This window comes from Tamandua tetradactyla, chromosome 18 (genome assembly GCF_023851605.1).
Source record: "Tamandua tetradactyla isolate mTamTet1 chromosome 18, mTamTet1.pri, whole genome shotgun sequence".
NCBI lineage: Eukaryota > Metazoa > Chordata > Mammalia > Pilosa > Myrmecophagidae > Tamandua > Tamandua tetradactyla.
Genome location: NC_135344.1, coordinates 54,358,045 through 54,646,402, shown reverse-complemented (window position 1 = coordinate 54,646,402; position 288,358 = coordinate 54,358,045). Strand labels below are relative to the sequence as shown.

General features: G+C 36.6%; 2 long non-coding RNA genes and 1 other non-coding gene across 4 annotated transcripts; 1 reads left to right on the top strand and 2 right to left on the bottom strand.

Annotated features, from left to right (window-relative positions):
* Positions 1-49,847: 49,847 nt before the first annotated feature.
* On the bottom strand, positions 49,848-186,349 carry LOC143662655 (uncharacterized). The gene is made up of 4 exons (XR_013165519.1): positions 186,287-186,349; positions 110,937-111,021; positions 96,338-96,426; positions 49,848-50,241 (listed from the first exon to the last, which is right to left on the bottom strand). It is a non-coding gene; the product is annotated as an uncharacterized LOC143662655 (long non-coding RNA).
* LOC143662656 (uncharacterized) lies at positions 58,135-91,247 on the top strand. 2 transcript variants are annotated; one of them, XR_013165521.1, is made up of 3 exons: positions 58,135-58,268; positions 90,452-90,520; positions 91,072-91,247. It is a non-coding gene; the product is annotated as an uncharacterized LOC143662656 (long non-coding RNA). The 2 variants fall into 2 exon arrangements; XR_013165520.1 differs by lacking the exon at positions 58,135-58,268 and adding an exon at positions 58,556-58,618.
* On the bottom strand, positions 87,318-87,424 carry LOC143662798 (U6 spliceosomal RNA). Its single transcript, XR_013165575.1, has one exon. It is a non-coding gene; the product is annotated as a U6 spliceosomal RNA (small nuclear RNA).
* Positions 186,350-288,358: the final 102,009 nt, after the last annotated feature.

Here is a 288,358-nt window from a genome sequence, read left to right as displayed (position 1 = left end):
CATCACTATGTTCATCCCATGTCCTTCCAGTTGAGAGAGAAACCCTATGCCTCATAGGCGTTCTTGAACCAAGGTATCTTTCCCTGATGCCTTCGATCAGACATTTGTATAGACTTGCCATAATTTGGACATTTCCATGGCCTAAAAACTGTAAACTTGCAACTTATTAAATTCCCCTTTTAAAGCCATTCTGTTCCTGCTATGTTGCATTCCAGCAGCTAGCAAGCTAGAACACTACTCCTGCTTTCTTTTGGTTACAACTTGCGTGGAACACCTTTTTTCTTTCCTTTCACTTTCAATTTTTTGTATCCTTGTGTCTAAGATGAATCTCTTGTAAGAAGCATATATCTGGATTATATTTCTTAATTCATTCTGCCAATCTGTATTTTTTAAGTCATAAGTATAGTTCATTAACATTCAGAGTTATTACTGAAAAGGTGTTTCTTGAATCCACCATCTTACCTTTTGGATTTTATTTGTCAGATCTATATGTCCTTTTCCCTATTTCTCTTTTTCTCTTTCAAGCTACCCTTACTGACACTCTTCAATTCTGTGCCCTTCTCCAGACGTCCCTCTCTGGTCTTTTTTTTTCCCAACTATCAGAACTTGCTTTACTATTTCTTGTAGGGCTGGTTTCTTGTTGACAGAATTTGTTTGTCTGTGAAAATTTTAATCTGTCCCTCAGATTTGAAGGACAATTTGGCTGAATACAGAATTCTTGGCTGGAATTCTTTCTCTTTCAGAATCTTAAATATATCACACTACTACCTACTTGCCTCCATGGTGTCATTTGAGTAGTCTGAGCTCAATCTTATGTGGTTTCCCTTGTATGTTGTAGATTGTTTTACTCTTGCCACTTTCAGGATTTTCTGCTTCGGATTAGACTGATTAGATGGACTGATTAATATGTATCTTAGGGAAGGCCTATTTGCATTTATTCTATTTGGAGTTCATTGAACTTCTTTGACTTCTATATTTATATCTTTTATAAGGGTTGGAAAGTTTTCCCTCATTATATCCTCAACTAATCTGAACCCTTGTGTTAGTTAGATACAGTTGTCAACTTGGCCAGGTGAGCATACCTAGTTTTGTTGCTGCGGACATGAGCCAATGGTACGTGAACCTCATCTGTTGCTAATTACATCTGCAGTCGGCTAGGAGGCGTGTCTGCTGCAGTGAGTGACATTTGACTTAATTGGCTGATGCTTAAATGAGACAGCACAACGTAGCACAGCCTAAGCAGCTCGGCATTCCTCATCTCAGCACTGGCAGCTCAGCCAAGGCCTTTGGAGATGCAGAAAGAAGTCACCTGGGGGAAAGTTGTTGGAACCCAGGGGCCTGGAGAGAAGGCCAGTAGAGACCATCCTGTGCCTTCCATGTAAGAAAGAACCTCAGTGGAAATTTAGTTGCCTTTCCTCTGAAGAACTAACAAAATAAATCCCCTTTTATTAAAAGCCAATCCGTCTCTGGTGTGTTGCATTCTGGCAGCTGGCAAACTAGAACAGCCCTTTTCTCCTCTCCTTCTGGGACACCAGTGATTCTTATATTTGTGCACTTCATTTTGCCCATCATTTCCCTGAGATCCAATTCAAACTTTTCTGTCTTTTTTGTCATTTGCTCTTTTGAGTGTTTGAATTTAGTTGTCCTGCCCTCTAGTTCACATATTCTTTCTTCTGCCTCTGCAAATCTGCTGTCGTGTGGCTCTAGTATGTTTTTTATTTGGTCTACAGCATCTTTAATCTCTGTAATATCTGCTATTTTTGTACTTATTCTTTCAAATTCCTCTTTATACTCTTCTAGTGTCTTCTTGATCACCTTTATGTCATTAGCCATCCTATTTATTTTATTTAGTAGATTAGTTGTCCCAATGTCTGTGTCTCCTCTGGTGTTTTAATTTGGTCATTAAGCTGGGCTATATCTGTCTGCATGATGGAAATATTTGGTGATCTTCTGCTGTCTTTGTAGCATGTAAATGTCTTGATCAGTTTACTTTGGAAGTTTATTTCCTTCAATAGTTTGGAGCCTTGTATTTGTGGGATGGATGTGGAGCAGAATGCAGGTGCAGGGCGGGGCACAACAGTGTGTGATACATTGCAGTGCAGGTACAGGCACAGGGTGAGGATGCTGTGCTGGTGTCTGTGAGCCTGCCCATCCATTTTCTTTTGTTTTTTTGAATGGGCAGACACTGGGAATCGAACCTGAATCTCCACCATGGCAGGTGAGAACTCTCCCTGCTGAGCCACTGTGGCCCGCCCATACCCCTTCATTTTTAAATGTTGCTCTCCTGTTGTCTCCAGAATGTATTTTTTAGCCTAACAATTAAGTCTAAATCTCTAAGTATTTTATATTGATATAGCTTATATTCTTGTCCTCCCTCATTTCAAGCTTTGAGAGAATGAAAATATTTGAATTAAAGCAAATATTATATATATATACACACACACACACAAATATATACAAACAAATATATATAATATGTAAATATATGTATATATATATTTTTTAATGCACAACACGAAAGACCATCAGGAATGAAAGTGTAGTTGAACAAAGCTGGGTTTATCCATGCTTGCAATGAGAGACCAGAAAAGATGGAGGAACCAATAAAAAGGTGTTAGAAGGAACTAAATTAACTCCTTTAAAGTTAGGCTTTGTGTTAGGATTTGGGGGAGGGCCTAGAGAAGCTTTGGATTGGGTGTTCTCAAAAAGCAGGGGAGATTCTATGATTTGGCCTCTTAATAAGTTCTATCTGGGAGATGAGGGGAACAGAATCAGCTAAAACTATGTTTGGTGAATTGGCAGCAGTCACTGACATTAGTTGGGAGAAGGCCATATTTGATGTCTGTGGTATGTTTAATTTGTTTATGTTTTATTTGTGCTCAGACATGATTATGAAGAGGTTTTTGTTTTTGTCTTGTCCCATCACTGTCACAGAGAAGACTTTCCTGATGTTCTATGAAAATGTTTATGTTCTCTCTCTAAATACTTCCATATGTAAATGTAACTATATTTTGTCATTTATTGCATTATTATCATTTGTATTTGAGTTTATGATTATATTGGCACCAAGAAAGACTAACTTAAATGTTGAGGGAAATTAGAAAACCAAAAAGGGCTTCTTTGGGTCTAGAAGAATGGGGTGAGAACTGAGTTTTTAAGGCATATACTAATATATCGACAAGAAAAATTCTAACATTTTACATTTTGAATGGTGATTTATTTCAGTAACACAATATCATTCACTGTAGTACATTGATATTTTTGTTATAAATTTTACTGATTTTTTTTAGATTTCTTTTTACTTAATGTGTAAAGTTTTAATTTTATAATTGGGTAAGGACTATAACAAGTGGTACTTAAGACTTGTTTTATGATGTCCATATATAAATACTTGTAAAATAGTAAGAATTCATAAACCTGTGACTATGGGAATTTTTTCTTCTTAAATACTATTTCTGAATTTAAGTTGGATTATACTACTAGCCTCTTTGCCTTCACCACAGCACAACTGGACTTTCTATTTTATGCATTTTCTCTTTATGTTTTTAATTTTTAACTTCCTCCTGAATGCCTTCCTTTGATCTCTATCTCTTGAAATCTTACACACCCTTCAAAACCCCTCTCAGATGCCACCTATCTTTTCTCATCAACTTACTCAGATTTCATCTCTTCTACACTGTGTTCTTATTATACCACTCCACCTAAATGAAAGTTCCGTCCACATACTTCATTTTGCTCTTTTACGTGGATAACAGTCTGTCAACTTGTACATTCCTTGAAGATAAGGAATTCCATTCTGGTCTTTTTCTTCCTACATAATTTTGGCACATAGGATTCACTAAATAAATATTATTTCACATTAGAATATAATGATTAACTATTTAAAATTTACTTTGGTTTATGAAATATTATGGGCATTAGCATATCATCTTGAAGTAAAAAAGGTCATGTGATTTAATAATCTAAAAGAATAATATGATAATAAAAATGTGCTCTTTGCCGGAATAGTAATAATTGCTATTAGAATAAATATTTATATTGTGAATATGTGTCAGACATTTTTCTAAGAATTTAACATGTAAAAATGAGTTTAATATCTACATCAACTCTATGAGATAGGAAATATTATCTCCATTTCACAGATGAGAAAATTGAGGCACAGTGAGGTTAAGTAATTTCCCAGGTTCGTGTATCAGTAAGTCATAAAGCCAGTTTCCAAATCTAAATTTGACCCAGCAGTCCAGATCCCCAATAATTTGATTAAAGAAATTAAATAAAGCAAAAATTATAAATTATACTTAGATATAAAGTTTACTTTCTAATGTCAAAACTATGAGGTGTTGGAAATTATTTTGAGGGTATATTGTAGATTCTTATTAGGGGATCTGGAAGCAGATGACCAGGAAAGTTCTTTTAGTTCTACATTTTTAAGATAATCCATGTTTTATTGTTTCCTTAAAATGAAGGCTTTTAATGCTTCTACATATTTCCTACTTGACTGTTTTAGAAAAATAATTGTGACATTCAATTAAAACAAATATGCAAAGATGTTCCAGTGAAGAAAAGTTTTCACTCTGCAACACAGTCGGAAGTCATTATTAGTCCCTATCAGCTCAGAAACTCATTCCCTTTGAGGGAATTTTATGACACTGTACTAGTTATATGAAAATCCTATCTAGTCACAGTAAAAACTCTAAAGCTTTGTTATAATAATTGGCAGCAAATATATTGGAGCAGAAATTTTACAGTTTTTTTTTGCCCTCAGATAAAACAGAGATGACTAACATTTAAAAGGCTGGAATTGTATTAGATACTTCAATTACTAAATAAAGACCTTATTCATGTCTGACCTATGCTCCAGTTTTGCTCATTTAAAAAAATAATTTGTTTCCATGCTATATTCAATAAATTGTAGATGACTCTGATTCATGAAAATAAGCTTAATTGGCATGTTATACGGAATCTGGCCAGAGCAGTTTTGAGACGCCCAAATTAAGAACAAATGAAGCTTATGGAATGCCTCTTCTGCATCAAATCATGCATGAATGCAAAAGTTCACTTATGAATGGAAAAACAGAGACACAATTAAATGACATTTGGGCTCCAAGGGACATATCAGTAACTGACTCGTGGACACATGAGGAAAAGATAACTGCAGGAATAACTTAAAGCACTAACACACAAGAGTGATTTCCCCAGAAGTTAGACCAATCCCAATATACACAGTAAATCTATGAGAACCTCATACTCCTAGCTGACATCTAAGTGATATTCAAAGCTGGTGCTCTCAATAAGTGTTAAAGTAGAGTATTAGCCTTCATTTGTTGCAAAAATTAAGGTTTTTCCTTCGTCGTTTATTCTTTCCACCATACTTTTATATCTAAACTGGAATCATCATAAATTTTTAAAAATATACCCCAAATTTTAAATAGTTATCTTTGAATGAATATTTGGGTCATTAGCAGAACTCCAAGATTTGGGGCACAAAACATGAGACCTAGTGAAGTTATATTCCCAATACTCCATGGTTAATTATTTGCAAATATGAACTAAAATGCAAGCCCCTTGTTTTTTTGGATAGTGCTATTGCTACTACATTCTATTCCACTTTATAGAGAAAAGATGAGATATTTAAGTGGTATAATGCTTAAATTGGTTGAGCAGTTTCAATTTAGGTAACAGACTGAGTACTTTTTCATTTTCAATGCATTTTTGGAGCCCATTGAAATAAAATTATAGAAAGAAATGCTAGACGCAATGAAGAGGGTAGTAAGAAGTGCTATCAGGGAATGAGATGTTTTAACATGTTTCTCTAGGTTAGAAATAGAATATCAGAATGTTAATGGAGAAAATAAAGTACCAAAGCCCAGGATAATTTAGAGGGGACTGCAGTAGCAGTGATAACTGATGTGCTATTAGAAATGTGGAAAAGTTTCAGGGAACAACTGTGATTAAAAAAAGAAAAAAATAAGTTGAAAACAAAAGTATCAATTGAAATTCTTTACATAGAAATGTTGATTCCTCTGCCCTCCAGTGATTTACCACCAGCACCCCCACCCCAAACAAGCAAACATACACATGCAAAAAACCAAAACATTTTATCTAAAATTTATTTGTGGTAAGCTAATACCTCTAGAGTCATTATTATGTCCTTAAGTAGAGCCCTCCTCATTCTGGCATTTGAGAGTTGACAATTCCAATAGCATCACACCAGCCACCATCTCCTAACCCTTGTCTACCCTTAACTACTCCTTTTCAATTGTGTGCCAATAATATCATTATGTTTCCATTCTACCACCAGGAGTAGAAGTTAGGTCTAATGGAATAGCCTGACCATACCTTAAACCTAAACCGGGAAACATGCAGTTCCAGCTAGCTTAACAGGGTGAGAACTCTCAGTGGCAAAGACCCCTCTCCCTGGGTTGTATAACTACCCTGCCCTTGGGCAACACAAACTCATCTCTTGTCTCCAGCCCGAAGTGGGGCATGCAGAACTGCCACCCCACCAACACTGAGCTGAGCAGTTGGTGTCCCCAAAAGACCAGCCATGACGGGATCTCTTCCCCCACTCTTTTGGACCCTTTGTTCTATGTAAATAAAAGCAGTCATTTGCTGAAAGTTTCTGTTATGCCTGAGCCTGTGCTCCCTGGATGCATTGTATACCAACTTGCTCCACAGGCAGTCTCCCAACATACCTACCCTAGATTGAAGCCTATCAGGTGAGAGGTCATGAAGCCCTCCCAGATTGTGTCTGGTCAGGAGAACCTACTCTTTTACTTACTAGAAGAGGAAGCTCACACTAACTCCCAATTTAAATTTGTAAATGTTGAGGAGCCAAGAATCACCTGTTGGTTGGCTTTCCCAGGAAGCCAACTCAGATGAAGAGGCATGTTCAGGAACTATTTGAGTCCTGAGTGCATTAGGATCAATGTCTGTAGGGTAAGCAAAGGTAGTAGGAGTGCACAGTGGGCAAAGTGAGGCTCTGGTTCAGTTATAACCAGGACACAGATAACCCTTCAGGGAACTCTGAAGCTGAGATGGCCCTTCAAAACTTGTCAGAGCAATGGCTCTGAGACTTTATATCCCAGCACATCACTGTGCCTCTCAAATCACAGTTGTTTGAAGAAAAAGTCAGTGTGAAAAAGAGAGAAAAATATTGAAAAAATAAAATAAAAATCACCCTGGGCATAGAAAAGGAATAATTCTGGAAATAGCAGGAAATTTTTTAAATGCAAAAAACCTCTAATGAATACTGTGAGAGATGCAATAGATCATTATTTCCATTAAATTAGAATTGTACAGCTGTAAAACTATAATGAGAACAAGAAACAAGTGTTAAACATTAAAAATTGTATAAAAATTTAACAGGTCAATAAACTGCTATGGGACATAAAGTTAAGTGAGCCTCCAAAAATGGAGGGCAAAATGCAAAAGGCCAAAATAGATGAATAGGTAAATGAGTTCCATGGAAGACCAACCTACTCACTAGAATAATCAGCTAGAAGAGGTACAGAAAGAAAGAAAGAACAGAGAAAATGGAGGAAAATATCAGGGAAATAATAGAAGACTATTTCTTTTCCAGGAAAGAAACAACTCTTCACACTGAAGAGGCTTCTGCTACTTAGAACAGTGCTTTGAGAATGGTTCAGGGAGTAGGACACTGGACCCATAGAGGAAAACATAAAACCCTAGAACACTAAAATATTGATAGTTATGAATTATATAAACTGTTGGGTTTCAGATTATACAAACAATTTAGGACTAAGCAAACATGTATTATTCAGGAGTTAGAATAGAAAGTGAATGTTAAAAAACTTGATAGTGCAAAAACGTGATTGAAGGGGAGATGTGTGCCTTTGGTTAGATATGAGCTCAAGTAGAATGGGGGAAAGAGAGGGAGACTAAGTTCATTTTATATCATCCTACATAGCAGCAGGGGTGTAGGATTTGATTTTACCTTACTTACAAGTTAAGCTAACCTGTTGTTGTTTCACAGATGTGGGCAAAAGATCCAAGACTCCTGGGTCAGAGACAAAGGACTTATTCCTCTCAGCACAGCAAGCAGCATGAGCATCATGCTTGGGTCAGTTGCCCTTGCCACCCCACCAACCCGAGGGCCATATGAATCTACGTGAATGTTTCACAGACAATGGGTTTGCACCAGAGGTGAGGAACACTGTGCTCGACAAATCTATGTCTTTCATAACAGGCACTAAGAAAGACTGCTCTTTTGCCCAAAGGGAGACATTACCTCATTTCCCTAGGTCACTCACTGCAAATATAACTTGGTAAAAGGCAGTAAGGGCCTTACATTCTTGCCATTCCCAATAGGCTATATAAAGTGGGAAACCATGGAGGATTGCCTCTTCCAACAGGGAGAGAAGATACTAACTGAAGTTATGGGGACAAAAAAAACAAACACAGAAATATAATCTTATCATTTAAAATTCCAAAAGTAACCAGTAGAAGAGTTAAAAATGATCATGTAACTTGAATGGTGTGAGAAGGAAGTGCTCAAATGTATTAAATTCCAGTCTTTCAGGATGGAGAATTAATAAATATGGTCTAAAGATAACAAATCTGGGCAAAGTGATAAAAGCTTACTATTTAGAAAAACAAAGGTAACCATTAAAAAAAAGTAGAAACATATTTTAAAGAGGTAGACTTTAGAGTAAGACTGAAGATGTGGGAGAAGTGGTGGTTTTCATTCTATTATATTCTATTTAAGTTCTTAATATGTCCATACATTTTTTTCATAGATAGGCTTTCTTTAATCCTATACCTGATATAACCTTTAAGTGATTATAGGAATAAATGCTGGAAACATCATCTTTAATCAGTTACAACAGATGACTTCACTAACCTTGTCAACTGCCAAAGTCAGAACATTCAAGATGAAATTAAGGGAATAAAGTAGTAGTTTATGTGAAAGGTAAGTTTTATAGTCTGGTCAGCTGAGATTGTTTACTTTCATTCAAATTAGAAGACAATTAAAAAAATAATTTAGCGAATGTTTCCTGAGTGTCTGTGTGCCAGACAGTGTTCTTGGGGACAGGAATGCAAGATGAATCTTTCTCTGATAGAATTCCCAGGTTAATAGAGAAGAAAGGCATATAAACTAATAATTGTACTATATCATGTTAATTTCAATACTTAATTTTCAAGCTTGACATTTTTAAATGATTATCCATTTGTATTTTAATTTAAACATCATTTCATAATACAAAGTTAAAAACATGCAACCTCCAATCATCTTTCCTTCTTACCATGTGAAGAACAAAATGTTCTAATGCTCAGTTCAGCTTTATAAAACTTCCAGTTATTAGGAAACTGGCTAGAATATTATTAAGAAGAAAATAAAAAATCTGCTCATTTATATTTTATTTTTCTTAAACTTAATTGTCTCCCTTCACTCTGCATAAATAGAAAGATTAATTCTCAGGCATTCCTAAAGCTCTACTGGGCTCTGAATTAGATCGAGTTGGGAGTTTTCTTCCTTATTACATTTCTTCTTCCCTGCTGGCAGAAAGTCTCTTGTCTATGTCACTTGCCTATAGCATGTGCTGTTTATCTTCCCAATTAAACTGAGAATCCCCATAGCCTGTCATTTAGTAAATTAAGAAAATATCTGGGATTTAAAATGCTCATTTGCATAAAAATTCTATGAATACTATTAAGAAAATATTGCCACATTTAATGAACTTTTTAATAATTGGAAAACAGGAAGCTACATAAAAGCAATGTTTTTAGAACTATTATATTACAATATATTCAGGGTACTATTAAATTACATATTTGAAAGCAGTAAAGGTATTTCTATATATAGCTGTTTAGAGGAGAATCTAGTGAGATGGTTTGGCGGTAAAATGAATTCCCATTGATTAATAATTTAAGTCAATATGAGTATCCCCATAATATGCCATCATCAAACATTTTTATAATCATTATTATGAATGCTCTATGTTACATGAAAAATACTAAGTAAATTTTAATTAGAAAGATGGGATATAAAATTGTATTTACATTATTACTGTGACCATGTAAATAATGTGTATATATATATATATATTAACAAATACTGAGAGTACATAAAAATTAAGAGTTGTATTGACAGCATTAAGAATGGGGACTTTTTCACATTTACCAAACTTTTTTTTTTTCTTTTTGCATGGGCAGGCACTGGGAATAGAACCTGGGTCTCCAACATGGCAGGAGAGAATTCTGCCAATGAGCCACCACTGCGACACCCTTACCAAACTTTTTGTAATGCTAATTATTACCTTTCTAAATAAAATTATTTATTGCAGAACATTAAGTATTGTGTGATTCATTTTTCAGGGAAACTTTTATCTATCTACCTATCTATCTATCTACCTATTCACCTGCTTACCTACCTACCTACTACTGATCTGTGTAGCTAGTCAAAGGATGGGAAAGATATACGTTAAAAGATGTATTCTTTCTAATACATGGGAAAATGTACATGTGATAGGAATTTTTAATCTTTAAGACAATTCTATATTTTAGGGGTTAAGAAATTAAAAATTAAGAAGCACATAAACTGTAAATAATCTGTTTTTGCCCTCCTCTATTATATTGCCCAATGGTCTTCGCTGCTGCTGTTACACCCTTGAGTGTCTGCTCCCACAGTGACTCTGAGATGGACAGAGGGATTAATTGGACATGGAGAATGTGACACTGCGCAACTGCTACGTCCACATCAGAACGAGGCATCGCAGCTTCTGCCTCAGTCTCTGGGATCACACATTCTGGTAGAATCTAGTAATCTGATTGTGAAGACACTCAACTGGCCACATGGAGCAGCCCAGGTAGCTAGGAAGTGAGGCCTCTGACCAACAGCCAGCTTCAACTTGCTGGCGGTGTGAGTGAACCACTTTAGCAGCAAATTCTTTAAGCTTCAGATGACGGCTGCCCCAAGCAACATCTGACAGCAATTTCCTGAGACACCTTGAGCTAGAACCACCCAGGCAGATTCCTGATGCATGGAACCCATGAGGGAGAATAAGTGATTATTATACTTTTGCACCACTAAGTGCTGGGGTAATTTTTTATGCAGCAAAAGGTAATTGAAACATATTCTCTAGTCTTTCTGTTCTGAGATGTGAGGAGCACTGTGCTGCCTTTTAGATCCCTGTGAAATGAGGGACATGAACTCCCAAATATGGGACAAATCATAGCCTTCTGAGATGGGAGGAACATTGTTAAATACAATTTATTTGAGCTTTCCTGGAACGCCCTCTGCGATGATGTTGCTAGCACTGAACTAGCCTGATGCCTTCCCCTTACATATTCTGGAGTTCCAGGGAATCAAAGTCCTAATGTATCAATCTGACAAAATGGTGGTGCACAAAAGGTAGACATTTTATGACTCGCCCTAAAAGTTCCACAATTGAAAAAATCAAATACTTTAGCACAGCCATTGTACTTACTCAAGTCTTTAGATTTTTCTACATTGATTATGAGAAAATGTATCTTCTTTTTATAACTTAGAAGCATAGTGATTCAGAGCTACAGAGAAATATGGAGGTGAACATTCAGTACCATTTAGATGACCCAAAAATAAGATTTCTTTGTTTGTTGGAACAAGAGATTCTTCAGGGAATAAGAAGGATGATTCAACAATGTCAGGTAAACATAATTTTCCAGATCTTGTGTTAAAAATACATAATAAAGACATAATACAAGATTAAAAAGAAACTTGGTAGTTCATAAATTTATGAAATTTTAATACTGTTATGTGGATATAATCTAGCTACTTAAAAAATATATAATTGGGGGACATAAGGTCAAAAGGAAAATTTCAACTTTTGAGATTATTCATATAAGTCAGTGAATCACTGAAATGACAAATTACAAAAAAGGTAATTTAAAAGAAACGTAGTTTTGCCTACACAATCTTAGAAACTAAAAGTGTGAAGACACATTTTTATGTTTACGCCAAACAGAATATAAAAGGAAGCTACCTGAGATTCTTCTGTTGAGGCTGTGCCATGATGTTAATGAAGGACCTGGGAACTTCTTACTCTATATTTAATGCTTGTTTGTCTACTAACTTTCTAGGAGCAAACTGCCATTAGTTGACTCAGAAATACACTTATTTAGTCCTTAGATGCATCCAAATTTATTGTTTTACAACAGGCTTTTAGCTAAGAAATGCTCTGCAACATTTTCAATATCTTTACTATGCCAAAAACCAAAGGAGAAAATCATAGCTAAACAACAAGACACTTTGGCATATGAATATATATTTGAAGACAACACAATTAATCGTTGGCATTTTAGGCAGCATAAATTCCTATTTGAGAGATTCATATTGCTTATCATCCAACTTCATTCTGGTACAGTGGTATTGACTGCAGATAAGTGTCCATTTCCTACAGTGGCCCCATGACTTGCTTCTGACTGGGAAACTAATATTATAATAATATTGGAATTCCTTGATCATAATGAATGTGCCAACTACTTTATTGAAATATAGCATTCAACTAGTATAAACCAACCGGCCTACTTTATGTTACCCCTCAACTCCTTACCAAGGGTTTCCCAAGAAATCCCACTTTCCCTTTTTCTTTTAGATGAAAGGTCTCAAGCAAATTGACTCAAAATTTGTTTGAATTCTGTTTATGTTCAGGTTGAGCACATAACTCCCACAGAATTGAAAAGCAACATCAGATATTAGAAGTTTTTTCCCCCTTCTTCCAGTATATGGTCAGTGGGAGATTATTTCTACAACTTGTTTTTGTGACAATGCCATAAAGGTGAGTTAGAAACAGGACAAATCACATGCAAATTGTCTGTACAAATGCTTGTTAAATAAATAATGATACCTGTTAAATAAGTAATAAAATAAAGGGAAAAAAAGAAACACAAAAGCAGATGCAGCCTGTTCCCTAGGAGATGTGTGGGAAAGGCATGAGAATTATGTTGATAAGCAGCCACTCCCAACACCTTTGTAAAAATGGGAATGATCTAGATTTTTGGACAGAACCATTTTACTAGTCATCTAGTGAAAATGTTTCATACAGTAGATGATGACAATAAGAGTCAGAGAAATTGTTGAAGCCATGAATGAGAATCAAGTTGTTTTCTTCTTCCAGTTAGCAAGCAGTTTATTTTAAATACACACATATTACGTGTTTATACTATGCCTGTCATTTCTACATGTTCTCCATTCACTAATCTTTTTTTTTTTTGGTACAACTAGTCTTAGTATTTAACTCTGTTATTATATGTATAATAGAAAGGTTTATTAATTACTAAAAAGGTTAGGCTGTGTGACATATAGACTCAAACAATATACAATTTTTTGTTTTCTTCACACAGGTGAATGATTTAGAATTGGGCAGTTCAGCTTGACCTGGTTTCTGGAGACCCAGTTTTCTCCCATTCTATTGTCCTTCTATCCCCCAGGGTATTGTCCTCATGTGCATGGTTGAAGCTGGGTCATCCAAGGTTCATAGCATGGTGCTTGGGAAGGAAGGAAGAGAAATGACAGTTAAGCAATTGCTTCTTCCTAATTAATGAGGAAGTTATACACATCATTCATGTTCTCTTTCCATTGGTTAGAACATAGACATGTGGCTACAACTAGCTGCCAGTTCGTTTTCAGCTATAGCTTCAAGATGCACAACCAAAATATATTACTATGGAAGAAAGAGAAATCTGCCTCCAGGGGAGATGAGCAACTCCATAACAACTAGAGGAAAATGGATGCTCTGGCTAAATTTATAAAGAGCTTTGTTATCTATAATCAGTTAGTTGTGAAACAGGCTATAAAATATATACTGCATAGAGTCTCAAAGCTTTTAGAAGACTCTTAAAGTTCTCATTCATATTGAGTGTATAAGAGTTTGAGTGTTGGAAATTAAAGGAGGATTTTTGAGGACTATTTCTTTTAAGACCTCTGAGTTGTAAACCTCTAAGAGGGAGAAAGATGCCTGTTGTTGTGCTAGCTCCTGATGCCCCAAGCCTTATGGAATGCACTTTAAGGAAACTATACAGAGAGTTTCACAAGTCCCCTGTACTGTTTTGGGGAACATAGTGGACTGCTAACCAACTTCCACCTGGAGTATCCAAAGATTAAAGATTTCTCTGTATACTCTGATTTGTCCAGGCAAAAGGTGTTTCTTAAGGTCTGAAGTTGGCCCACCAGTGAAAACATGGATGCTATTTTCTTAGGTCCTGTTCATTAGGGTTACCTGAAAGGACAAATAGACAAGCAGAAAGAAGCTGAAGGCATGCTAGGTTAAAAGGAGTTGAGGAAGAAATTGGAAGCCAATCAGAATACTGTTATCTGGGTCAAGGTGGTGTCAAAGTCTGACCCCCACAACAAAAAAGTTCAAGAAAACCCTGTTGATGAAGCAAAGCTGAGTTTATGAGCTAAGAAGGACACTACCTTGAGAGAGTCTTACGGTCTTCTCAGAAAGGAGAGGTTATGCAAGGTATATGTGGGGTTTAAAGTCTGGGCTGGGTGATTTTGAAGTACAAGCCACCTGAGACCAGGAGTTATAACTGCTTTGGACTGGAGGGCAGAACAAGAGAAGGGTCATGAAGAGAGCCTTGATGAGCAAGCTGTATGTGTATCAGTGAATGTTGGAATAGTCATGATGAGCAAGCTGTTGGCCTCAATAAATAAAATGTTTTAGTCATTGTCCTGGGAGCAAGTATCCCCTGGAGCAAGAAACTAATTATGTTTGCTTTGTTTCACTATTGTTTAATATATGGTCAGATTCTCCATCCCCTCTTATCTCTGTTCTTCCTGAAAGAACAGAAATCATTCTTGAGTTTTCAGGGGAGGATAAGCATCAACCACCAGTTGGAGAAAGACAGAAGAAGCTCATTATTATGTCCTTTTTCACTAGCTGCAGGCTCCCTGATTATCCTAAGCCCACATTAGGGATAAGGCAATTACAACACTAAATTAATTTTTGATAGTTTTGACTATTTATAATTGCTAAATTGAGGCCGTGCTTTGTGAGCTAAGAGTGATGAGAAAAGCCGTGGTGTTGGCCTTGATTTCATCCAGAGGTAGAAGAGGAGTCATTTTGATAGGGTTATTGAGAGACAAAAAGAAAAAAAATTAGTTGCTTTGTGAGTTCACCCAGAATATTTGCTTATTCAATGTATGTAATACCTGTGTACAGTTCTGATTGGCATGAAATTTTGTTTAGCTGAACCTCCTTACTAGACCCTTGAGTTACCATGTCTTACTTATCTGTGTGTGCATTTGTGTGTAGAGAGGAGGAGTGTGAAAAATGAGGAGGAGACACTTGTTATATAGTTGTTGGTATAGGTTCTTTTTCCATTTGCTCCCTGAGATAGTGTACGTGTTATTTAAAGCAACACGGAGCTACCCTAACAAAGAGTTAATTATTTCTGTTGGTTGGTAGTCTCTGAAAGTCAGAGTTCATAATTTACTCTCAATCTAATTTAGGATTTTTTATGATCAAATAAAATCATCTTTTTAATGTACTGTCCTCATTGTTGTCAAATCATAGTCCCAAAATTCCTGTTTTCGAGTGTAAGTAGATGATACGTAGAGAAGTATATAACTTTATATTGACTTAAATATGAGTAAGATATTGTGATTGTTGCAGTTTTTGAAATTTAGCAATCTTTTTCCAAGTTGAATATTTGAGAACACTATTGAAAAACCATTGTACTATATCAGGCCTTATATAGCAATTATCTGTAAATTTAGTGTATTCTGGATTGAAGAGACTTTCCTAACAGAAGAGAGTCTGAGATTCAGAAACACACACACACAAAAATTTTACCCATCAAATAACATAGCTGCATACCTCTGGGAAAATTCCTCATTCTCATAAAGACCATGGCTTATTTTCTGCATTTGTAACAGGTAGAATAATTACTACCTATTAGCAAAAAAAATTGGATCTTGTAGGGAAAATTACCTTATTATCATTGTTTTCTTCCCAGGAGAAAAGTGCTAGGGTTTTGTGTTTTTCCTCATTTTGATAAATTTTCACTGGAGTTGATCTGTTCATTTTGTGATCTCTAACTCCTAAAGTTATGGAAAATAGTGAAGAGAATGAGGTCAGGGAGAACTGGCTAGATAAACTAATCAAATATTTGCCCTTGAGTTGTAATAAATTTTTAATAGCGCTAATGTCCTGCTCTTCTAACCTTCCATGGTTAAATCTTTCAATGAACTGGGAGAAGAGTTTTAACCCTTGGTATTTTTTTTTCTTTGAACATTAAGTATCAAATTGTGCTTCTACTGTGGACTGAATGTGCAATTGTGATTGTAATGCTAAGAAAGGTTGTTAGGAAAGAACAAACAAAAATCCACCCAAGTTACTCAAATTTAAGTTTGCTGCAATGCTTTCTGAGGATGGAGCAGAAAGAGTATAAGCAAAGCCATCAGATGAAACAGTATTTAAGCCACTTACATAGATGTGAATTTAAACTTCAGCTCTCCAATAGTAATTTTGGAATAATAATGCTTACTTTATGGTCTTTTTATGAAAATTAAGACAGAATGGCTATGAAAAAGCATTGTTCACTCCCTGAGCTTATGTGGGATGCACAGTAAATGATCCTTCCCGTTCTCTCCCTTTCTTACCAGAGTAATTGATTTCCCTTTCAGTTGACTAATCGGTCTAATTGAAACAGTTTAATTATGGGATTTATAATATTACATACTCCTGCTTATTTATTTCACCTTTCCCTCCTTGTAATTAGTCTCCCCAAATAGTTTATAATTTCTTGTTAGACTTTTGGAATAATTAAAAAGTATAAACTACTTTAGCTTATGCTTTTGAAAAGTCCATGTGTGTGTATGGTGTGTTTTAAATTAGCTCATATATTCAAGCCAGAGGCAGGTAACCTTGATGCAGAGAAGACAAGATGAAAGACTGCTCAGAGAAAGATTGCTCCCTGTATCCTTTGGATACATGTGTGATTGTTCATCATGGGAACACTATCTTTTAGTCAGCTCCTGTGTTTAATGTGTCTTGTGATACAGCATATGAAAAAGAGTTAAGTGACTAGGGTGGCAAAACAAAGACAACCAAAGACAAAGGTATCATACTACACCCTCATACTTTAAACTTGAGAAATGTAATTATAAGATGCATTTTATTTTTCCCTGCTCCAAAACTTATGCACAGTCCTTACAGGCTAGTTTGAGAAATGGCTGATCATCCTCTTGTAAAGTGAGCAAGTGGGAAGGATTTTGATGGGCAGCAGATGAGAGCACTGCAGCCTGGCCTGACCAGGCCTCTCTCATTTCAAGTGGATCTGGTCCTTTTTGATGCAGAGTTGAGCACGAAAGTCCATAGAATTTTGACTCCTGGATTAAAAGTCCCAGAGACAGTTCTTAATTTTGTGAGGTGGCTAAAATTGCATTTGTTAATAAAATATGTTTTAAAAGACAGGTTTTGAAGTGGTTATATAATGGTTTATATCTACCTATATTCAATTTACTAATATGATTTGTAGTAGATATATTCTTCCCAATTCCTCTTGCTAAGTCCAGCTAAAATGTCTGGACATTATATGTAAAACAACAAGAGAAGATTCTGAAAGGTGATGGGAAGAAAGAAAACAAACTAAGGACCTCTGATCCTAATAAACAACACAATGGTGAGCTCCCTAGGTTTTCATTTTACTTCATATATTCAAGACTCGGAGCTGAAAAAGCAAGAAGCTCTAAAAAGCCAAAACAAAACAAAGTACAACATAAGTACACTCTCTAGCCAAAGGACCAGAGAAGTGGCAGTCTAATAAGACAGAAAACTTTCAGACAAAAAGAACATGCTCTACTTTCTAGCCAAATACCACAGGAAAACCAAAAACAGCTTTGGCCCAGCCCATTTCCCACTAGCAAAGTTTGAGTGGGGAGCCCAGACTTCCATCTTAAAAGGCTGTTATAGAAAAAGAAAAAAAAAAGACCATTACAAGGCTCTTCAAGCCTCCTTCAGGCTGGGCTGGTGACTAAGAAGGCTGAGGGGGAACTTGGACTTTAAGCCGCATTGGTCAGTAATGACCAATTATTGAAAGTGCCCTCCCCACTGCCCCCAGCACTCTCAATGCGGACCATGTGGAAATCAGGACTTCCATTCTTACCCAGAAGTAACAAGGAGTCGTCCCGTTGGAATCAACAAAAACTGAATGGGCGATCTGAACATCTCCCTCCACATAGCAATAACAAAGAAGCACCCTCTACCTTATCCAGTCAGAACTGTGTTGGAAGAACCCAGCTATTACAGAAAGTTTAAATAAGAGTCAATGTCCAGCTCTCAATAAGAAACATCTCATCATGCGAAGAACTGGAAACTTTCAAACCAAATGAAAAAGAATAATTAATAGATGCCAATAATAAGCAGACAGATAATAGTAGTACTCTCTGACAAAGATTTGTAAGCAACCATCCTAAATGCCTCAGTAAGCAATTATGAACATGACTGAATCAAATGAAAAAATAGAAAGTCTAAGCAACTTAATAGAGGATACAAAAGAAGAACCAAGTGGAAATTTTAGAAATGAAAAATATAATAACCAAAATTCCTAAAAGAAGCATTCCTCAATGGATGGACTCAACTGAAGAATGGAGGGGACAAGGAAATAATCAGTGAACTGGAAGAAAGAACAATAGGAACTACCCAATCTTAACAACAGAAAAATTAGATTGGCTGAAAAAAAAAAAAAACAGGAACCTGTAGAATTATAACAAAAGATGCAACGTTAGTTTATTGTGATTCCAAGAAAGAGAGGAGAAAGGGAGTGGAGCTCAAAAAATGTATGCTAAGAATTAGTGGATAAATTTTCCAAGTTTGGCATGATATAAAAACATGATTTAATCAAGAAACAGAATGAATCCCAAATAGGATGAACTAAAAAATATATATACCGTGGTCAAATTGACAGAGCGGAAAGCATAATTAAACCAATCCATAATTATATTTATGACTTCCATATCCTTCTTTCAACAATTTATAGAAAAATAGAAAATCAGCAAGGATATGAAAGAACTCTACAGCACCATCAACCAACAGGATCTAACCAACATTAGGAAACACTGTACCGAACAAAAGCAGGATACATATTATTCTCAGGTGCCCTTGGAACATAAATCAGATAGACCATAACCTGGACCATAAATAATTTTCATCAATTTAAAAGAGTTGAAGTCATACAATGGACTCAAACTAGAAATCAATAACAGAAAAATAAGGGGAATATCTTCAAACATAGAAAATAGACAACACACTTCTAATAGTCCATGGTTGAAAAAGAAAGTCTCAAGGAACAGTAAAGATACATTAAACTGAACTACAATGGAAATACAACATACAAAATTTGTAGGACACTGACAAAGCAGTGCTGCAAAGGAAATTTATAGGACTAAATGTATATATTAGTAAAGATGAAATGTCTCATAGCAATAATCTAAGCTTCCATTTTAAGAACTTAAGGAGAAAAAGTGCAAAATAAACCCAAAGTAATTAGAATTTTTTTTTTTTTTTTTTGCATGGACAAGCATTGGGAATTGAACCCGGGGCTCTGGCATGGCAGGTGAGAACATGCTGAGCCACCATGGCCCGCCCAACCCAAAGTAATTAGAAAGGACTAATGAAGAGCAGAAATCAGTGAAACTTGAAACAGAAACATAAAAAAAAAATCAATTAAACATAGAGCTGGTTCTTTGAAAAGAACAGTAGACAAACCTCTACCAAGAGTGACTTAGAAAAAAGGAGAGAAGATGCAAGTTGACAATATCAGAAATGGATTGGGAACCCTGTTTGGAATCCATTTCTTCCAGCTTTGTTTACTCCTCTCTATAAAATAAAATTCCTCCCCTACTCCCACCCTTGGCCTTGTGGACATCTGCAGATCTTGAGGTCGGTGTTTTCTCCCTATTGTAATATACCCCCTCACCCATCGCAATAGACTTGTCTTCTAAAGCCTCTCCTTACCTGAATTTGGCTTTGTTTTTATTTGACAATGGACAGTAGTAAGGGAATCAACAAGGACTGTTGAAGCACCCAGGGATGATCAACCAGAAAGAGCCATTACCAATGTCAGATCTGAAGGTCCAGGGTTAGCAAATGTACCTACAGCCTGCTTATGAGCTGGGACTCTGGAAAAGGGGCTGCTCTACAGGAATTTTGCTATTAAGAAGCAGTTCTGCCTAAACCACTGTGCAGCAGAAAAGGAGAGGAAGGAACAAATGCCTCATTCTCTCTCTCCTCCTATGTCCTATGTCTTACTGGTGCCTTCCAGCTGAAAATAGGCAAAACCCAGAGGAGTAAGAGTCTGAATGGTACAGTTCTTAGAGGTAAATGCCCCATCCCCACGTCAGGATGCAAAACAGAACATCGAAGGTCAATTGTCAACCTGGGATCAAGCACAGAACACCTGCGCAGTTCTTTTCTTTTAACCCTCTATTATAACAATTTTTTTAAGTAAACTCAAACTTTTATTGTAAGCTCCCCTATTTTGGAAATATATATACAATATACATACGTTGGTCAGTTCAATACAAGAGTAGAATACCAATATATATTTTTCATAAAATTTAGTAGCCATGAATAATTTTAATTGGACAATTTTACATATGAATAACAACTTAATTTGACTCATTGTCTTGCTAATGAATTGTGTTCAAGTTCACCAACTGACTTACCTCAAATGTGGAGTCTCAAGTTCATCAAACGACTTACCTCAAATATGGAATCCCACATTTGAAATTGGTTCTTTGTTGACATTAAAACATAAACGAAAGTTGAAGTTTTTTTGGTTGCTAAATTAGGTTGCAATTATGTAATTTGCAGCCAAACTTGACAGGATTAGGATCAATATAGCTGTCCTTATGAAGGGGTGTTGAAGCATCATTTGCTAACTATGAATACATCAGTATCTTGACTGTACTCAGAAGAAAATTCTCCACATGTCAGAGACTTTCTTAACCATCCCTGAAAACATTTTAAAATTTGATAAATCTTAAAGACAAAAAGGAAGCACTTGAAAGTGATGGATCTCAAAATATGGAACGTATTACTAAATACATTCATTCAGTAAATATTTGCTGAATACCTACAATGTTTTAAGCATTGCTTTGGCTGCTAGATAAACTACAGCATGCTTAGTTAAATTTTAATTTAAATAAACAATGAATAATATTTGGCATAAATATATCCTATGCAAAGTGGGATGAAACACGTCACAATTTTTCTCACTCAGTCACATTAAAAGGGGATGATCATCTAATGACATTATCAACACGGGGACATGAGATATCCCATGGAAAAAAAAACTCCTCAGAGATTCAGTAAATATAAGGGCAAATTCCATTTGCTTAAAACCTGAGAGAATGTAAGAGACTGGAGAAGTCTCCACAAATGCTGAATCAAAGAAGAAATAAATGTTAGGTAGGAAACTTTCGTCCCAGACTGGATAGTCCTTTCCCAACCCCTCACTCAGTATATTGTTTATCAGACTTCCTAGAGAAAATATCATTCTAAGATACCAAAGCTATTCCATTGAGGCCAGACATATAACATGGATGGTATCTATCACTAATAATAAACAACATTATTCTGGGTTTGAAACAATCAGTTTAAATGAGGAAGAAGGACTTAAATGGATTTTGTCCCTGGTAATTGCATACCTAGCAAAATACAATACAATCCAGCCAAAATTATCTAAAATTATTAAAGGACTTAGACAAAAATAATGGATATAACATTGAAATAAAAAATCAAGAATTTTTACTATATTAGCAATATTTAAATATAATAGAAAAGGGAAAGCTGTTTTACCCACAAATCTATAAGATATTTATTAATAAATTTGAAAAGAATGTACAAGATAAATATGAAGAAAAACTATTAAATCCTATTGAAGCACACAAAATAAAATAATCATAGTTAATGTTTACAAAATGCCATGTGCCAGGTTTTATCCTTATTCTCATCTGATCCTCTTAGGCTCCTTGATGGCGGATGGTATTATCCTATTTTAATGAAGAGGAAGCAAAAATTCAGAGAAGCAGGGTAATTTGCTCAGGGTCGCAGTGATTGAAAGGGTGAGAGCCAAGACCTGCCTCCCGGTGGTCTGGTCCAAGACTTTCGCCCTTAACCACTAGCACACTGTGTCTCACCTAATGAGAAAGAATATCATCTCGAATGGGAAGAGGTAACACTATGACAGTATCAATTCTCAAAACTTAGACAAAAATTAATTTAACATATTTTGAAGAAGAAGACTTAATATTATGACAATATGGAGTCTCAAATACGTATAAATATAATATATAGAATCCCATGAGGGCTAGGGATGTTGGATGAAATTATCTTAAACTTCACTTGGAAGAAAAGATACCCAAGCATAGCCAAAAAAGCTTAAAAAAAAAATTAAAAAGGGGAATAGTGTGGAGGCCTGACTTCTGATAGTAAAACTATTTTTTTTTCCCTTTCATCGGTGCTCACACAAAGTTCTTGCTATTTTTTTTTGTTTTTTAACATAGGCAGGCACCAGGAATTGAACCCAGGTCTCCAGCATGGCAGGTGAGAACTCTGCCACTGAGCCACCGTGACCCCCCTCTTGCTAACTTTTTAGAAGAGGCAAAACAATTCACCATTAACTGAGGCAGCATGGACAGAATGGAGTTTTCTATGGTATTACTTAGGTGTTAGGGCTTGCCAGATTGTTATTTCAAATTATATCAAGGACAGAAGTGCCTACTTAATATTTCTAGAAAACTGCATATCTTGAAAAACATATGCCAATGAAAACTTTTTTGAACATCTCAAGCTAATTAACAAAACCTCTCGTTCATGTTTAGATAGAGAAATGTGAAGGCTTATTTTTGCAGTGTAGACTCATGCTTATATCAACCGCTCCTGAAGTGTGAATACCTGATTAGTATATTGTTCTAATTTGCTAGTTGCCAGAATGTAGCCTATCAAAAGTGGAACAGCTTTTAAAAAGGGGAATTTAATAAGTTGCTAGTTTACAGTGCTAAGACTGAAATTGTCCAAATTAAAACAAGTCTATAGAAATGGCCAATCTAAGGCATCCAGGGAAAGATACCCTGTTCAAGAAGGCTAATGCTTTTCAGGGTTTCTCTCTCAGCTGGAGGGGCACACAGTGAACATGGGACGTCTGCAAGCTTTCTCTCTAGGCCTCTTGCTTCATGAAGCTCCCCAGGAGGCGATTTCCTTCTTCATCTCCAAAGGTTGCTGGCCGATGGACTCCGTGGTTCTCACACCAGTCTGTCGTGGTTCTGCAGCTCTCTCCTCATTCCCAAAAAGGGACGCTTTCCAACATGTCTCCTCTTTTATAGGATTCCAATAAACTAATCAGAAATGAGTGGAAATGCATCTCCAATTAATCAAATTTAATATCCACAACTGATTGAGTCACGTCTCCACGGAGACAACCTAATCAAATTTCCAACCTATGGTACTGGGTAAGGATTAGAAGAAACCGTTGCTTCCACAAGACTGATTAGGATTAAAACGTGGCTTTTCTAGGGCATATAAATCCTTTCAAACCAGCACATGTACTTCAAAAGTTAACTAAAATCCATAGTATGTAGGTTAAAATTAATCTTTATTTATATCATGCTGTCCACACTGAGGTATTTTTTTTTTTTATTAATTAAAAAAAGAATTAACAAAACAATTAGAAATCATTCCAATCTACATGTACAATCAGTAATTCTTAATAACATCACATAGTTGCATGTTCATCATTTCTTAGTACATTTGCATTGATTTAGAAAAAGAAATAAAAAGACAACAGAATAAGAATTAAAACAATAATAGAAAGAAAAAAAACAAAAACAAAAAACCTATACCTCACATGCAGCTTCATTCAGTGTTTTAACATAATTGCATTACAATTGGGTAGTATTGTGCTGTCCATTTCTGAGTTTTTATATCCAGTCCCATTGTACAGTCTGTATCCCTTCAGCTCCAATTATCCCTTCTCTTTCTTTTTTTTTTAAATTAATGGAAAAAAAGAAATTAACCCAACATTTAGAGATCATACCATTCTACATATGCAATCATTAATTCTTAACATCATCACATAGATGCATGATCATCATTTCTTAGTACATTTGCATTGGTTTAGAAGAACTAGCAACATAACCGAAAAAGATATAGAATGTTAATATAGAGAAAAAAATAAAAGTAATAATATAAAATCAAAACAAAACAAAACAAAACAAAACAAAAACCTATAGCTCAGATGCAGCTTCATTCAGTGTTTTAACATGATTACTTTACAATTAGGTATTATTGTGCTGTCCATTTTTGAGTTTTTGTATCTAGTCCTGTTACACCATCTGTATCCCTTCAACTCCAATTGGCCATTATCTTACCCTGTTTATACCTCCTGCTGGACTCTGTTATCAAGGACATATTCCAAATTTATTCTCGAATGTCTGTTCACATCAGTGAGACCATACAGTATTTGTCCTTTAGTTTTTGGCTAGACTCGCTCAGCATAATGTTCTCTAGGTCCATCCATGTTATTACATGCTTCATAAGTTTATCCTGTCTTAAAGCTGCATAGTATTCCATCGTGTGTATATACCACAGTTTGTTTAGCCACTCTTCTGTTGATGGAGATTTCGGCTGTTTCCATCTCTTTGCAATTGTAAATAACGCTGCTATAAACATTGGTGTGCAAATGTCCGTTTGTGTCTTTGCCCTTAAGTCCTTTGAGTATATTCCCAGCAATGGTATTGCTGGGTCGTATGGCAATTCTATATTCAGCTTTTTGAGGAACCGCCAAACTGCCTTCCACAGTGGTTGCACCATTTGACATTCCCACCAACAGTGGATAAGTGCGCCTCTTTCTCCGCATCCTCTCCAGCACTTGTCATTTTCTGTTTTGTTGATAATGGCCATTCTGGTGGGTGTGAGATGATATCTCATTGTGGTTTTGATTTGCATTTCTCTAATGGCCAGGGACATTGAGCATCTCTTCATGTGCCTTTTGCCCATTTGTATTTCCTCTTCTGATAGGTGTCTGTTCAAGTCTTTTTCCCATTTTGTAATTGGGTTGGCTGTCTTTTTGTTGTTGAGATGAACAATCTCTTTATAAATTCTGGATACTAGACCTTTATCTGATATATCATTTCCAAATATTGTCTCCCATTGTGTAGGCTGTCTTTCTACTTTCTTGATGAAGTTCTTTGATGCACAAAAGTGTTTAATTTTGAGGAGTTCCCATTTATTTATTTCCTTCTTCAGTGCTCTTGCTTTAGGTTTAAGGTCCATAAAACCGCCTCCAATTGTAAGATCCATAAGATATCTCCCAACATTTTCCTCTAACTGTTTTATGGTCTTAGACCTAATGTTTAGATCTTTGATCCATTTTGAGTTAACTTTTGTATAGGGCGTGAGAGATGGGTCTTATTTCATTCTTTTGCATATGGATATCCAGTTCTCTAGGCACCATTTATTGAAGAGACTGCTCTGTCCCAGGTGAGTTGGCTTGACTGCCTTATCAAAGATCAAATGTCCATAGATGAGAGGGTCTATATCTGAGCACTCTATACGATTCCATTGGTCGATATATCTATCTTTATGCCAATACCATGCTGTTTTGACCACTGTGGCTTCATAATATGCCTTAAAGTCAGGCAGCGCGAGACCTCCAGCTTCGTTTTTTTTCCTCAAGATGTTTTTAGCAATTCGGGGCACCCTGCCCTTCCAGATAAATTTGTTTATTGGTTTTTCTGTTTCTGAAAAATAAGTTGTTGGGATTTTGATTGGTATTGCATTGAATCTGTAAATCAATTTAGGTAGGATTGACATCTTAACTATATTTAGTCTTCCAATCCATGAACACGGTATGCCCTTCCATCTATTTAGGTCTTCTATGATTTCTTTTAGCAGTTTTTTGTAGTTTTCTTTATATAGGTTTTTTGTCTCTTTAGTTAAATTTATTCCTAGGTATTTTATTCTTTTAGTTGCAATTGTAAATGGGATTCGTTTCTTGATTTCCCCCTCAGCTTGTTCATTACTAGTGTATAGAAATGCTACAGATTTTTGAATGTTGATCTTGTAACCTGCTACTTTGCTGTACTCATTTATTAGCTCTAGTAGTTTTGTTGTGGATTTTTCCGGGTTTTCGACGTATAGTATCATATCGTCTGCAAACAGTGATAGTTTTACTTCTTCTTTTCCAATTTTGATGCCTTGTATTTCTTTTTCTTGTCTAATTGCTCTGGCTAGAACCTCCAACACAATGTTGAATAATAGTGTTGATAGTGGATGTCCTTGTCTTGTTCCTGATCTTAGGGGGAAAGTTTTCAATTTTTCCCCATTGAGGATGATATTAGCTGTGGGTTTTTCATATATTCCCTCTATCATTTTAAGGAAGTTCCCTTGTATTCCTATCTTTTGAAGTGTTTTCAACAGGAAAGGATGTTGAATCTTGTCAAATGCCTTCTCTGCATCAATTGAGATGATCATGTGATTTTTCTGCTTTGATTTGTTGATATGGTGTATTACATTAATTGATTTTCTTATGTTGAACCATCCTTGCATACCTGGGATGAATCCTACTTGGTCATGATGTATAATTCTTTTAATGTGTTGTTGGATACGATTTGCTAGAATTTTATTGAGGATTTTTGCATCTGTATTCATTAAAGAGATTGGTCTGTAGTTTTCTTTTTTTGTAATATCTTTGCCTGGTTTTGGTATGAGGGTGATGTTGGCTTCATAGAATGAATTAGGTAGTTTTCCCTCCACTTCGATTTTTTTGAAGAGTTTGAGGAGAATTGGTACTAATTCTTTCTGGAACGTTTGGTAGAATTCACATGTGAAGCCATCTGGTCCTGGACTTTTCTTTTTAGGAAGCTTTTGAATGACTAATTCAATTTCTTTACTTGTGATTGGTTTGTTGAGGTCATCTATGTCTTCTTGAGTCAAAGTTGGTTGTTCATGTCTTTCCAGGAACCCGTTCATTTCCTCTAAATTGTTGTATTTATTAGCGTAAAGTTGTTCATAGTATCCTGTTATTACCTCCTTTATTTCTGTGAGGTGAGTAGTTATGTCTCCTCTCCCATTTCTGATCTTATTTATTTGCATCCTCTCTCTTCTTCTTTTTGTCAATCTTGATAGGGGCCCATCAATCTTATTGATTTTCTCATAGAACCAACTTCTGGTCTTATTGATTTTCTCTACTGTTTTCATATTTTCAATTTCATTTATTTCTGCTCTGATCTTTGTTATTTCTTTCCTTTTGCTTGCTTTGGGATTAGTTTGCTGTTCTTTCTCCAGTTCTTCCAATTGAACAGTTAATTCCTGCATTTTTGCCTTTTCTTCTTTTCTGATATAGGCATTTAGGGCAATAAATTTCCCTCTTAGCACTGCCTTTGCTGCATCCCATAAGTTTTGATATGTTGTGTTTTCATTTTCATTTGCCTCGAGGTATTTACTAATTTCTCTTGCAATTTCTTCTTTGACCCACTCGTTGTTTAAGAGTGTGTTGTTGAGCCTCCAGGTATTTGTGAATTTTCTGGCATTCCGCCTATTATTGATTTCCAACTTCATTCCTTTATGATCCGAGAAAGTGTTGTGTATGATTTCAATCTTTTTAAATTTGTTAAGACTTGCTTTGTGACCCAGCATATGGTCTATCTTTGAGAATGATCCATGAGCACTTGAGAAAAAGGTGTATCCTGCTGTTGTGGGATGTAATGTCCTATAAATGTCTGTTAAGTCTAACTCCTTTATAGTAATATTCAGATTCTCTATTTCTTTATTGATCCCCTGTTTAGATGTTCTGTCCATTGATGAGAGTGGGGAATTGAAGTCTCCAACTATTATGGTATTTGTGTCTATTTCCCTTTTCAGTGTTTGCAGTGTATTCCTCACGTATTTTGGGGCATTCTGGTTCGGTGCATAAATATTTATGATTGTTATGTCTTCTTGTTTAATTGTTCCTTTTATTAGTATATAGTGTCCTTCTTTGTCTCTTTTAACTGTTTTACATTTGAAGTCTAACTTGTTGGATATTAGTATAGCCACTCCTGCTATTTTCTGGTTGTTATTTGCATGAAATATCTTTTCCCAACCTTTCACTTTCAACCTATGTTTATCTTTGGGTCTAAGATGTGTTTCCTGTAGACAGCATATAGAAGGATCCTGTTTTTTAATCCATTCTGCCAATCTATGTCTTTTGATTGGGGAATTCAGTCCATTAACATTTAGTGTTATTACTGTTTGGATAATATTTTCCTCTGCCATTTTGCCTTTTGTATTATATATATCATATCTGACTTTCCTTCTTTCTACACTCTTCTCCATACCTCTCTCTTCTGTCTTTTCGTATCTGACTCTAGTGCTCCCTTTAGTATTTCTTGCAGAGCTGGTCTCTTGGTCACAAATTCTTGCAGTGACTTTTTGTCTGAGAATGTTTTAATTTCTCCCTCATTTTTGAAGGACAATTTTGCTGGATATAGGAGTCTTGGTTGGCAGTTTTTCTCTTTTAATAATTTAAATATATCATCCCACTGTCTTCTAGCCTCCATGGTTTCTGCTGAGAAATCTACACATAGTCTTATTGGGTTTCCCTTGTATGTGATGGATTGTTTTTCTCTTGCTGCTTTCAAGATCCTCTCTTTCTCTTTGACCTCTGACATTCTAACTAGTAAGTGTCTTGGAGAACGCCTATTTGGGTCTAATCTCTTTGGGGTGCGCTGCACTTCTTGGATCTGTAATTTTAGGTCTTTCATAAGAGTTGGGAAATTTTCAGTGAAAATTTCTTCCATTAGTTTTTCTCCTCCTTTTCCCTTCTCTTCTCCTTCTGGGACACCCACAACACGTATATTTGTGCGGTTCATATTGTCCTTGAGTTCCCTGATACCCTGTTCAAATTTTTCCATTCTTTTCCCGATAGTTTCTGTTTGTTTTTGGAATTCAGATGTTCCATCCTCCAAATCACTAATTCTATCTTCTGTCTCTTTGAATCTCTCATTGTAGGTATCCATTGTTTTTTCTATCTTTTCTACTTTGTCCTTCACTTCCATAAGTTCTGTGATTTGTTTTTTCAGTTTTTCTATTTCTTCTTTATGTTCAGCCCATGTCTTCTTCATGTCCTCCCTCAATTTATCGATTTCGTTTTTGAAGAGGTTTTCCATTTCTGTTCGTATATTTAGCATTAGTTGTCTCAGCTCCTGTATCTCATTTGAACTATTGGTTTGTTCCTTTGACTGGGCCATATTTTCAATTATTTGAGCGTGATCCATTATCTTCTGTTAGCGTCTGCGCATTTAGACAGATTTCCCTGGGTATTGGATCCAAAAGTTTGGAAGATTTTTCTGTGAAATCTCTGGGTTCTGTTTTTCTTATCCTGCCCAGTAGGTGGCGCTCGTGGCACACGTTTGTCTGCGGGTCCCACCAGTAAAAGGTGCTGTGGGACCTTAAACTTTGGAAAACTCTCGCTGTCTGGGGGATTCGCTAGCCGAAGCAGCTTGAGCCGGCCCGGGGTCTGAACGCAGGGAGGGTTGCTGGTCGCCAGCCCGGGAAAGAGCCCGTCCGAATTTCCTAGTCGGCCCTGGGCAACAAGCATGGCGGGAGGGCGCCAGCGGCAGTGGCCCGCCCGAGAGAGTGCACGTTCCCCAGGAGTCATGGGTTTGGAAGGGGCCTCCCCCACCCGTCACCCTTCTCCGCGGCCTGGGGGTTTCCGATCCAATTCTCTCAGTTGGTCCGGGGGGCTGTGCGTGGTGTGGGCACCAGCTGCCTTGGTTTCAGGGGACCGCCTCTCCAATTCTCCCATCCGGCCCGGGAAGGGGGAAGGGAGTAACTCCGGCCGCTTGCCACCCCGCCCAGTGAGGCCCGCGCGCCTCGGCGATCTCACCCGAGCTGCTTCTCTCAGCCAGCCAGCCGTTCCAGGATGGGGTATGCTGTCTTTTTTATCTCTGTTGTGGCTTTGGGCGCTTTCTGTATCGTTTCTACTCCCCTAGTATCTGTCCTGGAGAAGAAACTAAGATCCACGCGTCTTACTAAGCCGCCATCTTCCACACTGAGGTATTTTAAAGGAAGTTATAGAGAGTGACACTAGAAGGTCATTTTATGAAATAAGACATAATCAACAAGTTAACCTTGTTTCTGCTTCATAATTACTACTCAATAGGACCAAAAGTAGCATTACTTAGCAAAATACAGGGTGCCTATAACAAATGGCATTAATTAATTAATCATTTTAACATTCAAATATGTGTCTATAAAATTCTAATATCTTTCAGTTCAGCCCTCATGCATGTACAAATTATTCCTGATTGTCTTATTCCCCAAGCTGCCCTGTCACAAGTTGGTTTTTCTGAGATGTAGACTCTGAGACAGAGATTTGTGAGCAGGACTTTTTATTAAGGGGTGGAAAGGAGAAGGAAGTAGAATTTGTCAGAGGGAGAAGCTGAGCTGTGATGCAGTCCTATAAAGGTCTCAGCTCATCTCACAGGGAGCTATGAAGCTAAGATGGCCCAAGAATTGTCTTGAGTTGGTTCTAGAAGCTGATGATGGAATGTGGGCAGCTCTTCAAAGGAGAGGATACTCTTGAGCAGAGCAGTTTTCTTCAGCCAAGGTAGTTCCCCACAAATAGATTGCTTCCTAGCAGCAGTCCCTGCAGCTTTGGGTAAAGGCTCTCATTCTTTAAGAGGATTTGTACTGAATTATTATTAATCTTAGGCTTGTGTACTAATTCTGAACTATTACCAATCTGCTTATAGTTCTTTAAAGTTCAAATGTGAAGGAAGAGAGTCAATATGAAGCTTAATCATAAACTCTATTAGAATTTGTCCATGCAAGGGGAGAGAGCCATAATATTTCTGGTGCCTAGTCCCATCATTTCTGAAATTTTGCCTTAAAATCCTTTCTGAGCTTGCCTAGGAATTCTTTCTTTACAGCAAGCTGAGAAGAGTTCTTTAAAGATAATAATTTTCAGTCTGTGTAGTTTCTGACAGACTCCCTCATTGTACTATTTCACTATCCAGAAACACACTATAATTATTTCCAATATTTTTTCAGAAATAGCATCTACTTTTCCTGCCATTTCGCTGAAATTTTGCTCTTATACAATTTAAACCATACTATATGTAAGCTTGCTTTACAATTGCAAAATTAATATGAGTATGTAATTTTTATTTTTGTTTTAAAATCTTGGCCAGTAAGAATATAAACAATTTGTTTTCTGAAAATTGAAGTTCTTATAAGGCTACTAGTTCGTGAGTCCCCAACTAATCTACTAAATGACCACTTTGCCAAATGATTTCAAGTTTGTTTCACTAGTATCTCAAGACAATCATTTAAGTCACAGTTAATGTGTGTCTGGGACAGAGGTTGAAGGTGAATAGGACTAAAAGGAGCATTACTTAACAAAATACAGGGTTAAATTTGAATTTCAGGTAAAACGCACCTTTTTACAAAATTAAGTAGGTCCCATACAATACTTACTGTTAATGCAAAATTCATTATGAATCTGAAATTCAAAATCTGGCAGCTCTACTCAGGAAACTTTCTTCTCCAAGGTCATTCCATGCACTTGAACCTGGCTCCAGGATCTGATGCCTTGATAATAAATCTAAGATGATGCCCAGGACTTATTTTGATTTGGTCTTAAACAATAAATTCCTTGGAAACTTCTGATATAGTAATAATGAGTTAGACACTGTGACTTGGCTTCTGTTTACATTTCTAGACCATCATTAGCAGTAGCTGTCAGCAGAGAGTGTGGCCCTCCCCTAACTTCCCTCTTCAATTCTTTAATAAAATATGTAAGTATCGAAAAGTTTTGTATAACTGACCTTCTTTGGGAAATGAGTAAAAACACAGAATTCTGTGTTTGAGCTGATACCAGTTAAGACTGCAATCTGTTGTTGCAGATACTGCACCCAAGCACTAGGAAACATGAGGATGTAAATCATCTGAAAGTCTGGAAAATTTGGTGAGGACTTCTTTCTCTAATCCATGGAAATTGGATACTCTGTAAACCAAGGGGTAAGCAGGGTTTCACTGACCCTCTGGTTAAATTTAAGTGCACGACTTAATCTACAAATGAGTGCATACTAATGAGTGAAACCTTGCCTGCTACCCCACCCATTATTATGTCATTCTAATGAGAGAAAGCCATTTCTAAAATTTCATAAGAAAGTCGGCCTGTGTAAGTAAATTGCTGTTTCCAGAAGAAGTTGGGCAATTATGTAAAGTGTTATTTAGTCATCAAAAAACATTTGAAAATTATTTTTTTTACATAGTGAGAAAATTTCTAGACTGTGAAAATATTTCCACACTGCAAAAATTATTTGAAGTGTAAAATAAAAAAAGAAAACTATTTGTAAATATTTTCAAATGAAATACACATTTCCAAATGTTAACATGATGACCCAAAAATCTTAGAATGTTTCATACATATTTTAAAAATCTTTCAATTTCAGAAAAAAAGTCTGAATATTTATCCATTTGTAGATATACAGTCTAATGTTATCTACCTATCTATCTACCTACCATCTATACTCCATTTCTATCTACTTACTCATCTTTGCTAAGAAAAAAAGACTGAGCAGAAATGAGCCAAGAATTGTAACTGAGAAGTTAGAATTTAGGGGATGATTATGATTACACACTATTATATAGACATTCCTTTTTATTCTCTGTTCTATTAGAATAGACAAAAGGGAATACCTGAAATCTCTGAACTGTAATCCAGCTGCCTTTATTTCTGATTATGACTGTATAACTATAGAGTCTTTATCTTGTGATTGTAAAACTTTATGACTTACCCCAGCTTTCACCCCCTTATTGTTTTTTTCAACTTTAGAGTTTTATGATCAGTAAACACAGCCCTAACGTTTATTAATGAAGGACCTTGAGTTAGTCCAGAACTAACTGTCATGGTCAGATTCACGTGTCAACTTGGCCAGTTGGTGGTACCTGTTTGTCTGATTGTGCAAGTGCTGGCCTGTCTTTTGCTATGAGGACATTTCATAGAATTAAATCATGATCACATCAGCTGCATCCACAGCTGGTTCCATTTGTAATTTGACAAGGGGCTTGTCTTCTTTAATGAGTGATGCATAATGTAATCACTGGAAGCCTTTTAAGGAGGATTCAGAAGAGACAGGCTCTCTTCCTGCTTTGGCCCATGAGCCTCTCCTGTGGAGTTCATCCAGACCCTCCATTGGAATCTTCAGCTTCACAGCCTGCCCTACAGATTTTGGACTCTATGTTCCCATGGTTATGTGATACACTTTTGTACATTTTATATTTATGAATATTTTCTGTTGATTCTATTTCAACTTGGTACCAGGAGTGGTTCTTAAGAAACAGCATCTTAAAATGGGTTTTTATGAATGGTTTTCTAAACTGACAGGACTCAAAGGCACTAAGGACTCCAATTCCCATAATCAGAATGATATTGCCAATCCATGGAGTGAGTTGGCAAAAGAGATAGTCAAAATATCACCATTCAATTCTTCTAATACTTTGCTTTTACAACATCAGGTTCTGGGGGACAATATTTTTGACATCTTTATGGATTTTTGTTGAAATAGCAAGTATAAAGATGTTGGCTGGTTATTGTTAGATACACTGTATACATTAATGAGTGAAAGAAATGGACTTAAGGCTTCAAACGAGGTTTAAGTGCCATCTGTGACAGATGTAGATGTTTCTGTGAGTGTCCTGAAGGAAAATCTTATTTTCTGTAGCTGTAGACTTGAGAGATCTGAAAATCAGACTCAGAATCTTATTGTTAGAGTAGCAACTTTACAAGGTAAACTGAAATCTCAATCTTGCATGGTGTCTGTTGTTAAAGTGAGAGCATTGATTGGAAAGGAGTGAGACCTGAAAAACAGAATGGCAACATATGGATCGATAATGATGTCGGTGGAGAGGTTGAAACCCAGGTCAGGCTGAATCTTCTCTAGATAACCATGTAATAGTCTGCTTTGAGGACATAGTTAGCTCTCCTCCAGTTTGCCTTGAGTTGGCCACCCAACCTCCTCCTGAAGGGATTAGCCCTAGAGTGGTTAATCCTGTTTCACCAGATGAAATTGCAAATGAATGTCCTGAAACAAACGGCTTGGAAGATACTTCTAATTCTTTTCATGACCTGCCCCCCCCACCCCTCATTTCTTCCAGATCTATAACTAGACTAAAGTTCCAACAGGCCCCTAAAGATGAGGGGCAAAGTAACATACATGAGGAGGTACATTATACTGCAAAACAACTGCATGAGTTTTCCAATTTATATAGACAGAAATCAGGGGAATATGTGTGGCAATGGATTTTAAGGGTGTGGGATAATGGTGGGAGGAAGATAAGGCTGGATCAGGCAGAATTTATTGATATGGGCCCACTAAGCAGAGATTTTGCATTCAATGTTGTAGCTCAAGGGGTTAGAAAAGGCATAAACAATTTGGATGGTTGGCTGAAACATGGATCAAAATTTGGTGGCCAACATTACCTGAGGCTAAAATGCCAGAATTTCCCTGGTGTAATGTAGATAAGGGGATACAGAGGCTTAGAGAGACTGGAATGTTAGAGTGGATTTATCATGCAAAGCCTTCTCTTACACCCCAGGGGTGTCCAGAGGATGCACCTTTTGCCAGAACAGTGAGAAATAAATTTGAGAGACTAGCACCATCATCCCTGAAGAGCTCTAGTTGCACTTCTCTGAAGGTATTACTCTGGGAACTGCTGTCATTGAGCTGGAATCCTTAAACACAATGGGGATGACTGGATCCCGAGTTGGCAGAAGCCAGGTGACAGCACCTAATCACCAAATACAAGGTGGACACGGCTATTATAATAGATAGCAAACTCAAAACAGGAGTTAAAATAACCTGATTCACAAAGATTTGTGGCATTGGCTAATAAATCATGGGGTAGAAATACAATAGATGGGAAGTCTACTAAATTCTTTTTGAGCTGTATAAACAAAAGAGTTCTAGGTCAAGTGACCAGAAATCTAATTTGGATTACAAAAAGACAGAGTCACAGCCCCTTAATCAATTTCCAGACTTTAGAGAATTTACAGACCCAGAGCCCTTTGAATGAAAGGGAGGCAAGGTCCCTTTGGGGGAGAACCCTACTACACTGTTTCAAGTCTATACTGTTAATCTTCCTCCAAACCTTTCCCAAGGAGACCAACAGCCTTTTGCCAGGGTAACTGTTCACTGGGGGAAAAGGAAATGATCAGATATTTTGGGGACTGTTAGATACTGGTTCAGAAGTGACATTAATTCCAGGGGATCCAAAACGTTACTCTGGTTCACCAGTCAGAGTGGGAGCTTACGGAGGTCAGGTGATCAATGGAGTTTTAGCACAGGTCCATCTCACAGCAGGTCCAGTGGGGCCCCAGACCCATTCTGTAGTTATTTCCCCAGTTCCAGAATGCATAATTGGAATAGACATACTGAGCAACTGGCAGAATCCCCACATTGGCTGTCTAACTCATACAGTGAGGGCTATTTTGTGGGAAAAGCCAAGTGGAAGCCACTAGAACTGCTCCAACATAGCAAAATAGTAAATCAGAAGCAATACTGGATTCCTGGAGGGATTGCAGAGATTACTGCCACTCTTAAGGACTTGAAGGGTGCAGGAGTGGTGATTCCCACCATGTCCCCATTCAACTTTCCTATTTGGCCTGTGCAGAAAACAGATGGGTCCTGGAGGATGACAGTGGATTATCATAAACTCAACAGGGTGGTGACTCCAATTGCAGCTGCTGTTCCAGATGTGGTATCATTGCTTGAGCAAATCAATACATCCCCTGGTACCTGGTATGCAGCTATTGATCTGGCAAATGCTTTTTTCTCAATAGCTGTTAGTAAAGACCAGCAGAAAGAGTTTGCCTTCAACTGGCAAGGTCAGCAATGTACTTTTACTGTCCTACCTCAGGGGTATATCAACTCTCCAGCACTATGTCATAATCTTGTTCGCAGAGAACTTGATCATTTCTGCCTCCCACAAGACATCACACTGGTCCATTATATTGATGATACATGTTGATTGGACCTAGTGAGCAAGAAGTAGCAACTACTCTAGGTTTAGGGGTAAGGCATTTGTATGTCAGAGGATGGGAGATAAATCTAACAAAAATATAGGGGCCTTCTACTTCAGTGAAATTTCTAGGCATCCACTGGTGTGGGGCATGTCAAGATATCCCTTCTAAGGTGAAGGATAAGTTGCTGCATCTGGCCCCTCCTATGACTAAAAAAGAGGCACAAAGTCTAGTCGGTCTCCTTGAATTTTGGGGACACCATATTCTTGATTTGGGTATGCTACTCTGGTCCATTTAACTAAGTGACCAGAAAAGCTGATAATTTTGAGTTGGGACCTGAACAAGAGAAGGCTGTGTGACAGGTACAGGTTTCTGTACAAGCTGCTCTGCCACTTGGACCATATGATCTAGCAGATCCAATGGTGCTGGAACTGTCAGTGACAAATAGAGATGCTCTTTGGAGCCTTTGGCAGGCCCCTATGAGAGAATCACAATGCAGACCCTTAGGATTTTGAAGCAATGCATTACCATCTGCTGCAGATAACTACTCTCCTTTTGAGAAACAGCTTTTTGCCTCCTACTGGGCCTTAGTAGAGACCAAGTGCTTAACCTTGGGCCACCAAGTAACCATGAGACATGAGCTGCCTATCATGAGCTGGGTTTTGTCTGACCCATCAAACCATAAAGTTGAACGTGTGCAGCAGGACTCCATCATAAAATGGAAATGGTATAAATGAAATAGGGCCAGAATAGGTCCTGAAGACCTAAGTAAGTTACATGAGGAAGTGGCCCAAATGCCCATGGTCTCCACTCCTGCCACATTAGCTTCTCTTTCCCAGACCAGAGCTGTGTCCTCTTGGGGAGTTACTTAAAGTGAATTGACTAAGGAAGAGAAAACTCGGGCCTGGTTTACAGGTGGTTCAACACAGTATGCAGGTACTACCTGAAAATGGACAGCTGCAGCACTACAACCCCTTTCTGGGGTGTCCTTGAAGGACAGTGGTGATGGGAAATCTTCCCAGTGAGCAGAACTTTGAACAGTGATCTGGTTGTTAATTTTGCTTGGAAGGAGAACTGGCCAGAGGTGCATTTATATACTGATTCATGGGCTGTTGTTAATGGTTTGGCTGGATGGTCAGGGACTTGGAAAGATCATAATTGGAAAATTGGTGACAAAGAGGTCTGGGGAAGAAGTATGTAGATAGACCTTTCTGAGTGGGCTGAAAACATGAACATATTTGTGTCCCATGTGAATGCGCATCAGAGGGTGACTTCAGCTGAGGAAGTTTTTTTTTTTTTTTACATAGGCAGGTACCGGGAATCGAACCTGGGTGCTCTGGCATGGTAGGCAAGCGTTCTTGCCGCTGAGCCACCGTGGCCTGCCTGGCAGAGGAAGGTTTTAATAATCAAGTGGATAAGACGACCTGTTCTGTGGATACCAGTCATCCTCTTTCCCCAGCAACTCCTGTCATTGCCCAATGGGCTCATGAATAAAGTAGTCCCAATAGTAGGGATGGACGATGTGCATGGGCTCAGCAGTATGGACTTCCACTCACCAAGCTGACCTGGCTACAGCCACTGCTATGTGCCCAATCTGCCAGCAGCAAAGATCCACACTCAGCCCCGATATGGCACCATCCCTTGAGGTTACCAGCCGGCTACATGGTGGCAGGTTGATTACATTGGACCACTCCCTTCATGGAAGGGGCAGTGATTTGTTCTAACTGGAAGAGCAACATACTCTGGATATTGGTTTGCTTTCTCTGCACACAATGCTTCTGCCAAAGCTACCATCCTGGCTTACAGAATGCCTTATCCATTGTCATGGTATTCCACACAGCATTGCTTCTGATCAGGGAACACACTTCACAGCAAATGAAGTGTGGAAACGGGCACATGCTCATGGAAATCTCTGGTCTTGCCATGTTCCCCATCATCCAGAAGCCACTGGATTGATAGAATGGTGGAATGGCCTTTTGAAAACTCAATTACAGTGCCAACTAAGTGACAATATCTTGAAGGGCTGGGGTAATGTTCTTCAGGAAGCTGTGTATGCTCTGAATCAGTGTCTGCTGTATGGTGCTATTTCTCCCATAGCCAGGATCCATGGGTCCAAGAATCAAGGGGTGGAAATGGGAGTGGCATCACTCACTATTACCCCTAGTGATCCACTAGGAAAATTTTTGCTTCCTGTCCCTGCAGCCCTGAACTCTGCTGGTCTATAGGTTTCAGTTCCAAAAGGGGGGATGCTTCCACCAGGAGAAATAACAATGATTCCATTGAACTGGAATCTAAGACTGCCACCTGGGTACTTTGGGCTACTCCTGGATCAACAAGCCAGGAAGGGGATATCATTACTGGCTGGGGTTATTGACCCTCACCATCAGGGGGAAATAGGACTGCAACTACCCAATGGAGGTAAAGAAGAGTTTTCCTGCAATATAGGAGATCCACTAGGGCATCTTTTAGTACTACCATGCCCTGTGATTAAATTCAATGGAAAATTGCAACAACCCAATCCAGGCAGGGCTACCAATGCTCTGAAGCTTCAGGAATGAAGGTTTGGGTCACCTCACCAGGCAAAGAACCATGGCCAGCTGAAGTGCTTGCTGAGGGTAAAGGGAACATGAAATGCATAATGGAAGAAGGTAGTGATAAATATGAACTACAGCCATGTGATCAGTTACAGAAACAAGGACTTTAATGCCGTTTTGTTCATGTTATACTATTTAAGTTGCAAGAGATCAAGTTTAAGAATGAATATTACCCAAGGACTTACACATTATTCTGGAGAGATTTAATGTGTTTCTGGTTATATACAGGACAGTTGAGTATTGTTAGGTGAGGAAAAAATGTGTCTTTTTTTTTCTATTAAGGAATTAGATATGGTTTAAGGTGATGAGTATAGCTGCCAAGTTGACATGGTGTGGACTGTCATGGTCAGGTTCATGTGTCAACTTGGCCAGGTGGTGGTACCTGTTTATCTGGTTGGGCAAGTGCTGGCCTGTCTTTTGCTATGAGGACATTTCATAGAATTAAATCATGATCATATCAGCTACATCCACAGCTGGTTCCATTTGTAATCTGCCAAGGGGAGTGTCTTCTTTAATGAGTGAATCTTAATCTAATCACTGAAAGCCCTATTTTAAGGAAGATTCAGAAGAGACAGGCTCTCTTCCTGCTTCTGTCGGTGAGTCTCTCCTGTGGAGTTCATCCAGACCTTCCCTCGGAATTGTCAGCTTTACAGCCTGCCTACAGATTTTGGACTCTACCTTCCCACAGTTATGTGAGGTATTTTTATAAATTTTATATTTATGAATATTTTCTGTTGTTTATGTTTCTCTAGAGAACCATATCTAATACATAATCCACCTCAATTTCAAGACTATCATGATAAATGGAGCTGGATCTACTGAACAGAGTCCTGCTGCCTAACATGTATAGTATCCTAAACTTCAACCCACAAGTGACCCATACCTCAGTACAATACTAAAAAAAATGCCCATCATCATCTTTTTTTCTTTTTTGTGTGTGGGCCTTCTAACCACTGAACTACCTGTACAACCCTTATCATCATCTTAAGGCTTCCATTTTCTTACATATGTTCTGTGAGTAAGCGTGTAATCAATCTGTGCTTGCTCAATAATTAGATTATCTATAATCACATCATCTCAAGCAATTGTGCTCATTAGCCTAAAACCTGCCCATCCTTTGGAACTATGAAATGATCAGAACTACTGTAATTTGGGGAGACAAATTTTTAGGCCAATAGGCCATCTGATTTTCTGCTTCATACCTAGTAATAAACCCTTCCTCTCTTAGAAACCCTGATGTCTCTTAGAAATTGGTCATTTGAGCACACTGGGCAGAGAACCTACCACTTTGATTGTCATCAGCACCATCCATTTGAAATTATAGAATGTTTATATTTTCTTCTTTATGATTGTGTCTATTTTCTACCTTTTTAAGAATAAGCCAATTTTATTTATTTATTTACTTTAAATAATAATAATAAGTAAATATGCTTATTTACTTTTAGGTAAAGATAATACAAATTTATTTAGTTGGACTAAGACTGAAAAAAAGTGAAAGTGACTCTTAATGGCATTTTATAACATTGTTATGCTGCTGCTCAATGTCACCAAATCAACACTCCTTTCTTCATCCATTCATTCCATCTTCCAATAAACAGTTTTGAATGTCAATTATATCTGAGTCATGCTGCTAGATGAAATTGGCCTCATAAAGGGAGAAGAGACATACAAATTGAGAGTAGTCATACCATGGAGTAAGTGCAAACATTTGGACAGAGAATTGGGTGAGCATAGAAGAAGAATCTACCATATCTACCTGAAAAAATTAGGTATCCAAGAGGAGGAGAGATCCAAGTGATACCTTGAGAATATTCTAGGCCTTGCTTTGGGAGACCAGACATGATAGGAAGAGAGACTTATGTTGTGAAGGCATGAATATTACTTGCTAATTTAATTAATTCTTTATTGGACAATTAAGCAATTTACTATATTTCACTATTATATATGCCTTGATGAATACCCTGGAAATTAAATCTTTCACCCATCTATGACAATTTCTTGAGGGGAAAAGGATTTTTGAAGTGGATCTTTAAAGTTATTGTTTCTGAATGTTTTTAAAGCTTTAGATAAAAATTACCAAATTACAATTTAAAGTGACTAGTGGGTCACACTCCCACCTACAAGGAAAGAAAAAAATAACTAGGCATAGAACTCAAAAAGAGAGAAAAATAACAACAAAAAACCCCACAAAAATTAGTAGGATAAAACTCATAGGATGAAATTAATTTAAAAAGTTTAAAAATCATGAAACAGAAAGTTGAAAAAAACCCAAATAAACATAATATTGACATGGAAAACAACAGTAAAGATACAGCCAACACATCCAGCCAAGAAAATAAAGAAGAAAACCATGTATTCGTTCGTTTCCCTTTAGGTTTTATATGGACTCTGAACCTGTTCACAGGTTCTCTTCTAACACTTAGCTCTAGCACATTGTTCTTTAAGGATTCTTTTTGAGTCTTTGAAATCTCCAGTACCTTAATGTGGGTCATGAATGGTTGGTACTCAATAAATATCTGTTGATCAATTCATATTGACAACAAAATCACAAGTAATTTTACAGTTCTTCATTTTCCACTCAACTTCTTCCCCCACTTGGCTCCCCATGGAGGATCTTCTAATCATCATGTCTTATTCTGAAAAAGAAACCCTCTTGCTTGCTCTAATGTAGTAAGTAGCACAGCAGAATGGGAAGCAGGAGAAGGTAATAGCTATGATGATGAACTTCGATAATAGAGCTGAGTTGAATCCAAGTTATGCCTGTTACAAATTGCGTGGCTTTGGATAATGTGTCTAAAATCTCTGCTGTAAATCCTATACAATCTTTTTACATTTTTTCTCCATCATCTATAATCTCAATACCCACCACACTGATCTGTTATGAGGAATACATTAAATAATGTATGTTAAGCATTTAAAACAGTGCTTCATACATATTACATGTCTAATAAATGCTAACAATTAGTACTGCCCACCAGATATTCCAAGCACATAAAGAATCTGCTTGCATTCACTACCTCCACTTCCTCATTCAGAACATCAGCTCCTTCTAGTACTATAATTAATGCCTTTCCTGAAGGTACAGCTTAGTCTCTGGAGCAGCTCCTCTTCCTCAAGCCTTTAAATTGTACTTACTCAGTGCATTACTTTTCTTCCTTTTTAAGAGAAAAATCAAGTCTCTTGTGTGAATTTTCATATTTATTCTGGTTTTCACCTGGAGACGTGTCAGGAGATGGAACTTAAGAAATGAATGCTGTGTTCAGATATAGTCTACTAGTGCAGAGATTAAAATCTCTTGACATTTTTACAGTTATTTTTAAAATTTTATTTTCTTCCTCCTTTATGTTGTAGTTAATATTTTTATATAAATGCAATAACTGCATTTATTCCTATTGATGTATTTTGAGACTTTGCATTATAACTGTCTACCAAAATTCCTAAATAAAAATGTTTTGAAACCAGTCTCAGTACTCCGTGACCAAATAGGATTTATTCCACGAATGCAAGATTTAAGATGATACTGAAGTATCTTATTATGATAGAAGAAAATCATAGGATAATTTTCATGGAAAATAAGAAGATATTTGACAAAATCTCATATTAATTATTGATTAAAAACACAAATAGTAAACCAGGACTAAAAAGAAATTATTTATCCCCCAAAAGAATATCCACCTCACCACAACCACTAATATTTTCTAAATAGAAAATTTTGCAAGATATTTTTAAAAAAAGATTAGAAATGAGTTGAATGTACCACCTTTTGTCCTTTCTTGAAGTTATAAAAGCTAGATGATTTAGCGTTCTTGATGGATTTTTAAACTAGACACAACGGGATTTTCTGAGGGATTGTGTGTAAAGTATGAGGAATCCGAAGTTTTTGAATACAGCCTCTGGAAAGATGGTTTTGCCAACTATTAAAAAGGGGAGACAGATGGGGGATGAAATTGGGGGGCTTCTCTCAACATCTTGTGACACAATTTTTATAAAGTAAAAACAGCAATACTTCTTGTTCATACCTTGTCAGAAAATCGTACCTAAATGTGAGGAAACATGACTCCTTAAGGTGAATCTTTAGAGTAACTACAAAAGATAAAAAGACACAATGATTTTTACCTGTGGCATAAAATATAGTCAGCCTAGATCCACACTAGAAATAAAAAAAATGTTTCTTATCCTGTAGTGCTTTGAGGGGCAATAAAATACACCACTTCACTCAAAATAGTTCCCCTTCTATTCTGCAATTCCTGGTCTGAAATTCTAGTCATATCAATGAAGTTAGATCACAAGCTAGGGTACATTTTTTCCCGGAGGGCCATCCCAAAAGATAATGACACTGAAAAAGCAGTGTATGCATTAGTTAATTGGGTTTGCTAACTGATCATTTTAGTCATTTATCAAGCCGAGCCCAAGAATAAGAGGGAGGGAGGAGTCTGGAGGTTGTGGGAGTTGGTGATGGGGTGCAACTTTGGGGGGTGCACAGACATGGAAAAGGAGAGGTGGACCAAACTTTCACGACTTCACTCTTTTGCCTGGGATGTGTCTAGAATCTCATAACCATCACCAACCAGCATAACATCAACACTGTCCAGCATACTTAGTATTAAAAAGCTTGTTTGAGTACCTCATCGATTTTGTTCATTTACTCTTTCTTCTTGCAAGATTGCAAACTCCATAAATACAAGAACAGTCTGTGCCTTATTCAGTGTTATAGTTTCACCAGTTATAGAAAAAGCTCGATAAATATTTATGGATAAAAGGAATGCAGATGTGGTGTGAAGTACAATTTTCCCCTCTTTTCTCAGCTCTGATCGTGTTTCCATAATCTCAGTCTGGGACTAACCACAGTCTATTTTCCGCCAGTTGATGTTCATTGTCTCCTTGATGAATGAGGCATGAGGAGTAAATGGGCAGATTTCAAATTTCCAGTCACTCAGGCTACTCTCCTATTGTTCTCTGCGTATCACGCTGGACTCTTGCTACTTTGCTCTCTTTCTCTCTCCCATTCCAGACTCTGGTTAAAAATTCAAATCAGATTATTTTATTCTGTAGATTAAAACAATCAGTTGCTTTCAAGAGTATCCACTCAATGGCCAGGTAACATACAAAGAGATCAACATTTCAAAATTTAGAAATAACAGTTACAACTCTGGAGTAGATTGTAAACACCTAAGGTTTACAAGTAGATTGTACAGGTGAGGATGTTTAGGGGGGTTTACCATATAGGAACTATTACAATAGGCCAACCCATGATGAACTATGCTCTCAAATTCAATTCTCAGAGTTTGCACATTATAGTTAGCCTATATGAATGAAGTGTTATATTTGTTTTTTCACTTCTGGCTTATTTCACTCAACTTACTGTCCTTAAATTTCATTAACCTAGTTGCATGCCTTACGACATCATTCCTTCTTGCAGCCACAAAATAGTCCATTGTATGTATCCACTATAGTTCCCCCTTTTAGTCTTCAGTCAATGCATCCTTAAGTCAACTCCAACCATTGCAATCCTTAGACGCCATCACCATAAACACAGGAATGGGTGAATGTCCATTCCTGTCCCTGCTCTCAGTTCTTCCACTTGAGACACAGAGCTAGAATTCTGTGGCTATGAAGTAATGAAGTCAGCATTACTCCATACAGCGACTGTTAAAAACACTGGAACATTTTTTAGACTTCAATTAGAGATATGAATGAAACGGATCTGGCTAGAAATAAGGTGAATCAGACTAAAGAGTAAAGGATGATATGGACTGTATTTTAAAACTTCAACTTCTGTGCAAGACCAAAGGAAGGGATGTTTATCTGGTGTCAAATTTATATGTTCAGTAGCACACTATCTAATTTAACTTGTATGGTCAGCTTACTCGAACTCCATAATTACATGTAACCATAAACAGGGACTCAGATCATGTTGATTTGTACAGGCTGGTGTGATGCTCTAATATATCATACAATACATCCTAGAGTAAGCTGGGCAGAAGATTAAAAACTACTTGCAAAGTCTCCTTGAGGGAAAAAATATAGAATTATTAAACTTCCTCACCTGGGGAAGAACTGACATTCTTCCTACAAGCATTGGGATCTGTCAATTTGATGGGACAGGCCCTCAATCATGGGGATTGCCCTTAAGAAACTTACTCCTGCAAAGAAGAAGCTAAGTCTACTAATGATTATGCCTAAGAGTCACCCCAGAGGCTTTCATTGGTCAAATATGGCCTTTTTCTCTAAGTTAACGCCACAGGTAAACTCATTGCCCTCTCCTCTATGTGGACATGACTCCCAGGGCTGTAAATCTCTCTGGCAATGTGGGGCCTGACTCCTGGGAGGTAAGTTTGGCCCTGACATTGTGGGAATGAGAAACCTTCTTGACCAAAAAGGGGAAGAGAAATGCAACAAAAAGTTTCAGTGGCTAAGAAATTTCAAATTGATTTGAGAGGTCTTTCTGGAGGTTCTTATCATGCAGTATATAGAAAAACCTTTTCAGTTTTTGGTGTTTTGGAGTAGCTAGAGGGAAATAACTGAAATTGCTGAACTGTAATCCAATAGTCTTGATTCTTGAAGATGAATGAATAACTATAGAGCTTTTAAGGTGTGAATGTGTGAATTTGTGACTGATAATCCCTTTATTCAGTGTATGGATAGATGAGTAAGAAAAAAACTAAGAAACAAAAAATAAATCATAGGGGGGTATTGAGGTTATGGGACGTTTTGGGTCTTCTTTTTAACTTTTATTTCTATTTTTATTGTTTTTGGAATAATGAAAATGTTAAAAATAAACTGTAGTGAGGAGTACACAGCTTTATGATGATACTTTGAACCATTGATTATACACGAGATTATATCTCAATAAAAAATCATTGAAGAAAAGAAATAAAGTGAAATACGATCTTAATGCCTTTCCTTTCATTTCTGATTTTGTTTATTTGCACCCTCTCTCATTTTTTCTTTGTCAGTTGTTAGAGGCCCATCCATTTTATTGATTTTTCTCAAAGAACTGAATTTGATTTTGTTGATTCTTTCTATTGTTCTTTTGTTCTCCCACTCATTTAACTCCACTTTAACCTTTGCTATTTATCTTCTTCTATTTGTTTTGGGGTTAGTTTGCTGTTCTTTCTCAAGTTCCTCCAGGTGAGCATTTAGGTCTTTTTTTTTTTTTCTCTCTTTCTTCTTTTTTTAATATAAGCATTTAGAGCAATACATTTCCCTTTCATAATAGCCTTTGCTGCATCCCATAAATTCTGATATGTTGTATTCTCATTTTCATTCATGTCCAGATAGCTACCAATTTCTCCAGTAGTTTCTTCTTTGGCCCACTGATTAAGAGAGTGTTATTTAATCTCCATATGTTTGTGAAAGTTCTTGTTCTTTGGTGGTTATTGATTGCCAGCTTCATTCCATTGTGCTTTGAATAATTTCAATGTTTTTAAATTTATAAAGACCTGTTTTGTGCCCCAGCATGTGATCTGTCCTGGAGAATGTTCCATGAACAATAGAGAAGAACGTATATCCTTGTGTTTTGGGGTGTAACGTTCTATACATGTCTGAAAGTCTAACTCATCTATCCCATTATTTAAGTTTTCTATTTCTTTGCTGATCATCTGTCTGGTTCTTCTATCTACAGAGGAGAGTGGTGCATTGAAATCTCCTACTATTATTGTTGAGATGTGTAGCAGTCCATTCAGTTTTGCCAATTTTGTCTCATGTACTTTGGAGCTCCTTGATTGGGAGCATAAACATTTATGATTGATATTTCTTCTTGGTGAATTGTCCCTTTTATTAACATATAGTATCCTTCTTTTCATTTATAAAGTCTTTACATTTAGAGCTTATTTTTTCTGATATTAATATAGCTACTTCTGTTTTTTTTTAGTTACAAATTGCATGAAACATCATTTTCAGTCCTTAAGCTTTTGATATATTTGTATCCTTGTGTCTAAAGATGACTCTCTTGTAAGTAGCATATTGCTGGACTATATATTTTTAATCCATTCTCCCAATCTGTATCTTTCATGTGACAAGTTTAATCAATTAACATTCAAAGTTATTATTGTAAAAACATCTTATCCTTTGGATTTTATTTGTCAGATTTATACATTCTTTTCTCTCTTTTTCTTCTTTTTTTGTATGCTCTATGGTGGGGACCACATTTAATTCTTTTTTCATGTGACTATCCTGTTATTACAATACAATTTGTTGAATTTTGGGGGCCAGGAGACAATTTCATGGGCTGGGAATTGAACTCAGGTCTCTTTCATGGCAGGTGAGAATTCTACCACTGAACTACCCTTACACCATGTCCCTCTTTCTCTTTTTATCCTTTAAGTTTCCCTTACTGGCATTCATCAATTCTCTGCCCTTCTCAAGACCTCCCTCACATGTCTTTTTTTTTCAGCCAGCAGAATTCCTTTAGTATTTCTTGTAGGGCTGGCCTCTTGTTGACAAATTCTTTCAGTATTTGTTTGTGAAAATTTTAATCTCTTCCTCAGTTTTGAAGGACAATTTGGCTGGGTACAGAATTCTTGACTGAAAGTCTTTCTCTTTCAGGATATTAAATGTATCATACCACTGCCTTCTCACCTCCATAGTGCTAGTTGAGTAGTCTGAGCTCAGTCTTATGTGGTTTTCCTTTTATGCAGTGGATTGTTTTTCTCTTGCCAGTTTCAGGATTTTCTGCTTCTCTTAACTATATGATAGACTGATTGGTATGTGTCATCAAAAAATTAATAGGAAAAAAGTATCACAGAGCTATTTCAGCAGTTAACAAAATATTATTCTCTTTACTGGAGTTTGTGATATTTGTGGTATCTGTCTACTTTTAGAACATTGTAATTTATTTGTAATTTAGCTTGCCAGTAAATATTTATTTTGCATGTTATTTTGCATTCATAATTTTGCATCTTTTTTCTTAATGGGGCACTTTAAATTGTAAAATATAGATCTGGCTGATATCATGTCTGAAGCATGAAATGCACAAGATAAGCCTGGCACATATTCTTGTGCTAAAAAGCAAATAAGACCTCCAGCACTGACTGGCTTGCATCAAAAGTCCACTGCAGCCTGCTTGAAGGGGCTTCCACTGGCCAGTGGTGGGACCACTTGAGCATCAAAATGACTTCAACTTTCATTTGGTGACCAATGCACCCACCCAAAAAAAACAACTTCAGCTACTAAAACACAATGTATATTAATAAATAATGAAAGGAAAATGAGAGATACACACAAAACAACACTCTCTGGGCATTTTGGAATTTGCACCAACTCATTACTCAGGAAAATTAATAATGAATGGGAAGTAAGTGTTGATCCTGCCTTTTTCCTGTAAGAAATGTATTTCAGGGTGAATGATGGTCTTAGTGGGTGAGGTAAATTCAATGTAGAAAAACCCAACCTAATTATAGCAGAAAGAATGATAGAATGCGAACAATCACCATCTTAACAAAATAATTAGTCGACTCAATGCCTATCCCTTGATAGTACAGAAACTGGGTGAAAGTTGAAGAACTTTTCAAATTAGAGGGGTTGTGGCATTGTGGTGCCAGGATACCTTTTGTTCATCAAGTCACCAATGGGCTGTTTGAATAAATCTCAGACTTTTTGAAATTTACCACCTCTACTATATTTGGAGTAAATTAATAGATTTTTCTCTTAGTTCTCTGAATCTATGAAAGTTTTCCTATTTTCATATTCTTTAGGTCAGTTGGTGGAGGCAAGGACAAGAATAGAAGTTTATGTATAAGTCAAAATGCGATGCATAAGTCAATTTAATCTTTTTTTTCTTTTCCTTTTTAAAACATGCTGATTTATAACTAGAGATAGTCTTAAATACTCTGTCCTTTACTTCTGAATTGCACATGTATCTCTGTAATCTTCATTTTGTCTTTGCTCATATTTTCAAACAGTTCTCTTTGAATCACATTTTGTTATTCATAGCCCATGAAACAAAATAAATAATCTGCATTATGCTAACTATCTTGACCTTGAAATAAAAAAAATAGATAAAATCTGTAAGGATAACGTCCCAATGTTTTTTCTTCAGCATGGCAATATTTTTTAAGATAAAACAAGTCTTAAATGCTGGTTATTTCTCCTATGTGTATAATTAGTTGAGCTGACTTGCTGCAGTTTGTAGAAGTTCACATTAATACCTGACTCAATCTTAAGAAATCTCATAGACAGTCCCTCTGAGCAGACATCTCAAGAGAATTAGGAATGGAAAATCTCCATTTTCACACTGCAATCCTCACTCAGCATAGTCTAGTCGTGGGCTCATATCAATGATATTCTTCTTTCTCCTAAAGGACAATGACTTTGCCAACTTCTGATTTCAGGCTTTTAGAGAGAATTACTGTCTAGAGCAAATAAAAGTCTGTGAGAGTTATTGGGTAATTCTTGACACAATCCGTGGGTCCTTGCTTAGATAATAACCAAACACAAGGCAAAGAAGTTGTAACCATTTAAGGGGAGTGAGTCTCACTTTAACCAACCTAGTAAAGATTAGAGAAGTTGTGGGTTTACAGAATAATTACATACAAAATACAGGATTTCCATATACCAGCCTACCAGCAACAACTTGCAATGGTGTGGAACATTTGTTACAATTGATAATAACACACTTTTATAATTGTACTATTAATTAAAACCCATGGATTAATTTAGGGTTCACTGTTGGTGTGGTGTATAGTTCCATGGATTACTTTTACATTTTTATTCTGTTACCATATATACACTCAAACATTTCCCTTTTTAATCATATTCATATATATATATATATATATATATTTCAGTGCTGTTAACTAAATTCATAATGTTGTGCTGCTGTCACCACCATCCATTATCAAACCATTTTCATCATTCCAAATATGAACCCCGTACAGTTTAAGTCTTAACTTCCCCTTCCTTATGCCCATCCCATCCTGAGGTAATCTATATTCTTGATTCTGACACATTAACTACTTTTTGAAGAAAACCCAAATTTTATTTGTTTAAATAAAAAGGGGAAACCAAACACACACAAAAACTCATACATACTTTAACATGTACCATATTCCCATACAGTGATTTTAATAAATAATTAAATCATGCTGCCCTGGTTAGTGTACACGCAAGCATCAGGTAAACTCAGTTTCAAGACCCAATTCTACCACTAATTTATTTGACTTAATTAGGCAAACAAGGTTTATCCATGCAAGAGCCATATTCCCATTTTTAAGATTTGGTAGGTACTTCTGCCTATGCTACAGTTTTGTTGGGATGTTTCAATGAGATAACACATGCTCTGTGATATATCCAGGAACCGATAAAAGGTAGCAATCCATTATATTATTATTTTCATGGTAAAGCAGCGTTAGCCAACAGCTACTTCCTGCTAGTTAAGGGAAGAACATTTTGGATGGGCTTTAACCATCACAATTTGCTTGATTTTATGACTGTTTGGAATGTGTATTAACTGCACAATTCCCTGGCTACATCCTGGACCTGTTGAATCTAAATAATCAGGGGATTGAGAAGAGCGTCTAGAATATATGTATTTAATAAGCACCTCAGGGGGTTCTTGTGGTCAGAATAGCTTTGGAAGCAGCAGTAATGGGCAGGCACACCTTGGAGGTTTTGAGGTCTTGGTTCCAGACCACTGCAAAAAAGCAAATAGAGCAACACAGTGAGTCACATGAATTTTTTGGTTTTTCACTACATATAAAAGTTATGTTTACCCTCTACTGCAGTCTATCAAATGAGCAATACATCCTTACATCTAAAAAACCAGTGTGACACAGAGACATGAAGTGGCACTGATAGACTTGCTCCCACAAGGTTGCCACAAACTTTCAACTTGTAAAAAACGCAGTATTTATAAATTGCAATAAAGTGAAGCACAATAAAATGAAGTATGCCTGTATATACAACTGGAAATTGATTGGCTGATGATTATTTTCTTCTTTGTGCTTGGTGAGCAAAGAGTTGCATCATTAATAGAAATCACAGACTCCATTTCACTTTGCTACAACATAAAATAAGAACATGACCATGTTCTATGAGAACCAATTTGCTTCTATTCCCACTTCTGGTCACATATTTTCTTCAAAGCTTTATGTGCTGGTTTTGAAAGGATGTATGTACCCTAGAAAAGCCATGTTTTAATCCTAATCCCATTTTCTAAAAGCAGCCATTTCTTCTAATCCCTATTCATTACTGCATGTTTGAAATTGTAATTAGATCATCTCCCTGGAGATGTGATTTAATCAAGGGTTGTTGTTAAACTGGGTTAGGTAGAGGCATGTCTCCACCGATTTCAGTGGGTCTTGATTAGTTTCTGAAGTCCTAAAAAAGAGGAAGCATTTTGGAGCATGAAAGAGATTCAGAGAGAGCAGAGAATGCTGCAGCACCACAAAGCAGAGAGTCCATCAGCCAGTGCTTTAGAGATGAAGAAGGAAAGTGCCTCCTGGGGAGCTTCATGAAACATGAAGCCAGGAGAGAAAGCTAGCAGATGATGCTGTGCTTGCCATGTGCCCTTCCAGCCAAGGGAGAAACCATGTGCCCTTCCACTTGAGAGAGAAACCCTGAACTTCATTGGCCTTCTTGAACCAAAGTATCTTTCCCTGGATGCTTTAGATTGGACATTTCTATAGATTTGTTTTAACTGGGATATTTTCTCAGCCTTAGAACTGTAAACTAACAACTTATTAAATTCCCCTTTTAAAAGCCATTCCATTTCTGGTATATTGTATTCCAGCAGCTAGCAAACTAGAACACTTTACTTCTCAATTTCAGAAAACATGTTGATAGACTATAGAGGATACAGAAAGAAAAGTGAAGAGAAATTAGGAAGCATAGAGAAAGATGCAGAAATTCAGAAAAGTGACTTTTTAATTTATAGTGTATTTATTTTCCTTTCTTCTTTTGCCCATTTCAAATGCCATGACTTCCTTAACAAAGCTAATTCATTTTAGGGTGTTTTGTCTTTATTGTACATGTTCTTGCAAAAAAAATATTGTTTTATATGCAATGTACTTTTAGTTTATGTCGATAGCATTGACATAAACATTTTAGTCTATATCTGAATTTCTTTACTAAATTACATCTTGGCGGCATGCTTGCATCTATTCTTTGCTTCTAATTGCAGAATAACACATTTCACATTTATCCGTCCACCTGAAATGCTGACCATTGAGGTTGTCCTAGATTCCTTGCCAGCACAGATAGTGCTGTACATAACTCTGATGCACTTGGTGTGTAATTTGGGGCTATGTACCTGCCTCATGAATGTGGGGTCCTAGAGTAGGAATATATCTACTTAGATCTTGTAAGCCAATGGGGCTACCCCAGCTCACACTTCCAACAGTGCATGGAGCCTTTAATAACTGCAAATTCCCATTGCACTTGGTATCTTCCATCTTTCTAAGTTTTGTCAGTGGTGTGCCAGTTTGAAAGTGTTATGTACCCCAGAAAAGCCAAGTTTTTATCGTGACTCATTCTTGTGGAGGCAGCCATTTCTTTTAATTCTGATTCAAGAGTGTATCAGAAACTTTTGATTAGACTATCTCCACAGAGATGAGACACACCCAATGGTGGGTGCAATCTTTTGATTAGATGGAAATGTGACTCCATCCATTCCAGATGGGTCTTGATTAGATTACTAGAATCCTTTAAAAGAGGAACACTTTGGAGAGAGTTCAGAGCAGAAAGAGTCTGCAGAAATGACAGAAACCTCAGAGGTGACAGAGAGAGCAGATACAGATGCTTGGAGAATGGTTGCTTCAGAGAACAGAGACAAGGATGTTTAGAGATGCTTGGAGCCCAGCGGACATTGCCACGAGATTTTAAGCAAGCCAGAACCTGGAGACAACCAAGGGAAGCCAAGAGATGAAAGCCCGAAGTAAAGTAAGGAACCCCCACAGGAACAGAGGTTGAAAGCAATAGAGTCCAGGAGCAGAGGACCAGCAGATTCTAAGCATGAGACTAAGCTGATTGAGGTGTTCCAGACCCATTGGCTTTCCTTGAATTAAGTTACCTATCCCTGGATGCCTTAGTTTGGACATTTTCATAAATTTAGTACTGCAATCTTGCAACTGATTGAATTCCCCTTTTTAAAAGCTGTTCCAGTTCTGGGATACTGCATTCTGGCAGCTTTCACACCACACAAGTGATATCTTATTGTTCTCTTAATTTGCATTTTTCTGAGTATTACTGATTTTGAGTCTCTGTTCATGTGATGGGTGTTTTTTTGGGGGGGAGGGGGTTCTTTTCTAAAAGTGCATGTTGATATATGTTTTAGTTTGCTAATGCTGCTGGAAATGCAATATCAGAAATGGGCTGGCTTTATAAAAGGAATTTATGAAATTTACAAGTTTACAGTTCTAAGGTCATAACTAAGGTATCCAGAGAAGGATATCTTTTTTTTTTTTTTTAATTTTTTTAACATGGGCAGGCACCGGGAATTGAACCCGGGTCCTCAGGCATGGCAGACAAGCATTCTTACCTGCTGAGCCACCGTGGCCTGCCCCAGAGAAGGATATCTTGATGCAAGAAATGGCTGATGGCGTTCAGGGTTTTTCTGTCAAACAGGAAGGCACATGGGGACATCTGCTAGCTTTCTTTCCTAACTTCTCATTTCAAAAGGCTTCCCCAGGGGCATTTTCTTTCTGTATCTCTGAATATCTCTTGTCTGTGTCAGCTTTGAAGGTTTTCCAAAATGGTTCCTTCTTAAAGGACTCCGTAAGTGATTAAGACCCACCTTGAATGCATGGAGACACGTCTCCACGGAAACTCCGTATCAAAATATCCCACCCACAACTGGGTGAGCCATATCTCCATGGAAACAACTTAATCTAAAAGATTCCACCCAAAATTAGTGAAACAGGGTTAAAGAACATGGATTATCTAGCGTACGCAACAGTTTGAAACTGGCACAATATCTTTCTGCTGAGTAATTATACTGAAATCTAACACTACCTTCATGCTTGTATATAAACTGCAATGGGCATTTTTAAAGGCTATTTTATCAGGTTGTAGTATCTTTTTTATCGACGCTTACATCTGAGATGTTCTTCTATAACCTAGTTTATAAAAGTTCTTTCTCAGAGAGATACAAAGTTGAAAGAAGAGATTGTATGAGCCCAGAAATTGCTTCAGGCATATCCTCTCCCAGAAAAAAATAATGAAAGAGAATATGTAAGCTAGTGTTCCATTAGAAATGATGAAATCCAGGTGAGAATAAAGTATCTTAACCATGTTGGCCACCTTTAGGATGCCCAGCAGCACAAATAACTGGTGCTATCACAAATAGCCTTGATTAAGTATAAAGCCCAAGAGAAACTGTGTGCCCTTTCCATGGTTACCCCACTCACATGAACTTTTGAAAGTTTTTTTGGAGTCTAATGTTAAGTGAAAAATAACTTTCAAAATGGTTGAAAAGTTCTCCACAATATCCTATGGGGATTATAAACAATTAAAAGTTATCTCATCTTCCTGGATGGAAGCAAAAGTATCTTCCAGGTCAGTTTTGAAGTCCACTGGCCAAGAAAGGACATTCATCCACTATTTTGTCAATTTTTCCCCTACAGTCCATCAGGGATACTATATGACTTTTTTCATTCATGTATTGACAATTTTTATAAGCCTAAATATTTTCAAATTTGACTTCTCTTTTCTATTGGCATCACTACTACACCCGGTTGGGATCTTAACACCTCTTGTCTGGAATACCTCATATTTTAGCCTCCACAACCTGTCTCCAGTCCTGCTTCTTTTCAGCACACATTCTATAATTTTTCTAAAAACATCTCGCTTTTGGATGAGGCACAGGTACCCCCAAAGGACCCAGAAGACCTTCTAACCTTACTTTCCTCTGTAGTGTCCTGGAGACACAGTCTCTGTCCTGTCCTGATCCTTTGTTTCTCTTGCTCCCTCTGCCAGATTGGACCTCCCAGCTCTTCCCCTTTCTTCTCTGGATAAATCCTCCTCAGTCCTTTAGACTCAACTCTGGGTGGACACCTATGGGTGCATCTTTACACTCAGACTGAGCTACGTGAACTTCTACAGTCCCCTCAAAGCACTCCAAAAACTTCAGGTACTGGGCTAATATTATGTTTACACTTTCTCTTTATATCTATATTGTGTGTCCTTCACTAAGGGAAATATGACTTATTTTTCTCTATGTAGGCAGTAAAATCATTATTTTAAGGACTGGGAGTAGAATTCCCCTGGGAAGGAATGGTTTTGGATGAGTAAAGCACCTTGATGGTTAAGGGAATTTTCAGAAAAGGAATATCAAATATTCAATTTTACATCTTATACTGCTCTGTCAAATAATAGAATTACCTTCCTTTGAGTTAGATCTTCATTAAAACTTATTACTCACACCAACTTACATTGATAAACTTTGTGAAATTAATTTCTTATAGAATGTTCACAAGGGCACTATTACATAGAAAAGAGGATGTGCAAAATGTAGAGGAAATATCAAGGATTCACTGGAGGCAGGGATTTTTTACCTTGGGGGAAGATAAACTCTTTTAAGAATTTCCAGAAATATACAGAGAATTGTTAGATTTGCTACTGTAAATGATTTGATGTTTAAATCAATTTTAGTTTGAAAGACAAGGGAAAGGACAGGGACATGGAGAACTTGGGCCCACTATGTTTGATAAAATGGGAAAGTGGCATGTTACATGAAATACTATCAAAACACAATGGAGCATAGGGAGGGCATCCATTTTTGTGGAAAGATAGTTTATATCCATGCAGAAAAAGGAATAGAACAAAATATTAATAGTGGTTGGTTCTGGCTGCTATGCTTTATTTACATTTTTGTAGCTTTACGTGGTTGGCACATTTTCTAAAATGATTACATATTGCTTTTTATCATCAGAAAAGTACATCACTTTTTAAAAAAAAATAAACAATTTAAAAATGATACTCTCACTGGTGGTTTGACATCCAGAACATGAATTATATCAAGAACCATGTGTTGGTGCTGGCCTTCACCAATATGTTTTTCATACTTGTAAAAAAGTCTTGAATAACCTGAAAACTACTGAGCAAAGTTTAGAAAATATATAGTACTCCATTTCTCTCAGTAGTCTCTGATGACCTATGCTGAAATCTGATTTTAGGAAAAGGAGAAGAAGAATATTCTCAGTTCCTTTCTAAGCCCCCCTTCTCCAAATCCCTCTCCTTTTCAAAGCCTCTGCAAATGTTTCGTGTCTCTATTCTGGACGCCCCAATTTCACTCCTCTTATGTCCAGTGGCATATTGTTAGTCTCTATCATAGAATTTTGCTCCTGTGTGCCTCTAATGTTAAATTGTTTTATTCAGTGGTTCATTCCCTCGGTGGTTTACATTCTTTCTTGAGATAAGGTAATTTGAGAAAAACAAACTCTTGATAACCCATTTCTCCTCTTTAAATAATCTTTTAACCACCTACTCTTCTACCTCCATATGTTCAGAAATAGTCCAGAATATTGTTCCAGAATATAGTTAAAAATATTAGCATTTCATTTAAGACATTTATGATTTGACTTTAGAAAATATCCCAACCACATAAAACTACAAAAATGTAAATAAAACATAGCAGCCAGAAGCAACCACTCTGGACCAGTATCAGCTTTTGTCATTCTCTGCCCCTCCCTCTAAACACCAGGTATTTTGTTTTACTAAGCCACAGTACACAATTTCCATATGCTATTCCCCGCCAAACATTACCCCATTACCCATTACTGCATCTACCTGAATATCTCCTATTTATTCTTCAAAATACAGGCCATTTAGCACATCCTATGTGAGTAGTTATCTCATCCATAGTTCTCACTGCCATGCTGGCACAGCACTTTCCCATTATCCATTACAGCACGCAGAGCTGTATCAATATTTTCATTCCTTGAGATCTTTGAGAATCTGTGTCTTGTCATCTTGATAGTTACAAGGCCAATATATAGAAGTTTACAAATAAATGGCTGGGGAATGAGATAATATAATATGAAAATTGAGTTAAGGTGCATGATTGTATAGGATGATCCTTTTCGAAACAACCTAATGTAATCATACCGCTCTATTCCCTAACATTTAGGAATATTGTGGTAGGGAAGATTTTCTGGTACAATAGCTCGCCCATTGGACTGGCTGCCTATTATGGTAATCAATTCCGCTGCTTCCTGTTATACTCAGATGCTGAAGTTTCCCTAAGGATTTGGTACATAAGGTCAGAACAATTTTTCTTTAAAAGACAAATAACAAATATTTTAGGTTTCCATGAAATCTTATCTATTCAACACTGCCACCGAAGCTAGGAAGCAGCCATTGATGATAAGTAAGGAAATGGGCACAATTCCGTTCCAATAAAACTTTATTTTCAAAATAGGTGACAGGCCAGATTTGGCCCACAGACCCTAGTTTGCTGACTTCTGGGCTAGATTATGGTGGGTTTTGGATAATGCATCTGCCGAAGGTTGAACGTAGTGCTGAGCTTTAATATTCCAAGTTTTTTTGTGATGAATAGCACACATAGACAGTGAAATCCATTTTCCTAGTCAGCACCTGTTCACTGACAGAACTCCTTAGGAGGCCTAATTTTCTTTGGTAGATGATAAATTATCTACGTAAAATTCCTATGATGGTCACAAATCAAAGATGGTACCCTTAAAGTTTCTATTCTATATTGCCATCTCTGGGGCTAGTCCTGAAATACCTCATTGTCTCTACCAAGAGAAGCCCTGCTTCTGAGAAACCTTTTGAAATCACTTCACCTGGAGGCCATGGGATTCAGTAGATGCTAGATTCCTCTAACAATCCCTTTTGAATTCTTGCTTGGAGAAGTAGGCATACAGGCAGCAGTGGCAGCAGCTTTGCTTTTGCTTGTCTTTTGAAGCTTTTGTGCCAGCCCTCTCCCTCCACCTCCAGTGATCTCACAGTAAGAACTAGGTTGTTGGATTACAGAAAGTTTGCAGAATTTCTGGAAGAACATGTAAGGAAAGATTTTTAAATACTAAATATTCCTGATACACTAATTACTTCAAGGATATAAAATATTTCTAATTTACATGAGAGGTGAGTTTTTCCAGTGATGTACAGATCATGCCTTTTCTGCCGCTTTGCTTAGAGCCTGCCGTCTGTAGATGTTTGTGAAATGATCCAAGCCACTATTCTGAGAATAATAGTGACTGCACTTAGCAACTGGTAAGAAATGACATATCGTTAATGGAGAGTGTAAGTACCAAGTTTGAGATGCAGAAGTAGCAATATTTTTGGTTTCTGCTTCTTCAAATACAATTCAAGGTCAGACAGGGTGAACAGGAACAGTTTTAGAGTCATTTGCTTTCTTGCATTTGTGTGGAGGTAAATCAGTAGGTGTAAAACCCAACATAGAATTTTGCAAATTTTTATTTCTTTGGACTTACTAACTTTTTAATGCCCCTAGTTATTGGGGTCTGATTTTTACCGTCCTCTCCTAGCTCTGAGAAAATGAAATCATTTAAAAAAGTCCTCTCCTTGTGTCTCACCTCTGCTGTCATCTTGCTTCATGACCCTGCTCCCGCCATGGTGACTGAGCACCTCTGAAGCAGCACCTGCCAGGAAACAACTGTTTTTGGAGATCTCAATGTGACATCCTAGAAAACAGCTGAGCTGAAAAAAGACTGTCTTTCTATCTGGTAGGACAAATTCAAGGTAGGCTATAAGAATTTTGCAAGAAACTTTAAGCAAATATCCTTATAATTCATATATCTATGAATTAGGAGCTCTTCTATTTTGTCAACTATATTTCTTTTAGTGTATTGTCATATTTCACAGTTCTTTCTACATATATGTGTTAAATTTATCCCCAAATCTATAAAACCCCTACACTATTCTTTGCTATTGTGAATAATTTATAAAAAGAAAGTGTTGGAGTTATCATTAAAATGGCAGTTATTTTCCAGTAAATTGTGGTTTCATTAAAGAAATAAAAGGAATTTGAAGAGGGCAAACTCTCAATATTGCAGTATAGACTGGTTGCTTTGCAGTGACTTCCCTAGTAGGTAAGATTAACATTAGTTGCTGTCTACTCTAAGAAAGTATAACGATCATTTTAATTTATTATATTAATGGTGCATTTAAATATTATTATTTGAACATCTGATTTTTCTTTAATTAGAGGCTTGGTGGCCTTAAACAATCAAAATGAATGTTCTTGGATCTTTATGAGTAATTTTGAAGTTTTTAAACTTAAAAACCGGAATGGAGAGATTCGGTCAATAATCTTACATGCTTGATAATGTGTAATCAAGGCATAATTTCTCACTTACATTAAAAATTGATTAATCTTGACAATAGTAGTGTCAATAGAATAAGTTTTGCTTTGTTGGTTCTTTGTAAACATCAGCTGCATTTTAGTTTTTGGGTGGATGTGTCATCACTTGCACAATTATATGAGAAAAATTTATGCATTCCGTTTTCTTAATAAATTTCAATACAATTTCTTAACAAGCATTGAAGATAGAGTTTAATAGAGTATTAGGTCACATTTGCAAATGAGGAAACTGAGGCAAGAAAAATTCAAGTGACTGATCAAAGACCACACGTGCAATCTGTGTCTGTCTTCTGATGGAGAGCTCAATAATAAACTTTCTCTCAGTCAAGAATAACATTTAATTTCAGATACAGTTTGTGAATAATGGCTATATGATTTGCAGTAATGTTCATTTTCATCAACAGAGAAATATGTAGAAAACATTATTTTCTTTCACGGAAATTTAAAACTAACTCTTGTTTCTGTGCTTTCGTTGCTTCTTAGCAGACATATTTACTCTGATAAATGTTGTCTGGAGTGTGTGGAAGTCTCCTGGGGGTTCCATGGAGTCCCTCTTGCTTGATTTGTACCATTTCAAGAATAATAGGCAGGTCATTTTATTGCTCTGAAATCAAAGCCATCTAGAAGATCAGCAATTAAGCAAAATTCTCCTGGGAATAAATGAAGATGACTGACTTCCCAGATTTTTTATTGAAATGATGAAGATATTGGGTTATTATTTCAGTCATAAAATTGCTAAAATACAAGAAGAAAGAGTAAGTGCTGCATGTGTCGATGTTAAAGGTTATGAGGAAAGAAAAAACATATTTGTTATCCAATGCTCTGGAAAAAATGAGTTTTTATTTTTCTTTCTCTAAGGTATTTTGCATCTGTATGATAAAGCCCACAATCAAAATCATGTTAGTAGGAAATAGAAAGAGTTAGAATTTAGATCTAATTATGAGAGAAAACTGAAACGTAGGGAATTCCAGAAACTACTAAGTTATCCAAACAAATCAATAATGAACCTGGGAAAATAATTCAGGATTTCTGACTTCTAATTCACTCTTACCCTGAAGTAAAAATTCAGTTCCTGAAATGTTAAGGAAACCTGTTCACTGAATATAAACCAAGCAAAACAAATAAAAGTCAAACTAATTAATTTGCAGGCAGAAACAGGAAATCAGTTTTGCTTAGACAAATCTTTCAGAGATAAGTCACTCACATCAGGGAAATGGCACTTTGGTTTGAGAGTGTGACAGAAGAAGAGGAAATGGTATTGTATTACGTGGAGGACTAGGAAGGTTTTCTACGAGAATGAAGGAAAATGATGACCATTTGGGTTTGATTTTAAAAGTGCTGTCTGATGAAGACACTGGATCCTGTGATTGATTCTGCTGAAGGAAAACCTAGGTTCCGATAGCCTGGAGCCACTGGATATCTAACACTTCTTCTCAGAACTGCTCAGCTAAGGAGTCACAGTCAACCTGTATGTGTTGTATTTCACTTGGCAACCAAGTGCACAGTCATTCACCTAAGTCATTAAGACACATTCATAATGCAGAGCCAGTTTCCACATCTACTTTTAATATTTCCAATTACCCAGAACACTGTTTACTTACTCTTCTAATGCAGCAAAATGAAAATGCCATTGGAGACAAGAAGAGGTGCTAACAGCTACCACTCAAGTTTGTAATGGACCCCTATGCACGTTCTGGCTACCCGAGGTTTAACTGGTTTTGCTTGAGAACTACTTAGCCAATTTGTCAGCTGCTTCTGCTCTTTGATGGAGGGTGTCAGGTACCCTTTTCTTTCTTTTCATGTGCCAGAGCTTCTCAGAATTGAGGCAAGTCTCTGTTCCAGCCAGTTTGCTGCCAGAGATGCATTTGGACCAGTTCTGAGCTTTCCAGCCCTCTGGGCCTATTACTGAAGAAAATGATGTGTATGTGTGTGTGTTGGTTCAAAGTCTCTCAGATGCCCTGGGATATAATTCAAATAAGCACGAATCAAATCTAAGAAACTTTTGAAGTTTGCTCGTTAGTCCACTCAAAAAGAAAAGAAAAAAGGCAATTTCCATATGAAATTGGGTATCATTTTATAGCCACACAATACTGAAAATCTTGTGTCTAGCAAATTTCAAGCTGTCAATCTTTGTGAGTGACTCCCAAAGAAGAGCTTAGTAGTTATGCCCCAGAAATGGGCGGGGTATATGAACTTCACCCTGTTTAATGAAAGCCCATTGTAGAAGGACCTTTCATAACATAATTTAAAAACCTCTTAAAGCCCAGCACCTCCACCGCTAATTGCTGGGAAGTCATTACCATGGAAGGCCCAGACTGCTCTTTGAAAGGTTTTTAAATGATGGTGTGAGGAAATAAAGCCCTGTCATCTGAAAGCTTTTTCAGATATGCTCTTCTTCCTTATGGTAGAAGCTGCGTCTGGACTTTGCACATAATGAGACTGTGAATGGCTGGTGAATGTCTGATACTGCAGGAAGGAACAATGAAGAAGGGCTAAACTGAATGCTGGCTTTCTAGCATTATGTACAGCTTGCATTAAATTAAAAAGGAGGATTTCTAGTTATAGCACCTAAGGCCAGAAATCTGAGGTCAACTTTCTCCTTATCTCCTTTCTGTCTTACTCCAAGCATTTGGGAGAATGAAGAGAAAACAGACAATGACATGATTTCTTGAGGAAGTCATTGCAAAAAGAAAAAGAAAAAGGAAAAGAAAAAAAGCCCTCAATAATAGGGAGGAAAACTTCTTTTGTCTCTATTTTAGGTTAAAGAATCATTTGGACGATATAATCATGTGAATTTTTATAAATAAGTCTCTTTTCACAGTATAAAATTGTTTATTAATTGCACATTGAAATAAAAGCTAAAAGATTTGATAACTGAATGCATTATTACATTATGTCCTCCAAAATTCAAATATATACATATAGCTCTATTGCTTCCATTATTTTGTGATAACTGTCATTCATGAGGACTAACTCCTCCTTTCCATGCATATTATTTCCCAAGATGTGCAAAGCTTTGCTCTTTGACCTGACACTGGCTATCATCTTGTTTTTGGTTTGAACCACTAAGTATGGAAAAATGGAGTGTGATCCATCACAGGACAAGAAAGTGATAATGTATTGAAAATATAGCTTATTCTAAGGAAGATATAGACACTCTTGGGCATGGCTGTTCCAAAGTGGTGTTAGTTATTTAATCTAGTCTCGTTGAAGGCAGCCCCTGTTTGTTAAAAGCCACTTCCTGCTGCGGCAGGCAGGCTCCTGTTTACTAGGGTCACTCCCTGTTGAAAAATCTCCCAGGCCCCAAGGATGGTAAATAGGCAGGATACGAGAAGTCCCTGTGAAGCCCCCTCTCCCCCAACCACTCATCTGCTTCTGTAAACCCAGCTTTGAGCCCTTCCCAATTTAAACCAGCCATTCATTTACCTTGTCTTTAACATGTCATCTTGTCTACAAAAACTGATGTTAACCTTTTGTTTGAGGCTCAGACTTTCAGAGGCTACTCGGCTGAGCCTTATGGCCGTAGACAATAAAACTTACTTCCTGAAACTTTGGAGCCTCAGCCCCAGTTTGTTCTACTTCCGTGTTACTTTCCAGGAGGCTTGAAGCCTTGTCCCCGTTTTGCACAACACTCTTAATGATTCACTATTTCTTTTAAGGTTTTTATTATATGCAGATTCTTAAATATGTTAATTTTTTTTCCTTTTAGAAATTTTAATGTATTAAGGCATTTTCTTATTTCTTATAATCTCATTGTTCCAAAAATATCTTGGTGGTGACATAATGAAAAACTCAAAAACAATAATATCAACAAAATAAAATTATCCAAATTAGTGAAATATAAATATAATAGGAGATAAATATAATGATTAGACTAATACAGCCTCTTCAGTTAATTTTCTTCTTAGTTCCTTCTTTATTTGGGGGGGGGGGGTGTATGCCCAAAAATTGAACCCGGGTCTCCCACATGGAAGGTGAACATTCTACCACTGAACCACTCATACACCTTCAGTTCTTACTTTTTAAAAAAATAGTTTTATTGTCGATAAAGATTGGGATGGTATAATCTAGGAATGCCTAAAGTGTGCCTTGGTAGTGATTAAATGTACAAATTAAAAAATGTTTTAGCATGAGGAAGAACAAAAGAAAGTCAATATTGCAGGATGTTGAAAATAGACACTCATTCAATATTTTAAAGCTTCAACTTCTGTGTGAGACTAAAGCAAAAAATGTTTATTTGGTACAAAATTTATATTTTGACTAGTGCGTTTCTTAATATAACTTATATGTACAGGTTAATTGAACACTGTAAGTACATGGAACTTTGAATAGGGCATGGGATTTTGTAGGTTTGTCCAGTGTGATGATTTGAACAGCTAATAAAGAAGTATTTGCAAAGTCCCCTTGGGGGAATGGCAAGAAAAGGGGAAAATTCAATGTCCCCACTTGGAGAATTCCTGATATTCTCACAAGTAGTGGGGACAACCAAATCAATAGGCTGAGCCCTCAGTCTTGGGGTTTGTTCATATGAAACTTATCCCCTCAATGGATAGGCTAAACCTATTTAAAATTAGGCCTAGGAGTCATCTCCAGAGAACCTTTTTTGTTGCTCAGATGTGGCTTATCTTTCTCTCAGCCAACACAGCAAGCAAACTTACTGCCCTCCCCCTCTCTACGTGTGATGTGACTCCCATGGGTTTAAACTTCCCTGGCGACATGGGACAGAAGCCCTAGAATGAGCTGGGACTCGGCATCAAGGGATTGAGAAAACCTTCTTGACTGAAAGGGGAAGATGGAAATGAGACAAAGTAAAGTGTCAGTGGCTGAGAGATTTCTAACAGAGTTGAGAGGTTATCCTGGTGGTTATTCTTATGCATTATATAGATATCTTCTTTTTAGTTTAAGGTGTGTTAGAGAGGCTAGAGGGAAGTGCCTGAAACTATAGGGCTGTGTTCCAATAGCCATGTTTCTTGAAGATGAATGGTACAGCTTTCACAATGTGACTGTGTGATTGAGAAAACCTTGTGTCTGATGCTCCTTTTATCTATGGTATAGACATTTGAGTAAAAAATATAGATTAAAATATATAAATAATAAGGGGAAAAAATGTTAAAATAAAAAAAATATTTTTACTGAGGTATCTTCACATACCATACAGTCCAGCCAAAGTATATAATCAATGGCTCACAATATCATCACATAGTTTTGTATTCATTACCTAGATCATTCTTAGAACATTTGCATCAGTCACTACAGATAAAGAAATAAAAAGAAAAAAGAAAAATCCCATGCATCTTATACCCCTTTCCCCTTCCTCTCATTGACCACTGGTATTGCAATCTACCCAAAGTCTTTTTACCTCTTATCCTCCCTATTATTTATTTGCTTACTCATTTGTCCGTACCTTGGGTAAAGGGAGTGTCAACCATAAGGTTTTCACAATCACACTGTAAAAAGTTTATAGTTATATAATTATCTTAAAAAATCAAGGCTTCTGGAATACAGTTCAACAGTCTTAGGTATTTCCCTCTAGATATTCAAATACACTCAAAACTAAAAAGGAATATCTATGTAATGCATAAGGATAACCTCCAGAATAACCTCTCAACTCTATTTGAAATCTCTCAGCCACTGAAACTTTATTTTGTCTCATTTCTCTCTTTCCCCTTTTGGTCAAGAAGGCTTTCTCAATCTTGTGATAAAGGGTCCCAGCTCATCTCTGGGAGTCACGTCCCACATTGCAAGAGAGATTTACACCCTGGGGAGTCGTGTCGTATGTAGGAGGGAGGGCAATGAGTTCACCTGTGGAGTAAGCTTTGAGAGAGAGGCCACATCTGAACAACAAAAGAGGTTCCCTGGGGGTGAGTTTTAGGCATAATTATAAGTAGGCTTAGCTTCTTCATTGCAGGAAAAAGTTTCATAGGGATGAGCCCCAATATTGAGGACTGGGCCTATTATATTGGTTGTCTAAACTGCTTGTAAGAATATTGGGAATTCTCTAGGTGGGGAAGTTGAGTATTTTCTCCTTTCTCCCCAGTTTCTCAAGGGGACTTTGCAAATGCTTTTTCATTCTCTGCCCAAATTACTGTGGGTTATATTGGGCATCACCCTAACCTATATAAACCAACAAGCTCTCACTCCTTACTCATGATTCCATGTAATATGGTGCTCAAATAAACTGACCACACAAGTTAAATTAGATAGTGTGCTACCAAAAATGAAAAATTTGTACCAAATAAACATCCCTTTCTTTGGTCTCATATAGAAGTTGAAATTTTAAAATATAGAACATATAATATCCTTTACTCTTTATTTTGATTTACCTTAGTCCTATCCACATCAGCTTCACTTATATATCTAGTTGAAGTCTGATTACTTTCTCAACTTTTAAAAAGTTGCTGTATGGGTTAATGATTTCATAGCTTCAGAGCTCTAACTTTGAATCTTGAGTGTCACACAAATACCCAAAGTTTCAGGGAATGGCCAGGTTATATATACATAAATAGCTCAATATCTCAGAATTCAGAAATAACAGTTCCAACTCCAGAATAGATGTGACTGTTGTAAGAGCTTACAATCTAGGAAACTTTACAATAGGTCTTCATCCAAATCCAATAACCTATGCTCTTGAGATCAATTCTCAGAGTTTGCATATTATAGTTAGTCCATGTGAGTGAGGCATGATAATATTTGACTCACAATTTCATTTCTTCTTGTAGCCACTCAGTAGTCTGTTGTATGTATACACCACAGTTTCCTTTTCCATTCCTCATTCAAGGTACCCTTAGGCCACCTCCATCCATTGTAAAGCATAACCACTGCCAGTCATAAACATCAGAGTGCAAATGTCCATTCGTGTTCTCACTCTCATTTCTTCCAATATACACCTAGCAATGGGGTTGTAGGATCATACGGCAACCCTACACTGAACCTCCTGTGGGGCTACCACACAGCCCTCCAGAGGGGCTGCACCACTCTGCTTCCCTTCCAACAGTGAATAGGTACATCTTCCTGTCCACATTTTCTCTAGCACTTTTATCTCTCTGTTCATTTTTAAAGAGTTATATTCACACATCATACAATCCACTTAAGTTAAAAATCAATTGTTTCCAGTATAATCACATAGCCATGCCTTCAGCACCACCACAATTTATATAAAGACATTTCCTTTTCTTCTGCAAAGAATCCTGTACCCTTCCACCCATATCCTTGCTTATTGACACTTAGTTTTGGCATATTGCCTTTGTTACATTCAATGAAAGCATATTACAATGCTGCTGTTTACTATAGACCTGAGTTTGCATTGATTGTATTTTTTTCCTGTATACCATCCCATTTTCAATACCTTGCAATGCTGACTTGCATTTGCTCTCCCTCATGCAAAAAATATTCTTGTATTTGTACATTTAATCACTTTCGTTGTCCACTCTGGGCACCGCAAAGTTATACCAACACAGTCTTTATCCTCTATCTTTCCTTCTGGCATTCTATATGACCCCAGCCCTCCTCCTCAACTATACTCACACTCAGCTTAGGTCAGTGCACTTATATTATTGTGTGACCATCAGGTAGTATTGTGCTATCCATTTCTGGATCTGTACAATCAGGCTTGTTGAACAGTCTGTACTCCTTCAGCACCAAATGCCCCATTTCTACCCTCTTTCTATCTTTTGATAACCTGTTCTTAACTTTAGGTCTCAAAGTTCATGCATTAATGTTAGTTTGTATTAGTAAGACCATACAATATTTGTCCTTTAGTTTCTGGTCAAGTGCACTTAGCATTATGTCCTCAACATTTATCCATGTTACTACATGCTTCATGACTTTAGTCAGTTTTAAAGCTGCACAATACACATGTCATGTGTATGTACCACAGCTTGTTTAGCCACTCTTCTGTTGATGGACATTTGAGCTGTTTAAATCTCTTGGTAATCGTGAATAATGCTGCTTATATTAGCTAGGGTTCTCTAAAGAAGCAGAATCAGCAGGAAATATCTGTAGATATAAAATTTATACAAGTGTCTCACATAACCATGGGAATGTACAGCCCAAAATCTGTAGGACAGGCTGTGAAGCTGACGACTCTGATGGAGGGTCTGGATGAACTCCACAGGAGAGGCTTGCTGCCCAAAGTTGAAAGAGAGCCTGTCTCTTCTGAATCCTCTTTGAAAGGCTTCCAGTGATTAGATTATGCATCACTCATTGCAGAAGACACTCCCCTTGGCTGATTACAAATGGAATCAGTTGTGGATGCAGCCGATGTGATCACAATTTAATTCTATGAAATGTCTTCTTAGCAACAAACAGGCCAGCACTTGCCCAACTAGACAAATGGGTACCACCACCTGGCCAAGTTGACACATGAACCCGACCATGACACCACTATAAACATCAGTGTGCAAATGTACATTTGTGTTGTTGCCTTTAGTTCCTCCAAACATATGCCTAGTGGTGGGATTGCTGGATCATATGGCAATTCTATACTTAGATTTCTGAGGAACTGCTAAACTGCCTTCCACAGTGATTGTATTCTTCTACATTCCCACCAACAGTGAATAAGTGTGCTTCTTTCTCCACAACCTCTCCAGCATCTGTCATTTTCTGTTTCTTATTTTTATTTTTTGGATAATGACCATTCTAGTCAGTTTGAGATGATATCTCCTTGTGGTTTTGATTTGCATTTCCTTAACAGCTAGTGGAGTTGAACATCTTTTCAAATGCCTTTTAGCCATTTGTATTTTGTCTTCTGCAAAGTGTCTGTTCATGTCTTTTGCCCATTTATTTAAACTGGATTATTTGTCACTTTTTCCTTTCCTGACAAAGTTCTTTGATGCAAAAAGTGTTTAATTTTGAAAAGATCCCATTTATCTATTTCCTTTTTCATTGCTCGTGCTTTGGGTGTAAGTTCTAGGACACCACCTCCTATCACAAGATTTATATGATATTTCTCTACATTTTCTTTTAAAAGTTTTATGGTTTTAGCTATAAAAAACCATATGTTTTTTATAAGAAATCATGGAAGACCTAAGTAAATGGAAGGGCATACCATGTTCATGGATTGGAATGTTCATAGCTATGTTTATGTCTTGATCCATTTTGAGTTAGTTTTTATATAGAGTGTGAAATATGGGTCCTCTTTCATTCTTTTTCATATGGATATCCACTTGTACAAGCACCATTTATTGAAGAGGCTGCCCTGTCCCAGGTAGGTTGGTTTGATTGCCTTATCAAATACCATTTGTTCATAGATGAAAGGTCTATTTCTGAACGTGTCAATTCAATTCCATTGGTCAGAATCTGTATATTTATTCTAGTTCCATGCTGTTTTGACCATTGTAGCTTGGAATATGCTTTAAAGTCAGGTAGTATGAAACCTCCCATTTCATTTTCCTTTCTTAAGATATTTTTAAGTATTCAGGGCACCCTGCCATTCCAAATAAATTTGGCTACTAATTTTTCTCTTTCTTCAAAGTAAGTTGTTGGGATTTTGATTGATATTGCATTGAATCTATTTAGGTAGAATTGACATCTTAACTATATTTAGTCTTCCAATCCATGAACATGGTATGTCCTTCCATTTACTTAGGTCTTCCATGATTTCTTTGAATAATTTTTTGTAGTTTTTTGTGTCCTTAGATAAATTTATCCCTAAATATTTTATTCTTTTGGTTGTTATTGTAAATGGAAAATTTTTTCTTGATTTCCTCCTCAGATGGTTCATTACTACTGTATAGAAACACTGATGATTTAGGGGTGTTGATCTTGCGCCCTGACACTTTGCTGTACTCAGATATTAGCTCTAGTAGCTTTGTTATAAATTTTTCAATGTTCACAACATGTACTATCATGTCATCTGCAAATGTTGAAAGTTTAACTTCATTTTTTTCCTATTTGGATGCATTTTATTTCTTTTTCTTGTCTACTTGCTCTAGCTAGAACCTCTAGCAAAATGTTGAATAATAGTGGTGACAGTGGGTATCCTTCTCTTGTTTTTGATCTTAAAGGGAAAGATTTCCGTCTTTCCTCAATGGGAATGATGTTAGCTGTGGGTTTTTCATATATTCCCTTTATCATGTTAGAAATTTCCCTTCTCCTCTTATACTTTGAAGTGTTTTCATCAAGAAAGGATGTTGAATTTTGTCAAATGCCTTTTCTGCATCAATTGAGATGATTGTGTGGTTTTTCTGCTTTCACTTATTCATATGGTGTATTAGATTAATTTTTTTCTTGTGTTGAACCAGTTTTGCATATCTGGAATAAATCCCACTTGGTCATAGTGTATAATTCTTTTAATGTGCTGCTGGATTTGACTTGTAAGTATTCTGTTGAGGATTTTTCCATTTATATTCATTAAAGCGATTAGTCTGTAATTTTCTTTTCTTGTCTAGTATCTTTGTCTGGCCTTGGCATTAGGGTGATGTTGGCTTCATGGAATGAGCTAGGTAGCTTTTCCTTCTCTTCAGATTTTTTGAAGAGTTTGGGCAAGTTGGTACTAATTATTTTTTTGAATGCTTGGTGGAATTCACATGTGAAGCATCTGGTCCTGGACCTTACTTTTGGGGGAGTTTCTTGATAAATGATTCTTTCTCTTTAGCTGTAATTGCTTTCCAGAGATCATCTATTTCTTTTCCAGTGAATGTTGGTTGTTCATGCCTTTCTAGGAAGTTGTTCATTTCATCTACATTGTCTAGTTTTTTACTATATAGTTGTTCATAGTATCCTTTCATTATCTCCTTTATTTCTGTTGGGTAAGTAGTTAAGTCTTTTCTCCCATTTCTGATTTTATTTGCATCCTCTCTCTCTCTCTCTTTTTCTCAGGTTAGTCAAGGATCTATCAATTTTATTGCTGTTCTTAAAGAACCAACTTCTGTTTTTGTTGATTTTCTTTATTTTTTCATAGTCTCAATTTCATTTTTTTTCTGCTCCACTCTTTGTTATTTCTTTCTTTCTGTTTGCTTTGGGCTTATCTTGCTGTTCTTGCTCTAATTCTTCCAGCTAAACAGTTAATTCCTTCATTTTTGTTCTTTCTTATTTTTAACGTAGGTCTTTGGGGCAATAAATTTCCTTCTCAGCCATTGCCTTTGCTGCATCCCACACATTTTGATAGGTTGTGCTTTCATTTTCATTTACCTGGAGATGTTCACTGATTTCTTTTGTCATTTCTTCCTTGACTCATTGGTTTAAAAGTGTGTTGTTTAACGTCCAAATATTTTTGAATTCTCTGGTTCTCTGCTTGTATTGATTCCCAAGTTCATTCCATTATGAGCTGAGAAAATGTTTTGTATTATTTCAATTTTTAGAAATTATTGAGACTCGCTTTGTGACCCAAAATATGGCCTATCCTTCAGAATAATCCATGAGCACTTGAGAAAAAATGTGTATTCTGCTGTTGTGGGTTGTAATGTTCTGAAAATATCTGTTACATCTAGTTCATTTATTGTATTATTTAAAATCTCTGTTTCTTTATTGAGAAACATCCATTGATGAGAGCAGTGTATTGAAATTTCCAACTATTATTGTAGAGGTGTTTACTTCTCCCTTTAGTATTGTCAGTGCTGGCCTCATATATTTTGGGGCACTTTGTCTACAATTAAATTTTAAATTTAGCTATGTGATTTTTTACTACTAGAGGCAAAAGGAAAGGAAAAGGTAATATTCTCTTTTAATATTTGATAAAGGAAAACATAAGCATTTTTTCAAGAGCTGTCCCTGGGACTACATAATAATAACAATATGATTGAGGGTTATGTCCTATGACCTTTAATTACATTAGCATTCAGACCTGGATCAGGTATAGAGAGGAAAGGTATGGTTTCCCCTCAGTAAAGGAATTTTAAGGGAAGAAAAAGACTTTGCATCATTCTTTGCCACATCTGACATCTCAAAGGCTCAGTGGAGAGTTGTGTTAAGAATTTTATTCAGGAAATATAGGAGGTTTTTACAGACTGTCTTTAAGAGATTGAAAATGGCAACATTCCTAAACAAAGCAAAGCAAACAATACAAAACAAAACAAGGAAATGTTTACAGTTCTCGTGAATGCTTTGTGCTCTTCAGGAATTGCTGCATATTAAAATTCAGCTTTCTTCTTAGTGAGTTGTGCTTTGTCCTTAAAAAAATTAATTGCGTACTTTAGATACAAGGACACTCAGGCCTTGCTAAGCTCAAGGATAAGATAGAATCTGAAATCCAATAAATTCACTCAGGTAAAGAGAATAACTGAATCTTCCTAGTACAGACCTTCTAGAAGTGCCCAGTATACTCCAGTCATTTGTCTCTGCATAGGTTACACTACTCTAGTCAGTCTAATACCACCTGCTAAAAGGCAAAATACTTTATTCCCTAAGGAAAGGACATGCACCCTACACAGTGAGGCACAGTGGAGGCAAACTGTCCCCATTTGGAGGCACAGTTTGAATAAGATGAATAGTGTGGCTTCAGGTTTTAGTCAAAGTTCTCTAATCTGGAGATCTGATATTACGCTATTGGAAATGAATCAGATTTTTGAAGACAAAATACTTTGCTATGCTTGTCCAGTTGCTAAGCTTGTTTTAAAACTTAAAAGGTAGATCTGTTTCCATTCATGTTAAAATCAGGCTATCCTGCCTTTCCTGGATCACCATTTTCAACGTTCAAAAAGAAGTCAAAGCCTCCCTCTTGCAGCAAGCAGTGGTACAGATTTTAGGATCTTAGTGTAATCAACTTGGTTTAAGCCTTTTGTATTCCCCCTTCTCATTGACTGGGTAAGATACCATCTTCTCGTTAAATGTGCCTGAGTGCATTCTCTAGCCACCACTGGTTGAGTAGAAATTACAACTACATTGTCTTTTGTCTATTAGAGATTCTAAAATAGCTAAAACTGATTTCTCCTATACTTACATATCCCATCAATCTTATTTTATTTTATCAACATAGAATGATGGAGTTAGATTTATATAAGATGTCCTCTGCAGTCACCTCTGTTAACATTGCAAAAAGCTATGCTCAACAAAAATCTTTTTTGCAGAAAAGACAGCAAACACCTCAAAAGACATTTCTGGAAGTGAAACTATTGTGTGAGTGGAATAAAACATCCTTTGTCCAGTCTACACTTCTTCCTCAGCTTTGTTCTTTATATGGCAGAGCAGGTTCTTAGTAATGAGTGGCTTGCTCCAGCTGGCCCCTCGCATCCTTAATGAAGCAGTTCAACAAGTATAGGGTTTAGAATCAGAACAGGTTCATTCTGTCTCTTACCAGCTGTGTGATCACAGGAAATTCACTTGTTCTCCTTCTCAATCTCCACATCTCTAAAGCAGGGATATGGGCTAGATCATGAGGTTTTGCTGTATTAAACAAGATAATGTAGCTGTACTACACCTCTCTGGCTGCTTTCCCTTAGATTTGAATAGAATTATTCAAAATAAATGTAACAATGTAAAAATAAAACTTCTACATATGTAATTCTGCTTTGAAGTCTGGAAGCATAAACAACAAATCGAAACAATGATTTCCTCTAAGAAGTGGCATTGGCAGTGTCTGCTTTGTCTATTGTTCCAGTTTTCTACAATGAAAATGCAGGTATGTATAATTTGCATAGTAAAAGTATCTAATTAAATAAATTTAATCACATAAATATATCATACAAATTTAACTCCCAAAGTAATTGACACATTATACAGGCTTTCCTCTGCTCTACATTTCTATTTAAAGATGAGTCACTGGGAATGCACCAACCGTGATGGTCAGGTTCATGTGTCAACATGGTCAGGTGGTGGTGCCCAGTTGTCTGGCCAGGCAAATGCTGGCCTTCCTGTTGCTGTGAGGACATTTCATGGACTTAAATCATGACCACCTTGGCTGCATCCACAGATGATTGCATTTGCAATCAGCTAAGGGGAGTTTCTTCTTCAATGAGTGATGCTTAAACTAATCACCAGAAGCCTTTTAAGGAGGATTCAGAAGAGACAATTGCTCTTCTGTTTCAGCCATTCAGCCTCTCCTGAGAGTTCATTGAGGACCTTTGTTGGAGCTGTCAGCTCATGACCTGCCCTACAGATCTTGGACTCTTATATTCCCACGGTTGTGTGAGACACTTTTATAAATCTCATATTTACAGATATCTCCTGCTGATTCTGTTTCTCTAGTGAACACTAGCTAATACATCAGCTAAATACATATGTGTTTTTTTGATTACTGGTTTTCCTTGGGTACAGAAGAATTCTTTTCTGCATATTTGTCAATTTTAGATGGTTCCATAATGTACATATAAATACTGTGTGTGTGGTAGTTTGAAAGTGTATGTATCACAGAAGATCACATTCTTAAAATTAATCCATTCCTAAGGTTGTGGACTTATTGTAAGTAGGACCTTTTGATGAGGCTATTTCAGTTAAGTGATGGCCCAGGGTAGGTCTTACTCCTCTCACTGGAGTCCTTTCTAAATAGGATGGAGAGAGAGAGAGAGAGAGAGAGAGAGAGAGAGAGAGAGAGAGAGAGAGAGAGAGAGAGAGAGAGAGAGAGAGAGAGAGAGAAAGCCATGGAAGCAAGACGCTACAAGCAATGAGACTTGCAAGGGAAGGGAAAGACCAGCAGACAATACCATGTTCCTTCCATTTGGCAAAGGATCCAATGATCACCAGCAGCAGGCATTCAGGAAGGAAGCCTTGATGATGCCTTGATTTGGATATTTTCTCAGCCTTAAACTGTAAGCTAGTGATAATAAATCCTCACTGGTTAAGTCAATCCATTTTATGGTATCTGCTTTTAGCAACCTAGGAAACTGAAACTGATTTCTTAAAAATGACAATTGACCAAATTTGGTACAAGTTAAAACAGAAAATCTAAATCTGTTGAAAACTCCAAAATATTGTCTCCAGGGCCAGATTATTCCAGTGATGACTCTATTAAGCATTTAAAGAAAAAAAAATAATGCCAATTTTATCTAAGCCTTTTCATAAATTAAGGAGATGGGGTCACTGTTCAACTCATTTTATGAAGCCAGCATAACCCTTATACCAAAGCTTGGCAAATAAATTGCTGTAAAAGTAAACCAGAGATGAATATACATTAAGAAATCCATGAGAAAATATCAGTAAATTGGATTCAACAATATATAAAAAAGAAAAATGCATACTAACAACGTAAGATTTATCCCAGGAATACAAGAATAGTCTTCACATTCAACAAACTGTTTAATTTAATTTGTCATATTAACAGAAGGGAAAATATATGATCATTTCAATAGATGGAGCAAAGCATTTTTACGAAAATTCAATGTCCATTCATAATGAAAATGCCAGTAAACTAGGAAATAGAAGGCAAACTCCTAAAACTGAAAAAGATATTTACAAAAATCCTATAGTCAACATTATATTTAATGATGGAAGACTGAATTGCTTCCTCCTAAGATTGGAAACAAAGCAACAACTTATTTTACCACCTCTCTTTAATATTGTATTGTACATATTAGCCATATCAATAGAGGGAGCGTGCTGGTTTGAAAGGATGTATGGACCCTATCATTTTTTAATCAAAGTTCCATCTCATAAAAGCAGAATAATCCCTATTCAATACTGTATATTTGGAACTGTAACCAGATCATCTCCCTGGAGAAGTGATTTAATCGAGTGGTTGTTAAACTGGATGGGGTGACGACCTGTCTTCACCCATTTGAGTGGGTCTTGATAAGTTTCTGGAGTCCTATAAAAAATGAAACGTTTTGGAGAATGAAGGAGATTCAGAGAGAGCAGAGAATGCTGCAGCACCATGAAGCAGAGAGTTCACAACCAGAGACATTTGGAGATGAAGAAGGAAAACGCCTCCCGGGGAGCTTCATGAAACAGGAAGCCAGGAGAGAAAGCTAGCAGATGATGCTGTGCTTGCCATGTGTCCTTCCAGCTGAGAGAGAAACTGTGACTGTGTTCACCACATGCCTTCTCACTTGAGAGAGAAACCCTGAACCTTATCAGCCTTCTTGAACCAAGGTATCTTTCCCTGGATACCTATGATTGGACATTTCTATAGACTTGTTTTAATTGGGACATTTTCTCGGCCTTAGAACTGTAAACTAGCAACTCATTAAATTCCCCTTTTTAAAAGCATTCCTTTTCTAGTATTGCATTCTGGCAGCTAGCAAACTAGAACAGGGAGTAACAAAAATCAAAGGCATAATGGTAGGAAAGGAAGATGTAAAGCTGCTCCCATTTACAGATAATATGATTGTTTATGTATAGAATCCCAGGAATCTATATATATTTGCTAGCACTAAAAACACAAGTTACCATTACCATATAAAGTAATATATAAAAATGAATTTAATTCTTATACACTAGCTGCAAAATTTGGGGAATAAAATAAAAGAATTTCATTTACAGTAGTGCTAAAAACCTAAAGTATCTGAGAATAAAGCTAGTTAATGAACTTGCAAAAGCATTCCAAGTATTTTAACCTGAAAACTACATGACTGCTAAGAAAAATAAAAGAGCTAAATAAATGAAGAAATATACAATGTTCATAGATTGGAACTCCAATATTATTAAGATGGCAGTTCTTCCCCAGCGGATTCATAAATGGAAGGAAATTTTCTTTGATAGAAGAAATAACTTTTAGCAGGATATTTTCTTGAATTTGTCAAGGTAATTTAAAAACGTACATGGATGTAAAAACAACTTATAACATTAAAGTAACTTTAAAAAAAGGAGAATAAAATTGGAGGGCTTACTCTACTTGATTTTAAGATAATATAAATCTGTAAAAATCAAAGCAGCTTGCTATTGGCAAAATGATAGATTCTGCCAATGAAACAGAATAAAGAGAGCATAAATAGATCCACATTTGTTAATTGAAGCTGTTAAGTCACTGAGATTTTGAAGTTTTTTGATATTGCAGGATAGCTGGGCTGTGCCTTGACTAATATAATAATGAAGAGAGGCTGAGGGAGGGAATCAGACACATGGCTATGTGTGGTATTTTGAATTCCATGCTTTTTGTTGACCACATGATTATTGAGATCACATCAAAATTCCATACCCAGGTTGTAAGCAAAGTATTAAATGTGCAATGTTATAAGGGGAATAATAGTCAATAGTAGAATGCTGAAGAAAGAGTTGCATACCTGCTTCGAGAACTTTGTAATGATCTTGATGAAATCCAGAATTTCATCAAAATTATATGAACTTATAGAATTACATAAATTTATGTCCTTTAAACCAGGATATAACTGGAGAACAAAATGGGTGTTTAATTTTGTAATCTTCTCATTGAGCCTTGAAAAGTGAAGAAGGGAAAAATCTATTTTTTTTCCACATAACTGAGTAAAATGAAAACTTTATTGGAGATTATTCCTGCAGTTCAGCTTCTGCCCATGTATAAGAAATGGATATAGAATGGATGGGATGTTTGATCAGTGCTGATTGGAAGTAGGGTTTGAATAGGAAAAAAAAGTCTCCTCTCACTCAGATTGTTGCCCCAATTCAATTAGAAATTTTAGTCGTTCCCTGTCCCCTCACTTCCTTGCATCTTCATTTTATTTATTTATTTACTTTTCGACTGGGAAAACAGAGAGCAACTGGAGTTCTTATGAGAGCAAACCAATTTTTATTAGCATGCTTGAAATATTCCCACATGTACACCCAGAAACACATTCCCATTGTAACCTCTAACCTGTGAAGTGACTGAAAGAATGCATTAGATATCCACAATATTTTTCTAAACACAGGGCTTTTGTCATTTCTTTTTCCAATGTTGTTTGCTGTCTGCTTAGGTTCAAATGCATCTTTCAGTGGGAGAATAATATATCCAGCTCAGTGGAAATGATAGGTGTGTTTCTTATAGCTGTGCTTTATGTAATGTCTTTTTCATTAGTTCCTTCAAACTACTTAATCAACAAGTCATGGCTCCAAGTGATAAGTGTGCAAGACAGATGGCCTTCTGTTTACGCAAAGAAATTGCATCCCGTTGTTGGAAAAGAGCATGCCAAAAGGAAGAATCTGAAGGAGAATGCTAGAGATAAAATGTGTCTTTTTTGTTTTTTTTTTTTTTTACTTTTTATTTACAATAACTTTTTTTGAGGGGCAGGGGTGTAGAGAGACTAACAAAAATTAGTTTTATTAGGGCTTTATATTAGTGGATTTCTTTTACGTTTCTGATTTCTTCTTCGTAGGTGCTCCTAGAGGGAAGTGGCCACTCTATCGATGTTCTTACAAGAAATTTTTCCACTTCTATGCCTTGTCTGTTGACTTGGCTGCTTAATACATGACCAGAGTACATGCAAGATCAGAATTTGAATTCTGCCATGTTAGAACCTGAGTTTCAGGGGTCACTCTTAAGAAGACAAGTTGAAGAGGAGCCTACTGAAGTGAAAGCAGTGTAAAAGCCAAAGTGCCATCCTAGGAATAGGGCATAGGCTCTCTCCTTTAATTATGGGGCATTGGTCCTTGCAGTAAGGAAAATAATATTTCCATCAAGAATATTTTGTATTATATTATTATTTTAAAAACAGTTACTCACTTCATAATTTCTCTTAGTAATAGGCTTTGCTTGGCAAAAATATATAATCTGTGAATGTGAAGCTTCATTGTCTCCTAAAGAAAAATGCTACTTTGGAATATTTTCTAATTCAAAAGCTATATTTATAAATTCTTAAAATGACCACATCTTTTAGAAGTACTGCATAGGGTTTTACGTGAAAGCTATGTGCTTTATTTACCATTTTTAATTGAGCAGAATTCGCTCATGTTTCAATGTCATTAAAGGAGTAAGAAAGATTGTGCTGCTTTCTAAATGACCTTCACTCAATAGAGTGCTGAATGACCCTTGCATGGAGATGCTACTTTTGAACAGTTTCCTTATTAAAGGGGAAAGGACATCCGCACTGACTCATTACCTGGAATCTGTTGAATTCAGACAAATTAATTTCCTGCAATTGATTTCAGAGCTGACTCGTTTTATCTGCATGGCTTTACTGCAACATGTGAACATTAGACCTCTCTAAAAAATGATGGAGGATAATAAATGCTTTAGGAATTTGTTTTGCTGAACTGAACTAATGGCAGTGGAACATATGGTGAAATATATTTTTAATTACTTTTCTACAGTGTTAAATGTTTTTTCCTTATTTTCATATTTACTGTTTTTGATCAAGCTTGCTGAAGAGTCTTTTCAGAAAGAACACAGCATTTTGTATAATACACATGACTAATTTTATGAGTAATATACATCAGTATGTAAGCAACATTTTTACCACAGGAGTTTTAGAGCTTTGCTTATGGTTCTGTATGTCTTTAAGTAGAAAATACTTTTCTTCTCCTTCTTCCCTCAACTAAGATTGCCACCATTATTATTATTTTTTTAATCAACAAGAATTTAGAGGTGATTTGTTTGCTTCCAAGGCTAAGTAAAACACTAGGTTATGCCAGTTTGAAACTGTTGTGTACCCCAGAAAAGAAATGTCCTTTAACCTTCATTCAATATTTCTGGGTGGGATCTTTTGATTGTTTCCGTGGCGATGTGACCCACCCAATTGCGGGTGGTAACTTTTGATGAGATGGTTTCCATGGAGATGTGCCTCCACCCTTTCCAGGTGGGGTTGCTTACTGGAGCCCTTTAACAGGGAATCATTTTGGTAAAGCTTCAAAGCCAGTAGAGTCCACACAGCCAGACATCTTTGGAAATGCCCCTGGGGAAGCATTCTGAAATGAGGAGAGAAAGCTAGCAGATGTCGCCATGTGCCTTCCTAGCTGACAGAGATGTCCAGAAACCAAAGTCCCCAGTAGATGCCAGCTGTTTGCGTTCTCAGCTGACAGAGGTTTTCTGGCTGGGACCAGTCTTTCTTGAGTGAAGGTAACTAAACCATTCCATTTCTGGTATATTCTTTCCAGCAGCTTTAACAAAATAAAACAGATTTTGGTTCCAGACATGTGGGGTGCTGTGGTTTGCAAATACCACACATGTTGAAATGGCTTTTTAAATGAATAAAGGGGAAATTCTGGAAGAGTTGTGAGGAGCTTGATAGAGAAGGCCTGGAAGGCTTTGAGGAGACCGTGGGTGCAAATGTGGACTCTAAAGATAATTCTGATAATGGCTTAGAAAGAAATGATGCGTGTGTTATTGCAGATGGAAGGAAGGCAATCCTTGCTTTCAAGTTGCAAAGAATCTAGCAAAAGTGACTACTGGTTTGGGATGAAAGGCATATTTTAAAAGCCATGACCTTGAATATTTAGCAGAAGAGATTTCCAAATTAAATGTGGTAAGTTTGGCCTGGTTTCTCCTTGCAGCTTATATTGTAATGTAACAAGAAAGAGATAAGCTGAGAACTGAGAACTCTTTGGTACAAAGAAACCAGAAATTGGTGGTCAGGAAAATCCTGGGCTTCCAGAAAGGATAAATACCAAAGAAGAGTGCCCCATATGAGGATTTAATGAAACATGGAAGTAGTCAGCCACTACAGGAAAAGCCATGCTTGGAGATAGAGTTATCCAAGCAGGATTTGTGGGAAGCCCTATTGTCTGATGTTATGATCTCTGCCTATTACATAGAAAACCAACAAGAGTGTTGTGGGATCTATATAAATGGAGTAACTGCCAGTCTGGACTAGTAGGGACAGAAAAGGAATGAATTGAAGGAAAAATAGTTTCAGAGGCAAAACCATGAAAGCTAATGTCTGAAACCAACAAACCTCAGGCCAGGAGAGCAGACCCGCCTAAGCATTTGGAGAGGATGAGTTTATTCTGAAGGCAGAGGGTGGGCCTTCCACCTGGATGTGCTGGAAGAGTTATGTCACCACATTCCTTGGGGATTTGGGAGAACCTGGCTGTCACTACATTTTTCCTGAGGAAGTTGAGCATGTGCCCTGGAGATGGCAGAGAGCCCGGGTGCTGCCCAATGCTTGGAGAGGGTGGAGCAGAGAAAAAGGTGATCTCCCCGGTGTCTCCTTAGGTTGCATTTGTAGAATGCCAGGCAGTGCATAAGCCCTTGAAAAGGAGGTGGGGGGAACTGTCGCTTTCTAAAGCCCCAAAGATAAATGACTGTCAAACCTTGAAATTTAATGGAATTTGCCCTGCAGGTTTTCAAACTGTTTGGGTCCAGTGACCCCTGTGTTCCTTCCAATTTTTCCGTATGGAAATGGGAACATTTATCCTATGACTTTCCCTCCTTTGTATGTTGAAAGCAGATAACTGATTCTGAGTTTATAGGTCCACAGCCACAGGAAAATTTGCCTTAGGATACACTATGCCTGCAGCTGACTTTGTTGACATTTCGTATTTTTTTGGGCTTTGTATTGTGTTTTTATTTTTATTGACATGGTTTAAGCCTTTGTGATATTGTGATGGAATTGGTGTATATTGCATTTGGAAATGAAATGTCTTTGGGGGGTCCAAAGGGTGAACTGTGCCATTTTGAAATTGTCGTGTACCCCAGACAAGTTATGTTTTTTAATTCTCACTCAATATTGCTGGGTGGGATCTTTTTTACTGCTTCCATGGAGAAGTAACTCCCCCAAAAGTGGATGATAACTTTTGATTAGATGGTTTCTGTAGAGATGTGTCTCCACCCATTTAAGGTGGGGTTGCTTACTGGAGCACTTGAAGAGGGAACCATTTTGGATAAAGCTTCAGTGCCAGTAGAATCCACACAGCCAGACATCTTTGGAGATACCGAAGGAAAATATCCCTGGGAAAGCCTTAAAAAATGAGGAGAGAAAGCTGGCAGATGTCACCATGTGCCTTCCCAGCTGATAGAGGTCTCCAGAAGCCAGAGACCCCAGCAGATGCCAGCCACGTGACTTCCCAATTGACAGAGGTATTCTGGTTGGTATCAGCCTTTCTTGAGTGAAGGTAACCTCTTATTGGTGCCTTAATTTGGACATTTTCATGGCCTTAGAAATGTTAGCTTGCAACCTAATAAATTCTGTTTTTAAAAGCCGTTTCATTTCTGGTATATTGCATACCAGCAGCTTTGCAAACTAAAGCAAATGTTAAATATTTAAAGCTTCTCACTTCATTATATTTGAGAAACCATGGTGGGTAGAATAGTTGAAGGGCTGAGACACCTGGAACTTTCAATTAATTTCGTTTTTATTAGGAAAGTTGTGGCTTTACAGAACAATCATGCATAAAGTATAGGATTCCCATATACCACCCTATTAATTACCCCTTACAATGTTTGAAACAGCTGTTTCAATTGATAATGGCACATTTTAATAATTATACTACTAGCTATATTACATGGTGTAACTTGGGGTTCACTGTGTGTGGTATAATGCCATGGGTCTTCTTTTTTTAACTTTTATTCTGCAGCTCTTTCAATTTTTTTTCATTCTAAGATTTTTATTTATTTATTTATTTAAAAAAATTTAACAACAAATGAACAAAAACATTCTTAATATATGATCATTCCATCCTACATATATAATCAGTAATTCACAATATCATCACATAGTTGTATAGTCATCATCATGATCATATCTTAGAAAATTTGCATCAATTCAAATAAATAAAATAAAGACATAGAAAGACAGCAGAAAAAGAAATAAAATGAAACAGGAAAAAAAAGAAGATTTTACATACCATACCCCTTACCCCTCCCTTTCATTGATCACTAGCATTTCAAACTAAATTTATTTTAACATTTGTTCCCCCTATTATTTATGTATTTATTTATTTATTATTTTAAAAAATTTATTTATTAATTTAAAAAATAAGAAAAAATAAAACATACATAATCAGTAATTCACAATATCATCACCTAGTTGCATATTCATCATTTCTTAGGACATTTGCATTAATTCAGAAAAAGAAACAAAAAGACAATAGAAAAAAAAATGAAATGAACACAGGAAAGAAAAAAAAAAGATTATACCTATCATACCCCTTACCCCTTGCCTTCATTGATCACTAGCATTTCAAACTAAATTTATTTTAACATTTCTTCCCCCTATTATTTATTTTTATTCCATATGTTCTACTCATCTGTTGACAAGGTAGATAAAAGGAGCATCAGACACAAGGTTTTCACAATCACACAGTCACATTGTGACAGCTGTATCATTATTCAATCATCCTCAAGAAACATGGCTACTGGAACACAGCTCTACATTTTCAGGCAGTTCCCTCCAGCCTCTCCATTACATCTTGAATAACAAGATGATACCTACTTGATGCATAAGAATAACCTCCAGGATAACCTCTCGACTCTGTTTGGAATCTCTCAGCCATTGACACTTTGTCTCATTTCACTCTTTCCTCTTTTGGTCGAGAAGGTTTTCTCAATCCCTTGATGCTAAGTCTCAGCTCATTCTAGGTTTTTTCTCAATCCCTTGATGCTGAGTCTCTGCTCATTCCAAGATCTCTGTCCCACGTTGCCAGGAAGGTCCACACCCCTGGGAGTCATGTCCCACGTAGAGAGGGGTAGGGTGGTGAGACTGCTTGTTGTGTTGGCTGGAGAGAGAGGTCACATCTGAGCAACAAAAGAGGCTCTCTTGGGGGTGACTCTTAGGCCTAATTTTAAATAGGCTTGACCTATCCTTTGTGGGGTTAAATTTCATGTGAACTAAACCCAAGCCTGGGGTCTCAGCCTATAGCTTTGGTTGTCTACACTGTTTGTGAGAATATCAAGAATTCAACTTGGGGAAGTTGAATTTCTCCCCGTTCTCACCACTCCCCAAAGGGGGCTTTGCAGATACTTTTCCACTCACTGATTGAACCACTCTGGGATTCATCGGGGCATCACTCTGGACAAACTCATTGGGGCATCACTCTGGACAAACTCTTTCAATTTTGATGAATTAAAGTGGTAAGAGAAATCTCTGTTTAGATTCTTGTCACAAAATTTCCTGCCATTCTGATCCTTCTTCCACTAATAGCCAGAACTTACGTTAGATTCAATATTGAGGACAAGATAATGGCTAAAATCAACTTTTATCATATACAGTCATATCACATAAAGAATAAGGTCCATGGTTTCCAAACCCAGAGATCACTGCCCAAGCCATCTTTCTAACTCTTGGATACAAGCTAGATTATGCAGTGTTGCTTTAAGCATTTTGCATACTTGCCTTTTCCATCTCCATTATTAAAGGAAAAGGAATAGCACAGCATTGACCAATGACCCTTTATTTTGTCCTTCTGCTTATTGTTGCCTTGTGGAGTCCCTCAGTTTACAGTAATTAAAAAGTGTTCTTTATCAGAAATGATGAAGGAAAAAGATGTCATCTGTAATTGTTAGCTTAGGGTACTAACTGTGTCCTATTAATGAAAAATGTTCGGTGCTACAAAAAAAAAAACAGAGAGAGAGAGACTAAAACAGTACTTTTTTAACAGTTCAAACTCTATGCTAGAAGATATTTCCTCATCTGAATGTCCTAAATATATTGGTTAGTATGAAAACTTAAAGAAGAATATACATATATATATATTTTTGTATTGGCAGGCACCGGGAAACGAACCTGGGTCGCCAGCATAGCAGGCAAGAACTCTGCCTGCTGAGCCACTGTGGCCCATCCAAGAAGAATATTTTTGATATGCAATTGAAAAACACCATAGACATCTGAATCAACAGCAACTTGGCTTATTATAAAAATTTTTAAAAAGCTATTGTTAGCATTTGTATTAGAAGCATGAGCATGCGTAACTCTGAGGATGCTTCTTGGGTTCCAGACCCCATCCTTAGATTTTCCTTCCTTTGACAATTCACATTAAGGGAGCATTTTCTTGATTGAGGAGATTTGCGTTTCATAATCTTTGACCTGGCTTGAACAACTCTGCAAAAAGCTGCCAAACTGGGTCAGTCATTTGATCTGGAAGTCAAAACTATCCAGGCCTTAGTCACACCTCAACTAACAGGTACTACATGCTCAAAATTGACTGTCAGCCAACTGAGTATGATAAGCTGCACAGGTTATGCATCACACTTTCCACTGCAGAAGTTGTTAGAAGAGGGAGAGCACAAAGCAGAGAGCAAAGCATCCACACAGAGAAATGGTGCTTGCGATTCTCGTGGCAGGATATTAAAATCATTCAACTAGAAGGAAATTTTCCTCACAAACTTCTGCTGTTTGAACCTAAGGCATTGGAAAACCAGATTACATTCAACCCTGCTGTGAACATTAGGTGCCCGAGGTATTTACCTGTGGCTACAGTTGGTGTTCGGAGTTGACAATCAGTGTGATATGCCAGCCTATTAGAGTGAGACTGAAGACACAGCAACAGCAACAAAAAAACCTGAACAGCATCTCCCACACTGGAGAGAATGTCGAGGACAATTTTTAATGATAAATTCTTACACAGATATATATATTCAAAATGTGAACCAGACTGGGTTCGATTACTGGTGCCTGCCCATGCAAAAAAAAAAAAGGTGAACCAGAGCTATATTAATGTGTATTAAATGCCCCCCCCCCACTTTTTTCCACCAGCCACCCCCTCCCACCCCTAAACCCCATGTTTGTACAAAGATCCCAACTCCGAGCTGAGATGCAACAATGCACTGGTATTTGATTTCACTGTCGATCTGGGTGCTGTCTTGATGCGGTCCGGCTGCATTTCTGGTGTGTATGTGTGTGTATGTGTACACGATGCAACCCTCACCCTTTCCCCCATCCCAGGTTATTTGGTGCATGCCTACTTCTTGTACACTGAAGGCAGCCCAGCAGGCTTCTCTGCTGTTGGAGGGAGACAGTTGGGTTCTGTCACTGTTAGGTGTAAATCTACAAGAGGAAAAACCTGTCTCTTCAAATGTCTTCCATATCTTAACGGGCTTTTTTGACATAATAGCAGAATTGGGGTTTTAATCATGGCATGGCCATTTATTCCTTTTGCCTGTTTTTAGGGTTCCAAGCTCAGCTATACCTTTTTTTTTTAATTGGGCACTATCTTAAAAGATTCATGTACCATGTCTAAAGGCCTCTTGCACATTTTCCAGCTGTTGTGTTCTCTTGGCACTTCCTTTCTTTAATCATCTCTGGCCCTGCCTGCCTTCCGTTTCATGCTGCTACCAGAAATAGTCCACTCAACAGCTGTTCTTAAGGAGCAAGACTGCTGATGCTCTTGCAATGTGACATTTATCCTGCAGGTAGGAGATGTGGTTTTGGCAGCTTCGAGGAGTAGGTTAGGTTTCAGTACAAACCTGGACATGGTCCAAACTTAAATGACTGCAATTGGCCCTCTGGACACTTTAAAGAATAATTTTTGAGCCCTGCCTGGCGCCAGGAAGTGTTAGTGAACACTATACCTCATTTATACAAATTCTTATGGACTCCAGGAAAGATGAAATCCGGCCAAGAAATTAATTTTTGCTGATCAGCACAGAGTCTTCCAATTGGCTATTTCTGTTATGGGGAGTGGAGGTAGGAGGCAGGTGGGCTTTTTTTTTTTCTTCCTCCTTTTTTTGACTCTTCACTATCCTGCAGTATAACTATGGAACTGTCATATTGAACTGCATTTCAGATGAGAATTTAGGCAACAGGATTTCCCACAAAGGCTACCAAAAGGCCCTTGTTTATCATCTTTAAAACACACTGGCCACTCAGTCTCAGATTGTGGTGCCTGTATGGGAGCAGGTCTGTAAGTTATTTTGCAAGATGCTGCACAGGTACCATGGAAGATGACTAATGAAAATTTTCTACTCCAAATAGGCTGGAGAAAGAGAAAGCAGTAGAATGTGTCGGTTCCTTCTGGAAATCACATACAGAGGGAACTCCGACCATACGTACAACAGAGCTGCTCTCTTTACTTGAGCACTATCTCCAGAAAAAAACATATTAATGAACACTTCAAACACCACCATTTCACCACTCCTGTATCACCATCATCACCTGAGACCTTACCCAAGAGGCTGCGCTGGAATAGTCTTTCCTCCATCTCTGAATAGCACCTGCCGGAAGTTTGACTTTGTTCTCAGGGCTTTGCTTATAAGTAAATGAAATGCCAAGAAGTCTTAGAGATAGCCTGTTTGAAAACCTCATTGGAAAATGAGTGAGAAACAAAAGTTCCTTTCATATTTCATTTCTAGTTCATATGTGGGAGAAAGTGTTCCATTATGCTAGCACGCAGCATTCTCTGGTCTGAAAACAGAGTCTGCAGCAGTGGCCAAGGCTGGAGAATACAGAGTTTGAATTGTAAAAGCTGTTGCTCACTCTGATACCCTGAGGACCGGTCAGACCCCAGCAGGAGTCTGCTTGGCACTGGATGTTGGAGGATAAAATTGCACAGAGTGGTATTGAACCCAAGGCAGTTTTGAGGCTACTGGGATGTGTCCTGGTTGTTTTTAAAGTTTATAATCTGCACTCAGAGAAATTCTAATGTGTTCTGGTTCTAAGTTAAATTACCAAATTGATGTGGGAAGTACAAAAGAGAAGACCAGCATTAGAGGGAAATGTCTTTCAGAATAACAACTGGCATTGAATTGAAGTCTGCAACTTTTGATTTTAACAATAGATGTTTGTCAGCTACAGGACAGTGGTATTGCCAGAGGGAGAAAATACATGAAACTCCCATGATGAGAGAAATTAGAAGAAAAAAAAAAAACAGCATAGCAAAAACAAAATAAAGAGCCACTGACCTTACCGACAAAGGTACCCCTGTGGAAACTCTCTAGCAAGCCTGGGAGTTAGGGATGGAGAGGAAAGCACACATCAGGTAGGGGAAGCTGTTTTGTTTCTTGAGCTGTTTTTTTTTCTTGTGTGTCTTCTACATGGCTTACCCATGAAAAACAAACTTTGGGCTGCATGGACAAGGCAAAGCAGTGCTAGAACAGATTTTTAAAAATCACATAACAAATGCGAATTTTATGATGCCAAAGCAAAGGATCATTTCGGTGAAAATCTGTATAAAATCAGTTACGTGAATTGTGTAGTATGAAATGAAAAAAATATCTATAAAAAGATGGCTATTTTAATACCATCTTGATATGATCCAGAGGGAAATTTGACATTCTCTGAGACAACTTTCTAGTGTCCTTCATTTTGATTTTGATGATAAGAAAAAAAATCATTATGTGTGGCAGGAAAATGGTTGCCAAGCCTTAGCTTAATGACATGAAAGGTTCTAAGAGTTGGGGAAAATGGTCAGGGAGTCGTTTTAATAAGTGCTAGTGCAGTTAAGGAAAATTTTGCAGGCTGAATAAAATTTCTGAATGCTTGATGATTTTAGAAAGCTTTTTACAACGTTGACAGAAACAGCTGCAATTATCTGTCCCTTACTACATTGTGGACTGCAAGTGAATGCTCTGTCTTAATTGGGTGAACAGTTTATATTCAATGTTTTTAAAAGGACTTGCTTCATTTTTTTTATTTTAATTCAAAACCCAGAATATTCTTTGCTATCAGTTATTATGTTAGCTGCAAAATCAAATAATATTTCAAAGGCACATGAAGCTCTCTATGCTTGCTTTCTCCATAATTTTGTTCACCACTATCCCAAGTAGATTTTTTTTCTTTCTTTCTTTTTTTTTTTTTTTTAATATGGGACGCTTCACGAATTTGCATTTTGTCCTTGCGCAGGGGCCATGCTAATCTTCTCTGCATCGTTCCAATTTTAGCATATGTGCCGCCAAAGGGAGCACCCAAGTAGATTTTTTAAAAGGCAAGAAAATACATTGAAATGAGCAGCTCAAATACAGAATACATATAGAACCCCTCCCCACACAACCACACCAACCCATCATTTTTTAGTATAGAAATCTATTGTACATTCATACTCAATTTTAAAGTAAACAGCTATTTGTACTGTCAGTCATGAATTTAAAGGTGGGACAACTCCCATTTAAAGTTAAAAAGGATGACAAAGGTGCAAAGATAAAGAGATGTTTCCCAATGAGTGGCATTCAGAAATATATCTAGCTGTGACTAGACCAGCCTTTCTAGGGAAAATATAGGCCCATTAAGAATAATTTGGGGTGAAATCAAATAATAGATGTTTAAGAACAAGATTTTAGATTTCTAAATCTGCATTGAATTTAGGTATTGAAACAATGTGATAAGCCATAAAAAGAACACTTCCCTTCACATATTATCCTTTCATATACATTTCTCAGCAGACTAATTTGTGATCATACTGTGGGGAACTGTGCTGTCTTAGAAAAATATTTCCTGCAAAGATTCTTGTGCAAAGTATTTTCTCTCTAAATGCCAAAGCACAGGTGGAATAGATAGATGCTTTACATAAAATTTAAGTGAGCCAAAAATAGATATTTTTTGAGAAACATCTACTTTGGGAACTTATGGGTGTTAATATTAAAGTTGTTCTAATAATAGTGGAAAATGAGAATAGCAAACAGAATGAAAAGAAAGAGAAAATGTTATAGCTTTTTTCTAGATCTCATATTCATTTTGACCTACAGCTCCTTTCCTGGAGGAATAATCACGATTATAGAAAATATTTATGAATGTTCCTCACCTGAAATTAACTCTCTCATAGAGGCTATACAGTATTCTACTTTATTGATGTGCTGTAATTTATTTACCTAATCCCTTATTCTTGGACATATAGTTTCTTTCAATTATTCAAAATTCTAAGTACTATTGTGAAAAGTACATGGAAAAGAATACTGTCCTAGAATTCATAATTCTTGAATTTTAACTATTTTACATGACTGTGACATTAGGTGACACTTAATACTCCTAATTACCTCTCTTGCCAAGTTAAAATGATGATCATTGCCTTTACCAAGACCAAATTAGCAGCTATATATAACTATAATTTAAAAACTGCAACTTACTAAAATAAATATAAAGCTGGTGTTATTCCAGACAGGGTGAGGATTATTGTGTGGAAATGGGATGCTGTGTCCATATGCCTTTAAGCTTTAATGAACTGTAGGATTTTCTGCTCACTTAAAATGAGAAGCACTGAAGAACATTATATGACTAACGATAGAACTAAATGTAGGGTAATGCAAGCTTGCTTAGCTTTGTTATAGAGCCACCAGTTGTTTGGAGGACAGGAACATACATTATAATAACTCCTTATATGCACATAGTTCTTGACTATTTAAAACACGTTTTCACATATGTTATCTCATTTTTTCCGCCTTACTCAGAAAGTTGTGGGTACTTTGTTCACCTTACAGAAATGGGAACTAAGGCTCAGAAAATGTTTTGTATGCAAGTTGGTCTAGCTAGTAAGAAGCAGGGATGAAGCTTGAGCTCAAGGCTTTTGATTTTAATTTTTTATTCCTGGCTACCACATGGAACGTATAAAATCCGAAGCGGTCTATGGCATTATGAAAAAATCTTAAATATCTGTGTTATTTTTATGAGTCAGGTGCATTTCTATTACAGAATACTCAATCATCACAATATGTATACACACACACACATGCACACACACAAGCTTTTCACTTTAGAAATTCAATATATCAGAATTTTCCAGTTTTATATCTTTAAAATATGCATGCAGAAGCACATTCACAAGCACAAACTATATTATTTCTTTTAGAAACCTAATAAAGAAATATTTTTAACTCTTCTGTCTTTTCAATTTGAGATGTAAAAGTTTTAATTTGTATTTATTAAATCACTGAAGATATTGGAAATATTTTCATAAATCATTGGTGAGTTATATATCTTTAGTAAATTATCTCTTTATATTCTGTATCTCTTTATATACAGCTGTATAACAAATTATCTTTAAATTTATCAGATTGAAAACAAACCTTTACTGTCTCAAGAGTCCTTGTGGGTCCACATTCAGACATGGCTTATCTGCATGTTTCAGCTCAAGGGTCTCATAGATTGCAATCAATTTTTTATGAAGTCTAATTTGAAGACTTAAATGTAGTCAGAAGAGATGCACTCCCAAACTCACTCATGTGGCTTCTGACGAGCCTCAGTCATTCATGACCTGACCTGGCAGTTAGCTTCTTCCAGGATGAGCAAATTAGAGCATGAGAGAAAGTGCCCAAGGAAGAAGCCATTGTCTTAGAAATGACATATCACTTTAAAAATATTGTATTCATTAGAGGGGAGTCATTATTTATAGTCCACACTCAAGGGGAAAGGAGGGCATGAATGCCAGGAGATGGGATCATTGGGAATCATTTTAGAGGCTGCTCACTATATATTTGCCCATTGTTCTTTTTATTGACATAGAACAAGACTTTAAGTATTAAAGTCCTTATATAATATGACCATCTCTCTCTATTACATACATTATATATTGTTTCCTACTTTGAAGTATGCCTTTTAAATATTCTTCATCTATCCTTCTCTCCCTCCCCCTCCCTCCTCTCTCTCTGTTTCCCTCCCTTCCTCCTTTCCTTCCTTCCTTCCTTTTCCTCTTCCTCCTCTCTCTCTCTTTCTTTCTGATGTTGTTGTATAAGTAATTATTTATAATGATCCCTCTAGATTCAATGCTTAATTCATATACAAATCCTGGAGTATAGGTTAATTTTTACGAGAAGAATAGACAATAAATGTGTTGAAAATACTTGGCATGCTATGTTTGCCCTAAAAAAGTGATTTCAGAAAATCTTCCGGCTCATTGCTGAAATCTAGCATAGATTAAATGGTAACTGCAACTATTAAGCTTTCCATGCCTATATTTGTTAAACTTATTAAAATATTAACTTTTGGTCCACTTTTATTTCTAGTGATTGACTGTTTGGAAATGAAGTAAGGAAGCATTTGGAATCTTTTACCATGGAAGTAAGGGCTGTCAGGTGAATAAAAAAGAATACACTTGTATTTTCTCTGCAAAAATTAGGTTGAGATCGATGGTTGGAATTTAAAATTTTTAGTTCACTCAGAATAGTTTACAAAGAGTAAGTGATTTAAAAATGGGATAGGCTGCCTCTTGAGAAAGTGATGAGATATCTAAGTGATGAGAGGAAGAAAGCATGAGTAGAAAGAGAAACTGGATTGTGATGGGAAACTGAACAAGGTATTTAACAAGGTCACTTTCAGTCTAAAATCATGATTCGAAGTCTTGGCTTTGTAGGCACACTTCATGGAGCTAAGTCACTCATGTCTTCCTTCCCTTCATAACCAGGAAGGCTTTTTTTTTTAATTCCAGAGAATGGTATTAAGAGTACTTCACTAAGGTAACCAAATATATCAATACAAATTTATCATTATTATTTCCTATCACTGTTAAATAAAGGTAATCGTATTTACTACAGATGTTTGTTAAGAGGATTGAATGAATTTGAATTCTCTTAACTTTTTTTTTTTAATTCCCATGACCAGAATTCACCTGTGTGTGTTTTCCCAGGTGCCTGAGTGGACCAGGTAAACCACATGCCGAGATCAGGCAGAAAAGCATGCCATCAAAGGGGGAATAGAAAACATGTTCATGGAGCGAAGCCACAGGCGCATGCTGGAGGTGAAATTTCACACTTCTTGTGGATAGATGTGAGTCAGGGAGAAAATCAAGCCCATTGTAGAGGAGAGTCCTAGCAAATCAGAAAGAAGTGGTGTCAGATGACGTACAGCAATGGACTCAGAACATAGCTTTCTTTCTGAAGATCAGCTGTTGGCAATCCTTGGCATCTCTGCCACCTGACATGACACCTGGGGCATCTGCTGGCCTCTCCCTTCTTTTCTGGATTTTGTTGCTTTCAGCTTCTTGCTCCTATGACTTTCTTTCCTCTCTCTCTCTCTGTATTCATGTGTGTTCACAAAGGACTTCAGTAGCAGGATTAAGACCCTTTCCTGACAGAGATGGGTCACATCACAACTGAAGCAGCTACATCAGAGATCTTACTTATAATGTGTTCACACCCACAAGAATGGGTCCTATTTAAAAACATGGTTTTCTGGGGGGTAAATACAGCTTAAGCCACCATAGACCTATGAACTGAAAATTAATTAATAAGGGCATCTCTGATGAAATATTCTGGCCATAATTGATCAAATAATGGCAAACTTTAGGCAGTATATGACTGAAATTTGAGGGAGAAATTTTACTTCTCCTGGAAACATTTCAAACACAATAATTTTAAGCACAATGATAATATTTACTTATTTGGTAAAGGCTTTCTGTGCACTAAGCACAGGGCAAAGCATTTCACAGTCAACTGTTTTACAATAAACTGAGAAGACCCTATTATTCTTAATTTATGGAGGGAAAATTGTACTTCAGGGAATTTAAGACTCTAGAATATATGGAAAACTGGAGTTTGATTCCAGGGATCTCTGACTCTGAAAACCATGATTTTTCCACTATTTCACACTACTTAGATTTAATCATGAAATTGAGTATGATAATTTGGTACCTATTTGTGTCATGCTTACTTATAAAGCTAATGAAACTATCAGATTTTGATAGTCCAAATTTCCTAGCAGAGATGAAGCAACTCAAGAACTTTCTATTTTGTCAACAAGCCCATGTCTCTGGCAAAGCTACCGATGGTGCATTGGTTTTTCTAGAGTTTCTGTAATAAATGATCACAAAGTGGGTGGCTTCAAAACAATTGCAATTTATTTTTTTACATTTCTGGAGCCAAAAGTCTGAAATAAAGGTGTCGGCAGGTCCATGATCATTCTGAGGCTTGAGAGATATTTCCTTGCTTTTTCCTTTCTTCTGGGGGTTGCTGGCAAACTTTGGTGTTTCGTGGCTTGTAGCTACATCACTCCCTCTATCTTCACTTGGCCTTCTACCCTAATCCAGTGTAACCTAGTCTTAGCTTGATTACAGTTGCAAAGACCTTCTTTCCAAATTAAATCACATTCACAAGTACTAAGGGTTAGGACTTCAAAATATGTTTTTTGGGGGAATCAGTTAAACCCGTAACAATTATGATGTGTCTGGTACCCTCCATCCTATTCTTTTTTCCTCCTTTATCCTCATCCTTATTCCATCGTTGCTTCATCTATACTGTGACTACCATTATGATATATTCCAGAACATTTCATTTTTTGGACATGTCATAAGGCCTGTTGATTTGGAGTCTTCTAATCCTACTTAAATTATTATATTCATGAAAAATGCAATAGTAACAGACAGTATTACTGACTTAAGAATTGAATAATTATGGGAATAGAAATTCTCAGCACTAGTGTTAGGTTTTTTTCTTGCCGTTTGTATACCCTTTGCCATTTCTTCTACAGTTAATAGCATGAGATTTTAAAGTGTGAATTTTTCAGATAACACAAAGCAAATTTTTATTTTTGTCTTTTCACTCAATAAATTAAATGGGCACAGAAATATGATTTTTGGAGCAATATGTTGCATGGATATACTGCTTTTCATCACGCTTATCAAACGTAGATGACCTTTCCTTGGGTTTTAGGTAGGTGGAAGGAAGGAAGAGGCAAGAGATCATTTTAGAAGGAAACTCATGTATTGAAGGGAAGATATGGCCTCACACCCCTGTTGGAATGAACCTTTCTATAACCTGTGATCCAGGGCTTGTATTAGTGTGTTCTCTCCCTTTGATTTTCTTCTTAGCAAAGTCAACAGAATATTAGATGACTTACTTGTAGTGAAGGAGTTATATTCATCATCTTATAGCCCAACCTTCATGAAAATATTTATAAAGACACTGAAGCTCTTATATTCATTATTCTACAATGTATCACAACACAGTTTTCTACGATCACCTTATGGATGCATATTTAAGGGTGACATATACAAATGAAGATATTAATCATTCAATGGAAAAGCCTATGAATATATGGGAAGCAGTGGGAGTAAATGAGTATAAAAGGGAGGGAGTATTCAGTAACCATCAACTGCCTCCACGTTTTTGCCTGAGCATGCCCTGCCTGCCAAGAAATATAGAACATAAATCTTTTTTTAAAGTATCCCTGAATATCTAACAGATGGATTTCCTATCATTGTTACATAGATGCTCACTGTAGATGTAAATTTTATAATTTAATGTAAGGCCTTATAGATTCATAAGATATTATGGCTGCAAATGACAGTAAGTAGAATATATCTTATCTGGAATGGTACTCTCTCTTTTTCAGTTATCTAAGGATATGCCACATTTTAGATATTAAAAAAAATTCTACTTGCATTTAGATCAACAGTAAGTAGTTATATAAGGTCTCCCAAGAAGAAATTACTTTTTAACATTTACTGCTAATATCACCAGATTCAGAAGCTATCATCTTGGGGTTCTGATATATTGGGGCAATGTTGGAGTGCAATTAGAAAATCAAAAATTATATTGTAATTATAAAATGCAAACATTGTAAAAATTATGAAATCACGCAAAGTAGAATGTAAAAAAATCAACGTTTTACTATCCAGATAAAGCACGATGAACATTTACTAAAAATGTATATAGATAGATAGGTTGAGAGAGAGAGAGAGAGAGAGAGTGTAGCTATCTTTATGATTGATTATGACTGGAGAATAGGTTCAATGACTGTTACTGCATCCTAGCAAGAACTGAATTTCCTGTATAGTATTTTAAAACCTATGTTGTTGGAGTCTGCCGCTGATAGCTTCAGCCGGGCCGCGCGACCGGTACACTGGGTGGGTTTGGGGCGAGCTCGCGGGAATTAACTTGGGTAAGCTGGAGCCGGCGCTTTCCCCAGCTGGCGGTCGCGAGAAGTCGTCACTCAGGCCAGATGCGGGTTTTAAGCTTTTATTGTTACACTCCGGGATGGGCCACCCGGGAACCCGAGGAGTGAGACGTCTGGGGTCCGAAGACCCCGGGGCTCGGACGACCCAGAGCGGGGTAAGCGTGGGGCTTAAGTACTCTCGGGGAGGGGTGGAGTCTTGGGCGCACACGGTCAGGAAGGGACAGCCAATCACACAAGGCAGAAAGCAGTTGCTAAGCTGAGGGCTTAGGTTAGGTATAGAGGAGTGAAGAGAATAACAGGAAGGCTTGCGGTTTAGTGGTAAGCTACGGAAATGGGCGGTTTACGACAAGAGGGAGAAGGGGGAAACAGTGAGCTAAGTTACAGATATGGGGGCCGGGAGTGAACATAAAGAGGGAGAGAAGGATTAAAAAGTTTTAAGCATGGCTAAGCTCCAGTCCCTGAAAAATATGCCACAGAGTCCATGGTTCTTTAGGAAGAAATGCTAGCCCCTATATCCCTACTAGTATACTAATGTACACACTCAACTCTGTGTCTAGAGTGTACAACATACTCCACTGATAACACTATTGTGGAAAATTGCCTCTCTTGTCTTCTTTGTGTAGGCATTCTTGTTTATTAATAATAGAGTTGATATGAAAAATACATTTGAATACAGATGCTACAGATATTTGTTGAATGAAATAATGATATATAACTTTGAATAAAAGGTAGAGGAATAGAGACCAGTTGCACTGAGATATTCAAGACAATGAAAATCTTTAGGAAATTAATCTTTTAAAACTATTTGTTTCCTTTTCACGCCTATAATACAATGAGCTAGACTGCTAACCGACTTTATGACTTTACTTATATGGTACTTATATGAAGCTTCACAAAAATTGCCACAAGTAAAGGATAGCCAATATTCAATGAATGGAAGAAATTTTGTCTGAAGACTGTCCTTACAGCAATTTGACTTTACATTTATTTGCATTTTCCTCAAACTTTCAATGTATTTATACACATTTTGTCTACAGCATTGGAGTAGTAAATGTTTTAAAAACATAAAAAAACAATCAAACTTTTGCATAAGAAGATTGTGATGTCATCTTAGAGAATTTTAAACATTATCCAAATGCTTCTGCATTATTTCTGAGGTTGATGAAATAATCAGAATTCCTTGAGGTATTTTGAAAATCATATCATTGCTGGAAAAGTCCTCGATTATATTCAACTGAATTTTATGCATAATTGTTAAGGATTATTGCAATTCAAAAGTAGGCAGCCTAACTATCTCAGAATAAGTATCCTTATAACAATTTTTAAATGTCAAGAAGCAAAATAGAGAATTCTGCATTACGGCCAATTCATATTTATTATTTTTCTCTGAGATGAAGTTAACATTTATGGAGCTACAAGTTTTATTATTCTAAACACAGTGCAGAAGGGGCATTCATGAAGTGTGCTGGAAATTCTAGATAAGCTTTTAGTGACTGTCAGTGCCAAAGCTAGCTGTACTTAAGTTATCTTGTATGCTCCCTTATTATTTTGCCTTGTTGTTGCTAAAGGGGAAATCTATTAACTGAGAGGAAAATTCAGTCCAAAAAATCAATTACTTTCCTTTCTATATTCCATCAAGATAAATCTACCCTTTTTTTGTTTAGTATGAGGACAGAGATGCCAGTATAAATTACTTGAACATTCAAAGATGTTTTACCTTTAATAAAATTAGATATTGGCGACTGGCAGACCAAATATGAGGAATAAAAGACATATGCTGAAACCACTTTCCCCCGACCAAATATATTCTTCAGTCTGCTCCTGCTTTGCTGGTCTCTAGTTATTCTGGAGATTGGCTTACCAGCTGGGCTTTGTTACACCAATTAGAAAGGTGACCTTTAACAACAACTAGCGGCTTTATTTATTTGTTTTTTCAATGAGAAAATTGTAAAGCTGCATATGTGGACCATTCCCAATGGGCAAAGAATTTAAATAAATACCTTTTTAGGGTGTAAAGTCATAAACCCACATCTCAGTGGCAGTATTGTTATATTTCCTTTATGGACTCAAAATTGCTTTGTCCTTCTCTCTGAAAAAGATGAAATATTGTGATCAGTCATGTGACAATAAATACTATCACATGTAAAAATGTATTCTGTCATTTAAAAGTCTATGAACTTCATTTCCCAGACCATGTGCCACCTCCCCCAAAATAAACAGCAGTCTATGAACGTCTCTAGCATTCTGTAAAAAACTATTCAAATTATTAGCAATTATTCATTAATGAGATCACTTAGGATTTTATCTTTTGGAAATGGAGAAATCTTTCGTTATTCTCTGAAGAATTATTGCTTTTCAAGTAGATGTATTTGTTAGAATATAACAAAACATATTTACAGTATAGCATAGGGATTAGAAAGAAATTTTGTCATTAGCGCTATCCCTTAAAAGATGTTTGACCTTGATTCAATTACTTAACCTCCTTACTCCCAGTTTCATCATCTTAAAATAGAGCCAATAATACTAATATCAGAGAGCTGTTATGGGAATTAACATGAGATAATTTATGCAAAATACTTAATCTAATTGGCACCTACCGAATGTTCCATAAATATTTTTTGAAGGATGTGTGGACAATTCTTGTCAGACTGCATCATAAAATTGCCTTTAATTACAAGCATAAAAGAGAATGACCTTTTCCCCCAGGACACCTTTATTAATTTGATTATAACCTCCCTACTAGCTGAAGTGTTTTGAGTCACTCATCAATTTTATTGAATGCACATTTAGTAAATATGCTTTGGAAACAAATCTAAGCTCTTGTTATAGATCCACAAACTGCAATCGACAAAGAAAAGTACAAAATTTAACAGAGCAATATACTCAAGGATGTACCACTGAAGCTGTAAAATGTTCATATTCCTCAATGTGCTTAAGAAGAATTCATATTTATATTTAGAAGGATAATTTATGGGTAAATATCTGCATCTAGAGAAAAATTCTAGAAGAGGGAAAATGGAAAGCTTCTAAGAAGACTGAGTAGAGAGTTGAAAAGCCTGTGTTTTAATTTCAGTGTACCTTAGTTCCATGATTTTAGATGTTTCAAGTTTTTCTGAAACTCTTTTTCCTTATTAGTTGAGAAGATAAAAGAATAAAATAAAACAATAACTTGAAATTACCTGGTCAACCAGAAAGCATTAGGCCCATCTACAGAATCTTGGGGACTATCTAATGTGTGTCTGGAGGTCTTGCAGCCACCTCCATTGGGATTTCCAGTTTAGAAGTGTGGAGAGCTTGTTACAGGTGTCAGCATCAGCTTTCTCTTCCTACCCTCCCCTGCTTGCATGTCGTGGTCCCAGAAATTCTGCCTGGGGAGTCGACAGAGTGTGTATTTATAACACCTTGGGAGAAGTACCATCCCGATTTGACATGTCTACATCAATCTATGATGACCATTTTTCTCGTGATGAATATTTAATGTCCACTTATTTTTAGATCGTTTCTCCATACCACATTTTTCTATTTTGTGTGTTACTATTTTTACCTGTTCTGTTAACCTAGTTCTTACTCAGAAGCCTACAGCATTCTCTCAAAGAAAAGTTAAAGCTAACCAGCCATCCCATCCTTCACAGTAGGAGTTCTCTGGAAATACCTCCTTTAGGGATAATCACTGCTGCTTCTCTGCTGCTTCTATACACCTGTACACTTCGATTGTTGTGGCTAGCAAACTTAATGCAGTTTGTTTACAGATACGTCTGCCTGATTAGACTGAAGTTCTTTGTTGGCAAGAGCTATACCTTTTAATATTTTTATTAATTGAGCATTAGATGCATAGTAATCAACACAATGCTAAAATAAGCCTTTTTAAGTTGTAGTGAAAGAACAAAAAAAGGAAAAACATTTATGAATTAAGTTACATAATTTTTCATAATAAAATGTAAATACTTATCAAACTGTTGGAAAATATTTGAAAGGTAGAAAAGAAAAATCTTACTCAGAGTACCATTGTCAAGAAAAATCACTGACGACAGTTAAATATTATTTTAGACCCACTATATTGACGCATTTTTTTAAAGTGACAGTATTAACAATTGATAAAGATGAAGGAAGCAGGTGATGGGAATGTAAGTTTGGAAAATTTTCTATTGGCAATATCTATAAAATGCAAATATCATATGATCCTATAATTCTATTATTAGGTACATAACAGAAATCTCTAGCACACTGTGTTCGTTTGCAAGCTGCTGAAATATGATATACTAGAAATCGAACAACCTTTAAAAAGGGGAGTTAAATAAGTTACAAGTTTTTACAGTTCTAAGTCTATAAAACATCTAAGCCTAAGCCTATAAAAATGTCCAAACCAAACCAAGGTATCCAGAGAAAGACACCTTAATTCAAGGAAGGGCAATGGATCTGGAACACTTCTGCCAGCTGGGAAGTCATGTGACTGGCATCTGCTGGTCTCTTGCTCCCGGGCTCCATTGCTTTCAGCCTCTGTTCCTGTGGGGATTCCTTGCTTTGCTTCTCTGGGATTGGCTTTCATTTCTTGCTCTGTCCTTGGCTCTCTCCAGGTTCTGGCTTGCCTAACAGCTCACGGCAATGTCTACTGGGCTCCAAGCATCTCCAAACATCTGTGCCTCTCTTCTTCAAATGCCATCTTCTGTGTCAGCTTTGCTCTGAAGTTTCTGTTGGCTCTCTCTCTGTCAGCTCTGAGGCTTCTGTTGTTTCTCCAAAATATTTCCTCTTTTAAAGGATTCCAGTAAACTAATGAAGACCTACCTAGAATGGGTGGAGTCACATCTCCATTTAATAAAAAGTTAACATTGAAAATTGGGTGTGCCACATCTCCATGGAGATAATCTAATCAAAAGATTCCAACCTACAGTATTGAATCAGGATTAAAAGAAACAGTTGGCTCCACAAGATGGAATCAGGAGTAAAACATGGCTCCTCTGGGGTACATGATACTTTCAAACCAGCACATACATGTATTCAAGAAGGTACATGAATGTATGTTCATTGCAGTATTATTTGCAAGGGTAGAAAATAACCAATATTTTCTATAAAAAAGAGAATGGATAATTGGGGGAGGGCTATATAACAGGGAAATAAATGACTAGACTCTAGACTCTAAATTCATTTAACATGAATACATATTAAAACATTATTTGGTGAAAAGAATAAGCTTCAAAACCTTTTCCTTGACCATCTTTATGGTCATTCAAACCCACACTCATACTATGCCTTTATATATAGTTTAAGGGTTTGTATGTACAGTAAAATAAAATGTAGACTGTAAAGGAAAACATAAAATTGGTAGTATGCCCTTATAGACTGAAAAATGGTAAAGAGGAAGAAAAACGGTATTAGGGAGGGGAAAAGGATATTACAAATTTACCTATAACACTGCAACAGAACCAAAAGTAACATTTTTGTGTGTACTTTTAGTTTCTCTCAGTGTGTTCCCTATAGTCTCTCACACATATAGTTTAATGTTAACAAAAAGTTATTGTTATTTACTCAGATCTTAGCATATGCTCTTTATTTTGTCTGTATTACATACAATTTGAAAAGGTTTTCAATGACAATTACTTTGTGTGTCATTTAGAATGTATAAAAAAACACTAAGTCACTTCTTATAACTTCATGATAGGTAATCTTTTAGATTATGCACAAGAATGCAAACCAATCTTTAATTTTGAGCAGCCTAATGAAGAATAGCAACCCAAGCAATACGTTTTGACTACTGGCTAGAAAAGTGCCCAGAGTGTTTATCACCAAATTGTAATTTCTGTATATTCTCTGGGCCATTTCTCACAGTAACGTCTTTAAAAACATACTTTACCCAATAAAGAAAGAGATTAACAATAATACCAAACCATATAAATACCAAACTGTAAGGAAATACACCCATAATCATTTAATGTTACCATCCCAAGACCCAAGACATTGCTTCCCAAAAAAGATCCAGAAGGATAAGCAGCACAATTCATGTTGTCTAGCACGACCTCTACTCTTTTACTTGATCCTGCTATATCAAGGCCTTTCCAAATATTAGTGGTTTATATCAATGATTAGTTTAATTTCTACTTGCTCACAAAACAGTAACTCAATTTCTGTAGTATTTACTAATTTTCCTCAAGTCAAACAAGAAGTAGGTATGTTTTTTACAGTGCATTTTCTTTGTGGAAAATTATAGTACGTGTTGTGCTGCCTGTTTATAATATGCTCTGAAAGAAAGATAGAGATTATAACTTTAGATACTCAAGCAGAGTTTACAACCAGGAGCTGAAGCAGAAAAGAGAATAAATGCCCATAATATTCCTTTATATGATAGTCAAGGAATGACGGATAAAGCAAATTCATGCAATCTATTTTTGGAATGTGAATTTTTTTTAATAAAAAAAGACATAATTTGATTACTGAAATTTGAAAATACAATATGTTTTCCCATCATAATATACTCTTAATTAACTCAGAAACAAAAATGTGGTTTTGTATGGCATAATCAGAGTATATGTTCAATTTCATATATAGATAAACTATACAACAGAGAGTAAATGTATGTAGATACATAAGTGGCTCTGACCTGCCTGTGGTAGTTAGATTCAGGTGTCAACTTGGCCAGGTGAAGGTGCCTAGTCTTATTGCTGTGGACATGAGCCAATAGCATGTGAACCTCACCTGTTGTTAATTACATATGCAGTCAGCTAGGAGGCATGCCTGCTGCAATGAATGATGTTTGATTTAATTGGCTGGATGCTTAAATGGGAATGCTCAATGTAGCACAGTCCAAGCAGCTCAGTATACTTCATTCATCACTTGCATGATGAGTATACCTCATCTCAGGCCTTTGGAGATGCAGAAAGGAATCACCCTGGGGAAAGTTGTTGGAACCCATAGGCCTGGAAAGAAGGTGAGCAGAAATTGCCCTGTGCCTTCCAAGTAAGAAACAACCTCAGCTGAAAGTTAGCTGCCTTTCCTCTGAAGAACTATGCATTTTTAACTAAATAAATTCCCTTTTACTAAAAGCCAATTCATCCCTGGTGTGTTGCATTCCAGCAGCTAGCAAACTAGCTAAAACTAAACAAATTTGGTACCAGGAGTGGGGTGCTGCTGCAGTTTGCAAATGCCAGACATGTTGGACCAGTTTTTTTTTGATGGATAAGGGGAAACTGAGAAGAGAATAATGGAGAAGTCCTGGAGTACTTGAAGAGACTGTCGGTGTAAATGGAATCACTGCCAATCTGGACAAAGGGGGACACAAAAGGGATAAAATGGAGTTTACAGAGAGAAACATGGAAGTTTGGGTCTGAAGCCAAGAAACTTAGGGCCAGGAAAGTGGACCCACTCATATACACGGAGAGAGTGAGTTTGTCCTTAAGGGTGAGAATGAGTCTCCCACCTCATTGCAGTGGAAGAGTCATGCAGCATCAGGCCTTGCAGAAGGTACACCATGCTCCTTGGGGACTGAGGAGAGCCTGGCTGCCATCACATGGAGGGGTTGAGTGTATGCCCTGGAAATGGAAGAGAGCTCAGGTATAGCCCTGATGCTTGGAAAGGGTGGAGCTGAGAAAAAGGTGGTCTCCTCAATGTCCCCTGAGGATGATTTGGAAAGACACAGGTCACTGCATAGGCCCTTGGAAAGGGTGGGAATGCCACTTTCCAAAGCTGAAGGATAAATGACTTTCAGACTTTGAAATTCATTGGAGTTTGCCCTGCAGGTTTTCAGAACTATCTGGGCTTTGTGACATCTGTGTTCTTTCCAATTTCTCCCTATGGAAATGAAAACACGTATCCCGAGAATGTCCCTTCTTTGCATATTGCCACCATATAATTTGTCTTGACATTCATAGGTCCACAGCCAGAAAAGAATTTTTACCACTTTATTATCATTTAAGGTGATATGTATAGTTGCCAAGTTGACAAGGGAATGACACGTGGTAGTTAGTTTCATGTGTCAACTTGGCCAGGTGAAGTGCGTAGTTCTATTGCTGCAGACATGAACCAATGACATGTGAACCTCGTCTGTTGCTGATTACATCTGCAGTCAGCTAGGAGGCAAGCCTGCTACAATGAATGATGTTTGATTTAATTGGCTGGATGCTTAAATGAGAGAACGCAATATAGCACAGCCCAAGTAGCTCAGCATACCTCATCTCAGCACTTTTAGCTCAGTCCAAGCCTTTGGAGATGCAGAAAGGAATCACTCAGGGAAAGTTGTTGGAACCCAGAGGCCTGGAGAGAAGGCCAGCAGAGATCGCCCTTGTGTCTTTCTGTGTAAGAAAGAACTTCAGTTGAAAGTTAGCTGCCTTTCCTCTGAAGGACAATACATTTTTAACTAAATAAATCCCCTTTTATTAAAAACCAATCCATTCCTGGTGTGTTGCATTCCAGCAGCTAGCAAACTAGAACACTGCCCATGTAGACATGGTGTCTACATTGGCAATGGAGAGAGAAGGAGATGGGGCTGGTCTAGTTAAAAAGATAATAATACTAAAAAGACATGAGATATGTTTTCCAAATTAAACTCACATTCAAGGATATTTTTGCACCGACAATGTAAAACAACATACAAAAAACAAAGCTGAACACTAAAAAGCATCATGAGGAGATTAAAATAAAGCCAGTCAAACTGGACTTCTGCCAAATCTGACAGGCTAGCTACTGGTAGAGGCTTCAGGAGGACATAACAATAATAAAAGCAGTAGTGGCAGAGACCACCTGCTTCTTTACTTCTTTAAAGAGATCAACTATTGTTAAGCCATTTGTGCTGGGCAATGTAGCCTTGTATCTACACACAGGAAGCTGAGCGTGCTGTGGCTTTATTCTCTGAAATTCACTCCAAAGCAGACAGAATCATCTACCTTCACCTGCAGGAAAAGAGAGCAAGATTTTTTTTTGGAGGGCTAAACCTTACTTTAGGATATTAATCCTTCATTTTTACTAAGAAACAAACAACATTGGCCTAACTGGTAAATCATCAGATATGGTGCTATTTCCTTCGCTGATCCCTTATTCTGTGCTTTTTGGAAACAGAGCATTATTCTAGGTATGGAAGACAGGACTCTCAAGGCCAGAGATAATAAAAGGGGCAGAAATTTCAGATACTAATAAACATGATTAGCTTTCAGAAAAATAGGTGTTTGCAAATGTAACGTTCACAATATTGGTCAGAAAGTAATTAAATGTTAATGTCCCTGATGCGAGCAGCTTCAGACGGGATAGTTCACAAGGGGATATTTCTCAGTGTCACAGAATCCTCACTTCTGCCCTGGCAAATGCCTTTCAGCTCAGATTTGAGTCCAGAAAGTGACTTTCCATGCCAACAGTTGCTTAAAATATCTCTCTGATCATGACAGCAACACCACACACTGGTCTCTCATCTGAAAGAATGCCCATAAAGCGGACTTACAACCACATGGTGCTTTGGGATAAAAAGAAGCCAGGTAAATAGCATGCAGTGGGGTTTACTGGTGGGAAGCAAAGACTTCTATGGCAGCCATTAACTGACGTAAGCTGGTCCTTTATACTTGTCATTTGAATGCACGGATTGCCAGCGGTTAATACCAAGGATCTTAAGTGGGAATTTGCTACAGGAGGGGAATGATAGGGGACTGCAAAAAAGGGGACTAGAATAGATCAGAAGCATTTTTTTCCGAGCATATTGACATTGTTCCCATAACTTCTTGGTGAGAAGAAACTGTAGATTAAAATCAGAATCCATGGTAAAAGTTTTATGATTTATTTACTGTAACAGTGCATGCTAAAATGCATATAGTCATCCTCACACAACAAGGGCTTTAATATTTTCAAAAATCTTCAGGGACCCCTACAGGAATGGTTATAGCTGCAATTGGCTCTTACAATCAAGATTTTTGTGTAGTTCTGCCTCGGAGAACTTTGAATTAGTATATAACATGTAGCTATATATTTCATTAGTAACAGCTAAGAGACATCATTTAAATGATTTTGTATATAATTACGTAAATAGAGCAGTTTTGTAGGACATGATTATATATGAGCAGATTATCTGTGTCAAATACTGATGAAAGATTTATTGCTGGCAATGAAAATACACTCAAAACAAATTCGTTTGCTTTGTCTTCATCTTGCATTTTTGAGGGCCCAGAGTGAAGAATCATTTGCTTATTTGGAAACCTAATGTTTCCCCTTTCTCATGAGGTCTCACGATGCTAATGGCTACTCTCAACCTTTTTTATAGGCATGAAAAATGGAAACAAAATTAGTTTTTGAAGTAAAATAGGCTTCAGAGTATAGTATTTTAAAGTTTCATACAAATTATTAAAATATGAAGGATTTTGAAAGTCTATCAAAATCTCTAATAAAATAGGAGTTACCTGTCCCAAGTGTCCATTATGTTTCAGGCATGTGGTCACCTCTAGCCCCATGTCAGACCTGCAGGGCATATGTTATTATCCACATTTGGTAGATTAAAGAACACAGCTCAGTTAAATTAAGATTTCGTTCAAGGTATCACAGCCAGTAAGGAGTTTAAGTATCTCCCCAGGCTAAATTTTCCTGCCTCCATCTGGAAATGTCTGCATCATCACTGCCCCAAAGAAATATAACACAAGCTACATATGCAATTCAAAACGTTCCAGTAGTCATATTTTAAAAAGTAAAGAGAAATCAGTGATACTAATATTATTTTTACATAACTCAATATATTCTAAAGTTATCATTTAAACATGTAATCAGTATAAACATTTTCATAAGATATTTTGCATTTGTTTTTCTTACTAAGTCCCTGAACTCTAGTGTGCACTTGATATTTACAGACCTTCTCAGTTTGGTTTAGACACATTTCAAGGGTTCAAAATTCTCCTGGTTTGCAGTTACTGTATCGACAGCTGTGTTGCAAAAGAAGATAAAAAGTACAAGACTTTTTTGATCCCTAGCTCTACCATGGCCTTCTGAAAGATACTGAAGGGCATAACCTGAGTCTTTTCCCATATGCGTAAAAATGGGGTAATAATACTTAACCCACAGAGTTAGGTGGGATAAGTGATGTGTCAGGTGGGAAAGGAAAGGCAAGATTAACTGATAGGTAGGAAGCGTTCTCAAGAGGATAGATCCATTTTCTGTCCTTTTTCCCCCATTTACTCACATATTGTGTTACAGGATGCCCTTTGGAGCCCCCAAACTTATCTACCAAGTCTTCTCCAAAAAGCCTGTTTTGTCTTATGATTTACATGTATTAGTTTGAGTTTATGCATGGTTCAATCACTAAGCTCGCCCAGGGGGTAAGGGAATGTGGAAATGATGAGCTTGCTTAACTCCGTTTTACTTGGTAGGTAGAAAGAATTCACAAAGAGGCTGTCCTGACTAAAAATCAAGGTTATATTCTGCAATCAGATATAAATTATTTCAGTTTGTTTGCATGCATTCACCTGAGTCAATAGAGGTAATTAAGAGTTCTCTTACCATGAAGGAAATAAGACCAGATTAGGAGAAATGCAGTCAATTTTTGGACCCTGAACTCAATCTATTCTTTTCTCAAATTCCAATGGTCTTTGGAAATAGCTACATTGGCATTGTAACTTAAGGGTTATAGTATCAAGCAAATCTTGGACCTTGTGATTTATAATACCTCAGAATTGTACATTTGAAATCAAGAGCACATTATCTGAAACCAGATACATTCAGGTTTAAAAGATGATTAAGACATTTACTAGCAATGGAATTTATTGCAATTTAAAAAATTTCTCTAATATGCAGTTTCATCATTTACCAAATGTATATAATAATACCTGCTTTGCAGTTCTGATGTTAACATTCGAGTTGATGTTTATGATCCTTTCCATAATCTACGGCATATAACATACACTCAAGAAATGAAAGTATTATATCATGGAGATTTTATAGAAAGGAAATATTTTGCATTTTAAAAATCTGTATGACTTATTAATGTATTATAAAATTATCTAATGTATTGGAGTCATATGGTAGTTCTATACCTAGCTCTCTGAGAAACCATCCAAATGTCTTCCACAGCAGGTACACCATTTAATATTATCACCAGCAATGAATGAGTGTTTCTATTTCTCCACATCTTCTCTAACACCTGTTATTTTTCTTTTGCATGGGCAGGCACTGGGAATCGAACCCAGGTCTCTGGTATGGCAGGTGGAAATTCTGCCACTGAGCCACCATTGCACCACCCATATTTTTCATTTTTTTAATAGCAGCCATTCTAATGATTGTGAAATAGTTTCTCATTGTGGTTATGATTTTCATTTCCCTGATGGCTAGTGATGTTCAGTATATTTTTATGTGTCTTCTGGTTATTTGTATATCTTCTTTGAAGGGATGTCTTTGTAAGTCTTTTGGCCATTTAAATTTTTTTTACCTTTTATTTTTTTCTAAGTTGAAGGATTACATTTATATATTCTGTATATTAAATTTTTATCAGATATGTGATTTCCAAATATTTTCTCCTCTTGTATAGGCTGAGGTTTTACTTTCATGATAAAGTCCTTTGAGGCACAAAAGTTTTTAATATTGATGAGGTCCCATTTATCTGCTTTTTCTTTTGTTGTTTGTGCTTTGAGTATAAAGTCTAAAAACCATTGCCTAACACAAGATCCTGAAGATTCTTCCCTACAATTTCTTCTAAGAGTTTGATAGTTCAGAGCTTATATTAAGCTCTGTGATCCATTTTGAGTTGATCTTTGTACGTGATATTAGGTAGAGATCCTCTTTTTTTTCTTCAAATAAAGATCCAGTTTTCCCAGAACCATTTGTTGTAGAGCTCTTCGTTCCCAAATAAGTGTTTTTTTGCCACCTTGTCAAAAATCAGTTGTCCATAAATGGATGATTGATTTCTGAGCTCTCAATTCTATTCCATTGGTCTATATATCTGTCTCTATGCCAGTAGCATGCCATTTTGATTATTATGGTTTCATAATGAGTTTTAAGATTGGGAAGTGTGGGTTCTTGAACTTTATTCTTCTTTTTCAGACGGCTTTAGCTATTCAGGCCCCCTTACACTTCCATATGAATTTGATGATTGGCTTTTCCATTTCTGCAAATAGAGTTACTGGAATTTTGATTGGGAGTGCAATGAATTTATGAATTGCTTTGGGTAGTGTGCTGGTTTGAAAGGATGTATGCCCCCTAGAAAAGCCATGTTTTGATGAAAACCCCATTTCATAAAGGCAAAATAATCCCTATTCAATACTGTATGTTTGAAACTGTAATCAGATCATCTCCCTGGAGATGTGATTTAATCAAGAGTGGTTGTTAAACTGAATTAGGTGATGACATGTCTCCACCCATTTGGATGGATCTTGATAAGTTTCTGGAGTCCTATAAAAGAAGAAACATTTTGGAGAATGAAAAAGAGATTCAGAGAGAGCTAGAGAAGGATGACATAGCCACAAGAAGCAGAGAGCCCACTAGCCAGTAACCTTTGGAGATGAAGAAGGAAAATGCTTCCTGGGGAGCTTCATGAAGCAGGAGGCCAAGAGAGAAAGCTAGCAGATGATGCCTTGCTTGCCACGGGCCCTTCCAGCCAAGAGAGAAACTGTGACTGTGTTTGCCATGTGCCTTCTCACTTGAAAGAGAAACCCTGAACTTCATCAGCCTTCTTGAACCAAGGTATCTTTCCCTGGATGCCTTTAATTGGGCATTTCTATAGACATGTAATTGGGACATTTTCTTCAGTCTTAGGACTCTAAACTAGGAACTTATAAAATTCCCCCTTTTAAAAGCCATTCCATTTCTGGTATATTCCACTCTGGCAGCTAGCAAACTTGAACAGTTAGTATTGCCGTTTTAATGATATTTGATCATCCAGTCCAAGAAAGTAGAATGTTCTTCCTTTTATTTATGTCTACTTTAATTTCTTTTAGCAACGTTTTATAGTTTTCTATGTTCCAGTGCTCTTAAATTCTTGGTTATATTTATTCCTAGATATTTGAAATTGATATGTACCTCAGAAAAGTCATGTTTTCCTTTCTAATCCAATCTTGTGCAGGCAGACCTATCGTTTAGGTGGAAATCTGGTTGGATTGTTTCTATAGAGAGGTGATACCTCAATTTCGAGTGTGACATTTTGGTTAAATGGAGATGTGACTCCCATTCAAGGTGGGTCTTGATTAGTTTACTGGAGTTCTTTAAAAGGAGAAGCATTTTGGAGGAAACTTAGATGCTTGGGGAACAGTTGCTTTGGATATGACACAGATGCAGACATTTGTAGATGCTTGGAGTGCGGAGAGAGAGAGCAGATGACTTGATGCTGATGTTTGGAAATGCAGAAGTCCCAGGAGACACCAAGAGATGAGAGTTGATAGAAGCTAGAATGAGAACCCAGCAGATGCCACCATGTGCCTTTCCATCAGATGCAAAGCTAAGAGATGAAACCCAGAGTTTCTCCCTGGAGCAGTTAAGTCAGGACACACAGACACGTGGACAGAAAGCTACCGGAATTAGAAGTTGGAAGCAACAGAAGCAGGGACAAGGACCAGTAGATGCCAGCCTCATGCCTTATCAGCTGACAGAGGAAACCCAGACACTATTGGCCTTTCTTCAGAGTCAAGGTATCTTTCTTTGGATGCCTTAGTTTGGACATTTTTTATGGACTTAGACTGTAAAACATAATAAATCCCCTTTATAAATGCCATTCTATTTCTTGTATATTGCATTCCAGCAGCATTAGCAAACTAAAATGATATATAATTATTTTAGTTATTATTATTATTGAATTTTTAAAAAAAAATTCTTCTTATTTTTCATTGCTTGTGTATAGGAACAGTGCAGATTTTGGTATATTGATTTTGTGCTCTGATACACATGTATTTGTAAATGTACACAGACACACACCAAAATACATATGAGTTTTCCTTTAATGTGTTTCTATGAACGGAATTTTTGAGTTTTATGATATGTACACCCTCAGTTTTACTAGATAATACCAAATTATTTTCTAATGTGATGCTACTAATTTATATTCTCATAAATAATTCCTAAATTATTTAAAAGAGTTTAGTATTGATTTAATACACACGAATAGACTGCTTGAACAGAAAACTCAGAAACTAATCTCTGGTAACCTAAAGAATTGATTTATGAGCGTGAGGGCATTATGGATCAATAAAAGGTTCAGGATAATTGGTTATCCATAGAAACAAAAGATGAAACTGGATCTCAAACCCTACTGAATAGCAAAAATAAACATCAATTCCAAGAGAACTAGACTTGAATGGGAAAAAGTTTTGAAGACTCTGTGGGAGAATAAGTTTATTACTTCAGGCCAAACCCATTTCTTAATGGTGGAAAATAAGTGAAAGGGAAAAGGAAAACAAACTTCCATCATCTACTATGTGTTTTGTTCACCAAGGAATACAAGAAAGGAGATTAAAAACAGAAAAAAGAGATAGTGGGAGAATATAAAAAAAAATATTACAAGGTGGCCAATTAGTAATAAGGCATAATCAGATCAATAAGATAACTAAGCAAAGTAATCAAAATTTTCCTCTAAATGGACAGATGGGTAGTATTTTAGCACTTTGTGGGCTACATATGATCTGTTACATTTTCTTTCCTTTTGTTTTTTTTCTTTAATTTCTTTAAACAATCTTTAAAAATGCAAAAAACACTCTTAGCTCATAGGCTGTAAAAATAAAGCCACAGACCAGATTTGCCCTGTTGGCTTTAGCTTGCTGTCCCTGTGTAATACTCAATTTTGTAAGATATGAAACTGTTGCATTCACAGCAGGATTACATGTGAGAATAATGAATACTGAATGCATACTTTATTCATTTGGACATATAATCATAATTAGAACCCGAAGTGTCTCCCAGCTGTTCTGGTCCAGCAGCCATCCTTTATCACTGAGGAAACTGAGGCCCATAATGGCCAAGATCTGATGTCTGACTGGTTGGGGGACACTTTCCCTTACATAGTACTGTGTCTTTGGGCAGCATCAAGATCCTCAAGTTGCACCTGACTCATGATTAATAAAGAAAGTCTTATTAAACAGATACGGATTGTTTGCTAGCTTCTTGGAACACAGGAGAGAGTAGGTCGTCAGACTATAATAAGATTTCTTTTTATTAAACCTATCTTTCAAAAAATCTATAAAATGAACAATTTTATCAATAGTTTGTTTAAAAATGGACTACTTTAAAAAAGGCTACAGGAACCAGCCTGAGTGCTGTGTATCCTTGAAAGTTTTTTTGGGAAGAAAGAGCCATATCAGCACCTTCTTTCTAAAATAAAAGCAGAGATAGTGTAGGGGAATACTGCTGGCCTCCCATATGTTCTTGGTCTCCTTATATAAAATTCTCCTGGGGACTCTTTTCCAAGCTTCTTACCTCAAAGCAGACTTCTAGAAACTTTTAGCTCAAATTTCGGTGTTATGGAACTTTTATTTATTCTCAATAGATACAGGAAAGGTTAGCAGGTATTATTGACCAGAGCATAATAATGTCCTTCAAGGCTAACCTTTAAATCTTTATGTGTTCAGTAATTCAAGCTATGCAGAATATCTTTCTCTGTCTTTAGGAATATTATAACATTCCATAAAGCTGTAATAGAAAGAATAGAAGAAAAGGGCAAAGGAAAATTACCTCTTTCTGCATAATGGCTCAGTAGGGCATTCACATACTCAAGTTTACTTAAACGCATTCCTTTTGGCAGTCTGCAGCGAAATGCCTAAAAGAAATATTGCAGAATGATATTAATCTGAAATATTGAATCCCTTTATTAATCCAAAGAATCAAATGAACCCTTTCATTAATAAAATATCAGTTAACATTTTAGTTTGACTGAGATAAAAGCCTCCTGTACTGCCAATATTATTTGTTTACGAGAACAAAGGGATACTTACATAATGGCGGCCTGCTAATGTATTGCCTTCATTAATATTCATTTTCTTATGTCATAAATTATAGTTATTAGGTGATAACCAATTTGTTAATTCTAAACCCTTTTGGTTGCTGAGACACATAAAATTTTGACCTAATGGATTGTATTTTAATTCATTATTGCTGCAACACTTTCCAACTCGGACATGAATTCCATGCTAGAAAAAATATTCATGGAAGCTCCTACACAAGAAAGGGAACATTCCTGAAAAGAAATATATAATGTAATTGCCTTGATAATACTAACAATCACAAAAAAAAAACAGTAATAACACTAAGATGCCAAGGTCATATTTCTTTAAGTATTCAGATTATCAGACACTTTCCTTGGGTCAGCTAGCAGCATTCTTAGTGCTGTATAGATGATGAGTAACTGGAATAGACCTATTCTTATTACATGCATAGCAGTAATTATAGTTCCAATGATAGTTCTATTCATAGAAAGTATCTTGATTGAGCTCATGGCTTATTTAATGCAATATTTAATGACAAAATGGTATCATAACTATAGATACAACAGAAGTTTCAAAAGTTAATGAGGCCTAGAAATCTAGGAAGGAATAAATTTCTTACAACCTGATAGAGAGTATGTAGTTTTAAAAATCTTCAGCACACTTCAAACTCTTGAACAAAATTAGAAGTCTACTCCTTAAAATCAAAGGAAAAGACTAGGGTGCCCTTTAGTGTTGCTTCTATTCAACATTGTTTCTGGAAATCCTAGCTAGCAAAATAAGATATGAAAGTGGAGTAGAGACATACGATTCAAATTTTAAAAAGGCAAAATTGTCTTTATTGCAGTTGACATGATTATGAACGAGCCATGATAAATAATAAAATAATTAGTACAAGTATAACAGTTCAACAAAAGCAATTATAGCAGTCATGGCTTTAGTGTCCAGGAATAAATCCAGCAACAGATATGCAAACTCTTTAAATATTATGGAAGACCTAAATAAAAGGAGAGGTAAACTATGCTCATGGATAAGAAGATTCAGTTTTTTTGAGATAACAAATTTCCAAAATTAATAAATTCAATATGCTTCTAATAAAAACTGCAACTAGTTGTTTTCTGAATATGACAAGCTGATTCTAAATATCTTATATAAGAACAAAGGATCAACTACAAAAAAAATTGAATAATAATGCCAGGGTTCTTACCTTCCTAGATATTAAGTACCATAAAATAGAGAATCTAATGAAGATATTGTGATATCAATGCAGAGATACATATAGATTAATCAACCACACTAGAAAGATCAAAAATAACATGTCCATATCTATGGAAACTTCCCATGTGAGAGAAAGACAAACATTGGTGGGAAAAGATGTGATACTTAAATTGTGCTGAGTCAGGATCTTTTACAAAAACAAATTCCAGGGGCATTAAAGATCCATATGTGAAAATCAAAATATCACAAACCTTAGAAGAAAATTTAGGATAACTTGCTAATAAGCCTAGGTATAATTCAATTATTATTAAACTCTATTCTAGAAAAGAGGCCATAAACAGAATTAATAAACAAGAATCAAATAGGGAGAATATATTTTCCATATATATTGACCACAAGGGAATAATATTTAAATTATAGCAGGAGCTACTAAAATTAATAAGAAAGAAAGGGGGAAAAAAACAAAGCTAAACTAACACACTCAAAGAAAATGGCAAAGTATTCACAAAAGATTTTCGAAAGAAGGAAACAGCCCCAGAAATGGTTAGCACAATATTATCTGATAGTAGCCCAACATTATAAAGATACTGAATGGCTGAGAGAGGGTGGCATGTATGAAACCAGAAGGAAAGGGGGCATGTATTGGTATAACTTAGCGATGCTGAGTGTGGACAATGATGGTGATTAAATGTAAAAATATAAGAATGTTTTTGCATGAGGGAGAACAAATGAAGGTCAACATTGCAAGGTGTTGAAAATGGGGTGATATATGGGGGAAAAACACAAACAATTCTTACTAAGGTCTACAATTAACAGTAACATTGTAATGTGCTTCCAGTGAATGTAACAAGTGCAATAAGTCAAAGCTAAATGTCAATATGTAGGGGATATGAAGGAAGGGTATGGGATTCTTTGCAGAAGAAATGGAAATGTCCTCATGAAGATTGTGGTAGTGATGTGACTATAGAGGGGACCGCAGATTTTGTACTTAGGTTGGATTGTATGATGTGTGACTATAACTGTTTAAAAATTAACAGAGAGGTACAAGTGCTAGAGATAATGTGGAGAGAGAAGTATACCTACTCACTGTTGGTAGGGAAATAAAGTGGTGCAGCCCCTCTGGAAGGCAGTGTGATGACTCCACAGGAGACTAGGAGTAAAAGGTTGCCATATGATCCTGCAACCCAGTGGTTAAGTGTATACTTGGAGAAACCGAGAACAGGGACAAAAATGGACATTTGCATACTGGTGTTCATCATGGCAGTGTCCTGGAGTTGCAATGGATGGAGGTGACCTAAGGGCACACCAACTGAAGACTGAAAGGGGGAACTGTAGTGTATATATACAATGAATTATTGAGCAGCTGCAAGAAGGAATGAAGTCCTGAGGCATGCAACTAGGTGAATGAAACTTGAGGACAGTAAGTTGAGTGAAATAAGCAGAAACAAAAAGACAAATATTATAATGCCTCAAATATTAAAGTATGTACTATTATGTGAAAACTCTCAGAATTGAATTTAAGAGCATAGGTTGTCAGATGAAGACTTATTGTAACGCTTCCTACATTGTAAGTTTTTACAGAAGTCACATATATTCCTGAGTTGTAACTGTTATTTCTAAATTCTGAGATGCTGAGCTATTTGTGTATAACCTTGTCATTCCTCAGAACTTTGGGTAGCGTGAGACACTCAAGACTCAAAACTAGAGTTCTTTAGCTAGACAAGTCACCATTACCCCATATAGCAACTGTTAAAAAAGTTGAAATAGTGATCATACTTTGATTAGATATATGAATGAGGTTGATCTGGACAAGACTAAGGTAACTCAAAATACATGGTAAGGATGATATGGTCTATATTTTAAAACTTCTACTTCTGTGTGAGATCAAAGGAAGAGATGTTTATTTTGTGAAAAATTTATATTTTAGGTAGCACATTATCTAATTTAACTTGTATGGTCAGCTAATTCAAACACCATAATTACATGGAAACTTGAATAGAGAGTGGTTTGTACAGGTTAGTGTGATGCCCTGATACATCCCAGAATAATTTGGGCAGAGAAGAAAAAAAATATTTGCAAAGTTCCTTTGAGGGATTGGGGAAAAATGTGGAAATATTAAACCTCCCCACCTTGGGAGTTCCTAAAATTCTCTCAAGCAGTGGAGACAACTAATTCAATAGGCTGAGCCCATGATCTTGGGGTTAGCCTCTTTGAAACTTATTCCTGCAAAGGAAAAGCTAAGCCTACTTATAATTATGCCTAAAAGTCAGACCCAGAGAACCTCTTTCTTGCTCAGATGTGGAATCTCTCTCTAAGTCAACTCCGCAGGTAAACTCACTGCCTTCTCCCCTACATGGGACATGATTCCAAGGGGTGTAAATCTTTCTGGCAATGTGGGATATGACTCCTGGGGTGAGTCTGGCCCTGGCATCGTGGGAATGAGAAAGCCTTCTTGACCAAGAGGGGGAAGAGAAATGAAACAAAATAAAGTATCAGTGGCTTAGAGATTTCAAATAGAGTATAGAGGTCGTTCTTGGAGGTTATTCTCATGCAATAAATAGATATCCCATTTCAGTTTTTAGTGTATTGGAGTAGCTAGAGGAAAATACCTGAAATTGTTGAACTGTAATCCAACAGCCTTGATTCTTGAAGATGATTGAATAACTATAGAGCTTTTAAGATATGAATGTAGGAGTGTGAAAACCTTGTGACTGACACTCCCTTTATGCAGTATATGGACAGATGAAGAAGAAAAAAAAGCCCCCCAAAACTGAATAAACAGTAGTTGATATGGGGATCATGGGCCATTTTGGGTGTTCTTTTTATTTTTATTGTTTTCGGAGTAATGAAAAATTTCAAAAAATCAATTGTAATGATGAATACACAGTTTTATGATGATACTGTGAACCACTGATTGTATACTTTAGATGACTATATCTCATTAAAAATCATTGAAGAAAAAAAGAATTGATGATAAGCAAATTAATAGAGATGGAAAAAAGAAGAGAACTGAATATACAATAACAGCTTTCACATATTATCTATTCTCATCTTTGCTAGTAATCAGGAAATCGTGTCAAAGCAATCAATAGATATCATTTCCTAATTATTAAGGAAAAATCTCAAGTCTAGCAAAATTTAGTGAGGAATGCTTTTATGCTACTTTTGTAGCATAACTACTTATCTCTACTCTGAGGCGTAAACTGGCAGTATTTAGCTAATCTCAAAATGTATACATTCTTCATTGCAGAGAATATAATTCCAGGTATGTAACTTCTTTAGCACATGTGTATAAAGAGAAACATAGAGGAAGAATGTTCATCGCAGCCTTGTTTATAATAACACAGATTTGGAGATGGCTTAATTGCTCATCGACAGGAAAATACATCAATTGCCACATATTCACAAAGAAGCAGACAGCATAGCAATCATGATACATGAACTGGAGGAGTATGTGTCCCATGAATTGGTCTCAAAAGCATAGTGTTGAGTGAAAACAGGAAGCTAAAATACTATTTGCTCAATATATTACCATAAAAAACATTAAAATATTATATTGTCATGGGTAGCTATGTGTTTTATTAGAATTTAAAACATCATGTCATAAGCACTCAGGAAATATTTTTTGCATAAAATTAAATAACAGACATATAACAAAAATAAAATTTTAAGATAGTAGAGTGGTTACCAAGAGGTGGTAAGAAGTAGCATGTAATCAGGAACGGGGTCTTCAGGGGCTTAATTATATTTATAATATTTAGTTATTAAGGTCTATTTTGGTTACATATTACATTAATTATTATTATATAAATTATAAATCATTATATATATAAAACAAAATTTCCTATCTTAACCATTTTTAGATGCACAGTTCAATGGAATTATAATCACAATATAATGCTACTTTCACCATGATCTGTTACCAAAACTCTTTCGTGACCCAAAGAGAGGCTTTGTACCTATTAAGCACTATTTCCCTATCCCCTCGTTTCTTCTGTCCCTGGTAACCTAAATCTACTTTATCTCCATTAATTTGCTTATTTTAGATATTTGACATATGTGGTATCATACAATATTTGTCTTTTTGTGTCTGACTTATTTCACTCAATATCATATTTTAAAGGTTCATTCATGTTGTAGTATGTATCAAAACATCATACCTTTTAATGGGTGAGTAAGATTCCATTGAATGGATATATGGCATTTTGTTTATCTATTCATCTGTCAATGGACACTTGGGTTATTTCCACCTTTTGGCTATTTTGAATAATGCTGTTTGTGCCTGTAATGCTCTATAACTTAAAAGCATCAATCATTTGACAAAATATTAAGATTTGTTAAATCTCATGAGTCTGTTCAAACTTTTTTCTCTGTAATCTTTTTGAATATTTAAAATGTTAAAAATTGAGAAATGTAAATGTTTAGCCAAGAGATAGAAAATATTGTACCTTTATTATCTAAATGTGTTAGTTACACATTTTCCATTTTCTTCTTCTTTCTTGCTAAGAACCTTCAATGATCTCATTTATTTTGTTTTATATTTCTGTTATATTTAAGGTTATGAGTGACTTGAATTTTGGGTGATACTCAAGGTTATTATGAAATATCTACTTGCAATTTTACAACAAATTTGAGGATATACAGGAGATAGTTCTAAGTACTATAAGTTTTCTCCTAATCATTTTGACAGATTATCCAGTATTCAAAACGGTCTCCTAGATTTAAGCAAAAAACTCATAATGCTCTTTATTATATTGAATTTATGACATTTTGAATTAGCCACTAGGGAGTCAATTAGAAGAAAAGAGAACAAGTATGAAAATCTACATACAGAAGCAATAATTTATTGGAAAACTGAAATGCTAATACAACCATCAATGATGTCAGACTCAGAGAGATTCTTTTGGGGGAATAATTTTGCAGAGGATCTTTTTAGGGCATAATGGTTTATCTTTTATCATAAGGATTAGTCATGAAGTACACATATGGGAAAAAGATAGTGTTTTAGGAAAATAAGATTACAGCATAGAATAGATGTTAAGGCCATGTGCACCTTAAATAAAAGTGCATGTTTTTAAATCAAAAAGGCTATATACACTTTTGTAGCATTTCCCTAAGAAAATAATATAACTTGAAAATTTAAAGGATAAAAAAATATGGAAAATGAGAGATATGAGCTTGTACAATAAATATGTCCATAATGGACTTTAAGTTCTCAATTTGATGAAACAATTTAAAGGGTGAGTAAAACATTACAAATTAAATTAAAAGCTTTTGGTTATTATTGTATGAGTATGAATTATGAAATCTCTTGGTTGCCTCCCAGTGACCCATAATTTGATTTAAGTAAGTAAATTTATTACAAGTACTGGATTTTTCATCTAACTCATTCTCTTCACTTGCAGATCACAAACAGATAGAGAAGGTGTTTCCCCTAAAATTTAGACCATCAACCGCTATGGCAAGAAATTGGAAAATCTGTAATACAATTATTAAATTAAATTAAACTAATTAAAAAATTAGTGATGGGTTTTAGCCTAAAGAATTGAATGCAGCAGTTTAGTATGGATAACTGGAAATTTGGATTCCTAGTTCTTTGGAGATTTTTCCATGGTTTTCTTTCTCAAGTTTGCTTAATTGTCTCTGGAAAGAGCATGTAATACAAATATAAGAATTAACTTGTGAGAATTTATGAATGCAAATACAAGTTAAATATCTTGCCCAGTCTGACTAGGGTATGCTACTCAACCCCTTTAGAAGATGGGATCATTTCCCCTCTTCTAAATACTATATTGCTTTTTTACCCCCATCATATTATTCATTCATTCACATTCATTTATTCTTTCATTTTTTAAAATTAAAAATAAAACATTAAGTTTCTCTACTGTCCCAGTGCTGGGCTAGTCATTTGGGATGAGGGAACTAATTAATTCATTAGTTCATCTTTTCTATAACATAATTAATTCATTAGATCATCTTTTCTATGGATGTAAATTGTGTCCACATGTTCTGGGCACTAGAGATAAAAACATTCCATAAGAACGATGTGCCCTATGCCCTCATGACTTGTGTCCTATACAGGGTACTGATTAAAACTTCTGTCCCTTTAGAAGTTTATATTCTAGTGGCTTCTCACTTTGAGGTAAAAAGAGCATTGACTGCATAATCAGTATTTTCTCAAAGTTGTGGAAAGAGGATATAAAGAAATCATTGAAAAGTTCTGTTGTTCATATCTCAGGAGCAAACTATTTCTAATTTCTCAACCTTTCTTGGATGACAACTTTTCGTATTCATTTGTCCCATGAGAGACTCCTGAACCAGCTCCAGAGAAATAAAGGAGTCCTGTGTGCATTCATGTAGACATAAGAACTAACATACTGCATCTCTGCATTATGTTTATCTGTTCTCTCAAACCTGACCAATTTCTCCTTTTGTTCCCAAAGCACTTTCAGTTGTAAGCATTTCATTCTTGCAAAACTTGTGTTTTTTTTTGAAAACCAACAGAAAATATGTGAAAAGAATCTGGCTTGGCAGTTGGGAAAACTAGGAAGCAATTCCTTTTAATCTGGGTGTAACTCAAGGGCTATTCTATGGTAAGAAAGTGTATCTGATTTGGCTTATTAACCATATGAGAAGCTTATTGCAGGAATAGAACAGAAACAGAGTAAAAAGAATAACTGAAGAATATTTTGAAACTATCAGGAACAAAACTAAAAATTATTGACTTAGAAAAACCATCTCATGTGCTCATGATTCTGAGGGTCAGCAATTTTGGCTGGGCTCAAAATATTTCAATTCCCTGCTAGCTATATACCAAAATAATACCAACCTTCTATAACTTATTCACTTATTCATTTTTTATTTTTATAACATATTTTCTCTGGTGTCACTTAGGTGACTGATGGGTTGGCTGGGTCAAACACGACCTCAATTACATGTCTGGTTTTGGTGTTGGCAATCAGCTAGGCCTTTCTCTCCAAGTGGCTTCTCATCCTCAGGGAAAATATTCTGGATTTCTTCATGTGGAAGCAGCATGCCTGAAGGGTGATCATGGAAGATACGAAGTTCCTTCGTGCAACTTGTAAGATGCACATCATAATTTCAGTGCCACATTCTGTTGATCAAGGCCAGTCCAAAATTGAAGGGTGGGTAAACAGTCACCTCTCCCTGGGAGGAGTTGCAAATCCTCAACGTCCGTTTTAATCTACCACACTTCAACAGCCATGATCAATATAAGCAGTTAGATACAGATTGCATTTCATTTAAATTTAATCATAAAATAGTAATTAGCTAAGGGGATTCTATTTTTAAAATAAATGTCTAAAGTCAAAGCTATAAATGAGGGTTAAAAAAACTATTGGAACACAATTTAGAATTTGCATATTTTATGATTCTATGTAAAAGGCAGCATTGAAGGTAAGAGCAGCATGTTTTCTTTTGTGTTTCGCACTAGCCTTGTGATGGGACAACGAACAAAGAGGTTGAGGATTTAGACCAGTTCAAAAAGACTTCCAGACTGACCTGGATTTGGGAACAAACCCAATATGTATAATGAAAGAATGGAAGAGGCAGAAAATGCAATGTTTGAAAATAAAAATGGCAGTGGACTTTAGGAAGGAAAAATTAAATATCATTGTGTAACTGACACAATGGAATTATGCTGGTAATTTCCCACTGCTGAGTGTATAAATTATGCAGAGAGTATTGGATGAGTAATTTCTTTATACTGAAACTGCTTATTTGCTTCCAGGTCCTGGCAAAGGAGAGCTCAGCGCCAAGAGGCAGGAGAAAGCACGTGATAAAGAAACCAGGGAAGTAAAATATTGTACTGCACAACATAGTGCAAAACTGCCTGATCTGCACATGCAACCCGAAAACCAGACTTAGAGAAGTTATGCACTTCATTTCACTTGGGAATTGGGCTGCCACATTGACAGGTATAATAAGAAGCTTCTTAAATAATTAACAACTTTGGCTAATTGCTTAGTGCACAACGAAGTTAATAGCTCTAAGTTGCTGTTTTCTTTGCAAGCACCAAAAAGGCTTATTTATATCCTCTATTTTCTTTCTTTAAAACAATTGTCAGTAATGCATCAGAAAAACACTAATCTATAGACATTGACAAATAAATGTCTTCAAGACTTATGTGACCCTTGACAGTAGCTGTGGCATATATTTTCCATGTTTTAAAGTGATATATGCATAATCTTTGGAATGATAAACACAACATAATAATTCGCAAGAAAACTGACAGATGGGGAATGCAAAATGTCCAAGAAAGCTGCTTGTCTGAGTTTACTGCTGTATTTTCTTTTTACAAAAATATGATTTTGTTCCTGTTCAGTTTGCTCTTCCTTAGGGGAAGCAAATCTGAGTGTTAAATATTGAGATTGTTATATGGCAAACGTTTCACAGAAGAGACTGATATTTGTTGAAAGTATTCATTCATTTAAAAATATCTATTAAGCTGCTATTTATAAAGCAACATTCTAAATCAGCATTATTGAATAGAAATATGAGAGGTACAAAGGAGGTACATATGTATAAAGAAACAATGATATTATTTTTAATAATTTGTTTTATTTACCCAAAAATATACCTAAATGTTATCATTGCAACACAGACTTTTATAAATATTTTACATCCCTTCTTTATAACAAATCTTGGAAATCCAATGCAGATTTTACAGTTAACGATACATCTCTATTCAATCTAGCCACATTTCAAATCCTTAATAGTCATTATGTTACTAGCAGCCACCATAGTGGACGGTGTAGATCCCTAGAAATAATTGACAACAATCCTGACTTTGCCAATAATTAGCCACATGGTCTTGGTCAAAGCACTTAATCTACTCAATCTGTGCTTTAGAGTCCTCATATTTAAAACTGGAAAAAATAATAATGTATTAGTTTTTATAGCTGCTATAAGAAATTACAGCAAACACAGTGGCCTAAAATGACCCAGATTTATTCTCTTATAGTTTGGTAGGTCAGAAGTCTTATGTAGGACTTGTGGGCTAAGAGCTAAGTGTTTGCAGGGCTGTGTTCCTCTCTGGAGGTTCTACAGGAGAATCCTTGTCTTATATTTACCAACTTCTGAAGCTGTCCTCATTCCTTGACTGATGGCTTCTTTCTGTCTTCAAAGCCAGCAATGGCAGGTTGAATCCAACTCAGATCGATCCTCTCCTGTCTCCTTCTCTGCCTCTACCACTTCTAAGGACCTTTATGACAACACTGGGTCCACCCAAATAATTCAGAATAATCTCTTTATTTTGAGATCGACTCCTCAGCAACTGTAGTTCCATCTGTCAACTTAGCTTCCTTTTACCATGCAATGTAACATATTCTCAGGTTCCCAGGATTAGAACATGGACATCTATGGGGGAGAGCATTATTCTGTCTACCACAAATAGTACATACTTTATAGTTTTTCTGAGAATTAAAGGAAGCACTATGCAAATCACTTTGAAGAGTTCCTGGCAAATATTATTATTATTACTGGTAGTAGTATCATGATGAGTAGAGGGAACGAATAATGGAGGGTGGAGAATGAGTTATCCAAATTAGGACATTGCAGTTATCCAAATTGGGAACTTGCGATGCATTTAGTATGAGTGTCTAAGAAAGAGATAATGATCTCTTTTCTGTGAACACCAGATATAGAGTATTTTGTTCACTAGAAGTCATTATACTACAAAAGAGACATTTATAACTAGGCGTGAACCTACACAAAAATGACAAGGACAATGAGTCCATTTGAAGTCACATCATGTGGGATGCATAAAGAGTCAGAGTTAAACTTATGGATATAGCTAGCTTCCTGAGCATGTGACCTGTGCAGTTGGACAGAAGGGCTCAGAAGGGTCCTGCACTTTGTTTAATGCTCCGCTGTAGCCATCCTGAAATTCTAAATATTTTTATCTTTGACCTACAGTTTTTTGAAGTTTTTTAAATTTAATTTTTTAAAAAGTTTTTTAGCATGGGAAGGCTCCGGGCTCAGCATGGTAGTGAGAATTTTGGCACTGAGCCACCACTGCACCGCCCTGAGCCACTGTTGCACTGCCCTGTTGAAGTTTTATGGGTCAATAGAGCAGGGATGTGATGAGAGGAGATACAATGTATGTGCCACAATTCCTTTCCACTTCTTTCCCATATAGCAAACACAATGCCCCAAGAGCACAGATACATGACGGACCCAAGATGTGTGGGAGTTCAGCAAGACTCAAAATTAGTTGATGATAAAAAGTAAAGCACGTTACTTTGGTCTGCAACTAAGTGTGGGTGCTCACAGCCAAGAGAGGTCACACTTCCCATTCAAACCACAACTTGCTTCAAACACTGAAAGTGGCAGTGACTCCAAGAAACAGAAATGACCCAGGGACCCTATCGTATTTTTTCTTACTCATGTTACTTCCCAGTAGTAGCCAACTACTTAGGCTGAAAAAGCTGACAGAAGGAAAGGAAAAGATAGGCTAATCTAGAGTTTCTTTCTCTTTCAGTCCATTCTTCCTCATCGGTAAATAGAAGGTAGAGAGTGTTGGTAGAATATGCACATTATCAAGAAGTTAAATAAAAATAGTTGAATTGGTTTTGTGCAGCATTGCAACTGTTCTGGTAAGAATGAAATACATATACATGCAAAAGCTATGAAATAAGAATTGTGAATTCTGGTGACTTCACATATGAGTTAAGGGCTCTTGTTGCACTTTAAACTGACATTGCACAATACAAGATGAATGGTAAAGTTCATGCTAATAATTGAAAGTTATTTCCTAATTTTAGGATGACATTAAATAGCATATTAAAAGCACCATGCGAAATCAGGAGAGAAATGACACAAGGAAAAGTTTTTATATTTTTGTATCATCAGTATCTTTTTCCTACTTTTGCCATGCATTTTGATTTTACACTGGGCCCTGCAAATTTTGTAGCTGGCCCTGAATGAGGGCTCCAGAGTTAGATCAGCTTTGAGAATTCCAGGTCCTTCTCCTTCTAGTTACATAACCTTTTGGATTAATTATTTAAACTTTCTGGACCATAGCTTTCTTTATATAGGAAATGGAGAACTGATAGACTTTTAAACATAGGAATTTGGTTAGTCCATTTATTATACTCAGAATGGCATCTGTCTCATATGACCAGGATATAAACTATAAAATAATAGGGTCTGATGGCTTCTTTGTAAAAGACTATATCCTGAGCACTTAAAACCGTGTCTGACAAATATTAGGAGGCTAATAAATAATTTTATAAGTATGAATGCACCTAGCAAACTAGAGCATTGGTTTCCAAAAGCTGGTCAGGCTAGCAGTACAATTTCTATTAAGTTATAGATTTCTGGGCCCACTCTCCCTAAGCTCTTGATTCACTATTTTTAGAATTGGGTCCAGAAATATAATTTTTATAAAGCTTTCTGGGTAATTTTAATAGATTCCAGGTTTGGAAGCCATTGCGCTTTTAATTCACTTCAACATTTCCATGCTTTTTGCTATCCTATTCCCTTTGCCTGTTTTTCTCATTTACTTTCTCCTTATGGTGAAATTAAAAATAAGCTCTGTGCCAAGCTCCTCTTATTTGTGATCTATGACAATGAAATGCATAACTCACATGCCATATTTTATTATAGATACTTGTTGTGAACATTATTAGAAGGCTGGGAACATAATGTGTACATATTTCATAGCTAAAGTGTCCAACGCATGAGTATCTTAAATGGTTATTGAATAAATGATTCATTGTTGGATTCACTGCCTCAGAAAAGGTATGATGGAATGAAATTAAAGGCAAGACTCAACAACTGAAATGAAGTCATGTAATCCTTCTTCATTTAAAAGGAAGACTTAGGCTGCTTCTATAATACATTGGCATGTATACCTGTGGACCTGTTAGGTGTAGATATATGTAAAAAACTTAGGTAGCTTGAATGATGTGTTGGAAGCAGTTGACTGTCATATCTGCCTCCTTTCAAAGGGAACTTGTCCTAACTACTGGCCATGCCTATCAATGAGAAGATAAATGAGGGGTAGGAAAATTGAGTGTGATTAGTTGTGCCCAAATTTTGAAGCCTGAAATATCCATATCAGAAAAAGAAGAGTGTGAAGATTTAAACTCTGAAGAACATTTCATCATGAGAAATTTCAATTTCTCTATTTTCTCATTCCATAATCAATTAAAACATGCAATATTTCTCTCCCATGCTGTATGAACCATATTCTATAACAATACAGTTATTTACTTTTTAACATTATTCTCATCATAGAAGTAGTGAGGAACTATCTCTACAAAATTATTGGAGAGATAAAACTCCAATTTTATCCAACATGTTTGGCATCTGCATAGTCGACCACCAAGCATTCTATCAACAGAATCATATATTGAAATTAAGCTCCAAGACATCTATCAACACTCTAATATTTCACTTGAGATATCATTAACACTTTGGTGAGACTTCATTAAGTTAACAGACTCCATTAAATTCCTTCGAAATTCTTCCATCTGCCATTATAGATTAGGGGAGTTTCTGAAAGCACTGGCTGCCAGTGAAGCCCTTTCTAAGCAGAGTAAAGGGTTCAGAAAAGGGAAGGTAATTCAGATGAACCATGTCTCCCTTACAGTTATGTTTAGGCTGGGACGTGCTGTAGATTTACTAACATAAAGTTGACTGACAGCACATTTCTACTGGGCCTACTCTGGACAGATTTAATCACACAGACCACTGTGACACATGCTTGTATCCGAGGCCAGCTATTGTATTTGAGATACTTCAACAGTAGAAAGGGCGAGTAGAAAGGGCATAAATCCCAGTTTTGCTTCCCTTGTGTACACAGACTTGTATTGATGGAGGGGATGGTTGGAGGAAGAGCTTTACTTTCTACCGAATGTCACTATTACTTAAACAGATCAGTAAAAGAGACGCACAATAGCAGACACATAGTTTCCCAGTGAATGAGCCATGTAATATGCAGCAAGGTCCTTGGAGACTTATGAAAATTAACCAAAGAAAGAAAGATCTCCTAGACCTACTTAATACAATACCAGGTAGACTTCGTGTAGCCAAAAGGAAGAGCTGTTACAGTTATAGTAGTGGAAAAAACATGAGTCTTCCAATCTGATGTACAGCTTCTGGGACCAAGTGAGATTGTGCTGAGCACCTAAAGGGAAAAAGGAACACTGCCTAGTGAATTCAGGGAGCAGAGCCTGCACTTACCCTGATGCCCACCTGCAGGAAATAAATCAGTGTGATGTTTCTAAGAAAGGAATGGGCCAAGAATCAGGTCACAGAGTTGCTCATCCTATTCTGCCATGCTGACCTTGGGGAAAATGCTATAAACTTTTACCATTTATTGTTTTCCCACCTGAAAATTCAGAATGAAGATATTGCCATGCTTAATTTACAGGATCAATTAAGAACCGAATGAAATTCCGCATGTAAAAAAGCTAGAAAAAGAAATCAATCAAGCATTATACAAAAGCGAGGTTAGCTGATATTAAAGAATATGCTTATGGTTTCTTAGGTTAATTATGTTGATCTCTGATTTTAAAGAAGGAAAGGTTCTTGGTCAGCAATATGTTAACAACTTTCTCACTGACTGTCTAAAATGACAACATAGTAAAATTTTTGGCTTACATCCTTTTGATTCAGTAAAGTGTGGAAGGAGTTGTACAGTGTCATGGACTAAACAATGGGTCCCCCTGGCTTAAGACTGCAAGACATGTTGATTTGTGTCATATGGTATTTGTGCTAAGGCATATGGCTATATGCATTCTAACTCCCAACAGAAATTGTACTTTTGGTATGCATAATTTGTTATGAATTTAATAAGCCCCACGTCTGACTTTGAGTAAAAATTATATTTGAATCAACCATCAAGCATTTGGTGCAAAGGGACGAATTGTCACCAATATGGATTGGAAGAGCTAGGTTAGATCTCAGACACTGGCAATAAACGACAAATCCATTAGAGGTTGGATGGCTTGTGGCTCTGTAATGACTAAATTCTGAGTTTTACTTTTGCATGAATATATGGGGTGACAATTGTTAGTCTGAAACCTGGTTGCTTAGAGACAGCTGACTGATTAGAAGAGAGTTCCTATCTGCGTCTATAATTATTGTGATTTCTATTACCATGGTGGTTCTCAGTGAGATCCTGAAAATGGCGATACGGTGCAGCATTTCACAAACTCGGGCCTATAAAAACCTAATATATATCCTAGTAAAAAAGATTTAAAGTATTCCTTCCTTGCCATTTCAATGGGCTCATTTAAAGAATAATACAATTATTCGCTTTCAGCTCATATAGTTGCTTCCTTTTCAATCCCATTATAAAATAGAATCAGAGGTCATTTATTTACCAAAGGACAAGGGGAGGAAACAAAACCCTTCTGAAAAAAGAATATCAGAGATTGATCTCACTTCAGCCTCAACCTCATAATTGAGTAAATGGCAACTTAAAAACATCCCAATGTGAGAAAGGCTGAAACATTTTATTTTGCCTGTGATCATAATAGTGTGTATTAAATAGCACGAAAATAGGTTACATTGTTATTTATATACGCTGAAGCTTAGGACAGATTCACCAAAATTGGCAATCTGAGGATATACTCTGTGTTCATGTGAAGCTGGCATTTAATCATATCTGTTTTGTCCCTCAAACAAATGAAATCAGAGTAAACAAAAGGCTGTACAATGTCTCATTTATTTTCCTCACTCCTGTTCCAAAATGCTAGAGAGTATCTAATATGCCGTTGTAAAGTTGCATGTTATGTATGTGATGAAATTACAGAAAAATAAATATATCACTAAGTATTTTGAAGGACTCATCAGAAAGTCTATATAATAAATTGAGGTGTTTTGACTACCAACAAAAAATATTGAAACTGATTTGAATTACACTAGAGATGGAAGTAGATTTGTGGTGAACCATCCATTTTCTGGCTGATTCTCTTCCTTTAACTCTGAAGTGCTCCCTCCAAGTAACGAGGTTAACATTTAGCATGAAACAGCTTCTAGTATCTCATCTCTCTCACAGCTGATATATTTCTCTCCTTGACTTTTTTTTTTTTTTTTTGCATGGGCAGGCACCAGGAACTTAAGCCATCTCCTTGACTTTCTAACATATTTTTATTGTGAAATATTACATATATGAAAAAGAGTGATAAATTTCAAAGCATAATTTAACAAGCAGTTATAGAACAAATTTCAAAGTATGGTATGGGTTACAGTTCCACAGTTTCAGATATTTGCCTCTAGCTGCTCTAATACACTGGAGACTAAAAAGAAATATCAGTAAAATGGTTCAGTAGTCACACTCATTTGTTAAATTCTATTTTCTTTGTTACAATTCCTCCTTCTCATTTGACCCTTCTCCAAGTCTTTAGGGATATTTGGGCAATGACAATTCTAACATCTTCATGTTGAAAAGGGCTGTTGACATTATGGGATGGGGGAATGCTACTGGTCGATGCTCTTGGAGAAACTGTTACCTCTGGGTTTCAGGACTTATCTGGCATAGGAACAATATGGAGGTTTTAGGTTTCTGAGAAATAAACTTAGTGCATGAAACTTTTATACAGACTCAAAAAGTGCTCTGTGTATTCTTTAGAGTTTTCAAGAATACTGTTAATTGGGAATTGGCATACCATGGCATTTTGCAATATCTAGCTGAAGCCTGCATAATAGTAACCTCCAGAATAGCCTCTCAACTTTATTTGAAATCTCCTAGATATGCGGGTCAGTTTGAAAGTGTTATGTACCCCAGAAAAGCCATGTCCTTTAAACCTGACTCAATATTGTTGTATTGATTAAACTATCTCCATGGAGATGTAGTGCTCCCAGTTGTGGAAGTGACCTTTTGATGAGGTTATGTCCATGAAGGTGTGGCATACGCAATTGTGGATGTGGTCTTTTCCTTAGATGAAGATGTGACTCTGCTCATTTCTCATGGGTCTTCATTAGTTTACTGGAGTCCTTTAAAAGAGGAAACATTATGGGGAAAGCACAGAGTATATGTAGGAGCTTGGAGAACAGTTGCTTCAGAGCTGACAGAGCCAACATGAGACCTAGATGTTTGGAGATGCAGGGTGCAACAGATATTGCCATGTGCCTTCCCATGAGATGCTAAGCAAACCATAATCGAGAGTTGAATCCCAGAGGAGTTAAGTGAAGTCTCACAGATACTAAGTGACGAACCCCACAGGAAACAGTGGCTGAAAGCAATGGATCCCAGGAGCATGGGGATAGCAGATACCAGCTACATGCCTTCCCAGCTGACAGAGGTGTTCTGGATAGTATCAGTGTTTCTTTAGTGAAGGTAACCTCTTGTTGTTTACCTTCTTGGCACTAGAACTATAAACTTGTAACTTAATAGATCCTCTTTTTAAGCTGTTCCATTTCTGGTATATTGCATTCTGGCAGATAAACTAATACACCACTGAAACCTGATTGTGTTACATTCTTTTCCACCTTTTGATTAAGAAGGCATTGTTTATCCTATGATGCAAGGGCCAGGCTTAAACCTTGGAGTCATGTCCCATGTTTCAGGGATGCTTACACCTTGGAAGTCACATCCCTTGTAGGTGAGAAGGTATTGAGTTCATATGATGAGTTGGGCTAAGACAGAGAGAGAGAGAGAGATAGAGAGAGAGAGAGAAAAAGAGAGAGGGGCAACATCTGAGCAACAAAAGAGATTCTCTGGAAGTGACTCTTAGGCATAATAATAGGAAGCCTTCACTGTTACAGAAATAAGTTTCATAGAGACCAGCCCCAAGATCAAGGATTCAGTCAATCTAATTGGGAGTTCATAATGTTTGAGAGAGTATCAGGAATTTCCCAGGTAGGGAAGTTTAATAGATTCATATTTTTTCTCCAGTCCTCAAGGGACTTTGCAACTACTTTTTTATTACCTGCCCAATGTACTCTGGAATGTATCAGGGTACTACATTAAGCTATATGGAATAACAAAGTCTCATTTCCTATTCTAGGCTTCATGTGTTTAGGTTATTTAAATGAACTGGCTAGACAGGTTAAGTTAGATTGTGTGTTACAGACAGTTAAAATTTTGGACAAAATAATATCCCTTCTTTGGTCTCACACAGAAGGTGAAATTTTAGAAAACATACATTATCATCCTTTATCTTGTATTCTGGTTTACCTTAGTCCTAACTAGATCAGCTTTGTTTGTACTGCTAACTGAAGTCTGATCTCTTTTTCAGCTTCTTTAACAGTTGCTGTATGGAGCAATTCTGATTATAGAACTGCAGAACTCTAAATCTGAGTTGTACTTGTCACACAGGTACCCAAATTTCCAAGGAAATACCAGATTATACACCTTGAGCCCAGCAACTCAGAATTTAGAAATAATACTTAAAACTCAGGAATAAATATGACTGCTGTAAGAGTTTACAATCTAGACCATAAATTTCTTATGTCTATTTAAATGAGATCATACAATATTTGTCCTTTTGTTTTTGGTTTATTTTGCTCGGTATAATGTCCTTAGGGTTAATTCACCTCGTTGCATGCCTCATGACTTCATTCCTTTCTGTACTCGTGCAATATTCCATCATATGTGTACACCAGGGTTCACTATTCTGCTCCTCAGTCAATATACCCTTCAGCCACCTCCATCCATTGGCTATTGTATACAATGCCTCCATAAACGTCAGTGTGCATATGGTATTTGAGTCCCTGCTTTTGGTTCTCTCCAGTCTATTCCTAGTAATGGGATTGCCTAATCATGTGATGACTTTATATCTAGCTTCTTGTGGATCTGCTGCATTGCTCTCTGGAAGGACTGCACCATTTTGCTGCCCTACCAACATTGAATAGGTATACATCTCCTATACATTAACTCTAGCACTTCAGTCTTTCTGTCTATTATTTCTTTTGAATATGCAGATTTTGTTGACATGTATTCATATAGCATATATTCTATCCAAAATAAACAACATCTCACAGTATCCTCACTTAGTTGTACAGTCATCATCACTCTGAAGTTTAGACAATTTTTGTTGCTCCAAAGAGAAACAAAACAGATAGACACACCTACACCAAAGAGCAAATGCAAAACTCCCCTTAACTCTCATGCCTCCCAATTATTTACCCCTAGTATTGTTGTGGTACTAGTGAAATGTTTCAATTAAATATAAACTGCAGCATGCAATAGGTAGTTTTCCCCACATACCACTCTATTATCAACTCTTTGTACAAGTATCATACCTTTGAAGTGGTTCATGTAAGCACTTATTTATAATTGTAGTGCTAATTGGTGAGATACATGGTTCTAAATGACTCCTTTCAATCATATTCACCTTCAATGTAGCACTATTACTTATAATCCCACTAATGAACTACTTTTACAACCTCTTTCCATTCCCATACATCTAAGTTCAATTTCATTAACAAAGTGTGTATACATTAGGTAACTGCTCTCCCTTCTCTAGCTTTTGTCTATTTCTACATTCGACATTTTAAAACTGAGTTTACATTTCCTAGGGGGTTCATATTAGTGAACTCTTACAATATCTATCCTTTTGCATCTGGCAAATTTCACTCAGCATTACGTCCTCAAGGTTCATCTATGATATTATATGCTTGAGGACCTCTTTTCTTCCTACTGCTGCCTAATATTCCATCATATGTATATACCATATTTTGTTAATCTGCTTGTCTGCTGATGGACGCTTGATGGAGTAGTGGTACAGCTGCTGTGGAGGATGATTTGGTGGCAGGGTCATAAGGAAACTTGCTATTTAGTTTTCTTAAGAACCACAGAGCCATCCTTCACAGTGGACATGCTATTATACATTTCCAACACCATAAGTGTCCAATTTCTTGACCTCCTCTTCAACATTTGCAGTTTCCTGTTTGTTTAATCACGGCCATTCCTGTAGGTGATATCTCATTATAGAGAGATTTGCATTTCCCTTAGAGCTAACGAAGATGAACATCTTTTCATGTGCTTTTTAGCTACTTGTATTTCCTCTTTGAAAAAAATGTCTGTTTCTTTTGTCCATTTTATAATTTGTTATTTTTGTTGAGTTGTATTTCTTTACATATACTAGACATCAAACCCTTATCAGATATATGGCTTCCAAATATTTTCTCCCATTGAGTTGGCTGTCCCTTAACCTTTTTGACAAAGACCTTTGAGGAACAGAAGCATTTTATTTTAAGGAATTACCATTTATCTAGTTTTTCTTTCATTGCTTGTGTTGTGCATGTAAGATCTAAGAAGCCACCTCCTATTGCAAGGTCTTGAAGATATTCCCCTACCTTTTCTTCTAGGAGTTCTATGGTGCTGGCTCTTAATTTAGGTTTTTGATCCACTTTGAATTAATTTTTGTATAGGGTTTGAGGTAGGGGTGATCTTTCTTTCATTTGGCTATAGATAGCAAGTCCTCCAAGCCCCATTTATTGAAAAGACTATTCTGCCCTGGTTGAGTAGATTTGGGGGCCTTGTTGAAGATCAATTGACCATAGATTTGGCAGTTTATTTCCAAACTCTCAATTCAATTCCATTGATCAATATATCTTTGGGTCAATAAATGCTCTTTGGAATACTGGGCTTTATAATAAACTTTAAAATCAGAAAGTGTAAGCCACCCATTTCATTCTTCTTTTTTAGGATGTTTTTTGGCTATTTGAGGCCACTTTCCTTTGCACATAAATTTGATAACCAGTTTTTCCAAGTCATCAATTAGGTTGTTAGAATTTTGATTGGTATTGTGTTGAATCTGTAGACCAATTTGGGTAGAACTGACATCCTAGTGACATGTAACCTTCCAATCCATGTCATTTCTCCTATTTAGAGCTTCTTTGATTTCTTTCAGCAATGTTTTACAATTCTCTGTGTACAACCCTTTGCATCACTTGTTGAATTTATTCCTAGATATTTGATGCTTTTAGTTGCCTTCATAAATGGACTTTTTTCTTAATTGCCTCCTCAGTTATCATTACTGTATATAGAAGCATTACTGATTCTTGCACAGTAATTCTGTAGTCCAATCAGTTTACTTAATTTGTTTATTAGCTCAAGTAGCTATGTCATAGATGTCTCAGGATTTTCCATATATAGGATCATGTTATCTGCAAATAATAAAAGTTTTACTACTTATTTTCCAATTTGTATACCTTTTATTTCTTTTTCTGTCTGATTATTCTAGCTAGAACTTCTAACCCGATGTTGCGTAATAGTGGTGACAATGAGCATCCTTGTCTTGTTCCTGATCTTAGGGGAAGGATTTTAGTCCCTTACCATTGAGTATGATGCTGGCTGTGGGTTTTTCATGTATGCTGTTTATCATGTTGAGGGAGTTTCCTTCAATACCTACCTTTTGACGTGCTTTTATCAGAAAACGATGCTGAATTTTGTCAAGTGCTTTTTCACTGTCGATTGAGACGATCACATGATTTTTCCCTTTCACTGTGTTAATGTGTTGTATTATACTGATTGATTTTTTTGTACTGAACTACCCTTGCATGCCTGGAATTAACCCCACTTGGTCACAGTGTATAATTATTTTAATGTGCCATGGATTAGATTTGCAAGTATTTTGTTGAGAAGTTTTGCATCTATATTCAATAGAAATATCTATTGCTTCCTTTAGTTTTGTCAATGTTTGCCTCTGTACTTTGGAGCTCCTTGATTGGGTGCATAAACATTTATGATTGTTATTTCTTCTTGATGAATTGTCCCCTTTATTAATATGTAGTGTCCTTCCTTATCTCTTAAGACATTTTTGCATTTAAAATCTATTTTGTCTGATATTAGTAGAGCTACTCTTGTTTTTCTTTGGTTACAGCTTGTGTGGAATGTCTTTTTCCATCCTTTCATTTCTGATCTATTTGTATCTTTGGGTCCAAGATGCGTATCTTGTAAACAGTATATAGTATGATCTTATTTTTAAATCCATTCTGTCAACCTGTATCTTTTAATTGGGGAGTTTAGTCCATCAACATGTAAAGTTATTACTGTAAAGACAGTTCTTGAATCTACCATCTCATCCTTTGGGTTTTATTTGTCAGATATATATATATATATTTCCCCATCTCTCTTTTTATCCTTTAAGTTACCCTTACAAATATTCTTCCATTCTGTGCCCTTCTCCAGATCTCTCTCTCTCTCTTTTTTTTTTTTCAGCTGACAGAACTCCTTCTACTATTTCTTGAAAGGTAGGTCTCTTATTAACAAATTTTCTCTGCATTTGTTTGTCCGTGAAAATTTTAATCTCTTCCTCATTTTGAAAGGCAACTTTGCTGGATAAAAAATTCTTGGCTGACAATTTTTCTCTTTCAGAATCTTAAGTATATCATTCCAATGCCTTCTTGCCTTCATGGTGCCCACAGGGAGTACAAACTCATCTTTTTTGGCTTCCCTTGCATTTCAGTTTGTTAAAGCTGCCAAAATGCAACACATCAGAGATGGATCAGCTATTAACAAGGAGATTTATTTAGTTACAAATTTCTTAATTTGGGAAGGCAAACGGTGATGTCTGTTGGGCTTTTCTCTCAGTTTCTGGGTTCAAATGGCTTTCTCTGGGGTGGTTCCTTTCTTCATCCCCAAACGTCTGGGTCTGAGCTGGCTCTCAGCTCTGAGCCATGTTGTGCTGCACTGTTGAGCTCCTTCTGACCACTCTCTTTTAAGACTCCAGCTAATTCAATTAATGTCATTCATTACAGAAGGCCTGCCTTAGCTGATCACAGATGTAATCAACCTTAGATGGAATCCACGTACTGATAATTTAAGTGCACAGCAACAGAACACCTGGGCACCATCAGCTGGCCAAGTAGACACCTGAACCTAACTACAACACCCGTATATGGTGAATTACTTTTCTATTTCTGTTTTCAGGACTTTCTGGTTCTCTTAAGTATTTGATAGTCTGATTTGTATCTCTCTTGGGGTGGGTCTATTTGAATTTATTCTATTTGGAGTTCACTGGGATTATCTGATTTGCATATTTACTTTTTAATAAGGGTTGGGAAGTTTTCCCCAATTATCTACTTAAATAATCTTCCTATTCCTTTTCTCTTTTTCTGGGACACCAGTCATTCTTAAGTTTGAGTGCTTTGGATTTCCCTGATATCCAATTCAAAATTTTCTATCTTTTTCACATTTGTTCTTTTGTGCACTTGAATTCAGTTGTCCTGTCACTTGTTTGCTTACTCATTCTTCTGCCTCTTCAAATTTGTTGTTGTGTGCTTCTAGTGCATTTTTAATTTGATCTTTAGTATTTTTCATTTCTATAATGTGTGCTATTTTTCTTATTTATTCTTTCAAGTTCTTCTTTATGCTCTTCTAATGTCTTCTTGATTTTCATTATGACTTTAGCCAACCCATTGAAACTATTTAGAATATTTATATGAATATCTTTGATAAATTGATAGCATTATATATATATATATGATATATAGTGTTCTGAATTCCTCTTCTTTGGTGCTTTAATTTGGTCATTTGGCTTGGTCATACCTTCTTGAATCTTCATATACTTAGTGAATTTTTGTTGATTTTTTCAGCATTTGATTATCTTGATTAGGTTATTTTGAATAATTTTGAATAACCCTCACTCATACAAGAGTTTGTATTTGCTTGGGCTTGCATAGAAGGTCTCCTGTTGCACTTGGTTTGTCAGTAATTCCCCACAAAACCAAGGCCAGGGCCTCATGTGGAAGGTGCAACTCCAACTGAAGATCTGTTAAAAGTTAGGGAAAAAGGGCAGAATGCACTTTCGCTGTCTTCCCAGAAGATTGTCCTCTTGGGCCACCTCTTTCCTCAAGCCCACCTCTCCAAACTGTATCAGCTGCTGAGCAGGACTGATAGCTGGTGCAAATTCATGAAAGGCTGCAGGTCTCTGTGCATTTTGGGAGCCACCAGCTCCTGAGGTGGGGGGTAGGCACTGTGCTCCTTGGTGGAGAATCTCCTCGTGGGCACGATGGGTCCGGTGGTCCTCAGGCTCCCACATGGAATGAGCTTGGATTCTGGGACTGAGACTCTTATCCTGCCCTGACCACAGCCAGCCCAGGAGTGCCTGGCAGTGAGGCATGGCTTGTTCTCTCATCTCTAACTCTCTGCCTGTGCATCCCGTGAGTGCTCCAGTGTCCGTGGAGAAAGGATAAAGGTAGAGAATGCAGAGAATCTATTTTGCTGGCCAGTTCTCAGATTGGCTCTGTTATTTGTCCCCTCCTCCTCCTGAGGGGAGGATCCCCCAGTCTTCGCCAAAACCAGACACCGACAGTGGCCTGCCTCAGGGATGGATGGTAAGAACTGTGCACCAGCAGCAAGGCCTCTGTGCACAGGTAAAACAAGTCTACTGGTTCCTGGGTTCCCCATGCATGCTCTCAGCTGCAGAGCTGAGAGGGAAGATCTGCGACGCTGGCTATGCGGGTGGAAGTGTGGGCGTACACTGCTCCTTCAGCACCTACTCCAGCCTGCACATCACAGCATACCCCAGGTCCAAGTAAATAATGCTCCTCCATAGGTCGGCTCACACCTTGGAGAAAGGACTGGACCCCTCAATTTTGCTTCTCCTTCTTGTGATCAACTGCAAATAATAGCAAGACTGCCACTTGGTTAAGTGAATTCTTGCTAGTTTGGAAAAAGAGCAATGGCAATTACGCCCAAGTTTTTATTTGGTGTCTTATTGTAGAATACTGAGAAACTAAATGAATCATAAAGATCAACTGCATCTACATTCATACTTATAAAAATGATGTGGTTAAAATATAATACAGGCGAGTCTAGAAAGAAGAGGGTCGATTAGAGCTATGATATCTTTGGGCACCTTTGTTTAGGCAGGGGTTATTGAGCTTCACAGTGGCTTATGAAGACCCTTTCTCCTCATCTGCTCAGGCACAATAAGAATAAATTTAAAAAAAATTAAAAACACACAGCTCTTTAAGATTTCTAAAAGCAATTTTAAAATATTTTTCCATATGATAAGACAATACATGCTCATTACAGAAGAAATGGCTTCTCAAAATATGTGAAGAAAGAAATAAAAATCTTCTCATCTCAATACAGTGAAGATAACAGTGTGCCATTTGATGTTTATGCTTTAACACGCTTGTTTTCTAACCAAGGTATGTTGATGAGATTGGAAGAAAAATTTCTTAAGATAGCAATACAATCTGGGCCTGAACTTTTCCTGTAGAACACCAATTTTTATGCTTTCTAAATAAAGATGTCAGTTTTTTCTTTTAATGGGCTCCTCAATCTAAGATTCACCTTTTCACATTGATTAGTGAACTGTGTTGATTATTTCATTATTAAACCCTTAACATCAGATAATTGGAATTTAAAGTTCCAAGAAGGTGAACAATTTATTAATGATAAACTGCAGAAGTAGCTTTAAGTTGATACTGCTATTATATCAAAGTGACATAATGTATTACATATTGTTAGTCTGTATAATTTTCTCCTCTCTGGGGAGCTGTCAATTTGGATTCCTAATGACAATATTAATATGTATATGTACAACAATCAAAATTTATAATGCTATTAACATACGTAGTATCATCTGGGTTGGATCTGTCAACATTGATAATCACTTTTATGCATGTCACGCACTGTTCTTATTTTATCAATGTTTTCATTAATTTACACCTACAGTTATTATTAAACTTATGTAATGAACCTCTTTATTATGCAAAAAGAATCATAACACAGAATAAAAAACTGCTACTCTTAACATATCACTTTTGTCTTTTATCATGTCTGGTAAACATCAAATAAGTTGAATCCATCACTACTAATTAAAATTGTTCTGCATACCTGAACTGAAAATTATCATAAAATGGGATGCTTGTAAAATTACTTTAATTATCCATTATATGATTTATTTGTGTTATAGCTTATTAAGAGAGATCACACCAATAATAAAAATAGCAAAACTAAGGGGGATTTTGCTTAGATAAGACAGGTCAGTTTTTTGGCTATTTATCCTTTATTATAGACATAAAGATGGCATCTAGGTAATTCAACATACATTGTTGTCAAATAATACCTTAGGCATCTTTCTCCATGAGGATGTCCTAGGTTACAGAGAGTGGTCACCTGTGTTGCAGTTGGAAGCAACTCTGTACTGAGAGGCCACACTGTGTGCTTAATTGTGAGATGTTTTTGGCAAGTTTCCTAACACAAAATAACACTTCTAACTGTAATTTCTCCATCAAAGTGCCATTCCTCTAATACAAAAGGCTTCAGGTTATTTTGCTAATTAAAATGTCAAAACCCTCACCTTAATCTCTCAGCACTTAATAATTTAGCTTTTTCTTCATATTTTATTGGGAAAATATGGCCATTCATTATGTTTCCCATAACAAGACCAGAGAAGGAGAAGCTCTGAAGGTAGGATCCACGCTCAATATTCTTTCCATCTTCTTAAGTGCTGGGCATACGGCTGCTTAAAGCAGAACATGTATTGGTAATACTTGCATTTACTTTGTTCTAAGCATTAGGCTAGTGTAGTAGTCAGGTTCTCTAGGGAAACAGAACCAACAGGAGACATCTGTAAATATGAGTCTCTGTAAAAGTGTCTCATGCAACTGTGGGGATCACAAGTCCAAACTCTGCAGGGCAGGCCATGAGCTGGCAACTCCATTGAAGGTCTTTGATGAATTCCCCAGGAGAGGCTGGCTGGTAAAAGCAGAACAAGCAATTGTTTCCTCTCACTCCTCTTTTTAAGTCTCTGGCTGATTCGGATAAAAGGTCACTGGTTGCAGAAGGCACACCCCTTTGCTGATCACAGATGTAAACAGTCATAGATGAAATCCTTGTGCTGATGATTTAAGTCAACAGCAAAACAACAACTGGGCGCCATCACCTGGTCAAGTTGATATCTGAATGTAACCATCAAATGTCTATCTCTTGTCAATTTGGCAGCTATACACATCACCTTAAACCATACTTAATCTCTAAACAGAAAACATAACAGACATATTTTTCACCTAACAATGTTTATCTGTCTTGTGTACAAAGCGCTGAACTTTCCAGAATAAGGTGCAAGTACTTGGGTAATAGTCACTCTTAAACTTGAACTCAAATATGATAATGTGAACGATACAACTTATTTCAAATGATAAAGGGGATAAGAATAGGGAGGAAATAAAAATATTTGCTTTATGTACAAATATAAACATATAGATAACAAATTAAGGAAGAAATATTCATATGATTATATTCCATATTTCTATAATTGATCATGTGGTCATAATTTATATTCATCACTATCTTCTTCAATTTCCATTCCATGTTCCCTTTACCCTCAGCAAGTACCTCAGCTGGCCATGATTCTTTGTCTGAAGGGTGACCCAAACCTTCATTCCTGAAGTTTCTGGGCCATTGCTAGTCCTACCTGGATTGTGCTGTTGCAGTTTTCTTTTGATTTTAATCACGGGGCATGGTAGTCCCAAGAGATGCCCTAGAGGATCACCTGTATTCCAGGAAAATTCTTTATTTCCATTGTGTAGTTGCTGCAGTCCTATTTCCCCTTCATAGTCAGGAGCAACCACCTTAGGCAGAAAGGAGCAATCACACTAGTCAGTATAGTAATTCCCTTCTTTGCCTGTTGATTCAGAGGCATAAGAAGCCTAAAGTGGCCAGGGCCAGGTGGTAGTCTTAACTTTCTGTTCAATGGAATCATTTTTGTGACTCCTGGTGGAATCACTCCTTCTGGAACTAAGACCTGTAGACCAGCTGAGCTCAAGGTTGCAAGGACAGGAAGCAAAAATTTTCCTACTGGATCACTAGGGGTAGTAGGGAGTGGTGCCACTCCTGTTTCCATCCTGTGATTCCTGGACCCCTGAATCTTGGCTATAAGAGTAACAGCACCGTATAGTGGACAGTGATTCAGAGCATGCACAGCCTCCAGGAGAACATTACTCCAGCCCTGTAAGGTACTGCCACCTAATTGGCACTTGTAATTAAGTCTTCAAAAGGCCATTCCATTATCCTATCAATCCAGCTGCTTCAAGATGATGGGGAATATGGTAAGACCAGAGAATTCCACCAGCCTGTGCCCATTCCTGCACTTTATTTGCTGGAAGTGGTTTCCTTTATCAGAAGCAATGCTGTGTCAAATACCATAATGGTGGATAAGACTTTCTGTAAGTCCACAGATGGTAGCATTGGCAGAAGCATTGTGTGCAGAGAAACCCAAACCCATATCCAGAATATATATCTATTCCAATTAAAATAAATCGCTACATTTTCCATGATGGAAGTGGTCCAATATAATCAACCCACCCCAGGCAACAGGCTGATCACCTCAGGGAATGGTCCATATCAGAGGCTGAATGTGGGTCCCTGCTGCTGGCAGATTGGACACTCAGCAGTAGCTGTAGGCTGGATGGCCTTGATGAGTGGAAGTCCATGTTGCTGAACCTGTGCATAACCTCCATCCTTACCATTGTGACTACTTTATATTCATGAGCCCATTGGGGAATGACAGGAGTGGCTAGAGAATGAGGCTGATTGGCATCCATAGAAGGGGTCATCTTATCCAGTTGATTATTTAAACTTTCCTCTGCTGAAGTCACCCTCTGGTGCACATGCACATGGGACACAAATATTTTCATGTTTTTTGCCCACTAAGAAAGGTCTATCCATATAACTCTTCCCCAAACCTCTTTGTCAACAGTCTTCCAATCATGCTCTTTTTAAGTCCCTGACCATCTAGCCAAACCATTAGCAAAAGCCCATGAGTCAGTATACAGATGCACCTCTGACCAGCTCTCCTTCCAAGTAAAATGAACAACCAGAAGCATTGCTTGAAGTTCCACCCACTTGGAGGATTTCCCCTCACCACTGTCCTTTAAGGACATTGCAAAAAGAGGCTGCAGTGCTGCAGTTGTCCACGTTTGGGTAGTACCTGCATCTCGTGCAGAACCATCTGTAAACCAGGTCTGAGTTTTCTCTTCTGCAATCATATGACTGTATGGAGCTCCCCAGGAGGCCATAGCTCATATGTGAGAAAGAGAAGACAATGTGACAGGAGTGGGGTCCATGAGTATTTGGACCACTTCCTCATGTAATGTGCACCTTCAGGACCTGCTCAGGCCCTATCTTGTATATACCATTTCCATTTTATGATGCAATGCTTTTCTGCATGCCCAGCTTTATGGCATGGTAGGTCAGACAATATTCAACTCAGGTTAGGCAACTCAGATATTACTGAGTAACTGGGTGGCTCATGGTTAAGCATTGGGTCTCTGTTAAGGCCAAGGAGCAGGCCAAAAGCTGTTTTTCAAAAGGAGGGTAGTTATCTGCAGAGGATGGCAAGACTTTGCTCCAAAATCCTATGGGTCTGCATTGTGATTCTACTTTAAGGGCCTGCCAAAGGCTCCAGACAACATTGTTATTTGCCACTGACACTTCCAGCACCATTGGATCTGTTGAATCATATAGCCCAAATGGCAGAGCAGCTTGCACAGAGCCTGCTCTTGTTCTGTTTCCCACTCAGAACTAGCAGCTTTTCTGGTCACTCAGTAAATCGGCTGAGGTAGCACAACCAAATGAGGAATACACTGTCTCCAAAATCCAAAGAGGCTAATTAGAAATTGTGCTTTTTTTTTTGGTTGTAGAAGAGGTCAGATGAAACAGCTTATCTTATCTTTCACCTTAGAAGGGATATCTTGAAATGCCCCACACCCCTGAACACCTAGAAATTTCACTGAATGGAAGTTCCCTGTATTTTTGTTGGATTTATCTCCCATACTTTCACACACAAATGTCTTACCAGTAAGTCTAGAGTAGTTGCTACTTCTTGCTCACTAGGTCCAATTAATAAGATATCATCAACATAATGGACCAGTGTGATGGCTTGTAGGAGGGAGAAATGATCAAGGTCTCTGTGGACAAAATTATGACATAGAGCTTTAGAATTGGTGTACTCCTGAGGTAGGACACTGAAAGTATACTGCTGGCCTTGTCAGCTGAATGCAAACAGCTTCTGGTAGTGCTTGCTAATGGCTATCAAGAAAAATGCATTTGCCAGGTCAACAGCTGCATACCAGGTATCAAGCGATGTGTTGATTTGCTCAAGCAAATCAGCTGCAATGGAAGTCATCACCTGGTTAAGTTTATGCTAATTCGCTGTCATCCTTCAAGAGCTATCTGTTTTCTGCACAGGCCAAATAGGGATGTAGTGGGAATCACCTCCCCTGTATCCTTCAAGTCCTTAAGAGTGGCACTAATCTTTGCAATCCTTCCAGGAATCCTGTATTGCTTCTTATTTATTAAGTGAAATTGTTTAGATGAAAGGGACTGCACATTATATTGGTTCTACTTATATGAAATGTTCCCAGTAAGCCCATCCACTGAAAACAATATCAGTTAGGATTGTTGGGAGGGGCTGAAAGAAAGGAGTAATTGAGAATGGTTGCCAATGTATACGGGGTTTCTTTCTGAGCAAGGAGAATATTCTGAAATTAAATAGTGGTCATGGTTGTTGAAGTTTGTTCATATACTAAAACACACTGAATTGTACACTTCAAAAGGGGACATTTTGTGGCATGCAAATTATGTTTCAATAAAGCTGTTATTAAAAAATGGTAATGTGAATGTAATTAAAAGGGGAAATTTGAGGTTGTACTTCCCAAGCTACATGTGTAGGATGCACCCTGGTTTCTCCTTGAAGCCTATAGTAAAATGTGCAAGAGTGGGATAAATTGAGGACTGATGTTTTGGGTGCAAAGAAATCAGAAACTGATGGTCTGGAAAATTCTGGGCTTCCAGAAAGTGAAACCCCAGGGAATAATGCCCCATCTGTGGATTTAATAAAACATGAGAGCAGTCAGCCATTACAAGACCAGTCAAAATTTGAGAGTTACCCAGAAAGAATTTTTGAAAGGTCTTATTATCTCATGACTTTGATCCCAGTATGCTACATGACAAGTCAACAAATTCTCTGCAAGACCTGTATAAATGGAATGAGTGTCCTTCTATACTAAAAATGACAGAAAAGAGATAGTTCGAAGGGAGAATGGCCTTAGAGGTAGAACATGGAAGCTAAATACTGCAGTATCCACCCCTAGACAACTTGACAATGATACACATCACCTTAAACAATACTTCCTCTCTAAACAGAAAACAATAACAGGCATATTTTCTCACCTAACAATGCTCATCTATCTTCTATGCAATGCACTAAATCTTTCCATAAACAAAATATATTCTTTTCATCATGATATCACTAAAACCTTAAATCATTTCAATAGCAATACAAATGCAATACCAAATAAAAAATAGTATACAATCTCATCAAAGTCAGTTACAGTCATGGTAACTAGAAGCTTAGATCTGAAACCAAGAAGCCTCAGGCAATGAGCATGGATCCATCTGTTCATATGGAGGGAGGGCGTTTGCCACAGAGGCAGAGAAGGCCTTCCGCCTCAATATTCAGAAAGAGTTCTGTTGCCTAAGGCCTCAGAGAGGTGGAGCACGTTCCACAGGGATTGGGGGGAGCCTGGCTGCCACCACATTTTTCTGTGGACATACCCTGGAAATCTCAGAGAATCTGGGTTCCACCCAGATGCTTGAGTCAGGTGGGGCTGAAAAAAAGGTGGTCTCCTCAGTGTCCCCCAACATGGCAACTCTCATCCCACTATTTGGAGAAAAAAGGGCTCCTGCATAGGCCCTTGAAAAAGGTGAGACTGCTGATTTCTAAAGCCTCAGGGATGAATGAATCACAGACTTTGAAATCTAATGGAGTTTTTTGCTGCAGGTTTTCAGAATTGTTTAGGTCCAGTGACCCCTGTTTTCATTCCAATTTCTCCCCATGGCAATGGGATTGTTTATTGCATAGCTGTTCCTTCTTTGAATACTGGAAGCAGATAATTTGCTCTAAATTCACAGCTCCATAGCCAAAAGAGAATTTTGCTTTAGGACAGACCATGATTGTAACTGACTTTGATGAATTATATACTATTTTTTATTTGGTATTGCATTTGTATTGTTATTGAAATGAGTTAAGGTTTTAGTGATATCATCATGAAAAGAATATATTTTGTTTATGGAAAGATTTAGTACATTGCATACAAGATAGATGAGCATTGTTAGGTGAGAAAATATGTCTGTTATTGTTTTCTGTTTAGAGAGGAAGTATTGTTTAAGGTGATGTGTATCATTTTCAAGTTGTCTAGGGGTGGATACTGTAGTAGTTAGGTTCATGTGTCAACTTGGCCAGGTGATGGTGCCTTGTTGTTTTGTGCTATGGACTTAAATCATCAGCATGTGGAATTCATCTACAGCTGATTACATCTGTGGTTGACTAGGGTGAGTGCCTTGTGCAATGAGTGACATTTAATTTAATTATCTGGAGGCTTAATAGTGAGAGGTCAGAAAAGAGCTCAACATTTGAGATCCAGATGGTGGGAGATGCAGAGAGGAAACACCCTAGGGAAAGCTGTTTGAACTCAGAACCTGGAGAGAGGTCTAGAAGGCATTGCCATGTGTCTTCCCATGTTATAGAGAAACTCAGATGAAAGCCAGCTGCCTTTCCTGCAAGAAACAGTAAATTTGTAGCTAAATAACCCCCTTTTACAAAAATCTATCCATTATTGGTGTATTGCATTCCAGTAGCTTTAGCAAATTAAAACAGTTAGGCACTAGGGAAGCTGTCAAACAAACAATTCCTGGATGATCAAAAAAGGTTTTTAGTGAGGAGCTAACTGTTCAAATGGAGGCTAAAAGGAACAATAGTCATTCAGCTCTATAAGCGGCGGGTAAACATTGTGCCAGGTGCAGACAGATGCATGTGTGAAGGTTCAGGAGTGGGGAAAGCGCACTGAAACCTGAAAAACTTGGTATCACTAAAGAATCAACACATTTTAGATTTTCAGATGTGACTAAAGTAATAAATTTCCCCAAAGTCACGCTGTTATCTAATAGCAGAGTGGGCATAAATGCCAGGATTTCTGACACTCAGTTTGTTGCTGTATGAATCCCTCAGACAAAGAGTCTGCAAAAATGCAACAGTAATAAACTGTATGCATAGCAACACATTTACAATATTATATGGAAAAAAACTATTGGGGTGTTAAACTAGCTTTAATTTTAGTTTTTGAATGATAGACTTCTTTTGAACCCAAGGCAAAAATGCTTTTTACAGTATAGGTGTTTTATTTTTTTGATGTGCGAATTAAAATGTAATGCTAATGAATACTACTAGGTCACAGGATTAAATATATAGTTCACGCTGCCAGTTACAATACATCTGCAGAGATCAATGAGATTAGCCTCATGTTTATTGAAAAAGATGTGTCTTTGAGACTCAGAATATAGATTACATATTAAACATCAGGAAAACTCAATGGAGTGACAATATCCTGAAAGCATATGTGCTATCACTGGTCAACTGATTCGGGACATTGCTGCTTTCATGTTGAAAGCTATCTTCTCTGGAAGTTTTGCATGGATGACAAAAGAGGTCTTGCAAAGAGCTACACTTTAATTTCCAAATTGCTAGTTTTCAGATGGCCTCCAAAGTTCTGGATCTGATGTAAGCAGGAGTACTCTTTTGATTGCCATAGGTGGTTAAGACTGAAACAATTTCTGAGTAATTGTGATACTTGGACTTTGCTTATAATTAAAAGTGTCCTTCTATTCTGAGATGTGTCATCACGATGAGAAAAATCTCTGTACTTTTCATTATAGTTCACAATAATAATTCATGCCTGATGAGGAAAAATATCTTAGTTTGGCAATATGTTCTGCAGAAGAATTGAAAATGACTTCAAAATGACTGCCTGAAAATGTATTGCAGAAAAATTATAGTTATAGAGATTAGATCAAACATATTAGAAAGGAAATTGCATGTGAAAGTGCTAATTTTTCCTGTGAAAAAATGGAGATTTTTATGTTGAGAAAAAGTAAATCCAGCTGTGTGCTTTATAATAGGCAAAACACATCCTGTAATAGTTAAGAAAATATTAAAACTAGAATAATATCAGAAAAAGTTAAAATTAAGGCAAAAATATTAAATAGGGAAATAATGATATTTTACATTATTATAACACTAAGATTTACAAATTACTGATAATTATTAAACAACACTCTGTCTAAATAAATAAAGTAAGATCTGAAAACAATGTAGGTAAAACGTGATAATATAACAGTCATATTGGGGAATTTTAAGACACATTGCTCAGAAACTGACAGATCAAATAGAATGAACAATGATTAATGATTGAGAAAGAGATGTAATTACATATGCTAATTGCCAACATGATGAAGACCTTGAACACTGAGTTGGAAAGAGGTTCAGTAGCCCCTCATTATATGATATTTCTATTTCACAGTCACAATAGATAGAAATAATCTCAAATAACATGGATAATAATGAAATATAGTAAAATAATTAGGAAGTAATAGATTTTGAATAATTATTACCTTTGTTTTTTAACAGTTTGTTTACTCATAACTTTATATAGGTTTAATTGTGGCTGGGCTGTGTTGATGCTAGGTACAGAATGAGGTCACAGTGTCTTTTATCCTGACTACCCAGGTAGAAGGGGAGCTGGGAGGCATCAAGGCAAGGCCCCTGAGCTCAGTAAGCCTGTTTGATGGGAAGCCCATGATCTTCTACTAGCATGGTAATTCCAACAGGAGTAGACAGATGGCCCCGCCAGTACCCGTCTCTTTCTGGTCTGCGTCAGCACTCTTGAACCACCTGAGCTGTAAGGTAATTCCTAAGATTGATGCACTGAACTCCAACAATGCCTTTTCCTGAAAATCCCCTTGGCTGCCTCTCTGAGGGTCAGGGCAGGAATCAGTGCAGTGGAGAAGACAGGGGCTCTGAAACCGCTCATGGTACATACCGCCCTTCATGTCTCTGCTCTCCAACATGGTCAGAGATTTTGTAATTTGAAGAGGCTCCTGGCAAGCACTCACTGGAAGATTTGACCACTGATTCTGTCATGCTCGTGAGAACCTTGGATCAAGTTTTAGAATGGATTGGAAAGGATTCTCAAGAGGAAAAGACAAAAGTCTTGACTTCTACCAAGTGGTATATTGAGGTGAGTTCCCTTCACTGTCGTGAAGCAAGACTTTGAGCCTCCCTCTTTTGTAGGTTGGTTTCTTGGTTGGCATGATAACTACTGGTCTGTGGACCCCTTGGACAAGGTCATGGCTGAGCTGGGAGCCTGAGGATGGGCAGGCCCCACCAATGTCACCAGTCAGTGCTTTTTAGAATAATCCCTCTCTTAAAGAGACTCTATAGTGATCAGGACAAATCTGAGGTGTTTGTTTCTTTACAGTTGCTCAAAAGAGCCCTGCAAAAGTTTAGAGTCCTTAAAAATTGTTTCAAATATCTGTGCCTTGGAAATTTAATTCAATAAAGCTTTTGAGGTATATAAAAATATTGAGAATTTGTGGAAGATGGCAGAGTAGGAAGCTTCTGGATTAAGTATCTCGACAGAACAATTATTAAACAGGAAAGAACAATTATTGAATAGGCTCAAGCAACTATTTTGAAAACATGGAGTCCAGTAGAATACTGTACACCATACAGGGAAGATTAGAAGGAAGAGTCTGGTAAATTACAGCAAAGACTAGGAGCAAAATTTCTCTCTCCTTGTGGCAGTAATGGCACCCATCCCACACTCTTGTGGCGTGCTACCTTGAAGTACAGCCCATGCTTAGCCCACTGATGACAGATAGTGATGCAAAAATCCACTTCCCCAAGATCAGGGGTGGGCATGGACAATCAGCATAGAAAGCAACAACAAACTTATTGCTTTGGAAGTACAAAATACAAAGATATAAATGATAACAAGAACAAAAAAAGTGAGATTTGGGGGTGGAGAGGTATAAGTATATGTGTATGCTATTGAAATCAAGTTGGAATCAAACTAAATATGATTGTTATATACTTAGAATGTTAAATTTTAACATCATGGTAACCATAAAGAAATATTTGAAAGATAAATGAACCAAATATATGCTGCTGCAAGAGATAGCTTATATTCAAAGACAACTAGGTTGGAAGAAATTATGCTATACAAGTGGTAACAAAAAGAAAGCTGGGGTAGATATACTAATATCAAGTAAAATAGACTTTAAATAAAAATAGGTATGAAGCTGTATGGTCAGTTGATTTAAACAACATGAATTACATGGAACCTAGAATAGGGAATGGATCTTGTTATTCTGTACAGGTTAATGTAATACCCTGAAATATTCCAGAGTATATTGGACAGAAAATTAAAAAAGTATTTGCAAAGTAACCTTGAGACACTGAGAAAAGTGTGGAAATATGAAACTTCCCCACTTCGGGAATTCCTGATATTCTTGCAAACATTTGAGACTCTCAATTTAATAAGTCAAGCCCTCAATCTTGGGGCTTTACTTCATTAAATTTATTCCTGAGAAGGAGAAGCTAAACCTACTTATAATTATGTCTAAGTCACCCCCAGAGAACCTCTTTTGTTGTTCAGATGTGGCCTGTCTCTCTCAGCCAACTCAGCAGATGAACTCATGGCCCTCCTCACTACGTGGGATATGACTCCTAGGGGAGTCTTCCTGGCAATGCGGGACATGACTTCTAGGGCTGAGCCTGGTCCTAGCACTATAGGATTCAGAATGCTTCTTCACCAAAAGGGGGAAAAGAAATGGAACAAAATAAAATTTCAGTGGCTAAAGATTTCAAATAGAGTTGAGGGGTCATTCCGGAGGTTAGTCTTTTGCATTATATATATATATATATATGTGTGTATATATATATATATACTTTTGCATTATATATATATATATATATATATATATGCACACGCACTTCTTTTTAGTTTGTAGTGTATTGAAATGGCTAGAGGGAGATGTCTGAAACTGCTGAGCTGTGGTCCAGTGGACTTGGTTCTTGATGATGACTGTATAATTACATAGCTTTTATTGTATGACTGTGACAACTTTGTGACAGACATTCCCTTTATCCAGTGTTTGTGCAGATAAATATAAAATAAGACAAAAAATAATGATAATAAATAATAGGGGAGGGATAAGGAGTATGCGATGTTTTAGGTGTTTTTTCACATTAAATTAAATTAAATTTTATTTTATTTTTGGAGTAATGAAAATGTTCTAAAATTGATTGTGGTGATGAATGCACAACTATGTGATGATACTGTGAGGCACTGATTGCATTTTGGATGGATTATATGGTGTGTGAATATATCTCAACGAAATTGCATTAAAAGTCAGGTATGAGGTAGAAATGATCATTACATGCTGATAAAGAGGTCAACTCTACAAGAATATGTAACAATTCTGTATTATATGCACCTAACACCAGAGCCCTCCCCAAATACAAAGCAAATACTGAGAGATTTGAAGGGAGAAATTGATGCTTACACATTAATATTAGAAGACTTTAATACACCACTTTAAATAATAGATAGAACATTTAGGCAGACAATCAATAAAGAAATATATTACTTCAATGATATTCTAATCTAACTAGACCTAACACACATATACAAAACACTTCACCAATAACAACAGAATACTTCTTGATATCACACAGATCATTCTCCAGGATAGATCATATCATAGAGCACAAAACAAGTATCAATAAGTTTAAAATATTGAGATGGTACAATGCACCTTCCCTGACCACAATGGTATGAATCTAGAAATCAGCAACAGTGGGAGAAATGGAAACTTCACAAATATGTGGCAATTAAACAAGCATACTCCAGAACAAGCAGTGGGTTAAAGAGGATATTACTAAGGAAATTAGGAAACATCTTGAGGAGAAAGAAAATGAAAATGCAACATGCCAAAATTAGGGCATACAACAAAGGCAGTAGGAGAAGGAAATTTTAAAAAGAAGAAAGATTTCAAATCAGAGATGAAACCTCCAAACTGGAAGAACTAAAATAAAAAGAACAAACTAAACTCAAAGCAAGTAGAAGGAAACAGATACCAAAGATTAGAGCATAGATAAAAGAAACAAAGAACAAAACAAAAACAAAAACAAAAACAAAACCAAGAAAATCAACAAAATCAAAACTTGGTTATTTGAAAAGATCACTAAAATTGACAAGCCTTATGGAGAGACTGATGAAGAAAAGAAAAGAGAGGACACAATGAAAATCGAAAATGACAAGGTGAACATTATTAATGACACCACTGAAATAAAAAAGCAATATAAAATACTGTGAACAGGTGCATGTCAATAAATTAGATAACCTAGATGAAATGGACAAATGGTTAGAAATACACAAATTAAACAGGGAGTCAAGAAAAAATAGAGTCTCAATTAACCAATCATTAGCAATAGATTGAATCAGTAATCAAAAACTTACCAGCAAAGAAAAACCCAGGACCAGATGGCTTAGAAACATTTCAAGAAAACTTAACACCAATCCTACTTAAACTCATCCAGAAAACAGAAGAGGAGGGAACACTCCCCAGTAATTCTGTGAGGCTAGCATCACCCTCATATTAAAGCCCAATAAAGATACCACAAGAAAAGAAAATTAGAGACCAATATCTCTTATGAATATAGATGCAAAATTCCTCAACAAAATACTAGCAAACCAAATACAATAGCACATTTAAAGAATTATACACCATGATCAAGTGGGATTTATCCCTAAATATGCAAAAGAGTGCTACATAAGAAAATCAGGTAATGTAATATACCCATTAACAGGATGAAGGACAAAAACACATGATCATCTCAATTAATTAGACAAGGCATTTGATAAATTCAGCACCCCTTTCTGAAAAAAAAAAAGCACTTAGAAACTAGGAATAGAAGAAACTTCTCAAACATGATTAGAGGCTTGTATGAAAAATCCATAGCTAACATCCTACTTAATGGTGAAGGAATTAAAACTTTCCCTCTGAGATCTGGACCAAGACAAGGATGCCCACTGTCACTTCTGTTATTCAATACTGTAGAAGTTCTTGCTGGAGCAATTAGGCAAGGAAACAAAATAAAAGACATACATATTGGAAAGAAAGAAGTAAAACTTCATTAATAGATATCATGATCCTATATTCAGAAAATCCTGAAAAGTCCACAACAAATCTCCTAGAGCTGATAAATAAATTCAGCAAAGCAGCAGGGTACAAGATTAACCTAAAACAATCAGTAATGTTTCTATACACAAGCAATGAATATTAGGAAGAAGAAATCAAGACAAAAGATTCAAGTTACAATGGCAACTAAGAGAATCAAATGTCAAGAATAAATCTAAGGATATAATGGACCTATAATAGAAAACTACAAAACATTGCTTCAAAAAAAAAAAACCTACATAAAGGAAAGACATTTCATGTCCATACATTGGAAGAGTAAATATTGTTAAGATGTCAACTATATCCAAAGCAATTTAGATTCAGTGCTATCCCAATGAAAAATAGTTTTCCTTGCAGAAATGGAAAGGGCAATGATCAAATCCATGTGGAAGGGTATGAGGCCCTGAATAAGCAAAGCCATTTTTGAAAAAGAAGAATGACATTGAAGGATTCATACGTCTGAATCTTAAAATTTATTACAAAGCAATAATAATCAAAACAGCATGGTACTGGCATAAAGACAGAATATAGGGCAATGGAATCAAGTTGAGAGTTCAGAAATCAACCCTCACATTTATAGCCAAATGATTTTCGACAAGGGGCCAAATTTCACTTAATTGGTAAAGAACAGCTTCTTCAACAAGTAGTCCTGGGAAATCTGGATCTCCATTTGCAAATGAATGAAGATGGAGTCCTACCCACAATTTAGACACAAATAAACTCAAAATGAATTAAAGACCTAAATATAAGAGTCAAAGCTCTCAAGCTTCTAGAAGAAAACTTAGGGAAGCATCTTTTGGCTCTTGTTTAAGGCAATGGTCTCTTAAACTTTATACTCAAAAGACAAGCAACTACCAACACAACAAAACAGATAAATGGCATATCATCAAAATAAAGAACTTTTTTTCACAAGGGGCTTTATCATGAAAGTAAAGCAACAACCTACAAAATTGGAAAAATATTTATAAACTACATATCCAATAAGATTAATATCCAGGGTATATAAAGAAATCCTTCCACTTCACAACAAAAAGACAAACAACTCAATTTAAAAATGGGCAAAAGACTAGAATAGACATTTCTACAAAGACGATATATACATGGCCAAAAAGCAGATAAAAAGTTGCTCAATATCATTAGACATCAGGGCAATGTAAATCAAAGTCACAATGAGATACCCTTTCACATGCCTTAGAATGGTTACTACAAAAAAAAAAAAGCAGAACAGAAAATTGCAGGTATTGGTGAGGAGGTAGAGAAATAAGACTACTCATTCATTGCTGGTGGCATGTAAAGTGTTGCAACCACTGTGGAAGGCATTTGGGGGTTCTTCAGAAAGTTAAGTATAGAATTAATATATGACCTGGAATCCCACTAGTAGGTATACACCCAAAAGAATTGAGAGCAGGGACTAGAACAGGTATTTGCATGCTGTTATTCATAGTAGCTCTATTCACAAAAGCCCAAAGATGGAAGCAATGAAGTGTCCATCATCCTATGAATGGATAAACAAAATGTGGTATATACATACAATGGAACACCAGCGAGCTAGTACAAAGAAATGGCGTGGGCCATGGTGGCTCAGCAGGCAGAGTTCTTGCCTGCCATGCCAGAGAACCTGGTTCAATTCCCAGTGCCTGCCCATGCAAAAAAAAAAAAAGGAATGGCATCATGATATGTGCCACAGCACGAGTGAACCTCGAAACCATCATGTTGCATGAAATAAACCAAACACAAAAGGACAAGTATTTTATGATCTCACTGATATGAAACAATAAGAAAAGTAAACTCATAGAGTAAGAATCTAGAATATAGGCAGTGGACGAATTGAGGATAAGAAATAGGGAGTTAAGGTTTAAAATTTTATGTGGGTAGTGGTGACAGTAGCATGACATTGTTAATGTAACTAACTATTGAAATATTATCTGTATGTGGTTAAAGAGGGGAAATTTTATGCTGTATACATGGTAATAGAAAAAAATTTTTTAAAAAACTTCCATGAAACAGGACTATATAAACATGGAGTTAAACCATAGACTATCATTAATAGTATAATTATAAAAATGTAATTTCATAATTGTAACAAATGTTCCACACCAATTCAAGGTGTTAATAATAGGATAGTATACAGAAATCTTGTATTTTATGCATGATTGTTCTTTAAACTGACAAATTACCATAATAAAATAAAATTTGAAACAGTTAAATGGCATGTAAATACCCAATGCACAAAAATGCTTAAAATATTTAGTTATCATTATGTGTGAATCATACATTACATAGATACAAGTAATATTTATAATATATATGCTGGGAATAAAATATCACAGAGCAGTGAGTATCACATACACACTCCACATTTAAGAAAAATGAATATTACCATTCACTTTGAAGTTGTCAGTGTGTGCTACCCAATCCTGTCCTCTGCCTGTCATCAGCACTAACCACGACCCTGAATTTTGTCTTTGGTGTATGTTTGCTTTTCTTTATAGTTTTTCTACATATTTGGCATTCTTAGTAATGCTGGTTAGTTTGGGATGATTGCAAAGTTTATTTAAATGGAATCATACTTATGTATTTTTCTACAGCATGCTTTCTTTTTCCTCTATGAGATTTTTCAGATATCTGGTAATTCATTCATTTTTACCGTTGTGTTATTTCATTGAAGAATATCTCAGAATTTATTTATTCATCCTATTATTCATATTAAATGTGAATATTTCCAGTATTTCGTTCTTATGTCAGCATACCTAAGAACATTTATATCTATCCCTTTATCTTCATGTGCAAACTGTTCACTATTTTATCAATACAGAAATGGAATTACTGGGTCATTCAGTATGTGTATTCTTACCGAGATAAAATAACTCTAAAGTATTTTGCAAAATATTCACATAAATCCCATCCCTCACCCTAACTGCATAAAGGTTTTCAGTTTTAAAAATACCTCCGTTGATTCTTAGATATATTTTATTTATTCCAAACTGATGCATATGAAATGGTATCTAATTTTGTTCTTAATTTATATTGTTCTGATAACTAATGAGAGTGAGCATCTTTTTGCTTGTTTATTGGCCATCCAGTAACAGTTTCTTATGCGGTGAAATGGTAAATATTCTCAGTTTCTTTTTGACTGAAAAACGTCCCTATTTTGACCCGGTACTTGAAAAATTTGTTTCCCCTCCAGCTATTGAAGTCTTGGTTGACTATCACTTTCTTTTAACCCACTGAAGTTATCTTCTTACCCCTGTGGTCATTGAGAAATTGGCAGTCTTATTGCTGCTCCTTCAAAGGTTATCTGTTTCTCTCTTGGGATGCTGTCAGAGACCTTTCATTTGGAGTTCTGTTGTGCGTAGTTGTGCATTTCTTTTCACTCAGCCTTTTTGTGATTTGTTTGGCTTCCTGTATCTGTCTTTCATCATTTTTGAAAAATTCTCGTTCACTATGCCTTCAAATATAACATTCTTCTATTTTCATTCACTATGTCTTCAAATATAAACTTTCTTCTTCTGAAACTTCTATCCTTTATGTCTCTTAAAATCTTATAATATGCTCACACTCTTGTTTCCTCTTTTTTTAATCTCTGTGCTCCTTGGACAAATTCTGCAAACTACCTTACAGTTCATTAATATGTTCTTTAGAATGTCTCATATGTGGTAAATATTATAAAAAATTTACACCCCTTTGTAAATTATGAAATCATAGATTTCCTTATTAGTTAAATTAACTTTGCTTTCCTGTGAAAAATGTGACTTGGTCACAGCATATTGTCAATGTTATTTATTTTTTGATTCAATTTACTAATATTGTGATTCAAATTTTCATATCTATGCTGATAAGTGGGATTGTATTATAATTCTTCTTTCTCCTACTCTCATTGAAGACTTGTCTATGAATATTACGCTAAACCTCAGCACTATTGACCATTTTGACCAGGTAAAATTTTGTTGTCAGGGTCTGTCCTGTACCTTGTAGGACCCTTAGCAAGATCCGTGGCCTCTATCTACTGCTACTTGGCGGTAGCTTCCCCTACAACCATCTCCAGTCGTTACATTTTGAAAATATCTCCAGACAATGGGAATTAGCCCTGGGGCAGTGTGTATGGGGTGGAGGTGGGGGTGGGGACAAAATTGCCCTGGCCACCTCTATGCTATCAGGACAATCCAAAAAATGTAGAATAAAGTTTATTCTACAACTGTATAGCCTGTATTCTTTAAAACTGTCAAGGGCATGAAAAACAGGGAAAGACTGAAAAAGCATGCCAGATTGGAGGAAACAAAATCTCAGTGACAGGAATTCTCTTGGATGATACCCCGGAAGAGAAAGGTAAGAGAGATATTTACAGGAAAGGTGTCGTATTTTGAATGGGACCTGTGGATTGGCTGGCATTGTTTTATCAGTGTTGATTTTCTGACTAGAATGGTATAATTTAAAGTGGTAGTTAAGAATAAAAGTATCTATTTCTGGAAAGTACACTCTGGGGAACTTGGCATTGTGCTGGAGAAGCATCATGTCTATGGTCTGATCTCATCCCTGGTTCCGAATAAGACAAATATAATAATAATGACAACAACAGAGCAAGTAACTGAGATGAAGTTAATAGTGGAGGAATATAGGTGAGGCTGAAAAAAGACTTCTTTGCAGTGTATATGCAAGTTTTCTTGAAGTTTGAAATTATTTCCTAATGATCTATTAAAACGTAAAATGTGTGGTCAGTGTGTGTTGCTCTTTTTATAGTTTTGTGCAACAGTATGTAATACCAAGTGACATTCATTTAAGGGCAAGAGAAAAAGTGCTGGGGTAGCAACTTTTAGCAGTACGTGCATTTCAGAAAAAAACATTTCTATTATTTTTTTAATTGAGGAAGTTTTCAGTATATGATGGCATGAAAGCTTATATGGTTAATCATTTTTAATTTGATATTCAATCTTCTTCCCTTCATGATGCAATTAGCTTTACCTAAGACTTCCTAAAATACATGTCCACAACATGTAGAGAGGGGCTTTTATAGAGAAGAAAAGGAAGTCAGGTAAGAGAATCTGAGAAGGCAGCCAGATTAATGCTTAAAGGAGCAAAGCAGTGCAGGAAAATAATTTTTCTTTTCCAAAAATCACTGAGAGGATGTTCCTGCAAATGAAGTGCTTTAAGTGGCAGAACAAATGAGATGAACTCTTTAAAGTAGGCTCGTAACTCAATATGACTATTGATACTTGGATATTATACAAAAATGTCTGAAAGTGAATAGAAATTTATTCAATTCATAATAAATAAAAATAGGCTTAAGGGAGGTGCTTATACTGAAGATGCCCCACCATATCCTAAATTTAATGAACTGAAATTACATTTCATTATACCTTTGAAATTTGTATTTGCTTTTAACAACAGAACTGGATTACTAATTCTTTGTGGAGGCAGTTTTATTTTGTTGTTGTTGCTGTTTTGATGCAACCTTAACTAAAGTCAGAGCTGTGGCAATATTCCAGATGTGACGTGAAATACTGAACATACAGTATTCAGGTAAAAGAATCTGGATAATGATAAATTCATTCTTAGGTACCAAATGTCAGTTGACAAAAATCATCAGACTCTTTGTTCAGAAATAAAAAATTAGTATTATTAATTCTAGAATCCATCTATCTGAACCAATTATAAACAAATCACTTGCAAAGGATTCTACCAGATTGCAGATAGTAATCATAATGGGTAAAAACATGGGTTTTGGCTTCAGACAATCTAGAGTTCGAGCTATTTTTTTTGCCACCTATTAACTGATAATTTTAGGAAAGTTACATTACCTCTCTAAACCTCAGTTTATTCATCTTTAATAGGATAATAATAGTACATATCTGAAGGGGTTATTGTGAGGATTAAATAAAATAATGAATGTAAAAAACCTTAGCACAATAATAATAATAAAAACAACAACAACAAAAAAAACCTTTAGCACAAGAATCCACAAACCTCACAAATATTGACCATTAGTTTGTGAAGGCCTTTGATTACAAAGAAATAATCTCTGTTAATGCTTTAATTTATATCAGGCAAATGGAGTTTTCCTTCCTTAATTAGAAAAGTAATATGTTAAGTTCACTCAATCTGGGTTATAAATTACTTGTTTTATATATATTTTTTAGAGTAAATTCTTGTAGAACATAGATGACCAAACTCTCCTAGAGCTTGAGGGGAATGATCACATAAACCTCTGCTGATAGAAACCCTTCCACGGCAGCCCATAGCCAACTCCATGGAGGTCAAACTTAATACATTGTTCGAAGTACCTCAATCTTACTTTTCCAGGCTTTACTCCTTCATTCCATCCTCATTTTCAGTTTACAGTGATGCTGAGGTTCTGCCACATTTAGAACACATCCTGTCCTCTTTCCTTTTAACAATACTTCCCCTCTATGAATTTTTATCTTCACCCCAATTATCTTCATTTGAATTCTTGCCTCTATTCAAGGTGTGACATGGGCCCACTTCTCTAGGCAGCATTTCCTAATCTAACTAGTCGGGATTATCTCACTCGTAAGTGTCCTCCTAGAGCACTATGTTAGTCAGGTTTCTCTACAGAAACAGAACCAATAGGAAACATTTGTGAACATGAGATTTATAAAGGGGCTCATACAACCTTGGGAATGGAACACTCTAAAATCTGTAGAGTAGGCTGTGATGGTGGTGGCTCCAATGAAGTGTTTGGATGAACTCCCCAGGAGAGGCTTGCTGACTAATGAAGCAGTTAAAAAGGCTCTTGCCTTCCTTAAAAGCCTTCAGCAGATTGGATTATCTCATTGTTGGGAGATATGCCTTAACTGAATGCAGATGAATCAGCCACATATGCAATCAGTCGACTGATGATTTAATATACCAGCCATATGGTTTATCAATCAGCCATAAAATGTCCTTGCAGCAACATTCGGGCCAGTGCTGGCCAAGTTGACACCAGAACCTAACCATCACAGTCCATCCCTTGTCAACTTGCCAGCTGTGCACAACACCTTAAAACATGCTTAATTTCTAAATAGTACATAATAACACACATAAGTTTCATCTACTAATGCAAACCCATATTTGGAATCATGCATACAACCAGAAAAACATTAAATCTCTTTAGAATAGGGCTCAAATCTTTAGGTAGCATTCACCCTTAAACTTCATATCCTATGATTTAAATACTATAACATGAACAAGGCAACTTAAGTCATATGATAAGAGGAAAAGAGGATGTTTGCTTATATATAATACAACAAACTCATAACAAAACAAGGAAGAAATACTCATGCAATCACAGTCCCCATTTCTGTAATTGGCCACGTGGTCATAGTTCACATTTTCCCTACCTTTTTCTACTATTCCGTGTTCCCTTTACCCTCAGCAAACACTTTAGCTGACCATGGTTCTTTCCAGGTGGGGTGACCCAGACATTCATACCTGGTTTGTGCTGTTGCAGTTTTCCTTTGACTTTAATCACAGGACATAGTAACACGAAGAGTCACCCTAGGGGATCTCCTGTATTCCAGGAAAACTCTTCTTTATCTCCATTGTGTAGTTGGAGTCCTATATGCCCTGGATAGTCAGGATCAATCACCACAGACAGAATAGTAATCCCCTTTCACACCTGCTGATTCAGTGGCATGAGAAGCCCAAAGTGACCAGGTGGCAGTTTTAATTCCCAGTTTGGTGGAATCATTGTTGGGAATACTAGGAGGAACACTCCTACTTTTGGAATTAAGACTTGTTGACCAGCAGAGCTTAAGGTTTCAGGGACAGGAAGCAAAATTTTTCCTAGTGGATCACTAGGGGTGAGAGTGAGTGGTACCACTTCCGTTTCCACCCCTTAATACCCAGACTCCTGAATCCTGGCTATGGTAAGAACAGCACCATGGAGTGGACACTGATTCAGAGCATACTCAGCCTCCTGGAGAACATTACCCCAGCCCTACAAGGTACTGCCACCCAGTTGGCACCAAATTCAGGTCTTCAAAAGGCCATTCCACTATTCTATTAACCCAACTGCCTCTGAATGATGAGGGACATGGTAAGACCAGAGAATTCCATGAACATGTGCCCATTCCCACATTTCATTTGCTGTGTAGTGGGTTCCTTGATCAGAATCAAACTGTGTGGAATACAATGACAATGGATAAGGCATTCATAAGTCCATGTGTGGCAGTTTTTACAGAAACATTGCATGCAAGGAATGCAAACCCATATCTGGAGTATGCATCTATTCCATTTAGAACAAATCACTATCACTCAGCGATGGAAGTGTTCTAATGTAACCAACCTGCCACCAGGTAACAGGCTTATCAGGAATGGTGCCATATCAGGGACTGAGTGTAGGTCTCTGCTGCTGGCAGATTGGGCACTCAGCTGGGGCTGTATCCAGGTCAGACTTGGTGAATAGAAGCCTATGTGGTTGAGCCCATGCATAACCTCCATCCCTATTACCATGCCCACTTCGTTCATGAGACCATTCGACAATGTCAGGAGCAGCTGAGAAATGAGGATAGCTCGTATCACAATTTGGGTCATCTCATCCATTTGATTATTAAAATCTTCCCCTGCTGAAGTCACTCTCTGGTGAGCGTTCACATGAATCAGAAATATCTTCATGTCATTTGCCCATTCTATTCATACACCTTTTCCTCAGATCTCTTTGTCACCAATTTTCCAATGATGATCCTTTCAAGTCCCTGACCATCCAGCCAAACCACTGGCAACAGCAATGAGCCAGTATACAAACACAACGTCTGGCCAGTGCTCCTTCTAAGAAAAATGAACAACCAGGTGCACTGCTCAAAGTTCCACCTACTGGGAGGATTTCCTCTTATCACTGTCCTTTAAGGACATCCCAGAATGGGGTTGTAGTGTCACAGTTGTCCGCTTCTGGGTGGAACCATCTTTAAACCAGGCCTGAGTTTTCTCTTTCCCAGTCAATTAACTGTAAGGAACTCCCCAAGAGGTCATGGCTCTGGTCTAGGAAAGAGAAGGTAATCTGTCAGGAGTGTGGGCCACAGGCATTTGGACCACTTCCTTACGTAACTTACTTGTGCCTTCAGGACCTGCTTGAACTCTATCTCTAATATACCATTTCCATTTTATGGTGGAGTGAGCTTTACATGTCCAACTTTATTTCTTGGTGGGTCAGACAACACCCAGCTCATGATAGGCAACTCAGGTCTCACAGTAACTTGGTAGCACATGATTAAGCGTTCAGTCTCTACTACGGCCAAGAAGAAGGCTAAAAGCTCTTTCTCAAAAGGAGAGTAGTTATTTGCAACAGATGGTAAGGCTTTGCTCCAAAATCCTAAGGTGTTGCATTGTGATTGACCTATAGGGGTCTGCCAAAGACCCGAGATATCATCCTTATTTTCCACTGACACTCCCAGCACCATTGGATCTGCTGGATCATATAGCTCAAGTGGCAAAGCAGCTTGCACAACAGCTTGGACCTGTCACAGAGCCTTCTCTTGTTCTGGTCCCTACTCAAACCTCAAAGATCCTCTTGTCACTCAATTAATGAGCGGGAGTAGCACACCAAATGAGGAATATGTTGTCTCCAAAATCCAAAGACACCAAAGACACTTTTTGGTCATAAGAGGGGCCAGATGCAACAGCTTATACTTCATCTTAGGAGGGATGACTTGACATGCCCCACACCTCTGGACACCTAGAAATTTCACTGGCATGGAAGGCCTCTGCAATCTTTTTTTTTTGGATTTATCTCCCATCCCCTGACATCAAAATGCCTTAACTATAAGTCTAGAATAGTTGCTACTTCTTGCTCACTAGGTCCAATCAGTATGATATCATCAATATAATGGGCCAGTGTGATGGCTTGGTAGGAGGGAGAAATAATCAAGGTCTCTGCAGAAAAGATTGTGGCATACGGCTGGAGAGTAGATATACCCCTGAGGTAGGACAGTGACGTTATACTGCTGGCCTTGCCAGCTGAATGCAAACTGTTTTTGGTGTTCCTTACTAACAGCTATTGAGGAAAAACCATTTGCCAGATCAATAGCTGCATACCAGGTACCAGATGATGTGTTGATTTGCTCAAGCAATGATACCATTGAACAGCAGCTGGAATTGGAGTCACCACCTGGTTAAGTTTATGCTAATTCACTGTCATCCTCCAAGTCCCATCTATTTTCTGCACAGGCCAAATAGAAGAGTTGAATGGAGATGTGGTGGAAATCACCACCCTTGCGTCCTTCAAATCTTTAAGAGTGGCACTAATCTCTTCAATCTCTCCAGGAATACTGTATTGCTTCTGACTCACTATTCTGAAAGGAAGAGTCAGTTCTAATGGCTTTCACTTGGCCTTTTCTATCACAAGAGGACCCACTCCATGAGCCAGAGAACCAATGTGGGAATTCTGCCAGTGGCTGAGTATGTCGATTTGAATTATGCATTCTGAAACTGTGGAAATGAATGGGTCCAGGGCCCCACTGGACCCACTGTGAGATGTATCTGAGCTAAAACTCCATTGATCACCTGACATCCATAAGCCCCTACTCTGACTGGTGGACCAGAGTGATGTTTTGTGTCTTCTTGAATTAGTGTCACTTCTGAGCCAATGCCCAATAATCACCAAAAATATCTGACCATTTTCTTTTCCCCAGTGGTCAGTCACCCTCATAAAAGTCTCCTTGGGGAAGTCTGGGCAGAAGGTTAACAGTGTAAATTTTGGGCAGTGTAAACGGGTCTTTCCCCATGGGTACCTGACCCTCCCCTGATTCAAGGGGCTCTGGAACCGTAAACTGTCTCAAGGCTGGTAATTGATTAAGGGGCCATGGCTCTCTGTTTTTATAATTCAAGTTAAACTTCTGTTTACTTGACCTAGAATTATTCTGCTTATTTATCTCTAACAAGAATTTAGTAGACTACTCATCTATTTTACTTTTAGTACCCCATAATGTACTAGCCAAAGTCATAAGTTTCTGCAAGACTGATTATTGCTGCTTTGAGTCTGTTGTCCATAATGGTGGCTACACCCACCTTGTCTATGGTGATTAACTGTCACCACATGGCTTCTGAAAACTCAGGATCTGATCATACCCCTTGTGTTTAAGGATTCTAGCTCAGTGACAGCAGTTCTCACAGTAAAATTTGACCTACAGAGAAAGGCAACTACAGAACTCTTCAGGGATAATGGAGCTAGTCTTACAAATTTATTTCTCAAAGTTCTGGTGAAAGATGTGTCATTAGACATTCCTGGGTTAAGTGAACATGTCCTCCATGTTAAATCCACTCTAACATTCCAATCTCTCTAAGCCTCTGGATTCCCTCATCTATATTATACCAGGGCAGTTCTGGCATTTCTCCCTCAGGTAATGTTGGCCACCTTTTTTTTGTGTGTGTGTGTATGCTGTATGGAGAGGGTCACATTTCATTCTTTTTTCATGTAAGTATCTCATTATTGTAGCACCACTTGTTGAATTTTGTTTGTTATTGTTTGTTTTGCTTGTTTTGTTTGTTTTGGGGAGTGCATGGGATGGAAATCGATCCTGGGTCTCCCACAAGGCAAACGAGAATTCTACCACCGAACTACCCTTGCAACCCCTGTCAACCACCTTTTGATCCATGTTTCAGCCAATCATTGAAATGAACTGTCAATGCCCTTTCTAACCCCTCGAGCTACAACTTTGAATGCAGAACCTCTGCTTAGGGGCTCATATCAATAAATTTAGCTTGATCCAACTTTATATTCCTCCACTATTATTCCACACCCTTAATATCCATTTACAAACATATTTCCCTGATTTCTGTCTATGTAGATTGGAAAACTCATGCCATTCTTTTGGAGTATAGCATAACCTCCTCATGGGTCACACTTTGTACTTTACTTTTCAGGGCCTGTTGGGACTTTAGTTAAAGTTCTTGATGAAAAGAGGGGTAGAGGGGGTGGGTCATGAAAAGAAATAGGAGTTTCATTCAAGTCAGTTACTTCAGGGCATTCCATTGCAGTTTCATCTGGTGAAACAGGATTAGTCACTCCAAACAGAGGAGTAAGGACTGTTTCCCCAGGGGAGGAGGTATAGGGTTAGCAGACACTGAAGGGTTAATCTCATTAGGGGGTGGTTGGATAGCAGACTCCTCTGGGGAGACTGGAGGCTAGGAAGCTGTTTACTCAAGGCTGACTAGAGGTTGGGAAGCTCTTTCTTTAGGGCAGTCCATTACAGGTCTATCCAGCAGAGGCTCAGCAGATTTCAGTCACCACATCTCCCCATCACCATCATTATCAAGCCATATATCACCATCCCACATTTCAGGATACCATTCTTTTCCAATTAAAGTCCTTATTTTAGCACCAGACACCCTGGAAGATTGAGATTTTAGTTTATGTTGTAAATCTGCCACTCGCACAATGAGGCTTTGTGTCTGGTTTTCAGAGATCTCAAGTCTGTGACCACAGGAAATAAGATTTCCTGCTTAAGCTGCAAATTTGAAGCCTTCAGCTCACCCCTTTCCCTCATCACTGTATACAGCATATCTAAAACAACCAACCAATGTCAATATACCTCTTAATTCCACAAACTCCATAAAGGTGTCAAAAACATTCTCACCCACCCAGAGCCTTGTATGTATTGAGATTGTATGCTTATACATACAGAGATTGTATGCATAAGCATACAATCAGGAGAATTTAATGGTGATATTTTGTGTATCTTTTTTGCCAACTCACCCCATGGACTGTCAGTGCCATCTTGATTATGGAAACAGAGTCATCAGTGCCTCTGAGTCTAGTCAGAGTAGAAAACCAATTGTAAAAACCCGTTTTTAAGATTCTGTTTCTCAAGAACCACTCCCGGTACCAAGTGTTGTTAGTCAGGGTTCTCTAGCAAAATAGAACCAACAGGAGAGATCTGTAAATAAGAGATTTATAAAGGTGTCTCACACAATCATGGGAATGGAAGAGTCCAAAATCCATACGGCAAGCTGTGAAGCTGGAGACTCCGATGAAGGGTATGGATGAACTCCACAGGAGAGGCTCACTGGTTGAAGAAGCAGTGAAAGAGTCTCTCTTTTCTTTAAAAGTCTTTAACTGACAGCCATGGATTCAATCAACTGACGGATGATTTAATACACCAGCCTTCTGGTTTATCAATCAGACATGAAATGTCCTTGCAGCAATGGTCAGGCCAGTGCTCGCCTGACCAGAAAACTGGGCATAATAATTTGGCCAAGTTGACACCAGAACTTAACCATCACAAGCCTATTTAGTCAGTCAGGATTTCTGGGTATATACCTACGCCATGGTGTGTAAGATCCTCAGGAGAAGCCCATTTAAATTTAGAAGTGACCTGTGTTTCTATGGTCCATAAAGGTAAAGAGAAAGTGTGAGTCTGCATAAGGGACTGCAATGTCTCAACATATAACTACAATGCACACATCTCCTTTTGGAACCTAGGCATGAATTCAACCATCTGACTGGTATAAAATATGAGGCTATTTGTGGACCTAATAAATTAAGTGGGCAAATATCTAACTATGGGGCTTCCCAGCTGAACCATCCTTCAACAAATGTGATAACACTTGTCAAAAAGACTTCAGTGTTGGTGTTGCTTCAGTATTACTTGTAGTTTGTTTCTCCTGTTCTTTAGTAAGTGCTTGAAGATAACAGCATCAAAATCATATGTTAGGTAATCATAACAATATTGCTATGTATCAGAAGTGTGCTAAGCTCTTTGCATGTATTATGCATAATCCTTATGACAGCCAACTATTAGTACCTAATAATTAGGTACTATTATCAATCCCAGTTTACTGATGAGGAGGCTGAGCCTGAGAGAGATTTATTAAATGTCATTATGTAGTAATTACTACTCTCTTATGATGATCAGAAACTGTGTGTGGCTAAAGCAAAACTTGGGTATTTACCAGGTGATTTGTTGTATTATTTTTTGAACAGAATTGAATTATTTTAAGGTCACGAAGACAAAATTGAGAGAAAATGTATTGTTCTATTTTAGTCAGACATATTTTCCAGTAAAAGGACTCAATTAATGATCATCAAATTTGTTGAACTGCATGGGTTCTGTGGTGCTTGCATGGGTCTGTGGTGATTTGAAGTTGTATGGTTTGCCAGAAAATTATGTTCTTTTTAATCCATTCCTATCACTGTAAACCCATTATAAATTGGATCTTCAGATGAGGCTATTCAGTTGGGTGACCCACCTCAACTGAGATGGGCCTTAATCCTCTTACTAATGTCTTTTATAAATGGAATGAATATATCTGTACATCTGTATCTATATCCGTATCCATATCCATATCTATAACTATAGTCTATATCTATAGAGAGAGGAAGGGAGGTATGGAGGGACAGAGAGAAATTCAAAAAGCAAGAGACTGAACAAGCAACAGAATCTGGAAGAAAAGGCAGAGGTCACCATGTCCCTGGTTGCGTGGCAGAGGAGGCAAGGATCATTGGGAACCAGTCATTGGGAATATAGTATCACCTTGATGATGCATTGATTTGAAAATTTTTGTGAACTCTAACGATAAATGAATAAATTCCCATTGCTTAAGTTGAATTATTTCATAATATTGCTTTAAGCAACCTAGGAAACTAAAACAGGTTCCAATGCCATTTTTTTAAACTTTTTTTATTAATTAAAAAAAATTAACAAACAAAACATTTAGAAATCATTCCATTCTACATATACAATCAGTAATTCTTAATATCATCACATAGTTGCCTATTCATCATTTCTTAGTACATTTGCATCGATTTAGAAAAAGAAATAAAAAGACAATGGAAAAAGAAATAAAATGATAATAGAGAAAAAAAAACTATACGTACCATACCCCTTACCCCTCGCTTTCATTTACCACTATTTCAAACTGAATTTATTTTAACATTTGTTCCCCCTATTATTTATTTTTATTCCATATGTTCTACTCTTCTGTTGATATAGTAGCTAAAAGGAGCATCAGACATAAGGTTTTCACATTCACAGAGTCTCATTGTGAAAGCTATATCATTATTCAATCATCATCAAGAAACATGGCTACTGGAACACAGAACTACATTTTCAGGCAATTCCCTCCAGCCTCTCCACTACATCTTGAACAACAAGGAGATATCTACTTAATGAGTAAGAATAACCTCCAGGATAACCTCTCAACTCTGTTTGGAATCTCTCAGCCATTGATACTTTGTCTCATTTTACTCTTCCCCCTTCTGGTCTAGAAGGTTCTCTCAGTCTCTTGATGTTAATTCTCAGCTCAATCTAGGGTTTTTCTCAGTCCTTTGATGCTGAGTCTCAGCTCATTCCAGGATCTTTGTCCCACGTTGCCAGGAAGGTCCACACCCCTGGGAGTCATGTCCCATGCAGAGAGGGGGAGGGTAGTGAGACTGCTCATCATATTGGCTAGAGAGAGAGGCCACATCTGAGCAATAAAAGAGGCTCTCTTGGGGGTGACTCTTAGGCCTAAATTTTAAGTAGACTTGACCTATCTTTTGTGGGGTTAAGTTTCATGTGAACAAACCCCAAGACTGGGGGCTCAGCCTATAGCTTTGGTTGTCCACACTGCTTGTGAGAATATCAAGAATTCAACTCCTAATGCCATTTTTATGCTTAAGATTCTGTGGACTACATTTGATTAACGTCCAAAGTCATAAGCTCTCGCTATTCATTGGATTATTTAAAAATTGGTTAAATTTAAGTTTTGATTTATTGGATCCCTCCATGAACGGAAAGTAAGAAAATCTGACAAATCTGTATCTGTCAGTCAGGAAGACACTTCCATTTGCATCTCAAATCAATTGGATAAGCTGGGTTGATTGATAGCATGTGGTTTTAAATATGAAGCCACAGAATATCACATTGTAAGTGATACAGCAAATGTTTAAGAAAAAAAATAATTGGGCAAGAATATTTTCTTATTTCACACCATTATAAGAACAATTCAAACTATATGATTAGAGGAGCTAGAAATGGAGCAATGCCCAGAATTTTAACCTTCTTTCACAATAGCACGTCTTTTCTGAGTTTTTCATCCTTGGGCTAAATTGCAGGTATATGCGTGTTATAATAACTCCTAAAAAGAATCGAAGCAGCATGAACACAATTGATTAGTATCATTAGAATCTATATTACAAAACTGTGGTTGCACCCATTTAAAAATAGGTATTTGATACTCAGCTCATGGAATGCCATTAAGCCATTATTTGCTAACTTTATACAAATGCATGTCTGTGAAACTTCTGCAGCATACATTATTTTACTGTCTATTAAAAGTTTTAAATAAAATAACTATTTGTGAATATGCATATTTTAGATGGAAAGAAAAATATTTTGAAATTCTTTGGGGAAATTTCACATATTTTTTTATAATAATGGTCTAGGTAATCTACTGTAAACCTATTTACATTGAGCTAGTTTTGATGGATTGTGCCATCTGCTTAAGTTACAAAATTAAGCAGAACTTTTCTATGTCTATATTAAAAGAAAGTTTATGCTTCCATAGAATGAATAGCACAACAATTTTAACAATAAGATCCACCAGGTAACATTGTTACTTCACAGCATTGTAGTAGGAATGACAAGGAGTAGCTTGCTTTCAGTTTTGAACATTTACACATATTTCTCTCTCTCCCTGGTTGCAGGCTTACCAGAAATATAATTTAGCTGCAAGGAATGCTGAAAGTAATTAAAATGAATTTAAAAATCTACACTGAGTTTGATTGTTTAAAAATATTATCCCAGATTGGAAAGTTGCTCTAAAGGTGTAATTCCTTTTTTTTTTTTTTTTTTTTTCATCTTCTTCTCTCACTAGCTAAAACTTACTCCCAAACATGGATACAATTTATGGGCAACAATGTTATCAAAATGTCCTGTTATGCCACCTTCTCTGAACTCTTAAATTCTACCTTAGGAAAGTCAGGATCAGTAGGGATTGATGTGTTCCTGATAAATGTAGCTTTTGTAAGCATGGAGGCCCAGAACAGAAATAGAAATATAATTTTCTAATAAAGGATAACCATTTCAGTTATCAAAATAAAATTGCATTTTGCCTTGATGCATTTTCACTGAGATGGAAATAGTCATTTATTTCAGAAGATATGTAGCAATATTTCTCTGAAAGGGGACTACTATTATATCATTTATAAGCATATTTCATCATCACCACAATCAACACAAAACAAGTAATTGGTAATTAATGTTTTAGAGAAACTGTTTTCTCATAGGAAGATATACTGGGACTTTTTTTGGTCCTCAAAACTTTCTTGAGGCCTATCAACAAAATAAGTTTAAAATTTTAAGTAAAGCAATTTCCTCTCTGCAAAGTTTGAAATATCTCAATATATCTGTCTGCTCTAATTGACACTTAGTCCTCCAATTAGTTAGCGGACCATTGTAGTAGCAAAACAATAGTGGTAGCTTGGCAAAACAAAAAAAAACTTTGCCCACTTAAATTTTATATAGAGAATTGCATTGTTGAAAATAAATGCAAATTAAGATTTCTTAAAGAATCAAAAGTACAGTGGTGGTAAATGCATAAAGCACAAATGCTACAAACTCAGTTGATATCTATATAACTAGTTGATTAAAAGTGTAGGCTGAAAACAAAAGTTTTAAAATTCACTGCTGATGGCAATTGATGCACACGGATTATGGAGCAGCCATTCTCTTGTCAAAGAGCTACAGTGTCAACAAAGTAATGGAGTGACATGAAATTCTTGCTGTCTCTGATTCATGTACTTCAGTTGGCTGAGGAGCACTGGAGTTTAGAACCCTGCAATTTTACTAAAGGTAGAGAAGAAAGTTTATCTTTATACTTATAACCAACAAAAGTATTTTTCTGGGTAGTTCTGCAATTATGATAGCCTGTGTTGTTATTTCCCATCAACTTTTCCACATGGTTTACAATCCCTTGATGACCACTGCTCGAATCTTTGAAGAAATCATTTCATTAGCGATTACAAAATGATGATTTATGATTCTATTATTTATTGTTCATTTATGATCTGGAAATAGTCTACATGAATACATTTCCTTAATCTTCTAAAACAATTTTATTAGCCTGATATATTGTGAACCCTGAAAAAGCAAGATAGATGGGAATGTGTTCCTTCTGTTATCAATTTTCAGAGTAATGAGTTGGTGACCCTTGGCAATCGCCAGTGGAGCTATAATCTTCTTCCTTCTCTTTCTTCTTTCCTTCTTATTTATTTTATTTTTCTTTCTTTCTTTTTCACCTGCTTCCTCTTTCTTCTTCTATCAATGAATTTATGACTGTAAATATATTCAAAATATTTTAATCAAGTTCAATCTTTTTTTAAAAAATATTATGTCTCTTAATTTAAGCCAGTGTAAGTCCTTCATGTTGGCACCCAACCACTTAGATTTCATATTTTTCTTGCTTTCTGGAATAAAGAGGTATTGCAAGTTCACCTTGAGTGTGTATGTATATGTGTGTGTATTTTTAGGCCATTTGAGAATTCATTCCTCCCATTTTGAGTTATGATGATAAATGAAAAAGGAAAATGGTTCTTCATTTATGACATAGATTATAAGTTTTCAGCCTGTGTACTGGAGAAAAACATAAAAGAAGGTGAGCAACTTGTAGAGCAGAAGATATTTTAAGATACAATAATACAACCTCTGTTGTTCCTGTGATTTGTAAAGAGCTTGCAAGTTATCACTGACACCCTCATCATCAGAATAAAGCTGAAAAAAATGATTTTTCTCAGATTCTTCAGAGAACTGAGGTCAGCTTGCCTGAAAGAGTAGCTGCTGACGACAGGAACTCAAAATTTCTAATGGTGATAATTAGAGAAACTACCTCTTGAATTTGGCTGAGGGGAGAATAAAAGTAACCAGTTGGATATATACCCAGGGAAAGACACAGCTATTTTGAAATAAGTCCAGAGCATTTTACATCAACAAAGACCTACCTATAGAAGGAAAAGACTTCAAAAGAACTTTGTCTAAGTTGGAGGAAGGAAAATTACCCACCTACAGCCTCCTCTAGTCTTCCTGTCTCACTGGCTAGAAAAAAGCTGAGAAGCACTTGTGAAGGTCACAGTGTAGGGGTACAGCCCCTTAAAAGCTTGAGACCTAATAATATGATTATATAATACTTCCTTTCCTCTCACACTTTAGAACCACATCAAAGGGCTGATGTATAAATAACAGATGGTGCTAACTGAGAAGATCTACCAGGCTCAAATTTTATTTATGAAGGAGTATCTAGGGAAATCCAAAGACAAAAAGGGAAGCAAAAACAAGTACACTAGAAAAATTGAATTCTCTGACACTCATCAAATTGTGTCAGCCTAATTCTTAGCCAGATAATGATAAGACCCCATACTGAAGACCTATCTCAGTTCTTATTTCCCTACATATTATGTCTGTTTTTCAACAAAACAGTTACAAGCCATGCTGAAAGGCAAGAAAACACACAGTTTAAAAGATAAAGTATGTATCAGACCAGACTCCGATTTGGCAGAGATTTTTGAATTATCAGATTGGGAATTTAAAATAACTATGAGTTAAATACTAAGGAATCTGATGGGAAAAGTAGACAACATGCAAGAAAAGATGGATAATGTAAGTAGGGAGATGGAAATTCTAAAACATAATCAAAAAGAAAGCTAAAAAAAATACTGTTATCAGAAATGAAGAAGGTCTTTGATTGGCTCATCAGTATACTCGACAGAGTTGGGGAAATAATAAGTGACCTTGAAGATATGTCAATAGAAACTTCCCAAACTGAAATGCAAGGATGAAAAAGGAATGAAAAATCAGAGAACAGAATATTCAAGAACTGTGGAACAGTTTTAAAAAGCGCAACATACAAATATGGGAATATAAAAAGGAGAAGAAAGAAAGAATCAGAAGAAATATTTGGCATAGCAATTGCCGATAATTTTTCAAAATCAATGACAGAAACCAAACCACATATCCAGAAGCTCAGAGAACATCATGCAGGAGGAATACACCCAAAAATCTACAGGTAGGTGTATTATATTTAAACTGCAGAAAACCAAAGACAAAGGAAAATCTTGCAAGAAGACAGGGAAAATCGCCTTACTTATAGGTGAACGAGGATAGGAATTGTTAGATTTCATATCAGAAGCCATGAAAACAAGTAGAGAGTAGAGTGAAATATTATTTTTGAAAGAGAAAAGCAACCTAGAATTTTGTACCTAGTGAAACTATTCTTCAGGATATCAGGCAGGCCATGGTGGCTCAGGTTCGATTCCCGGTGCTTGCCCATGCAAAAAAAAAAAAAAAAAAAAAAAAAAAAAAGATGAATAACTTCTAAGACAAACAAAAACTGATGGAATTTGTCACCAGTAGACCCAGCCTGCAAGAAAAGTTAAAAGAAGTTCTTCACAGGGAAGGAAAATGACATATGTCAGAAACTCCATCTACACAAAGAAGGAAAGAGTGTCAGGGGAGGAAATGTCTTTTCTTTTCTTATTCCTATCTGATCTAATATATAGCTGTTTAAAGTAATAGTAGCAATAACTGGGTGATGATAGCAAAATTTGGATAAGTGAAGTGAATGGCATCACTGCTGTAAAGGATGGTCAGGAAAGATTGGGAATACTCTGTCATAAGCATCTGTACTACTTTTGAAAGGGTATTTTATTATTTAAAAGTGGACTTAGAATGGTTGTAAATATATATTGCAAACTCTATGACAACCAGTAAAAATATACTAAAAAAGAAGTACAACTGCTAATGTTAAGAGATGAGAGAAAATGGAATCATACGAAATGCTCAATTAAACTCAGAGAAGGCAGTTACAGTGGGAAAGATGAAAAGAACAAGTACAATGAATATAAAACATTTGCAAACATGGTAGATCTTAGTCCAACTATACAATAATCACTTTCAAGTGTGAATGGTCTAAATATACCAATTAAAAGACAGAGACTCTCAGAGTGGATAAAAAATTAGACTCAACTATATGCTGCCCACACAAAATCCATTTTAAATATAATGAAAAATATGTTACAAGTAAGAGGATTCATAAAGATATATCACGCTAATGGAAACCAAAAGAAAGATGGAATTGTTATATTAATTTCAAATAAAACAGATTTCCAAGCAAGGAAAATTACAAGGGATAGAGAATGGCATCATATAATCAAAAATGAGTCAATCATCTAAGAAGACATCATAATCCTGAATGGGTATGCATCTAACAATACAGCATCAAGATATGTGAAGCAAAAATTGATAGGACAGCAAGGAGAAATAGATGAATCCATTATTACAGATGAAGACTTCAACATAGCTCTATTAACAGTTGACAGATCCATGAGGAAGAAAATCAGAAGAAACAGAAGTACTATGCAGTATGTTTTGTGTCTCTTGGGCCCTAAGATCTCATAGATAAAATTGGCTAAATGTAAATGAAACACCAATCCCTAAGCAGTTGTGTCAGTCTAGTCTTTCAGGATCAGTATCCTGTTTCAGTAGAAAACACAGATAAAAGGGGCTACCTACTGACCATAGAATGCACCATTTCCAATAATTTCTTGTGTTGGAGACTTGAGAAAATGGCACAGGTCATGAAAATACATAGCTTTTCACAATTTACTTGCCCTTAATACTTTTAACTTCTTGCTTTACTGTATGGGGAAACTGAATTTATATATCGCCTTGTTACACTTTCTGTACCTTGGCTCCTGTTTTTTTTTTTTTTTTTGAACATTTAAAAAAATTACAAGAAAGAAACAGAAACATTCTTAATATATACTTATTCTGTTCTACATATATAATCAGTAATTCACAATATCATCACATAATTGCATAGTCTTCATCGTGATCATTTCTTAGAACATTTGCATCAATTCAGATAAAGAAATAAAAAGACAACAGAAAAATAAAACAAAAACAGAAAAAAAAATTTTTACATACCATACCACTTACCCCTCCATTTCATTGATCACTAGCATTTCAAACTAAATTTATTTTAACATTTGTTCCCCATATTATTTATTTTTATTCCATATATCCTACTCATCTGTTGACAATGTAGCTAAAGTAGCTTCAGACACAAGGTTTTCATAATCACACAGTCACATTGCGAAAGCTGTATCATTATACAGTTATCTTCAAGAAACATGGCTACTGGAACACAGCTCTACAGTTTCAGGCACTTCCCTCTAGCCTAATACACCTTAATCTAAACAGGGGATATCTGTATAAAGATTAAGAACAAGCTCCAGGATAGTCTCTCGACTCTGTTTGGAATCTCGCAGCCATTGACACTTTATTATTTTTTTTTTATTTTATTTTTTTTATTAACGGAAAGAAAAAAAAAAAGAAATTAACACAACATTTAGAAATCATACCATTCTACATATGCACTCAGTAATTCTTAACATCATCACATAGATGCATGATCATTGTTTCTTAGTACATTTGCATCGGTTTAGAGGAACTAGCAACACAACAGAAAAAGATATAAAATGTTAATATAAAGAAAAGAAATAAAAATAGTAGTAATAGTAAAAACAACAACAACAAACAAACCAACAAGCAAACAAAAACAAAAAAAACCCTATAGCTCAGATGCAGCTTCATTCAGTATTTTAACATGATTACTTTACAATTAGGTATTATTGTGCTATCCGTTGAGTTTTTGTATCTAGTCCTGTTGCACAGTCTGTATCCCTTCAGCTTCAATTACCCATTGTCTTACCCTGTTTCTAACTCCTGCTGAACTCTGTTACCAATGACATATTTCAAGTTTATTCTCGAATGTCCGTTCACATCAGTGGGACCATACAGTATTTGTCCTTTAGTTTTTGGCTGGATTCACTCAGCATAATATTCTCTAGGTCCATCCATGTTATTACATGGTTCATAAGTTTATCTTGTCTTAAAGCTGCATAATATTCCATCGTATGTATATACCACAGTTTGTTTAGCCACTCTTCTGTTGATGGAGATTTTGGCTGTTTCCATCTCTTTGCAATTGTAAATAATGCTGCTATAAACATTGGTGTGCAAATGTCCGTTTGTGTCTTTGCCCTTAAGTCCTTTGAGTAGATACCTAGCAATGGTATTGCTGGGTCGTATGGCAATTCTATATTCAGCTTTTTGAGGAACCGCCAAACTGCCTTCCACAGTGGTTGCACCCTTTGACATTCCCACCAACAGTGGATAAGAGTGCCTCTTTCTCCGCATCCTCTCCAGCACTTGTCATTTTCTGTTTTGTTGATAATGGCCATTCTGGTGGGTGTGAGATGATATCTCATTGTGGTTTTGATTTGCATTTCTCTAATGGCCAGGGACATTGAGCATCTCTTCATGTGCCTCTTGGCCATCCGTATTTCCTCTTCTGAGAGGTGTCTGTTCAAGTCTTTTTCCCATTTTGTAATTGGGTTGGCTATCTTTTTGTTGTTGAGTTGAACAATCTCATTATAAATTCTGGATACTAGACCTGTATCTGATATGTCGTTTCCAAATATTGATTCCCATTGTGTAGGCTGTCTTTCTACTTTCTTGATGAAGTTCTTTGATGCACAAAAGTGTTTAATTTTGAGGAGTTCCCATTTATTTATTTCCTTCTTCAGTGCTCTTGCTTTAGGTGTAAGGTCCATAAAACCGCCTCCAATTGTAAGATTCATAAGATATCTCCCAAAATTTTCCTCTAACTGTTCTATGGTCTTAGACCTAATGTTTAGATCTTTGATCCATTTTGAGTTAACTTTTGTGTAGGGTGTGAGATATGGGTCTTCTTTCATTCTTTTGCATATGGATATCCAGTTCTCTAGGCACCATTTATTGAAGAGACTGTTCTGTCCCAGGTGAGTTGGCTTGACTGCCTTATCAAAGATCAAATGTCCATAGATGAGAGGATCTATATCTGAGCACTCTATTCGATTCCATTGGTCGATATATCTATTTTTATGCCAGTACCATGCTGTTTTGACCACTGTGGCTTCATAATATGCCTTAAAGTCAGGCAGCGCGAGACCTCCAGCTTGGTTTTTTTTCCTCAAGATGTTTTTAGGAATTCGGGGCACCCTGCCCTTCCAGATAAATTTGCTTATTGGTTTTTCTATTTCTGAAAAATAAGTTGTTGGGATTTTGATTGGTATTGCATTGAATCTGTAAATCAATTTAGGTAGGATTGACATCTTAACTATATTTAGTCTTCCAATCCATGAACACGGTATGCCCTTCCATCTATTTAGGTCTTCTGTGATTTCTTTTAACAGTTTTTTGTAGTTTTCTTTATATAGGTTTTTTGTCTCTTCAGTTAAATTTATTCCTAGGTATTTTATTCTTTTAGTTGTGATTGTAAATGGGATTCGTTTCTTGATTTCCGCCTCAGCTTGTTCATTACTAGTGTATAGAAAAGCTACAGATTTTTGAATGTTGATCTTGTAGCCTGCTACTTTGCTGTACTCATTTATTAGCTCTAGTAATTTTGTTGTGGATTTTTCTGGGTTTTCTACATATAGTATCATATCGTCTGCAAACAGTGATAGTTTTACTTCTTCCTTTCCAATTTTGATGCCTTGTATTTCTTTTTCTTGTCTAATTGCTCTGGCTAGAACTTCCAACACAATGTTGAATAATAGTGGTGATAGTGGACATCCTTGTCTTGTTCCTGATCTTAGGGGGAAAGTTTTCAATTTTTCCCCATTGAGGATGATATTAGCTGTGGGTTTTTCATATATTCCCTCTATCATTTTAAGGAAGTTCCCTTGTATTCCTATCTTTTGAAGTGTTTTCAGCAGGAAAGGATGTTGAATCTTGTCAAATGCCTTCTCTGCATCAATTGAGATGATCATGTGATTTTTCTGCTTTGATTTGTTGATATGGTGTATTACATTAATTGATTTTCTTATGTTGAACCATCCTTGCATACCTGGGATGAATCCTACTTGGTCATGATGTATAATTCTTTTACTGTGTTGTTGGATACAATTTGCTAGAATTTTATTGAGGATTTTTGCATCTGTATTCATTAGAGAGATTGGTCTGTAGTTTTCTTTTTTTGTAATATCTTTGCCTGGTTTTGGTATGAGGGTGATGTTGGCTTCATAGAATGAATTAGGTAGTTTTCCCTCCACTTCGATTATGTTGAAGAGTTTGAGGAGAGTAGGTACTAATTCTTTCTGGAATGTTTGATAGAATTCACATGTGAAGCCATCTGGTCCTGGACTTTTCTTTTTAGGGAGCTTTTGAATAACTAATTCAATCTCTTTACTTGTGATTGGTTTGTTGAGGTCGTCTATTTCTTCTTGAGTCAAAGTTGGTTGTTCATGTCTTTCCAGGAACCTGTCCATTTCTTCTAAATTGTTGTATTTATTAGCGTAAAGTTGTTCATAGTATCCTGTTATTACCTCCTTTATTTCTGTGAGGTCAGTAGTTATGTCTCCTCTTTCATTTCTAATCTTATTTATTTGCATCCTCTCTCTTCTTCTTTTTGTCAATCTTGCTAAGGGCCCATCAATCTTGTTGATTTTCTCATAGAACCAACTTCTGGTCTTATTGATTTTCTCTATTGTTTTCATGTTTTCAATTTCATTTATTTCTGCTCTAATCTTTGTTATTTCTTTCCTTTTGCTTGCTTTGGGATTAGTTTGCTGTTCTTTCTCCAGTTCTTCCAAGTGGACAGTTAATTCCTGCATTTTTGCCTTTTCTTCTTTTCTGATAAAGGCATTTAGGGCAATAAATTTCCCTCTTAGCACTGCCTTTGCTGCGTCCCATAAGTTTTGATATGTTGTGTCTTCATTTTCATTTGCCTCTAGGTATTTACTAATTTCTCTTGCAATTTCTTCTTTGACCCACTTGTTGTTTAAGAGTGTGTTGTTGAGCCTCCATGTATTTATGAATTTTCTGGCACTCCGCCTATTATTGATTTCCAACTTCATTCCTTTATGATCCGAGAAAGTGTTGTGTATGATTTCGATATTTTTAAATTTGTTAAGACTTGCTTTGTGACCCAGCATATGGTCTATCTTTGAGAATGATCCATGAGCATTTGAAAAAAAGGTGTATCCTGCTGTTGTGGGATGTAATGTCCTATAAATGTCTGTTAAGTCAAGTTCATTTATAGTAATATTCAGATTCTCTATTTCTTTATTGATCCTCTGTGTAGATGTTCTGTCCATTGATGAGAGTGGTGAATTGAAGTCTCCAACTATTATGGTATATGTGTCTATTTCCCTCTTCAGTGTTTGCAGTGTATTCCTCACGTATTTTGGGGCATTCTGGTTCGGTGCATAAATATTTATGATTGTTATGTCTTCTTGCTTAATTGTTCCTTTTAATAGTATATAGTGTCCTTCTTTGTCTCTTTTAACTGTTTTACATTTGAAGTCTAATTTGTTGGATATTAGTATAGCCACTCCTGCTCTTTTCTGGTTGTTGTTTGCATGAAATATCTTTTCCCAACCTTTCACTTTCAACCTATATTTATCTTTGGGTCTAAGATGTGTTTCCTGTAGACAGCATATAGAAGGATCCTGTTTTTTAATCCATTCTGCCAGTCTATATCTTTTAATTGGGGAATTCAGTCCATTGACATTTAGAGTTATTACTGTTTGGATAATATTTACCTCTACCATTTTGCCTTTTGTATTATATATATCATATCTGACTTTCCTTCTTTCTACACTTTTCTCCATGTCTCTCTCTTCTGTCTTTTTGTATCTGACTCTAGTGCTTCCTTTAGTATTTCTTGCAGAGCTGGTCTCTTGGTCACAAATTCTCTTAGTGACTTTTTGTCTGAGAATGTTTTAATTTCTCCCTCATTTTTGAAGGACAATTTTGCTGGATATAGGAGTCTTGGTTGGCAGTTTTTCTCTTTTCGTAACTTAAATATATCATCCCACTGTCTTCTAGCTTCCATGGTTTCTGCTGAGAAATCTACACATAGTCTTATTGGGTTTCCCTTGTATGTGACGGATTGTTTTTCTCTCGCTGCCTTCAAGATCCTCTCTTTCTCTTTGACCTCTGACATTCTAACTAGTAAGTGTCTTGGGGAACACCTATTTGTGTCTAATCTCTTTGGGGTGCACTGCACTTCTTGGATCTGTAGTTTTAGGTCTTTCATAAGAGTTGGGAAATTTTCAGTGATAATTTCTTCCATTAGTTTTTCTCCTCCTTTTCCCTTCTCTTCTCCTTCTGGGATACCCACTACACGTATATTTGTACAGTTCACATTGTCCTTGAGTTCCCTGATACCTTGTTCAAATTTTTCCATTCTTTTCTGGATAGTTTCTGTTTCTTTTTGGAATTCAGATGTTTCATCCTCCAAATCACTAATTCTATCTTCTGTTTCTTTAAATCTGTCATTGTAGGTATCCATTGTTTTTTCCATCTTTTCTACTTTATCTTTCACTTCCATAAGTTCTGTGATTTGTTTTTTCAGTTTTTCTATTTCTTCTTTATGTTCAGCCCATGTCTTCTTCATGTCCTCCCTCAATTTATCGATTTCGTTTTTGAAGAGGTTTTCCATTTCTGTTCGTATATTCAGCATTAGTTGTTTCAGCTCCTGTATCTCATTTGAACTATTGGTTTCTTCGTTTGACTGGGCCATATGTTCAATTTTCTGAGCGTGATCCGTTATCTTCTGCTGGCGTCTGGGCATTTAGTCAGATTTCCCTGGGTGTTCGACCCCACAGCTTGAAAGATTTTTCTGCGCAATCTCTGGGTTCTGTTCTTCCTATCCTGCCCAGTAGGTGGCGCTCGTGGCACACGCCTTTCTGTGGGTTCCACCAGCGAAAGTTGCTGTGGGTCCCTCAACTCTGGAAAACTCTCGCCGTAGGGGAGGTTTGGCAACCGAAGCGTCTTGGAAGAATGTCAGCCGGCCCGGGTTTCCAAACGCGGGGAGGGTCGCCGGCCGTCGCAGCACAGGAGAGCGTCCAGCCAAATTAGCCAGTCGACCCGGGGCACCAAGCGTGGCGGGAGGGCGCCAGCTGTCGCAGCCCGGGAGAGTACACTGTTCCCAGCCGACGGGCGAGTCACGTGTTTGGAAGGGATCCCCCGGTCACTGTTCTCCACAGTCTGGGGATTTCCGACCCAACTATCTCAGTTGTTCCGGGGGGCCTCGTGTGGTGGGGGCACCAGCCGCCGCGGCCTAAGGGGACCGCCTGTCCAATTCTACCAGCTGGCCTGACACTTTATTTTGTCGCATTTCACTCTTTTCCCTTTTGGTCGAGAAGATTTTCTCAATCCCTTGATGCTGGGTCTCAGCTCACTCTAGAGTTTTTCCCAATCACGTGATGCTGAGTCTCAGCTCATTCTAGAATTTCTGTCCCACGTTGCCAGGAAGGTTCACACCCCCGGGAGTCATGTCCCATGTAGACAGAAGGCAGGTGGTGAGTGTGCTTGCTGTGTTGGCTGGAGAGAGAGGCCACATCTGAGCAACAAAAGAGGTTCTCTTGGGGGTGACTTTTAGGCCTAATTTTAAGTAGGCTTGACCTTTTCTTTGTGGGGTTAAGTTTCTTATGAACAAACCCCAAGACTGGGGGCTCATTGGTTCCTGTTTTTGAAGAAAGTTCAAAAATATATTAAAATGTACATCAAAAGAAATGGAAATATTTTCTAAATTAATAAAATTTGAATTAGATGAATATAAATTTTAGACTCTTGGCAATTAACATGTGAGCCTTGGCCAAATCCAATCTGCAGGTCCCAATGTTTCAGTCCACCTGTGAATTATTATATTGTTATTTTAGTTTGTTCCATATGGCTACTGCACAAGAATCTTTATATCAGAAAGGCCTAAACACTTGTCCAATAACTGTAAGCCTGTCCCTCACTTGATCTTTGCAATTGGTCTGTTACCTAGTGGAATTGATTAGTAATTTTAATTGATGCTCAATGATATTATTTTAAGTTTAATCACTCAAAAGTTTATTGTGACAGGTTCGATTCCTGGTGCCTGCCCATTCAAAGAAAAAACAAAAACAAAAAAAACCAAACAAAAGTTTATTGTGAAATCCAGTCTTGTAAAAAGAAAATGTCTACACAAAATAACTGTACATGGATGTTCATAGGAGCATTAATCATGGTAGACAAAAAAGTGGAAACAGCCAACGTGCTTACCAACTGATGAAAGGGAAAGCAAAATATGAAATATCCATACAAAGGAAAGCTATTCAGCAATTAAAAGGAATAAATCATTGGTACATGCTGCAACACAGATGAATCTTGAAAATAAACATAACACTAAGAGGAGCAGGTGAGCACAAAAAAGTATATATTTTAGGATTCCATTTATATAAAAAGTCCAGGATAGGCAAATCTCTATCAAGACAACAAGTAGATGAGTGGCTGCTTAAGGCTGAGTATGGCCAGTGGTGGGTGCAGTAGAGAATGACTGATAATGGGTACTGGCAAGTGTTCTCTAAAATCAGATTGTGGGAACTGTTTCTAAAACCTCTGAAAGTGTACACTTCAAATGGGTGAATTTTATTTATGTGAATTTTATCTCAATAAAACTGTTGGAAAAGAAAGTGAAATTAAAAGTTAAGGACAGATTTTTAAATATCAATTCAATTTCTTAAGTGGCTATAGTCCTTCAAAGAACCTTTTCTCCAACATATTTTACTAAGCAATTTCTACTTCATAGAGGGTTTTAAACTTACTTATTTTCATTCACATTTTTATTCTTCATAAATTTTTCGCTGCCCATTTATTTAAAAAAAGCCAACTTTTACTTTTAAGTCTCTCTTTTATATATTATGTTTTTACTTCATGTATTTCTTTTTAAAAACCTCTCCCTTTCTTTGATATTATTCTTTTTTCCTTTTATCTTAACTTAGAAGTTTATCTCATTAGTTTCAGCCTTCTTTCTTTTCTAATAGAAACTCTTATGCTTACACATTTCCCATAAGGCTATAAAGTTGCTACTTTTCACAACATTGGATATATAGAATATTCATTATAATTTGGTCCTAATTATTTTTATTTCCCTCTGGATTTTTTTTCAGTGTTCTAGTAGTTAACTAAATGAATGAGATTTTACATTTCTAAATTATTTTTCAGGTAATAACCTCATTATTTATGTTTAAGTTAACTGCATTTTATTCAGAAAATATAATTGATATGATAGCAAATTTTTGTAATTAGTTAATGTTCCAATATGCAGTCAAGTTTTTAAGTGTTTAGTATTTGCTTGAAAAGAATGCATTTTCTATTATTGTTGGGTGTAAGGTTTCTAGAAGTGCCATTATTTCAAATTATTGTTTAAAGTTTTCCATGTTCTTGAAAACTGTGTGCTTGATCAATGACTGAGAAAGTTGTATTCAAATATGTGGGAGGCTTGAACTGTCAATTTCTCCACCTCTCCATCTGTTAAATTTTTGCTGTATATATACATATTTCTTGTATGCTGTATGGAGGGGTCACATTTTATTTTTTCCCTTTGAGTATCCCGTTATTGTTGAATATCTTGAATTTTTGCTTTTTGTTTGTTTTGCTTATTTGTTTTTCTGAAAGTGCATATACTGGGAATTGAACCCAGATCTCCTGCATGGCAGGTGACAAGCATACCATTGAACTACCCTTGCACTCCTTGCTGTATATATTTTAAGGTATTTGAATACTCATAGGGCCATTCTCATGTGCAGTTTGACAGATCCCTGTGGTTAGAAGGACCCATGCTTGGTTTAATGCTTTCTTGTGGCCATCCTGAAATTTAAAATTTTTGAACAAGGAGCTTCATATTTTCATTTTGCACTAACATTGCCAATTATGAATCTGATCTTTTATACATGTTTAGAATGATTTCGCTTATATCAAATTTTTGCTATATGTATTTCACGGATGCATATATACAATTGATGTGATAGCGATCTTTGCAATTAATTAATGTTCCAATTTATTCAGAAAATATGATTGTTATGAAAGAAATTTCTACTGAAATTTCTACATGTTTGTTTCAAAGACAAATCTTGAAGGAGACATTGCATTTCTTAATTATTATTCTTTCTTTATTTCCCATAAACTTTCAGTCTTATGGGCCATTTTATTTTGTATTCTCAATATTTTTTCATCCTTTTACTTTTAATCTTTATTTGTTTTTTAATCTCAGCTGTCTTCTATAAATAGTATAAAACTAGAATTTTGCTTTAATTTTAATCCATCTTGCAGACCTCTTGTTTAAATTTGGTATGCTATGTTTATTGTGATTAGTAACGTATTTGGAATTATGTTGACCTTCTAGTTTTGTACTTTTCATTTGTCCTGTTATCTAGGCTTCTTTGTTTTCTTTACAGATACTTTTGTACAAATGAAATATTTTGAATTCAATTTTGCTCTGTTTGCATGTTAAATATTCTATGTTTCATCTTTTCATTAGTTGCTCTTAAAATTTTGGCACAATTAACTTAAATTATAATAAAATCCAAACTGCTATTTTCTTGTCAAAGAATACAGGAGACTTCTAACAATACAAGTGTAATCACCTACTACCATCTTGCATTCTATTACAAGCAGGTGTTTTGGGTCTCTCTTCAAATTCAAACAACTGATTTTACATCATTAGTCTTTTTTATAGTCAACCTTCTTTGGGGTCTCAAACATGTTTACTAGCTTTCTTTCTCACTAGTCCTTGTATCTCAGATCCTCCTTTAGGGACAATCTTAGATCCTTCTGAAGTAGAATTTTGCAAAGCCCTTGGTTGCAAAGGTAATCTGTTTTGTCTGAAATATCGTTATTTTACTCTTGTTTTGAAAGATATTGTCACAGTATACGCAACTCTAGATTGAAATTAATTTTTCTCCATTGTTTTTTTAGCTGTTTCTTCCCAATCTTCTGACTTCAGTTGTTTAGTTTAGAAATCCAGTATCTGCCTTTTTAAACTTTGTTGATCTTAGCAGCTTTTTGTTGTTAAAGATCTCTAGTTTCACTAAGATCTTCCTCCCTTCCTTTCTTCCACAATGTCCTTCTTTTTTTTTTTTTCTACCACATCTGATTAATATTTTCTGTGTTTTTTGACCCTGAGACTCTCTTTTATAATCAATTTGGGAAAATAGTCATATTTCTAAAACTGTTACCTCTCTGCTGAGTCTTTTAATTGTCTTCCTAAGGATCTCTTCTATTTTTTTTTTTTTTTGCCATCTGGAAAGGCTGTAAAGAAGAAATAGTTTTGTTTTTGAACCCAGAAAGGAACGATTCATTTATAATTTTTTTAAAATTTTGGCTTGAAAACCTGGACCATTCTTTCTTGTGCCTCCTCTTGCCAGTAGCACCTTCAGCACTCTGCAGAAATCTCCCAAGCTAGTTCATGAAGTGAATTGGGTATGTAACCAAAGGTGGCTGTGTTATCAAACTTTCAACCACTCCAAAACTATACATGGTTTTCTTCATCTTCTAATAACATTTCCTTTTCTTTCTTTTAAGCCCTCACTGACTCTTTAAGCTCCTGTTGTTTTCACCTCAAGGTCTTTGAGTTTTCTCCCCACTATCCCATCCTAAATCCAGGGCCTTATCTTTAAGGTTTTTGTTAAAGTAGCACCCATGTCTAGGTGCCAAATTATTTTCTAGTTATTTTTTGCTATGTGAAAACTGTGCAAAATATGGTGGCTTAAAACAATGACAATTATTTAATGATTATTTATTTTGTTTATGGATCTGGAATTTAAGCAGGGCTCGGTGAACAGAGGTGTTTGAAAAGTATTTGCTATTTTAAGGAAGACAACTATTCTCTTTGGAATTTTTCATCTCCCCCTTTTCTTTTGCTTAAAATCATTTCAAAAACTGCAAAGAGAAATATGATGTTAGATGAATTTAAATTTTGGTGTTTGTAGTTTATGAGATTTTATTGTAAAAGGTGCTATTTCTAATGAGATTAAAAGGTAAAGATGAGAGGAATAATTAAGAAATGCAGTGTCTTTCAAGATTTCTTTTTGAAACACACACACAGAAATTTCAGTAGGAAATAAAACCCTCTCAATGGAAAGGAGGTATTAAAATTTTTAAAAGGGTAAAATGATTTGGATTTGAAAAGACCTATTTTATCAAGAAAAGGGTATGTTCTACTTACGCCTTAATCCTGCATTTACCTACAAGTTTATAGAACAACTGGAAACGCCATAATTTCAACAAAACATGACATAGTGACCAAATTTAAAACATTTAAATCACAATGGAAACATTAGCCTAAGCATAGAAAAAAACAAACAAATGAACCTTTTAAACTTAGTGAGAGTGGCCAAAATAGTTAAGGAAAAGAATTGATAGAAAGATGGTTCGAGCACTAACAGTTTCTGAGAAAATGTGGCCCTGTGACTTAGACAATAAGATGACCTTTCCTTCCCTCCTTCCTTCACTCCTTCCCTCTTTCCTTCCTTCCTTCTATCTTTTTCTATCTTCCTTATTTTCTTCTTTCCTTCCTTCCTTCCTCTTTTTCTTTCTTCTTTTTTTTTTCACTTCATCTAAATAAATAAAAGACAATTTCCAGCATTTCTAGTGAAGATTCCTTCATATTTGAAGAGCAAGCATAGAAAAATTCTGTGGTATAAAGATGCATGTCACAATGCAGTATCTAAATAACTCGAAGCAAGCATTTTGTTTGATTTACTTGGCATCTTTGGTGCTTAGCAAAGTTTGTGGCATACACGAGATAGGCTGTAGTTTTAAAAGTAAATCATGGATAGTGTGGCAGGCATGGTGTGTAGAATACTAGAGGTTAAAGGAGAAAGATTAACTTGAGGTCTTAATAGGAAAGGCTGTACTAACATAAAATTCATGCTAAGTTGTTGAAAATTATGTTGTAGGCAATAAATAACTATTAAGATCTGTTTTAGAAAAGGCAAATGATCAGTTCAAGATTAATGTTGATTTGTCTTCAAAAAATATGAGAGCAGAAGTTGAGTCTGTATAACTCTATGCTGTTTTCAATGCTTACCATGATTCTTGGTTTCTAGAAGATATTCGATTATTTGAATAACAAATAAATGGATAAATTTTGTTACTGCTGGTGATCTTCCACCTATCTCACTTTGTAACTCAGAATTCTATTGCTGTCATATGAGATCCTACTGATCTCATAGGGACATCCAGACCTGTGTTCCCTCTTTTTCTTTCAAAGGTCTGGCTTCCTAACTGGTCATTAACTTTTCTACAGTGGCTGGATTCCCTGTTTGGCCTTCTCTCAAATCTATGCTCCTTTACGTATCATCATTTCTGCTGGATTCTCCCAGTAAAACTTTGAGGGAAAAGACCAAGACTTGTTTATAATTATATTGGCAATTGCTGTTGAATGCCTAGCACATATGGGACATTCACCAAATATTTGTTAATGTTGATTATTATTGACCACTTTTCTTCTTGAAATCCCTCCAGACGTCCACAACATTCTTTTCTCTATGTTCTCCCATTTCTGTGACCATCCTTCTCAATCTATGCCACTGGCACTATCTCCTCTCTGTATCCCATAAATTTCTGCATTCCCAGGGACTCTATTATTGGTTTTCTTATTTTTCTTTCTTTTTTCTCTCATGAAATAATCATTCCAACGTAGTTACTTATATCCACATTATTTACCTTACATCCAGTTATATGTTCCTTTTTAAATGAAATATAAATATTAAATTAAATTCCCTGGCTTTTTAGTCCCACTGAAATAATTCTGAGGGTGGTTCCACACAGGCTCCCTGAAGGTGCCCAGAGAAACTAAGCCAGTTTGCTCAGAATGGTGATCACCACATGCTTTACTGAGTTCTTGACAGTATCCCCTGAGATCATCTTCTGAATTAACTTTTTCACTGAAATCTTTTTCTCCAGATCTATTTTTTTGGAAACCACAATTGAGACAAGCACACAAGAAGTGTTTATTGAGTGAATGGATCAAAAACTGAATGAATAAGACCAAACCTTTAAAGAACTGTATGGCCAACCCTTAGCAGAAACAGCTTTGTTTCCTCAATTATGATTGTACCCCATATAACCACACTGAACTCATGGTTCCTTGGAAATGTACTGTCTTTTCATGACACAAATTTTGTACATATACATCCTTTCAGTTTGGAATAAACTGCCTGACATTTACTTTCTCGAAATTGCACTGTGTCAGAAAAATCTAGTTAAAGTGAAACATTCAATGCTCACCTAGTACTTTATTCATACTAGATGTTTAACACATGCTTATTGAAAGCTGGAAGAAACTTTAGTGTAGATTTCTTCAACTTCCGTCCAGGAGTCATGGCAAATATGGACAAGTCTAATAAATTGTACCATCTGAAAGCTGACTTAACCAAAACACATGGCACTTTCAAAGGAAAAGTCAGAATTGAGAATACAATAGTAGTTTGTGATGAATTTTAGATATGAAGCAGTACTTTTCTATTTAATTTAACACTTACTTTAATATAGATAATTTCAAAGAAGAAATGTTGTCACCAATTTCTTCAGCAATGGGAATTTTTTAGTCATTTTACATTCACAAAGTAAATGTAAATTATATATGCTTATTTATTAATTTGTTCCTTTATCCTTTCCCCAAAAGAATTATACTATATTTATTTTTATTCATTAGCTTTACTACTTAAAATTAATGTTAGATATTTTTCCATACCAGTATATACAACTCTACCTTATTATTTTTATAACTGTATATTATTCTATTGTATGCATAAAGCATATTAAAGAATGAAACTGCCACCTCCTTCACATTTCGACTAAAGCAATCCCTCCTGTACTGTCTCGCAGAAGTTTTTTTTTTTTTTTTCCCTTTTTCAGCTTCCACCTCTCATGTTTACTCATTAAAATTTGCTTCACCACCAGGTACGTTTTCTCGTCCTCCCCAACACTTGCTAGACTAGGTCCTGTCCGGTTCTAGCCACAAGGGTATGCACAGTTAGAAGTCCTGACCAAAAGTCACCTTCGCCGAATTATAAAAGTAAAAATCACACCCACCTAGCATGCTCAGTCGCCATTTTTGAACGTGCAACAGGTGTAGTAGCATGATCGTGACTGCGCATGCTCTGCTTAAATCTACCTCCTAACGCACGTAACCGCCCCTGATCCTAAACCAATCCCTTAGGCCCACCTACCCACCTGTCCCAAACCTTTTCCGCTCTGGGAGACAGGTAAGAGGCTTGCCTCTGGTCTCCTTGTTGGTTTACTTTATAATAAACTCTGCTCTTTCCTGAAGTGCTAGTGTCACAACATTGACGTCTGTGTGCATTAAGCAATAATTCCATTTGGGTGGTGTCAGAAGCCCCTTATTGGTGGACTCCTTGATTATTCCATTTTAAAATTCTGTACGTCTTGATGTAGACGGCATCATAAACTGTTGCTTTTACGGACTTGGGGTAAATTTTTTGAAACAGGACAAGTAAGTCAAAGGCTACATGCATTTAAAAAATGTTGATCAGTAGAGTAAACAAAGACAATTTCATTGTTTGATAGCATTTTGGAAGCACTTTGTACGGCCTTGCCAATTTTTCTCACAGGCTTTTTGATAATTTTTTGCAAATGTACTACTGTACAAATAGATGGGCATGCTGTTCATTTATTCCAACGTATCTCATCTATGCCACAAAACTCCACTGTGCTCGCTGAGAATCTGCTTTCCCTGTTTAGATTCACATCCCCAACAGCTTAATGATAATTTAGCACTTTGTTAACCTTTGTTTACCTCTCGGTTACAACTATGAGCCAAAAGGTTTTAGAATGGATGGCTCATGTCCATATACTGCCAGTCTATGTCAGAAATGACTTGAATATAAGATTGACAGAACTGTTTAAGTCAGTAAATACACAAAGACCAAAGGGAAATGAATTTAATGCTGGTTCTGTCTAGTAGTTGATAACTGATAGTCTACAGCTATCAAATTCTTTTTTGACCTCTCAAATCTCTTAAAAATCACACTGAAATTTTCCAAGTTGTTTTATTTTAAATTTTATATAAGCTATTTATATTTTATTTATTTATTAATAAATAAATTTTTATTTTATTTTATAATATATAATATATTATGTTATTATTGGTATAATTGGTATATGAAAATTAGATGGATTTTTTTCAATTCTGATTGGTTTATATTGGGCTCTTTTATAATTCCCTGGTGCTTTCCAAAAGTTGTATGTAGTACCTTATGCTATGTAAAGTATACTTAGCATAACTTCTTTTTGCTAATGGTCAACAAGCTTAGTCACGATTATAACTACATTATATAACTATTCTAACAAGTTTTGAATAAGACTTTATTTGCATATATATATTATATATATGTATTTGCAAAACCTCAGGCCATTTTAATCTTTTGTTTTTTCTTCGCTTATTCCTTGACTAAAATAGGTGTAATAATAATCACTGATTTATCTTAGTGAATAGTGTAATGATTGTATTAAAAAAGACACCAAAAGCCTAAACATAACAAATAAAAGCATTTTTTATACTTTCCTAGGCAATAAAACCTATGCTTTCCATGGCAACCCAAAGTTACCTTATTCATCAGTCTTTTCCCTCTACCTTTTCTTTTACATTATATTCTATAGTCTTTGTGATACACAGATAATTATAAAAATATTAACCTTTTCATAAATAATTTCCAAGTCATCTCTCTCAGAAAAAAATCTCAAGATAGCTTACATTTATTTATTTTTTTAGAAGGAAGCAGAATTTTTAGAGTTTCTTTTTGTAATACTCTTAATAATGAGGACTTCAAAATTATATATTCAATCATTCTATACTTTAGTTTTCTACTGATGTGTACAGTTCTAGTAATTCTAATAACTTAGTGGCTGAACGTAACAATCACTTGCTTATCCTTTCTGATTCTGTACATTTGGTGAGCTCACCATGATGAGTTTTCTGCTGCATGTGATGCTGCTTGATGCTACCATGATCTGGGGAATCAGTAGCGTTGGAACGTCAGAGATGACTCACTCCCAAGGTTAGCGGTTGGGATTGAGTGCTAAGTGGAAGCTAACAGTAGATGCACCTTGGCTATCCTTCTCATGGCATTTCCCTGTGATGTGGGCCTCTGGTAGCTGTGAAATAGATTCAAAGAGGTAAGAAGGGGAACAGTTCCCTTGAGTTCTAGGCACGGCAGTTCAAAAACGCCACCTCCATGCCTTCTGCTTGCTAAAGTAAGTTTTGAGATCCGCCAAGAGCCAAGGCTTAGGAGAAAAAAGCTGTGCTGTTTGATTTCTAGAGTGGCATGCATACAGGGTGGGGAAGAATTAGTGGAAGCCATCATTGGAAACCAGCTAACACAGCCTATGTTTATTGAGCACTTGGTCTGAGGTAGAAGGAGTGGTTAGGCATGAAGAATGGGCAAGTAATATATTATAAACTCCCGAAGGATTTTAGAACCTAGTGTACTGTATGATGGCCATGGAGTCATCTGAATAGCAAACTAAAATGAATATAAGTATATTTGGAAGACAGTATCCCCTACATTATCTAATCTACAGAGATATTCTTGGAACATTGTATTTGCTTCTTGGTCTTACTTTATTCATTATCTTATAACTCTTCCAAGAAAAAGAAATAGTACTGAGTTTTAATTTGTTAAAATCAGTATGATTTCAAGCATTTATTGGTTCTACAGAATTATATAAATATTTCTGTGTTGTTTTGTTATATAAAATTAAGCAAATAATTTGGGAATAAGCAAATTTCTAGCTTATTAACTGAGAACTATTAAGGGAATGATAGACCCAGATTAGCTGAAATGAGTATCTAATAAAATATCAGCAGATGATTAAATTACTTATCATTGAGTACTTTCAGGACAGAAGAGATGATAAAATCTATTAGAAGCTGCTTAACATTTTGTTTTACCTTCATTTCAAGTAGGAAGAAATTTGTCTCACATTTTAACTAAACTTATAGGAGGTAATATTTGTTTTCTAAGTTGAGAAAGCATGACTACACTTGGAAATTACTTTATTTCATGATACTTCACAGTAGGTAAAAAATAAAATAAAAAATAAAAAATTGAAGAAACTACTAGCATGGAGATATCTCTATTGGGTTAGGCTTACAAAAATATAGAATGGCATTTGGCTACTTGCTACTCAGTGAAAGGAGCTGAGACATGCCTTGAGAAAGTAGAACAAAGGAGCAAACTAAACCCAACAAAAATAGACAAATGGAAATAAGGATGATGAGAGTAGAAATCAATGAAATAGAAAAGTAGTAGGGAAAATTAACGGAAACAGAAACTATGGCTTTAAGAATATCAATAAAATTAATAAACCTGTAGCAGACTTATTAGGATGAAAAGAAGTCAGATAAAAATTACCAATATCAAGAATGAGAGAGGTGACATCACTATAGATGACACAGATATCAGAAAGATAATAACTAAATATTATTAATTTAATGCTGACAAATTTCAAAGCATATAAGAAATGAACATATATTTCATATGAGAAGAAACACGATAACCTAAATTACTCGATTAATTAAATTGAATATATAGTGAAAACCTTCCTACAATGTAAACTCCAGGTTCAAATGCCTTTACTAGTGAATTCTGCCAAATCCTCAAAGAAGAAATAATACCAATTCTACAAAATTCTTCCAGTCAATGGAAAAGAAAATATTTCCCAACTCATTCTATGAGCTCTATAATTACCTTTACCAAAATCAGAAAAAGACATTATGAAAAAAATAACACTGCAGATTCATATCCTTTATGAATAGCTATGTAAAAGATTCTAAAGATTTTAAGAAATTGAATGCAGAAATATATAAGAATAAAACATTATAAAAAAGCAGCGTTTATCTTAGGAATTCAAAATGTAATTCACCATATCAACAAAGCAAAAGAAAAAAAGCTATAACCAATTCAGTAGTAAAGGAAAGCATTTGATTAAATTCCTTATGATAAAGACTGATAAAAACTCTCAGAGAACCAGGAATAGAAGAAAATTTCCTCAACCTGATAAAGGACATCTATGCCAAACCTGCAGCTAACATCATACTTGTGAAATAATGAATATTATATCTCTAAGACCATGATTAAAGCAAAGATATCCACTGTTACCACTTCTACTCAACATTATTATGGAGGTTATAGCCAGTCCAGTAAGGTAAGGCAAAGAAATAAAGGCATCCAGATTTTAAAGGAAGAAGTAAAATTGTCTTTATTCACAGGTGGCATGATAGCCTAAGTGGAAAATCTGGTGCAATCTGCAGGAAAGCTGTTTAGCTGGATAAAATAATAAACTGCATTCTGTATACTGACAATGAACATTTGGAAATGGAAAATAGAAAACAATGCCCTTTATAACTGCATTAAGTGCTATAAAGTATTTAGGTATAAATCTGAACACTGAAAACTACAAAAGATCATTAAGAGAAATTAAAGAGGACAATTTTGAAAAAGGTAAACAAATTTGGAAGTGGAACCCTACTTGATTCAAGACATTATAAGGTAACTATTGGTAATATTGCCATAAATACAGACAAATAAATTAATGGAACAGAACAGAGAGATCTGAAATCAACTCCACATTTGTTCAAAAATATAGGCACAAATTTTTATTACATACAAAGTCAAGTTCACAGAAAAAGAATAATCTTCAAAAATACGATGCTGGAACAATTGCAAATCCATATTGAAAAGAAAAAGATCTTTGATCCACATGTTGCAAAAAATAAAAAAATTGGTTCAAAATGAACCACAGGCCTTGATACAATTCCTAAAACTTACAAAAGAAAACATGGGAAGACATTTTTTTGTAACTTCGGATTAGTCAAAGATATCTTCTTATATATGAAACTAATAGCACAGTCCTTTAAAAAGTGATATATTAGACATCATTGAATGAAATACTTTTATTTTTTGAAATCACTTTTAAGAGAAGGAAAAGTCAAACCTGAAATTTGAAAAATTATTTGCAAAGGATATATCTGATAAAGGACGTGTATCCACAATGTATACAGGAATAGCAAACCTCAAATAAAAAGAAAATAATTCAATTTTTTAAAAATTGGTAAAAGATTTGAATAAACACTACAAAGACTATATATATATATATATAAAGATCTCTAACATCATTAGGGAAATGCAAATTAAATCTACAAACAGCACAACATACCTATTATAATGGCTAAAATTTAAATGACTGTCTGTGCCAATTTCTGGCAGGAATGTGGAAGAATGGAATCTTGAATATAGTGGTGGTGGGAATTTAAAATGGTACAAACACTTTGGAAAATATTGTAGTAGTCTTATAAAAAGTTAAGCATAGAAGGAACCCAGCTCACGTTACCTTGAAAATGCTTTGTCCAGGCCGTAATCCAGCTCCTTAGGGAAGAGAAAGCAGGGGGGTGAACCCTGAGTGGTGGAGCCCATGCTCACAGCCTGGCCTGTCCCCAGCCCTAGAACAGCTACTAGGGAAGTAGAAATGATACAGAACAGCTCTCAGAGCCACGACAGAGATCAAAAAGACAGTGTACCCCATCCTGGAATGGCTGACTGTCTGGAAGAACCAGCTCCGGTGAGATCGCTGAGGGGCGCGGGCTTTCACGGGCGGGGTGGCAAGCGGCCGGAGTCCCTCCCTTCCTCCTTCCCGGGACAGCTGGCAGATTTGGGCAGGCGGTCCCCTCAAGCCACGGCGGCTGGTGCCCCCACCATGTGAGGCCCCCAGGACCAACTGAGAGAATTGGATCGGAAATCCCCAGACCGTGGAGAACGGTGACCAGGGGGGGTCCCTTCCAAACACGTGACTCCCCGGTCCGGCTGGGAACGGTGCACTCTCCCGGGCTGCGGCGGCTGGCACGCTCCCGCCATGCTTGGTGCCCCGGGCTGACTAGGAAATTCGGACGGGTGCTCTCCCGGGCTGCGGCGGTCGGCAACCCTCCCCGCGTTCGGACCCCCCGGGCTGGCTGGGACTCTTCCAAACCACTTCGGCTGGCGAACTTCCCCCACGGCGAGAGTTTTCCAAAGCTAAAGGACCCACAGCACCTTTCACTGGTGGGACCCGCAGACAAACATGTGCCATGAGTGCCACCTACTGGGCAGGATAAGAAAAACAGAACCCAGAGTTTCACAGAAAATTTTTTCAACCTGTTGGGTCCAACACCCAGGGAAATCTGACTAAATGCCCAGATGCCAGCAGAAGATAATGGATCATGCTCAGAAAATTGAAAATATGGCCCAGTCAAAGGAACAAACCAATAGTTCAAATGAGATACAGGAGCTGAGACAACTAATGCTGAATATACGAACAGAAATGGAAAACCTCTTCAAAAACGAAATCGATAAATTGAGGGAGGACATGAAGAAGACATGGGCTGAACAAAAAGAAGAAATAGAAAAACTGAAAAAACAAATCACAGAACTTATGGAAGTGAAGGATAAAGTAGAAAAGATGGAAAAAACAATGGATAACTACAATGATAGATTTAAAGAGACAGAAGGTAGAATTAGTGATTTGGAGGATGGAACATCTGAATTCCAAAAAGAAACAGAAACTATCGGGAAAAGAATGGAAAAATTTGAACAGGGGATCAGGGAACTCAAGGACAATATGAACCGCACAAATATACCACTTGTGGGTGTCCGAGAAGGAGAAGAGAAGGGAAAAGGAGGAGAAAAACTACTGGAAGAAATTATCTCTGAAAATTTCCCAACTCTTATGAAAGACCTAAAATTACAGATCCAAGAAGTGCAGCGCACCCCAAAGAGCTTAGACCCAAATAGGCATTCTTCAAGACACTTACTAGTTAGAATGTCAGAGGTCAAAGAGAAAGAGAGGATCTTGAAAGCAGCAAGAGAAAAACAATCCATCACATACAAGGGAAACCCAATAAGACTATGTGTAGATTGCTCAGCAGAAACCATGGAAGCTAGAAGACAGTGGGATGATATATTTAAATTACTAAAAGAGAAAAACTGCCAACCAAGACTCCTATATGCACCAAAATTGTCCTTCAAAAATGAGGGAGAAATTAAAACATTCTCAGACAAAAAGTCACTGAGGGAATTTGTGACCAAGAGACCAGCTCTGCAAGAAATACTAAAGGGAGCACTAGAGTCAGAACCGAAAAGACAGAAGAGAGAGGTATGGAGAAGAGTGTAGAAAGAAGGAAAGTCAGATATGATATATATATATAATACAAAAGGCAAAATGGTAGAGGAAAATATTATCCAAACAATAATAACACTAAATGTTAATGGACTGAATTCCCCAATCAAAAGACATAGAATGGCAGAATGGATTAAAAAACAGGATCCTTCTATATGCTGTCTACAGGAAACACATCTTAGACCCAAAGATAAACATAGGTTGAAAGTGAAAGGGTGGGAAAAGGTATTTCATGCAAATAACAACCAGAAAATAGCAGGAGTGGCTATACTAATATCCAACAAGTTAGACTTCAAATGTAAAACCGTTAAAAGAGACAAAGAAGGACACTATATACTAATAAAAGGAACAATTAAACAAGAAGACATAACAATCATAAATATTTATGCACCGAACCAGAATGCCCCAAAATACGTGAGGAATACACTGCAAACACTGAAAAGGGAAATAGACACAAATACCATAATAGTTGGAGACTTCAATTCCCCACTCTCATCAATGGACAGAACATCTAGACAGAGGATCAATAAAGAAATAGAGAATCTGAATATTACTATAAAGGAGCTAGACTTAACAGACATTTATAGGACATTACATCCCACAACAGCAGGATACACCTTTTTCTCAAGTGCTCATGGATCATTCTCAAAGATAGACCATATGCTGGGTCACAAAGCAAGTCTTACAAATTTAAAAAGATTGAAATCATACACAACACTTTCTCGGATCATATAGGAATGAAGTTGGAAATCAATAACAGGCGGAGTGCCAGAAAATTCACAAATACATGGAGGCTCAACAACACACTCTTAAACAACAAGTGGGTCAAAGAAGAAATTGCAAGAGAAATGAGTAAATACCTCGAGGTGAATGAAAATGAAAACACAACATATCAAAACTTACGGGACGCAGCAAAGGCAGTGCTAAGAGGGAAATTTATTGCCCTAAATGCCTATATCAGAAAAAAAGAAAAGGCAAAAATGCAGGAATTAACTGTCCACTTGGAAGAACTGGAGAAAGAACAGCAAACTAATCCCAAAGCAAGCAAAAGTAAAGAAATAACAAAGATTAGAGCAGAAATAAATGAAATTGAAAACATGAAAACAATAGAGAAAATCAATAAGGCCAGAAGTTGGTTCTATGAGAAAATCAATAAGATTGATGGCCCCTTAGCAAGATTGACAAAAAGAAGAAGAAAGAAGACGCAAATAAATAAGATCAGAAATGGAAGAGGAGACATAACTACTGACCTCACAGAAATAAAGGAGGTAATAACAGGATACTATGGACAACTTTACGCTACTAAATACAACAATTTAGATGAAATGGATGGGTTCCTGGAAAGACAAGAACAACCAATTTTGACTCAAGAAGAAATAGATGACCTCAACAAACCAATCACAAGTAAAGAAATTGAATTAGTCATTCAAAAGCTTCCTAAAAAGAAAAGTCCAGGACCAGACGGCTTCACATGTGAATTCTATCAAACATTCCAGAAAGAATTAGTACCAACTCTCCTCAAACTCTTCAAAAAAATCGAAGTGGAGGGAAAACTACCTAATTCATTCTACGAAGCCAACATCACCCTCATACCAAAACCAGGCAAAGATATTACAAAAAAAGAAACCTACAGACCAATCTCTCTAATGAATATAGATGCAAAAATCCTCAATAAAATTCTAGCAAATTGTATCCAACAACACATTAAAAGAATTATACATCATGACCAAGTAGGATTCATCCCAGGTATGCAAGGATGGTTCAACATAAGAAAATCAATTAATGTCATACACCATATCAACAAATCAAAGCAGAAAAATCACATGATCATCTCAATTGATGCAGAGAAGGCATTTGACAAGATTCAACATCCTTTCCTGTTGAAAACACTTCAAAAGATAGGAATACAAGGGAACATCCTTAAAATGATAGAGGGAATATATGAAAAACCCACAGCTAATATCATCCTCAATGGGGAAAAATTGAAAACTTTCCCCCTAAGATCAGGAACAAGACAAGGATGCCCACTATCACCACTATTATTCAACATTGTGTTGGAGGTTCTAGCCAGAGCAATTAGACAAGAAAAAGAAATACAAGGCATCAAAATTGGAAAGGAAGAAGTAAAACTATCACTGTTTGCAGGCGATATGATACTATACGTCGAAAACCCGGAAAAATCCACAACAAAACTACTAGAGCTAATAAATGAGTACAGCAAAGTAGCAGGTTACAAGATCAACATTCAAAAATCTGTAGCATTTCTATACACTAGTAATGAACAAGCTGAGGGGGAAATCAAGAAACGAATCCCATTTACAAATGCAACTAAAAGAATAAAATACCTAGGAATAAATTTAACTGAAGAGACAAAAAACCTATATAAAGAAAACTACAAAAAACTGTTAAAAGAAATCACAGAAGACCTAAATAGATGGAAGGGCATACCGTGTTCATGGATTGGAAGACTAAATATAGTTAAGATGTCAATCCTACCTAAATTGATTTACAGATTCAATGCAATACCAATCAAAATCCCTACAACTTATTTTTCAGAAATAGAAAAACCAATAAGCAAATTTATCTGGAAGGGCAGAGTGCCCCGAATTGCTAAAAACATCTTGAGGAAAAAAAACGAAGCTGGAGGTCTCGCACTGCCTGACTTTAAGGCATATTATGAAGCCACAGTGGTCCAAACAGCATGGTATTGGCATAAAGATAGATATATCGACCAATGGAATCGAATAGAGTGCTCAGATATAGACCCTCTCATCTATGGACATTTGATCTTTGATAAGGCAGTCAAGCCAACTCACCTGGGACAGAACAGTCTCTTCAATAAAGTCTCTAGTGCCTAGAGAACTGGATATCCATATGCAAAAGAATGAAAGAAGACCCATGTCTCACACCCTATACAAAAGTTAACTCAAAATGGATCAAAGATCTAAACATTAGGTCTAAGACCATAAAACAGTTAGAGGAAAATTTTGGGAGATATCTTATGAATCTTACAACTGGAGGCGGTTTATGGACCTAAACCTAAAGCAAGAGCCCTGAAGAAGGAAATAAATAAATGGGATCTCCTCAAAATTAAACACTTTTGTGCATCAAAGAACTTCATCAAGAAAGTAGAAAGACAGCCTACACAATGGGAGACAATATTTGGAAATGACATATCAGATAAAGGTCTAGTATCCAGAATTTATAAAGAGATTGTTGAACTCAACAACAAAAAGACAGCCAACCCAATTACAAAATGGGAAAAAGACTTGAACCGACACCTATCAGAAGAGGAAATACAAATGGCCAAAAGTCACATGAAGAGATGCTCAATGTCCCTGGCCATTAGAGAAATGCAAATCAAAACCACAATGAGATATCATCTCACACCCACCAGAATGGCCATTATCAACAAAACAGAAAATGACAAGTGCTGGAGAGGATGCAGAGAAAGAGGCACACTTATCCACTGTTGGTGGGAATGTCAAATGGTGCAACCACTGTGGAAGGCAGTTTGGCGGTTCCTCAAAAAGCTGAATATAGAATTGCCATACGACCCAGCAATACCATTGCTGGGAATCTACTCAAAGGACTTAAGGGCAAAGACACAAACGGACATTTGCACACCAATGTTTATAGCAGCGTTATTTACAATTTCAAAGAGATGGAAACAGCCAAAATGTCCATCAACAGACGAGTGGCTAAACAAACTGTGGTATATACATATGATGGAATATTATGCAGCTTTAAGACAGGATAAACTTATGAAGCATGTAATAACGTGGATGTACCTAGAGAACATTATGCTGAGTGAGTCTAGCCAAAAACTAAAGGACAAATACTGTATGGTCCCACTGATGTGAATGGACATTCGAGAATAAACTTGGAATATGTCATTGGTAACAGAGTCCAGTAGGAGTTAGAAACAGGGTAAGATAATGGGTAATTGAAGCTGAAGGGATACAGACTGTGCAACAGGACTAGATACAAAAACTCAAAAATGGACAGCACAATAATACCTAATTGTAAAGTAATCATGTTAAAACACTGAATGAAGCTGCATCTGAGCTATAGGTTTTTTTTTTTTTTACTATTATTATTACTTTTATTTCTTTTCTCTATATTAACATTCTATATCTTTTTCGGTTATGTTGCTAGTTCTTCTAAACCGATGCAAATGTACTAAGAAACGATGATCATGCATCTATGTGATGATGTTAAGAATTACTGATTGCATATGTAGAATGGTACGATTTCTAAATGTTGGGTTAATTTCTTTTTTTCCTGTTAATTAATAAAGAAAAAAAAAGATAAGCATACATTACCACATGACCCAGACATTCCACCTGTAGGTATTCAAGCCAGAATAAGTAAAGTAGAGGCCCATGCAACAACTTGTATATTAATGTTCATAACAGCTTTATTTACAATAAGCAAAATGTGTAAACAACCCTCAACCCAAGTGTGCATCACCGGTGAAAGAATAAGCAAAATGTGGCATAGCCCTAAAATCGAATACTACTCAGCAATAAAAATAAATTAATTATCGATATACGTAATAGCATGGATGAATCTCAAAATAACTATGCTGAATAAAAGGAGCCAGAAACAATGGGAGTATATAAAGTTTGTATACAAAGTTAGATGCCAATTTGACAAAATTGTAGAAAATACAAACTAAATTACAGTGACAAAAAAAAAAAAATGAGTGGATGCCTGGAGCAGGATTGAGGTGGAGTCAGATGGGAGGAAGAAATTATAAAAGAGGCCGCAACAAAACTTTGAAAATAATGGATATGATCATAAACTTCATTGTGGTGATAGTTTTAGAGGTGTTCATGTGCAAACCTAGGAAATGGCACACTTTTTTAGCAAACTTTTAATATGCGTAGTTTATTGTATGTGACTTTCACTTCAATAAAACTGTGAACAAAAATAAAAATAAGTTAAAACTATTTTTTAATTAATGACTACTTTATCCTTTTACATAGTACTATACAATTAATTCTTGTTTTGCTTGATTTTGAGTGAACAGCATGTTTTAATGAATTAAATGTGCTTCTAGATTAAAAATAGTCCTGAAAATTTTGAGTCAGTCCACTGGTGTAGTTTTAAAGTTGTCTAAGGAATGCCAGTTTGAATGCTTTTACCCAAAATTCTAGTTTTGAAGCATCAGTTATTCGTAGGACCTGATACAATTCTTTTTACAAGGCTTAAGACACAATTTCTAGTTCGTAGCTTTTAACGGTCCTTCAGGCAAACATCAGATGGAAGAAAATCTATTTTATAATGAGTTGGAATTCTAGTTAATTCAGTAACAAATAATACCAGAATTGAGGAAAGTAAAATCTCTGTTGGGATACAATACATAACTATTTCATAACAGTTTGATCAATATATGTCCTGAAGGTAAGAACATATTATGGTCAGCAAGGGCATCTACAGATCTCCAAAGCTCCTCATAAAGTGTGCAAATATAACCTAAGGAAGTCTGAATGTGTCCTCTGATTTGAAATCTTCTCTTAGAGCTTCTATAATAGTGAGCTAATCAAGAAATATGAAGAATACTAAACAAAACTATTTCCAGCATGGCTCTTTTTAGAATAAATCATTTTGAAGTTTTCCATAGCTGCTATGGGAAATCTCATTGTCTGGAGTGTGAAAGATATCATAAAATTCTATTTTATGTTATTTTGCTATGATCCAATCTTGGAAAGATATAAAATCTAAAACTGTCCTGTTACTTGGTTAAATCAACTGCCGTAAAGCTAGAGACACAATGCATGTGTGGTGGATTGAACTGTGTTCACTAATTTAGACATGTTCTTAATCTAATCAGTATTCCTGTGGGTATGAACCCCTTGTAAATAGGGGTTCTTACTTAATTAAAATAACATTATTATTAAGTCATCACCCAATTGGTTGAGGGTGGGCCTTAATCCTTTATGAGCATAAGAAATTCAGACACAATCAGATACAGTCACAGGAGGAGTTGAAGTCAGAATTCAATGGAACCCAGATGCCAATGAAACAGAGAGGAAAAAGAAGAGGCTCTCATCATGTGATGCATGCAGGGATGCAAGCCAAGGAACCACAAGTCAACCAGCAGTCAACACCAGAATATTACAGACAAGGAGAGTCTTCTCTGTAATCTTAGACTTCTTGATTTTGGAATTCTCCTATCCTCAAAACTGTGACTCAATGAATTCCGATTGTTTAAGTCAAGCATTGTACAGTGTTTGTCATAGGAACCTAGAAAACTAAGACCCTCAGTTACTGATTAACTAAAGTGCTGTAGCATTTTAAATGTAGAAGATGGAAACACAATTGTAAGGAAATATTTGTTTTAACCAAACACATGATAAAGTCAACACAAGGCAGAGAAGATTATTGTGGTGAAATATGGAATTTCTGCTCTCTGTGCTGTTTATATTTAGGCTAAAATAACATTTTATTACCCTTATTAAAAACTTGAAAATCGGTTTATCCTTTTAACAACAAAAAAAAATCCAGATACTAGTTTTGAATGACTATATTGTTTGATATTTCAGGTTCCAAAGTTCCCCTTTTGTAAATGAACTCATTAAAATGGAGAGAACTTTGCTGAAATTTTAACATCCTTCATAGCTTCTTCGCAGACTCAGCTAATACAAACTAAAGCATGCGGAAGTCCCTTTTCTCATACCCTCTAAAATTTGCTATAGCCCTAAAGTTTTGTCTTTCAGTAGGGTCTTGCACATTGTGGAACAAGCTGACAATATACTATAGTACAAACTGTTCTCTTTTTTTCCATTGAAAAAAAGCTTCATTGTATTACCTTGTCTTTCTCAGTCACCATAGCTCCTAGTAGAGTCACAACTACTTATATTAATTATAATATTTAGCCAAAATCATAATTTCTGTTTCATAGAGAAATATGGGAAATAGATCATGTAGAACAGTCTCATATACAAAATGTTTAAAGAATAGCAAAACTCATGTTACCCATATCGCAAATTTTTACAGCCAACCACATTCTTTTACACATTTTTAAAGAAATGACAATGAATGTTTTTATTAACATGACCCAAAGATGTAACCACTCAATGGCATGTGAAAATAAGCAGTATATAAATCGAAATCATGATAGTAATTGCTCTTTCACTGTTCTTACTTGGAAATCATTTAGATATACGAAAGTTACTCATTATTTACATCAAGTAAGGTTTTAAATTCCCTAAGGATCTTGGAAATTATGTTTAAGATGACACAAAACATCATTACTCTTATGAAAACATTTCTCATAAATGTGTTCAATTTAGATGAACTCAAATTTATATTTTTCATAATTTTGAATATTGTGTAGAAGCAATGTTGGCTTTATACTTTACTTTATTTTTTTATTTTTATTTTTGTCCTTATTTTATTACTCATCTACCCATACACTGGATAAAGGAAGTGTCCATCACAAGGTTTTACAATCACACAGTCACATAAAGAAAGCTATATAGTTATACAATCATTATCAAAGATCAAGGCTACCGGATTACAGTTTTACAATTCAAGTATTTCTTTCCAACTGTTCTAAATATATTAAAAATTTAAAAGAAATATCTATATAATGAGGCAGTAGTCATAATCATTTTTTAAATCCTAATTTCTCAAATATACCTCCTCCTCATTTCATCATTCTCTCAATCTTCACGGATATCTTCACTGATATCTGGGCCATGACTCCTTTAACTTCTTCATGCTGAACAAGGGTATTGACCTTATAGGTCTTTCTTGGAAAGACATCAGACCTCTGGATTTCAGGGTTTATTTGGCATAGAAACAATCAGAGGACCTAAGTTTCTGAAAAAATAAACTTACTAAGAAAAGTTTTGTAAAGTCTTAGATAAAGCCCAGGGTATTTAGGGTTTTCAGGAACACTGTTGGCTGGAGCTTGGCACACTGTGGTAATTTTCAGTATCTGGCTCAACTTTGCATAAAACTAATCTCTGGAATAAACTCTCAACTCTATTTGGAATCCCTTAGCCACTGAAACTTCATTTTATTTATTTTCTTTCCTCACTTTTAGTCAAGAAGGCATTCTCAATCCCACAATTCCAGGGCCAGACTCATCCCTGGAAGTCATGTCCCATGTTGCCAGGGAGACTGACACCCCTGAGAGTTATGTCCCATGTAGGAGGGAGGATAGTGAATTTATCTGAAGAGTTTGCTCAGAGAGAGAGGCCATATCTGAGCAGCAAAGAGTTTTTTTAGGGGTGACTCTTAGGCATAGTTATAATAGGCTTAGCTTCATCACTGCAGAAATAAGTTTAATAAGGGCAAGCCTCAAGATCAAAGTCTTCACTTATTAGTTTGGGAATCCCTAATGTTTGAGAGAATATCAGGAATTCTCCAGCTGGGGAAGTTTATTAATTCCACATTTTTCCCAAGTCCCTCAACGGGACTTTGTAAATGCTTTATTTTTCCCTGAAATACTCTAGAATGTATCAGGGTATTACATTAATCTGTGCAGAATAACAATATCCCATTCTCTATTCTAGGTTCCATTTAATTATGCTGTTTACATAAACTCAGCAGGCAGGTTAAATTAGCTAGTTTGCTACAGAAAATTTAAATTTTGTACCAAATAAACATCCCTTCTTTTGCTCTCACACAGACATTGATGTTTTAAAATACAGACAATATCATCTTTTATCTTGTATTGTGATTTACCTTAGCCCTAACAAAATCCATTTCATTTATATTTCTAATTGAAGTCTGATCTCTTTTTCATCTTCTTTAACAGTTGCTTTATGGAGTAATGCTGACTTTCAGAGCTGCAGAACTCTAGCTCTGAGTCTCAGGTGTCACCCAGATACCCACACTCCAGGGATATACGAGGTTTTACACAAAGAGCACAACATCTCAGAATTTAGAAATAACAGTTAAAACTCAGAAATAGGTGTCATTGTTATGTTTACAATCTAGTTATCTTTACAATGAGACTTATTGAACATTCTGTACTCCTTGATCATTGATTGTCCTATCTCTGCTCACTTTCTATCTTTTGATAACTTATGCACTTGAATTGAATTTGCAGTAAGTTTATAATAGTGAGACCATACAATATTTGTCCTTTCATTTATGGCTTATTTCACTCAACATAATGTTCTCAAGTTTCATTCACCTAGTTGCATGCTTCGAGACTTCATTTCTTCCTGCAGCAATGCAATATTCTGTCATATGTATACACCACAGTTCACTTTTACACTCATCATTCGATGTACCCTTAGGCCCTCTCCACCCACTGCCAATTGTGAATAATACTGCCGCAGACATCAGTATGCAAATGTCTATTACGCCCCTGATTTCAGTTCTCCCAAGTATATACTTACTAATAGGATTGCAGGACCGTATGATAACCCTATACTTAGCCTCCTGTGGAACCACCACACTGCCCTCCAGAGGAGCTGCACCATTCTACTTCCTGACCAGCAGTGAATAGGTACATCTCTATCTACATCTTCTCCAGCACTTGTATATTTCTGGTTATTTTTTAGCTTTATTCACACATCATATAATTCATATTAAGTGTACAATCAATGGCTTCCAGTATAATCATATTGCCATGCATTCACCACAATCTATATGAGAACTTTTCCATTTTTTCTACAAAGGAGAGGGAAAAAAGAAGAAATGATAAGAAAATTCCCATACTGCTCCCTTTTATCTCCCTCTTATTGACATTTAGTCTTTTTTATAATTAATGAAAGAATATTACAAAGTTACTATTAACTATAGACCCTAGTTCATACTAATTGCATTTTTTTCATATACTATCCCATTTTTAACACCTTGCAATGGTGATATTCATTTGTTACCCCTCATGTAAAGAACTTTCTCATATTTGTACATTTAATCACCATCACTGTCCACCCTAGGTTTCGCTAAGTTATAAAGTCCCAGTTTTTATCCTCTACTTTCCTTCTGGTGTTATACATGCCCCATAGCTTTCCACTTTCAAACGTACTCACACTCAGTTTTGTTCATTATTTCTATAATATTGTGCTACCATCACATAGTGTTGTGTTATTCATTGCTGAATCTTTATCATCAATCTTATTGAAAATTCTGTGCTCTTCACCATTAAATGCCCAGTCCCTACTTTCTTTCTATCTCCTTATAGCTTGTGTTCTTAAATTTAATTCTCTGAGTTTGCTAATTATAGTTAGTTCATATTAATGAGACCATACAGTATTTGTCTTTTGCTTCTGTCTTATTCTGCTCAACACACTGTCCTCAAGTATCATCCATGTTATTGCATGCAGAATGACTTTATTCTGTCTTACAACTTGTGTAATATTTCACCATATATGTGTATACCACAATTTGTTTATCCACTCATCTATGATGGACATTTGGGCTGTTTCCATTTCTTGACAATCATGAATAATACCACTATAAGCTTTGGTTTGCAAATGTCTATTCATGTAAAGGGATGGCTGGATGATATGGAAATTCTTATATGTATCTTCCTGAGGAACTGCAATACTGCCTTCCAAAACAATTGCATCATTCTACATTCCCACCAACGAGTGAATAAATATACCCATTTCTTCACATCCTCTCCAATGCTGTAGTTTTCTGTTTCTTTTTTTTTTTTTTATGATGGACATTCTAGTACATGTAAGATGATATCTCATTGTGATTTTGATTTACATTTCCCTAACAGCTAGTAAAGTGGAGCATCTTTTCATATGCTTTTGAGTAATTTATATTTCCTTTTTGGAAAAGTGTCTGTCCATGTCATTTGCCCACTTTTTTAATTAAAACAAATTTTTTTTTGTCTTTCTCGTTTTGAGTTGTAGAATCTCTTTATATATTCTGGATATTAGACCCTTATCCAATATGTGGTTTCCAAATACTGTCTCCCATCACATAGGCTGCCTTTTTACCTTCCTGACAAACTTCACTGATCCACAAAGGCATTCAGTGTTGAAGAGACCCCACTGATCTATTTCTTCTTTCTTTGCTCTTGCTTTAGGTATAAGGTCTAGACACCTTCCGCTGCAAAAATTGTAAGATATTTCCCTACACATTATCCTAAAAGTTTTATGATTTAACACTAATGTCTAGGTCTTTGATTCATTTTGAGTTAAATTTTGTATAAGTGTGAAATAGGTGCCCTTTTTCATTCTTTTGGATATCCAGTTCTCCAAACACCATTTATTGAAGAGGCTGCTCTGTTCTAGTAGAGTTGCATAAATCAATTATCTGTAGTTGAGAGGCTCTATTTCTGAACACTCAGTTCAACTCCATTGGTCAGCAAATCTGTCTGTATGCTAGTACCATGCTGTTTTGACCACTGTAATTTTGTAAGACATTGTAAAATCAAGGTGTGAGACTTCCCATTTCTTTCCTCCTTCTCAAGGTTTATTTTAGGTATTTGGAGTACTCTGCCCTTCTACAAAAATCTGATTATTGGTTTTTCACTTTCTGCAGAGTAAGTTGTTGGGATTTTAAATAATATTATATTGAGTCTACAAATCTATTTGGGTAGAATTGACATCTTAACTATATTTAATCTCCCATTCCATGGACAAGATATGGCCTTCCATTTGTTTAAGTCTTCCTTGATTTCCTTTAGGAATTTTTTTTGGAAGTTTTCTGTGTATAGGTCTTTTATGTCATTGGTTAAATTTATTCTTAGATACTTTATTCTTTTGCTTGCTATTGTGAATGGAATTTTTTTCTTGTTATCTTCCTCAGACTGCCCATTACTAGTTCACAGAATTTTTTTTTCGCATGTTGATCTTATATTTTACTATTTTGCTCTATTCATGTATTAGCTCTAGTAGCTTTGTTGTACATTTTTTGGAATTTTCTTGTCATCTGCAGTGGAAGTTTTATTTCTTCCTTTCCAATTTAGATGCATTCTATTTCTGTTTCCTGCCTAATTGCTGTAGCTAGAATTTCCAACACAATAGTGACAGTAGGCATCCTTATTTTGTTCCTCATCTTAATGTTAGCTTTTATATCCACAAGCCAATATAATGAATTTATAAAGACAGATCAAACAGCTTTTATCATGAAAAAATAAGATCAAATTTTATAAAAATAAAATATATACTTGTATTATATTTAACAATGATAAATTAAAAAAATGTAAACCACTTTTTGATAACCAAAATTATTAAATGAATCTGATTTTACCAAATATCCACTTTAATATGTGAGGTTGAATACTTATGTTTCTGAGCTAGCAGTTTCTAAGAAGGATTTTTTTTTTCTTAAAAATTCATTACACTTAAACTATAACCCATATCAAACTTTAAAATCTGTTCTAGAGTTACTTATTGAAATGTACTTCGAAATTTGCTGTTTTTTTGTATATATGTTGTATTTCACAATAAGAAACACTTTAAAAAGTTCATTGCACTTAATGTGTTCAATTATTTCCTGTATTTTTCTATTAAAATTTGATATATTTCATTTATATAAGCATTTATTTAATCTATAAAACAGTTGCAAAAGACATCCTTTAGTTTAAGAGACATTGTAAATAATCTACTTCACTGATACCCTCCAGGTATATGAAAACACGTTATACTGCAAAATGTGATATAAAAGTTGTTCTGAATTACGGAAAAGATCTTACAATTTTCAGTTCTACAACTTTAGCCATAAATCAAACATAAACATAGACTCACAAAGTCCAACGGTCTAGATTTTCAGCAATTGTTCTCCCTCCCAGTGAACATAATTTTTTAATTGAGTTCACAATAGACAAACAAAATGACTAGCAAACTCGATTTCTCTATTATCTCTCATTCTGAGGAAAACTATTTCCGTTATCTACCCATGACAGATGACCAAATGGTCATCTGTAAAACCAAATTCTCAATTATTGACCAATGGAGAATAACATCACTCATGTGTGACCCAAAAGCATATATAAAAACACAAATCCCAGTTTAAAAAGCACAAAAGACTAGAGAGACAAATTACTTTTTAAAAAAACAAAAAAAAAAACCCAAGTCCTATTACTCTCTGGGGTTTGGGGGCTCACTATAGGAGGTAAGAAAAGCATGTTGGTTTTAGCATGTGTGCACTTTCTCGGCAAAAGAGTTTACTTCGCCTCTCAGTTAAATCCGTTAGAGCATCTCAGCTGAATCTTCAAAAAAACCAGTGAAGTTGGATTTTTGAATGATAAAATCATGACTTTTATGCAAATATAAAATGAACACAATGAAAAATTTTGCCTTGTTAAATGATGAGGGATGCAGTAGGATGTGAGAACCAATTGAAAGAACATTGTAAAACAAGACACGTTCATGGAATTAGATCTTCAGCTGCCACATCTAGGATTGTAAGGGGCCCTGAGACCTCAAGTACTGTAGGTAAACAATATAATGCTTATTTCAATATGCTTCTCTCCATAAGTTTTTGTGTGTGTGTGTGTGTGTGTGTGTGTGTGTGTGTGTGTGTGTATTTTATAAGTTGCACCAGACATCAGACTTGTTTTAAGGTTAAGTTTTCTCTGGACAAGAATCCCGAATCCCAACAACTCAAGAATAAATAGCAAGACCCAGGGCTCCTGAGCCATACTTTAAGCTGCTTTAAGAGGTCAGCCTTATACCTTTTTAAGGATTCTCTATTCCTGTGAATACAGACTTAATTTCCTTAAGGATAGGCTTGCTTAACCGCGATCCCCTAGTCCATCTAGATTCTTAATCCCTCTAGAAATCCTCTCTCATATTGTCTTACCAGCTCTTTTGGTACTGACTGTCCGCTATCTTCAGTTTGTGCCTTTTTTGCTTTGATCGTTTCAGAGGTTCCATCATTGCTTTGGCTACTGCCTTTCACTCCTCTTTGATTATTGATTCCTCAGATGGCCTTGTGAATAACATTGCGCTTGAACTTTGACCCACAAACCCTTCATGGATTGCTTCCCTCACCCTCGCCATTCCTCTGTATTGTACACCACTGAGACCCACCTCCCTGTGGTGAAGAGGCTGTCCCGCTTCACTAGCACACAGCAGAGGATGAGCACCAGAGTAGTGTATGGAAGACACTGAGGAGGTGATCACAACTGCTCTTCCAAGCAAAGGACCCCTACGGACACCCCCAGAAACTGACTGGCTGGTCAATATGGCAAGAGTGGGCTGCGGGGTGGGAGGCAGCCATTCAGAAAAGGCTAGAGCAAAAATGCTTTGGGTTGGAAGAGGTAAAAATGGACTTGTCTGCATAAATATTGTAGTCAATTGTGGGAGTGGGCGAACTTTAAGCCTGGAAGGCTGTGGGCGCTGAGGTAGATTTAGCTTTATGTGGTAAACCTAGGAACCAAGCAAGTAGTAGATTAGGTTCAGACATCGTGAGAAGATGGAGTTCAAAGAGGGTAGACAGGATTGATGTTCTCGGAGACTTAAGCAGAGCCCCCATATTGTGTAGAGGGGAAGGGATCCAGACCTTCCATTGTCCCTGAAACAGAGTGAGGACAAAGTGGTAAAATTGAAGATAACCACCTGAGGAGACCTTACACTAACCAGAGAAGGTAGCAATTGATGACAGATATTTTGGAAAACTTCTGCCAACTAGTGTAGCAGAAAACTTGGACAAGAGCTGTCTTAGTGGAAATTAATGGGTATTTGTGTTTTCTCTCTTTTCCTCCAGCAAAGTTTTTGGTAAGTAGTTTTTCCTTTTCTTTATCTTTTTTTTTTAAAAAAATAAAAACATATGATTCTGCCTCATTAAAAAGAATTCAAACAATAGTAGAATACAAGTAAAGAAATAAGCAACATTACCCAAATAACCATTGTTATCATTAAGTTAACATTCAGATGTCTCTGTATATTTACTTAGAAGACTAAATAGCTCAAATGATGGGCTGACAGAAAAAATGTAAAGTGGAATCATACTATGCATGCAAATTTTAATGAGATCATTCAATTTATTCTTCCTTTAGTTTTTTAAATTAAATAAATTGGAGAAATTGTAACTATTGTGATTTTTAAAAAAATAGAACTCTATATTTATGGAAAATTTATGAGAAAGCCTAATAGTTTGAAATGATTGTGTTTCATTTCTTGACATGCACATTTAAATTTTAGACAGACTGACTCACTGATTTGAATAGTGGTTTACTACTCTTACATATTCTTCCACCTCTTCTTTCCACAGCTCCTATTTTTTTTAATTGCTTTTGAATTTTATAACATTTGCATTCTGTTCTGTAAACAAAGTTCCCACAATTTTTCTTTTTACATTCCTCTTTCGATTGGCTCAATTTTATGTTCATATTCTTTTACCTTATTTCATTTTTTAAAAGAGGTCACATCCGAGATGAACTTGTTGAGGGGCTGGTGTGTTTACGATGCCTGTTGCTTGCGTAAATGGGATCATCAGGACTTGAATTTTATACTGGGCAGGTCACAATTTCTTTCCTTAATCCTTTATAGATTTTAGTCTTTCTTCTACTATTTGGTTCTGCTTTATTTCTTCCTGGAATTTTGAAGAATCGTTTCTTTAATTTTTTAAATCAAAGTTAAACACATAAATTATATAATTAAAAAAATCCAATGGTTTGCTTACAGTGAAAGCACAGTAGCTTTCATTGCCCTCCACTATAGAGTTCCTTAATCCATCATGGTCATTTTCTAACATATTGCTTCTAATGGTATATGTCTTCACATTCATAAACAACATTCATAGATCATTATCTCCTGTTTTTGCTGTTTTAGATATTGTTTAATAACATCCTATTATGGAAGATGCATATTTACCTCACTTTAAGGTAAGCAATCTCCCTCCCCTCTGATTTCTTTTTTTTTTATTATTAATTAAAAAAAAATTAACACAACATTTAGAAATCATTCCCCTCTGATTTCTAATGCAACCACGTTATTCCTTCCACGTAGCGGGGGTTAGGGACTCAGTCCCTCCACCATTTGGAAAATCTACAGAAATATTTTTTCGGGGGTTTGGGAACTCCGTAGCTGCCTTTTGATAACAGTCGCTGCCTCTCCCCTTACTTTTACATTGCGTACTCTAAACCTTGCTTTAAATTTTTCAAAGCAGTCTTTGCTGGCCTCAAAATCCATAAAGGTAAAAAAAAAAGGATCCGTAGGGGTAAACCCTTCACCTTCATTTCTCTTTAGGGAATCACATAAGGACTTAGCCTTTTCTCATATGATGCCAGACTTTACTGGAATGCCTTTTTTTTTTATAACTATGCTGCACCCAAAAGAAGGTTGCACTTTCTAAGAGAGAGAGAGAGAGAGAGAGAGATGCTGATTTCATGATTCATGCAAATGCTTTGCAGTTGTTGGTGTAGCTGCTGCACGGGCTTCGCAGATTTCCTTCTCTTTTTTCTTGCTATGCCTTAAGGTCAACTCATTAAGACCATAGCAGCCGCTTTGCCTGAAGGAAGTGTAGCTAACGATTCTACTTTTTCCCTTAAGTTCATCACTTTTCTCTGTTTCTAGGGAGCACTTCCGAAACCACTAGAAACATTACACTTGGGACCTATGATTTTAATAGAGTTTATGGCATTTAAATGGTAGAAAAGACTCGAGATGGAAAGATCACTGCAAGCTCATCACGAGATGTCACGTGAGAGAGTGCTGTAAGCTCGCTTAGCGTCCGGAACCAGTGTGCAGAACCTCAGTTCTTTTACTACAAATTTAATTTCAAGAAAGAAAAAAAAAGTAGTTCAATTATGGTATCAAACAGTAAAATATATACTGTACAGGTAATATTATACATAACATATATTTTATGCATTTATAAGTTACTGAACTTGTAAAAGACTCACCTTTTCGTGTTGACTGCTGGCCTTTGCATGTCATTTGCGCTTCCATAAAACTCCCCCCAAATTTCTATTTAGTTTCTTACACTGACCAGCGATATATTGAAACCACTATGGGGAAAGTCACAGTATGGAAGGGATAACTGTACATCATTCTTTTTGTCAGTTTTTACTGTGAAAGAATTTACAACAATGCAAATATTATTCAAGTAAGGGACCTATTGTACTACCGTTGCAATATCCTTTCTCCTACGACATTTTATTTGCCCTGTAGTCAATGAATGCTTCGATTTTAGTAGTCTCTATGTTTCCTATATAATTCATTAATCACCAAACTTTGACATTACTGATGATCTAGGAAGAACATAGAAATGTATCCTTTATTCTGTCATTATCATTGTCTCCCTGGAGAGCTCTCTCCTGGTGGACATCAGCCTTCATCACCCTCTTGCTTCTATCTGAACTGACTCATCTCTAGACCCACTTAACACCTGTGGTTTTAGCATTTTCCTTCACCATTACCAGTCAGTTTCCTTTGTGCATCTCCTAGGTTGGATCCCCTATTTTCTGCATCATGTGTCTTCTTTCTTGGTTTAATAACTGCAGTAAATCTTTCAAAGAGTTTTTGTTAGGAGTGAATTGAAGGGAAATTTTGGGAGAACCAACATATTAGAAAGTGTCTTTGTTCAACCTTTATTCTGATTGAATGTCTGCGTAGAAAATTCTAGGTTGGAATCATTTTTTTCCTCACAATTTTAAAGTTAATACTTCACTGCTGTATATTGCAATGATTCTGACATAAAGTCCATTAAAATTCTCTATCTGAATAAAGATATAACTTTCTCGGTTACCTGTTTTTTCCCTTCAGTTTCCTGAAGCAATTAAGATCTTTGCTTTATTCTAGGGAATCTAAAATTCTGTAATACTTTTGCTTAAATGTGAGTCTTTTTTTCCATTCATTTTGCTGACAACTTGGTGGGGACTTATCTTCTGAAATCCCATATTATTCAGTTTGATGAGCTTTCATGAATCATTTCTGTGACAGTTTGCTCAACTATATACTTTTCTCTCTCTAACATTTTCTGGATGTTTCAACACTAGATTGAGTCTTTCTAATTTTTAAAACTTCTCATGCTTTGTTTATACTTCGTGGGAGAGTTCCTCAACTTTACCCTCCCAATCTTTTGTTGAATCTTTATTTCTGACCCATATTTTAAAATTTCCAGACCTCTGTCTTTTTTTCCAAAAAGTCCTATTTTCTGGTCCCTATTTCATGGATGGAATATCTTCTGCATCTCTGCATCATTTATCTCACCTAACTTTTATTTCTTCTGTTTTTACTGGTCTCTATCTGGAAACTGTGGTATAGGGGGAGGGAATGGGACTTGTTTTGTGATTAATCAGGAAATTGGTCATTTTAGAGGCACACTTCAAAAACCCAATTATTTATATGTATTATAACGATTCCTAATTTTCCCTTTAACCCTGTAATCTGATTTTCATTTCATTCTTCTGCTTTTACTTATTATTATTTTTTTATGTCTTGTCATTTAATTTATCTTCTTTGTAAGTTTCTCTATAATGTAGAGGCTTCACAGGAATGTAAATTCTCTTCCTTGGATTATATAGGTTTTCCATGTTGCACTTTTGTGATGATTAGGATCAGGTGTCAGCTTGGCCAAGTGATGATGCCCAGTGGACTGATCAGGCAAGCACTCGTCTGAATGTTGCTGCAAGAATATTTCATGGCTGTTTGATAAACCAGAAGACTGGTGTGTTAAATCATCAGTCAGTTGATTGCATCTGTGGCTGATTACATCTGTGATCAACTAAAGTGTGTCTCCCATTAAAAAAATAATCCAATCAGATGAAAATTTTTAAAGAAGAGGAGAGATTTTTCATTGCTTCAGCCAACGAGCCTCTTCTATGGAATTCACTGAGACACTTCATTGGAGCTGCCAGCTTCACAGCCTGTCCTACAGATTTTGGACTCTTCCATTCCCACAGTAGTGTGCAAAACCGTTATAAATCTTATATTTGCAGATATTTCCCTTGGTTCTGTTTCTCTGAAAAACACTGACTAATACAATTATGTTTCTTTTTCTTTTGCTTATACACTTATTTATTCTCTTCTTTCTTTGCTTCTGTTTGCAAATATCTGTATTTGCAGATGCTGGATTTGTCAAATATCTTTTCTGCATCAATGATCATGTGTTTTTTGTTCTTCATTCTGTTAATGTGGTGTTTACATTAATTGATTTTTTTACATTGAACCATCCTTGCATACCAGGGATAAAGCCCAATTTAACGTGGGTGTATAATTCTTTTAATGTGCCATTGGACTTGGTTTGCTATTATTTTGTTGAAGATTTATGAATCTATGTTCATAAGAAATACGGGTTTATAATTTTCCTTTCCCTTTGTTTAAAGTAGGTAATCCTTTGCCCAGGCCATCCATCTCAATAAGTTTCTTACACTGGTTTTGTTGCCTGGAAGGCAAATTCGGTGAGAGTTGGGGCACATTAGAGAGGAGTTTCCCAAGTCAGTCTTTCCCATCCAGAACAAGGCCAGGGATCCATGAAGGAGACATAGACAAGCTCCAAACTGCTCTGAGGAGGAGATTAAGAATGGCCACAGAAACTTCTTCCGCAGCTCCCCAAAGCTATACTTTCTTGATCTGCCCATCAAATGCAGCCCTTGAACTGACCCTTGCAGATCTACAGAAGTGTCATGCCTTTCAGTCTCCCTGGCTGCCTTTGTTCAGGGTGGATTGGAAGAATGACCTCCCTCAGAGCCAGATCCCAGTGTTCTGAAGTCACTAATCAGCTCTGCCACCCCCGATCTTGTGGAAATGGGCTTTTGAGACGCTTTCTGTCACCAGCAAGCTCTGAACCCCATTGCAGGCTGCTGAGAGAGTGGATGGGCACCAGTAACCACTGTACAGAGAGAGCAATTTCCTTCTTAGGCTTTACTATAATTTACCAGTCTCTTCCTCCCATGTTTTGCTATACAGTGTTTGACTCTAGAGTTTTGAAATAGTTGTTTCAAACAGCTTGTGCCTGTTTAATGGTTGTTCTGATGGAAAGACAATTCTGGAACTTCCTACTCTTCCATCTTCCCACAATTTTTCTCTATTGTTAGCTTATTTATTTTATTTTCTAAATTAGAGAAGTTATTGAATTATAGAAAAATCACATAAAAATGCAATGTTCCCTATACCTACCTCTTATTATTAACACTTTGCATTAGTGTGGTATCTTTGTTATGACTGATGAAAAAATATTATAAATATAATATTAGTTTACATTAGGGTCTATTTTTTTCCAATATGATAACCTATTAACACTTTGCAATGGTGTGGTACATTGTTGCAGTTCATGAAAGAACATTTTTATAATTGCATTATTGAGTGTAGTCCTTTGTTTACAATAGGATTCACTGTGTGTATAATCATATGTTTGTTTTTACTTTATGCTAGAACATATATACAACCTAAAAGTATAGCTAAGTGTTCTGAAATTGGCACTTGTTCAGTTACTGCAGCCCTTTATCTGTTTTCTAGAGTTCCAGTCCTGTAGTTTATGCTAATCATTCAAAGATTCTGGGCACCACGGTCCGTGGAAAGTCTTATGCCACTATCTTCTTCAACCAAAGCCTCTGCAATTGCTTCAATATATACTTTTAAACCTTATTCCTTTGTACCTTGAATTATCTTTTAACTGGTACCTGTCATAAATCCAGTTAAATTGTTCAGAGTCAGATTCCAAAATTTGTTAAGTGCTCATTATGTGCTAGGCATATTATGATTCTTTAATGAAATATATTCTTTACAATTACTGTGCAGGATATGGATATGTGATATTATGGTAAATTATGGGATTATGGTAAATGAAGCTCAAAAAGAATGTAGTATCCTGAGGTATCATTGCTGGTAAGTGGTAGAGCCCCTTGGTTTAAATTGGAATGTATTCCCTTTACAAAACCCAGCAATGGTGGTCATTCAGCTCTCCTTGAACTTTAAGATATGGGGAAATAATATAACATTATGAAAATCATTCCATTCATAAGTAGAATTTTTTTTTGGATTTTTTTTTTTTTTTTTTAATATGGGCAGGCACCGGGAACCAAACCCGGGTGCTCTGGCGTGGCAGGCGAGCATTCTTGCCTGCTGAGCCACTGTGACCTGTCCATAAGCAGAATTTTTTAAAGCTTCAATATACATATTTTGTTGAAACAAACCAATCTATAACTTCCAATCACAAAATCGCTTTACTCCTTGAGGTCACATAAAGTGTCTAACCCTAGCTTCGGATTAAATTATCTTTAGAACAACTGTCAGGTCATGCTATCAGTCTTTTCTGCCTGTGTGCAATATCTCTAATTCGTTCTTCATTTATCATATTACATGACTTGAGCCCACCACTCATCTACTTTTCATGATACCGTGTAAAATCATATTAGGTTCATTGCTATTGGCTGCATTTCATGTTTATTTGATCAGTTAACATTTAATTTCTTATGAGTACAATAATTTCATGTGAGGTCTCCGTTAGTGAAAATACAGTTAAGCTTAACCAGAAATAATAGCAAAAACAATACTCATGACTTCTTTTAGAAGGTGGTTTAATGTGCATTGTCCTCTTAAATATAACACTTGGGAGAATAATGTGACTGTAATTTTGCTTTTAATAATAGATTTAGTCTTCCAATTTGAGTTATAATTCAATGACTAAGTAAACATTTTATTTCAAGGTCTGATACTTTGTTTGAAGCTCTGCTTTGTTTCTTCCTAGTTACTGAGTATCTTTGCTCGAAATGACTTGCACAAAACAAACCTTTTCCCAACTGTTGGCAAACTTATGTGCTGTTATGCAGTATCATTTGAACTTGTGTTTTAACGCATCCATTCCTCATAGTATGTTAAGTTACCATTAACTTTTTCTAACTATAGTTTAGTACATAGGAACCACTAAGTGCCTTCAGTCCTTTATGGAATCAAGTGCAACATAAAGTATATAAACAATCACATCAAGGAATACCCAAAGAAATATTCTAGTACACAGTTGTGTCACCTCAGCCCAGCACATTTACCTTGTGAATTTATCTTAGGACTGCATTTTAGTGATCAGAGTTTGCTTGTAATTTATACATCAAATTCAACTCAGAACTGTCTTCTCCTCTAAGGCCATCCCTCTTACTGCTCTAGCTCTGGATTGTCTAACTTGGTAGTTAGAGCTAAATAACAGTTTGCAGATTATGATATTCTGTCTTGTGTAATTATGTCTCCTATTTTGCTGAGCTGCAACATTCAGACATTGGACATTCTTCTGGACTCCCTCCTCTACCTATTTCCCTCTTATCTTTTCCCTGCCTCTATGCAGCCATTTACTAAGTCCTGTGATGATGCTGTTTCACTCTACCCTTGTGTGTACCTCCTTTGTTCAACTGTCTTCATTTTTCTCTTATTTCAGTGGTAGCTTTACCTTTACTCAACCTCCTCTGTGCTCATTTTTTTACACCACCAGCAGCATTAGATTTCAAGAACAAAAATCTGACTTCGACTCTGCTCTGCTTGAAGGCTTTCGTAGGCATCACCATCAGTTACCAGACATTGAAATGCCTGTTATCAATCTGGTGCTCAAGCTCATAGCACCCACACTATACTGAACTATCCTGTAGTTTTCCAGTTCCATTACCCACTTCAGTACCTCTTCAGGGATGGAAAGAAGTATTTGGAGACTAGATACATAAGAGGGAATTTATAAAATATATTACATTTTCATCTCATTTAATCTTTGCTCAACTTTAAGAGGAACACATAATCATTATCCCCCATTTTAGAAATGAAAAAAAATAGAGGCTTTGAGAGGCAACATAAGCTGCCCAATGTAGCAGAAAGAATAAGTGGATGAGATGAGAAAAAAAAATTGAAATCTTTTCTTCCAAAGTCTGTACTTTTATTGCCTATGCTATATTTTCTTTGTGCTTTCCATAAGCTGCTCTCTATGTTCAGAATTTGTGCATTCCTACTTCTTATCTATCTGCTAAGCTCCAATCACCTTTCCCAAGTCAGCTATAATTGTTATCTTTTCTTGTGAAGCTTCCCCCAAATCTTACCTTTCCACCTTAGCAGAGGTAAGGACTTCCAACTTTAGCTCTAAAATATCTTCTCAATACTTTTCTTGTAAAATGCATTATATTTACCTTAATCATTTATTTAGTCACCTTGTCTTCCTTACCAGATTCAGAGAGTGGTGCACTTCCCGGTACGGCTTTGTTTTCTTGATGGAACTTATCACAGTGGATGCACCCCAAAACAATTTGGATTAACTGATTCAGTAGTGCTATTTAATTTGACTTTAAATGCCAAGAATCTAAAAGTGATGTGCAAAGGTGTACCTCAGTTAGCTGGAGCAGTAACGTCGTACGTTGCCCAGAGCAATGATTTTCAATTGTGAAGTTAAACCCTCTCCTTAGAGGAAACAGAGGGGTACCAGAATATTAGTGATATGTTCCACTTGTGCAGTTTATTGGTGTGGTATGGAACTGGGGAAAAATAAACCTATTGTTTTCTGAATACTAACTACAGAATATAAAAGGTAAATACATACAGCCAGCAAAGCTTTTTAAAATGTCGATGTATAGTGTGTTTCCTACATATGTGGGACTAATTATACATATTGAAAGTGTAAGTGTTAATGGGCTGGAAAAGAATAAGAAATACCAATATGAAGGTCTGGTCCAATTAGGAATCATATTAAAATCCCATGAAGCAGGAACACAATTACCAATTATTCCACTGCGTAATGCCATTAAGAATATATAAAGACTAGCTCTAAAGTATCAAATTAATGTAATAATACAATTTAGATTGGATTAAATAATTGTCACCTACCCTAATCTATACACTGTCATGGATTTTGAATTTAATATTAAGGAAATGTCCATAGACATAAATCTTAACTTAGCCCCCCAAAACCAATTTATTGGGGGAAAATATGACGTATCTTCGATGGTGAATTGGTATATGTAAATAAAATAAGAAAGTTTGTTATGCTTACCAATCACATTTTTTCACTTGGTCTTTAAAATGCTTTCAAGCATCTTTTAGTAATGCTTTTATGTTTTATCAGAAAGTAGTATCAGTACTAATATTTTCTTCCTATGATGACTGGAGCATAAGCTCAGTGTATGCTTTTTGGATGTGGTATCATTTTTATTTTATTCTATCAAGAAACTAGTACATTAAAACAAAATAAAACAAAAAACTTTGTAAAAGTCAGAACTTTTCCACTATGCAAAGGCCAACCTCAGTCTGGGTTGAGATTTACTTTTATGACACTGGTTATTAGATTTTTTAGCCTACTGCATTTTCTCTTGGATTTTAAAAGGTACTGTATGAATATGATGAACCATGGGCTATGGATATATTAAAACTCTTTTAGATAAAATACCACTCCGATTCCTTTCCTGAATTGGATTTTCATGGGGTCCTTTGTTTTATTATTTTTCCTTTTATATATCATACCTTCTTAGAGCGTATTTCACAATGTTTATGTACTGTCTCCTAATACCCATACAGGTTCCATTTATATTCCCCTTAATATTCCTTGCAGTCTCATATTTATAGATAAGCCCTTCATAATGCAATGGGTATGATGATAGGAAGGACCGATGTGATCCTGCCTTTCTTTTTCTCCAGTCTCTAAACTCCATGGTGCATTGTACAGGGAAATGCTCATTTCCCTTCCAACTTCTCAAAGCAATGGCAGTGATTAGCTGAAAAGAATCATATCCTTGTAAATCAGAGCTTCACCTAATTAGTGACATCACATTACATGATAAATTATGAATTTAGAAAATCGTTATTCAGTAAATGGATGCTTGTCAGTTGTTCTGGTGGTAAATTAATCTTTGAGGATCTGAGGAAGGCTTAAGGTAACAGGTGGCACAATCACTGGCATTGCTGCTGTTCAAAATCTCTTCCCTAAAAAATGGGCTACTCTGCCCATCAAAGTGATTAGTTCTGTATAGTGGTTGAAAATATCCTGATTCTGAGAAAATATTTTATTTTGGAAGCTGTTTCAAATCTTAATTGGGCAGCAAATGTTTCATTTTTAAATCCAAATTTCGTAAGACCTCTTATGATCTACGTATGGCTTGTATTCTCTATAATTAATTAGAATTAATTTTTAAAAATTAAAAAAAAATTCTCCGTACTACTCATTATTTAGAAATATAGAATGCACCAAATAGAGAATGAACTAACTTTGGCCCCAGTCCACGGTGCAAGGGGATAAATGTCACTTCCTCAGGTTGATCTGCTCTTTAGTACAGCCATAAACTCTCCATACTAGACATGCTGGATGATATCTGCTGCACCCAAGTTGCCCCCCAGGTTGCCATACACACTGCATCCTCTTGATTTAAATATGCCATTAATTGGATATGATTTGACCCAATGGGAACCCATTTATAAAATGGCTTAGTATAATGACTCTAATCTCTGCAGTAATAATTGTCTAAGCCACTAAGTATATATTCTTCCAGAATTTAAACTAGAAGATTCAGGACAGATTAGCCAGTTGGGAACAAGGGGCAAAACTGCAGATGGAAGTAGATACACCATGAAAGAGAATGAAATTGCAGAATAGCCCCTTATGTATCTTTGCAAAAATATCATTTTTCTTGCTGTACACTGCATGATTCTCTTTATCTGAAAGCAAGAGATCCTAGAAAGAATAGCATGAACGATGATTACATGATGAATACTTCTTTTTTTTTTTTTCCTTGATGATAAGTTAAATGCTAGATTACAGTGGCACATTTGGGCTGTACTCTTTAAAAATTATTATCTAGAAATATTCTTTCTTCCTCACTATCATATATTACTTGGTTTTTCACCTTCTTAACATACATTCCCATTGGAATACAGATCAGTTGAGGCAGCAGTTCTGCCTCGTGGCACCTGCATGCATAAAAGCAATTTATTTAATTTTTTGAGCTAGTTTCCTCCTATGTAAAATGGGAGTGATGCCATTTCTTATGAAGTATTTCTGTGAGGATCAGAGTTAATGTACATAACAATATTACTCTGATTCATAGAGATGGTGGCATATATAAGAAACAAAAATATTCATATGGGTAACTTGAAAGAAAGTTTCTGATGTCAGAATATCAGTGGTAATTAGGTTTGTTTATTTTCTTCCCTTTTAAAATTATTGGCTCAGTCATTTTTTCCCTAATGTCCTTGTATTAGATAGCTATTGCTACATAAGAAGTTACCACAAAAATCTTAGTATTTCACAAAATAAATAATTTATTTCCCACTTACTGCCTGCAGGTTGGTTACGGTTCAGTAGATTAGGCTGAGCTTGCCTGGGCTTGGCTTGAGGCTATGAATTGGGGTGAAGTCTGCTGCAAATGTCTCACTCATCTGGAACCATCACACTCTCTTCCTTTCACAGAGATGGCAAAAGTGCAAGAGAACAGGCCTCACCGTGCAACCTCATTTCAAATTTGCTAATATCCCTCTGATTGAAACAACTGACATGACCAAGTCCCAAGCCAAGGAGCAGGGAGGGGGATCTGGAGGTAAGGGGAGGTGAGTATATTCTGAACCCCCATCCAGTCTACCATAATTTCATAGGTATGTAAGGAAGAATTTCAAAGGTTTTTAATATTTTATTTTATTTATTTTATTTTAATTATTTTTTTGGAAGGAGTTCATGGTCTGGAAATCGAACCCACATGAAAGGGCACATCCTTCCACTGAACCACTGATATTTTATTTTAAACTATGCATTTTATTTATTTTACATTGGATAATTAATGAAATGTTATTTATTTATTTACTTATTTATATTTTGCATGGGCAGGCACCAGGAAACGAACTGAGGTCTCTGTCCTGGCAGGCGAGAACTCTGCCACTGAGCCACCGTCACGCTGCCCAGGTGATGAAATGCTTTGTGACTCCAACAGAATGTCAGGGAATAGGGAAAGCCTGATGAAAACCTGATGAAAGAACATTTCACTGTGTGTGTATGATAATCCCCAGTCCAAATTTTGTTTTGACCTTGAAAGTTCCAATAAGGCAGCTCCACATTAATTTTTAGGGCTATATGTGTACTGACCCCTTAGCTCCATTAGCCAGAGCTTACCCGTGTTCTCTCTGATTTGAAGAATTTCAAATTGTGTTCAGAACGCACTTGGTTTTGGTTATGATTCGTTCTTGATATTAACAGTTGTTCAACTAGGTTTGTTTAAAATTGCACTAAACAAATACATTCCAATCTGAGTACTAATAAGTTGAAGCAAAATAATTTTATTTAAGGCATTACTAGTAAAAACCTACTATTTAATTGAAATATTTGACTCCTTTCTATCTTCTACCATTAATCATTCTTTTTTTGTCCAAACAGTACTTTTATAGGGTAATATTTCACATAGAGAAAAGCAAAATATGTTGAAAATTAAAGTAATTTTTATGGCCTAAGATTTGATAAAATTCTTCATTTAAGTCTGTTTTTTCTTATATATCTCATTTGTGACTATATAATTAATACTGAAGGAAACAGAATAACAGAATGAAATAATGTTATTTTAAGAACTCATATTAAAATGAAAATAGTAAGCATTGTGAAAGCAAATAAATCTTGTGTAATTTGTCTGCTTCAAATATAGTATTTCAAAATCAGGGAGAAGTTTCTTGTCGGAAAAATAAAAAAGCCGATAAAGTTGTTTACATGTTCAATTCTTTGTGTATTACATTGGAAGACTGGGTAAAGAAGGTAAATTTTGTGATATTACAAATTGGAGATATCCTGAAAATAATTCATTATGCTTTATTCCTTTGAAAATCAGAGTGCTACTTTGAAATATGCTCTATTCCTTTATGGAAATGAATACAATCGGTGTGAAATTGTGGTTATGTTTGGGAGAGAAAGGATTTTTACAAACTCTCTGAGATTCCACTGTAAAATAGAAATCAGAATCTAAGCATCTTCAAAAGTTTTCTCTATTCATTAAAATGAGAAACTGTGACAAGGATCTAGCATGAATCATATAGGTCAAGAAACTGTAATTCCAATCCAGAAAACCATAAACACTTTATATTACTGACCATTTGACTAAAGTTTCACAGAAGATAAAGGAAAAATAGTGCTTCTTAGAGATAAAAAGTAAATCAGTCACACATAGAATAATATTTTTATCACATTTTCTGTCTGTTGTGATTTATCTCTTATAATTTATTTCAGCAAATGAAGTGAAAAATATATTGTGAAACTGGCTCTGTAAAGAAATTTTCTCAGAAACTCATATTGAGAGCAACATACTCAAAAATGAGTTATTGTCAGTACACATTCTTGAAATGTTTATACAAAAATAAACAAAAGATGCTAATTACAGTCTAAGTAATATGGTTGTTACATAATTTTTATATTCATTGAGCATGGATATATATTCATATTTATATTAAATATGCATATATATGTGTGTGCATGCATACAATTTTAATACATGCTATCCAAGCAAAATTCTTAAAATAAAGCTATTAACTTGTATGAATGGAATGGAATGTGAAATAAGGACTGTTAAGGTAACTTATTAGCCATTTTTCATTTTCTGAAATATGTAGGTTCAAATATGGTACAACGGAAATAAGGTTTGCTTTAAAGTTATCGTCAGAAATTTGGATGGGCAACCAAAGTGTAAAAGTCAAGACAAACCACTTGTCATGGTTAGGGACAGGTGTCAACTTGGCCAAGTTGTGGTACCTGTTCATCTGATTGGGCAAGCGCTGGCCTGTCTGTTGCAATGAGGACATTTCATAGGATTAGGTCATGATCACGTCAGCTACATCCACAGCTGATTCCATTTGTAATCAGCCAAAGGGGAGTGTCTTCTGCAATTAGTGATGCTAAATCCAATCATGGGAAGCCTTTTAAGGAGGACTCAGAGGAGACAGGTTGCATTCCTGCTTTGGCTGGTGAGCCTCTCCTGTGGAGTTCGTCCAGGCCATCCATTGGAGTCATCGACTTCGCAGCCTGCCCTGTGGATTTTGGACTCTGCGTTCCTACGGTCACGTGAAACACTTTCATAAATTTTATATTTGCAAGTGTTCCCTGTTGGTTCTGTTTCTCTAGAGAACCCTAACTAATACACCACTGAAATGATTACAGCTTCCTTATACCCCTTCATGACTACGACTTTACAAGTAGAATATTTTTGCTGCAGGATAATGGTTAAACTGAAAGATTATCTTCCTCAGTATAGCCTCTCTTAGTGGTTCTTTAACTTACTTGATAATTTCATTCATAGTACTTATAATGTTCAATTATTTGCTTGTTTACTCATTTGCTGCTTTCCTTTCCTCACTGAGTCCCTTGCACCTAGCATGCTTCCTGGCACCTGGTAGACACTCAAAAAATATTTGTAGAATGACTAGGGAATTCCAAAGAAACTTCTTTCAAATTGTTCTATATAAATAGATTTTAATAGACTTTAGGGAAGGAGTGGATACTGTATTTTCATTATCCTGCAGATGTTCCAGTGCATCAATAGCACACACAGTCTTCTTTCTATGGTTATTATTTGTATAGAAGAGCTGTTCCCTCATCTAAAACCCAGGAAGCCATAAGATAGCTTGACATTTTTACATGCTAGAATGAATTCTGCATATGCAACACTTATTTACACAGTAAATTCTGATCCTATTAAAGAATAAAAAGGGCCTCGCTCCTTTTGAAAGATTAAATGCACCACCACCCTCTCAATCTTCTCTTCCTTCCATTTATGGCCTTGCTTTGTCAATCTTTTTTCCTCCTGCATTTTCAATCTTTCTATCTCAGTTGGCTCTCTCCTCCTTTCCAGTGTTCAGATATTGTCAATTTTCTACAGCCTCATAAAAAAATTCAATCCTGTAGTCTAGTCAGGTAATTGTACTATCTCTTACTATCTACTCAGCATGAAATTTTCTCAAAAATTTTTGCATCCATTGCCTCCATTTCTATGCTTCCCAATCACTCTTTGACTTGCAAAAATGTAGATGTCTTCTCATCACTTTCATGAAATTGCTTTCTGAATAACATTTAATCTAAGTCCTTATCTTCTGTGATCAGGACTGGTGAAGGTCTTTTAGAGATTAGTTAAGGACATTGAATCCTATAATTTCAGTGGTAAAAATGGTAGAATTTTCACTCTCATTCCTGTAATGGACCCCTGTGAGTCCGAATGAGAGTCCGAGGCTGACAAGTGGTGTGTGTGCCATCTGCACTTATTCTGGGATCCAGGCTAATAGCAGATCTGTCATCTCCAATATTTTTCCATTTTTAACAAGTTCACATGCTTGGTCTAAGAATTATCATCATGCTGAATAAACACAGAAAATCACAGGTGGGAGATTTTATGGCCCAGGTGTGGCATATAACAGCTCTATTCACATTCCATATTCTAGAGGTCAGTCCATGGATACGTCTAACTTGAAAGAAGGAAAGAAGAAACATAGTGCTCTAGTTTGCTAGCTGTCAGAATGTGATATACCAGAAACAGAATGGCTTTTAAAAAGGGGAATTTATTAAGTTGCAAGTTTATAGTTTCAAAGCTATGAAAATGTCCAAATTAAAGCAAGGCTATAAAAATGTCCAATCTAAGGCATCCAGGAAAAGATACCTTGGTTCAAGAAGATTGATGATGTTCAGGTTTTTTCTCTCAACTGAAAGGCACATGGCGAGTACCATAAAATAAAAAAATTCAGACTCCTTAGTCTCACTGCCATTCTTCTTGATCTACCACTCATGATCTAGATACATATGATAGTTTGAAGCTGTATGTAAGAAAGAACAAAAAAATCATGTTCTGAAAGCTAAATCCAGTCCCATGGGCACAGACCTGTTGGGGGAGGGATGTTTTGATTATGTTATTTCAGTTGAGACATGCCCCTGGTGAGTCTTAATCCTTGTACTAGAGTCTTTTAAAAGAGGATGAAAAACAGAGAGACAGACACAGACAAAAAAGTCACAGAAGGTGAGAGAGGACACAGAAGCTGGGAAAGAGAAAAAGCCACAGAAAGAGGAAGGAAGCCACTGAAGCAATAAGCGGAGAGCAATGAGGCTCAGAAGAGATGGGAGAAAGCAGATGTGGCCATGTGCCTTGCCATCTGACAGAGGAGCTCAGGATCACAGGTAGCTGGTCTTCGGGGAGAAAGTATTGCCTGTTGATGCCTTGATTTGGCTATTTTCACAGCCTCAGAACTGTAAGCTTGTAAGTTAATAAATCCCTATCATAAAAGCCAACCCATTTTATGGCATCTGCATTTCAGCAGCTTTAGCTAACTGAAGCATTGCACGAATCATTTTGAGACAAGAAAAGATGAGTTGAGTGTCATAAATGAAGATGATATTCTTTAGGGCTTCAAAGTAAATAATGATAGCAATATTATTAATGGTTGACTTCTGTAGAGAACTTGCATGTGTCAGACACTATACTAAGAGCCTTACATGAAATAGCTCATTAATCTTCTCTACAATCTTATAAATTGCCAAAGTTATTCTCCAAGATACTTATATATATATAAGTATCTCTCTCTCTCTCTCTCTATATATATATATATATATATAGAGAGAGAGAGAGAGAGAGAGAGGGAGAGAGAGAGAGGTGGTTACTTGTCCCAAGTCATGCTTTCAAGAACAGCTAGAGCCCTTTGGTAATTTTGCCTTCAGGGTGAAAAGAAGATAATAATGAAGAACGTTTATTTGATCTCAGTTGTGTCTAACAGTGGAAACCACACTATAACTACTTTTCTGTACTGTCTCTCCATATAACTTTACTCAGTGGCAGTGGGAGTTGAAAAGAATATCCTAGATTGTAAGGAACACAATGAAGAAAATGAGTACTTTAAATAGGCTTGATAGCTGAGTGTATTTGAATATTTGAAGTCAACGAAATAGATTGAGCAAAATCTATAGGTGACACTCAAGATTTTCGAGTGAGAAATAATATTATTAGAGATGTATTGTTTGGAAAATTAATGTGATCATGGTGTGAAGATGGAATAAGATGAATAGAAAAAGGAGGAAGGAGAATGAGCTATTACAAAACCTACAGGAAAGCTAGAGAAGGGGGAATAGTTACTCATTATGTACAGAATTGTTAATGAGGTCAAACTTAAACATTTGGAAATGAATAGAGGTGATGGTAGCTCATTTTTGGGATTATAAGAAATAGTAAGGTATTGTAGGTGAATTTGATTGGAAGTGGTTTGTTTAAAGTCATGAATGTAAATAAGTTCTTGCATGAACCACTACAAATGTAAAAAAAAAAAACAATAGAGGCATATGTGGGGAAAAACATAACTATTGCAAATTACAGACTATAGCTAACATTAATATTTTTAATCGTCTTTCATCAACAGTAGCAAATTTACTACACCAATAGGTCAACAATGAGAGGCACTAGGGGTATGGGAGGATTTGGCTTTTATTTTTAATTCTTATTTCTGTTCTGGAGTAATGAAAATATTCTAAAATCGACCATGGGGATGTATGTACAGTGTGTGATAATAACAGTAAGCCAGTGATTGTATCTTTGGATGGTTTGTGTGGTGTGTGAATATATCTCAAAAAAATTGAAGAAAAAAATAATAGAGGGGTATATGAAAAACATGTACCTATTGCAAACTATGGACTATAATAAGCAGTGATGTTTTAATACTCTTTCATCAGCATAACAAATGTACTAATATTATGGGTCAATAATGGGGGGGCTAAGTATGGGGGGATTTGGGTTTTCTTTTTTTCTCTTTTATTTCTTTTCTTAGAATAATGAAAATGTTCTAAAATTGATCATGTGAATGTATGCACAACTATATGATGTTACAGTGAGCCAGTGATTGTATACTTCAGGTGGGGTTGTATGCTGTGTCATACATATTTCAATAAAATTGTGTTAAGAAAGCCTAAAAGGGGCGGGCCGCGGTGGCTCAGCGGGCAAAGTGCTTGCCTGCTATGCCGGAGGACCTCGGTTCGATTCCGGCCCCAGCCCATGTAACAAAAACGGAGAAACAGAATACAATAAAACAAGAAAATGTTTAAAAGATGTTTCCCTTCCTTCCTTCTATCCTTCCTTCCTTCTCTCTGTCTTTCCTTTAAAAAAAAAAAAAAAAAAAAAAAGAAAGCCTAAAGGAAATGATATTCATAAACTCAATAGTCAATTTGTTTATGTTTGTATTAGTTAAGGTTCTCTAGAGAAACAGAATCAACAGGAAACACTCACAAATATAAAATTTATAAAAGTGTCTCACATAACCATGGAAATACAGAGTCCAAAATCCACAGGGCAGGCTGTGAAGCTAACGATTCTGATAGAGGGTCTGGATGAACTCCACAGGAGAGGTTAACTGGCTGAAGCAGGAAGAAAACCTGTCTCTTCTGAATCCTCCTTAAAAGGCTTCCAGTGATTAGATTAAGCATCACTCATTGCAGAAGACACTCCCTTTGGCTGATTACAAATGGAATCAGCTGTGGATGCAGCTGACATGATCATGATTTAATTCTATGAAATGTCTTCATAGCAACAGACAGGTCAGCACTTGCCCAACCAGACAAACAGGTACCACCACTTGGCCAAGTTGACACATGAACCTGACCATGACAATGTTCATGATGTCAATCTTCCTGTGAAATGGATAACCCTCTAATCCCGGACCCACCCTCTGGTAGGAAGTTATGGTCCTGGTATTGTATATATGGTCTCCAAACCAAAGTCACCACAACTTTCATGTCATACGTAGTTTACTGATTATATAATTTCTATTCCAAAAAATTTTCTTAGGCCATTCATTCTCACGATGATTCCTCTTTCAAAACATGTATCTTGGAGGAAACTATTAAGTGTTTTGCACTTGTATCCACATGGAAAACATACAGAGATATAAAAAATAGCATGACAAAAATTCATCATCCTAGGCTTAACTGATAAGAATAATTAGGTATTCGCTTAAAGCATAATAACGTCAATAGATTTCCAAATCCTTGCAAATATAAATTAATCATGATTTAAGTCTGGATTCCCTGTAATTTGGATGAATTAATTTTCCTTAATTGAATGTGTGTGGGGTTTATTTTGATGTGATGCTGTTATTTGTCTTTTAATTACTGCAGCCCTCATTCTTTTTCTTAAATTTACCTTAAAAAGAGATTATAAAACTGTGTTTCTACCTATATAGGTAGTGGTGACAGGTGCTGAAGGTCTGCTGTTCTGGAATTATTGTTTCCATAGCATAGAGAAGAGGATCATAGAAAAACGTCATGTTTAGATATCTCAGTTATGGAATCTGTTCCACTTGGTCCATTAGGTTGAATGTCATACTGAGGTCAGCCTTACTACTCTTTTCTACTGTTAGGAACTTTTAGTGATACTTTTGGAGATGGGACAATGGCAGAACATTGTCAGTGCTGAAGTAAGATAAACACTGAGCAAGGCTGATTCATAGTGGGTCTCCCATTTCCAGGGTCTCTTTCCCTCTTTTCTTTTCCTTTATTTCACAGGTCAGTGTCCTGAACTCTTATATTATCCTTCTCTTTACTCTGACCCTGATGAATCTAGCAATTCTGACAGTTTGTGAGCATTTATTTAGAGCCAGACCCTCTGCTCAGCCTTTTATAGGCATCATCTTCTTTAATCCATACAAAAATCCAGAGGGATTGATATTATTATCCCTGAGGAAATTGAAGTTCAAGCAGAGTGAATAACTTCTTCAAAATCATATATTCTTCATATGGCAAAACTGGTATTCAAATCCATGGGTATGACTCAATTCCTGGGCTACATTTAATAGTCAACCAGGATTTAAAATAGAAAGATAAACCTGCCCAGAAATCAAGTCAGAAAATAGTTGTAGGAATGAAAAATAGACTCAGAGAATCTACAGTTTGTGATCTTTCCTTAGAGACATATTCAGCAAAATAGGACCATCTTGGGGAAAATTGTAAAGCTGGCAAAGTTTATCTTCACCTTTTGTACTGCCTGCCTTTCATTGTCTAATCTACTTAGGCCCCTTCGACAGCTAGTGACCTTATGCTGCCCTGTGTTTCTCTTGTCATAACAGAGTGTTAAATAAACTCATTTTTGCTTCAGTGCAAGTGACATAAGGTTTTAACCCTTTCAGAGAAATTTGCATTTTTAAAGAAGAATTTTTTTTAATCACAGGACTTAATTTAAATTAATTCATCTAAAATAGTGGTACTTCCAGAATATGGTGATGGGTGAAAGATGTATCTTAGGTCTGGCCACCTGCCTTTGGCTTTTCAATTCACACCTTGTTTACATTTCTTCGAGCTGCTACAACAAACTACCATAATAGAGTGCCACAACTGAATGGCTTAAAACTGTGAGGTTTTGGAGGCTGGAGGTCCAAAATCAAGGTGATAGTAGGGTTGGCTTCTTCTGGAGGTTCTGAGGGAGAATCTGTTCCATGCCTCTTTCTTAATTTCTGTTCATTGCCGGCAGTCTTTGACATTCCTTGGCTTGCAGCTGCATCTCTTCAATCTCTGCCTTCATCTTCATCTGGCCATCTTCCCTCTGTGTTGTCTCTGACTCTGTCTTTACATAGATAACCTTCTTGCTGTCTTTAATTTAGGAATGTCCTTTAATCCAATCTGATGTCATCTTAACTAATTGCACCTTCAAAAACACTATTTCCAAACAAGGTCGCATGCTGAGAACACACCCTCTGTGTGATCAGACATTGTACCAATATGACCGTCAGAATTGTAGTGGAGGCTGTATAGGAACACCCACTTCACTTATTTATGGAAAACATGTTTCCTGGTCAATTTTGTTTTGGCTTTGACCATCATTGTCAGGATCTGATACTCATCATATGTTCTCAAGTTTCACATGAGCCGCATCGATACTCACTGGGTATCACTAAAATTGAATACAAAGATATTTAATTCCTTGTTCTTAAGAACTAACAATTTGATGAAGATTTGTAAGAAAGTACCCATTTGTAAGAAAGTACCACATTTGACCGCAGTTTCATTTATTTAGAACTTATTGCTACAGTCTTGAGATTTGCAGGTGGAATAACTCTCATAAAACCAAAATATCATTGTATATGAATATGTGTGTATGTGTGTGCATATATAGAGAGAGTCTAATAATATTCTATTAAAAGTATATATTTATATTATTGATATCCTAAGAAAGTATTGAGAGCAGCCATTAAGTTATATGAGACTTGTGTATGTTGGAAATAGGTGAAAGTGAAATGAATGATACAAAGTCAGATTTTCCCAGAAGAGTATGCCTTGTCAGGTAAAGAGTTTAATGTAGCTTCACCTTTGTCATGGTGATAATCTGACTGAATCTGTATTTACGTGTAGAAAGAGGAAATGAAAGGAAATCACCAATTGATATTTTAAAGATACGTCTACTGTGTTTTGGCTACGAAGGGAAATGAATTCCCATTCAACTAAAAAGAGGGCTTTCAATCCCTCAGAATAAATCTTAAAAAGAGCCAATCTGTTTAAATACATCAGCAAAAACCATCAACTGCCTCTATAGCTGCGTTGCTGATTAGCTAAAGTGTATAACGTATCCCACCTAAACCAGCAAAAAGGCTGAGGGTTCAATAAGACTATGCTATCATCCCACTCAGCCAACACACATCAGGTCAAGTAATTAGTTCCACATCAGTCATTGTATATAATAGAATTGCTAGCAATAGAGGATGTTTCATGATCAATGAAGCTGAGTGTGCAGAGAAAATTTGAGGTTTGTTTTAAGATTTCTGCAGAAGGAAAGAAGCAGGCTTTTTGGCAGCAAGTGTTAAGCCTACTGGCAATGAAGCCTATTCCTGCCTTGGTGAAAAGAAAATTGGTTCAGGAAAAATGTGATTAGATTGTGTCCCTCTAGAAATCAAATAGGATTGAACTTTTTCAATTCAGTCTTCATAACAGGCATGTATAAATTGGAGAAGCCCTACAGTCATAGGCAAGAACTTTTTCTATTCACAGTGACCAGAGGTTGGTAGAGATAGCAGAAAAGTTATCGACTTTGTGTTGTCACATGACTGGGCTCTGCAATTAGTAGGTAACAAGTTGGTCAGGGGGAGTTGGATGGCAGAAGCTTGCATGGCAGTGGTGGATCTGGCAAGAATTTAGATTAAAGGAAGCTGTGCAGGAAGGGAAGGGCGGATATGGAATATCAACCTACTTCATCCATGGTTGACAAGCTGAATGAAGAAACAAGTGAACAGAAGGCAAGGTTAACTGATCTGACTTGGGACAAGCATAATGAAGCCACACTCATAAGCTGAGTTGCATCAAAAACTCTTCCAAAAGTAAAAACCTCTTAATTTGACAGCTTGGGAGAAGAGTAGATACCACCTGGACTTTTCTGTCCCTAAAGGAGCACTGTCCTTGGATGCATGGGAATTTCAGTTTTGTGTTGAACCACTTATTTATTATATGTACTTATAATGGAATTGTCCTCTTATCCTTCCTAGTAATGTGGCTTTCTGCAGTACATTAAGTGGGATAAATGCTGGATCCAAAACTGTATGGTAGTGTCCTCATTAATTCAGAAAGTATGATGTGATGACACACTTAAACCCCACAATTTCTTTCAGAAAGTGCATTCTCTCCATGATATCCCTAGAATGATTATTCCCCTCCTTTCTCCCTCTGTCTCTCTTAGCCTACATGGAGGAGGGCATTTCCTCTAATCACTTAGAGGAAAGGAGTGACAATGAACTGCCAGCATCAAAGCCTGAGATAAAAGTGGTTGTAACAATTATGTTAAAGAAATTGGACTCTCAGGGCAGGACAGAAATAAACATTATTTTTGCTCTTTTCTCATAAGGGTCACCCTATTACATCCTTCCTGTTGGACTAGTTTCCCCCATTCCCTTGGATGACGTCTAGGGCAAGCCTAGTGTTAGCTCTCAGATTATACACTGTCTCTAAGTCCCTTTAGTCCAGTAATTATTATGCTGAATGTCACTCAAAGTTCCACTTCTAGATCAACTTGGGCCAACTATCAGCAGCAAGAAGTTTTCAGTGGGAAAGATGTACTTTTGTTCCACTACCATGGAATTGTTTCTTGTGATCTTGGATTTCTGAAGAGAATAGGAGGGAACTTGAGGAAAGAAGTAAAGATTAGGGGATTGTAAAATCCAAAAAAGGATACCATAAATTTAGGTGGGTTTATTCTGGACATGGTGAATTTTTTAAGCTGACTCACTCATGGGCACTTCTGTGGGTTCTTTAGAGACATCAGTCATTGTTTCTTTTTTTTTTTTTCTTTCACTTGCTGTTTAATAAATTATGTCCTCTCTCTTTCTTTTCCCTTGGTTTCTTGGCAGTTCACCATCATTCAGGAGTCCCGTTGCCATTTTAGGAAAAGTCCCTTTACAAGACTGTGCTGGTTTGTGTGTGTGTTCTCTTTCTCTCTACAACTGTTTTCTGAAAAACATGTATGCTTGACCAATAGGTGGGAGGCTAAGTTGCAGCTCTTGGCTCTGGCATCACCAGATCATTTCAGTCAAGCTTCTATCCTTTATGTTTCTCAGGTGGAAGTTAGACAGTCCTAGAACTATATCAGACCTTCTTGAGAAGGTGCTTATTAGGCTAAAATAAGAAGGAACATCACTCTCCCTCACTGTGGACAAAGAAGTTGACTAAGCACTATGACAACACATTCCAAAGACATTCTGCCTCTGATCTCCAACTCATCACTTAGCCTCGCAATTCTTGTTTATTGGCTGGAGGTGGGTGGTCAGATAAAGTGTGCAAAATTGATTTTTTGTCCATTCCTCTGCTTAGGTGGTCTTTCATCTCACTTTGGGTGTGGTTGAAACCTATACAGGAACAAAGGCACAGAAATCTTTGAGATCAAAATCAAGACAAAGCTTATGCGCTAGAACAGACGTGATCGATTCATTGAAATTTAGTGGATAATGCTTCGTGTCATAATGATACTTCTAAAAATCTGGAGCCTATTTCACTCAGTTTTTCCTTTGTCAGTGGTAAAGAGTAACTGTTATTTGAAGCTAGTATGTGATTACCTGAAGCAAAAACACCCCTGTTTCCTACTTAGCTATGGTTTCTATTGACCTAGGACTTAAAAGTCCCAGTTTTCCAACTTGCCTTTGAGTCTAGCTGCTAAATAAGTTGCTTTAGAGAACTTGCCAATCAGTGTATCATTTAAGCGATCATCCTAGGGCACTTGTCAGTCTGCATTGTCATGAAACTTTTTCTGCTACATCAGGTCTGAAAGTTATAAATTATCTTTAGACAGAAAATAATCACAAACTGCTTTCGGAGATGTCACCTCTTTCTCTTTTGCAGATGAGGAAAATTTAAGAAGTGAGATGATTTTGTTTTATTTCTCTTCTAAAGGCAAACTAGCAAGGTCCCTGTCTCTTCTGTGTCTCCTCCATACATATTGACAACGTGTGCATTTTCTCCTCTAGTCCTTTTTGGAATTATGGAACATTATCAATGTGGAAGGACCAGTGGTTACTCAGGCGCTAAACCATCCATGAGCATCAGCAGAAGGACTGTTCCTTTCTCTACTCTTCCTCTTATTCACTGGACTCCAGCGATTCCAGCCGGAAGAAAAAAAAAGGCACGTGAGGAAGGTCATGCTGCTGCTGAAAGTAAAGTGGTAAATCAAAAAGGCTGCTGATGTTCTATTCCTTTAGCCTAGATCAGCCACAAGATAAGCCACTTCTTAATTCCTGAAGAGGAATGAGTGAATGGTAGAGAAAAATTCAGGAAGTTCTCTACTTAGTTTCTTTTCTGGCAGCTGGAATGGAAATATATCCTCCTCTATGGAAATATGACGAGTGGTCAGTGAGTTATCCCCACCACAGAAAAAACACAATTCGGAGTCACAGACTTTGAATATGAACACGAATCTGTTACTTTATTAGGGGTTTTGCTTTGTTCAAATTCTTTATATCATAATCCTTGTTTTTTCCTCATGAACAATAAGAATGATAATTCTCACTTCATAGAGTTTTTCTAAGAATTATACTGAGAAGCGTGGTGTATGGAAGGCACCTACCAAGTGGCAGAAAATATTATCTTTACTAATAGAAAAAGGAATGTCTCTGAACCTCAGTTTTTTTTATTAGTAAGATAAACATGACATATATTTTTCACAGGTCTGTTGGAAAATTAAATAACAGCATGTATGAAAGTGCCTGAAATTCAACTTAAAAATGAAAGTATCCTTGTCTTTTTTTTTTTTCAAGTGTCCTTGTCTTTATTCAAAGAACAGACAAAGGCAAAATCTTTCTTCTGTGCTTCTCTTCTAACCTTCCCTCTCTCAGCCCTGTCCTTTCCTTTCCTAAGGCCGAGAGAACCTGCTCTCTTTCCCCACATTTTCTCTAGCCTAGAAATCTAGAGATTTGGGACTCTTGCCCCCTTTCTCCCTCCCCCCCCATCAATGCATGATATTAGGGAAAGACTCTGCTCTGGGTGTGTGCGTGTATGTGTATAGACCATAATGTGAATTTAAGTGCATGCTTGCTTCCTATAATAAGTCTTTCGCTGTAAACTCTAAGTTTCTGTTCCTTGTTAAAAAAAAAAAAAAAAAAAAAAAAACTTCTGGGATTAGAAAATATGTAGGAGAGTTTTGAGGAATTCCCAAAAGGCCATTTTCAGTTGCTTTGAAATTGTACAATAATAGGCCAATATCTATGTCACTTACACATAAAGCAAGCCCTGCTGGCACCTGGGCTGTTAAAGATGTTATCTCCAGGGTTGTTATTCATGCTCATTCATAGACTGCTGGCATAGGGCCCTAAAGCCATCTTCAGTCTTGGCCAGAACAGAAAAATTCCTGGGGTGAGGCCTGAGGAATGGTGAATACAGGGCAGTAGACTGCCTGAGTTCTTATTAAAGGAATAGTGAAGTTGACAGAACTGTAAAAAGGTGCATGTAGGCAGCTGGAAATAGAACCAGAGCCATTTGCTTTGCAGTCTTTTGTGGAAGGCTATTTGTATTATGTCTTCCTAAATCCCATTTAGCTATGTTTCAGCAAATGTGAAGGCTAAAACCTAAGCAAGCAAACTGGCACCTCTGTTTGTCATCAAAATTTGGAGCTATATCTTGAAGTAGAGAGTATTTTTGAAAATACTAGAAATGCCACAGCACATTCAGGATAATGGAGTTAAAAGTATCATTTCAGCACTTGTGTCCACTTTTAGGGAGAGGTGGGAAAGCTGATTTCAAACATACAGAAACTGTCTTCTGGTGTGCAAATTCTGGTCTTCAGGCGTTTCTTTTTTACTGTGTGTGCTTGTTTTACCAGCTGTAAAGTCACCTCCTAGTGCAAGGCAGAGGTTAATTTTTTACACTCCAAGGCAGCTTGTTACAAACTGTAAATGTCTACCTCATCGTCAAGAAGCAAAGTTAACAAAAGGATAGAGAAATCAAGTACATCAGCTATTCTAAAATGGAAATAATACAATTAACTAACAGCTATTGAATATTTACTATGTGCCTAGGATTGTTTCAAGTACTTGACTGTGCTTTAACTCATTTAAACATTTCGACAAGTTTGTGAGGATTATATTTCATAGTTGGTTCAAGGTTATCCTTGAACTTTGTGCAAAAAAGAATATCACAGACACCAGATCATGGGCTTATGTCCCCTCCTTTATCCAGTGTTCTGCAGCATCTGCTCTCACTCCCCTCTTGAGAGGAGAAACATAGAAAAACACCAGAATTTGTCCAAGGATTATGATCTGTAGTAGCTAGAGAGGAACCATGACTAGAGCTGCCATGCATTTTTCCCCCCTCTCTCCTGTTCACATTTTAGTATCACAAGAGGTTTTTTTTAATTCCTTCTCTGTCTTGTCTTTTGTTAGGTCCATATGTACAGCTGGAGAAAAGTAGCTCTCTTGGTTTTCCTCGTTCTGTCCTTCCTCTTATGGTGGTTAGAACTCTTGCAAATATAACATTTTGCTAAAGTTACATCAGGTAAGGTGTGACCCAGCTAAATTAGGGTGGGTTTTAATCCTATAACTGAAGACCTTGTAAGGAAGGTCATAGAGAGAGAAAAAAGCAAGAGGGAGTAGCCAGAAGCTGAATGTCAACAGAACCTGGAAGAGAAGGGAGAAGTCAGGAGAGGCTGCCATATGCCTTGCCATGTGGCAGGAAAGCCAAGGAGCAAGGATCACAGGCTGCCGACTCCAGAACACCACATTCTTCTGGGAGAAAGCATTGCCTTGATGATGCCTTGATTTTGGAGTTCTCCTAGCCTATAAATCATGAGGAAACACATTTCTTCTGTGTAAGCCAACCCATTGCATAGCTTTTGATTTAGCAGCTAGGAAACTAAAACACCTCTGCATCCTCTCTGTAATGTTGGAAATAAAAGGAATATGGTGAGTCCCAGCAATTAACCCTACATGTGGTGATTCATGAAGTTGATAGGAAGTGGCTTCTGCTCTTGAGGCATTTTCTACATTTTTTCCTTAGGCTGAGTACTCCGCTTTTGGGCTGCTTATCACCAGACTGGGTGGGTGGGAATTCAGTAAAAATTTTCTGTCCATTGTTTTTTTTTTTTTTTTTTTTTCATCTAACTCAGCTTCCGGGGAAAGAATGGAGTTAGAAAATATCTCTAAGATCTCAAATCGATTGCTGTTATTTTTATTTTTTCTTTCCAAAGCTCATGGCAGGAATTGCAACTTTCTCTCTATCAGGTGGGAGTTCCTAGAGACTCTCAAGTCCAGGAACAATATTCCTTGCCTGATTTCACGTGCTTGTCTCAACAGCCCTCCCATCATAGTCATGGGAGGATACTTGATGACTGGTGGTATATCTGTGATAGCATTAAAGTAGTCTTTGTTCATTTTTAGGCTTCGTGAGAGAACATCTGTCATTCAGCATAACCCTCCACTTGTCATCTGCAACTTTTAACATGGAATGACTCACTTAACATTGACACAGCCTAAACAATTTTTCATTCATGCTGCATTTCTCCTTCTCTACACTCATACCAAATCTGCTGCTCTTGTTCTTCTCCATTTCAGTAAATGGCACCATTTTGCTCAACCTAAAAATCAAGGAGTCACCTTGATTGCTCCCCTTCCCTCATTTTCTGTGATGAGGTTAGTATCAAGTCATAGGGGCCTAAGGAACAAGTCTTCTTAGGGAAATTTAAAGGCAGGGGTCAATACAGTCCCCTGTTCTGTCATTACCCCATCAAGAGGCACACAAGAAACCATGCACTGGCCATGCTCTGAGGCAGGGATCCAGGAACGGGGACCCTGAGTCCTTCCATTGACAGCACGAACACAGTCTTATATGCAGGAATGAAAGTCAACTCAGACACGAAGCAGTGTGGGTTAAGGTGCCAGTATGAAAGGAGTTTTCTAAGGAGCCCAGCTTTTTCAACTTCAGCTTTGTAGATTTGGACTGCTAGAGAAAGGGAGTCCAGTGAGAAGCTGAGTTGGCTGTAGCTCCTCTGAGTAAATGAACGGCTCCTAATCCCAGGTAAACTGCAGGATAACTCAACATGTAATCTTGCTTGTTTCTCTACAACCCTCACATTAAGTCCTGTTGGCTACGTTTTCAAAATTATTTTCATTTGATTTATTTTCACCTAATCTGCTGGCACCCTAGCTGAAGTCATCATCATCTCTTGCCTAGATTATAGCAATTGTTTTCAAATTGCTCTCCCTGGTTACCATTTTACTGCCACTTTCGACTGATTGCCTTCCTCAACTCTCCCTCTCCAACTCCCATAATCCTTTCTCTGTGGAAAGTAATTTAAAAAGAAAATATCAGAGCATGCCACTCCCTTTTGTACTTAATGGCTTCTGATTGGATTTAGAATGAAATTGCACATTATCTTTAAAATCCTCATAGTCTAGTCCTTATCTGCCTTTCTGACTGGGTTTGCTTTTTTCCCTCTATTCATTCCTGTTTTCTTTCTGTCCCTGGCAAGTTCCAAGCCTGCTCTTCCAATCTTCACTTGCTGTCTTCGGTCTGCTGTGCTCATTCAATCATCTCTCATCAGGATTGGCTATTTCTTGTCACTTAAAATGTCATTAAAGTAGTAAGGCCTTCACTGATCAAAAGTAGCTCCACTCCCAAAACAGAAACTCACTCTTTGTTGTAATATTCATTATTCTCTTAAACTATCATGCTCATTTTTGTTTTTCATTTAGAAAGTCATTGTACACCTTTCACCCACACTAAAATATACGCTTCTTTGAGCAAGGACAATATTTACCTTCTTTACAGTTGTACCTTACTGTACCTTTTAAAGGTTCAGTAAATATTTGAAGAATAAATAAGTATCTGCTGTGGTCTAAATAGTTGAAATGCATAATTGAAATATTGCCATGGGTTTTTAGTCATATTAAAATATACTCTCCCAATTCATTGACTCAATTTTTTTTAATGGTATTTAATGGTATCTAAATGGTATTTAAAGGTATACTTTTCCTTAATGTTGAAATATGTTATTCCCCAGGTCTTAACAAATTAGAAATTTCCATGTTTCTTGGGATGCTTGCTTTTGGAAACTAGTCCCTATGCTATGAGAAAATCGAGCTGGCCATGTGGTGAGGCTCATGTTGGATTTTTGGCCACTGTCCTAGCTGGGTTCCCAGCCAACAGCCACCATCCCCCACCCTTCAAACTGTGAACCTTTATAATAGGGGGCAGCAAATTTATCTGTAAAGACCAGAGAATAGTATTTTAGGCTTTGTAGGCTGTACAATCTTTGTTGTAGCTAGTAAACTCTGTTGTTGTAATGAGAAAGCAACTACAGGCTTTCAGATGGAAATGGCTGTGTTCTGAAACATGCGTATGGACGTGAGCATGCACACACACACACACACACACACACACACAGACTTTATTTGCAAAAGCAGGTGATATGACAGATTTGGCCTAAGGGCCTTAGTTTGCCAATCCATATATTAAAGTATTCCAGCTCTAGTCATTAAGCTGCTTCAGGCTTTTGAGGCATCTCAGTCAATGTCACATGGAACAGCGAGGAACTATCTCTCCTATACTTTGCCCAAATTGCAGATTTGTGAGACAACAAATGCTTGTAGTTATTTTAAGTCACTGGATTTGAGGTGGTTTGTTATGACATGACAGATGAGTGGGACAGGGTTAAAGCCAATCTTTTTTCAAATATGGCAAAATTAATTTATATGGTACATGTTAGATAAGAGTAATATTCCTCTATATTTGAAATATTTTTATACATATATGTTCTTAGTGCAGGTCAAATTCATGCAGCAGATTTAAAATTGACATCTGAGCATCCTATAAATCACAGTATTTCAATTTCAGTGATGCTTTACTGTCTTTTTAACATGTGTAATATGTATGGACTCTGACTATATGCTTACAATGTGTGGATGACAGTATATAGGCTCATATCCCACAGAAAACCTTGGCATTGAAATAAAACATTCAAAGACATTCAATGTAGAATAATTGTAGAGATATGATATTGAGTTACATTTTCTAGAAAAAATACCTGGATAGATATCCTGACCTACGAGAAAAGAGAAACAATGTGCTCATTTTAGCCCAATATAGAAAGATTGAAATAGTTCTCTGGGAGATTGAGAACTCGGGCACAATTTTTACATGGAATGCACAGCCCTGTGAGGAAAAAATATATGTGTTTATATAGCCTTTGTCAATGAACAGAATAATGCATTTTCACTCTAGCACATTCATAAAGAAGAGTAAAATTTTGAGAGACAGTTTTGATAGGAATGACATTTCAAGTTTTTAATTTTATTTTTTCCTATATTAAAAGATTACTGCTATGGCACTACATTAAGAAGTTCATGCTCTTGAAACTCATTTTTGCATCTTTGCATGGCTCAAAATTTCTGTGATTTCAGTAAAGTGGGCAAATTACATGAACTTCATTGGATTTTATGTGAACTTCACAGATGATTGGTAAGTTTACAACCTTTTTTCGAATATAGTTGGAATGATTTTCCTTATAATACTGTTGCATATTGTACAAGTTTTTTTCCCCACCATTTATGTCATTAATGCAATAGTAAGTGTTCTCACCACATGCTTTTCTTCCTCCAAATAGTGACCAATATTAATAGGAGTGATAGCCCACCTTCAACTGTTCTGTCCAGAAAGATTAATGGCAAGTGCTTTGGCTTGAAAACTGTTAGAAAACATAGAAACAGAAAAGCCTCAAATGGAAATACCATTATAAGCAGTGAGAATCTTGAAATTTCTCAGGGAAGAAGATTGAGGAGAGGAGTAAAAATAAAGGTGGTGTTATTTGCAAATACATAGCTTTTTGGGGGGGATGGCAATCAATATTTAAAAATATTAAATAATATAGTTAATTCCATATACTGCACATTTTATATTACCAACTGTAAAATTCATCTTGAGTTCCTGAGGACTGTACAAAAATTTTGCTGCATCATCTTAAGGGGATGTAGATTTCTCAAATTCCCTTCAATGAGAAATAGAAGGAACTTGGGAAAATGTGTCAGGGCAGCCTGATATTTTTCATTTAGTCTGGGTCAAATATGCATTAAACAGACAATTCAAGCAAATCCATTTGAAATCTCACCTCCTTTAGTTTTCTTGAAGTGTCACCTTCATGGTTGTCTGTTCTGATGCTTAAGGTTTTTGTGTTTGAGAGGAAAGGTGCTAAAAGAATATAGGATTTTCTCAAGTGTTCTTTTTCCCCCTCATTCTGCTCCTGCCGCTGCTGTTTCAAGGGAGTTGGCAGCTGCCTTTTAGTTCTGTGATAGTTTAGGAAAACCTGCTCTGTAAGCATGTTAATTTTCTTCCCTTTAGAAAAAGCTTGCTAATCTCATGAGGTATTGCAAAGTTTAAATCGAAGTAAACAGAAAAAAAATGCTAAATTGAAGACAAATGTTTCACAGGGCTTCTGGTGAGTGGGAAGACATCTGTCACACAATCGTGCCATCCTTCAGCTCGTTGCCTTCACAAGATGGGTGGAAGAATTGTCGCTGTTTAGTATGCATCTAGTTTGGAGCACCTGCAGGTAAAGGTTTAATTACTGAGTTGGTGACACTGGATGTGTGGATCATGTAGGAGTGTAGAGTCTGGCCCCATTTTCTGCTTTCCCTGTGGCCAGTACTCCTCAGATTAACAAGATGTGGCCTCACTGTTCATTTGTTTGGTTGTTCATTTTCCTTTAAGAAGCGTATTGACAATAGTTGGTGAACTAATTAAGATCATAACTAAGTTTACAATTTTATTCTTTTCACAATGATCATGCCGATGAGTTCAATGTAAGTGTGTGTATATGGAAGTCAGCCGTGAAGAATGCATCATTTGGGGCCATTTGGAGGAATCACCGCAGAATAAATCCTGCATTGACAAACAGATACACACAAAATATCTCTGGAAGTGGATTATGAGTCGGTGCGGGCAGCAAATAAGGCAGAGGGACAATACGAACGATATAGCAAGCAGCCTCTGGCACCAGCAAAGGGCAAGCCCATCTGTGCTTCCCATTTACCATGCACTTATGAGGGATAAATTCATCTGGATCCTAAGTGGCGCTAGAATTTCCAGCACTAGAATTTCCAGCTATAAGTCACTGCAGGAAATAAAGGGAGGAAACGAACAGCCAATATTTTTGTCACCATCTTTGCTATTGTTGTCATTTCACTTATGAGAGGCTTTTCACAGACATTTTATTTTTTCCTTGATAAAATTCAAATATATAGGCAGATAGGTTATCAGGATTTTAAATTTACTGTTTCACAGAAGGATGCCTTGATGAAGGCTAAAAATTTTCATTTTTAGTAACCTCTTAGTTTTTAATTAATTTTACCTTATAAACCTTTTTATTTTTCCAAAATTGATGCTGTAACCATAGTAAGGAACTAAAGTTCTGCCACCTTGAGAAAACTTAATATTCTGGGTTTTATATCAGTGTCTTAGTCCCCTCGCAGACCAAGCAAGAAAGTATGAAAACTAATGAGATTTAAGTGGCCCTTTAAAGTTGTTTCTGACTTTCTCTCATAAACAGAGAAGAATTTCACATCAATTTCCTCCTTATTATTAAAGTTCTTTTTTATTGTCTCAATACCCCATTTACCCCAAGTTTTCAACCAGATCCCTGTTGCTGGATTCATTGATTCCTTTCACCTGCAGAATCAAGACCACCCACCTATTCATCCATCCGTACATACACACATGAATCCATTCGTTCATCATTTCAACAACTTACATAGTATATAAAAGTGCATACAAAACTATAAATGAAACATTGTCCGTGTAATGAAGGAGGTGATACTCAAGTTAAGAACATTAGTATGTAGACAAGTATACTTAAAAATAATATCACATTTGACATAGGAACAAAAGAGATGTGAGAGCATAGAAAAAGAAAGTCTTTTTTCCTAGATGAATTTTAATAGTCTTCACTTAGAAGGTAATATTTAATCTGGTTGTGAAAGTCCTAATGGTAGCTAATATTTATTGAAGGTCTACTATGTACCAGACACAGTTCTAAGTAGGTTATTGGATAAGCTAAATTAGACTTTACAATGATTTTATAAATCACTACTCTAATTTTGCTAAGGTAAAGAAATAAAGGCACAGAGAAGTTAAACAACTCACTTACTAGTAATTGCATGTAGGTGAAAGAAGTAGGATTCAAACCCATCAGTTTAATCTCAGTGCCTGTTCTCAAACTCAGTATGCTTTATTGCCAGGTGGAAAGACCATGATCTTTTGATTCTGGTGGGATAACAGAGTGGATACTCTGTGTAAGGACCCAGGGGCCAGGTCCTGCCCCATTTCCATTTTGAGAGCAAGTCGCACTACCACCTACATGACCGGGATAGATGATAAGGTCAAAGAATATAAAACCCTCCTTCTCCTAATAACCATATCTCATGAGAGTCTGCTGAAATGCCATTGTAACCAAATTTCATGAGGCAGTTGAACTTAATAAGCCATTCCCTAGACATGCTTCTCTCTCTTTTTCTCTCACAGCTATGGACAGAGTGCAGACTTTCAATTCTCAACCAGCCACCATTGGGATGATCTCCTGTCCATAAGCTCCTAATTAAACTCATGGATAATCTTCTGACTAGCATATTCTTTGGTCTCAGGGTTATGCTGAGCTAGAATATTTGGTGAGCCAGCCAGGAGACCAAAGAGCCGCAGGTCTTAGAGAGCATGAGTCTGGGGAAGAGCGATTCTGTAGGGGATATTCCTGGGGTGGCCTGCTTCCTTGGTCTGTGAAGGGGTCACCCACTTGCTTGACTATGGTACAGTCAGTTGGCCATTTTGTGTGATGCAGCCAGCTATAGCAGGCTGTCTTGAGGAAAACAGAAAAATCTGCAAGTCTGTGGGGGCCATTGCAGTGAACTGTTTCAGAATGACAATGAAATCAGGAGATTTTGAAGATGTACTGAATGAGAGGCTATACCTTGTAGATAAGAGTTTAGAAATATTAGCATGCCAGTATGTTAAATTGAGAGGGCATATCCTGACTTCCCCTGACTGGGATAACATAGCTTCTTTATCTGATGATGTCATATTAACCAGTAACTCTTTTCCATAATTAAGAATATCTCAGGCTCATTGCTATTTCATCTTAACAGCCAAGTATTGACAACTGATTGCAGTGGACTGCAATGCCTTGTCTAACCTGTCAAATTCTTGGGTATTGTGTGGTTGGGAAAGGTAAAATATATTCCTTTTGTAGTAATTGATAAGGTGCAATGTTTTCATATGCTGTATATGCTAAAACAACTAATGGCTTTCTTGGGATTATTGGGATATTGGAAATCTTTCATCTCTCACTCAGCCCAGATATTAAAACCTGTGCATGTTTTGATAAGAAAAGCTATCTCTGGGAATGGGATTCCTCCCAACAGGCTCAGACTTTATGGGGGGGATGGACACAGATATGCCTTGTGAATTAGATGTGGCCAGTTCCAATATTGACGTTGGGTGGGGCTTTTGGCAAAGACAATAGGCAAAGTGAATTAAAACTGAGGAACAGTCCTTTGGGAAAATGGATGTTGCCTATAATGCTTACTGCAAGTTGAAGGATTAACTCAGAATGCCTTGTGAAATTAAGAACAGCCATCCCCATACAGGGGTAGATACAGGACACTGTCGCTAAATCTCAATCTGGCAGTGCGTGATTGAACACATTAATGAGATGGAAAGGTTATCTGCTATAGAAAATCATTTTCAACAATAGGCCCTTAAGTGCAGAAATGCATGATATCCTGAGACCAGTTTCCTATGTAGAAGAACAATGCTTGCCCCTCCCTGTTGATCCTCCCAAGGTGGCTGTCTGTGCCCACAATTGACGGATATGGTAGTATATCTAAGATGGAACAGCACATGAGCAGCTTGCCACCTGGATGGCAGTAGCAATGCAACCTAACATAACACTATTTGGCAGAAAACTGGGACTGTGCAAAGAAGCCATTGGGCTGAATTATGGGCTGTATGGATGGTCATTGTTCATGAATCAGGAGATGAGATGGATTAACTATCTGTGCTGACAATTAGACAGTGTACTGGGGCCTGACAGTGTGGATGGTTACATGGAAGCAAGCTCAATGGACTGTTGTCTGCCAACCCTTGTGGAGTAAAGAAATGTGGGAAGATATCTGGATTACTTGTCACAAACAAATGGTAACCATGTCTTACATCTCTGCTCATAACACTGATTCTTTACCTGACAACATTGAAGTAGATACTTCAGCAACAATTCATAGCCTAAAGCCAACATCACATGAGATTGCTGAATACATGCATAGAAAACAAGGCATCAAAATTAACACACTGTGGAAACTGACACAGCAATTCCAGCTGTCTATCACCAGACAACAACTGAAAGCTGTGGATGCCTTCTCCTCCTGTTCACCATGATGCCCAAGGATCCTTCTTCATCAACTTGGTCACATCAGCCATGAGCAATTTCTGCTCATCAAGTGGCAGGTAAATGATATTGGGCCCCTTGCCTTATCTGAAGATGTAAAATGTGCCTTTACAGCCATAGATAAAAGTGCTGGAGTGTTGCTAGCCTTCACAATAAGGAGAGCTAACAAAAGAGCTGCAATTCATAGCTTAGAAAAGTTCAGTACATTCTTCAAGGTTCCCACACATGGGCAGTGATGGGGGGACCTCATTTACTGGACAACTAACATAGGCCTGGGCTACTGAACATGATGTCTTATGGACATTTCCTTTGTCTTACAATCCCATAGCAGTGCGGTTAATGAAAGCATGAATGCACTTTTAAAAGAAAAATTAAAAGATTATAAGCAATTTCTGGGGCAGTTTACATGCCAACTGTACCTGTCCCTCAGCAGACTCAGTTCAGGACCCTGAGGAGCTGCTCTTGCTCCTGCTGAACTGGTAATGGTGGGGCCTGTGCAGGCATTGTGAATTCAGGTAAAAGAATGAGCATTATGTGGATTGGCCTCCATGAAAGCTCTCTGCAAGTGTAAGGAGAAAAGTGTGGTATAATGGAAATTTAGCTTGTAGTCTTTTTGCCTGTAGTGTCATAGCAAATACTATCCTGCAATAAGCTTCTACAATAACCATTGTGCACAATAGATCTCAATGCTGAATTGCCACTGTCGGATGCCATTGGCCTGCCTTGAACTGTGACCCCTGTGAACTGGACTGTGAAAATACCCTGCTGGCCTGGCAGAATTCAGCACATTGGAAAATCTGGAAAAGGATCTTCTCATTTAGAATTGAAATCACTGGTTTTAACAACTTATCAATAATTTAATTCCCTTTCTTAGTCATGGTGGCCTCACTTTGCGGAGTTGTTATCTTTGTGTAGGGAATTCCTAATGTTCTATCATCTCTTGTACTGCTAATGAATATGCTGTCTGTCCTGTGGTCAATGCTGTGTGGGGGTGGATTGTGGGGACTCAGCATGCAGGCTCCCACCCCTCCTCCTGTTTGAGAGCAAGTCACACCCCAGCTTATATGACAGGACAGATGTTAAAGGTCAAAAAATGTAAAAGCCCCCTCCCTTAATGTTTTGTTTTGATAAAGCCACAGAAATGCAGTAGAGCAGAAATAGAATGACTTTTAAAAATGGAATTTATTAAGTTGCAAGTTTATAGTTCTAAGGCCATAGAAATTTCCAAACTGAGGCATCCACAGAAAGTAACCTTGACTTAAGAAAGGTCAATGGGTCCAGAACCCCTCTGTCAGCTGGTATCTGCTGGGGTCCCTCAGCTTCTCATTTCAAAAGGCTTCTCCAGGGGCATTTTCCTTCTGCATCTCTTAAGATCTCTTATCTGTGTCAGCTCTGAGGCTTTTTCCAAAATGGTTCCCTCTTAATGAACTCCAGTAAGCAACCCCACCTTGAATAGGTGGACACACATCTCCATAGAAACCACCTAATAAAAGGGTCCACCCACAATTGGACGGGCCACATTTCCATAGAAACAACTTAATAAAAAAGATCCCACCCTACATTATTGAATAAGGATTAAAGAACATGGCTTTTCTGGAATATACAAGAGTTTCAAACTGGCATACCTAATAACTAAATCTCACAAGATGCTAAACTTTATAAGCCATTCCCTGGGTATTCCTTTCTCTTTCCTTTTCTTTCTTGGTTTTGGGTGGAGTGCAGACTTTCGTTTCCCAACAGGCTAACTTTGTGAAAATCTTCCTCTTGGCCATCAACCCCTAATTAAAGTCATGGGTAATCTTCTGTCTAGGATGTTCTTTGGTCTTGGGGTTGTGGCTGGGCTGGAACACCCTGGAAGACACCACCATCAGTTACAACAATTAAAAGTAAAATTGAAAGATTAAATATAAAAATAAAGGATTAAATATAAAAATATATCTTTAAAATGCATTGCTGAGTTTTCATGAAAGGGAGGGCTCTATAGAGGGCAAAAAGGAAGGTAAAGTGTCAATGCAAAGAGTCTTTTCACCCCAGAGATTAGATTAGAGAATGCATAGATAGGTGCAAGCTCACAGAGTGGAGCAAAATAATCAAAAAGTGGCCAATAATAGTGTCTGGACCCTTGTCTCGATGTAACCATTGGAACTATCTCCGATGAAGCTAAGAAACAGACATGTTTTCAGGTTTGCTGTTCTTCATTCATATAGCTTATTTTCCTCAACTTTTAGCCAGGCTATTTTGATAAATTCTGATATCACTTTCTGAATGGGAATGAATTTGGTCTTCTAAAAGAGGTCTTGTCTTTGTCCTGGCTCCCAGGGAAGTGCCCTCTACATCCCTGTAATTCCCAGGATAAGAGTGTTTCCTGAGTAATTCAGGGTAGACCAGGACCACACCTGAAAGTTCATATGCTAATAAGATCACAGGGTGGGAACAGCCACACTTGTGTGGGGGGCAGCAATACCAGAAAGACCAATCATGTAATTGGGGGTTGGAGCTTTGAGCCACATTATGCCAGCCCTGCATCCCCCAACTCTGGAAAAGTAGGAGAGCTAGAGATTAAGTTTAATCATTTGGACACTGATTCCATCATTCATATCTACATAATGAAACATCACATAAATTCTGGACACTTGAAGCTCGGATGTGTTCCAGAATTGATAAGACAGATGGCTGTGCCAAGAGGGTAATGTGTTCTGACTCTATGTGGAAAAGACATGGAAACTTGAGTTTGACACCTTCTTAGACCTTTCCCTATGTGTCTCTTCTTTTGGCTTCTAATTTTTAACCTTCTACTATAATAAAATTATAATCATAAGTATATCACTTTCATGAATTCTGTGAGTCATTTTAGCAAATGATTGAGCCCGAGTGGGTGATAGGCACTCCCAAATTGGTAACCAGTTGGTCAGAAGTGTGGGTGGCATGGGGCCCAGACTTGCCACTGGTGCATGAAGGGTAATCTTGTAGAAGATTGCCCTTAACCTGAGGAAGCCAGCTGAACTTTGGGGAGTTAGAGACAGAAATGAATTGAACTGAGTGACTGAAGTGTTTGCAGTTGGTGATTGAAGTTTTTGCACTCTTACTACCCTACATCATTTCCTTCCTACCACACTGAATATGCAACCATTCTGAAGAAGCAAGCCACCAAATTTGTTCCCAAGCATCCCCATATTGTGCACTTCCCTTCTGTGTTGCACTGAGGTTCATCTGTATGTCTCATAGACTATGGTAGAAGTGATATGTCACTTCCCACATTAGGTTAAAAAAGACACCATTTCTATTTTTGGGTTCTTTTTATTCTCTTTTGCCCAATCTTTTTCTTCAGTGTCCTGAGGTTGCTCAGGTAGCCTGTAAAGAAGCCTGCATAGAAAGTAACAAGATTTCCAGCCATCAACGACTGGAGGTTGAGTACTGTAACCCACAGCCATGTGAGTCAGTCTTCTTAGAAGCAGACCCTCAAGGCTCTACATGATGCAGCCCCAACCAACATCTTGATTGCAAACTCCTGAGGAACTTCATTCAGAACCACCCAGGTAAACCACACCTGATTTTTGATCTAGAGTGAGATAATTAATGGTGGTTGTTTTAAGGTATTACATTTTGAGGTAATTTGTTATGCAGCAATAGATAACTAATACACGGCTAAATTCCCAGGCCAGATAAATCACTGCATAACTTAGTAACTTGTTAAATGAAGTACAGAAAGAACTAGGTGTGTTTCATGACTCCTTCTGTGTCCACTTCTTTGGTTTCTTTGCTCACAACTTGGAGAAGGTCACCCATGCATCAAATCATCCATTTACCCCACTTATGGATTTCCTGGATCTGTTCCCCATTCCAAGGCCCTCAAACTTGCCTCCCTTCAGTAATTAATCTGATTAATATTGTAACATATTGATATATTAATCCAGATCACATATAGATACAGACATAAGAATGCATTTGTTAATATATAATGGGAATTATTATGAAGTCTTCTTAATATTAGGAAGTTACATTTACTTCCCGAGAGAGAGTAATTGAAAGCTGCCATGCTCATTAATGCCTAAACTTGGAAAGACACCACATTCTATTATCCTAGACAAGTTACGGTCAAATTCATAATCAATGTGTGTGTGAATGTGTGTGTATGTGAGTGTGTGTGTTTGTGTGCATGGTGGGAATGAATATTTCATGAACAATAATAAAATTGACCATAGTAACTGAATTCACATTCCAAAGTCTTAGGTGAAAGGGGATGAGAAATTCTGAACATTATTATATTTCTCCCTTTTCTCATCACCTTCCTTAGCATATTCTCTTTCTACTTTCTTTTTATCTCTCAGATTAATGCTTTTAATAACTGCCTTAAGCTATGTACATCATTTCTCTTACATAATCCATTTGATATTAAATTATATTTCTTCTATGATTTAAGTAGCTTATTATAACTAGACATCTTGAATCATAAAATGCATAAAATATTCTGTGTTCTTATATGGTACTGATTTTCATTTTCCTAGTTTGTTCCTTTTCTCTAACTTTCAATTTATTTAAAAATGTATTTTAAAAATTATAATTATTTTCAATTTAACTCTCTCTAAATTTAGAGTATTACAAGTAATTATCAATATAGTAGTTGAAATCACACACTGATGCAGATGTGAAAATGTACCTTTACATAATAGGAATAATCTAAAAATAAGATTTAGTCCTTATTTGGAAACTAAATTTACCTTCTTAAATAAAATGTACTTCTGTCAGGGATTTTTCCTGATAAATGAGACAAAATTTCCTTTAAATAGAGTTGGAAGAAATGTTTAAATTTATATGTACTGGATATGAACTGAAGTCTTAGATATTAAGTAACGTACCCAGAGTCAAGTAACAAAGCAAAATTCAAACTCAGCGTTTTAACTCCAGATTCTACAGGTACCACATAATATATGTTTGCCTTTCCCTCCTTTTCTGCCCTCTCTTCCTTCTAATCCATTAAGTATTTCTCACTATTTTCCTTTTCTCCTTTCTTCCACTTCTCTCCATTTTCATTTTTCAACATTTATTACTGTAGAATCTTTAGAGGAAATGTTCTAGTTTGCTAGCTGCTGGAATGCAATATACCAGAAACGGAATGGCTTTTAAAAGGGGAAATTTAATGAGTTGCTAGTTTACAGATCTAAGGCCGAGAAAATGTCCCAATTAAAACAAGTCTATAGAAATGTCCAATCAAAGGCATCTGGGGAAAGATACCTTGGTTCAAGAAGGCCGATGAAGTTCAGGGTTTCTCTCTCATCTGGAAAGGCACATGGCGAACGCAGTCAGGGCTTCTCTGTCGGCTGGAAGGGCACATGGCAGACACGGCGTCATCTGCTAGCTTTGTCTCCTGGCTTCCTGTTTCATGAAGCTCCCCGGGAGGCGTTTTCCTTCTTCATCTCCAAAGGTCACTGGCTGGTGGACTCTCTGCTTCGTGGTGCTGCAGCATTCTCTGCTCTCTCTGAATCTCTCTCTCCAAAATGTTTCCTCTTTTATAGGACTTCAGAAACTAATCAAGACCCACTCAGATGGGTGGAGACATGTCATCCCCTAATCCAGTTTAACAACCGTTCTTAACTAAATCTCATCAACCAGGGAGATGATCCCATCACAGTCCCAAATACACAGCATTGAATAGAAACTATTCTACCTTTAAGAAATGGGATTTATATTAAAACATGACTTTTCTTAGGGGGCATACTTCCTTTCAAACCAGCACATTCCACCCTCTGGCCCCTAAAAAAGACATGTTTTTCCCATATACAAATATATTAACTTCATAACAATATCAGAAACCTTAAACCTTTCAGTAGCAATACAATGAAGTACAAAATTAGAGACAGTAAAAAATGTCATCAAGTCAGTTACAGGCATGGTCTGTCCTAAGGCAAAATTTTCTCCATTTGCTTTGGACCTTTGAAAACTCATCCACAAGTTATTTGCTGCCAACATACAAAGAAGGAACATTCACAGGATACACAGACACATTTCCATAGGGAGGAAGGAACACAGGGGTCACTGGACCCATACAGTTTCGAAAACCCGCAGGGCAAAGTCCATTAGATTTCAAAGTCTGAGACTCATTTATCCTCAGGGCTTTAGAAAGTGGCAGTCCCACCCTTTCCAAATGCCTACGCCTGCCTCTCTCTGAATGCAACCTTGGGGGATATTGGGGAGACCACCTTTCTCTCAGCTCCACCCTCTCCAAGCATTGGGGCCACACCCGGGCTCTCTGCCATCTCCGGGGCACACGCTCAACCCCTCCATGTGGTGGCAGCCAGGCTCTCCCCAAACCCCAAGGAACGTGCTTCACTCTCTCCAAGACCTGAGGCGGCATGACTCTCCCACTGCAACGAGGTGGAAGGCCCATTCTCTGCCTTTGGGGCAAACTCACCCTCTCCATGGGCTTGGGTGGGTCCGCTCTCCTTGCCCGAGGCTTCTTGACTTCAGACCTCAGTCTCCACGGTTTTGCCTCTGAAGTTATTTTTCCTCCAATGTGTCCCTTCTCTGAACCCCTCAGTCCAGACTGGCAGCGGCTCTGTTTATACAGGTCCCACAGCACTCTCATTGGCTTTCTATGCAGTAGCCTTGGATCATGCCCATCAGACATAAGGAGTTTCCACAAATCTTTCCTGGATAACTCCATGTCCAATCCTGACTTTCTCTGAAATGGCTGGCTGGTTCCACATTTGGTTAAATCCACACTATACTCTGTAGTTTCCCTTTCTGTAGGCCCAGAATTTTCCGGGACCTCAATTTCTGGTTTCTTTTTACTCAAGAGTTCAGTTTTCAGCGTATCTCTTTCCTGTCGCATTTCACTATAGGCTGTGAGGAGAAACCAGGCTGCACTTTCGACATTTAATTTGGAGATCTCTTCTGCTAAATATCCTAGTTCATGGCTTTTAAAATCTGCCTTCCAGCCAAAGCCACTAGTCAATTTTGCCAGATTATCTGCCATTTTAAAACAAGGATCGCCTTCCTTCCAGTTTACAATAACACGTGCCTCATTTCTGTCTAAGGCCTCATCAGAAGTGTCTTTAGAGTCCACATTTCTACCAACAGTCTCTTCAAAACAGTCTAGGCCTTCTCTATCAAGCTTCTCACAATTCTTCCAGAATCTTCCCCTTATCCATTTAAAAAGCTGTTCCAACATGTTTGGTATTTGCAAACTGCAGCAGCAGCACCCCACTCTCCGGTACCAAAATCTGTTCTAGTTTGCTAGCTGCTGGAATGCAATATACCAGAAACGGAATGGCTTTTAAAAGGGGAAATTTAATGAGTTGCTAGTTTACAGATCTAAGGCCGAGAAAATGTCCCAATTAAAACAAGTCTATAGAAATGTCCAATCAAAGGCATCTGGGGAAAGATACCTTGGTTCAAGAAGGCCGATGAAGTTCAGGGTTTCTCTCTCATCTGGAAAGGCACATGGCGAACGCAGTCAGGGCTTCTCTGTCGGCTGGAAGGGCACATGGCAGACACGGCGTCATCTGCTAGCTTTGTCTCCTGGCTTCCTGTTTCATGAAGCTCCCCGGGAGGCGTTTTCCTTCTTCATCTCCAAAGGTCACTGGCTGGTGGACTCTCTGCTTCGTGGTGCTGCAGCATTCTCTGCTCTCTCTGAATCTCTCTCTCCAAAATGTTTCCTCTTTTATAGGACTTCAGAAACTAATCAAGACCCACTCAGATGGGTGGAGACATGTCATCCCCTAATCCAGTTTAACAACCGTTCTTAACTAAATCTCATCAACCAGGGAGATGATCCCATCACAGTCCCAAATACACAGCATTGAATAGAAACTATTCTACCTTTAAGAAATGGGATTTATATTAAAACATGACTTTTCTTAGGGGGCATACTTCCTTTCAAACCAGCACAGGAAACAATAAAAGATAAAATTGCAAATAAGCTAAAGAGATAGGATGATATTTCTTACTATATTATACTACTAAAATTCATCAATGTTAGAGTGTTAATTAGTTCTTCACATCACCTTTCTCCATGAGATGCCAAACACAGGGGTGACAGAAGTTTCTAGAATGGGGAAGAGATGGAGGTCAGGAAATTGCAGGTAAGAGTGGATCACATAAAATTTTATCCACTTTATTATTTTTTGTCTCCGCTTCCCAAGCATGCATTTTGTTACCGCATGAAGATAATTTTGCCACAGTACTGTGTTCTGAAGAAATACTTTGCAGTGAGTGATTCCTAGGAATTTTAATAAGACTGAACTCCTGCAGTCCAGCAGATAACAGTCACCAGGTTTGCTGTGCAAACAATACTGCACAGTGTCATGTTTTCACAGCTGGGCAAATTGTAGAAATTGCTCCTGGAGTGACCCAACATCATTGATGACAAATCCACAAGGTGTTGAAGAAACCACCCCAATGCTGAAATTCCTGCTGGAGACATCACCTTTGGAGTTTGACGTCAGCTGAACTGGAAGGATGACAGTGACTGACTGAAGACTGTCTGTCCCCATCAAATAGTTTCCCCGTGAAGCCAAGTGTCCCTGGGGAACTGAGATGTCAGTTGAATCGTCCTCCTGTGTGCCAGACCGTGGCTCCACCTAGTCCCTGAGTGTACAATGTGTAGGTAGGTCTTTAGCACAGCACACAGTACAAAGAGCCACACAGAAGGTTATTTGGGACTTAGTAGCCCAATGTCCAGAGTAATTAACTCCACATGCCATGGCTGAGTGCTGCAATTGTGTTCCAGGGAGGTGATGAGGTGGCCAGCCCTGAAGGGTATGGTTGCTTGATTTCCTTAGTGTGAACAGAATGAGAAAAGTAATCGTTTTCGCTATGTGGTATTGCACTGCTTCCACTCAGGAAATGAATTTTTATGTGTTGGATCTCTTATGAATTCTGTGTGATTTTTGTCCCAGGAGTGTAAGAAAAACTGCTCTTTTTGTACTACTAAGTGATGCAATGTGTAGCCTAAACAGATGGAAACAGCTTGACTTTAGCATAAGTGTTAGAATATGCAGTTTAAGTGTAGAATTCCACAAGGTACAAACTCTCAGAAAGTCTGCATCATTTAAAGAGCCTATCAAGTTTATACTGACATAGGAACTGAGGCATTGTTATAAACCATTTTTTAAAAAATAATTTTTAGTGAAACTAATAGAGAATTTCAAATATTTGTTCCCCCAATTAGACACATGTGAGGAATTAAAGTAGTAATTAATGCCACGTAAGTGCTTAGTAATCATTAGCTATGATTAGAGTTATTAATGTTAATTAAATTTTATTTAGCTATCCAAGCAAAGAACACTGATACCTTATGTTCACTGATAATAGATACCAAAAACTTCTAGTATGATATACCCTGAAAAGCCACCTTGCCACAAAATAAAAATCTTAAAATATTTGTTGAATATGAATAGCCATTTCTATCCTTGGGTTTTGTCTTAGCTAATGTGATCATTTTCATTTTATCATTCATAGTTTTATTTTTAAGAAACATCAAGAGAAAACAAAACTCATATGCATTAATAAATACAGATTTAGAAGGACATTGTTGAACTGTATACGTGTTTAAAAATGAGTGTCTGCAATACCCAACAGGATTGATTAATGGTGACAACCATAAAACGGTGAAGGTCGACTTTGGCCCTTTGCTTTGCTATGCACTCTTCCCTGTGCTTTATCCACTCTGCGATTTTTGTTGGTTTATTCCCTTATAAAACCCCTAAGACTTAGGGTTGCTGACCTGCCCTCAACAGTTCATGTCAAAGAATAAGAAAAAAGCCTGAGAAAATGAACAGTTTCCGAAGCGTTAGTAATTTAATGTACTACTCGCCACAGGATTATCTACAGTTTAAAAGAGAACTTGAGGAAACAGGAAATGCAAAAAATGTTGTACCTAAAGGAGGTTAATCCCATCATCACTGGCAGGTCAGTGGATGTGCTTCCTACACTCTACAAATCATCTGCTATTTCACCTAAAGGTAAAAATGACCCTTAAATCAATGCTGTAAAATGAGTTTAAGTGAGGAATGTTAGATGATGTATTTTATTTATTATTTGTAAATGGATACTATATTTATTCTTTTAGAATATTGTTTTTTAATACAACTATAAGTTTGAAACAGTCCCTTTTTCCTGCAGGACCCTTGGCTTACAACTGGAGAATACTTTGCGTCTGTGAAATTCCAACTTATTTCAGAGCTTATTGAACTTGATTCATGTTATTCGTTAGACGTTAGACATTGTGTGAGTGTGCTGATTCATAATTTAACAGTGCTGTGTCATAAAAGTGGGTAGATGATGTCAAAAAATCATAATCACTCTTTTCATTTATTTGGACATCTTATTTCAAATGAATAATTGTTCATTCAAATTTAAGAACAGTGAAATTTCAGTAGAACAAATTAAGCAAAGCATTAGTCCTCATAGAATGTTCTCTGGTTATGATTATTAATGATCACTTTAGAAATGAACATAAGTGGTAGGGAGGGGCAGTAGTGGGTAGGGTGCTTCTAGGTATAAGAACTTCTTTTAAGCCTATGAAGTAAGAACTAACCTGTAGACAAATTATTGCATGTCTACTGCTTTCCATTTTGAGCTAATGATTTAATTTAAGGAAACCATATTCAAATACTGAAAATTGCATATTTCACAATGTTAACCTACCAATAAGAGTTTTGCATGTTTGAGCCGTATGATTGCAGATACCACATCGAATCTACTGCAACATGGAATATCTCCTCTCCCTCTTGAAGCCCATGTCCATGGATCATTTTGATCCAGACTCTGTACATTTTCTTATGACAATAGCCCTTCCTGCTAACAAAGCAATCATTAATCAAATAGCAAAGTGTGTATATGATCATGTGTTCTAATTCTCAGAGTCAGGGATGCATCAAGGGTGGAAAACAAGACAAGTGCAACAGTAGGGGCAGCTGACGCTGGGATTCTACCCAACCCAGGCCCTGTTGAGTAAAAGAACTCAGCTAAGTCACAAAAGTAGGCAGTAGTCTATTTTAACATTGTAAAGACTTTTTTTCCCCAAAAATGCATGTGATTTTAGTGTTCTTAAGTGCGTATACTAAATTACTTTTTGTTACTTAAAATAATAAACTGAACATTAAATGAGTTTTCAATGATTGAAATTGATTCAAATACGTATGTTGCAATTTATTCCATTTCATTCTATGTTTTGGAATATTTCATTTTTGATTATGATTTATAGTTATCTGGGACCTCCTTTCCCTGTGTTGCCCTGGTCAACTAAAAGGTGCTGTATCTTAAATGTTACATAAATCTTTAGAGCCTAGCATGTTGGAATACAGTTTTCATGAGAATTTTGTGCTTTTTCAGATATTAATGCAGCCGTACACAGAATGCCCTTCACATGCACACATACATGCAAAAGAAAGAAAATGTCATTCCTTATCACGTTTCTAATCACCTTCAAAGCATTAACAGCAGAGCAGAACTTGAGTTGTCCTAGATTTCTATCCTACAACTATCGGTATTTTAAAATCTGACATCTTGGTGGTGTGGGTACATGTATATGGATAATATTACCTTTAACTTTCACCAACTTATTTCAGGCAGCACACAAATAATTTTTTTTAAGTATCCATATATTTTTGGTTACAAATTATATCAATTTTATTTCTAATGACTATGACCAGCAAAAGACTCAGAATGGACTACTGTATTGACACATTTAAGGTCAATTTCTTCTCTTTGGGTGTTTTGGGGAAATAATGTTATCTATCCTTATGTATTATTTCCCATTGGCCAATATATCCTGTGCTGTGGGTCTATGTGTCGTTTTACTTCTTTCCTTACAGAGGAAATCTAGTCTTGGAAGGTTGAGCATAATCCAAAACTAATAGTACGAACATGTTTATTTTGCTATATACAGAGAATGAACATTTTGTAACCTCCACCATACTATCTAATATTACATATACCTTCTAAGTAGATGTTTTATTTGGAGGGTCTTCTTAATGAATTATAATTATGGAGTTTCTATGACCTATTTTCAATATATACATTTATATGTTTTCTTATAAAATACAATAAAATTAACATAATTAATTTTTTGTTTGAGAGGTTATAATATACCACTGATATATAAATATATCTTTTCACTATAGAATAGGTTGACTAATGTAGTTTCTAGATGTCTGATTATTATTTATCCAATTTATTCTAGAATGTAAAAACATATATTTCAAAATTGCTACTATAATTTCAGAGAATCCAGCTAAGCATTAAAATTTTGTATTTAGAGAAGTATTTTAGTTATGAGAAACTATTCTTGTTTCACATAACTAAGTGCTCAAGGAATCAGGTTTTTAAACCAATCAAAATATCAGGTTTACCTAAGAAACGGTTACTTGACTATCATACTCTGCCTCCAACATTCACTATATGCATTCATTAAATCTACCTCTAGCATTTGATGGAGGAGCAACAGCAAACCACAAATTCAATTTCTTGTACATTGAAAATGAAAATCTTAGCTTCATATGAACTTTTTCTCCATAAATACCTTTGGCTTGCCTTGGCATTTATGCAGCAGCAGGAGACCATTACCCAGTGACACATTCTATTCCACTGACATTATCACTCAAAGATGGTCGATTTCATTTCCAGGAAGGTCCCAGAGAGCCAGAGACCAGTTACAATCAATCATACAACTACAATTGCTAGCAGACTCATATTACTCTCAAAATGAAAAAAAGTAAGGAAAACATAAATGTACTAATGCATATTTAAATTTCAATTAGCTCCTGAAGAACTGATGAATTGTAGCAAAGCTTCACATTAACAAGACCCTTATATTTAATCAAAGTCATTTTCCTCCCTGACATATATAAATACCAAATGAATTTAAAGTTTTAGCTGTGTGGTGGGAGGCTACAGCCTCATCAGGTGGCATTCGGAAAGTTGAAATGGTTAAATATATGTCAGGTAATATATGACTTGAAATGGATGGTGGGTGGGGGGGAGTTGAAATTAGACAAGTAACTCTAGCTATGGATCACATGAGCCTTAGGGGATGGTTAAACAGAATTCAGGTTGGTACCAGAGGTGAATGAAATCACCACTAGGATCAAATAAGTCAGAAAAAGCAGAAGTTGAAGACTAGAGATCAGGCTTCTGTATATGAAAGTGCTATAGAAAAGCGCAGACTGGCTATCGGTGGAGTTTTTATGAAGGAATTTCCCAGGACATTGTGAGAATATCTGCATAATGGGCTTTGGACTCATTATATGGATTAAAACTCTCTAACTCTTTCTTAATGTGAGAGGAGCCATATTCTTATATGTCAGTTCAAGTCTATGGGGAGACTTGAAAGTACCTTTCTTTCCCCAAATGACTCTTAGTGTCTCCGTTGGAAATTGGAGTTATGTCCAGCCACCTGATACGCACTCCACTGGGGCTGTGCTTGGCATGTTGTGATATGGCAAGCTGAAGGCTCTTGTTTTCTTACCCACTCATGGTGGAGGAGGGTAAGAAATTTCTTAAATCACTTAAAACAAGTCTAAATGCCTCACATTTCATCCGTAAGGAAAACAAAATGCAGCAGAAGTTAAAAAAATAAAAAAACAAACACACACACACACAAAACCATTATGCCAAGCCTGAGCTGCTCCAACAGGCCTAGCCTCCTGGTGTGCCCGTCAATTGATCTCTCCATGTAGTTTATGTTATTAGATCCAGGACAGGGGCGTGGCCAATAATATTGCATTTTTCATAGGTTTTATGGAGTTCAATTGTGAAAATATTTGCTGTGTCATAGTTATCTTTCCCTTTGGATACTCATCTGGGTTAGCTGAATAAAGAATTGAATTATCACAAAATCTTCCCATTACTATACTCATCACTGCAAAAAGAGTGCAAAATATCAGACTGCATTGTTCTGTTCCATACTTCTTTTAAATTGAATGATCTCCTTAAGTATATCAAGATGCATGTAATTTTAATCTTCTTCTAAAGAGCTCCCAAAGAGATTAGGAACACTTTACAGAGTTAGCAATATTTACCAATAAAATTAAGCACAACTGTATATATAGATATAAAATAAAATATCTGTATATATATAACATCATGATATTAGCAGTTTTTTAGCAATTTGTGTGAACTTTCTGGAACTCATTTTCTTAATATATAAAATATGGGAAAAAGGGATTGTGGGAGTGCATGGATTTAGAGTTCTGGTTAAGACATAGACTCTATTACCTGATTGCTTGGTTCAAATCCTTGCTTGTCATTTTTTAGGTGTTTGCCCTCAAGTGATTTTCCTGTGCATTAGTCTTTTTTCCTATAAAATGGAGCTAATAGTCATATCTAGTTCATAGAGTTGCACTGAAAATTAGATGAATTAATGTATGATAAATAATTAAAATAGTGTCTGGTCATAGCAAGTACTTTATTAGATTTAAGTATTATTATTGTAGTTAACTCTAATATACCTCCTGGATCTACAATTTGATAATTCTATAAATATATCACCTATAACAGTTTTTCTTTGAAAATCTAAATTTAATAAGTAGAAGCTATTATTTTTAATTTTTAGAAGCCTGAATCATAATTTACTCATGGTTTATATAAGAATTTATTTCATACTACCTGATCTAGCTTTCTAGGGCAGAGATGCTTGGTTATGACGAATGGGATTTAAACCCCCTGATGAAAGCATTGCTGGGAGAAACATCACAGATGATTCTGATATACCCTTCCATGGTCCAAGGGGTCCTCATGATGCCATCTGTAAATGATAATTGTTGCTCTAGATCAATTTGCACAACAAAGTTCACACAGAATATGACCAAGCTATCTCATCAACTAATAAAAATGTAAAAACACAATAAATAAAAATGGCACATCTTTCCCACTCCTTTCAATAATGTGGGGAGAAGATAGAGAAGGAGCCAATGAAGATTATCTGCTTCACATGAAACACTGACTTGGGATAGACCTGACTGTGAATTATGGCAGTGTCTACAGTCCCCATCAGCAGGATGATCCTAGCATCCCCACAGACCTGGCCAATGTATATCTTATAATGATACTTCTTGATTTATACTTACTTTCATTATCCAGGTTCTCTAACCTGTCTAATGCCCTACTCTAACATTAGTTGCAAGTCCTTTCTCTATTATGTTACATCTTAGTGGGCTTACTGGCCAGCATCAATTATCTAAGTGTTGATAAAACTTCTACATGGAGTGAGGCACTACAGTAAGCACTAGAAAGACATCTATGAAAAGATATCTTATCGGGTGGGCTATGGTAGAGAACTCAGCAGTCAGAGTTCTTCTCTGCCATGCTGAAGACCCACGTTCAATTCCCGGTGACTGCCCATATGAAAAAGAAAAAGATACCTTGTCTTCCTTAAAGAACATACAGCCTTACATGAAAGGCAAGTTAGTAGGCAATTAAAATGCTTTTTGTTAAGTGCTATGATTATGACAAAAAGAAGGTACTTAGAAAGTACCTAAGAGATGTACTTAATATAATATGTGAGAGGAGGTTTGTAAATAAGTCAGAAATGCCTCATAGAGGTCTTGACATCTAAACCGGAACCTAAAAGATTGGGTGGTGCAACCATATTCTGGGCAAGGAAAACAGTAAAGTAGAAGTTTCAAAGCAAAAGTAAACATGCTTCAAAGCAAAAGTAAACATGCCATTTAGAGAATAGCTAGCAATTTAGTTAAATATGGAGTGAGATATGGTGAGGGATGAGACTCAAGAGGCAAGATCATGAAGGGCTTTGAATGTCATGATGAGAAGTTTAGAAAATATCCCAAGGGTCTATAATGAAATGGTCAGAGGTTAGATAGGGTGAATGGCCTAATCAGATTGCATTTTAGCAGTATAATTCTGGTTTTAATGAGGAGATTGAAGAGGGACAAGACTATAGATGGGACATTTGTTAGAAAATTAGTTTAATCATGGGCAGAAATGATAAATTGATGGGATAATCTGAATGTGTACTTCTACTGATGGAGATTAATGAATGAAACCCAGAAATATTCGATCAGTAGAGTTGACAGGACTTAAGGAAGGAGAGAAATAAAATGCAATATGCAGATTTCAGGCTTGGAGGACAAAAAAGAAAGTTCGAGCCATTACTAAAGTAGAGGACTTAAGAGACAGAGTGGGCTGGTGGGGTGATATGAACATTTAGCTTTGAAATATGATGTTAATGTGCTGTGGTGGTTTGAATTGTTTATCCCAGTTTGTACATGTTCTTGGTCTTGGGCTTCATTCTGGCAGATGTGGATCTGTTATAATTAAGATCTCTTTAAGATGTTACTTCAGTTAAGGTATAGTCCAACCAAATCAAGTTGGGTTTTAATCTGGATTACTGGAGTCCTTTATAAACAGAGTGAAAGTGAGATAGAGAAACAATGGGGAGGAACCAGAAGCTGGAAGTCATTGAAACCCAGAAGTAAAAGGAGAAGACGCTATCATGTGCCTTGTCATGTGATAGAAAAGCCAACGAATTTCCTTCAACTAGCCCCAGAATGTCACAGTGTTCTGGGAGAAAGCCTCATCCTACTGCCACTTTGATTTTGGGCTTTTCCTAATGTCAAAACCATGAGCCAAAAAATCCCCATTGTTTATGCCAATCCATTATATATTATGTATTTTAGTAGCTATGAAACTAAAATGGATATCTCTAAGCAATGGAAGGGAAGATATTCAATAGGTTTGAATATACAGCTTTGGAGCAAAAAAGAAATATCAATAGTGGAGACCTAGATTTGGGAGTTAGGAGACAGATGGTAATCTAAGTGTTGGACTACATGAAATCAATCCTGAGAAATCAGACATTTTAAATAATTAGCCAAAGAGAATGCTGTGAAAAACTGAGAGGATGCAGGTAGAAAAGACCACATCTGGAGAGCATACTATCATGGCAAAAAAAGGTTTCACATAAGATAAATATTCATTAGATTTAGCATCAAATTTATTGTTGTTCCTAGCAATGACAGTTTCAGTGAAATGCTGGTAAGAAGTAAGATTACAGAGTTTATGGAGTGAATGAGAGATAAGAAAGTGAAACACTGAGTGTAGGAGACAATTTTAAGATCTTTGGCTAGGAAGGAGAAGAAAAAATAAAGACATAGAAAGAGGAACATACTGGGTTGAGGGAGGGTGATAGGTTGAATTATGTACCCCTTAAAGCACATGTTCTTAAACTGTATTTCTTTGGGTATTATCCAATTATAAATAGGATCTCTTGAAGATGTTATTTTTAATTAAGATGTGGCCCATCTGAATGATGGTGGACCTTCATCTGGGTTCCTGGGGTCCTTTATAAGCAGAAGAAACATATATATAATCAGAGAAAGCCACAAGGAGCAGTCAGAATCAGTAAGTAAAAGGAGCAGACATCACCATGTGAAGGAAAAGCCAGGGAACCCAAGGATTGTGTCCAAAGTCAGGACCAGAACTCTGACAACCAAGAGGAAGCAAATGTTCTAGTCTCTGAAATCATGAGTCAATAAATTCCTGTTTTAAAGCCAACCTACTGTGTGACATTTGTCATAACACAAGAAACTACATTGGGGGGGGGAGAGAAAAAATAAAGAAAAATATTTAATTACATTTAAATAAGAAATGAAGAAAATTAGGGTTTGAGAAACTTATGACACAGGAGAAAGAAGAGCTGTTAGTCATAGCAAGTTTCTTACAAAGGAAAGAAGGAAATAGAAAGTTTGACACAAAAGAGAAATTTGCTTTAGATAGGAAAATAATTCTGACAAAAGAGTTGCAGACTATACATGCAAGGAAATTGGTAGGTAAGGTGATTGGAAATAGAGGGAGTCTTTTACTGATGGCTCCAGTTTCTTCATGGGGTAGGAGACTGTGCTATTGACTGTGAGGCAGCAAGAGGTGGTAGAGCAGGGGTGGTTCACGTGCAGAGAAGAATCTATTTTTCTTCTGGTAGGTGCACTTTATCTGGAGATTCGAGATGCTGGAGGTCCAAAGCTTCTGTGGACCTTTGTTTAAGGGTCTGGTCTTGAGTTCCACCCTTTAGGAAATGGTTTACCCCAACTAATGTCAGATTTGAAATTCGACATAAGGGAAGGATGAAAAGATGCCTTTCCAAATCTAGGAGTTAATGATTTCATATCTATCTGTGTGTCCTCTATTTGTCCACCCATCTATCATCCATCAGATAATTTAGAAGAAGAAAATTCAACTACTGCTTTTATGAGGGCATTCTATTTTATTAGTTTCAATAAACCCAAATTCACTCCAGTGCCATTTTCCATAGCTGAAACAGTGCAGAATAAACCTATTTTGATGTTGCTCTTGCAATCTCCCCTGTATACAGAATGGAAGGCTATCATTATTAACTGATTTCCAATTATGGTTTGAGATGAAAACTTTCTAACTAATTTATTTTTGGAACGAAATCATTTCCCAATCAGTGTTATGGGGTTTTAAGTTTGCCATGTGTTAAAGAAAGATATTTTTCTATGATCAGGGAAAAAATATTAAGTCAAAACTTGTTTTAACTGCTTTTCATTAAACCATAACTGAGTTTCATTGGGTTAAATTTGATAATTTTCCAGTCTAAGTGTGTTTTAGGCTGGTGCCAAGACTAATTCAATTGCTTCTTTTCTAGATTCATAGGTTTCATAAAAAGCTCATTTTATGTTAGCTTAAGGCTTTTCTGCCTAGTGGGAATTATAGCATTTGTCACAAGGATGGCAAACTTTTTTATACGAAAAAAGAAAATAATGTGTAAATTTTACAATTGAAAGAACTATATTTAGAATGCTTAATATTGGCACTATGGGATAACAGTGTTTGTACATTATTATGCTAATTAGCCAATTTGCTGCTACTTTCCTTAATTGTGAAAGGTGGTTTTAGTGCAGAGTTCTGTGCTGTGATTTACAGAACATCAAGACCTTAACTTATATCAGTACTTTCAGTGGAATTGGGACCCTTTCTTCTTCACAAGTGCTGCCACATCACAGATGACATGAATCTGATCATGCTATTTATTCACTGGAGAGTAGCTTTCAAGGAAAGGAAGGATACATAAGATAGTAGGACCTACGTTTTTTCTAATGCGTCTCATTGTTTGCAAGAAAAGCTGGCTGTATTGCCATTATTATTCTGGTTGCATCATAGAGAGAGCTCAAAATTTTAATAACTATCCTAGTCAGTGAATTATAGTCATTTGATGTAGTAATTTGACAGTATTGTCATTAGCCGGCTAGTGGCTACCACATTTCCTTGATGTTCTAATAAGGCTGCTCTATCCAGGCCTGAAGGCATCTTGGATGCTGTACAAAGAGGTAACTGAAATGATGAAATGTTGTATATTACTTATAGTCTCTATTTGCTGAACAAGCTCATTTTTGTGTTGGTTTTGAGTGAAAGGAGAAATCAGACAACTCTAAACGATTTCCATTTGTGTCCTCTGGGTATGGTGCTCAGTTCACTGCACCGTCTAATTTAAAAGATGGCTTCACTTCTTAGATGGAAGTGATTGTGCCAGAACCTGACTTCAGCCAGCTGCAGAGCTAAATGAGGATTTGAAAAAGCCAGGACATTGTCCCTTAAAATGCTTTAGCCTACTACCAGGAAGTAACTTTGGTAAGGGAAGCAGAAAAATTCAGTCCATGATTTCATTAATCATTTTAACTTAAAAAAAATGTTATTTTTCTTACTCTAAAAGAATTAGTAAATTTGTCTTACAATCACATGACAAGTAAGCTTTCTATCAGATTACATGCTGTCTAGCGGTAACAGGGTTGTTTTCTTTTTTCATTGACAAGTTACAAAAATGTATTGCATTCCATTATCCATCTTTCCATCCATCCATTCTTTTATGTAGCTATTTATTCATCTATTTACTAACTAACCAATGTTAATTGAATGTATGCTAAATGCTGTTTATCTATCTGTGCAATGTTTATTTTTTACATGTGACTGACATTATGCTCAATATGGGGGCGGGATGGAGGCTAACATGGATGAATAAAACCTAATTTCTCTTCATAAGGGAAGGTATGATTGGTGGGCCACATACTAGCAGGCCATTACAAACAATGTGGTAAGTGGTTTGACAGTGGTATGGAAATTGTGCTATAGAAGTATAGATGAGGGGACCTTAGTTCTTTCAGGAAGAGAATGTGGTACAGCCAGGAATAGCTTCCTGGAAGAGGCCATCCTTGATTTGTAATGTGAAGGACAAGGGGATTCTGCCGAGTAGAAGTACAGAAAAGTGCTCCAGGCAGAGGGAAGAGCTGTGCAGGATGCAAGTAAATAAATGAACAATACAGGGACCTACTCTTGGAGAGGCCATAGTAGTGGTGGAAGCAGAGAGAAATACAACCCAACGGGTAAAGCTCTACCAAGAGCTTTCTACAAGTGCTAAGGGATACTTCACCATCTATATGAGAATTATTTGATTTTATAAGTTTGTTTTTTAAAAAACGATGTTTCTGAAATTGTCTTTTTTTGTTTCTAAGGATGACTGATTCTCAATATATAGCTAAAATGAATGTATCCATTTGACTTCAATTGCAAAAGGAAGGCAGGCACTCTGAAATTAATGCAATCACTCAGTAAATATTCAGTAAGGATAGGAGGTGATCATTATTGAAATGATCACGCGATGCTTCAATGGCCAAATCCTTTGTATTCGTTATCTTGTTTAATCCTTACAGCAAATGTACAAGGTAGGCAGTAACAGATTCTAATTTTATGGACTAGGACACTGAACCTTGCTCATATTTAGTAAGCTGCTCAAGGTCGTGCAACTGCTGGCTGTGGCATCCCAGACCTTCCTTTCCCCAGAGCTCCACGTTTAACCAATGTGATGATATGGTGCCTCTCCTGGGCCAGGTACTGTGCAAGGCACTGGAGTTAGTGAGTGATAAAGTTCTGGGGCACTGCAGCACAGCACTCATGAGGAACATTTCAATTGCAACAAGTGTTGAAAAGATTTGGTGAACAGAGCCTATCCATGTTTGAAGATATTATAATACTCTGCACTTGCATGATACAGATTGTGGGTATGTTGGCCTGTGCGGTTTATGCTTAACGTTTCTTTCACTCTTCACTGGAATCTTTTAAAGCTAAGAGTCTCAGGGGAAAAAGTCTGAGTTTGGGGTTAGAATTTGTGACAGCAATTAGAAACCTTTCCTGCACTACCTATGGTTAATGGTTTGCTTCTGATTTCTGGAATAGTGAAACACATTTTTTCTTAGGCTGTTTTTTGACCAGCTGGTATGAATCCAATGAAGTCACACTAAATAGTATTATTCTCTTATGTTTTAGAATGTAGGCTAGACTTACAGGCCATACTTCGTCATGCCAAAGCTTCTACAACTGTATTATTATTTCACTAATAATTTTAGCAGCTACATGCTTTTTAATATAAAATGCAGTGTTTCCTTGCAGAATATAATAGAGAAGGATTTCAATCACTTTTCTAAGTTCTGTACTATCTTGGCCTTAAAAAAAAATCAACCTAACTACAGATGTGCTGCTTTTATTAAAGAAAGTCTACCAAGGTTCAAACGGTGCCATAAATGTGTAGCTGATTGCCTAAGGATATCATGGACATGAGTTTAGATATTATAAAAAGAAGTCTTCTTATACCAGGTTTAACTATTCCCATTACGCTTCTCTCTATCTGCATTTTCAAATAGATATGTGTCAAACTTTCTTAATCCATCTTCAAGGTCTCAGCCTCTTTCACATTTTCCACCTCTTTGTTTCTTTGTGTTTCATTTCATATAATTACTTTAGATCATTCTTCCCATATGTTAATTTTCTCACCTATGCCTTATTTGCACTATCTCTATTGAATTTTTACTTTCATTATTATATTTTTATTCTACGAAAACCTCATTTTGATTCTTAATCAGTTTTTTGCAATTTCTTTTCCCTCATGTCCCTTTCATCTCCTCTATTTTTCTTTACACACAATAAATGTACTTATTTTATATTTTGTCTGATAATTCTGATATCCATACCTCAGGTCTTATTCTGCTATTTCTAACTTATGATACTTGTATTATAATTTTTGGCTGTGTGATTATGTTCTTTGAACCTTTATCTCTTCCTGAGAAGAAAGCGTGTGCAATCATGGGATGCCTCAGGAAGCCTTTATGGGGTGAATAATTTTATTTCTTAAGGTGGATGATACATACTTGGGCATTTGTTTTATTAGTATATATGACATATGACTTGCAAAATTTTAGAAAATTAAAGTACATTTTTCTATTCCCCTGATTAGTTCTAGAAACTTAATGGTGAAATAACAGTTAGAGCTACTTGTGGTCCAGAGATCCATTCACTGGCTTCCTCTAAGAGTATGTATTCATGCAACTAACATTTATGGAGAGCTTTCTGAAAGGAAAGGTGACTTCATTGCTTCTTTTGATAAACCAATTGGGTGATTGTGAGATTTAGTTCCGTTCACATTCTGAGTTAATTCAGGCAGTAATGGAATGCCAAAAGAAACTTCTCGAAAGCAAGTCTTTGAAGTGCGTCAAAAGAATTATCTACAGGAAGGGCTCACTCCGGAGCTATATAAGCTTTCTAAGGTTATGGAGCAAGACGATATCTGAGACAAAGTGAAGTCAAATCAAGATCCAAGAGATTATCAAGCAGAAAAGGTAAATGAGAAGTAGAAGGGGATATAAAAGAACAGAATAGAGGTTTTAGGAAATGCTATGGTTTCAATGTTTTACAAAGAAATGAACTTTTGATATCTTTATTGGTTCTGCTGGTGAGACACATTTGTTTTTAATCATGTGCTAAGGCATCATCTTGGTGATTTCTTTATAAAACCTTTACACTTTGCCTAGGGTTGGGTGAATGAATGACTGTACAAAAGTGAGTAGTGTGAGATATGTCTACCTTAAGGTTATATCTAATGATAATAAAACGTTAAGTCAAGACACAGTAATTAAGGCAGAACTAAATAATATAAATACATATCAATTGTGGGGATTTAATGTGGCTGTGACATACAAGTTGAGAGGTTGGAAGATAGGGAAGGAGTGGTGGATGATAAAACTGGGAGGCAAGCCAAAAGCAGCTTGTGAGAGATTTTCATCCATATAAAGACACTGAACACCAATCTCCAAAAATACAACCATAATAAGAAAGTGAATATTGAGATCATATTTGTATTTCAGAGAAAAAACCTGATGCTGTTGGGCAAGACCAATTGGTAAGGGGAAAAACTGAAGCAATGGTTATTAAATATGACCCTTCTGAAAACAGTAATCACCGGCTCGCTACCCAAAGCAAGCAAGAGACCTAAGTAAACTGTGCTTGCCGTTCCCTACACCTGCATTCTAAGTAGCTGTGCTTTGTACACAAATTGGGGGCTTCAAGACACTGCCCAACTCCACCTTTGCAAGATTTCCACACTAACCCTCTTCTATATAGACATTCTGGAGCTGCCAAAACCAAATCAAGCCAGAATACCTTTCGAGTGCTACTGAAATTATTAAAACAAGAAGGGGTGGACATAAACAACATCAATAGGTGGCTGATTGTATAGTAAAAAGTAAAGGGAAGACGCTTTGGGTTGTCTGGTGAAGGATGGTAACTTAACTGGATAAAAAAAGCAGGTAGTAGGACATGTTTGAGGATCAGAGAGATGAACTTGGTTCTGGGCATATTATTTGATGAAAACATGCATATGTTTTTCAGAAACCAGAGTACCTTCAATTATCCTATTAGTTCTATGATTGCTTTTCAAAGATTTTTTTTATCTAGTCTCATTCTTAATGGGGATGATGATATGTTTAGCAAAGATCCATGATTCATTTGTTGCTATGAAACAAAATAGCATCCTCAACATTTGTTAAGACTACATTTTCTTGGACTACTAGTAAAACTTTAGCTCTTCTCTTTGACTCTAGACCCCTTATCAGAGGTTGGAAAGATGACCAATTATAGGAGAAATTACTGCTATGGGAGGACAACAATTTTTAATGCTTTTTTAAAAATTTTGAAAATGTCTCACTTTTCTCAAGATATGTTGAACAATTATCAAAATACCTGTAAATTAAAGGCAATTTATGAACATGAATTAAAACATAGCTACATCATTATATTGGGTTGAGGAAATTCAGGAGGGATCTGAAAACAATACTGTATTTTGATTGTCTAATATACATTTAATTGATGCTTGCTTGTGCTCAATTGTCTATGATAGAAAGACAGGAGCATTCACTTTCAAAATAATGTTTTTGTCACTATGTAGAGAGATATCAAAAATTTTTAGGAGGCTTTCACTCCATCTATTCTAGCTGGCCCCGTCTTCTTCAGGTTTCAGCTCAAAATCTCTCTCAATGAGGTCTGAAAAAAGCTCCCTGTCAAATATAGCCAATTACCCTCCCTCAAGCTGTCCCCTTCCCCATTTAGTTCTTTCCTAGCCCTTGCCACTGTCTGAAATCATCTTGTCTGTTTACTTGTTTAATTGCTCACTGTTTGTTCTAGGGTGTCTGTGTCCAGGGCACCTGGCCACCAGGCTGTTGTCAGTGCTCAGGCTTGGTCCTGGCTTGTAGGCACTCAGCAAACCAAAGCATAAAGAAGCAAGGAATACATGAATAACTTAGACATATATGGGAAGAGAGGAGGCATCTGAAAATGGGCCTATTTTTCAGGATGGCAATTTAAGTCAGGAACCAACATTCCATTGGTCATTTGTTACCTTTAAAGTGTCTATAGAAAGGAAAAGGAAACCTATCAGCAGTTACCTAGAGAGAAAGAAAATATGGATTTTTCCTTGTTAGCATTAAATTAAAACTTTATGTCAGGGAACCACAGGAAATGCTATATCAGAAAAGAGATATTAGACCTATTATGTAAGTGAAATTACTTTGTAACGTGGCAAGTACTGACAGATGGTGGTATACATCACCCTTATAGTATTCTTCATAGGGAAATTTAATATAAACCTTTGTTGGAAATCAGTAAAATTCCAGACACAAGGCCAAAATCTCCTGGGAACAATTAGCAGTTGCAATGAAATCACAGAAACCCTAGTGTACCAAACCAATAATCCTCACTCTTTAAAGCCTACGCAGGGTGGGAAACATAACCAACCAGATATTGCATCAAAGGGTTTTATCTTAAATGACTGTCTGGGAGCGGGAACTGCCACATTTTTGAAAGTCAACCAAGCATTTGGCTTTCTGGCCGGCCCACAGTCTCTCACTACCCATGGCAGTCAGGGCAATTTTATACATCCACAGTGAGACCAGCCAGCTGGCTTCTCACCTCAGATCCTTTGAAGCGACCTCAGTTGCCACTACTCATTTCCCCTTACTCTTTCCTCTTTTTTTAATTCTCTAACCTTTATGTCAATTTCTAATACCTACATTTTTGTTGTTGTCAACTATTTATTTTTTCACTTCCTATAATTTAGAATATTGTTCAGAAACTTTTTTTCTGAAAGTACCCACCTCATTCCCCTACCTTCTCTCCCATCCATCACAGAAATTCACCCACTTTACTACTTCTCTAGAGAGCAGAGCAATTTTCTCTTTATTTCAATCTGGTTCCTAAATTGTTCCATAGTCTCCTTTCTTTTTGTTTGTTTTTAAATCTTCTGAGTCTCCTTCCTCCCGTATTGTCTCTACTTTCTCATCTGTAGTGCTAATTTCCTTTCAGTAGTAGTGCTTTATCTAATTCTCACCTTATCTGTGTTTATAGATGTGCTTCGTTTGCATGTTTTCAAGGTACTAATCCTAATCTTTGAATTTTTCACTTGATATTTTCTTTTCACAGGTGAATATAAGGACCCTAAATAAGCAATTGAAGAACAAATTGACTATGATCTCAGATATTCTGTAAACAAAGTTTGGAATATTGAGGTAATTGAGGTAACTGAATCATGATTTCCACAACTATTTCATCTTACTGAATCATAAGACAAATGACAGCTTAATGTAGGAAAAATGATGTTTTGACCAATTTTGGAAACATATTTTTGATTTGCATAAAATTAGAAATGTAATGATAAGCATAGCCAAGGCAATTCTTTAAATTACATGAAAATCTAATGCATTTTAGTGAAATTATAGAATTTTGGAGCTTTAGAAATCTAGTTCCCCTACATTTGTAGATGAAGAAACTGAGGCTCCAAAAGATTAAGTCTTTGAATAAAGTTTAGATCTACTCTAAGTCCTGTGTTCATTTCAGTCTACATCTTGGGACATGGTATACCCCACATTCATGATTAACATTGTCCTAAAGAATGTAAGCCTAGCTCAAATTATGCCAAAGCCCACATGCACACCTTATTTATCAATTCCTTCTGCTTTCCTTATAGAAATGGGCAGAAGTTAGAATTGTGTGCAGTTACTCAGAGGAAACTCTGTGTGGGTGTTGCTGGTCTCTGTGAGCTGCATTATGTACTGTGTGTCATTTCCTTGCAGTCCTCCACACCCACACACTAAGACAATGACGTAGGATGTGTCAGATAATGGATCAGATTCTCCTTCCCTGTGTGGGGATATATGAGCTTTATTGTTGAAAGGACTCATAAAACATACTTGGGTAGAAGGAAGTGCTTCCTGCAGGTCCATTTGGAAGAACATCTTTGTGTTTGGATGTTTTGTTTAAGCATATTTTTTCTCATCTTTTCTTCTTTTCGCAAGAGCTTACTGAACACCATGTGATAACCACTGTACTGGGCACTGGGGGAAAAAATGAATAAACTCACATTACCTATCTACAGTAAGCCCAGTCTAGAAAGGAGGGCAGATAAATTAGTAGGTAATTATTATAGCGTGAAGGAAGTGCTGTCATGTTGGGAAGCGCTAGTCATTCCCGGGGACACCTGAGAGGGGTCTCTATTCCAGAGAAGGAATGCCAAGAAATTCTTCCCAGAAGCCACAGTATCTGAGCTCAGTCTCCAAGAATTCTTAGGAATTATTTAAGTAATGAAAGGCAAAGAGACATCTCAGGTAGAGAATCAGATCATCATCAGAGACTATGCAGCCCATTATGATGATTTTGGATGTCACAGGCAACGTGGCATGTCTGCTTCATGGCTAAACTCATAGCTACTCCAGGGTGGCCATCACCAGGGCTGACCTTCCTTAATGTGCTTTTTGTCAGTTATTCTCACTAGACTGTGCTATTCTGAATGTATAATTTTCAAAATCCCAAAGACTTAATGCAATAGAAATTTATTTTTCAATGGCCCAAAATCTAATGCAGAACAAGTGAACTTCCTACAACTTACAGCTACACCACATGCACCTGTGTCTGCAAAGTTCAAAACAGCAGGAGGAGACTGCCCATATGTTTTGGATGGTGGTTACATCACCTCCTGCTATTGAGCAGAACTCAGTCTCATGTATGCAATTTATTTGTGAGGGGATGTGGTCAATTGTATCACATCTCCCATGAAGACATGTTCAAGTCCTGGTCCCCAGTTCTCTGGGTGTGAACTTACTTATAAATAAGATCTTTGAAGATAAGACCAAACCGAATATGGCTGGGCATTAATCCAGTATCACTAGAGGCAGAAAGAAATTGCCATGTGATAGAAAAGACTGATTGCTGGCAAGCTATCACCAGAACGCTATCGACTTCAGAGGACGCATAGACATGCTGACATCATGAGTTTGGACTTCTGGCTTCCAAACTGTGAACCAACAAATTCCTGTTGCTCAAGCCAGCCAGTCTAAGATATGTGCCATAACAGTCCTGGCAAACTAACACAGGAAGTCTGGGAAATTTAGTCTTACTGTATGATAGTAATAGAGAAATAGTGTGAAATAATAACACTGTAGCCATGCAGTATAAGGAATAATGCCAGTACTGTGAGGGTTTGTGGGAGCTTTGGAAGAAAATATGATAGTATGGAAGTTGACCCTTGAGGGTTGAAACAAACTCCTGATAGAAGGCGGGTGAAAACCATTCCAGCATGGAGGGACACTATGAGCCATCACGACTGTGTGAACTATAAATGTCTGTTTGTAAAAGGTTACATAGCTTTGCATGAGTGGAGCAAAAAGTGCTTGAAAGATATAGGCTCATAGAGGAAAGAGGATATTAGGTATTTTCATTTTACAGGGGAAGAGGCCATGCCCAGGTGCCCAGTTACAGACTAGAGTTCTTTTTGTACCTGTGTGCAGCGAGAGATGGAAGTTAGGGCTGGACCACAGAAAGCCAGTTATCTTTCCTTTGCTAGGACTATAATGGCAAAGAGTGTCAAGGTTGGGTAGCAAAATGTGGTGGGTTCAGTGGATGAGAAATAATGATTTTTTATTAGCTAACATCCAATTTCCTCTTAGAACAAACTACTTTAGGCCAAGACCTTGAGAGGCAGTGTTACATAGTGGAAGTCTACACGAAAAAGTGACCCTCTGTGTCTGTTTTTCCATGTATTCAGTGGAAATAATAGTACCTACTTCACAGACCACTGGAATAACAACTGAGGGCATTTCTTCAAAGCATTTAGAGTAGTGTGAGGCCCAGGGTAAAGGTGAAATGAGTGTTAAGTGCCATTTTCTTGTGGCTGTTGTTGTTGGTATTTTTAGCTCTGAGAGGGGAGGAGAGAGAAGGAACCCAAAACACCCATAGCAGTTGTATCTGAATAAGGCATGAGCAGGAATTGATGAATAGAGGAAGCAGATGTGGTGAGGGCGATATAGGAGCCCTCGGTAATGGAGAGAAAATTGGAGAAATAGCTGAGGAACTTTTTATGTGTGTGTGCTATACGGTGGGGATTTCATTTTTTTTCCATTCCAATCAGACTCTGATTCCGATATTGCAGAATCATTTGTTGAATTTTTGGGGGTGGGGGAACTGGGCGGGGGATAAGTACATAGGCCAGGGATTGAACCTGGGTCTCCTGCTTAGCAGGTGAGAATTCCATCATTGAACTATCCTTGCACCTCTGCCGAGGAGCTTTAAGTAATAATAATAAAAAAAATCTAGTTCATTTTAATTATTTGGTTTCCTATTCTTACCCTCCAGATTGAATACTGAAAACCAAGTCAAGATCGACTGGGATAAATAGAGCCCAAGAAATGTACAGAAATCTCAGGGAGGGCCAGGAAGTCAAGGACTCCACTCAGGGTGTGACACAGGGGAGGGTGGTTGTCACATCTCATTGAGGATCAAGGAACAGCAGGACCCTAAGTGGCTTCTACATTAAACACACCGAGGCAACCAAAGCTTTCATACCACAAGTGACCTGTCAAATTCCCAAACAGGAAACTCCAGAACCAATGTAAAGAACTGCCTGGCTGATATTGCTTAATGAGTTTTGGTTTTCCATGGACTGCATATTGATAATTTCTATTGTTATTTTGTGACGCAGAAAACAGAATCACCTGCATTAATATCTATTTTCAGCTTCCTTTTTAGGGTGTGGTCCTAGCTTAAAACATTGCTTACTATAATTCTCCAGTATTGGGAAAATGCCGTTATCATATCCTATTTAAAGAGTACTTTGGTATCTTAAGGCAAAGGTTTCCTTATTCGAGTTTTGGATGGTACATTAGACTGAAAGTCAGGACATCTTGGAAAATTATAAAATTCTTCCGAATTATAATATGAATTTCTCTAAAATGACACTAATGCCTATTTCACAGAATCTTTATAATGGTAAAATATTTATTTGTGCCTAGTAGAGTCCCAGGAGCATAACTGCATTAAAAAACCTCATATATGTTCCTTGGACAAATATTTCTTGAATAGCTATCATGTACCAACAGCTATGCTCAATGTCGGGGCAAAATAATCAAGAAGGCATTCCTCATACTTAAGCAGCTCAGTTCTAGTTGGGGAGTTAGGGAAACAGTACACACAAACACCACGAAGATAAATAAAATTGCTATAAGCTGTAGTACATGCATGAAGAAAACCAACATGAGACTCTGACAAAACAACAGAAAGCGGTATATATTAGACAAACTTGATGAGTTTGCACTTAATGCTTGTTATTATCATAAGGTCACTATATCAAAATTACATACATTTGACTATTCTAAGTGAAAAGTACATCGAAATATATATCTGTTTTCACCTTTCTTTGGAATTCTGACATACTTGCTATTTGGCCCTGGATGATTTCTATTGGTTCACCCAATCTAATAACTTCTTGCAATGATTAGGTTTCATTGTTGGTTATGAGCATGTAACTTATACCCACTCTATTTCTATTTTTTTCTGTCCAAATTTGATTAATTATTTTGGTTGCAAAGGTAAATACTTGAAAAGGGATCTAATTACAGATTGCTATGATTCATAAAAACATTTTGTTATGAATCATGTGTCTAAGGAAATGTCTGCTTTGTAAGTTACAGCCTTTCAAATACTGAAACTTAGCAAATGTCTGAGTCTGTGAACTTATTTTTTTTTTAGTGGAATAATAAACTGTTGGTGACTTGAGTCATCTAAATAACCATTTTACTATTCAAACTGTTCCTTCTGTATGGCAGGGCTGCTGGATTTTTAGAGCTATTTTTAGCCAGGTGATAATTTATATAAGGCTCATTAAGCAGAACACATAACTCTGCTCTTAAAAGGGTTTTTGAAGACCTAAAAAAGCATGCCTCAGAGATTTCTGCAGTTACCCACCCCTTCAGGATCTGGGAACCTGCTATAGGAGGAAATTATAAAGAGAAGAGGAAAGGCACTGCAGATTTCCAATTCTGTTATTAACCAGTTGGATTGGGCCGTTTCTACAATTTTATCAAATCTTCTCAGTTGCGATGATGCTAACCCTAGCATTATCAATGGTAGATTTGGAAGAGACCCATTAGAAACTCTTGGGGCCTTTATAAAGTATTTCTATCCCTAGATCCCATGCCTGTCATACTAAACCAGATTCTGATAAGATGGGGCCAGGGAATCTCTTTGTTTATCATATCGTTATTATGAACAGCTAAATGTGGAAAACACTTTGATATGTAGTTGAGGGCACTGAGGTCCAATGTAGTAATGGTAATTTAAGACATGAAAAATAAAGGGGAAAGTAATTCATTCATTTATTCATTCATTTTTTCAACAAGGAGTTACATTTTACTATGAATATAGTACTGGGGGTTCAAAATGAAAAATATGGTCCTGACCTCAAGTATGATTCTTGTGAGCAGCAAATGTCTGTAATGATGTAAACAGGTATATTTTTCTTTTCCTAGAATATAAAGCCATGCATTTTTTTTTTCTTTTTGAAAGCAACAGGGTGCATGTACTAATATTCCCAAAGTACTCTGTTTCCTTTATTGCAAGCAGAGGTGAACCACATGTGGTTAGTAGATATCTTCCATGGGAAAACTAAATTAAATATGAAAGAATAAAAGCTAAACTTTATTATATACTCAATGTTCTAGACATCATTCTATATCCTTTACATGTGCTAACATATAACCTTTACAACAGCCTCATGATACAGGTGTTATTATTATTACTATTTTATAAATGATGAAACGAAGCTCATTGAAATTAAATAAAGTGCCCAGAGTCACACAGGTTTTAAGTATTAATGGCAGAAGTTGAGCCTCAGAGTTGGTGTGCTTACTTACTATATCTGGAGGAAAAGAAAAATGAAAAGATCTTTTTTTGTTTGGCTGGTTGATGGTCGTTTTTCTTTCCTCCATAAAAAGCCAATGGTACATTGTTGCTGATAAAAAATAAGACAATGGTATTTTGACCTTCACCAAGAGGGAAATCAGTGGGATAACTAAGCATTATAAGTTCTTTGTTTCCACTTCTACAAAATAAACCCTTCATTCTCAACAACCAAGTTATTGAATATCAGGAAACAGAATACTCTGTAGACCCTGGAGAAAATAAATCACCATGAGATTTGACAACAATGAATTTTTCACTGCTCGCTAATCAAGCAGATAGAAAGAAGGCCATGACATGTGATTTACTTAATTAAATCTTTGTAGGAGGAGAGTTGGCTAGTTCACAGAACTGTGTGCTTTATACATTGACAAAAACCAGTAATGTCTACAGCAAGAAATGGATATCACTCTAGCAATGAAGAATGCAAATGCATAGGCTCCTCTGTCCACCTCTGTTAAATGTGACAAAGTTTGCTTCATGTCCAGAAAATCAAGGGACTTCTATTTGGCAACTGGTCCCTATGCCCTGTTGTTCCCATTACCTTACCCTCAGATGTGTGATTCCTTTCTCAGGAAATTCTCTTGAGGCTACTCTGGCAACCAAAAGGACCAGGCAGCGCTTCTTGAGATAAACAGGTGAAGCAAATTTCTTCCTTATTCCTTGAAATCCACCAACCGCCTTTGAAGTCAATGTACCTATTCTTCCATTTTGTTCTATTCTATTTGCTAGTTTCCTATTTCTAAAAATGAAAACAATTGCTTTTGTGCAAAAAGCAAAACAGATGGCAGATGACTATGCATTTTCTGCTCAGATCTACTCAAGCCTCTTTAAAATGTCTGAATGGCTTGTCCAGGTCATGTGGTCATTCTTTCTGATACTACTCCTCACTCTGGTCCAGGTGATTGGTTTTCTGGTTGAGTTTCTATCATTAATTACATACTGACATGGTTGTTAATGTTTGTGGAATAGAGCTATGGCCAGGATCTTCCTTTCCCACAGCCACTTGCAGAGCTGGTCCTACTATGAGAAGAGTGCACTCTTTTTTTTTTTTTTTTTTTATTTTTTTTTGACAGAGAGAAGGAAGGAAGGATAGAAGGAAGGAAGGAAGGAAGAAAGGGAAACATCTTTAAACATTTTCTTGTTTATTGTATTTTGTTTTTCCGTTTTTTGTTACATGGGCTGGGGCCGGGAATCGAACCGAGGTCCTCCGGCATAGCAGGCAAGCACTTTGCCCGCTGAGCCACCGCGGCCCAAGAGTGCACTCTTATAGACACAGTGCACCGGGCAACTGCCACCCCATCCCACACCAAATAATTGTCCATCCCAGTTCTGAATCCTGCCCCATTGCTAGTATCATTTTCTAACTCCTAAGAAGGGGTAAATTAATCCCACAATATTCTAATGTAGTAGGAATTTCTTAGGTGGTTAACAATCTTTCTCTTCACTTTTAACTTCACACTTTATAGGGGGTACCTTGGAGTAACATGCCTCATTTATTTCACCAGAAGAAGTAACGCAATATCTTAAAAACAGCTTAAAGGAAACTAAATTAGCATTTGCTTTAATTCTCCCTTAAGCTCAAAGAAAAGAATATGCCAACACATTCCAACACAATGCTACCCCTTTGGGACCCTCCAAATCACTTTTTGCAGTGTAATTGGTGGTCCTCAAAATCACTGATTATTCAGTCATCCAGTTATTGCATCTACATCTAAATCATCAAGTCTTATTGGCTCCACTTTCAGACCTTGATTCTGACTTCTCCCACTACCTCCACCACCACCACTACCCCAGCAAAGGCACCTCATCTTACCTGGGTTATTTGGACAGCCTTCTGAATGACCTTCTTGATTCTACTCTTGTTCTTCTATTGTCTATTGTCTACCTGGGAGTCCTAGTGGTTTTTTCACGGAAAGTCAGAGTGACTCCTCTGTTCAGATGCATTCTATGAATTCACATTAAACACAGAACAATATCCAAATACATCTATCCGAATCTGTTCCAGTCAAACAGACTACCTTACTATCTCCTGAACACAAGAAACATTCTCAAAATTTTTGTATAGGTTTTTCTTCCTGCCTAAAAACTTATTCACAAGATTCCTATTTTTTTTTCCTGTCACTTGATTTAACTGCCTGGTCAGACATCACCTCAGCAGGGAAGCTTTTCTTGACCACCAAATCGTTTTCTATTGCTGTGCAAAAATTACCCCAAAATTTAGTGGTTTAAAATTAAAAATATTTATCCGCACAGTTTAGGTGAGTCAAGAGTCAGTTCCTTATCATGTGTACATCTTTGGGGGCTGCTTGGGTGTTCTCACAATGTGGTAGCTGCTTCCTCAGGAAGAGCGATCTGAGAGAGAACAAGGAGAAATACCCAATGACTTTAAAATCTGCTTTTTGAAGTCAACGCACCTTTTCTTCCATTTTATTCTATTTGTTAAAATATAAAATCCAGCCCGCACTTAGAGAGGGAAATTAGGCTCTACCTCTTGAAAGGAAGAATATAAAACAATTTGTGGACATATTTTAAATGACTATAACTAAAACCATATTCCCTACCCCATTCTTGCCACAACAATCCATGCCTATACCCTGCTTTATTTAACTTCAGGCCACTTTTCAATCACAATATTTCCTTTCGGAGGTGGTAAAGCACAGTCAAGAATGTGGACTGTGATGCGAGACCGAATTAAAATACCAACTCTGCAAGTTATAAATTTGGGATAAAACCTTTACAAATTACAAAACTTTTCTGTGCCTCACTTTTCACATCAGTGAAATGGAAGACTAAGAATACATACCTTAAAGGGTAATGTTGAAGAATAAAGGAATATAAAGGTAGTAGATAGACAGATATAGACGGAGACAATAGAACAGTGTCTAGAACATGGTAAGTGCTATAGAAGTGTTACATAATATTATTACTAGTAGTAGTAATAGTAAACAAAAAGTATTTGCTTATTGAATATCTTCATCACTGGAATGCAGTTCAAAAAATGTGTCTATTTATTCATTGCTGTATTCTCAGTGTTTAGAGTAGGTTTTGAAAAATATGTTGAATAGGTTTATACTTTACAAGGCAAAGATATTTAGTTATATATTTAAGGCTTGGGACTATAAGTATGCTCAAGTGTATGCATTAAAATTTATCCATCCATTCCTTCTATCAGAATGTTTCTTTTGAATGCTTTCTGAAAGTCAGGCATATGGAGTAGTACATATTTAAAGCCGCCAGCTTTCTGCCCAAACATAGACTGTGCTATATGAGAAGATTTTAGAGTCAGGGTGAAAGAACCAAAAGACTAATTCAGATGGAAAAAATAAAAAATTAAGATAATCTGTTTTTTTTTTTTTTTTTTTTTAGCATAGGCAGGCACCGGAAAGATAATTTTTTTTTTATTCCCAGAAATATGTAGATTAGCTTAATATATCTGGTGATATTAAAGATTATTAGTCAATTAGCTTTAGACTAATAGTAAAGAAAATACATGAGTGAAGAATGAGGACCTTGGGACAGGGCTTTCTAAGTATATTTTCAATTCCTATCCTGAAATTTCTTAACAAATTAACAATCCACAGAAAGTAGACTTCAGTCATTTATTTTCTTTCAAAATGCAGAATCTGAGAGTTTAAACAAATTCAAAACCTAGGACAACTTTTATTTTTGTTCCGTGGTATATGAGGATTACACAGAATTGCCCGTTTCGCCTGGGTCGGTGCACGCCAAGTGGAATATGACCTTCGCAGCTGTCTACACTGAGCATCAATCGCAACTGACTCAGCCCAAGGCCCGATTTAGAAGAGGCTAACAGCACGTCATGCCTGTATGATACCACTGTGCTTGCTCTGACACCTGCACTTGGGCTTTTTGGAGTTACTTAATGGAAAACTCAAGTCCCCTGAAACCAAATGCAATTGACGAAGCATCGGCTTTGCCGTCCCACAAAGCATGTTAACAAGTCCTAGTCTACCCAACCACAGGCAAGGCCAGCTATTCTTGAGCCTTTTGCCAAGAAAACAAAAAAAAAAATAGCACACTCCCTTTTAATTGATTGCTTCCAGCAAGAAACCTGGTAACGAGGGAACAGCCCTAGACAAAGATTGGAGTGCAATGACCTTCCCAATTTACAGATGGCCGTGGCTTCTACAAAACAGATGATAGATTTTTGCTCATTTTATTTTGATTCTGATGTGTGTACACACAAGCTGTGGAATTTTTCCCCTCAAAAGTAATTGTATATATTGCCTTTGTTTTGTTCTGTGGGTTAAAATGGTAGCTGCAAAATTATGTCTCATAGCAAAAAATATATAAATTAAATCTACTTCTACCTATTTGTAAAGAAAAACAAATACTGATCTTTTAAATAGGTTACCTGCATAAGACAGATAACAGAGAAATGTCAACTTGGACTTTGTACTGTCTCATCGAGATGTTATAGAAAGATTAGCATTACTAATTACTGAAATATTATAACTTTGGTATAATATATTATCAGCCTACTAAAAATAAGGAAGAGGAAGGCATCATACCATTCTCCTTTCAGTAATTCATTTAATAAACAGAAAGTTCTTGTGTATATTAGTGTCTGTCACATGCTGAGAGCTTTAAGGATATAAGGTAGACAAAACAGATGGTCTCTGAAATCAAGTGCTTCCTTACTTCAGGGTTGAAAACTGGCATTTAAAAAATCTTATGGAAACATATATAGTTATTAATGTAAAGTATTTTGAGAGGCAAATATAGTCATTCATTCAAACAATATTTGTTAAGCATTTAGTATGTGTGCCCCTTCCCCAGTGAACAAAAATTCTTCTAGAGAATCAATGAACAAATTAAAAAGGTAAATTCTAAGGGAGTGGGGACCAAGCAGAGGTGGAGGTGTTCAGAGAGGTCTTGGGTTAAGGTAAGGGGTAAATAAGGTAGGGCCTTTTAGCTCATTGCAAAGACTTTGGCTTTTAGATGGGAAGTGCTTGGAGGATTTCAGGGAGAAACATGGTCTGACATGTCTTATTCTGGCTATAAGAGGCAAGGAAGGGCGGGCCGCGGTGGCTCAGCGGGCAAGAGTGCTTGCCTGCCATGCCGGAGGACCCCGGTTCGATTCCTGGCCCCAGCCCATGTAAAAAAACAAACAAACAAACAAAAACTAATAAAATATTTAAAAAAAAAAAAAAAAAGAGGCAAGGAAGAAAAGTCTATTCCACATTCTGAGGGTGCCTTAGATAATGGTGGCAACATTGCAGGTAGTGAAAAGTGGTTGTCTTCTGAATATATTTTCAAAGATGAGCAAGAGAATTGGTTGCTGGGTTGGAAGAACAAAAAAGAAAGAGAAGAGTTAAGAAACTCTAGAAAACTTTGAAAGAGTGAGGGCTTTTAAGAAGCCCTCTTTTCCTGCCTGGAAAGAGTGACAAATGAGCTGTTGTATGAAGGAATACTGGAAATTAACTAGATAAAGAGAAAGGCTGGAGAGAACACAGAGGTCAAGAGTTGATTACAGTCCTAGAAAGGTAACTAGAAATTGAGAGACTCTTGTTTATTGAATTATTGTTTGACAAAAGAGATTGAAATTAGAGTACATGTATTATAATAATAAAACTTTAGGGAAGATATTATTTTAACATTTTGTACTATAAAAGCTATGCATATGGTGCTGTATTTGTCATACATTCTTCAAGTAGGCTCTACATTAATTAGTGCATTGTACATAAATTTAATGAATTGTATTTCAAAATTGTTGTTATGAAAAGTTTCTCATATACACTATACATCTGTACCCAACCTAGAAAAGAAAAACACAGTTGTGCATTTCCAAAATTTCATTAGAATGTTCTTCTTAGCAAAAAACATTAGGGAATGGAAAGCAGCACGCATATTTTGGCAATATAATTTCCTGAGAGTTCCCTAGCCTTCAAGTGTAAATAAATTTGGAACCTTCTAGTTTGCTTATAGGAATGCAAGCCATGTATTTAACCTGGATATGAACTGTATTAAATCTGATCACATATTAAATAACAGATCTCAGTAAATAAGTACAGCATCAGCAAATATGTGTAATATTCTAAAACATTTTCATTTTCTGCTATATTTTCAGGTTTACTTAATAAATACTTGCTCATCCCTTTGCTGTTTCTTAAATGCAGTATTTATATAAAAGACGTCATGACAAAAAAGGCAGTACCACTTATGTTGCATTTAAAGCATTTTAAAGCGTTGCAATTGCACTTCTATTTTACTTCAGCTTCTCTGGGTTGAATTTTCAATTTTCAGGGCAGCTTCTAGAAGTACTTAGTCTCAGAAAGGTTTTTAACCATATTTGAAAAATTAGGTTATTCACACTGCCTAAAGTAACAATAATAAAAGACATCAAAAGGTTTTCGTGTTATGCTATTTTTAAAACTAGAAACATCGAGTTTGTTTTGATTTTTTCTAAAAGAGGAAATCAGAAATATCAGGGCAGGATGTATGGAATTCTGACAACCAGGCTATCCCAGCATGGAGCTGATGGAATAAAGGAAGCCCTGTCAGGAGACACATCTGGCTGCAGATTCTCATCCTAAAGGGATGCACCATGTCTTTCAGTTTGAAAATAGTGGTAAGCCACCCAGATCACAGTCTTCAGGGGCTTGGAAACTCAGATATGCTTTGGGAGAAACAAATGGCTTCATTTTTACTTTCTTGCTGTAGTTACATGGTTTACTTCCAAAGATAACCCAACATATATTTCAGGAAAGTCAGTCCATTAATCGGTCATTTTTAATTATTAAGAAAACGAACTCTTAAAAGAGACATAAGCCTTATGTGGAGAAAAATAACAAACACATTTAAAAAATACGTATAGGTAGCTATTTTTATTTCTGGCATTGGTTAAGTATATATACATTTTTCATCAATAAAGGTACATTTTCTATTGGCTAGAGGCAGAATGTTATCCAGTGACCCTAGCAGTTCTCCAGCGTTGGAGAAAAGACAGAACCCTTAGGTTTTATGGACAAGCACATTTCTTAGGTGAATTTTCTGAGGGTAGTTGGTGGGAAAAGAAAAGCTCCCCACCATGATTGCTGATATCCTCTGCCTGGGCTGCGAAGATTGGCATTACAGGACTCCTTAGACCCCAGCTCTGGCCTAATGGTACCAAGGTATCTCCAAGAACTGTGAGATGCCAAACCCATTTCATCGTAAAGGTCTAAAGATAAAGGTGATCCACAGATTGAAAATAAATGTAAGAAAATAAAGGGACACACATCATTTCTGATTCCTGGTTCGGGCTCTCTTTTTATTTTTGCCTCACAGAGTCCTTATAGTTTCTACCTCACCCCACTCACCTGCCTCATCTGCCAAATGTAGTTAATCCCATGGTAAATTCTCTTGGGAAAGGGCATACTAGTAATGATCACCTAATTCTCACACAGTGTTCTCTAGCTTTAAAATTGCTTTTTAATGATGATTTCACAAAAGTGCCTTGGGGAAGGAATGAAATATATTATTATCTCCATTTTACTGACAAGAAAAAATGGAGATTTTAGAGAGCTGCCATTTATATGTTGAAGGTTCTTTGCATTCAACTTTGTACACAGAAAGCAACATATTGCGATGTTGGTAATTACTATTAATAGTATCTCATTGCTATTGGGGTTCTTTGCTGCGGCACAATAATGCTGCATACTTTTGCTAAATTGCAAACATTTCTCTCTTCAAAGTTTCTGTACAAAAGACTATTTATAGTCAGCTTTTTAAAGGCGACTTGAAGCATGCTTGAGGAGTCCTCCAAGCGGGGATTGCTAAGGGTTTTTATACAGGGCTATCTGTTAGCCTTTGCATTCTTTACACATCATTGCATTTTAAAATATAGGACTGTGGCAGCTTACTCCATAACACGGGCTCAGTAAACCTATCAGTTGGAGACTTGGCTCAGGAGCATTTCAAAAGCTTCACACTGGCCCTAGGTGTATTTGAGGAAAATGTCCCCTCTCAGCAGGAATGTGTGAAAGTCTAAATGCAGTGTTGGCCCTGGTTAGAAGAAAGACCCCAGAAACATCAAGCATTACTGAATGTGCTAATACAGAATCTGTCTTTAAACCCATTTTAACAGCTCCCATTCAACTCCGTGAGGAGTCAAAAGTACTGTATCTAAGGTCAGTCTTTGGTGCTTGAGTTGTGTGTTCTTAAATAATGCTAGTGACCTTCATTCAAGAGTGAAATCGGTTAAGGGCAACCCTTTATACAGAGAATAACTCACTTGTTGTAATAGCAAATTTGGAAACTGAAGAGTTAGAGTTTATTGGCAAATAGAGTCAATTTAGATGTGGGCAGTTGTGCTAAAGAAAAGTGCCACCTCGGCAGGCTGGGTATCAAAGTTCACCTTTGTATTCAAATTTCACATCACTACATTTTCCCTGGGGTCCCATCACTAGATGGGTAGAATATTACTGTGTTTTTCTGATAGATATTCTAGCTTTTAGGATGTAGTGTAGATCTTTCTGGGTACTGGCAACTAATACCTCTCAGTTTTTCTCCAGCGAGAGACTCATTCTTCTTGCTTTGTACACAGAGCAAGATGCTTTACTAGAGAGTTGAATATCATCTAATATGGGGGGGGGGGGTGGCAACATAAAGTTATCCTTTTCTAGATATCTTTTTCATTTGCTGGTATCTTGTCTAAGTTCTCACGTTTGAAGGGGTTATTGTACCCCAATGCGTTAATTTGTTCTCAAATGTTAATGATCACTACGAAATCATTGTGAGTCAATTTATTCAATTATCTGATTGCCAGTATCAAACAAAAAGAGATACCAACACATAGGAGCTTTGATAGAAGGTGAAAGGACCTAGGGATAGGACATCCTTTTGGGGGAGGTCAAATTCAGGTGCAAGTCCTCAAAAAGAGAACATTTCTAGCCTTCTTTTGTTTTTTACAACTTGCCTATGCCACTGACATCATTCAGTCATCTACTTTGTTCAAGGCACTGTGGTGTTGGGAGATAGAATAAATAATTTAATTCATGGCAGCTGCCTTCAGAGAGATGAGGATATGATAGGAATACGAGAGAAATGTTGGCAATAGAATCATAGAGATTTAGGCCAGGTTTTGTGTCTGGGCAAAGTTATTAGAGCTTGACACTCTCTCAGGTGGACTGGGCCAGCCTGGAGGTGAGGTGGAATTTGTGCTCTGCCATGAGCAGTGAATAAGATTATGAAAGGCAGGAAACAAGGTGAAAAGGATCCTGGGAAAGGGAATGACAAGGGCAAACTCAAGAGGGAAGATGATGTGGGCAATGGCAAGCATTTCCAAGTTATTGGAAAAATTGAGTTCACGTACAGATACAGGCACAGAGACAGGTTGGCAGTAGGATACAGAGAGTTAGATAGCCATTATGAGGGTTTGGTATGAATCTTCAAGGCAATAGGAGTTAATAAGTGGATTATAAATGAAATAATGATATGATGGCTTCTGTAATTTATAAAGAAAACAGCTGTTCATAGTATTTCTCTGCCAGAAACAGGAAAAAGAAAAGCAAACAAGTAGGCAAAGCAAAACATAAAAGGTTCAACTATTGGGGGTAAAATCTGCAAGATTAAGGAAGGTTAGAAATAACCTCTTTGACTCTGTTAATTAGCATCACAGCTGCTTCTAGAACATGGCCTGGAGGGAGAAAATCTTTACTTTTTCATTGAAATTGGTAGCTAATAATGTTTTATATTTCTATAGTATTATTAGATTATTAATATTCTTTTCTCATTTCATTATAAATTCTGTGAGTTGATTTTACATTTTATTTTGTCTTCAAAACAGCCTATTTTTTGGTAGATAGAGATAGTTTTTTTCACGTTCATTTTATAGGTAAGAAAAATTGAAATTTTTCCTCATAGCAATTAAATGACAAAACTGGAACTGAACCTTAATCTTCTGACTCAATGTCTGGGATTCTTTCCACAATCCCCCGTTACCTAAGACAAGAATGGAACTGTATCTGAAAGCAAGCCGTTTTTATTATGAGAGGAGAGTTTGAGAGTTAATTTTTTAAACTGCCCTTCTGCCTCTGAAAGGTTTAAAGAGGAAGCTGCCAGCTGGGAATGCTTCGTTTATCTTATCTCTGTGACAGGGAATAAGAAGTATTTTGGAATTCCCTAGAGCCCATGATGTCTATTATGCACTCACAGAGCTTCCTGTAATTAAAGGCTGTATTACATTTGTTGGGAAGAGGCTAACGGCTGCTGGAAGCATACAGCCATATGCAAGTCTTAATTTAATAAAAGAAAATCAGAAATCAATAGGAAGTGAGATTTGTTAGGATTAAGAAGATAAAAACCTTAAGATGTTAAAACCTTGTTCAGGGCAGAGTTGACAAAATCTTTCTCTCTGGGTCGGTATAAAGTGAGGAGCTTCTTGCAGTCATCCAGAAGATTTTATTTTAGAAGTGCATGAGAAAGAAGAGAGATCATTTGTTGGTCTGAGCTGGAAACCTACAAGAACTTTTCAAAGGATTTGGTGAACAGATGCTTTTATAAGCTCTTACCAACTCAGCTTCCTCTACTAGTAATTTCAAACAAAGCAGGAGGTCGGAGCATTAATGCGATTTTCTTTCCTTTTGTCTGTAGTCCCCTTGACTAACCACTGATGGAGAACAGCCTGGAGCACGCTTGAGAAGCCCCCATGGTGAAAACACATCAACGTCAGCTTTTAAAAACTGGGAGCTTGTTTTCAGCTTGAACTAATTTTTTTTTTCCTATTTCTTCTCTACTTTACCTCTTCCTAACCACACTGAAAAAGAGGGAGATAATCCCACGGACCTGTCTCTTATATACGGTTTTGTTTGGGTGGTCATCTTGAATGTGTCATTTCTTATCCATGCTGGATTCTACATAAATTCTCATAAATAATGAGACAGAATAGGATGTAAGGAAATTATAGCAGCTTTTTCCAGAACACTTATATCTTACCCGGAGGATGCTGTCTTAAATTGGATTCCCTAGAAGCCGGCATGATTCAAGTCCAAGTGAACTCCTCTAGGAGGTCATTCCAGGAGACAACTAATATGGAGGGGCTGAAGAAGAACAAGGAAGGGGGAAGGAAGCCAGTAAGATGCAGTTTCCAGCAAAGTCCATCCAGCTAAGAGTCTTGGTGCCAGTTTCAGGGAAACTCTGGCTTAATTATTACTTCTCAGAATTGTTCCCAGTCATTGACTAAATATCTTTGGGGAATGCTAACTCCCAGGAAATGGAGTCTCAGGGGTAAGCTGGAGCAAATGTATTCCAAAGCTAGGGGAGGACATCACACAAACAGCTGACATTGGTCCAGGGGGATCTAACCACACCACTAATTTGGACATAACAATTGTATAAAAGAAAATTTGATAGACCTTCAATAAAGTTTTATTTTTTATTATTTCTTTATTTTCCAAGATTCCATAATAATGGTGCAATTGATAACTACTGTTCCTGGTGTAGAAACAGGTCTTTCGAGAATTGTATTTGGGGAGGGTTGAGGCAGCAGGAAAGACAGGGAGAGAGTCAGAGTACGTCACAGGAGTAAGGCAAAGTTGGCGTCTTCAATATACTAAATCTTATCCTTTGTGATAAGTCAATTCTGCTTCTACTGTGACTATTAGAAGTGTCTAAGCCATTTTCATGACCATTTTACCCCCTCCAGAATAACTAGATACACGGTTAGTAATTTCAACTCTCCTAGAGCAAGAGATACCTTATTTATCTCCTTCCCACAGACTTTTTAAGGGTGTACAGGTTTCCCTGACCTGCTTCCCTACATTTTCTCTGTGATCCGCTTTGCCAATCTCAAATTGGAGAGTGTACTGTTAAGGCTGCAGCACTCGGCAAGCACTTTGTATCTGCAGTGAACTTCTTTCCTCGTTAAAGCATCTTCTGCTGCAGCAGTCTGGAGGCCGGGCACAGTAGAGGATTTGTGAGTAAGTTGCTCAGAAAAAATGATAAGATCTAGTCAAACAATTGAATAATGAAAAAGCTCTTGACTTCTGCCCATCAACTGTACAGACAGCAACACCGTTGTGAAAAATAATCCTCATAACAGCCTGTGATGATGGTAACCGTGCGAGATGTGGGCGAAGCCATTAAGAAAATAGTTTGAATGGGAATAAATTCTTGAAAATATTCATCATAGTCCTTTACAAGTGCATAATTTTCTCTTCTAGAATTGGCAACTTCCTAAATAAAAGCCCAAAGTGTGCATTTTGAAATCTTGAAAGCAGACTGTCAAGATATGGAAAACTATTAATAAAGGTGAGATGATGTCCAGGTGGGGAGTGCTTTAGCTGCTTCTTTCTGTCTGCAGAAGGAGGGAACACTTTGTACACGTGCTGTGTGCAGAATACCCTCTGTCCTCTCCAGGTGCCCAGATCCATCCTTACCCTGCCTACTATGGAATGCATCAAAGGACTCCTTGCCCTCTGGCATTTGGTTGAATTGTCCAATGAGAGGCACTGGGAGGAGATATCAAGGTAGGAGGAGTGTGAGATTAAAAAATGTATTCTCCTAACTCCCTCCATCCTGAGCTCTGTAGGGCAGCTATTGCTCTCTTTCTGGAGTTTGGTAACTGTTCCCTTCCCTTTCACCTTTAGATTAAGGACTGCTAATGTGTCCTCACTGTTGCTCACTGTATTTCCTCAAAGTTTCCCACTGATCTC